The sequence below is a fragment of the Ostrea edulis genome, chromosome 3 (genome assembly GCF_947568905.1).
Source record: "Ostrea edulis chromosome 3, xbOstEdul1.1, whole genome shotgun sequence".
NCBI classification, from domain to species: Eukaryota; Metazoa; Mollusca; class Bivalvia; order Ostreida; family Ostreidae; genus Ostrea; species Ostrea edulis.
Window position 1 is genome coordinate 53,604,640 of NC_079166.1, and position 214,279 is coordinate 53,818,918.

General features: G+C 34.1%; 5 protein-coding genes and 5 long non-coding RNA genes across 15 annotated transcripts; 6 read left to right on the plus strand and 4 right to left on the minus strand.

Moving 5' to 3' along the window:
- Nucleotides 1-6,022: 6,022 nt before the first annotated feature.
- Nucleotides 6,023-6,964, minus strand: LOC130052622 (uncharacterized). Its single transcript, XR_008800981.1, has 2 exons — nt 6,747-6,964; nt 6,023-6,353 (listed from the first exon to the last, which is right to left on the minus strand). It is a non-coding gene; the product is annotated as an uncharacterized LOC130052622 (long non-coding RNA).
- Nucleotides 6,965-12,526: 5,562 nt separating this feature from the next.
- LOC125667567 (uncharacterized) lies at nt 12,527-17,013 on the plus strand. Of its 4 annotated transcripts, XM_048901121.2 has the most exons (4): nt 12,527-13,228; nt 13,578-13,635; nt 16,668-16,721; nt 16,954-17,013. In XM_048901121.2, the coding sequence occupies exons 1-3, from the start codon at nt 12,689-12,691 to the stop codon at nt 16,700-16,702; spliced, it is 633 nt and encodes a 210-aa protein (XP_048757078.2). In that variant the 5' UTR covers nt 12,527-12,688; the 3' UTR covers nt 16,703-16,721; nt 16,954-17,013. The 4 variants fall into 4 exon arrangements, with proteins under 4 accessions (XP_048757078.2, XP_048757079.2, XP_056014112.1 ...); XM_048901122.2 differs by lacking the exon at nt 13,578-13,635; XM_056158137.1 differs by lacking the exon at nt 16,668-16,721 and having other exon boundaries at nt 16,954-17,012.
- A 1-nt stretch (nt 17,014) lies between these two features.
- Nucleotides 17,015-21,374, plus strand: LOC125667565 (uncharacterized). The gene is made up of 6 exons (XM_056158135.1): nt 17,015-17,119; nt 17,309-17,607; nt 17,980-18,462; nt 18,561-18,690; nt 19,205-19,335; nt 20,054-21,374. Exons 2-6 carry the CDS (start codon nt 17,380-17,382, stop codon nt 21,221-21,223), a joined length of 2,142 nt encoding a protein of 713 aa, XP_056014110.1. The 5' UTR covers nt 17,015-17,119; nt 17,309-17,379; the 3' UTR covers nt 21,224-21,374.
- Nucleotides 21,375-21,518: 144 nt separating this feature from the next.
- Nucleotides 21,519-24,239, minus strand: LOC125646329 (ATP-dependent DNA helicase RecQ-like). The gene is made up of 3 exons (XM_048872561.2): nt 23,792-24,239; nt 23,310-23,469; nt 21,519-22,799 (listed from the first exon to the last, which is right to left on the minus strand). Exons 1-3 carry the CDS (start codon nt 24,084-24,086, stop codon nt 21,854-21,856), a joined length of 1,401 nt encoding a protein of 466 aa, XP_048728518.2. The 5' UTR covers nt 24,087-24,239; the 3' UTR covers nt 21,519-21,853.
- A 926-nt stretch (nt 24,240-25,165) lies between these two features.
- LOC125675676 (uncharacterized) lies at nt 25,166-129,882 on the plus strand. The gene is made up of 21 exons (XM_048913455.2): nt 25,166-25,272; nt 25,740-25,844; nt 37,187-37,280; nt 37,918-38,149; nt 38,411-38,515; nt 38,699-38,807; nt 39,625-39,692; nt 40,461-40,533; nt 47,323-47,360; nt 65,983-66,013; nt 66,204-66,268; nt 66,608-66,650; nt 66,808-66,863; nt 94,434-94,452; nt 95,065-96,164; nt 97,147-97,438; nt 97,679-97,956; nt 102,766-103,428; nt 126,245-126,949; nt 127,464-128,181; nt 128,324-129,882. Exons 3-21 carry the CDS (start codon nt 37,224-37,226, stop codon nt 128,328-128,330), a joined length of 4,659 nt encoding a protein of 1,552 aa, XP_048769412.2. The 5' UTR covers nt 25,166-25,272; nt 25,740-25,844; nt 37,187-37,223; the 3' UTR covers nt 128,331-129,882.
- On the plus strand, nt 48,317-50,926 carry LOC130052623 (uncharacterized). Its single transcript, XR_008800983.1, has 5 exons — nt 48,317-48,467; nt 49,098-49,172; nt 49,709-49,808; nt 50,266-50,402; nt 50,601-50,926. It is a non-coding gene; the product is annotated as an uncharacterized LOC130052623 (long non-coding RNA).
- On the minus strand, nt 53,127-59,390 carry LOC125679261 (uncharacterized). Its single transcript, XR_008800982.1, has 4 exons — nt 57,704-59,390; nt 56,318-56,466; nt 53,744-53,843; nt 53,127-53,499 (listed from the first exon to the last, which is right to left on the minus strand). It is a non-coding gene; the product is annotated as an uncharacterized LOC125679261 (long non-coding RNA).
- A 6,724-nt stretch (nt 129,883-136,606) lies between the features above and the next one.
- LOC125675677 (uncharacterized) lies at nt 136,607-154,406 on the plus strand. 2 transcript variants are annotated; one of them, XR_008800984.1, is made up of 7 exons: nt 136,627-136,724; nt 145,896-147,234; nt 147,411-147,669; nt 147,956-148,230; nt 151,271-152,077; nt 152,204-153,482; nt 153,552-154,406. XR_008800984.1 is itself a non-coding variant. In XM_048913457.2 (6 exons), the coding sequence occupies exons 2-6, from the start codon at nt 146,061-146,063 to the stop codon at nt 152,956-152,958; spliced, it is 3,270 nt and encodes a 1,089-aa protein (XP_048769414.2). In that variant the 5' UTR covers nt 136,607-136,724; nt 145,896-146,060; the 3' UTR covers nt 152,959-154,406. The 2 variants fall into 2 exon arrangements, 1 of the variants encoding a protein (XP_048769414.2); XM_048913457.2 differs by having other exon boundaries at nt 136,607-136,724; nt 152,204-154,406.
- A 29,594-nt stretch (nt 154,407-184,000) lies between these two features.
- On the minus strand, nt 184,001-190,563 carry LOC125675685 (uncharacterized). Its single transcript, XR_007370607.2, has 2 exons — nt 189,652-190,563; nt 184,001-184,439 (listed from the first exon to the last, which is right to left on the minus strand). It is a non-coding gene; the product is annotated as an uncharacterized LOC125675685 (long non-coding RNA).
- Nucleotides 190,564-196,875: 6,312 nt separating this feature from the next.
- LOC125675687 (uncharacterized) lies at nt 196,876-202,394 on the plus strand. Of its 2 annotated transcripts, XR_007370609.2 has the most exons (3): nt 196,899-196,996; nt 197,642-197,786; nt 198,052-202,394. It is a non-coding gene; the product is annotated as an uncharacterized LOC125675687 (long non-coding RNA). The 2 variants fall into 2 exon arrangements; XR_008800985.1 differs by having other exon boundaries at nt 196,876-197,786.
- The last annotated feature ends 11,885 nt before the right edge of the window (nt 202,395-214,279 follow it).

Genomic DNA, 214,279 nt, shown 5'->3' on the forward strand with positions numbered 1-214,279 from the left:
TTAGGATGTCTTGAATTCAAGACAATCTTTAAAATGTTATGATAGCTTCAAGAAACTCTTAAGACTAAAATGTGTCCTAAGAGTGGTCTGAGACATATCTTTGTCTTAAAATAGCTTCACAGAGTAAGAAGCGAGTGCACATAAACATCTGGAGTAAAATCCATAAAACCAAACGAAATTCTTTTATTCAAGAATATAAAAATGGAGGATTAAAATGTCAGACTATACAGAATTTTTCATAGCTTTAAAATTAAGTTGGATTAGAAGAATTCTTCACTCAAATTCAAAATGGGTATGTTGGCTTGAGGTAGCGTTAAGAACAAACAGTAGTAATATATGGTCAAGAGGGACTGACTACATCCTAATGATCTATAAAACAATAAATAATGATTTCTGGAAAGAAGTGTTTTCCGCTTGGATCAAATTTATAAGTACTGGAACCCCTAACAAAGGGCTAGATCTCTTTGAACATATATGGTATAACCCAAATATGAAAATAAACAATAGTTCCATCTTCTGGAAGAGTTATTTTAAAGCTGGTATGATTTATGTAATTGATCTTTTTGAGTCTGATGGCAGCTTCAGAAGCTTCAAGACACTCAGTGATTCAGGCATGGAAACAGACATTGTAGAATATGCAGGTCTGAGACAGGCAGTAATAGAAAGAACTAGACATGTAAATATGAAAGGTAAAGATAACAAACAGTGATCAATCTCATAACTCCTATAAGCAATACAAAATAGAGAGTTGGTAAACACGGACCCTGGACACAGCTGGGGTGGGAGCAGGTGCCTAGGAGGAGTAAGCAACCCCTTAGAAATTAGAAAAAAATGAAGCCGTTTATCCCTAAAACAATTTCTATATTTTTTTTCAAAAATGAAACGTGCTGCAAATATATGTACAATGTTTTAATCGATAAAAAGGGAACCAATTACTTGAGTATCAATATGGGTGAAGAATGGTGAACTGTTTAATGAGGCAGAATAAAAAAATGAGTTCCCCTTTAAAGTAACAAATGAGTCAAAGTTCCAATGGTTACAATTTCAAATGCTTCATAGAATAATTAAATTAATAGAATCCCCTATTTGTACGTTTTACAAAAGTAATATAGAATCAATTGATCACTTGTTTGTAGAATATTTTGAAGTAAAAGAGATCTGGTGTGCAATTGAAGACTGGTTTCTCAATAAATTTAAAAAAACAATTATATGTGATAGACAAGCCATACTATTTGGCAAATATAATAAAAGGAACTAATACAAATACTTGTTTAGTATTCTATGTTTGCAAGTAGGTATAAAATTGCTCCAAAACTAAATGTTTGCAATGTGGAAAAAACCATATTATTGATAGATTCTATATACCGTTTACCTGAACAGGATATAGGGCTCACGGCGGGTGTGACCGGTCGACAGGGGATGCTGACTCCTCCTAGGCACCTGATCCCACCTCTGGTGTGTCCAGGGGTCCATGTTTGCCCAACTATCTATTTTGTATTGCTTGTAGGAGTTATGGGATTGATCACTGTTCGTAATCTTAACCTTTCATATAGAAAAATGTTTGTTGCTAAAGGTTGTAAATATACTGAATATGAGAACTACTAGCGGAATATATGTGATTTGCTTTATATATGTACTGTTAACAGAAAACGAATGATTTACATGAATTATTGAGATCGATCAGTGGACCATACATAACTCTCCGCCCCTTTCCCCCCTCTTAATATCCCCTTCTCTCTCTTACCCTCTTTCAGAAATTAAAAACCTTTCACATTATATATACATATGCACTTCTATATACACAGATGTTTGTACTTGCTTGAAATATGTATATACTATATTATCATATTTTGTAAATATGCAAATGGTTATATGTTGTGAAAGCAACCAAAAATGAATTGCAAAAAAATCAAAAAAAACAAAACAAAAAAACAAACAAAAAACCCCCCAAACAAACAAAACAACAAACAAACGGAGTTTAAAATGACAACGGGGTCACGAAGGTATTCCATTAAAACAAATCTCAAGTCTTTCTAGCAAGCTCTGGTAAAGACATTGTTTTTCCGATTGCCCGAAAATCTGCGATTGTTATACAAAAAATTCCGAGAGACAAAATAGTTCAATGGTAAGTAGAATTTGTGACAAATATGCATTTTATGTGTTTTAGCGACACTTGCTACAATTTTGTTTTCAAAAAGTATGAAAATGAAAACCAAATTCATGTTTTCACAAGTTAATGAATGCATATTACGGTGCTGAATGTAATTTATTCCCATGATTTCTCAATAAAGTCCGCAACGTGGGTAAAAATTATATATTGATATACAGAGAGGTAAATGAATATATTAAACTTTTGAACATCATAGAAAATTTACAAGTAGCTTATTTTATATTTGTTCTGATTTAAAACTGAGCCAATGAATATGTACATCAACCCATTCATTAATTTTTTTGGTCGTGTCAGGTGTCCTTTTATTACCCTTGATTAATTGAAAGTACATTCAGACATTTTGTCTTTGCATTATTCGTTACCCTACATATATAGTTACCGTATACGCGAATGTATACTATCAGAAATAGCATCCTTTAATGGATTTCCTGTGCTAAATAACCGAAGATAATGATGATTTTTACTGTTTATCACCACACTCAAATTTTTTTCAGTTACATGTATATGGTAGCGCCTAGTTTTTATTGGTGGAAGAAAGAACCCAGATACAATATACCTGGGAAGAGACCACCGACCTTCCGAAAGTAAACTGGAAAACTTTCTCACTTGCCGGTGCGAGCGGGATTCAAACCGAGGAAGCGTGAATTTGATGTCAACAAACTCACGTGGAGTACAATAAAATTTGTCTCGTTGACATGCGGAAGGTAACTAGTGTTATTAATTTTTTTATTGTTACAATTTGAGGCGAACATCGCCTAAATAGTGATGTAATACATGTGGATCTACCTGATTTATTCACAGTTCGTTAGTTTGTTAATGAATTGCATTTATCTATATTCTTAGTTGTGATCCGATTTTCTAAACATGGTTGATCATTGCTATCGGGAAAGAAATTAGAAATAAAATGTGTAAAATTGTACATAGTTTCATCATATATTAAAACAGTATCAGAATACACAAACAATTATTTGGAAATTACAGTAAACAGTCTTCTAAATAATTTAAAGGATTATTCCCTTGATATCCTCCATAAGAGAAAGAGTTAGGAATATTGCAAAGAAATATCACCCATGTTTAAATATACATTGTAAAGCCGTTCTTGGCACATTGATTTTGACTGTGGATAACTCCGTTTACCTGAGCAGAATATAGGGCTCACGGCGGGTGTGACCGGTCGACAGGGGATGCTTACTCCTCCTAGGCACCTGATCCCACCTCTGGTGTGCCCAGGGTCCGTGTTTACCCAACTATCTATTTTGTATTGCTTGTAGGAGTTATGAGATTGATTTCTGTTCGTTATCTTCACCTTTCACATTTGTTACTAAATAAAATATGATTTAACACGTAAGCTTTGTAGAAGATTCTGTGAAGAGAGACAGTTGGAATTGGTGTGGTGGAGGCAATTTCTATCACTAATGCTACAAATGAAATATACCGAGATTTCAACATTTCAAAGGACATCATTTGCTCAGTAATACAGAAAATGGCCGAAATTCTCGTTTAAAGTCAGCATTTCACAAAAAATTCAACTTTACCACAAAAGAGATTACTTCAGCTTCTCTAACATCATCTTCCTTATTTATGTAGCAATATTTATTATCACCTGCATATGGTGCTTATATCTCTCAACTGATTTGATAAGCAGGATCTTGCTCTGCTATTGTCAGTTTTTAAATCGAGACATGTTATTGATAAATAAGATGATGTTACAGGGTTGTCAACAGTCTTGATTAAAGTCAACATTTCGAAAATTTTATGGTCGTTAACAAGATCTGATTTACCAATACAACATGTCATTGGGTAAAATGCTGTCTCTTTGTTTCATACCAATTAAGGTCGTTCTTTGCACGCTGATTGTAACAACGGATTACTCAATTAACCTGATCAAGATATACAATGTAAGGTTCACGACGGGTGTGGCCGATCGATAAGGGATGCTTATTCCTCCTGGCACCTGGCCCCACCTCTGGCATGCCATGGGGTTCTTGTTTACCCTATTCTTAATTTTGTTTTCTTTATAAGAGTTAATCACTGTTCGTTATCTTCACCTTTTCATTTAAGAAGTGGACCTGGAATTAGTCTATACTTTATACTCACCAATATATATGGAATCATAGATAACGATGTTTTATTAAGAGTTACTATAAATACATTAACACCGTGCTACATAATAGCCATATGCCTACATATGTCCAGTATTTCAGAAATGTACATGAATTTATTTTGTCTACAAATACATTTATTTCATTTCTTAAAATCTTCAATTCTCACACCACAAAACCAACTTGTTTAAATCGTTTTTCCTGTGTAGTAAATTTCTATATCCATACCTAAATTATATTTGTCACTCATACATCAAGCTGTAAATTATCATAGAAATAGAAATGGAAAGTGTTAAACATATCAATGTATATAATATCATACTGCTTCATTATCATCATATAATAGTATATCTATATGACATTGACCATGTATTTGTATGGAGAGGGCTCACATAAGCAACGCCTATTGTCCAATACTTTTATATATTATACATAATAACATATTGTTTGAATGAAAGGCGAAGATAAGGAAAATTGATCGATCTCATAACTCCTATAAGCAATACAAAACAGATAGTTGGGCAAACACGGACCCCTGGACACACCAGGGGTGGGATCAGGTGCCTAGGAGAAATAAGCATCCCCTGTCGACCGGTCACACCCGCCGCGAGCCCTATATCCTGATCAGGTAAACGGAGTTATCCGTAGTCAAAATCGGTGTGCCAAGAACGGCCTAACAATTGGTATGAAACACGTCAGACAGCATTTGACCCAATGATAGGTTGTATTGACGAACTAGATCTTTATGTCCAAATGCTTAAGTGTAGATATCTTGTTGAAATTTGTTTGCATGAATTGCCTTTATAATGCATTTTACATTTAATATGTAAAACTTTTATGGCTGTTATATGTTAATGTTGATTTGTCAATGAATTTTAATTTTGAAGTATTCTGCCTTGATAAGTAGATATGGTATTTGTAAATTTGTAATAAAACATTTAAACCGGATAAATCTATAAAAATGTATATTACACACCATTTTCTATCAACGTGTAGCATTGTTGTACATATGAAAATGTGAAGATAACAGTGATCAATCTCAGAACTCCTATAGGATAGGGAATACAAAGTATATAGTTAGACAAACACGGACCACTGCAGGAACTCATAACACTCTATGCTCCTTCCAGAACTCTGCGGTCTAGTGATCAGAACCTACTACAAATGCCATTTACCACCTCATCTGTGATTCAAACTCGAGCTTTTAGTGCGGCTGGCCCTAAACTGTGGAATGCTCTACCATATGATATCAGAACTGCTGCAAGTCTCTGTATCTTTAAATCTATATTAAAGACTCATCTGTTTACAATTCATTACAACTAGTCTGGACAGATGAAATCGAAGTCAATATTACTATGTTGTGCAATCATAACGGACTCCTTGTCTTCACCTACTAGTACTTTGTTCTTATACAACTTATTTTGCTTATTTTATTGTTATTTAAATAGCGTTTGAAGCAATGTGGATTTTACGTTTTACAAAATAAATTTATTATCATGATTATTATATACTACAGATGGGATCAGTTGTCTATAGGAGGCGTAAGCGTCCCCTGTCGATCGGTCACACCCGCAATGGACCCTATATCTTGGGCAGATAAACGAAGTAATCCGTAGTCAAAACCAGTGTACCAAGAACGGCCTAACAATCGGCATGAACATGCTGACTTTACTTACTTCTTCTATACATACTGTCACGAATAGCTGAGCTATTGGCGGTTTACGTGGAGACAACCAACAGAGAACAAGAATTTGTAACACTTTACATATTTAATGGAATTAATAATCAAGATATAAGTATGAAAATAAGATGTTGATTGGTATGGTTTGTCACTACTGGTTTGTCCTTCATACATCCCGTCCCTGTGACGTGTTCTACAAGAAACAGTCCCTGGTTTGTCACTACTGTTTTGTCCTTTACACACTCCGTCCCTGCTACAAGACGTGTTCTACGAAGAAACATCCCTTCAAACACACACACACGTCTTATGGGTCCACAGGTAGGACACCACACATAACCGAGTTCCTCGGGATATCAGGTTGTTGGGAAATCACAAGAAGGAATACACAGGCGGACAGGACCTATTCCAACATACACCAACAAAACACATTATACAACATGAAACAAGCATTGAGGATTTACACGTACATATGGTACTACTCATTATCACATTTTAGATAATGATACTGTCTTGGTCAGACAGACAAAATACACTAACATTTAGTTACTCATAAGACGTAATACACAAAATTCTACATAATGGCCACGTTGCGCATTACCACAAAGTACAAACATGTAAGTTTATGACCGTATATGCGTATTCAAACACGGTTCTAAACACTAAAAGTAACTTAATATATCGAAATAGACATGCTTAAACTAATGAGAAATGCTATAACTGGGTGTTTTAGGACAAATGAATGAAATTAGAGAAAATTACGAAGATGGCAGTATAAATAAGATAAAAGCCTTACCTCAGAAAATCAGGACCATATAACTAAAAATTGTCATCACAGTGCCAGCCATGTAGATAAAGAATTCAATGGTGATACAATTTAGATATAAAGAGAAGTATACTGACGTCCTTCTCCCTGGACTACCGTGTCCAATATGATTTGTAGCACGGACTGACGGTTTAAAGGTCCAGTGAACTGAGATTACAAATGGGATATTTACAGTGATAAAAACTGAACTGACAGTGAGCGTACGGGTTATATGGTACTAAGACTAAATATATTTACATAACTCATTTTAATGTGACACATACATATATCTACATGTCTTCAATATATTTACCTACTGCAATTCTCTTGCAATGCAGTTGTAAACAATGTGGTTATGAATTTTGATATAGTAAGTGTTGTAGCGGCTAGAATACGGATAGAAATGAAGGCATAATGTAAATATAAAAAATAAATTTCATTTTAAAAATACATGAGGGTATGGACTGAAATACCTTCACCTGTATACTTGTACCGTAAAAGCTAAGTTGAACGCTTCAAGAAGTACATTGTAAGCTTGCATTCATTAACACTATGCATGCATCACTACCGAAATACAAGTTACATGCTACACTAGAGTATTTGACCTCGACCTTTATACACTGTTTATATATTGATGGAGCACAAAAGGAAAAAAAAAGATTATTTGAATGACATCATACAGCTGTCCCGTCACTTCAAACGGTCAAACTAATCCTATCATTATCACTTGCAATCTTAATTGTTGAACTTCAATATTCTAAATTCCAGTGTTTTACAGAAAGAACCATAAGATACACCTACAACAGTAATGATGGATTCAAAAGCGTGTCAGAAGAAAATGGAATTCAAAATGTGCTTCTAACTGATGTTGGATAGTTTAATTCGCAAGTAAATACATGTATTACACAGAGAATGAGGCATCGAATGATTCAACACTGTGAAGCTACAGCTTTGAATATATGACATTCACAATATTTACATCCCCAAGTGTTTTTGAAATTGTCTATATGACGCTCTGAGTATACAAAGAAATACCCATGATGCAATAGAAACCTTCAACAGTTGTGACTGACTTTAGATGTTTTGAGATACACAAAACACAAAAAAGTCTTTCCCAACTATCATTTTCCAATTCACTTCAGATTGCACTCAAAATTTATCACTATGTTACTAGCAACTTCAGTCTCATATACAGTGCAAACATTTCATCTCTGTATGTTGCTAACTTTTAAAACATGCATAATGTACTGCAGACAAAATGAATATATTTTTTTCTGAATGAAGCATGGACACGATTTGAGCTAAACATTTTCAATTTTATATAAAAAAAAGTATTTCTAATGTTTTACAATTCTTACCTCAGGTATTTCTAATTTTCAATCAAAATTTTAATATCAGTTGTTGAGCTACATGTGAGATACAGCAATCAATTCTTTGGTTTGTAAACAAGGCTAGTGCCATGTTTTTGTTTATATACAGATTGCTTGATAGAAAATATCGTGTTTCAAACTAAATGAGAGGTGACAAACATTAGCAACTGTTTAATTGTGTTCAGAATTAACTTGTACATTAAGAAAACTGCTTTAAAGGAAATGTTTACTAAATGAGAGGTGACAAACATTAGCAACTGTTTAATTGTGTTCAGAATTAACTTGTACATTAAGAAAACTGCTTTAAAGGAAATGTTTACCCATGTAAACATAAAACGACATGAGTCTTGTCATATAACAAATAAGTGTAAGCTCTGTATCTCTCATGCAACTAAACAACTGACATTCAAATGGTTGCTGACCATTAGAAATACCTTAGTCAAACATTGTAAACATTGAAAATAGAAAAGAATGAGATTTGAAATTTTCAACTCAAATCGTGCACATGCCCTTTTACAATCTGAACATGAATATGTAACTTCATGTCAAAATTGAAAAAATATATATATAAAAATACTAAATGCACAGGCTTATATGACATTTTCAGAAAATCAGAGGAAAAAACCCCAAAGCCATCAATATCGATCCAGAATATTTAGGAACAGTTGGACAGAGCTATTCCAATTTAGATATCGTTTGCGGCGTGGGTATATAAAAAAACAATACATACGATTCGATGTGCATCCAGTAACAGGATCACAAGAGGCATTGCTACACAAACACTGAGACTGACATAGTCGTCCAAAGTTTGGGTACTGACAGGGAGCTCGGCAGTTCTCACCATGATAACCAACAGGACACTCTAATGAACGAAAATGATATCGTCATCACGAGATACTACCTGTATACACATCATGATTTACCCTGGGTGTATCAGGAAGTTCTAAATTTTCTCATCTTATCGGCTGATTTTAATTAAATAGAAACTTTGTGTTAATTCAATCATGAGAAAGATTGTTTTTCACTTAAAGGGAAAGGCAACCCAAACAATGTTTACATGATAAATGATCAGATTAATTATATGATAAAGATTTGTCATACTATTATGTTGATACATGATCGAGATAAGCCTCAGTACTGATTTTAAAACGTTAAAAATTGAAATCCCCGCCATCTATAGAGGCTGCCATGATGCGGAACTCTTTTGTATTCAAGACCACAAAAATCAATAATTTTGACGTCACACCGTCTATTCAGGTTTTGATGAGATTCTAAGATTATCAAAGATGTGCATATGGTAGATTTTAAGAATACATTATAAATAGGTGGATGCCTTCTTGCCAAGCAGTTAATTACACTAATGCAAAGGGAAGATGTGAAAAAAGCCCCCCCCCCCCAAAGAAAATCCTGATCCAATAAAGTTATTTGAAAAGAAAATACTATGTAAACTGTGGATCCATCATTTGCGTAATGACAAGTTGAGGTTTGAGACATGTACATGTATGAAGAAACGAGTACCATCTGCCTGGTCTGCGACTCGACTGAACGTCTTTTTCCTTAAATTCCTCTTGCGAAAGAACGGGCTTAAATCTATACGACAACAAACTTAACTGTTCGTGACTGGTGATGATTACAGTGCTGCTGATGAAATAAACCGGAACTGACGGTGTGAAGTAATAAAATTAAACTTCAATGGCCACTCTCTTAGCGGCGGGTAATTTGAAATATAAGATAGATTAATATTGATTTAATTGTTAAGTAAGGATTTTTGTTGTTAAAGACTGTCATTTACGATATCAGTAAGTAATACTTTATTCATAAAGGCAACAATGTAGTTATGGTTGCCTTTCCTTTCAAGAGTAAGATATTTTATAGATACAGTAAATGTTAAACGATCTTAAGAGATCATAAGTTTTATCTATAAGGTGTTTTCATGTAACTTACTGATACATCGCCTGGTTTCATTGCTCCAAATAAAATCTGCACAACACTTCCAATCACCATCTTGACTATGTGTGTTAAAATAGAATTAATTACTGAAGAATGCCATTATGATATGAAAGACAAGAGTAACATACATCTACAAGGTGAATGTAAAATTATGAAAATACTATAACTCGTCATTCATTTTCATACAGACAATCATGATTATAATACTTACTCAAGGCATTTGCAGTTATATGCTAAAAGCAAAGTAAAAAGAGCAAAGACAATGATTTTTGACATAACTAAGTCCATAGGGACTTTAAGATTCAGAATGTAATCTGACGTACATTTACACGATCAACATTGAAATGATATCAATTAATCAATGTTATTGTAATGATTACACGTTCCATGTATTTGATGAAATAAATTTCAAAATTTTAAAATCTAAATATAAATGATACTTGATGACCAGCTTTGGGTGAAATATGAATATATCGTTCAAATATCAGGTCGAAGATTAATGTACTTTTATACAGCTTCAAATCTCAACTTTTTTGTAAGCACTCAATTCATTTAAATTTACTTCCGAGACGAAGAGGTCCAATGTACCATAATGAAAAGTGAAGATCAATATCATGTAAAATTTATACGGTACCAATTTTGATGCACCAGATGCGCATTTCGACAAATAATGTCTCTTCAGTGATGATCAACCAAAATGTTTGAAATCCGAAATAACTATGACGTTTTAGAGCTATCATGGGGAAAAACAGTGTGCCAAAAAAGTGAAGTCAAATTCGTCTAAGGATAAGAGCTATGCGTGAGGGAGATAATCCTATATTTTGAAATGAATTTCTAAATTTTATAACAGCAATTAAATATACATCCGTATTTTCAAGCTAGTAATGAAGTACTTAGCTACTGGCCTGTAGAGACCCTCGGGGACTAACAGTCCACCAGCAGAGGCCTCGACCCAGGGGTCATAAATCCTATAAAGAATAATGTTGCAAATAGTCAAATCAATGAAAAACTGAAAATAACGAACAGTGATGAATTTCCTATATACCATAACAAATGCAAAAGTTAGAAGAAAGGTGAAGATAACGAACAGTGATCAATCTCATAACTCCTACAAACAATAAAAAATAGAGAGTTGGGCAAACACGGACCCCTGGGCACACCAGAGGTGGGATAAGGAGGAGTAAGCATCCCCTGTCGACCGGTCACACCCGTCGTGAGCCCTATATCCTAATCAGGTAAACGGAGTTATACGCAGTCAAAATCAGTGTGCCAAGAACGGCTTAACAATCGGTATGAAACACGTCAGAGAGCCTTTGACCCAATGATAGGTTGTATTGACGAACTATATCGTTATAACGGCCATAGAATTTGAGAAATGCTGACTTCAATCGGGAATGTTGAAACCCCTGTACCATCAACTTGTTTGTCAGTAGCTTACCTCGATTTAAAAACTGACTATACACAGAACAAGCTCTTGCATATCGAATCAGTTGATATATATAAACACCATATGCAGGTGATAATGGAATATTGTTACATAAATATGGAAAGTTGACGATGGAGAAGCTGAAATCATCCCGTTTGTCATATAGTTGAGTTGTCAGTTTGCCGTTAATGTCTAGGGCAAACAAGGACCCCCCGGAAACAGGAATCAGATGGCTAGGAAAAGTAAGCATTCACTGTTGATTGGTCACATCCACCGTGAACCCTCTATCTTAATCATGTAAATGGACTAATCTGTGGTAAAAATCAGTAAGTACAGACCGGAGGTGGATTTCGAAAGATACCAGCACTGCAAAATTCAATGGGATTTCAAATAATACCACTGCTCAACATAAGTTCGACATATCATCGACAATTACTGAAAGTTGAATTGTCATAATTAATTCAATGTCAGAATGTGTTTTCTATTTTCGACCAACTTAAGGCGCTTCAAACTTTCTGTTGATACAATCATGTTCCTGTTACAATCGTATACGTTCACCACTCAAAATATGAATTATCAGGAATATCACAGGTTCCTGAAAAATGTCAAGGTTTTAAAATGGATTGTAGCGGCTGCGCGAGTGACCTCTCTGGTTTTCTGTTTCTAGAACATCACACCTTATATATTTCACATTGAAATCAACAACGAAAATGTTATACTATGTTGTACTGGAAATCAACAAGTCCACGGCATTTGTTATCAACCACAAGCATTTTATGTTTGCATGTAGTAACTTAATTTAAATGTATTTCAATCAGATGTGTGTGCATTGTGGAAATATGACTATATTTTGGCATACTTAAATATATCTACAAATACGATACACATGCTAAATGTAACAGTATAGGTATTATACCATTATTATGAAAACTCTGAAGTATTGCATAGAAAACACAAAATCTATCAAAATATATTTTACGCTATCACATATGTATATATGTTAAGATATATGTGCTGCAATCTGACTAAAGTACAGACCTATATTATTATATATATAGGATCTGATAACTCCCCATAAGAGATCATGTTCTGGTGAATTTTGCATTGGCCAATGAAATCATAACTTCCTTTTGCTTGTCTGGTATTTCGGAAGTCATTCCATTTTCATACGTATGAGATGATACCCGATGAGTTCCGATAAGCAAATAACACAATTAAAAATGGCGTCGATAAGTGCCACGCCGAGGAAAACATGTCTTTTGTCGGATGCGTGTATCCTCTGTGGGTTTTGTTTTAAACAAATTGAGAAAGCAAGTGACGGTAGTGAAAAAATCCAAAAGTTTAGCGAAATTAAACTGCGTTTAAATGAAGAAAGGTGGGGGAATATCAGGAAACTGACGGGTGTGTTGACAGATTTGGATGAAAAAGGCCTTGGAGGGGTTTGCAAAAAATGTTATCGACAGGTTGAATCTGTTTTAAAAATTGAAGCCAAAAATGCAGTTGTTAAAGAACGTTTTCATGAAATGGCAGTGCGAACTTTGAAAACAAAAATGTTACAACTGCCGTCTCCCCGAAGAACATCAATAACGAAAAGAATGCTTCGGAGCCCGGATACACATGTGCCCTCTACGAAGAAGAAATCTTTCGACGTATCTGTTGTGAAGCTTGTACAACTGACGCCCTTTAAAGATCTGACGAATACAAGAACGGATTCATCGAAAGCAGGGGTAAGTTATCTAAGCATATTGGTGTAATATTAACATTTATATGTAAACATGGTAAACATTTACAAATTGAAAACAAAAATCTCTAGGCTTGGTCTTAAACACAGATACCACTTGAAAGAAGTGTTACTGTCATCACACTCTCGGGCACAATCCAAGACAATACAATTAAAATTATATCCTTAGATATGCTAATTACTATCAGGTGTATTAATTAGTGGATCAAAGGAAAATTTAGGAATTCAATACACCCCAGTCTTAGGGTGACTGTCAAATGTCTGTATGTGTCAACATACCATTAAATATATAATTAGATATTCAAAAATTATCTTAAATCATTTTTAATTGACAGCTGTCTATGCCAGTATATACTGCATGTATCCCTATTGCACCACAGGAGAAACAAGTTGGTATGTATAAAAATATGTGAATCATAATTGATAGAATGAATGATTGATTTAAATAGAGCTTTCAATAATCAAGGTGTGTCATGAAATGCAAAAAAAAAAAAAAAAACACCTTACAGTGTGTCCACCTGGCAGTCGTTCTGTTTGAAAACAATTAACTTCTGTGACATGAAAAGTTTCAAGACTGAAAGTGCATGCTTTCATTATATATACTAACTGTTGTACTTGACTTTTTTAGGGATATACCTATGGGTTTGTTTTACATTGTGTATCAATGCTTATTTATCAACATTAACTATATACGAAGCATTTTAAAGGTACTATATTAGGCCAGTAAGAAATTTAAGTAATTGCAGGAAACATATGGGACATATAGGAAATATGTGACAACATGGCAGTGTGTTACATGTGTCTTTGAAAGCTATCTGAATCTCAATGCAGTTCAACAACTCGCACATTTTTATACACAGCACCTGCGTTATCCTACAAAGCATCTTGAGAACCTCAATCAGAATGTGACCAGAAAAGGAATTACAGAGTCATAGTTTGAAATGTTGTCCTACTAAACAGCATTGTACTTGATTTTAAACACAGTTATGGAAACAAAAGGTTATGTCACAATACAGCATAATGCCATACAATGATTATTTCATTTGAAAAATATTTCTGAATCCATTTTTGGTCTAATTATTATGAAATCTAAAGCATATAATACATAACATTTAGACATAAATTCTGTTCGTGTTTTTTAAAGTTTTACCAACAATTGCAGAAATATGACAACTGAAACTTTAATATCAGCTTAGAGCACTCCATTTCCTTAAATATTATCCTTTGTCAGAATGGAATGAAATCATTGAGTGTGGTGTTCCTACAGTCATATAATGTGTTTGACTGTTCAGGAAAACAAAATCAAGACATTGAGACCAGAAACTGCAGATATTTGTATTTTTAATGGTGTAAAAATTGACCTTAGATGATTTTATGAGAAATATGTAGAAAAGTGATTGTTTTCAATGAAATATAGAACTTGACTCATTTATAGCACTATACTGTAGATGTATAATGTCAACAGTTGTATAATAAATGGACAAAAGATGATTAATTTCATGAAAATGGATTGTAAGTAGTCTATAACATTACCTGTAATAACACATTATTTTCATTGGATGATTTGAATCTAACATATATAGATTTCAATAAAACATCCTTATCAGAATGAAAAGAAAATGCAAAAATTCCTGTATACAAATACTGGATTTTATCTTTCTAGAGGGTGCATCAACAAATAAAAAAGGATCTAAGCGATCTTTAGATTTTGAGACTAATAGAGACCAAAGCGACATTCAACCCACACCTTTAGATGGGTCGATTGAGGTTAACTTGTAAATTGAAAGTGTAGCAAAAGTTTTTACTGATCAGTTCATTACTAGATGTTCATGTTATACTTAGTCACTAACATAGTATTTCATTAATCATGATTCAGTTTAGCTCACCTTAGCTGAAAGCTTAAGTGGGCTATTCTGATCACATCTGTCTGTCCAAAAACTTTTCACATGTTTGACTTCTTCTCCAGAACCATGAAGCCAATTTCATTCAAAATTGGCACAAATCAATTCTTGGGTAAAGGGGATTCAGTTTGTTCACAGGAATGTTCTCTTCAAAGGGGAGGTAATGAAGGAAATGCAAAAAAAGAAAGAAAGAATGGATTGATCTAAAAATGTTCTCAAGAACCACTGGGTGAGAAAAGTCAAATCTTACAGGAAAACTTCCTGGCATAGTGTAGATGCAAGTTTGTTAGAAGGGTTGGGCTACAAGAAGACTTTTAGGAGATCAAAGACCCATAGGCCTCTTGTAAGGGTTGCTCATTACATCAAGACTTATACTTTTATGAAACTACATCACAAGATGGTGATTTATGTTTTTTAAAAAATTATTTGTATCAATCAGTTTGTTTGTCTATCATCGTAGCTCAGTGGATAAAGTTACCGGTGAGTGACCCACAGATCACAAGTTCAAATCCACCAGTCTTCAGTTCATATTTACTGATATAAATTTTTGAAAATCATGTTTTTTTAAAATCCCAATTGCATATTTTTGGCTTTTTGACATATGTACTCATTACGTATCATCACATCTTTCATAATTAAATCAGTTTGCGCCGATTTGATAAGCTTTTTCATGTTGTAGTGAACAACCCAATCTGACTAAAGTACAGATCTATATATTTTAGGACACCTGAGTAAACTCATATTGCAATTGGTTGTTGTCCATTGTTGTTTGATAACAATTGAACATATTTAACTTCTTGATAACTACTATACTAATTCTTTTCAAATTTGGTGTGAAGCATCTTTGGAACAAAGGGGACATAAATTGTAAATTTCAGGATTCCTGCACCCCTGGGGCCTTAGGGGTGGGGCAAAAACTGCCCAAAATTGACAAATTTTCAAAACTCTTCTTTAGATCCGCAAATGTTTAAGAAAAACTAAATGCATAATTATGTAGAGCGAGAAGGCCTTTACCAAAATTGTAAATTTCATGATACCCAGGGTAGGGGTTCTGACTCCAGGGTGGGACTAAACTTTGTATATATTGTTTATGTGTAATTTTGCTGGTACTGTATAAAATCTAAATGCATACTTAGGAATAGCAGAAAAGGATGTACGGTGAATTTCACAAGCCTGGGTTTTGACTCTAGGATGGGTCCAAATCAGTCATATCTTTTAATGCTTTAATGTTAATTTAATACACCTATTATTTCATCAGTGTATGCACTTTTAAGGGCGCTTAAGTTGTAAGAACACATCTTGTTTTATACTGTTGCTGAACATTAGAATTTAGTCAAAACAGGAATTTGTTTCCTCTAGATTTCATGGCCCTTGGGAGTAGTGATACTTTTTTACTAGTACTCACATGATCGACCTATAAGGCCTGTGGGCCTCTTGTTTGTAGTTGATGTAGCTGTGAATGAATTTGAAAATAAGTTGACCTTTTGTATTTGCTAATTATGCATGTGCATGTTGTTCTTTCAGATTATGCTTCAATTCAGATTTTGGATTTTCTATAAATCTCAACTATGATAAAAGGTACACAAATTAGAAAATCATTATATTTAACAAAATTTATATCAAAATAAAGATATAGAAGTTTTTATCTCCTATCCAATGTTCTGAGATGAAAAACAAAGGTTTGATGAAAATTATATCCAACTAACAGATTCTCTGTAGTGTGTTTGCATACCTTAGTTATTATTGTCATGGTCTTAGGCTTAGAATGAAAAGGTGTTATTTAATGTACATGTACTTAAATTACTTGCAGATTAGTATTTACTATCCAAGTGGTCGCAAAAGTAGGTTCATCACCGATGAAAAGGAGAAGGTCTGCAAAATTGTTTTTAGGGGAAAAGACATAGGCAGTGGATTGAGGGACTTTTTAAAGACAAGTCATCCAGAAGAAGTAATTGAGGGTTCTGTAGCAATTTTAGGTATGGACTTGAAAGTCTAGTGATCAACTGTTTTTAAATCTTATTTAAGAAAGACATGTATGAAAAATATGGTAGCAGTCATTAGCAGATTTGTAAGCTTCTGTGTATAAATGTATGTTAATAGATTTTATTGATTAAATTTTGTATTTTTCAAATAGCATGCCTTGCAATTTTTGTCATGTTTTGCAGGTGATGAATGCAAAACCTTGTGCAAGAGAAATTCTGGAAGTGTGCTTCAAGACAAATCAATTCAAAATGTTATGGAATTCACTTGGGACAAACTGTACACAGAACTACAAATACGTGCCCCTAATATCCTGAAGATAGTATCAGCAATGGTCAATGACATTCCAATCCAAGTGAATAACAAACCATTTCAACTTGTAATGTACACTTTGTCCCAGATTCTGCATGCCAGATCTCAAGAAATGTCTTTAGTACAGTACTTGTCAGGACTAGTGTTAATGCATGGAGGATGCACCCTTAAGGTACTTTAGTCTACCATATTCAAAAGTGATAATTACAAACCATATTTAGACAGATATCCAGATAAACAAACAACTATTCATTAACACATTGCTATTGAATATCTGAGGCACAGCTTGATTTATTAAATTGCAAATATATCTGTTTAATAATTATATATTGTTTTTAAGTCTTGAGCATTGTTGAGATTGGACAAATATTCCAATATACTCTAATACAGTTGTCAAGGTTTAAAGCATATTGGATATTTTAAATTTTATATTCAGCATTCTTACATATATATACATTTGTATGATTTTTAGTATGATTGATAAATTCTATTACTTGACATGTGATATTTGCTTTAATTAAATTGATTTTACATGTTTCTTTAGGATATCGAGAGGATTGCCAAATTTGGTGCTTCAGTTCACCCAGAAACATTGCGAAGAAAGCTGAATTCATGGGACGAATACTTGGACGAAGAACTACTTAAGTACAAAACAGAATGGAGTCGAGGAGGAAGCAAGAAATATCAGCTAATTGGAGACAATTGGGATAGAAATATTATTCCATCTTATCATACCTCTCAAGACAAGACATTGTCTTTGCACCTGTTTCAGGTTATTGGAGTCGTTGATAGGGTGGATTCTCTGAATTGTGCTTTTGATCCACAGCTCCTAGATATTTTAGAATTAACTCCTGTGGATTTTATTCCCTCAGTAGCTGATCAGGACATTCTTCTGCATGAGTTGACCTTTTTAGTGGCCAATGCAGTGATTGCAAATATTGAGCAGCTGAACGGAGCATTTGGATATATATATCCAAAACACTTGAAGCACAAGTATAGTGAATTCTCAGGAATGAAAACGGAACAAGTAAGACACATGTATACTAAATTTCTAGACACTTCTAGGCATGTTTTTATCTCCAAGAAATCCAGTTCAAATACATGCATATTCATTTGTTTTTACAGTATTCTTTGGGACTTTTTGATTGTAATGAAATGGTTACCCAAGATGTGATCAGGCTACTAAAGGACCTATCAAAGAAGTATGTGCCCATTGATGATGCTGGGGAAATAGTTGAGGAAGTGTTTTTTGGAGGCAAGTAAAAATTAATAGGGGAACATTTCAAGAGGAACATCAACAGCAGGGCTCAAAATTAACATATGCTTATCACTGACTGGATAAAAGTCTGGCAGACTGATTGACATTTGTTTTAGTAAGTCCGATGGGACTGGTTAATTTTCTAAAACGTCATTTTGAAAAACTTGTTTAAACTCTGCTTTTGGCATTCCTCTATAGACATCAGACAAACCTGATTAGTGTTGCAAAATTGTCCAAGGCACAGAGTTAAATCCCATTATTTTATTTGAATAACATTAACGAAATATCTTTAATTATATCTGGAAAACCCTGGTGGACTGGTAAAATTTTCTGCAGACTTGTTTAAAATAAATCGTATCAGTCTGGCTAAACTGGTGATATGAAAAGTTAGTTTCAAGCCCTGATTGCAGTTATATAGATTTGTTAGAATTATTGTGATTTTTATTTGAAATGAAATATTGAAAAAGATAGTGAAGAGTAACTCATGTAGTGTTTTTTTTCCACTTTAAAGGAGACAGATTGACTGATGAGAGAATACAGAGTGCCCAAGAAGCTATGACCAATAATGAAAATCCATTGGATAGGTTTGAAGGATTCATTTCCAAAATTGAAGATTTTCATCGGCTCATGAACTTCCTCGAGGTAAATTAAGTCAAACAGTTTCTTATGTGCACTTAAAAATAAAAGATATAACAGATATTTATCAACTAAGATTTCCTTTTTCATAAAGTGAGGTTCACTTTTTAGCTCACTTGCTGTCCATCGTCTGTCTGTAAACTTTCACATTTGTGACTTCTCCAGAACCACTGGGCCAATTTCAACTAAAACTTGGCATAAAGCATCAAATTTATTCAACTGAATTGCAACTGAGTTGCAACATCCTTGTCCAAGGGGAGATAATAGCAAAATTACATTAACAAGTTTTAAAAATCTTCTCTAGAACCACTGAGCCAATTTCAACCAAACTTGGCACAAAACATCCTTGGGTGAAGGGGATTCAAGTTCATTCAAATGAAGGGTCATGCCCCCTTCAAAGGGGAGATAATCACAAAAATAGGGTGGGGTCATTCAAAATTCTTCACAAGAACCAATGGACCAGAAAAGTTAACATTACATGTAAGCTTCCCGACATAATGGAGATTCGAGTTTCTTAACATCATAATCCCCAGGGGTAAGATGGGACCACAATATAGATCACAATTTTACATGCGAATATGCAAGGTTACTAAAGTGAGCGATATGATCCATGGGCCTCCTTTGTTCACATGATATCAGGTGAGCGATGTGGTATGATCTTGTTAATAATGTTGAACTTGATATGAATATAGGTAAAAATAAACCAATTATTTTTTTTTTTCAGGCAATTGTGTTGCAAACATACAGCACCCAGTCAGCAAATGACAGAGGAACAGTGTATTATTATAAGAACATATTAAATGCACGCAATGTGAAGGGGAAAGTAAAGAACTCTTACAGAGGATATAAAATGCTATACCGTACTATATTTGATGCTATGTGTTGTGCATTTTTCTTGAAAGAGTTTGGACTTCTTAACTTAACAGAGAGCATACCACTGCCTGATGAATTCTCCAAATGGACAGGAGAGGAAAAAATACAGTGGATGAATAACATATGTGAACGAATTGTGAACAAGTGGTTTTTTGGAGACAGTGACTTGTTTGAAGAGTTGCGACAAGTATTGTCTGATCCAGATCATGAAGAAAATTATTGGTTCGGGAACTTTAAAGATGGTCGCTTTTCCTGCCACTACTGTGAAAAAACTTACTGTCATATCAAAAGTGCAGAATTTCATGAAAAAGAAGTCCATGGCCATTCCAAACCAGCATTACGAAAAAGTAAACAAGCAAACCTATTGCAAGATGAACTTTTTGATTATTTGATAGCCCTTTTCCGTCTGTCAGCATTACATCGAAATCTTGATACGGCAGTGGATATGGCTGATGGCTATAGATCTATTCGCTCAGCTAAGTACGAGACCCCGCTGTACAACAAGACCCACAAAACAAAATATCTTATCGGCAGCATCCATTTAACAGGCCTCGTATCAGGAACCTTGCCGCCTCCTCAAACAGAGAGACTTATTGCAAATCGCTGTATAAATTTGTCAGGTGGGAAGAACTCGAACATGGCACTAGATGAGTATGTAGAACTAGTCAACAGAGATACAAAAAACACTTGTTCTGGATTCCAAACAAAGGAGAGTATAATTGCGCACTCGAAACAATTTCCTCTTTTAATCAAAGCTGTGAAAAATTTGGACATGATTAATGATGTACATAGAAGAAAAGGATTCCACAACATACCTTCATATAAATCTGATGTTCGGAAGATTGTACAAGACCTTTTTGACATCGATGGTTTTTCCCAACATAAAGGACGCAAGCTCAAGTGCAGAGAACTAGTCCAGAAAAGCAATCCATTTGCAGACAGTTATAAACAGTTGGTGAACATGATATACAGACATAAACCTTTACTTCCATTCCGTCGATTAAGGAATAAACAACTATAATGATGTGATTGTTTATCTACCTGGTACATGAGACATAAAATCAAATTAAATATTATGGAGGATTATCGCCAAGACTTGTCCAATGTACATGCACACATATACAATGTACAGTAATTAAATTTTCAAATGGAATAAACATGGATTTAATCAATAACATCTTTGATAACTTACAATATTTGAAGATCCAACTTGGTGTTGGCCATATTTTTAAAAAAAAAATAAAAATCAAATTTTGATTACTCATTGCTGTTGGTCTTTGTTTGTCGTCGTGCGTCATCCATTAACAATTTTACATTTGTAACTACTTCTTAAAAACTACAATGCCAATTGTTACCATTTTTGCCCCAGACTTGATCAACCCAAAGAAAACGGGTCCCAGAAAAAATGTGTTGTTTACTGTTTCTTCACAAATCCCAACATTACTCTGTAATTTATATATGCTTCAATTCATTCTGGTACACATAATTATAATTAGTATCATGCAGAAGAAAACAGGACATTGTCTTTTAGAGACTGATAAAACAGTTTTGTATCTGATCATTAGATAACTGTTGCATTGTTATGAAACTGTAAACAATACAATTTTTACTTAAAAAATAAACACTAACAAGTTTTGTGTAAATTTGAACCTTAAGTTGATTTAATATCATCAAGATCCTCATCAGATTCATACTCATATGATACAGTATCACTGTCACTGCTTGAGGTTTCCATTACATGTACATCATCTAAAGACAGATTTGTCATATATTTTTCTAAAATTGTCGAAGAACATGAATTACAGGAACATCCTGTATCACAAATGTCACAACAAGTATGTATTCTGGTACCTTGTACCAGCTTTAACTCGCTCTCCGAAAGAAATGTCTTGAGCAGTTGCAATCTTCGGCAATCAGTTGAAGTGAGGAAGTCTTTGACGTCCTGGTCAACATTCCGTAGTTGTTGACCATAATACATCAAAAAGGCACATGATTGTTCCCCATCCCTTCCCACTCGCCCTGTTTCCTGGACAAAGTCTATCAAACACCTAGGAGGTCCATAAATCATAACATTGTGACATGCATAAACATTTACACCCATTCCCAGTGCACTGGTAGCAACAATAATGCGCAAAACACTGTCCTCAGTCAATTTTTCAAGGGTTTTCTTTTTTTTATCTTCTGTTGTTTCAGAATGAAACATTTCAACCATGTTTTCAATGTTAGTAACATCTGATAGTTCAGACACTATGAAGTTGTACACACGCCCAACATCTCTTATTGAGTTGCAATAAAATATTGTCCGTGGGAACTCCTTTTTTAAATCTCGAAATGAGTCCAAAATCCACAACAAAGAACTTTCAATGTTAGGGTCTACTTTCTTCACAATGTACTTGATGTTTTCTTTATTTGGGGAAACTGTAATGTTCGTGTAGTCCTTCAGTCCCAAAACTTCTATCACCCTCTTTTTAATTGTCTTTGTGCAAGTCGCGCTTAGTGCTAATAATGATGCCTCAGGAAAGTACGATCGGATCTCTCCAACACGCCGAAACCACTTTCGGAACACTTTATCCTCCTTATCTGCTTCTAGACCACCCCTAAATTTGATAATAAAAGTTATGAATAAGAATCTAAATTAAAACCATTTAAACATGTTTTAAAAATTTTAACTACCAACATTCCTTCCACTTTTTCAAAAAAATGGGTTGCAGTACACTAAGCAACAGTTTTTAATGATGTTTAAAATTATTTTTACATATTCTAAATTCAAGACATCCAAGTATGTCTATAAAAATCAAACAAAATATGAGAGTTAAGATAATTATAGTTTAGGGAATTTACAATGCTGATAGTTGGTTGGGGAATATGATTACATATTTTGCATAAAGACCTAAGACACCTTTGGAGCAAAATATTGTGTCAATGATGTGTGAGCAATTTGTTCGTCAATAAATGTAAAAAAAAAAAAAAAAAAAATAAATAAATAATATCAATATATTGATGGAAAAAATAGCACTGACAGTATACAATATCTCATTTGATTTATTAACTCAGGTTGTTTTAAAGAACTCTCATAAATGTAAAATACATGAATAGGAAGACATTACCATGTGACAACTGTGTGGAATTCATCAACTACGATGACAGTTACATTAAGTCTTTGTATTGTTGATCTCCATTGGCTGTCTCCAACTAATGACTCGGGGGATGCATAGATGATGTCTACTTTTCCTGCCTGTATCAATTCATCGGTCTCCTTGTCTGTGCCTGGAGCATTCAAGAGTGACTGTGTTTATAAATTCTTAACATTTCCAACACAATATTTAAAGAATGAAATGATAACTATAAATGAACCAGTTCAACAGTGAACTTGGAATCAAATTTGCAGTGCAACATATAGTGGATAACACATTTCACGCAAGAATTTCTTATGTATTGTTAACGGTCTACTGCTTGTCAGAAGCATATATAAGTATGATGACTATCCATTATTATTTAGATGATCCTTAGTGAACTTCGATTTAAGACCGGCCATGAGACCCAATTTCAATTAAATTATATAAATATAAACGAATAAATATATACATACCTTTAAAAGCAGCAGTTACTAATCCTATGGAAGTTAATTTTCTGACTTGGTCTTGCATAAGAGACACCAGAGGACAGCAAACAATTACTTTCCCGAAGCTATCATCACGGAGTAAAGCTCTCTTCACTGGCAAATACGCTTGAAATGGGAGCGATTTTCCAAAACCTGTTGGTAACACGGCGACACAGTCTTTTTTATCAAGCACGCAGTCCAAAATCATCCGCTGTTCATCCTTTAAACACTTAACGCCAAATTTTTTCAAAACTTCTTCCACTACTCGTTCAATATCCGCCATTTTTGTTTATACACCGCGCTTCATTTGAAACGCGTTATCTGATTGGATCAAATTATGATGCAATATGCAAATACAAAGTTCACCAGAACATGACCTCTTATGGGGAGTTATCAGATCCTATATATATAATAATATAGGTCTGTACTTTAGTCAGATTGTATGTGCTGTCACTTTGTTCATCAGTTAGCTGCCTACACATACGACTGTCCCATAACAACTCACTGCAAATATTATTTTAATGATTACATATGAAGATGATGATAACGATGATAATAAACGTTTGAATTCAGTATTTTACAATTTATCATTGGATAGAATGCTGTCTGACGTGTGTTGGACCATTCTTTACAACTGATTTTTCGTACGAATAATTCTGTTAGCTGATCAAGATATAGGGCTCACAGCGGCGAAAAGGGGGTGCTTACTCCTTCTAGGCACCTGGTCCCTCCTCTTGTATATCCAGAGGTCCGTGTTTGCCCTTCTCTTGAATATATATTCTTTATGGGATTGATGAGGTTTATTAGTGTTCGTTGTCAGTACCTGTTTATATTAGTAATAAATACTTTGAAATGATCTTAATGAAGAATTCAGGTTTATCTAAGATTTATTATTCACGTACTTTCTTCAAAGAAGTCTTAACCCACAATGAACATGGGCAGGCATGCATAGAAGTCTTCAATTATCATCTTTTAAAGGATTGAAATTGCTTGCTTTGAGTTTACGTCATTGAATATTGTGAGTTTTATTCATATTTAATGACATACACTGCATACTTACTTTTGTACATGTAGATGGGGTAAGAGTTAGTTACAAATGATGTAGTTTGCGTTATTTGAATGCATGAATGAGGCATGCTGTTCAGTATCAATGTTGATAGTTAATGCTGGAACTGACATGAGTATTTTTACCCATTATTATATCTCTATTAAAAAATGTCAACTCTGATTCTATTGGGTGTTCATAAGATACCTATAAATTACAAAGTGGTGTATGCATTTTTATCTGATGTGGAAATTGCTTTGTGTTAACAAGTTAAGATAAACGTTGTTTTTCAACAGTGGATGACATAATTGATAATTGATAATTGATAACTGACGCTGTTGGGACAAAGTACAATACTCCTTACATATGACAAACCTCCCATCGACGGTTTAATTCGATACAGGTAGAAGGCAAGAAGTAGAATGTAAGTTGCTCATTTTTATTATTGCTTCTCTTTACATACAATATACCTATCTTAAAGAGAAATACAACGCATCTATGAATATCATGGAAGCCTTCATGAAATGCATTCTTGTTACCTGGGTATATGGATCTTCTGAAAAATAAGATATATATATATATATATATATATATATATATATATATATATATATATATATAAAAGAAATAGAATAAACAGTACACAAAGTTAAAAATTTAACGCAAGCGCTTTTTAAATTTAAATTTTAAATTTTTAACTTTGTGTACTGTTTATTCTATTTCTTTTAATATTTTATACCGGACACTGTGATTTTTTTTAAAAAACACAATTTGGATATATATATATATATATATATATATATATATGAGTGAAAAAATGTGCACATAATTCTGTACTAGAATATAAAATGATCGTAGTGTCCTTGTAAATGTATGAATCTTTATGTTTAGGTTATTGCACCTAATTCAACATGGAGGAGGGAAGAATACAGCCTCATTATTCCCTTAAATGTATTGAGTGTCCAGCTAGATACATATCAACGGATGCATATAAATGTGAGATTTGCTCTTTTAGTTATAGACACTCCTGATAAAAGATGATTGGTAATTTACAATAGAATAGCAATGCCTTTAAACTTCATTATCATTTTTATTGACTTATTACGATTCTTCCTTCATCTTCTGTAAACCAATTTCTTAATTGCAAATTAACTATACACAGGCAAAATAACTATGGAAAGAAAAATCAACGATGCAATGAAATAATTTAGAGTGCAAAGAAAAATTAACTTTACAAAGAAAAACTAACCATATAACGAACAATTAACTATACGAAGAAAAATCAACTATACAAAGAGAAATCAACTAAACAAAGAGAAATAAGCTATACGAAGTAAAATTAGCTATACAAAGAAAAAATAATTATTCAAACAAAAAATTATAATACAAAGAAAAATGAACCATAAAAAGAAAAATTAACTACACATAGAAAAATTAAGTAAGCAAAGAAAAATTAACTATAAAAAGAAAAATCAATTATGTAAAGAAAAATTAACTATACAAAAAATGAATTATGTAAAGAAAAATCAACTATGCAAAAAGAAATTGCCAGATACTTTTTTTTTCTTTTCACTGATGTAAAACGAAGAATTAACAATTTTAACGAATGGGGAAAATATGGCGTTTTCAACCTTGTTTTATGCATAGGTGTGCAAAATATCTTAAATGTGCTTTTTATCACAAGTAAATAGTATTTTGATAGTATATCTGCACTGAGGACGACCGGTTTGCAAATAACTACGATACGAATTGATTTTAAAGGAGATTCACAGAAGCAAAAGCATACTTGACCGTATCAGCTTGTTTTGTTTGTATTATGTATAACATTTATCAAACGATCTATATTTACTTTACCCCTTTCGGCTTGGTTGACAAGTTACATTTTGATAAACATGAAAAATATCCTTAAAAGAAATATGATGACACAATTGATACGTCCCCTACTAAAAAGGATTGCAGAATATTATGCTTGAATGTGAATGTGATTAAAGAAATTATATATCGTTTAGATAAAGGTACATTGTATGCACACGTACACGCAGGCAGGCACGCACAGTAAAATTGAAACTACGAGTACATTAAACCGAACTCTGTAATTGATTTCCAAGTGTTGTCTAATTTTGTATATATTATATTGCTACCAGTGTAATTTATGATGACGTCACAAAGGACAATTACTTACGTCCTGATATGTTGACGTTACTTGGCAATATTATTTTATTTTATAACTGTCTGAAGTGGCATTAACGCATACTGCTATAAATGAGTAAACTTTTTTACTGCATGATTAACTAAAGACAACCACTTTTCTAAATCATGAATTATTTTCAAAAAGTTATCAAGATTCAATTTATGTTAACCTTTGTACCTTTGACAGCACATATATCTACAGTTTCTGGTCCAGTGTCATATTTTTCCTCTACATCCATACACACATTATTACACATATTATATGATTTTAAGAGCACCACACTAAAGGTTTTCATTCCACTCTTACAAAAGATTAATGTAAAAGTTTCTTTTGTCATATTTCTGTAATTGTTGGTAAAGGTTTTTAACATCATGGACAGAATTTATATCTAGATAGTTTGTAATAAACATTTTACAGTTAATAAAAATTAAAACAAAAAAGAGAGCTCAGAATGATTGTTCAGTTAAATGATATTTTTCAATGAAATAGATAGCGTAATACATGAGAGGTAAAAGTTGTTCCATTTATGGCATTATGCTGTAAATATAAAAGAGAAATACGAAGAAAAATCAACGATACAAAGAGAAATCAACTAAACAAAGAGAAATCAACTATACGAAGAAAAAATAACTATACAAAGAAAAAATAATTATTCAAACAAAAGATGAACCATAAAAAGAAAAAATAACTACTCATAGAAAAATTAACTATGCAAAGAAAAATCAACTATATAAAGAGAAATTAACTATACAAAAATTAACTATGTAAAGAAAAATTAACTATGCAAAAAGATATTGTTAGATGCTTCTTTTATTTTCACTGATGTAAAACGAAGAATTAACAATTTTAACGAATAAGGAAAATATGTTAGAGCGCTAGATTGCTCGGCCATCTAGGCAAGCTAAAACCTTGCTTTTGACTTTTGACGACTATGGAGTTCTCGCTACGCTGAAAAGTTACACGGTCATCGAGAATAGATTTAAGAGGATCAAAGTTTGATGGGGGAAAGTGATATATTTTGTATTACTGTACAAAGAACGCATTTGTTGCTCTGCACGACAGGCATCCAAAGGGAAATAAATTCTCGAAAGCATTCAGTTACTGGAACTACAAACGAATGCAGGATTTGTAAAAAGACGATTGGATATACTCTGTTAATATAAATTCATCCATACCAAAGGAGGACGGATTGTCCTGAATCCCTGCACTACTTTGCATCTGCCATGTCTTGATCCCATGAAATTTCACAGTTTCACTTATGAAACGAAATCATGCACGCAACCAACATTTGGGGGGATTATTCCCCCATTTAAGGTAACTCCATACTCGTAGTTTTATCTGATACAAGTTTTAAAAGAGTATTCATTTCCATTCATTAGAGTTAAAACTAATAAATTATCAAATAAAATAGATAGGTCATCACACTTTTTAAGACTGATTCTATGTAACTATCAAAATTCAGTGGCCACGGTATGTCACAGATTTTTATGAAACTTTGTGTGTAACAATATTATGATAGATATAAAACAAAAAGGACATGCAAAGGTTTGACTTAGCAACGGTTGCCATGGAAACCGATCCTCTAACAACAGCTGGACAAGATATGCACATGTATGTTATATTTTGAATAATCAAAAATTAAACGCTATTGTTTATAAAAACAACAATTGTAAAAATTATTTTGAGCTAGGTTCTAGCTTTTAGAATTTTTTTTGTATTTATTTAATCCTTGAAAACAATAGAAATAATTATTTTTATGATGTATAAGGGTTTGATATATGTAATTTTTAGAGAGGGATAAAATATATTTGCCCAGTCATTTGGTGTAAACTAACATGCTAGTAAAATGTATTGAATCTTACTTTAAAAAAGTACAGAAACACATTTGTGGAGAAACCAAAGGTAAACACATAAACCAGTAGTTTCCTCTGGTGCACAAACCAAAATACACCAGAAAGAGTTATTGCCCTTTGTAACACTCTCTTGTATTGGAGATATGAACAGCCTTCATTTGTTTTCAGTATGGCAGGAGGTGGAAATTGAGTTTTTATTCAATTTGTTCTTCAGAAGTTTATCAATATCAGATGCTCTTTGTTCACTTAATTCACTACCACGATCTTTATCTTCAATTGTGCTAAAGGATTCCGGTTTATTTCATGGAATACAAATCCGTTTGATCTTTGCCATAGTCACCGGACTCTAGCATCCAATCGTCTACGTATTCGTAGAAAAAGTAAATGTTGTGGAATTAAAACGTTTTATTGCATCACATCCGACTTAAAAAAAATGACCAGGGAAACAGAAGGCTGACAGACATATTCATAGAAAATATGAAAAAGCCCTACCTGTTGCCGTGTTGGAACTTGTATTGACGTAAGTATTCTATTTGATTTAGAATCCAAATTCTAAAGTAAAGGCTGAATAAAATGTATCAGAAAATTTGGCTTTTAGTAAACATATGAGAACCCCAATTTATTTTATACTGCCAGCCAGGCTAGTCAGTTATAGTGGTATACATGTAGACTGAACATTGTAAGTAGTCCTGTCATTTACTGCATGGGTGTACAATATAGAATACTAGTTAAGTATGTCCCCAACCTAACATTAACTCAGGGAGTTTCCTATCACATTTACACAGAGTTCAGGATCTGTAAAAATTGGGGAATACTTATAAAATCATGTTTCATGTGGAAATTTTCAAAAGGACTAGGCTTAATTTATGTAATACTAAGTGATGACCCCCCCCCCCTCTCTCTCTCTCTCTCTGACTGTCAAGTTTACAATAAAAACAAACATGTGAATGCCTGTGTGCATTCTAGATAAAGATTGTTAAAATCATATATATTGGTGAGCCAGGCTACTTTCAAGTTTGTTTACCTGTGGTAACCCCCACTAATATGTGATGGTTCTAATCTACAGAAGAAATCACACAAATACTATTATGATTTTAAGTTTTCTCATATCTGTAATTATGAACTTTAGGACACTTGATTTGGAAAAATTAAATCATGAAACATTGATGATTTTGAATTGGGTCCTGTAACTGGGCCCTCAAATTTTAGTACATGTAGGTCCTGTCAACTGAAGTAAATCAAAAAATATTAAATGTAAATTGTAAATATTCAAATACTTTTGAATTCTTACTTTTTCATCCAATAATCACATATTTTGGCCAAAGTACATGACCACTATTTTATGTAATTAATGTGTGCTTTTCTGTGTTTCAGCTGTATGAGCATCATACTGTGCAAATCACCTAAAGATGGAGTTGACCAAGTTGCTGACTTTGAGGAGGTAAATATTCAGCATTAATACATACACATTGAATACATAATTTGAAATTCAAATTTGAATCCCAGTATTATAAATCCTAAAACAAATTAATAGATGTGGGGAATGTGGTACATTGGGTTTAGTTTCTTGGTTATAGAGCCTGCATGGAAACTGAATTATCTAGAATAATCACAGGAGACCATCCATTTTTTATATGACATGATGACTTGAAACGTTTTCATCACAACTTCCTAAAAAAAAAAATTATTACTTCACTTAATTAGCATACTCAAAAAGACTAGTTGTTTTGTTGTCAATGACGCACATATATATGTACACATGTGTATGAGCTCAGTATCATTTGTAAAAATGATTAATTCTAATTAGGTCAATGTTGAGAATCACTCAAGTGACCTACATGTTGCTATTTGTGTGCGTCAGTCATCATAAGACGTTAATTGAACATTAATATTTTTTCTTGATAACCACCCTTCCAATTCTTTTCAAATTTCTTTTAAGCATCTTTGGGACAAGGGGAATTAACATAGATTGTAAATCTAAGGACTCTGGATTGACGGTACTTTTAAAAATGCTCTATACCAAAATTTAGAATTTTGTTTTAGAACCAGGGTTTGATTTCTTCAATTTTATGGAGAAAACTTTTTCAGATATACACTTCGTTAAATTGTAGAGTTGGGGAAGGGGAGGGAGGTTGGGTTATAAGTGTATTTGACATTTATTTGTGTCCAAATTATGCAATTAATACTGAGGATTTCAGTAGTAGTCTGTTTTTAAAACAACAGACACCTAGAATTAAGAGCACAATGAAAGCATACATATGATAAGGAGGGGGAGGGGGGTGACTTCATAATAATGCCTGAAAATTCTTAACAATTAAATTTTAACAAAAATTTTACACTAGAGATGCCAATTCAAGATAATTAACATGCTTTGTTTATTGGCATCTGGTGTACATTTAGCAACAAGTAGTGTTGTTCATTGTGAAACGATAAATTGATAATGTACATGTATGTGTTGGTTGTTTTAGGCATATCTTATTGCATGTTTTGTTGTGTTTGGTTGTTGAAAATATTGATAGAAATTAATAATGAACAATTGCTGATATACTAAGGACATCATGATTCTGATCTAAAGAAATTGAGGACTAGTTAATATTTACATACTTTGTTACATCATGACCATACATTGCTTGCAAGAAAAACACACATGGGCCTGATCAGGATATGGGGCTCACGGCGGGTGTGACCGGTCAACAGGTGATGCTTACTCCTCCTAGGCACCTGATCCCACCTCTGGTGTGTCCAGGGGTCCGTGTTTGCCCAACTATCTATTTTGTATTGCTTGTAGGAGTTATGAGATTGATCACTGTTCGTTATCTTCACCTTGCATACATGTAATCGGTAACTAAGACATTTTGTTCAGTTATACTGTTTTCAAGTCATTACACTTAATTCTTAGAAAAATTCCTTAACTGGCAATTGATTGCAATCAGAAATTGCAAATTTTTTATTTATTCCTTACTTGACACCATCGAATGACAGTAATGTGATGCGCGCTCCCTGTAATCAGGGGGAAATAACTCGTATAGCATTGTGAAAAATGTAGCTCATTGATTATATTCATATACGTTTGAAATATTTTATGGTTATACAAGATTTTTTACAATAACTATTGAAAAAGACTCGAACACATTTTATGTTCATGTTATGCATAAATCTTATTAAATCATTGACTCCGCAAAATATTATGACATCACAGGAGGGTGGAACTACCTTAAATAAAGCTGAATGCTTATGAAGGAAAAACAGAAAGGGGTACCAAAATTGCGAATTTCGAAAACACAGGGTTGTGAATGTGGGTCCAAAAGAGTCATATAGTGTATAACATGGATTTCGTAGCCCTTAGAGCTATAGTGATACTTTGAATTTTTTTTAAATTTGATTAATACTCAGGTAACCAATAAGGTTTGTGGACATCTTGTTAATTTATGAGTATTAACACTATTAATAGCTCTTCAATACAGCATAAACACATGTATACAAACTGTATCAAAACATAACATCCTTTAGGCCAATTCAACTTAATTAGTAAGACTATCATCCTGGGTCACCAAAAAGTATGGGGCAGACTGTGGGAAGATTTTATTTTTTAATTTTTATTTTCTGAGAAATATATTGATGACAAACAAGTTTTTGTCAACAGAAGTGCATAATTTAATGCCAGATATATAAATCTATGTTATTTCACAGATGATTTTTGAGGGGCGGGTGGGCGGGCATGATAATCTATCAACTAAGTAATTAATTAAGTGGTAAAATTACTATTCTAGCATCATGAATGATCTTGTACATGTAAATTAAATTTAATCAAATTGAATTAGGTGTGTACTGCATGAAAATGTGAAAAATAAGATGAACTTTTCAATATTTGTTCAACACATTTTTTAGAACTTGAAGAGCAGAAGATGCATTCCATGACTCTTATGTGATATAGAAGACAAAGAAGAGCTCTTGAGAATGGGAAAAAAAACTGCGAGTTTTACAGTCAATGAACACACCTCACGACACAAGTCCATCCTGATTCAGTAAACTGTTCTTCTAAGGAAACACCATGACTTAGTTAAGATCAAGTTTTGGTGTCAGAAGACTAATGTAACTAAAACATTGCAAAATTAACCTGCAAGTGTCTTATGTGAGCCTACTGAATAAGGATTCATTACTGAACAGTTGAAGGAAAATCACTATTATAATGATTTTTTAAAAAAGATGATTGTGTTGTTTGGATAACATTATGATCCATGTTTGTTGAATAAACAACTTTGCAAAAATGAGTTGTTCTGTGTTAATATTATAAATTTACTAATTACTGGTATGTCAACATAGATTACAGTAACACTGAACAAACTTCAATAAATTTTAAAGTTTCATGCAGTTTCTGCAGCAGAAAATGACACCTATTGATTTTCTGGTCCAAAGGTCACCAGGTGCAATACAATACTCTGTACAATTGATGTCTGACCAGTTTCTTCAGAACCCTTTGATTGATAGTGATATTTCATACAGGGGTTGGTCACTGGTAGTATATGACCCCCATTGATTTTCAGGTCAAAAGATTAAAAATGGCAGGGGCCTCCGTGGCCGAGTGGTTGGAGCATAGCGTTCAAAATGACACGGCCTCAGTCGGCGCGGGTTCGAATCCCGCTCGCGCTGGTATTAAGTGAGAAAGTTTCCCAATTTACTTTCGGAAGGTCGGTGGTCTCTTCCCAGGTACATTGTATCTGGGTTCTCACGTTCACCAATAAACACTGGGCACCATCAGAAAACTGAAAAATTGTTGAGTGTGGCGGAAAATATCAATAAATCAATCAATTAAAAATGACTAGGTGCAATGTAGCTACATGTAGTACTCTATGCAATGGTGTCCCCCCAATATCTTGGGCCTGTTGTTCAATTATGATATTTCATATGTTGGTTGGTTATGAATAGTAGATGACCCTAATGATTTCCAGGTCAAAGGTCAACAAATACAAGGCAGTACAATGAACAATTTATTGGTATCTACCCAATACCTTGAGAAGACTTTTTATAGTTATTGATAATAGTTTACATGACAATACAGTACATGTAACATAGCTCGTTTATGGAAATAATTGCAAAATCTTCTTGGTGTTTGGGGAGGGGGGGGGTGGGGTTCTACTGGATTTCAGTTTATGTTTACATGGTTTTTTTTAATCACTCTAACTAATTTTTATTAATATGTTAAACTTCTCCATGTTTATTTTTGAAATATCAATTGCTCATATTGTTCATTTTAACTGAAAATGGTGTAGGTTGTATTATTTATCATTAGTATGAATATTTGGCAAAATGCCCAAATCTACAGTTTTCGCACTACAATAGATCAATTGTACTACATTTCACCATTAATCTTTTTATATAAATTAGGAGTCTTTGATATGGACACCCTTTGATGACAGTTGATTATGCTGTATGTATTTTCCAAATTATCTAAATTCATCAACGAAATCCAACAAAAAATCCCGTTTTGGCAAAATGCCCAAATCTACAGTTTTCGCACTACAATAGATCTATTGCACTACCTTTCACCATTAATCTTTTTATATACATTAAGAGTCTTTGATATGGACATCCTTTGATGACAGTTGATTATGCTGTATGTATTTTCCAAATTATCTAAATTCATCAACGAAATCCAACAAAAAAATCCCGTTTTGGCAAAATGCCCAAATCTACAGTTTTCATGCTACAATAGATCTATTACAATACGTTTCACCATTTATCTTTTTATATACATTAAGAGTCTTTGATATGGACATCCTTTGATGACAGTTGATTATGCTGGATGTATTTTCCAAATTATCTAAATTCATCAATGAAATCCAACAAAAAATCCCGTTTTGGCAAAATGCCCAAATCTACAGTTTTCGTGCTACAATAGATCTATTGCACTACCTTTCACCATTAATCTTTTTATATATATTAAGAGTCTTTGATATGGACATCCTTTGATGACAGTTGATTATGCTGTATGTATTTTCCAAATTATCTAAATTCATCAATGAAATCCAACAAAAAATAACTTTTTGGCAAAGTGCCAAATTATAGTACATTGGTACAGCGGTCAGTAACACACTCTTTACCATAGGTGGATATAGATATCATAAATAAGGAGGGAATTTTATGGGGAATCGAGATTTATGGAGAAAATTAGTTGTCTTTTTCAATTTTTTTATATACCACAAGGACAAAACATGGGCAAAACGGGTTGAATTTTGCAGTTCAATTAGCCCTCATAGACTGCTGTCGGTTTCCATGGCAACGGATGGTAGAAATTTGGTGGTGGGGTTGAAATTATGTAAGATGGTGCAAGTAAAGTTAATACTGTGAAAATCAAAGGAATCTGTGACATTGAGTGGCCAGACCCTATCTGATTTCTTTGATTTTTACATAGAATTGATCTTAAGATGTGAGATGTACATAAACAGAATCATATATCACCGTCAGAAAATTGCAATTTTCCTTAAACAGCGTTATCAAAATTTCATACAAACTGGTTATGACGATATAATAGCATTCATAACAATTTCATGAAACTGTATCTTCACAAAAATATACCAAATGTCTGTAAAAATAAAGGAAATCTATCATATAATATACTTGATAAAGAAATCAATAAAACAGAGTTATTGCCCTTGGATTCAATATTTTGAAACGTATCATTGATTATTAATCTATAACTTAGACTTTTGAAATAGTTTATTTTTAACAAGATTATTTTACAATAAATATCGGAAAAGACTCTAACAAATATTTTTCCTATCATATATAAATCTAAATAAATAATTGATTTTGCAAAATCTGATGACATCACAGGAGGGTGAAATTACTTTAAATGCCGAGAGCGATGGAGATTTTTAAACATTTTGCATCTTTTTCATCATACATCTTGAAGATGATTGAACATCCAAATTAGACTGACTTCAAGGAGAGTTTAGTGTCATATCAAGATTCGAAGGACGTGCAATGAAACTAAAGAATAAATGCATAGGTTGTTTTCATATTAGAAGTCGATTACATTTAGGTTATTATGTGTTTCCATTGTTTTTATATTCCTCTTACAAAGACATATATCTATATCTATCTTTCACAAAAAGGAGATAATAAACGCCCTCGGGGAATATGATTTTTCTTGGGTGAACAAATCCTCATATCTCCATCACTATCATGCAATAAATTGTTTATTATACCGAAACAAAGCAAGACTACAAAAATGGAGTCCGCTCATCTATATACATTGTATATAGCTGAGATCGCCCTAACGTATTAGAAAGTACAAACAACGAAATACAGTGATATGATAACCAGTTTTTGTATTTCTATTCTCTATGAATGCTGATTTACTAGCTTGTTTTATATCAACCAAAATCAGGCGATTTTAAAACTATACAGAGACCCGCATATGTTGTGCCTTTCGAACTATGAACAGGGGCGTAAACAGGATACTTTTTATGTGGACGCCTGAGTAGGCAGGGCGTTTCGCGGGCTGCCTTAAGGCCGAAAGCTGGTAAATTTTAGACGATTTCAATGTGTATATTCGACATTTTTCGTACACTTTATAAAATTTGTTACGCAGTCATATTCGAGGTCTGTTCTGTTTTTGTACGAAATTCGTACACACACTTGTAAAATCTCAAAAATGAGAAAGGATCTGTCCAATATCGTTGTATGACGAACCCACTACAAACAATTAAACTGAATCTGTTAATAATAAATCAGGAGAGGACAAATATTATTGTCACTACCTATTGATATTTCTAATCCCCCAATCTCTCTTTCTCTCCCCCCTTTTTTTGTTAGCAAAAATGATGTGGACGTTTGTGCGTACAAACGTACGCCTGGCTACGCGCCTGAATTGAAAGGAGAATGACTCGGACTTATTGTGACGTCATAATACACTTCGTCTACTTTGACGTTAAATTATCGAAATTGCACGAGGCTGCCCAAGGGGCGAAATATGATAGGGAGATATGATGTTTGAAGGGAGATATGAAGTTTTGTCATTCCCGGCACGTGACTGTCTAAACCAATCAGATTACACGTTGCATAGAATTCTCACACTGAGGTATAATAATTATATAACTCAAGCTCCTAATAATTGTCCACACAACGCAACCGTTTTGTGATGTAAGTATTGTACTAGCAAAATATTAGTATTGATGACATTTTGGTGAATGTAAATAAAATTAGGTCATCCGAATTTTATTTATGAGATCTCATAATGGTGTATCTGAATATATCATCACATTTCTAATGAAACTTTATCTCTATTTTAGCTTACTGAGTTACATGCACTGAGAAAACCCTTCTGAAATGGATATCTCCAAGTCTTTCATGTACTTAAATATAGCTGTATGTTTGATGTGGAAGGTAAAGGTGTTATTTAATCTCGAGTTTTCTAAAAATGTATTTGGTAAAGTCTTATAAGAATTTCTTACCCAGTATCTTGCATTCTAGTGCATTGCAGGCAAAGCATCTCTTGATGATCAATTCAGTGTAAAACTATATATGTTCATCATATAATATTTACATTCACTGAATATTTTCTCTTATATATCTTTGGAACATGACATTGCTTTCATCATACATTGTATACATCTTTGTTGCAAGCTAGTTCGATCCGGTTTTATATCATCACCTGTCTGCATAATCATTACCAAACATAGAGCGTCATCAAGGTCAAAGGGTACATTGCCTTGAACAGCTTAACAAATGGGTCAACCATATGATATTCTAGAACTTAATTCTAGTTTACATTTTTGAAAAATACATACAAATATATATATAAACAATAACATGTTTTTCTTTGTTGTTTCATCGCTTTTAACTAAACGCGGGTTATGCATTTTCACTGCAATGCTCGCTACCATCATTATCCGATGAAACAACAAAGAAAGTATTTTCTTGTTCACATGAAGCTATGATAAATTATTATGTCATCTTTGAGAATGATTTTCATTTCTATAATGAAAAGATCTATGAATCGAAATTTCATGTTCTATTTTAGATGATTTTAATTGATTCTCGTTTCTGTCCTGTCTCTGTGAAATCTGCACGAGAAGTCACCTCTTGTCCAACTGAACAATCAGAAGTACTCGAGGCCTCTAGGAAGTTAGGATGCGATAAACTAGCAATGGTTCAAAACTGCTCCTCACCATCGGACTTCAAGTACCACTGTGTTATGAACGTATTTGAGAACGCAACCGTGGAAGTATGTGCTCCTACACGGTATATATCAAGTAAGTATAGATATCTGTAGCGGTGTAAAATGTTATTTCATAATTTAACATTACTATACATATTTAAACATTCTACATTGCCTTTATTTCACGATGATATATTGTACCAAATGAAAAAAACTAATATCTATCAATCTATCTATCTATCTATCTACATGTATATATAGATCAAATGAATAACATCTGCTCATAAATCTTTGTTAACCTCTAAAATTATTGTAGTTTTCTTGTAAATGTACATGTATCAATCTCTATGTTTAGGTTATTGCACCGAATTCAACATGGAGGGAGGAAGAATACAGCCTCATTATCCCCTTAAATGTGTTAAGTGTCCTGCTAGATATATATCAACGGATGCGTATAAATGTAAGATTGCATCTTTAAGCTACAGACATTCCCGATAAGAGATGAGATTTAGTATTTTACAACATAATGCTTTAGTTGTCATTTTGAATGCCTTTGAAGTATGTAAGATCGTTCATATACTGTAAAATTTGACTATACATGTAGATAGAAAAACTATAAGCTGTTTTTGTTTGCTACTTTAAGATGGATTTTGTTACGACATCGTAAGAAAAAATCAGAGAAAGGGCGAAGAAACCATGTCAATGAATACGACCACGACATCGATAGAGCAAGACACTGGTCCCGAAATTCTGTAATATGAGATTGATGTTTTTTTGTTTATAATCATATTACTTTTCGATGAGATTCATGGTATTGCTAGTTCCATAATGTTGTAGTAAAACAGTTTAATTATTGTTAGAGTAAACATTTTCATTTGATACTATGTAATACTGAGTAAAACGTTGAAAACTTTTATCTGTTTTAGTTAGCTCATTGACACTTTGATTAATTTGAGTGAGATTTTTTATGCTTAGTTATCCTAGGCACGCCAAACAAAAGAAACATATATACATTTGATTCCCTGATTCTGACAATCTATATGGCATATTCCATTATCACATGTTGTATATGGGTTATGAAGGAGACGTGAATGCGGTGAAATTATGGATTGATCGAAATGACTGTTACGCAGTCACATGATTTTACTTATATCAGTAACTTGTGCGGCATATTGCCAGATGATATGTACTAATTATCACAAAGTCCGATTCCGCTATTCAGTTATGAAAAATGTACTCAAACAGGTCTCAAGGTACATGTTCCGTTTAACACTTCATATGCACAATACATGTAAAGATTTGTGTATGATACATGTACATGTACAACGATAACCGTTAAGACCCATGAAGAGTTAGTTTTTATATTTCTTTGATAATATCTAAAAACTCTCTTTGAAAGGTTACACCTGAGAGTTAAAGTAAATCGCCAATAAGACATCTGATTGATTATCTTAATATTGTTGTTCAGTGCAATTGTTTTGAAGATGGCTTAAAACAAAGAGCGTGTTGTGTAATTAGAAAGGTTTCAAAATTGTCATGTTTTAATCTCTCTGGTTGTCTATTTTACAGGGACTGGTGGATCGGGATCGGCGTTGGTGTTTTTATCTGTTTGGTTGTGGTTTTAGCACTGATTATATGTAAGAGTACATATTCATTGCAAACTGTATCATAAAGTTATTCTTAATACCGGTCATTTTTCTTGCAATAATTAAAATGTATTCTTTGGAGTCTGTTAAACAACCACACTTTGTAATACATATAAATGCTAAATCTTATAAGTCGCCATGACAGATAGCGCAGGTTTTGCAATTGTTGTGGCTCAAAATGGCAGCAGTAGATCTTAACAAAGCTCACAGCAACATAATATATATTGTAAAACTCTGTTTTTGCAGGATGTTGCCCTTAACCCTTTAAGGATCGCAGGGATTTGATATCCCAATCCTATTCTTTTAAGTGGATTTCACAGCTTTTATTTAACTTGCGTCTGGCACTCATGAATTAAACCCTAACTGATTGAATTTGAATTGTTTTCATATTTTGAAATATTCAAATAAAATTTATTATCATATTTACACTATTAAACTATTTTAAGTGTATATTTTCAAAACATTTTCCGTATTTTTTTTCTCGGTATTTTGAAACTCAGTGACATCAGTATTTTTTGGATGCATATACATATGGCCTATAAGGTAGAGGAGAGAAAATGTATGATTATTTTATCAGACATTATTTTAGCAACGAATTATCTTTAAGAAAAATCTCATATAAAACACATGTTCAATATACTTTCTGAATATTGTTTGGGCTTCGGAATAGAAAAATCCGAAAATTAACATGAAATTCAGAATTGTTTAGCAGTTAAAGGTATTAAATATCCAAAAAAAATTTATTTTACCCATACTGAGGGATCTACAAATGGAGGAAAAGGACGAATATTAGGACAACTGAAGAAGATCAACAGAAAATGCATTTGCTAGAGTAAGTTGATATTTTACCATTGAATAAATATTTCTTTTAATTAATTCCGACAAGTTTTCATACTGTTCAACTTCTCGCGACCAAACTAGATCTATGATAAAGAATTTTAGATAATGCTTTAAAATGTAATATCTTTTCTCAGATGTAGTAAAAGTGTATTTTGACTTTACGATGCATATAGGGCTCACGGCGGGTGTTACCGATTAACAGGGAATGGTTACTCCTCCTAGGCACCTGATCCCACTTCTGGTGTGTCTAGGGGTCCATGTTTGCTACACTCCTAATTTTATAGGAGTTATGAGATTGATCACTGTTCGCTCTCTTCACTTGTTCAACCTTCTGTGATGTTTGATTACTCTCATCCTTGAATTAGGTCACCTGAATATAAGTACAATTCGTCAGCGTCCGCTGTCGTGCATCTTTAGTTAAAAATGAACATTTTCAGCTTCTTGATAACTACCATTTCAATACTTTTCAAATGTGGTATGAAGTATCTTTGGAACAAGGAAAAGTGGAGGGGCATAGATTATAAATTTAATGACTCCTGCACCCCGATGGCCTTTGGGGTGGGAAAAAACTGCCAATAATTGATAAATCCTTAAAATCTTTTTTGTCTACAAGCGTACATATGTAAAACCTAAAAACTAAATAATACATAGTGATATAGAGCTGGAAGACCTGTACCGAAATTGTAAGTTTCATGGTCTCCGGGGTAGAAGTTTTGACTCAAGGGCGGAGTAAAACTCGCTATACACTGTTTATGTGTAAAACATTTAAATGTCTGTAGTTCTATTCCATTGATCGTTATCTTCACCTCCCATTGCTGCTAAATTAAAACTAAATGAATATCTGAAATGACATGTACTCCTTTACTAAAATTGTAAATTTCATGACCTCAGGGGTAAGGGTTTTGTTGTCAGCATGGGACCAAAATGGTCAGTGATTGAATAAGTTGATTGAACAATTTGTTTAACTTCTTGATTAACACATTTTTAAAAAACATCTTTAATTCTATCAATATTGAATTGAAACTAAAGATACATTTGAAAGAGCAGATAGCCCTTTACTAAAATTGTAAATTTCATGATTCCAGGAGAAGGGGTTTTGGTATTGGGGGGGGGGTGGGGGGGGGGGGCAAAATATCATAAAAATGGAACATTTGAAACTTCCTGATATTTACCGATGCAATTATTTTTAAATTTGGTATGCAACATCTTTGCGAAAAGGGGAACATAAATTATGAATTTCAGGTATCTTGCACCCTGGGGCCTTATGGGTTGAGAAAAACTGCCAAAAATAGATAAATTTTCAAAACTCTTCTTCCCCACAACCCCATATCTTTAAGAAAAATTGAATTCATGGTGGTGCAGATCAGGAAGGCCCCTACCAGAATTGTAAATTTCATTATCCTTAGCTGGGTAAAGGTTCTGGCTCCAGGACAGTGCCAAAGTTGATATAAAATGTTCATATATAATTTTTTGTTCATTTTTCACTCGTTGATAACTACCATTCTAATTCTGAATTAATTTGGTATGAAGCATCTGTAGGACAATGGGAACATATACATTTGTATTTGAAATTTAGGAAGTTATGCACCCCAGGACCTTAGGATGGTTAAACTGCGAAAAATTGACTAATTTTGTATAATTCTCATGCATCGTTAGGAAGGCCTTGTAAATCCCATGATCCCTGTGGTAAAGGTTCAGACTCCAGGGTGGGACCAAACTAGATATGTAGTGTTTACGTGTAAAGCATTTAAGGAACATCCTCTTTAATGCTACTGAAACTAAATGAATGTTTAAAAGGAGCAGGTAGCCCTTTTTTGAATTCGTAAATTTCATTGTTCCAGGGGTGGGGGTTTTGGTACCAGGGTGATTATTATGTTTATAATTTGAAAGACTTTTACTGATACTGTGTAAAATATTAAATGCATATTGAAGAAAAGCAGAAAGGAATGTATTAAAATTATGAATTTCACAACCCCATAGTTCTGATCCTAAGAAGGGTTAAAAATAATCATATAGTGTTAATGTAACATATCATACATGGTCTTTCATCTATATGGCCACCTTTAGGTGCATTTGTGTTTAAGAATATGTTATATTTTATACTTCTGCTGAATATTAGAATTTAACGCAGAACATGGAAATCAGTATCAATTTCATAGCCCTTAGGGCTAGAGATGCTTTTAACTAATACTCAGGTGACCGATAAGGCCTGTAGGCCTCTTGCTCATCTGATAAATACTGTTGTTCATAGTTTTAAGTCTTTCCAACAGTCTTTTATATGCCCTTTCTTTAAAATGAAACCATTATAATTTGATTTCAATTGAAATGAAAAGTGAAGACAACGAACAGTGATCAATCTCATAAATCATATCAAGAAAACAAAATTGAGAATGGGACAAACACCGACCCCTTGAAACACCAGAGGTGGATTAGATGCCTAGGAGAAGTAAGCATATCCAGTTAACCAGTTTATCGGTCACGTCTAGATCAGGTAAACGGAGTAATCCGTAGTCCAAATTAGTGTTTAAAGAACGACCTAACAATTGGTATGAAACACGTCAGGTAGCATTCAACCCATTATTATAGCGACCATATACTGTCGTCGAAACCCTGTAACATCAGTAGTTTGCCTCAATTAAATTTTTTTGATCGCGTATCAAATAATTCAGAGACATATACAAAATATGCGTTTGATAATTGAATATTGCTACATAAATATTGGAAGTTGACGATGGAGATGGCGTTTCTATAAATTGAGTTGTCAGTTTGTAATAAAATACCCAAATGTGAAAGACTTTTTCGGGTCTTTTATTTTGAGTTTAGTGGGATATATCGAATCGACATATGGATGGAAATGGATATTGTTGATAAAGAAAACGTTGTTGATATATCTAAATGTAGAGTTGAAGTCCACAACAAGAGCTTTTTATTCTCATGTTGAAACTTTTGAATAAATTCTGCCTCATAAGAAGATGAAAACAGGTCATTAAATATTGGAGCACAATTTGGCCCATGGATATGCCAACAGACTGTTGAATGACAGGTCAGCTAATAAAGAAGCACAATTCGTGTCCATCGGAAGTTGACTGGTTCGTTTAATATTATCAACATTCTTTATGTCGTCGAAACTAAGTTGTTGTTAAGTCGTGCCATATGACATCCCAAAAATGACGACTGAATACAATGGTTTCCTCTGTTTTGTATTATGTTGGTATGACTACAAGTCTAATAAAATCAATATTTTCTTTAGAATGACTCTGAATTGCATAAAAGATGTTTCATTTAATTAAATTATTAGGAATGAAAGTGATGTATACTAATTTCATAAGATGCAATAAATTTACGTGTTTTTTTTCTTCTAAACTGCTTCATTAATAAACTTTCACTACTTTAAGGATTCATTTCTATTTCACAGATGTCGTCATAACTACATTTAAAAGTTTCCTTATTTTGAAATTCATGATAGGATATCTACTTAAAACTATATCAAATATGATGTATTATAAAAGTGGTATGTTGCCAATCAGGGGACATTAAACACATCTATCTTACATGTAATGTCCTAATAGGAGAGTTTCAAGATACTGCCGAAACACGGTGTTATTCTAACTTTACATACTATATTTACATGATTTCCAAGTTTTTATAGCCATCGATATTTCCGGTGCAGATGATACATGTACAAGCATTTATAGTGCAAGTTCTCAAAAGCGATGTAATGTTAAGGACTCTCACATCGATACTAGAAGTGGAGGTAAGGATGTTTGAAGAAGAGCGACAGGTTGACGGCTATCACTATGACTTTGGGGAGAAATAGAGGAAAGTGATAAAGTTATCAAAGCGAGACAAAGCAGCTACAACAGCTGGTGTCACTGAATATCCATTTTGCAATATGAAATCTGCTCTTACTCTCTAATATTACAATGCAAAAGCGGAGAAAAAGTCAAAGAAATATCTGATTAGCTCGATATTTGCATTCAAAAATGCAAAATGTGATTAGCATATAGAAGCTAAAAACGTGTTTCAATGTTTGGAGCACCATCAAAGTTTGACAGATGTCTTAAAGGAAGAAAATGGGAGCTGTTCGCGAGATGTAATGTTTGAAGAAACAAACAAAATGATATAAAAAAGAAATACTAATATACCAACCGTAATTTTAAGGATGTTACCGGAAACACAGATTGTTTTTGAGCCTAACTATAGAATGTGTCTATGTGGTTTTTGTTATTTTTCTATATTTACAAAAGAATGACATGCATATCAAAACACATCTGCTAAATTGTTTCGTTTAATACTGTGCAAATTGGTTATAAAGGACACATCAAATGTTTTCAAAGTATATAAAATTATATGTATTTTGTCTTCCTTATGCTTATAGAAATTAATTCTAATAATAAGTTCGCCAAGATATTGCGATAATTAACCACAATGCGGACTTAAATCTAAGCCCCGATATCAAAAAGCCTAGTTAATTGGCTAAGTAGTCATGTGGTACAGTGACGTCATATGCAACCTTCGTTGATCAAGTTGTTGTGAAAGTAGTGTATCCTTAAAAACTCGCGTTCTAGGGGCCTAATTTATTTACCATAGATAACATTTATTTCGATGTTGACAAATTTCCCGAGTTTTTTATGTTTTAGCCACCAGTGCATACAAATGTGGATGTAAAAACCAAAATGTAGCGAGGAAAAAGAGTATGAAACAGTGCTTACTTTTGATAGAACCATTTACTCGCAATTTATCTGCGTCTTTGTCCAAATGCTTTTTTCAAAAAAGTACAGGGACATATGCTACTGGGTTTTTTTTATAGCAAAGTTGTTGTGCCTACAATCTCTCTATTCACGTCTTTTCAATTCCCTCATCCCTTCCTTAGAAAGTTGGAAAAAAACCACAGTCTAAATCCTTTCTACTGACAGGTAGTATACTCTCAAACGGCACAAAACACCCTAATGTAAAACTTATACGGTACCAATTTTGATGCACCAGATGCGCATTTCGACAAATAATGTCTCTTCAGTGATGATCAACCGAAATGTTTGAAATCCGAAATAACTATGAAGTTTTAGAGCTAAATATAGCCATAAACAGCGTGCCAAAAAAGTGGAACCAAATTCGTCCAAGGATAAGAGTTATGCATGAGGGAGATAATCCTTAATTTTGAAATGAATTTCTAAATTTTATAACAGCAATTAAATATACATCCGTATTTTCAGGCTAGTAACGAAGTACTTAGCTACTGGGCTGTAGAGACCCTCGGGGACTAACAGTGTTATTTACAAATCGTTAATGTGATAATTGGTTTTTTGATCAATTAGATCTAATATGTTTATGAAATGTCTAACAACTGGTTGTAAACCCTCTCGCGCGAGGTCGCATATGACTTTCAGATAATGGCGCGTAAAATATCGAAAAAAGTATGCATATCGAAAGATTTGAATTTCATCGTTTTCAAACTCGAAAACTTCGCAAACTGTTTCATTTAAAACACATTTTAAGTAGTTTTAGGCATGCGATGAATTAATTCTGCTAAAAAAAGAATTTTTTTAGAAACGTGATGTGTCCTTTAATGACAAAAAGAAATGATGTCATAAAGATGCTGATGGAAATTGAAATAGGTCCGACACCTCCTCATCCAAATGATTCCTAATGTTGGATACCTTCTTATGCCTTTGGAAGGTATGATTATCTGGCAAAGAATGAAGTTTTCTCTTTCCAACAGAAAGGAAAAACTTAGCTGAATTTGCTACATCGAAGAGCTCACGATCGCACGACCAACCAAAATACTAGAGGATAAACTCCTATCGCAATTAGCAATACAATTACATAACGTCTATAGTTTCTCACGCTTTCGTTTAAAATACTCATGTTTTAATAGAGATTATAATCATATCTGAAAAGTGTAGACCAGGTGTGTTCATGAGAATTGAGTCTCTTCTCCAGCACCTTGTCAAGGGCTCGTAATGTATGTATTGTATCAAATACAGTTCCGCTGTAAGTCCATGTGATGCAACCAGCTCTACCTTTCCAACTGATATACATATGTACATGTCATATCTGGAAATATTTCTAAGCTTCAATACATTTAACAAGAAAAATTCTGCCATGTTTCTAAATTTCTTTCCCTTACAATAACTTAACGTGAAATTGAAAATCCATAGGGTTAGCCAATTATGAAGGCGTGCATAAATTCGGGTGAAATAGTGTTCCGGCAGTAACTCGAAACGTCCGTATTTGTCCTAAACACATTGTTTTTATATATGAAACTATTAAATCCCCCAAGTGGCAATTTCCAAAAATGTTTGATGCATAAATTGAAAATTGACTGATATTATACAAAATTAAATTTTCTAACTAAATGACGACTGTAATTTGATTCTCAATCCCGCCAACATGTCGAACTAATGGAATTAATAATCACAATGAGTAGTTGCTTTCCCTCACCAAGCATTAGAAGCGAACGTCACAGACGTGATGTTCAGTGTATCGCTAGGTGTTTGTACAATAAAAATAATTTACTGCTGAGGCGCGAAGCTTCATCCGTATAGGTTAAACTTGTGGCAATCACTTTATGGTGTCGATGTCTCTACATAGTGAAAAATTCTCGAATGAAACGTCAAATGATATTTGAGGGACTGGTGGTGTTATGTTTAATGTGTCAGTTCCTATAGAACTATGACTAGCAATTTTCTGATGAAAGGGATATTTATTGCATTATTGAAGCTTCTTATCGTGCCATATACCATTTGTTAGAGTGGTCTTTATAAGTTTTGGAATCTTTCAGATCTGGAGCGGCAAGTCACAAAGATACTGGAAAAACAGGTACAACTTTTTTTCCTGAAATGTGTTTGTGACAATGTCTTTACGTTATAATTGATGTGACTTCAAAACTTCCTTTTTCTGTCCATTCTTGTCAGTATGTATGTTGTGAATCCTCTTGCACAAAATAACCATCATTGTTACAACAGGTAAGAAAACCCAAGATATCTGCAAGCTTTATCGCTCACACAAGTTAAACGTATCGCTAACCCCAAGAGTTACGAAATATCATAAATGTCCTGTTCTGCATATCTAATATAAGCTAAATTCTAATATTCGGCAGCGGCATTAAACAAGATGTGTTGTTTAAAATAGACACATATCCTCCAGAAAGTGTAATATATTGTTATATTAAGACTAAATGACTATTTTGGACTTTCCTTATAGTCAAATCTTGGAGGTACGACATACAGAATTTTGGTACATCCCTTTCTATTTCTCCTATAAATGCATTTCATTTTTATATACAATCAGAAAAATTTAGAAGATTAAGAAGAAAATTTGGAAAAAGTCTTTCAAACGATAAACAATTAATCAGTATAACAATTTTTGCCTCACCCTGGTACTAAATCCGGACCTCCGGGATAATGAAATGTACAATATCGGTGAAGAATTACTTACCCCTTCCAAATATCTATTTACTTTCAATTTCGTATAATTAGCATTAAAGAAAATGCAATTTAAATGTTTTACACACAAACACTCTACACAAAAATTGACCCCGCCAAGAAGATAATACATTTTACAGTTTTGATTGAGGTCTTCCTCCTCTACATGACTATGCATTTACTTGTTTGGTCACCTGAGCCACTCACGGGACCTATTGCTATTGATATGCGTCTGTCGTCGTGCATTGTCCATAAGGTCGGAAAGTCTTGCCATGTGACTAGCGAGAAATACCGTGAAATCGTACATCCGGGCAGTTGTCATCATGACGTTATCATATAATGTACTAGACTAGGTACATTGAAAACCAAACAGAGCTTACTACAAAAAGCAAAAGAGCGGTGGATAACAACAGGGTTTAGAAAATTCGTTCTAGATAAAGAGCTCTGCGTAATTACAGCGGTTGTTCAAGCGTCAATACGAGACATTTCCAACAAAGTAAAGGTAAGTTTACATTATACAGTCATCTTCATCATATTTATCCGAACATCTATACCTCAGAGAGTAGTTCAAGATACCGAAAGTCCCCGATCAAAATCTCAGCAATATACATTTGCGTAGTTTTGATTATTGATGTGGTGGACCCCCCCCTCCCCCCCCCCCCCCATCCAACTTGTACACATCTGCATAGACTGAAAACGTAGCGCCAAGAGCACTAGAAAAGAATTAAAGTTTTTTCTGTTGTGTATAACATGGAGATATAGTCATATTTTAATTCATGTTTTTGAACATTTTACATTTTCTTTTAGAAATTTATCTGAATTTTATTTCATCAAGATATTTCTGGAAAATGAAAACAGTACTGACATTAATCATATCAGAGACATATGAAAGTCTCACGAGTTAGTTTTGTTTCCACCTTCTTGTAGCTGCAGTACTAATACTATAGTATATTCATTTGATGTGTAAACAGTATACAGGCGGTGTTTCTGGAATTCGGAGGGGGGAGGTTAAATCCGCGACTGACATATGCTATGGATTCTAAAATTTAAGATTGAAAATACTTCTTAAGAATTTTGATTTATCTGAATTTCAGCTGAATTATCACTAATCCAAAGTCAATATACATTTTAGTGTGCAATTCTATATATACTAGTATGGCAGATCCAAGAATTCAAATGGGGAGGGAAGGAGGCACAATATCATGTGGTGAGGGTCTATCCCCCCTTAATTCCACCACTGGCATATTTTATAGATTCTAGATATACTTTATCTTATGAATTTTAGTTTATCTGAGTTTCAGCTGAGTTATTGATAAAACCTATTACATATGGCACGTACGAATCACATTAATTAGATTTACCTGCTTTAACGGAGATAAACTAACTTTATCGACCGTTAATCCTAGTTTAACGGCGTTAATTCGAATTAAAGGTCGATAAAGTTAGTTTATCACTTTAACTCGAATTAACAGTACCATAGAATCTCCGTACTCCAGTTTACGCTGAATACCTCGAAGTGAAGTGTTTGTTCGCTAAAAAATGCTGTTAAAGTTAGTTTATCTCCGTTAAAGTAGGTTTATCTAATTAATGTGATTCGCGCGTGCCATAGTTACATGTCTATTATGAAATATAAATTATTACTAGTCCAAATAGTCAACTTGCATTTAAGAGTGCTAGTGTGCATTTTTATGCATCTAAATCTACACGTTTTATGTAACAATGACTATAATGCTAATCTTTTAGATATAAAAGGGCAAACAACACAGTTGGATCAATCATTGTAAGTCTGCACCTCTATAGCTATAACAATGAGAGAAATGTATCCAAAGCAATCAGAATATAGGTAACTCGACATATTGCGTTATACAGTATATGATCGTTAAACTATCAATATTAGATTGATATTATAGGATTAAACATTCTTTTTGAAGAATTTATCGATGTATAAACTCCGGACATTTTACTCACAAACTGAATAAAAGTGCGAAACACTTTTATGTTACGTTTGTGAGTAAAATGTCCGGAGTTTACACATCGATAATATTTTTTCAAAAAGAATGTTTGATTCTTATAATTCCAATTCATTCACTTTCTTAACAATTGCAAAAATTTGAATAGTTTCCTCGCTCTATGTTATTTGTTTTCAGGCGTGTATGATTACATTGCGTTTTCGGGTTTATTAATGTATAAGCTCTTGTTCAGCTTTATTTTTGTCCAATCAAAACAATTGTAATAAATAACATTGGAATTATTCATTTGAAATCAGTCTGTAATTAATACTTGTATACATGTAAATTCAGGTGATCACAGACATATAAAAGTCAACTATCAAGGAAAAAGTAATGCATCTCCAGACAATACAATAGTTTGAAAAATGTCCTTTCTCTGCGACAGCAAAGGATGACTGTGCAGAAATACATGTAATTTTTTTCCCAAGGTAAATGCAGACATCATTATAAAGTTTTTCTTACCATATTCTCTCAGGCAGAGGTATAAGTAAATACATTTTTACTATGCTATAATCAGGAATTGTTGAATGTCCAATAAGAGCCACCTTGCATTGGTATTTTAGTGAAAGATTACAGTAGATGTCAGTCTTAATGAATATATTTTTTCTTCTGAAATTGATTTTCAGAGTGAAATTCGGAAGGTACGCTGCTGCTCAAAGACTTAAGAGAGCCATGATTATAGGCATGAAGTTATCCGCCAGCATTACCTCACAGGCACCACTTGTGATTTCATAGTGTGAACAACAATTGACATGGATGTAAACCGCATCCTTCGAAATGAATTATGGGAATCACACTCGGCAAACATGATTCAGTATTTTGCCTTCTCTGCAATAACCAACTACACAAACGTGTGAAAATTCAGATGTCTTCTATCATTTTCATTTTTTTTCCAAACCATGCAATAAGTAACTGGTCAAAGATATAATAAAGTTTCCAAAGAAAATGATAATTCATATCTTTATTTTTGCTACAAATGATCAGTGTAAAGATGTGCATTAATCACCTTTGTGAACATTTCTTTCACTAGCATACTTGAGTATATGTTATATCATTTAATTGAATGCATTTTATGCAATTTGACAATGCAGAATAATGTAAGTCTGAAGTTGTAAATTTAGGGTATCTATTATGGATTTCACATCAGCGATTTCCTTCCGTCGAGGATTTGCAAATGTATAATGTCACACAGTGTTGAAAAATCTTAATGGGGAGATATACATCTCTGTATTGCGAAGGTATATGATTTTTTTTATGATTCTTTTATTTGCACACTCCACCTGAATTTGACTCCTCCTGATCTTGTAACAAAGCTGTGCTTCACCCTAATGAAATGAGGGTTTGATAAAAGGAAAGGTGGTATGTGGAGTGACTCCTGGTGAAAGGTTTTCAAATAATATATCATCTGGCTTCAATATCTCCATTAAGCCTCAGTAATCGACGATGTCGGCACCAAAAGTTGATCCAGGATTGAGTTCAGAAAAAATACCTTAAAGGCAGAGCACCATTTTGTGCTACACAACTGATAGCCTTTGCTGTGTGACACATTTTGTACTATGTAGTTTCTGTCAGATAACAACTAGTTTATCGTTTTTTTTTTTAGTAAAGTCCAGTTACCAGTGTTGTTCCTTTTATTCATTGAAATTCTTTCTGAGGAAATTTCAGCATTATCCTTTTGTCAAATCTAGATCCCTTAGATTTAGGTGCAACATAAAAGTCATGAGAAATTGATCACTGGTATTAACCCTTGTACCGCCCATCCTAGAGGTTGTGAAATGGGCCCATTCTCTTCATAACAGCCACTAGCAAATTAAATACTTCTGAAGGAAATGATGTATATAACAACATCTGTAACAAGCACATACATCAAATGAATATAATTAAAGTGTTACAAGAGTGAATTAAGAAAATTTTTGAAGGATGGTGAGGGAGTGTAATTAAGTAGCAGTCCACGTAAGAATCATGCAGAAGGTGGCATACTGATAATCTTGGATTTTCATGAAACTTTCCATAACTCTTCATAATAATGATATATGAAGACATGCAGAGTAAAAACATTGTGCATCAATGGTTGCTATGGAAATTAAAGCATTTGTGTTTCCATAGCAACCACTGTATTGGGTTTTGTAAAGTGCAGAAATACATACTTCTTAAAATTTGTATAAAAATGAAAATAATAATTTTTCAAACATAATGATAATTTATTTAGGTGAGGTAAAGGTTACTTCAATATAAAAATGCACAATACTAATGAAATACTATTATATGGTATCTGTAGAGGACTTTGGAATAGGCATTGTTTTAATATTTATCAATTTTCTGTAAATTCGACAATTTTAAGGTATTTTAAATACATATTACTTTAGTTATCCGAAAAGTGCCAAATTTTGATACATATTTTCTAAACAATCAATACTAAGTGTACTCAAAATAAAAATCAAAAGAGTCGGAAATGCACATAGTAACGGTTGCTAGGCAACTCTTTCAGGCCCATTTCCAACACAATAAAACAAGAATATCTGCAATATATGCATTAAAATTATTCTATTAACTGAAAATAAATACAAATCATATGGGTTCACTTTAGTTTATTGGCATTTCAGACCAATTGGAGAAATCAGACTTAAACCATATCACCATAGCAACTGATTTTCCTTAGCAACGCACATAAAATTTAAAGTTGTATGATTAATTTGCACTGGAATGAGAACCTAATGCAAATATACCAATATATGATTTTCTACTGATATGTTGAATCCAATGAAGACATCAGGTTTAACTATATCACCATAGCAACCAATTTTCTCTAGCAACAAGCAAACATTTCAAACTGTACAATTCCAATTGCCTTCAAATGAAAATATAATACAAATATATCAACATGTAATTATTTACTGACATGTCGGACCCATGGAAGACAATATGTTTACACATATCACCATAGCAACCACTATCCCTAGTAACACTTAAAATATTTATTTGTACAATGCCATTGCACTGAAACGAGTATATAATTGAAAAATATCACCATATGAATCATGATTCTCTACTGACATGCCATACCCATTGAAGACAATGAGTTTAATTATATCACCATACAATTCTCTCTCTCTCTCTCTCTCTCTCTCTCTCTCTCTCTCTCTCTTACATTCATGCTTGAGTGAGTCTCTCTTTATGTACAATTTTGCTGCAAGTAAATTTTCCTGGTACTCCTCGAACTATGACATCTTGTCATTATCTGATTTATAGGCTTCCATGCTTCTCAAAATTCCTATGAGGATTTCAAACCATGCAGTTCCATCTGCAGCCAGATTGTGAAGTCTTTTTAAGCTTGTGATGCAGGACAAGTAGTTAAAATCCTAAATAACATGGCCCTTGAAAGAGGATGAAATAAGTTTCTTCACAACAGGACTGGTAAATTCATATATGTACAATGGTTGAATGGCAGGCAGTCCCAATTTCTTGTCGAAAGGTTATAAGTTGTCTACTGTGAAGGTGCATTTCTTTTGTACTCAATGATGTTACCTGAAAATAATTTTGTTGGATCAGAGACATTGTTTTTTAAAAAAAATGCACAATGTCAAAAATGCCTATTCATTGAAACAGATATTTTCCATAAATGTATGTCAGTTGCTATTAAAAATTTACTTTACATTGGGTAATCATGGGATGTATTTTTTCAGAGTGCAGTGTGAGTTATTTCAATGAATGTTAATCATATCCATTGGATGAAGACATAAATTGGCATTGTTGATAATTTATTGTGTACCTGATAAAAAAGCAGGATTTAAAGAAGTCTAGTGCATGCTCCAATATTTCTTTATCCATCTTCCAACAAATATGCTTCCCCTTTTCCTGAAGTACAACACCTATTTTGAAGAAGAAGAAAATATATAACATATTTCGAAATTAATTACAACTCATCATTTGTTGTCAAACAAAGGGGTCTAAAGACATTGAACAATATTTCTAATATCATGATTGATTCGACCTTTGATTTTGTGGCCTCAAATACCATCAAGAGGCTCATGGGTTGCATTGCTCACCCAAGTCATCTTGACCCTGCTGTAGTGATTTTTAAAAGATTTGTTTCCAATCGTTATTCCCATGAACATTTTTAACCCTATATTGCAACCCAAATCTAGGCCAAAAAGTTGCCATATAGCCTACTTGAATTCACATATGGGGATGCCTCAAAACCAATATGACGAACATGATCTTGCTGTTGTTGAGAAAACATCATTTTTAAAGATCTTCTTTCAAGCATATATGTCCTATAAATGTAAATTATGATTCACTGAGTAACCATAAACCAAGGGTTCATTTTACTGAAGGGAAAAACTTCAAATGAACTTAGGAATGTTGGTATTATGATATGATTTAGTGTGGCTCTATGACACTTACACTGTCTTAAACATTTGTTTCAATCAATTTTCTGAATAGTCTAATATAAATCTCAAATTATGTTTCACCCCTATCCCTAGGGCCCAGAATTGAACATACAGAAATTTGAAAACCTGTTCATGCATGCATATTGATATGACTAGCCTAATCATGGTCATCTGTTATTGAGATGAATATTTTTAAAGATGTTCCATACATATACCCAAATAAAACTTAGATCAATTATTGTGCCATACCCTACTTTCTAGGACCACAATTTGAACAAACTTAAATTGTGCAATATCTATGGGTTTAACCCGACTACTAGTAGTACCTGTCTTTTATGAAGATTTATTAAAAAAAAAATCCCATTATACGTTGATCTCCTATGGTGATAATGATTGAATCTACACTATGTTAAGGAAGCTTACATGTAAATTTTAACTTTTCTGGCCCAGTGTTTTTGAGAAGATTTAAAAAAAAAAAAGAACCTCCCACCAGACCTGGGGTAATGGTAATGTGTAATGCATTGTCATCATTACATTTTTAAAGAAATGGGGTGTAATGTGTAATACACCCATTTTTGAATTACAAGTAATTGTAATGTAATGCATTACTTTCATAAAAATGCCAGTAATGACCATTACCTTTCAATTACATTTGAATTACATATCATTTCTTATTTCATGAAATAATCTAAGTTTTTCTTTTCAATGAAAGTGATTAATAATTTTTAAAACATGATACATTAAAAATACATTCTTTAAAATAAAGACATATTTCTTTTTTTAATGTGTTCATTCAATGGTCATTTATGAATAATTCAATTGATTTTTTAATGGAAATTTTTAATAAAAAGTTATGAAATCAATTGAAAGAATTTAGGTAAATATTTTAAATTTCATCTATGTGATATGAAATAAGATATGAGATCAGAGACATAAATAACATGTTACTTAGTCATGTAAATAAAAGTATTGCAGGCAAAGCTTTCAGACCAGAACATTGCTCTCTGAATGACAATACTTTTGAAAAAATGCAACTATAATGTGTAAAATAACAAATATACTATAATGTGTAAAATAACAAATATACTTATTCACAATCTGATGTAAAACTTAACTTCAAATAAATTGTGTTCATAAATTTTCTTTGTATTTTTTTTTTGTAATGTAATTCGTTACTTTAGAAAAGTAATTGTAATTTAATTAATTACTTATATGAATGAAAGTAATGATAATTGTAATTGTAACGGTGAAAATTCCAATGTAATTGTAATTTAATGTATTACATTTTAAAGTAATTGACCCCAGGTCTGCCTCCCACTATCTATGCCTTTTGTTGATTACTGTGGACATTAGCTTTTATGGGGATTCAATTTATACAAATTGTGGGGTACCTTTATCCCTCAACTTTCAAATCACAATGAAATACACAATTTATAAAATGATTCAATCTACAGAAACCATATTCATGATATTAGATCTCAACTAAAAATCTAGATAATCCACAAATTGGAATGATTCCATATTTCTTGATTATCCCCCCTTTGAAGGAAGCATGACCCTTCATTTAATTTGAACAAGCTTCAATCCCCTTTTCTCAAGGATGATTTTTGCTAGATTGACTGACAATGGCTTAGTGGTTGTAGAAAAGATTAAATTTTGAAAAGTCTACAAACAGATGGACAGACAGACAAAAAGCTCACTAAAATGTTCAACTCAGGTGAGGTAAATAGGATAATCTGCTCTATTGTTTATCAGTATGCCAAGTTTGTTGTCAACCAAGCAATTGGTGTGACTGACGGGTGCAAACTTAATTAATATTCCAACTCACATATACAGGACAATATAACAACCTGAACAATACATATATTACATGTAAATATATGCATGTGTATATTTACAATGACAACGGTTTTTCATTTTCATACATGCAAAGCAGATATTATGATGTATACCTTTAATGTTGTTACATGATTTTGCATGTATTCAAGTCTGACCCATTCAAGTTCTAATTCTAGGAATCATGTCCATAATCTGTTGTTTGTTGTATGGCAAGCAAGTCATGGAATCTTCTTGGAATTTCAGTGAATAGATTCCTTGTATACTGAAATTTAAGTAAATATATTTCATTCAATGAAGCTGAACTACCAACTATCAATTTGTGGTGATGGCAATGATCTCGATACCTGCTGAGGTGTCAATAATTCAATTTTCAATCAAGTTCACAAGTTACCAAATTATGTAGACAACAAGTATAACAGACATTATGATCACAGAAAAATGGTGATCAGGTAAGCTATAGACTTTTGGTTAAAAGACCCGTGCTAAATCATTACATCCGATACATTTTTGCTGATAAGAAATATTCATTTGATTAAAAATTATGTTTGAAATTGTTCATCTTATGCAAAATTAACTAAAATAGATCCTTGAGGTCTTCATATTTGATGTGATAAAAATTAGCTAATGAAGAGCACTTTTAATATGTATTTTCAAGTATGTGGGTTGTGATTGGATTTTAAAAAATGCATCTATACTGGTAATATAAGAAAATTAAAAGAATTTTGATATGGAATCAGGTGTCACAAATAGTGTTTCCTATTTTAATTATTATTCCATGGCTAAAAAAAATAAAAAAAATCATTAATTTTGAATTCCCACTGTGATGACATCATGATTAACAACTATGTGGAATCAACATTTGTACTTTTCTCAAAAATCAGATACAAAAAGGACTCATGAAAATTCATGGGACTTGTGAATTTTCATGGGATTGAAGCTGCTCATAAACCATGAGTCTGGGGTTTATCTTTAAAAAGCCCTAGTAACAACCCTGATGTGTTATGAAATTTGAACCTGCAGTACATGTGTTAGATTAGAGTTGTGAGGATCAAGATACTCCAACATATCACCATATGGCATATGTCATTGACTTGTCTAAACAATGTGTAACTGTTGACCCACCAGGTTCAGTAATCATGGGGTGGGGTTGTTGAATCATTCATTGAAATAACATGAAAAAAGAGCAATGATTCATTTAATAGTTTCATTTTAGTTGATGTGTTTTGATTTTAGCCTATGAAATAAAAAGTTACTTTCAACCACTGGTTGGTAGAGGGAAAACAGAAGTGTTTCTAAAATGGCCTACATTTTAAAGTATAATATTTTTACATATAGTTTTGAACTCCCCCCCCCCCCACCACACACACACACACTGATACTATTTATTCATTAGTCGACAGATTATTTATGGTCCAAAGCAAAAGAATGATTGAAATAAAGTATGGTGAAATTAGCTTAAGTAACCAATACACATTTATGATTTATTCATATAAACTTACCTGCACCGCCACCCATACTGGCCACAGCATTTTTCCACAAGCATGTTGCTCATCCCGAATGTTATATGTGCCCATATCCGGTTCGTATATTCAATACAACTGACCGAGTGATCTGGGAAAACACATGTAGTATTCCTCATCCACTCCAAAGAACTCTGATGATATGAAACAACCCCGAAAAATTCCAACGTGTGATTGTGAAAATAGACACAGGGGCAGGCGGGCCTTGCGTCATGGATTTCCCGCAATGTGATTTGTTTAAGGAGCATAAGTATCTAGCTACCGATTTCTTATAGTCATTCACATAAACTGTCTTTGAAACCTCTTCACATGGAGTATTTGTTCATAAAGAAATGTTACAAAACGGCATCGTCTGTCTTCAAACCGCCAACTCGTATGACATGTTGTTATGTTTCCCCAAACAATCGTATCTTTAACACTAAAGAGTTAGCAAAGGGAGATAATAAAATCGTCACTCTGCTAGATCGTACGTAGTTTTTAAAAATCTGTAACTAATTTGTAAACATGTTTCCAAATGATGTTTGTTATTTCTTTTACTGTCCATATTATTTACTTTATGTATATATTAATCTTTAATGACAGAGTGTCCGATAATTAATTTTAATGACCATTTTCATTAGTGCTCTTTATAAAGAAAACAACGGGAAAATATTTTTGAAACCGAATATCCTTTCAGCCGATTAAAAATCTTAAGAAGGATTCAAGGTGAAATTTTTTATTGGATCAAGTTCAAAACATGATTTTCTTCAAAATTAGCCATTTTTCAAGAGATTTTAAATTTATAGCTGTGCCACTTTTTTTTCATTCTGCATGATTCTTACGTGGACTGCTACTTAATACTATTCCTCTGAAGGTGTGTGTGTTTGTAAAACCATTAAAATTGCAACCTAAAACCCCATATTGCAACCAAAAATGGGACGACCCCCTTCTTGTCCCGCCACTGCTTTATCCCAGTGGATACACATCTTATATCAAAATTTTCATTTTCAAAAACCACAATCTAAATGAAATCAATTCAAGATGTAGGTATATGAGTGATCCAATTCTTCCTCTTTTTGCATCAGTAGGAAATCTATACAGACTGTAGATTTATTTAAACTCTGTCATCTGAGCCTAACCGAAGCAAAAAAAAAAGAAAAAAAAAAAAGCGGCATTTTTCGACTGCTGCCCGGAAGTAATAAATCGAAAGTGAAAGTAAACAAAACTTTCCGACCCTATTGTACGTTAACAACTGAACATTTTTAACTTCTTTATAACTACAATCCCGTTCTTTTCAAATTTGGTATGAAGCAGCAAGAGCGACATAAACTGTAAATTTCGGGATATCTGAACCCCCAGAGCCTTAGCAACGGAGCTAAAGCTTCCTAAAGTTGACAAATTTTCCAAAAGCTGTTCTACAATCGTGCATCTATAAGAAAAATTAATGTATTGGCATGTAAAGCAGAAATACATATTCTAAAGTTTTATGATAACTGTTGTAGTGATTCTGACTACAGGGTTAAACCAAATAGGGTATATAGTGTTTATGTGTGAAACATTTTCATAGCACCTTCATCTAGGCTATCAAACATTCAAACTAAATGAATATTGAGAAGAAGTAGGTAGCCTTTTAACAAAATTGTAAATAAAAGATGAAAAACACGATCAATGATCAATCTCATAACTCAAATAGGGCAAAATAAGAATTGGGCTAACATGGAATCTTGGACGTACCAGAGGTGGAAACAGGTGCTACAGGGGAGAAAACATCCCGTCGACTGTTCACACACGCCATGAGCCCTGTACTTTGATCAGGTAAACGGATTTATCCACAATCAAAGTCAGTGTGTAATGAACGGTCTAACAATTGGCATGAAACACGTCATATACTATTTTACCCAATGACAGGCTGTATTAGCAAATTAGTTGATTATAGCGTCAATAGAATTTGCGAAATGCTGACTTAAAACGAGATTGTTGAAACTCCTGTAACATCAACTTGTTTGTCAGTAGCCTGCCCCGATTAAAAAAAATGTCATACGGAGAACAAGCTCTTGTGTATCGAATCAGTCGAGAGATACATGTATAAACACCTTATGCCGGTGATAATGGAATATTGCTACATAAATATAGGAAGTTGACAATGGAGAAACTGAAGTCTTCGCATTTGTAATAAATTTGAGTTGTTAGGTTTTTTGTAAAAATGTATGTTCAATAAAATATCAATGCATGATGTAGAAGGACTCTGTGACAACTTTTATTTCGAGTTCACTGGGATATATCGAATCGACATATGAATGAAATTCGTTAGTATTTATAGTGAAAATATCGTCGATATATCTGAATATTGAGTTGAAATCCAGATTATGATAATTTGTTCTCATCTACAAGGTTTTGAATAAATTATACCTCGTAGGAATATAATAACAGGTTAGCTAATAAAGGAGCACAGTTTCCGTCCATGGGAATTCCAGCAGACTGTTGGAAGACCTGATCACCAAAGACTACGAAAATATTGTCAATTAGGAACCCCAGTATCTTTCTAAAATCAACCTCAGAGTACTTTTGCTTAGAATTAGAGTTGTGCTTAGCAACTTAATATTTTGAATGACTGATTATTAGATCACAAGTTTATTGTTATTTCGGATTTTCAATATTTCGGCTTGAGCATCAATGAAGAGACATTATTTGTCGAATTGTGCATCTGGTGCATCAAAATTGGTACCGTATAAGTTTTACATTAAAGCCCCTGGGTCAAGGCCTCTGCCGGTGGACTGTTAGTCCCCGAGGGTCTCTAAAGCCCATTAGCTAAATACTTTGTTACTAGCTTGAAAATACGGATGTATATTCAATTGCTGGGATAAAATTTAGAAATTCATTTCAAAATCAAGGATTATCTCCCTCGTGCATAGCTCTGATCCTTAGACGAATTTTAAATCCAGTCTTTGGCACTCTGTTTTTTTAGTTCTTACAAGGTTATTGTTATTTAGGATTTCCAATATTTCAGCTTGACCATCACTGAAGAAACATTATTTGTCGAAATGCGCATATGGTGCATCAAAACTGTTACCGAATAATATAAGTTATACATTAATGCCCCTGTGTCGAGGCCTCTGCTGGTGGACTGTTAGTCCCCGAGGGTCTCTACAACCCAGTAGCTAAGTCCTTCGTTATTAGCTTGAAAATACGGATGTATATTTAATTGCTGTGAAAAAAATTAGAAATTTATTTCAAAATGAAGGATTATCTCCTTCATGCATAGCTCTTGTCCTTAGACGAATTTGCCTCCAGTTTTTGGCACTCTGTTTTTCTCCTTAGTTCCTACAAGTTTATTATCATTTCGGATTTTCAATATTTCGCGTTGAGTATCACTGAAGAGACATTATTTGTCGAAATACGCATCTTGTGCATCAAAATTTATACCGTATAAGTTTTAGATGTGAATCTTTCTCTCTTCCAGTTTTGTTGGGAAAACAACTGTTTATGGTGTCAAAAAGTCCAGTCTTTCATAGTGAGGAATGGTTGTGTAAAGTGTTGGGAAGTCATACATTTTGACGTTGTTGATTTCAAATTTACTTAAACGTCTATAGAACATTTTAGAACTCATATTTGATTTACACCACTTCTGGCATGTGTTGTGGCACAATACGTTTGGAGTTTCTCCTTCACAGCAGCTAATATTTTCGTGAGAAGCAAAGATAGAGACTTGGTGGAATATTTACTGGATCCAGCAATGTATCTTTGTTACATGTAGTAAGGACTTTGTGAAGTTTAGGAATCCAGGTTAGGTACAGTGACTCATATTCAATCCTCTCAACGTCTGGGATTTTAGATTTCTTTAAAACTGAAACATAATTGTAAAGAATTTGATCTTTTGAGAGGGCAGTTGGAGTATTACCAAATGTGGAATTACTTCTAAGCTCGTTTAAGATACAGTTGTAATAATGAGTTTTATAAAGAAAATGTTGTTACAAGCTTTGTCATGATCAGCTGGAACCCAAATTATATTTCTCGTGTAACCTATCTAATCATTTTACTTCTGGTTTACTAAACACAAAATGATAGATGGTACGTACTTTTGTTTTGCTGTGTCTGATAAGTTATTTTGATATTCCTTCATACTTTTTATCCATTCTGACAGGTTATCGAGTTCTTTTTCATATTTAACCCATTGTCTTGCATAATCTTCAACAGAATTCATAATAGAGATGAAGTTCTGTCGCAAAGTGAATGACTTGGATTATTTGAATGTAGGGATTTTTGAAATAAGTTATTTCAGGTCCTCATTATACGTCCGTCGTTTGATGGGACGTATTATGCTATGGCACTGTCCTTGCGTCTGTCTGGCTGTCCGAGGTAATGTTTTTCGGACTGTTTTCCATAACGGATACATGCACGGCTTTGAAATTTAATCAGAATTTCCCCCACAAAAAGCGTAAGAGTGAGTTTGCATTGGAATCAGCTTAAAGTAGGTCAAGCATGTTTCCAGACTGTTTTGCTTATGGATACATCCATAACCTACATTAAGGTTAAAAGTAGGTTAAACATTTTCCGAACCTTTTCCCTTATGGATACATTTAATGCCCTGGAATCTAGTCACATGCTTCCTCTTGAAGGAATACAAGTTCATTTCGCATTTCAGATGGATTACCCCATCCTTGAAATACTTTCGGGCGAAAAATAAGTCAAACAGTTTGCCAGACTTTTTTTCATTACGGAAACAAATATTGCCCTGAAATTTGGTCACAAGCTTTCCCTTGGAATCGCATATTTTCGGGTCTTTCCGGCAAGCCGAGCAGTTGCGAACTAGTTTATAACATGGTCAGCATGAAATTATATAGGTGTTCAGTGTTAGTAATGCATATAATATTTTTGACAAAGCCCATATTTATCATTTTATGAAGATTATTACTTCAACGAGACCAACTAACTGACAAATTGATATTTTTTAATTACGATATTCATCTGATATTTTCGATGTTCTTAATTTTCCCCGTGATTATGGAAGTCACTGTTACGACTTTTTGTAAAAGATTTTGACAATTACTGATAGGATTCACACATTGTTTGTTTAAAATTTGGTTGTACATGTACATGTTTTGTGATGATACATATCTTGAAAGTAATAAGTTGAAAACTGTTCGATATCGATTTGGTCCGGGGTTGTTCTGGGAAGTTCACGCCTTATAACTTTAAATATAAAACTTTTTACACTACCTGACAATGTTCAAGAAATCAGGCCACTGTTTACAATTTAACAGTTTTTCTGTTTGTCATTCACATTGTGCACTATGTTTACGATTATTGCTTTTGACGAGAGGAAACGAACTGTATTCATGATGTGGCCCATAAATTTTCGCACTCTACAAATACTACCATTATAAACACATTCAGAGTGCTGAGTTTCAAATTGTGAACGACCTTTCATTTTGTTTTGGTCAACTATTTTGAATGACGATATTACAACTGCATTCATCAAATCATTATCTAATTCTCAATATGCTCGAGAGAGATCATTTATGTTACATACGGATCATTTAATTTGAGGCCCCCAGTGATTACTAATAATCAAGTTTTATTTATTGTATATGATATCAGTAAATGTAACTAATCCACATAACCATTCAAAAATTGTTTTTAAATTCATTTCAATTAAAGATATCGTTCAAAATTCAATTCATGTGCACAATAATTCAAACAGTCCTTATATTATCTTATATTATCTAATTGTAATTTCCCGCGCGTGCGCGGGGTTTCATCTAGTCTTTTTAAAAAGATATAATAATAACATCCTTTATTTATACAGGATTGCACAATTAGTTGTGTAAACTAGCTTACATTTTGATCCTGTCTATAACATATATAGATATCGAGAACGTGCCACGAAATATGAAAATATCACAGTTTATATATATACAGATAACTACATGAAAAGAGACCATAAACACATGAGCATTATTGAGGATCAAAATAATGTTTAAGATTATTTTTTGAGGTTGATTTAAAAGGAATTTGGTAATGAGTTCCATAAACTTGCTGCTAAAATGATAAAAAGATCTTCTAAAATATTCTGTTTCGGCTCTTGTAATATCAATAAAATTATTAGAGCTCTGTCTTGTATTACTTTTGTTTATCTCATTCACATATGTCATATGATGCAAAACTTTAAACACAATTTTCGATACATAGAATATTCAAACAAAGGCATCCATCTCAAATTTGATAGCATGCAAACAGTTGACACTGAATGAGGTACTTTGATGTGTAAAATGACCCTTGCTGCTCTATTGTGTAATTTAAAAAACCGATCAATATTTGTCTTATTTTTTATCCTGTCATTCTGTACAACAATAATTAAAATGTGGAAAAACAATAGTCTTGTAAATTTTGAGTAGTACCTCCTTTGACATAAGTACTCAATCTCCTTAAAACACCTGGTTTCTTACTACGTTTTTTACATACGGCATCTGTGTGATAAGACCAGGTAAGACATTCATCGGTGTAAACACCTAAAAGTTTGGAACAATTGGCACTCTCTATACAAATTTCACCAACATTGATACAAATGTTTCTATATTTCAATAATTTTGTGACGTTCCTATCAAAATACGTTGTATTTTCTATAGATTTATTCTGATGCATCCATTCCATAGAGTTTAAAAGATAATCCCTTTAACTTTCTTTCTATCACATCTAAACATTTATCAGAAACATCTTGCGTGATATCATTTGCATATATATTGACTGTAGAGTGTTTGAGACATGCTGGGTAATCATTTACAAACAGAATAAAAAACAGAGGACCCAATATAGAACCCTGAGGGAATCCGATGGTAACATCTTTTCCCTTTGAGATGGTCCCTTTCTATTTGACATATTGCAATCTTTCATATATATAAGAATTAAACCATTTAAAAGTTTTTTTTTTCACAAATTCCAAATGACAAAAGTTTGCGCATCAATACATCATGATTAACTGTGTCAAATGCTTTGCTTAAATCAGTAAAAAGTACACCTCTAACTTTCCCTTTATCAATGTTCTCAAGCCATATAATGAATTTTCATATAAAGATAGTTATTAATATAATATACATGTATTTGTGTAATATGTCTTCTCAGAATTTACATGGTTTGGAAGATATTAGCTATTTACAAATATTAACAAATAACGTTTTGAATTTTCAAAAATATATTTATATGATTTTTTTAAAAAGTCTATATGACTCTTCTTCACATGTTGCATTAGATCTTTATGCCATACATCACCTCTCAGCAAACATTATATTCCTAAACATTCTATTTGCAAACAAAACAAATTAAACCGAATTTTTAAAAATCGTACGAAATTATTGAAAACTTGGACAACTCTTTCGATTATGAAATTATAAAATGGAAATATAATCCTGTATAAATAAAGGATATTATTATCATTATTATAATTATAATCATTTTATTGATCAATCTCGCAGTTCCTATAAAGAATACAAATTAAGAGTAGGGCAAACACGGACCTCTGGATAAACTTCACATGACGTGATTTTAAGGAGCCATTAAATATAATTTTGGTGAGGTGGTTCACCTTGATTGGAAAAATATAAGATATCAGACTAGGTTCTTGATGATAAAAATATGGAATATGAAAGGTGTGCTTAACATTAGATCATATTTTAGAAGGGAGAGTGCTGTTTTGTCTTGAAATATCTAAAAGAAGATGATTACTTCTTCATTTTTTTTACCTTTTTTCTCGAGTCCCAATCATGTGTGTAAATGTTTGATGCTGAAAAAATGTTTATTTTTTAAGAGCTTTCATAATCATGATTCGTTCAGATCTTTACTTTGGGGATAAGTATAATTATCTGGAACTTTTCATGCTTTTAACGTTATCAAAATAATGATAACAATGCAAATGAAAAAAATAATTGGTCATGATGGGTGCTGGATATATTTACCTGTAAATGTCCATATGTTAACAACAATATGAATAGAGGAAACGCTTGCTTCTAACTTTCCATTCTATAAGAAAAAGAGCTGAATTTGGTCCATGACAGTTCGTTCTCTCACATAATGAGCTGTGGGCCTTTCTATGTGTTACAGTAATATTTATTTTTCAAATTACATTAATCTAGATATATGTTATAAAAATCAAAAGCATGATTGATTGGAAGTCTAGTAATTCACGAACATGTAAGTTTGATAAAGGGATTATCGTGCTTGGTTGAAGAATACTTATTTTATACATATATTGTATTTATATCAAATGCTGTCCTTTCTTTTGTTAGATAACACTGAACGAGAGAAATCGGATCAAATGTAAGTTACATGTTATGGTGTTTAATGTTCTTCTATTCTTTTTCATTCGTATTTCACAGCAACAAATAATTAATGCTCAAACTGTCTGATTAATAATTCACTTTTCATCAAATACCAGTCTTTTTGAAACTATTTAATATGTTTTCAAAATCTACATTGATATTACATATTTTGCTTTCATGATTTTTAGATTGAGAAATAGGAGGTTTTTAGACCATATCGGAAATATATTTAAGCCGCAATTTGAAAAGCTAAGTAAGCCAATTTAGTGAGAACTTGTTTTCACTATTGAATACATTCAAAAGATCTACACACTTACGAACCAATTGTTTAAAACAATAAATGAAAATGTATTGTCTAAGTTTGAAAATATCTATATTGTACTTAATCCGCATCCAAAAGCAGTACAAATGGAAAACGTAATGAATCATATAATTGAAATGAACATGCACATGTGCTTAACTATGTTAAATATTTAAAAGAATTTGTAATATCCACACGTGCATATAAGTTTAGATGTGTTGTGTATACATGTATGATATCATCTAAGTTGCATAAACAAATTAATGCAAAAGATATCTTTATACTGTTCAGAGTCCGAAATAATCAAGACTGATCGCAACAACTATCTTGTAATGTAAGTAGCTTATATATATATATATATATATATATATATATATATATATATATATATATATATACAATCAAACAACCCTGAATAGATTTGATCTCAACTTAGGTGTATTTATGTATAGTACCGAGAGGTTTTATGAAATATTATTTTTATTTTCCAGCAATCCAGAAGAAGATACTAAGGGTGTTAGTGAGGACGGTGGCTGTGAAGTAGAGGGTAAATTTGCTTTTTCATAATATTAAGCAGATCATACAATGTAATAGGAATTTTTTCTGCAGACCATCACTATACTAGTACAAAATTAAGATAAAAAACTTATCAGTTTAAATAAATGGTCAATTAATTGTTTACGTTTTGAAATTGAATTCAACAAAGTATATAAAAATATAACCCAAGTAACTCATACACAACAGAACCCCACCCCCGCATCCGTACATAGATATATGGTGACCGGCGGTTTAATGTAGCAGCCACCATACGAATGGACCTTCGCTTATGTGATGTTATAAGATATTAAAGAAAAACATCAAATCGTATCTTTTGAAGAAAGCTTAAGATAAAGTGATAAAGTAGTTTATGACTTATACCATTCTTAAAAGTTTTAGTCTTTGATATAACTATCTTATCAGTGTTCAAGGTATCATAATTATTTTATCACTTTGACGAAACATTTTTGTGTTAATCATTCGCTTTGTTTTCTTTATTACTTTGTTCTCGCATGACGATTTATCTCTCCATTATATATATATATATATATATATATATATATATATATATATATATAAATATATAAATATTTATATTTATATATATATGAAAGGTGGAGATAACGAACAGTGATCATTCTCATTACTTATTGTTGGGCAAACACGGATCCCTAGACACACCAGAGATGGGATCAGGTGTCTAGAAAGAGTAAGAATCACCGGTCGACCGGTCACACCCACCGTGAGCCCTATATCTTGATCACGTAAACGAGGTTATTCGTAGTCAAAATCAGTGTGCCAAGAATCGTCTAACAATCGGTAAGAAACAGATCAGACTGATTTGATCCAATGATAGGTTGTATTGGCAAACTAAATTGTGATAACATAGAATTTGCGAAATGATAATTTTAAACGAGACTATTGAAAAACATGCATCATCAACTTGTTTGGCAGTAGCCGGCTTTAATTTAAAAACTGATTATACGCAGAACAAGATATTGCATATCGAAATAGTTGAGAGATATAAACACCATATGCAGGTGATAATGGAATATTACTACATACATATGGGAAGATGACGATGGAGAAGCTGAAATCATCCCGTTTATCATAAAGTTGAGTTGTTAGTTTGCCGTTAATGTCTATTTTCAATAAGACATCTAAGTATGAAGCAGAAGTGCATGACTCCGTGATATCTTTTATTTCAAGTTCACACGGATATATGGATATCAACATATGAATGAAAATTAGCATTGCTAATAGATAAAACGTTGTCGATTTATCTAAATGTCGCATTGAAGGCTACAGCAAGAGATTTTTTTTCTCACGTAGAAGTGTTTGGATACATTCTGCTTCATATGAATATAATAACAGGTCAACTGACAAAGGATCACAATTCTTGCCCATGGACTCACCAAAGACTTAATTATGGAAAACTATGAAGATATTGCAACTATATTTTAGTTTGAACAGAGTACTTATGTGTGGAATCAGTGGTGTTTAACAAAGTATTGATGACTAATCACTAGATATGAATTTTTCCGTTTTCCATTTTTATTGAAGAAGCAACTGTCTCTAATGTCAACAAGTCTGAGCTTTAATTCATTGTAGGGAATGGTCGCTTAAAGTGTCGTAAAATCATACTAGTTAGTGTTGTCGATGTATTATGTAAAGAGCTTAGATTAATTGTCAGGTTATATAATGCGCTATAGAAAGGGTGTCTGATTATGATAAATAATACATGTACTTCTCTTAGGATTAAAAAAAATATATATAGTATCAAAGTATTTTCAGGAAATAAACCATTTTTTTCTGTAACTTTTATCTCTAATAAAAAGTAAAATAAAAAAAAAGATGTTAGATTTTTATGCAAGATTTTTGAAATTCTTATACAAATTTGAGAAATCCTCATAAATGGAAATTCTTATAAAGAAGAATTGAAGGTTAAACACCTATCAGCATGATATATTCCGTTTTTCAAATCTATAAATATATAATCTGTAGATATTTATGTAACTGATGGATTTTACAGTTTTTCTTGGAAATTAAGTGGGTAAATTTGTCCCAGAGCGTTTGAGGTACTAAAGGTGTTTTGGCAACTGATTTACAAATATGTAATTTTCTGTGTGATGAAGCTTTGATTCTAGTTGATAAAACTGTCAGTTTACATACAGAAAACCTTATCATATTAATTGTCCTCTTAGGCAGCAGCAAGTTCCCGTATATTAGTCCAACATGTTTGTTATGAAGGGGGAGGGGCAGTAAATTTGCTGCAGTTTGAATTTGAAAATCCATATCAATACAAATTACAAAAAAATACAATGTTGCAACCGTTGGATCGAAACATGAGATATGAATTCTGAGCGATGTCACATTTCGTTAAAACAGGGAAACGCGAGATCTAGTTTAATTTACCGCTGATCAGTAAGTAGTATGCTGATTTACATGTAGATTCATTAATGGTATATGTACAATAGTATTGCATCGGTGTTTGCGTATAATATGTATAGAATGAGTTAAGATAACGAAAAGTGATCAATCTAATATCTCCTTTAAAGAATTGAAAAAAGATTCAGCGCAGGCCAAACACGGACCACTGAACACACACCAGGGCCCGGTTCACAAAAAGATGTACGCCCAGACGTTAGCTTGGTCTGGCGTAAAACAGGACAAAATCATACAACCGGACTAAATTGCGTTTCATAAAACAAGACTACGTTTGCACCCGACTAAATTCATGACTTAATTTATGCCTGCTCATCACTAGGTATAACTCTTAGTCTGTAAACAAGTAAACGAATGATGGCGACAGTGTTGATTTGGAAGCGACGCAGACAGAGGCAGATAAAAAGAGAAAGGGTTGCCAGAGACCGGTCAAATCGTTGTAGGAATGGAAACTACAACTACAACTAAACTACAAAGCTGATAACAAACAAAACATCTACATATTAGAATTATTGCGTGTAATATGTGGCAATAGAAAAATCTGTTCCTTTCGAGCTGACGCTCGATAAATTTGATTGATTCAGGACAGATCTGAACTGACTCGTCCTACGCTGGATTAAGTCAAAAACAAAGAACGAGTTAACTAATCAATATCTTTAAGCAGTATGTTACATGTAACTTGTTCTAATGATGGCTTATAATGAGTATTTCGTACCTGGAGGTTTAAAGCTGTATAACTAGTTTCGAACAGTGGTGGAAAATAAAATATATTACGAAAATCATAAAATCGAAAACTAAGTATCTAATCTGGCAATGAAATATATCTACTTATCTGCAACAGAAAACGGTTCCTAGGGGTTTTCAACTAAATGTCACACCAAACGTTATTATTATTATTATTAGTAGTAGTAGTAGTAGTAGTATGTTTATTCAGGCAAAACATCAGATAAATTACAAATCTTAATCATATGCATTGTAAAATACATTAACAATGTCAATTAGGGATCATAAGTGCATTTTTGGCACATTGCTATCATATGTACGCAATAGCGCTCCAGATATTATCACAGCTATAGCCACCAACAACATCATTATCAAAATACATGCTTATCACAGTACCGGGTCTTATCACAGACAATATAAATTATATAATTTAAATCAATCTTTGCCTAGGATAACACATGAAAGCAATTTATAAATCTTGCTTACTTCCAATGGGTCCTAAGATGCTATAAGTTGATTATAGATTATGTATGACTAAGACAGCATAGACAGAAATAAGATTGAACATTAGATGAATTTCCTAGCCCAAATTAAGTAAAACTATGTACATTGTTTGATTATATACTAGCGGGGGAAAAAAACTGTGTATTATTTAATATATGAAAAAATAATAGAAAATCACAATGACTTTTTTATTTTTGTAATACTGTTAACAAATGTATTCGTTACAACATTTCATAATCCACTGATGTTAACGTCGAATAACGTCAATTTCAGCACAATCGAAAGACACTGGTATTCGAACTTTAATTAACAAAGTTAATAACGTGTGTGACCACTCTTTGCATTCACACATGCTTGACAACGGCGCCTCATTGATGCCACTAAAGTGTTCAGAGATGCTTTAGGAATGTTGTTCCAGATGTTGGTTAAAGCCTGGCCCAAATCAGCCAAAGTCATTGGCTGATTTTGATAAACGACGTAGACGTCGTTCCATTTCATTCCAGACGTGCTCGATCGGCGACAAATTGGGGAAAACAGCTGACCAAGGCAAGACATCGACATTCTGTTAAACAAGTTAAACAAGAAAATCTCTTACTACACGTGCAACATATGGCCTTGTGCTGTCTTGTTGCAGAGCGATGTGATTTTGCTGTCTCTGAATTAAGGGTATCACTTGGCGCTGAATTAATTTCGTCTTTATAGCGTATACCGGTAGATTTCCATTGAAAATTTGTAGAGGGGTACTTACACGTGCTGTTATTCCACCACACACCGTAAGGCTACCTCCACCGCATTGTCGACGTTGTACAATACAAGCGTCCTGGTACCGCTTCCCAACGCGACGACACACTCTACAACGGCCGTTACTTCAATCCAAATCAAATCTAGATTCATCAGTGAACAGAATATTGGCACAGTCCTGTATTCAAAATCGCAGATTTCGTCTGCACCACGTTAGTGATATTTAGCGATACGATGACGTTGAAGCAGTATTGGGCGCACCGCTGGACGTCTTGGTCTGATGTTGTGCTCGTGCAAACGATTACGCACAGTTCTTGGACTGATTGGTCGAAGTCAAGGAATGCTACGAGCAGTCAAACTTGCTATCTGGAAATGGTTTCTCAGGTGCACAAGTCTAATGTGGTTGTCCTGTCGACGCGACGTCACACGAGGACGCCCAGAACGTGGTCGATTCCGAGTGTTACCAGATTGTTGGAAACGTATCAATAATGACTAGATGGTGTTCCGATGAACTCCAAAGTGTTTTGCTGCAATATTTTGTGCCATTCCAGCTTGAAGCATCCCAACAGCACGATTACGTTGGTTTTGGCTGAGTCGTGGCATGACAGAAGGGTAAATTTTGTCAAAACTAAAAGTGCTTTCATTAACGAATAATGTCCAAACAAACCTTTTACACTTCTTACTCCAAACAGTATTGGCCAGTAAAACTCGTGCGTGCGAACACTTCAATAAACAACATGTGTTCACTAACCATGAAAAAGTCCGTGCATCTGAGTTGGGTACTATCTGATATTGTTCAAAAACATCACTTTTATCGATTGTTTAGATTTTATAGATATAGACAAAAAATATAGAAAAATTATACTAAATCCCATAATGCACAGTTTCTTTTTTTTTTTCTTTTTTTTTTTTTGCACTTAAGGACATGCGGGACGATGTGGCCAAAAATAACTCGTCAATGAATATTTTTTTTCCTTTTTTCATGAAGCCCCATCAGGATGTCCTGTACAATGTGTACAAATTTCATGGCCACTTTCTAGGTATACAAGGGAGATAATAAGCTTTGAATTACTCCCCTTTTCGAAAATTGTGAATTTTACAAGATTATTCCGATTTTCAATTAAAAAAAATAATTTGATGGAATTTTTATCTATATCTTTTACAATAATTTTTAGAATATATGTAAAATATAAAATATATAATAATAAAATGCTTAAACATAACCATATAATGAGAAACTGGGAACATTTAAGGATTTGGGGTGGAAATTGGTACTCAAAAACAGGGTAGTCCAGATACTAAATGAAGCACTGCTCAAAAACTTGTCAATGAATTTTTTTGCAAACATTTTTTAAGCTAATCTTGATTTTGAGGTAGGTGTCCTTGAAGTTATACATTGATATGTTCACTTGGAGTTAGGCTTGGCGAAATATTTGTTATTAATAACTTTCAAGCTTATATTCTTTTCATGTACAACTACTGTTAAAAGTAATGGGGGATGGTACAGTCTCAATTTATTTGCACTAGAAAATAAAAAAAGAGAAGCTCATTTGTCAAAGACGGGGGGGGGGGGGGGGGTTGCAAAGGGGGGAGGGGGCAGCCTAATTCTTCGTGCCTGTTTTGAAATACATTGTTAGAAACTATATTTGTTTTGAACCTATTGGAATATTTAGAATTTCCATAATTATGGAACAAAAATTGAGTTAATGAAAACACATTGAAATTTATTTTTTTAAATATACATGTATATATTAAACATGGCTTCGAACAAAACGTCTTGTCTAGCTCTAAACAATACGTCTTCTTTCAAACCACGGGTTAGGTCTAGTTAACGTTAATATGAGCTACTACTTCCTTTATTAGATCAACAGCATTTCCGCGGCCATGGTAGCTAGTGTCGCTTGACTCGATCGTCCCCATGCTATTTTTCAAGGTATTTATGTATCGCACATGTTGTGACTGCACCTTTTTCTTTTTCACATGTCTGCTTATCGCATAAATTCCGACGTGTGTCATATTTCTTAAATTAGTTACGATTTCTGAAGCAGTGTTTCGTAAAGTTAGTAAAAATAATTTGGAATATGAAATAGTTTCAGAGATAAAGCGTACTTATATTTACATGAAAATGCTTGCAAAAATTAAACATTCCTAGTATGGACGTTAATATTTGAACAAAAGCAACGATTGTCGTCATAAAAGGGGGAGGGGGGGTATTTTTCGCAAACAAGGATCGATTATAAAACCACCTGAATAGTTCGTACGTTTCCCAAGTAAGATTCGGAGAAATGTGTGTCCAGTTCTAGTTTCACATTACTATAGTAACTATCAACAAACGATCATCATCTTACATTATTTTTGTAAATGCCTAGAGATGCAAATTGCATGTGCATGTAGAGCGATTTCGGTGACTTGTAGGCTATATTATCAAAATTATTGTGGCGCATACTATACATATATATAATATATGCATTGTATATATATCTGAAAAGGAGACTTGTAATCACTATGAAATAAAATGAAAATTATCATTACACAAAACATTTTACAGCGGTAGCAAGTTACGACAAAATTTTCCCGCGATACAACGTCGTGACGTACTTTTTTTTATTATGACGTCGTATAGTGTGTCTGTACAGTATTGTGATTTTTCTCGGGAAGCTTAACTACGCTGCGTTCGGTTCTAAATTTATAATAAATTCGCAACCATCACGTAATCATCGTCCCGCATATCCTTTTAAAATACAATATTATTTTTAAAAAATGTATCATTATACACCATAAATAATATATATATATGTAAATGCTTTCTTCCCTCCTACGAGCTTCTTCTGCAAGATGCAACTTGACAACCGATTTAAAACTAGCTCTATTAGTTATGTATTTTACTTCCAAAGGAAGAGAATGCCAGTTTAAAATGGAATGATAATAAAAATTTGAACTATTGTAGGCCCTAACCCTAGGATTGATTGATCGATGTTTTACGCCGTTTTGGCAATATTTCAGCCATGTTACATGTACCTAGCAACATGAGTATTAAAAGTGGAGGTTCCCCTAGTAGAATTATCATTTCTGTCAAATTTCTCATGTAAATAATTTGGTACAAGACCATGGTTGATGTTAAAGACATGGTTGAGTCTTTAATTGTTTAATACGATCTGCTACACAGATTGTATGTATTGAATCTAAAATATCACAATTTATACTAGTTCTGGGGTTAAGATTTAAGATGAATCTTATTGTTTTGTTTTGAATAACTTGTAGTTTTTTTCTTCTTCAAGGATTTAGATAAGCTTTCATACCATGCAGAAGTGAAATAGTTAAAGTAGCACTGAATAAGTGCAGAAGATTATGTTAAACTTCACCTTTTATTCAATCACTTTCCATTTCCATAAAGAAACTTAAGTCTGGAGTTGACCTTGGACACAATCTCATCCACTATGAGATACCATTTAAAAAAATATTAATTGTTATTCCCATATATTTGACGAACTCACTAGATTTAATAACATTTAACCTCAAACTGACCTTCATTTTTTAGTTTGCGAGTAGGGCCAAAAAGAATAGACTCTGTTTTCCAAGATGGAGAGATAACTTGTTATCTATAGGACACTCGGAACATCTCTCTAACACTTTACCAAGCTTATCAGAGATCGCATTTGGGTCTCTGTGTGAGTACAAAATGGCACTGTCATCTGCATATAGGATAAGCTTACAGTCTGCATCTATACTGATACACATATCGTTTACGTAACAGAAAATGAAGGACCCAGTATGTTCCCTTAAATTACACCAAGAAATAACCTCTGTCTATGAAAGAACACCTCCACGTCCTACCACCTGAGACCTGCCGGTTAAATAAGATTTAAACCATTTGTTGTCTATTCCCATAATTTCTAATTTATTACTTAAAATTTCATGGTCCACCGTGTCAAAGACTTTTTATAGATATAACATAAGCATTCCTGTAAATAATCTCTTAGAGTTATTGTCCTTTATACGATCTAATAGATGGATTAAACATTTATCAGTCGGACTGAAGCTCATATAACATGTTATTATTATGTAAGAAACCCTCAACTTGACAATAAACACTCTTCTCTAATATCTTGGCACACTGATTTTCACTGTGGATAAATCCGTTTAACTGATCAAGATATAGGGCTCACGGCAGGTGTGGTCGGTCAACAGCGGATGCTAACTCCTCCTAAGCACCTCATCCCATCTCTGGCGTGTTTAGGGGTCCGTGTTTGCGCAACTATCTATTTTGTATTGCTTATAGGAGTTATGAGATTGATCACTGTTCGTTATCTTCACCTTGCATCTTTGATACCGCAATCAAGATGCTAACTGGTCTATAGTTTCCCACTTGTAATGGACTACCCTTTCTGAATAAGGGTTTGACTCTATCCTGCTTCATACTTTCCGGTACTCTTCCAGAACTAATTGATTGATTTATGATTAAAATTATAGGTGCTTTTACTACATTTGCACCTATGTTTAACAAGTGTGCTGATATTTCAAGAATCTCTTCAAAATGCAAAACTTTCAGACACTGTACCTAGAATATTGGTATTGTTATGGAAATTTCAATCTGAATAAAAACTTCTAAAAAATTGACACGACATTAAATATACCCTTTGCAGTGGACAGGGCTCCTACAGGTTTTTATGCAACTGTAGTAGAAAAAAAGTATTAAAATCATTAGCGATTTCTAAATCATCATGGCAAACATCATCCTTAATATTCAAAACAATTTTTTTTCGTCTTTGTTTTGGTTTCTATAACCTAAATCTTTCAACTGTTCCCAAAGTTTTTTAAAGGATTTTCTTCACGTTTATCAGATACATATTCTGATCTTGCTTTTTTAATCTTTCTTTGAAGTAAATTTCTAAAAATATTTTCTTATCTTCATCCTTTTTACCTTTTCTAAAAATATTTAAAAGTTTATCTCTTTCATCTATAAAGATCTAAGTTTTCATGATTTATCCATGGTTCTGTTCTCTGTTTCAACCTCACTTGGGAATCCGGGTTTGAATAGGTCCTCAACACTCCTTGGTTGTCGTAGAAGGCGACTAAATGGGGTGGTACTTCGGATGAGACCGCAAAAACCGAGGTCCCGTGTCACAAAAGGTGTGGCATGATACAGATCTCTCCCTGCTCAAAGGACATTAAATAGCGCCGAGCATAGGCCGAAATTTTGCAGCCCTTCACCGACAGTCGTGACGTCTCCATATGAGTGAAATATTCTCGAGAGGGACGTTAAACAATATTCAATCAATCAACTCACTTGTTTTACACGTGCAAATCTATTAACAATGTTTAAAATACATCCTTGAAGGTATTCCAGTTTGAATAAAGACAATCACATGATTTACAAGATGTCCAGTCAACTTTTTCTAATTCTTCAACAAATAAAGCAAAATAAAGTATCACGTTCTTTAATTTGTCCTTTAGAGATTTTTCTAGTACAAAAAAAAGAAAAAAAACAACAAAAAACCAGATCATGATCACTAATACCCATTACAATAGTTCCTGATTGAAAAAAATTCAACATTGTTAACAAAAATATGATCTATCAGTGAATAGCCATTTCTGAGATTCTAGTTGAACTTAAAATCAGTTGATCAAGACCGAACAAATCTAAAACATGCTTATATCCTTCATATAATGTATTTTTCTAACTCTGCATACAAATGTTAATATCACCAAGAATAATGTTGTCTAAATCAGATCTTGAGCACCCTAGGCACTCTTCAAAATGTCCAAGAAACCTTTGATCCTGGGGTGGTCTGTATAATGTGCCCACTATGAATGATTTTGTTTTTGGTAGGTAGATATCTGCCCAGACTGATTCTGTATCGTCTGAAATTAACTGTTGAGAGACATGCATACCCAACCACCTTTTCTATTCCTGTCTCTCTGTATTACTGAGTAGCCCTCAATATGGATTTCTGAGTCGTTAACTGAAGAGTCTAGCCATGTTTCACATAGTCCAATGATTGCTGCTGCTATGATTCGGATTCCAGACATCTTTGGAAGTAATGATCCAACATTTAACTATATGAGGTGTATACCTCTACGCTTAAAGCATTGGAGCTTTGCATCATTCATACTTGTATCTTTAAAGCCGTGTGAGTGTTCCAGTACCAATGAGAGGGTCGTTGGAGGTGTGAACATTTGGTTTCGTTTAGCACTAGGTTGCATGGAGCTGGTGCGAGATTTGCACTTATAAAATTGTTGTTTTATGGATAACTGATAGGGTGGTACTCTGTTTGACACAATTAAACACATAACACAGTTTGAGGAATTAGAATGGTCATTTATTAACTAATAAATGACAAAGTATTACACAAAAAAATCATATAAAACAGTTAAAAATGTAACAAACTAAGAACACAATACTGCAATTCATGCTAAGGAATTGTGACTAATAAAACATTACAAAAATGCCACAATCCTAAAAACTACAATATAAAAAATCATAAATACAATATTGTGACTAGAAAAAACCTCAAGTTATAAGAGCAGATACTTTGGCAAATTGTATATACAAAAAGTGTCAAAGATGGGATATCTTCCGCCACCTATCAAGGCCGTAGTTACCTTCAGCTTTGATATGCCTCATCCACCACCCTAAAAGAATATACTCCAAGTCCAAGTAACAATTGTTTGGGACATAAACAAAAACATTCGTGAATGGTGAGACGACTATGAAGTTGGCCCACCTCTATGTTTATTAAAGACGGTTAAAAAGATAATATGACTGAACCAGAAGCCCATGTCTTTATGGCTCAAGGGAACATTTGAAGAAAGAATTGGACCGGAAGCTTCTGACTACAAAATCCGATTCCCCACTGGTTCGAGTGTAATAGTCACATGATGGAACAAGAAGCCCCTGACTTCGAAATTCCTATGTTGGGATATTGAATTCCATTGTAGAACTTGAAACCTCTGACTTCAAGGTTGCTGCGCAAGAGCGAGATAGCCCTTCCACTCGTTCACAAGATTACATTTTCACAGTTGGAATTCGAATGTACTTTTTAAATGCTGATGATTTCCAGCGGCCCATATTTTGAATTTGAATGTCCGTTGACAGCTGCAGCTATAGTGGTTGCCCCAATCCGGAAGGTGTGTGACTGATACTTGTTTGTATCTAGTCCACAAAATGACAGAGACAACCTTAAGTGGTCAGTAAAAAACTGACGGGACACAGGAGTACCATCCATAAATGAAAACAAGGGTTCCACAGGTGACGTATGACCTCTCACATCCATGAAAGTTTGCAGAGCCAAGAAGGGGCATAATAAGGAGTTGGAAGTCTTTTGCTGAAGATGGAGAGTGGTAGACTGATTCGAGTGCTTAAAGTGTGGGATTGTAAGCTCTATGGAATTGCCCAGTTGGGAATCTTTTTGCAAGATAACATGTTTAGCTAACAGGAAGTGCTGTTTAGCACCTGTTGTCTTGGTGATTTCCCCAACCCTGAGGAAGGCACAAAATGTTAAAACATACATAGCATGAAGCAATGTACTGCTGAAGGCAGAATTTGCTATGGACGGTAGGGCAGAAGCAATTTTTGACAAAATGTCTGGAGTTATAGGTAGTCTATTGTCCATGACTGGCTTAACTTTGCTAAATCCCTGCAATTGTTTTCTAACCAGAAAATTTCGAGTAAGGTCCTGATAACCCCCGAGTTGAACTGTAAAGCTTAGAGAAGCAATGTGTGTGCGGGTAGTTGAAGCAGCCAAGCCTGACTGGTAGCAATGGGCAATGTAAAGCAACAAATGGGATAGTGATGGGGGTAAAGGAGTTGCATTTTTATCAACATGAGCACGAATAAAAGTTTTATAACTTGCAAATATGTTTCTATATGATGAAAGTGAATCTTCTGATAGCGAGTTCCTAATTAAGAAGTCTGCTGTTCTCGTTAGAGGTGTAGTAGTGCATGTGGAACCTTTGTTTTCTCGTTTCCATGTTGGGAAAGAATTCTTTGAATCTTTGTATCTACAGGCGAGAGAGAAGATCGGGTGCAATGTTTTGAAGGGTAGGGACATGTTCAGCATAGAAATGAATGTTGAATGTAAGAGATGCTACCATAAGGCGTCTCATTAATTTCATCAAGTTGGGGTCTTTGGATGAGGTTTTGTTGATAACATGAACCACCGCAATGTTGTCAGAGTGTATTACAACTGATGTGTTTGATAACCTTTCACCCCACATTTCCATTGCAAGAACAATGGGAAAGAATTCTCTTACAGAAATATGGTATTCTAACCACTGTCCCTGGAAGGGTCCATAGAACCATTTCCTACCAAATGTACATTCAAACCCTAAATTGCTAGCATCTGTATACAGATGTAAACATTGTCAGGTGAACGTTTTTCCAGAATGAAAAAGAGTTTTACCATTAAAATGTACTATGAAAATTGACCAAGCATGTAGATCAGCCCTAGCTTTAGCATTTAACCTATGGTGGTGATAATGTTTTAATGCCCTTAGTAAGATCAATGATTCTACGATGGAATGTTCTACCAGGTGGCACAACAGAGCAGGCAAAATTTAACAGACCGATAAGGGACTGTAACTCACGCAGGGTAGCTGTACGTTTCCTCTTAAAAACATGAATTGCTTATTGTAGGCGTAGCAATTTGTCCTCTGGAAGTCTAATCTCAAATTCGATGGAGTCTATTTCTAAGCCCATAAATGTGAGTGTTGTGCAAGGAAGTACTGTTTTTTCCAACTTAATTGGTAGGTTGATGTCATTTGCTAGAGTGTGGAATGCCCGGAGTGCATCGTGCCAGCCTGGTGAGTTTGGATATCCAATAAACAGAAAGTCATCAAGGATGTGTACACAGTGTAAAACAGAAAATTTATCATGAAGAATCCATTGCAGGGCTGAACTGAACTTTTCAAAAAGGTTACAAGAATAACTGAGGCCGAAGGGGAGGGTTTTGTCAAAATAAAATTTTCCATCAATGCTGAAACCTAATAGTTCACAGTCATCAGGGTGGACTGGTACTTGTTTGTAAGCATTTTCCAAATCAGGTTTTGCTAAAAGTGCTCCACCCCAATGTCCTTGATGGCTGAAATAGCATCATCTATAGTTTGATACTGCACAGTGCAAAATTCATGAGGAATGTGATCATTGATTAAAGACTCTTCTGGGTAAAACAAGTGGTGTATAAGTCTGAATTCCCCTGGGTTCTTTTTTGGGGACTAAACCAAGAGGTGAAACTTGAAGGTTAAGATTTGGAGGGGAAGAAAAAGGACCAGCAACCCTACCTAACTCTATTTCATTATTCATTTTTTGCCACAATACACTTTCATTTCCCTTCAAAGAAGATAAGGTTTTTGAAAGGCGAAACTGGCGATGACCTTGGTAAGGAATTCTAAACCCATGTCTAAACCCTTCAAGTAAGAAATTTAAGAGAGTGGGGTCATAACCATGAAGATATTCAGCAAATGTATCCACACTAATTGGGGTAACAACAGAGTTATCAATCTTTTTTGTGGAAGTAAATGGTTTTCTGTGCAGGTCATTATTGTAGGATTTTGTGTGTGTTGTGTTGTTTTGTCCCTGTCTATTTTTTGTGCACTGAAGTCTTGAGTGTTTGCCAGAGCAGTATTGGCATATGTGTGCATATGGACAGGAATTGCCTTTGTTGCAGGAGCCTTTGTTGTTGAAAGTGAAGCAATACTTTTGCTTCGAAGATGTAGATCGAAAGGGCTGCTTCTTTAGCTTTGTTTTCACCTCTATGCCCTGAACAATTGCATCGTGGAAAAGTTCAGAGTTTTTCCTATCCCAGGGACAGGCCCTTGGTGCAACCTGTCGCCATTGCCTAAAGTTTTCGTCATAGCATATTGCCACTTCATCTCCACATGACTTGGATATGCCCTGAATAATTTGGGCATATGTCATAAGCTGCCCAACTTCATTTGGGTATTTAGTGCAGTGTAGAGCAACGAAGACATGAAAAGCCTCCATCCATTGGGAGATGGATTTGATTTGATTAGTGTCATTAGTCTTGACGAAAACCAGTTGTCCGTCTTTTTCGACCGATTTAAATTATGGTTCCTGTTCAATGCTAGATTTGGGGAGCAATGAGGCTAGTTTGACATACTCATTTGCAAATATTTTGGCCTTGATTTTGGTGTCCACCCCAAGCCCACAGGTTTTGAAATCCTCACAGGAGAAATATTTTGTTGCACATCATGAGTTAGTGAGGTAATACCTGTGCTAGGTTCCAAGTCAATAATTGCGTTGAAAGTGGATGTATTTGGAGTGGTGTTGTTCACACTCTCTTCTGGATGTTGGACTGTTGATGTACTTGTTGAGCCTTGGTTGCTCTTCAGTTTGGTCAAGCACTCTTTTACTGTATTTTCAATGATTGGTAAGGCTGCTGTTATACATTCTGTTACCAAGTCGTTTAGCTCTGACGTTTCATTTTGTAGAGGAGTCGCTGGGCCTGTTGTTGAGGACTTAGTTTTGCGTTTCTTCGGACGTAAAGCCATAATTCTGAAAATCATGACATTGTTGAAAGCAAAATACAAATAAGGCAATAAAAATAGCTTAGCTTGCTGCCAGTGGGCGTGTATGCCTCCATTAGACACAAGCATTACAGAAATGCACCACGACCGCAGTTGTTGAAGGGCACATATTTTCTGTTATGGAATTCTAATGCTATGCATGAGCCCAATAGAAACATGCAAAATGCTTTAAGATTTCGTATCCCTATGAAAATAACTGCATTTATTTAGCCAGAGCTTATGGCAGTTAAATATAGAATGGTAAAGTGTCTACAAGTAGCCATAGGTATGGCTTGACTCAACAGAAAATAGCCATTTGCTATGTTTTGTAGCCAGAGCTACAACATAAGGGACACCCTCAAAAGTAGCCAGAGCTATATGAAAATATTGACATAGAAATATAAGTATTACTTTTGTCTCGAGGCTAGAGATAAATAACCATCATATGAAATTATTAATAGCCAGAGCTATGGTAGTAATAAACTACAGAAAGGGTGACCCAATTGCAGACTTCAGTGAACTCCAACCATAACAAGCCAGAGCTGAATAACATATATAAAATGGGGGTGCGACACACCAGAAAATGTAAATACTAGTGTACCATCCAGAGTATTATACATTCGCATGCCTGTAGAAGCAACATATGCTTCAGGATGGCTTATTGACTCTGAAAAGCAACATCGGGAGGGCCCATCCCAGGACATATCCTGTCATTCATGATAAGGGGTAAAGAAAAACATATATACCTGGATGAAGGTGGTTAATCACTGAAATGTAGTATTATTACATAAAGGCTGGGAAAATGGCTACTGAAAAAAGAAAACCACAAAAGATATTAACTAAGCAGCCAGAATATTAACACCGAATTCTTTGAGAAATGCTCTCAAGGAATCCAATAAAACATTATAAATGTAGAATATAGTATGGATCCTTATTACCTGTGCGAACTAATAGAAAATATCTATATCAACAGGAATAATAATTTACATGTAGTGAAATTAACCCAAGTACATGAAAAAGTACATAATGAGTTAAAATGTCTATTATAGTATAGCATTGCCAGAAGCACCTGTCATCATGGCTAGCAACAAGTTTAAATTAGGGACAGAAGAACTATGCGCAGTTGTCTGTAGTACTTTCTCATCCCTAAGGAATTCAGATGTACACCATCCGAAAAAGGATTGTCTTTGCTATTGGTAAAGCCTTTCATCCTCCAGTAAAAAAGCCCCACTTGTTGGCATTGATTTTTTGAGGATGGCATTAGCGCGCACCACGCGAGCGTTGTATGTCCTTGGGTCGACATGTATCGTTCTCTCTCGGGGCATGAATCTCATAACCGTTATTTTGTTGATACTATACTGTCTGCGGAGTTGTGTTAAAAACGCTACCAGTCCATAAACAACTGAATCCACTGTATCATCTCTGCAATCGAGATCGTTGCCCCCGATGTGTACGATAAGACATGTAGGACGGTAGTGTTGGACGGCTGCCAATATTGTCTCCCGATGGCGTGGATTATTCACGGCGCCCACACTATTACCGAAGAAATCTACTTGTGAAAGGTTTACAATGTTAAATAGCTCCGAAGAAGCTCTCCTGTTGCCAATAAATGCACCGAATCTCTTAACATGAGAATCACCGATGCACAAAATAGTCATTGTACTATACCACGTGACCTACACAATGTTGATAAACAACCAGGGCCTGACACTACATGTATATGTCATTTATAATGTCTTAGATTGACTTTAAGGTTAAAGTGACGCACCTCCAAATGAAGACAGATTCTCCCCTTGCTTGAAAAATGTTACGACGTGTAGCTGTATACAAGATGCCCAAATAGAGTCGTTGTAGATTTGCACGAACTGATAAACAGTCAAATTACCGCAAAGAAGAGAGTTGATTTACCTCAAATGCGTCGTAATTAATATCCAGGGATAATATAATATTGGTCGTATGGTATCAGGTATAAAGCATCCGTTAAAACATCAAAATAATACTAAGATATTCCAAACACAATTGTAAACATCGAATAAAAAATGGCGAGTGGCGCTACCAAGTTGCGCATGCACAAGTACCAAAAATAATAGGTGGTATTTATATACAGTGGCGGTAATTATGGATACAGTATCCATAAATGTTTTATGTTCATAAACATGTATTTTTGTGAGAAGTATCTAATCGTTTCTAGATGTCTGTATTTCAACATTTAATGTGTGTCTTCAGATGACAACTTACACTCTGCAGCTCTGCTGCTAGCTATAACTCCTCGAGAGCACACGGGATATGAATGGTTTGGTGTACGTGTGCATGGGCCAGGGTTTATGTGTACATCTCCATTTCTTATAAGTGTAAGGGAGGCAAAACATGTTAATGATGGTTTCAATACAATTCGGATTTTCACTGCAGAATGTTTTGTGACATGATTTTTCCCGAATTTCCCCTGATCATAATAAGGATTGTTTATCAGCGGTTTACAAAACAAAGACGATATAAGCTCAGTCTGACAATTCCGACAAATTGCATCCTCGAAGGTAATATAAATCTGGTATAACTTTTTGTAAAAGTTAAAATTTAGTAAAAGGAATGATACTGACCAAAAGTTCGTGCTGTCCTGTCATACCGATCACGATCCGATCCGTTGGGCCCGTCTCCAAATGCTTTCAGGCCCGCTTGGATTTCATTCTCCAAAGATGCTCCATGGAGTTAATATATCTCTGTCTCTCGTGGGATAACCACAAACTCGGGGAATACGAGAAAGACATAACGCTCCTGGAAGCATCTCTGTCTGAAGAGAATTCTTCAGCGTACTTTGATGAAGCCTTGAGTGTCATTGCTACTTACAATGCGGCCCTATAGAGAAATTTGCAGAAGAAACAGAAGACCAACTTTCTCCGAGACAAAATAACTCAATCCACCTCAGACAGCAGCGGATCACCCAGTAAATCAAATAACTCACGACAGATTGCTAAGAAACGCCGCTCCAGACGCTTCAAACGCAAATCTGTAGCAATGAATCCAAATCCGCAGACTACACCCAAGGTCCGTCCACTTTTAAGTGCTTCTCTCAGATAAAACCATTCAAAACAGTCCAGAAGCATACGTTACCATTCCTTGTGATATTTTGTATGGAGAATCACCTATGGTTTATATCTCCATTTACAAAATATTTCAATGAAATATCCATGTATGTTCTTTTTATACAGCGCCACCTATCCCATGCATATTGTTCTCAATCATCAAGTCAAAATACAGCTTTTCCAGCTATTTTCGATACCTGAAATATAGATAAATGAGATAGACAGTCCAATTCTGGACATACTTAAAAAAATAACTCCTCTATGCTATAAATCAAACTTAAATGAGGTGAAAATATTTTATCATAATCGAGTACCGATGCCTTTATTATGGGTACACCCAGAAAATAGCTGATTCAGTATATTCCCCTATGTTCAGAGCCACCAGTCTTCCAAGGTGGGCCAAGTTTGAGGGTTTTGTGTTCATTTAGTAAAAGCCCTGTTATATATGGCCAACAAATAAAATACTAAGCTCGGCAAATAATATTGTCCATTTCGAGAAGGGATGCGAAGAGACTACTATTATGAATCTGACAAAGTCGATAAAATCCACCACACAATGAATTTCACACACCATACCAACAATTATATCAATATCAAAGGGAATAAAATTCTAATTTTAAAATCATTTTAATAAATACTAATTTTGAAATTGCTAATTCAAAGTATCTTATACAAATAGTAATTATGCACCAAAACTGTATTAAAATGCACAATTTCAAAATAATCCACATATTTGACCACATGAATCTGATCCCCTGATCATTAAATCATGTTGTAGATAAAAGTGTATATCTAATGAAAATTATTATCCGGTTCATAATCAATGATTTTGGGGATTGACAATTGGGAAGTTAAAACTGTACATGTATATATGCATTTACTAAGGAACAATAAGTACTTATTACCACAAATGTTTGACTATAAGTCTCTAATAAGAAAAAACAATCCCTTTAACCAAGTGACCTAACATTGAATAGGGGTTATGCCATAGGATACATCAACCTTCCTTACGAAGCCTATAAAGAAAAGTGTTTTCTAATATCATGTCTGTCTATGAACCAGCTGACAGATAGATCAATATGTGCAAAGCAATACGTCCATCTTCTTTTAAGGAGAGTTAAGTTGGCTCACTACAACTTGAAAGAATTTTTCAAATCAGCACAAAAATGGGTTCGTCATGAAGGATATGATATATCATAAGTATCTAAGTCAAAAAGGCAGACAATATGCAATTTTAGATAAAAATAACATGATCTTAAAAAAGTAATTTCATTGAATATGAAAAACAGTCTTCGGCAGATTTTAACTCTGGATCAATGGTTCATCAACCCAATGCTTCATTCACTGAGCCACGATGATAGACAACCAAATCGATCAATTTCACAAAACATTCAAATTGTTAACTTGTGACATGCGCCTTAGTGTATTGAGCTACCTTAAATATCTTGTAGATGAAACAATCAACAAACGATTATTTTAAGATAATGTACATAAGATTTAAGAATCCATAACAATCAAAGCTGTCAAAATTTTTGAGGAATCTTACAGAATTACTGAAGTTGAAATAAATACAGTATAGTAATATATAAATTTGACCTCATCCCTGAACATTGACAGAATGATTATTTCATGAGATTGACTTTTGTGCAAAATTTAACATATGTAACATAATAAAAACATAATTCGCATGAAATGCATTTGACTGTAAATGCGACCTTAAACATTACTTTCATTCACTGGGCTTCTATCTATTTGTAAAAAGAAGTGACCTTGAATATGGCCTTTATTTCATTAAATTTTATTTATCTTAATTAAGTTTCAGTCCGTCACTACAAGTTTTATGTTTTGAAGGTAAAAAATAAAATTATGATGTCACAAAAGCCCAAATTTTCATCCACTAAGTTTTAATAACCTTCAACCTATTGCTATTTGTTCTATAAATGTGATATGGAGCATCTTGAGAGAAAAATGCAGTTATTTACAAAATCTTTGCATCATATGTTTAAAGGACACAACTCGTATTTTCAAAGTATACAAAATTGTATACATTTTGTCTTCTTTATAGAAATTAATTGTAATAGTTCTTTCGCTGAAGTATTGCGATAATTGGCCCAATACGGACTTAAATCTAAGCCCCGATTTCAGAAATTTAGTTAATTAGATAGGTAGTCACGTGGTACAGTGACGTCATATCCGACCTTCGTCGATCAACTTGTTGTAAAAGTAGTGTTAATTTTTGTTTTTCGAAAACCTCGGGTTTTAAGGGCCTAATTTATTTACCATGGATAACATCTATTCCCATGTTGACAACTTTCCCAATTCTTAAATCTTTTAGCCACCAGTGCATACAAACAGAGACCCAGTATGAAATCTGCATTTGCGAGTAAATAATGTTTACATGGGATCGCAGTCTAAACACTATTTGGTAATGTCATTTCTTTAAACAACTGTAATTAGCGTTGTAGCTTTTCTAAAATAAACAGTGCAATCATTACAAAATTATTTTTGGATAAGTTAGGTAGGCCTAAATTATGATACGGTTACGTATCATTGAAAACTAGGCCTACTGTGACAGTATTTTTGCATTTCGAAAAAATAAAAATGATAAAATTTATAGTGAAAATCACAATACTTTTAAATTATTTAAGCCAAGTAATTTTATTGATCATTATTTTTTAATCTAGACCTACACGTTGTTAGGAAGTGGGATCACGGCCTCCTGTTGTTGTTACGTACGCGTTCCTTTATAAAATGAAAGCATTATAATTCAGTTCAAAGTTGGGAAATATCAGATTTCATTATCTATAATTGAAAGTTCAATAATTTTTTATCTTTAAATTTCTTGTTTAAAACTACCAGTTGTTGGAAACTGCTAGCACAAGTTGTTACAAGGTGAAGGTCAGTTGGTGCGATTATGTATTGAATTTGAGAGCAGAACGGAAAGCATATGCCGTAGGCCCATATGTAACAGTGCGTAGGTTTGACAGAACCATTTTCTCGCAGTTCATCTACGTCTTTGTCCAAGTGATTGTTTAAAAAAGTACAGGGACAAAGTATAGTTTTTTTGTTTTGTTTTTTGTTTTGGCAAAGTCGTTGTGCTGACAAAAAGTATTCACGTCTTGTCCTTTATATCTTCCTTCGAAAATTGAAAAAAAAAACACAGTCCAGATCCTCTCTACTGACAGCAAGTACACCGTTAAACGGCACAAAACACCCTAATGCAGTGTTATTTACAAGACGTTAATGTGCTAATTGTTTTTTGGTTTTGTTTTCATTTTGTCAATTAAATCTAATCTGTTTATAAAATGGCTAACAACTGTTTTCAAATCTTCTCACTCGAGGTCGCATATGACGTTACAGATAATGACGCGTAAAATATCGAACAAAGTATGCATATTGCAAGATTTGAATGTCATCGCTTTCAAACTCGAAAACTAGGCAAACTGTTTCATTTAAAGCACATGTAAAGTAGTTTTAGGCAAGAAATAAATTAATTTTGCTGAAAAAATTAAAAAGTTTAGAAACATGCGATATGTCCTTTAATGACAATGGGGCCTAAAATGAAAATTGATGTGTTTCCACTAACTATTTTTAAATCATACCTCCTATGCTAGAATATTTTAAAAATATATATATATATATTGTTAAAGAGATTTTTCAATAAACATTGTGAACTTGTGTTGAAGTTCACACTTGTTCTCATTTCAAAGTAATTAATATCAAGCATATTTAAAAGTACCATTAATAGTGAAAACTGAGCCCCTCAAATCAAATATGTTAATGTACCTGTAACTTTAAAAATATAAAATGTGATTAGATTGTCTTTTTGTGTTCTTTTGAAAATAGAAGTTTGAGAAAAAATTATAATGTATATCCTACCAACTTACCCCAGTTTTGACTTGGATGTTAGCAGAAACACAAAAAATTATATTTTTGGTCTGATTCATGAATATATATATATATATATATATATATATATATATATATATATATATATATAGTACTAAATAAGTTGATCTAATAAATAAATGATATGAAAAAGCTATGAAGTAATTGACATTATATATAAACGAGATAGGAAAGCCACCAATGTCTACATGTAGGACACACCTTATTTACAATCCAACATTGCCCTCAGGTAAACAAAGTGTTGAGGGACTGTCTCCCTATACACCGGGTAGCTTTTAATTATCTTAAAAACTTTACATTAATATAATTTTCCTAAAGAGAGTTACTTGCATCTAAATAGAAATTATCCATAATTTTATTCGCTTTTCTTAGGACATTGTTTTGCATGGAAAGACAGTGTTTCAGTGTCATTTGAAGGTTTTCCTCAGATATTAACATTGTTAAATTTACATTTCATTTTGTATTTATAGATTGTGAAAGAAATAGAGGAAATCATGTTATTCAATCTAATTGTTTTATTACTTACTTCATAGTAAAATCCCAATACAATGTTTTTCCAACTTATATGAAATTTCAAAAAAGTGCTAATTTTCTCCCATGCAATTCTTGTAAGTTTACATGTGAAGAGAAAGTGTTCAGTGTCTTGTACAGTTTGACAAAATTCACATAAAGAAGAAGCATCTTTGTTCCATTTACTAACATTTTAAATTATTAAATAAAATACAGTGTAATAATTTGTAGTTGAATTCTGCAACTTTTCTTTTTTTATGTGTGTTTTATTTTGGATATATAAATATTTTTCCAAACATAGTTGTCAGCTATTCTGAAAATATGCAATGTATGTAAAATAGACAAATATAATGTAACCCAAATAGACAAATATGATGTAACCCCATCATATATTATACCATAATCTATTACAATTGTGGAATTAAGAAATATTGATGTACACAGCATTATACATGTGCATTGTTGACAAGGTCTCTTCTAATACTGAGCATTGCTATCAGATCCATCACTAGTTGTACTTCAGATAATGTTCATCTATGTGCAGATTTTCCATTGCTTCTAACGTGACACCTTGGACACTCATTCACGGTTTCTTTGTTTTGTTTGGTTCATTCTCTTTTCTCTGTTTCAGCACCAGATACAACAATATAAGTAAGAATCATGCATTGAATGAAAACTTCCTCTGAAAATATAAATTGGGGACACTGTGATATTTATATAATATATCCTGTACAAAACACTTTGTAAGACTTTCATTGTCAGAATAAGGACAAAAAGACAGTCGGACATGCTCAAAACGAAATCTTGGATAATTAGGATTCATAATTAGAATTCACACGTACTTCATTTTTTACAACACTCTGAATGTAAAAATATATTTAGATTATCAAACACAAGAAGTATTTGGAAATAGGTTCATTAATAAGCAACAGACAAAGGCAAAATAAGTTATCATTTTCAGACCATACATGGATCAGTTGGGCGTTAGATTAAAAATCAATTTTATAATGTAGAATTAGTACACTATATGCATTTAGATTTTGATCATGCTGGTAGGTACAGTGTACATTCAAACTTGCCAAAGAATTCCTCAATTTGCTTGAGCATAATGCTGCAATGCTGTATTGCTTTATACCCTGCAATAAAGTAAAAATTTCCCTTAAGAATTTTCTTACAAAAAGGGATAGAGTACTGTGATAAATGGTAGGTTGCAGTAAATTTGATATATGACCTAGCTAGATAGGTTTATGTAATTATACTTTATGCCTTTAGATTCGACTACATACACTTGAATGATTCTATACCTCAGACAGTAGTGTGCAGGAGCAGTATGAATTTGATATCAGGTGTTCAGATCAGATGATATACTGGTACTGTTCCTTGATCCTGACATATTATCAGTTAGGGAATTTACCTACTTTCCGCATCATGTTTCATGGCGGGTTAATTTTTCAAACAAAAATAGAAACAAAAGCAGTGCATTAAAAATGTTTACACTACACTTGTCTTTGAATGAATGTATTATTCAATGACCGAAAGCGAAATACTCGTATCTCCTGTTCAGGGTTTTTCTACCTTCTGTGGGAGTTGAAATTTTTTCATCTATTCTTTCTCAACCAAACCCACCCCAATCACTATTGGAATAATGGAATATGACTGGCTTTTAAAATTTGGAATAAATCACAGATTTAATCTCCTTTTCTTACTGTCTGAGTGTTAGAACAAAAACGTCCTTGGCTCTGAACATTTTATAGTACTAGAATTAAGCCTTTGGAAGGTCTCTGTAATACTATACAACACAACATGAACATTTCCTCAGTATAAACATAAATATTTTCCACCACCTAATTACTGCTACCAAACCCACATATTTCATTTTCGCATCGCACTTCATAAAAAACCCATAAAAACCAGATAATATTTTTCGGGGAGCCGAAGCCGGGAGTGGGCCACTACGAAAATTTATGTAAAGGTTCCCTACCAGCTTCAACCTGAATTATCTCCCTTGACCGATACCAAAACATAGGTGATGCACATTAATCTGCTTTCGCCTTTCTGGAAGAGGAGTGGTCTGGAACACTTCATTTGTCCGTGCCCTTTCCCAATAAATGCCATAATGGTCCCGTTGGTTTTGACGGAAGTTGTTCTAGGTAAAGAATCGTACATAGCTGAAGCCAACAGACGAACAGTTTTATAAGAAGCTGAATTCAGATCCTACAAAAGAGTTTTCAGTCCTCATAACCGAAACTTTCGATAAAATGTACAAAGAGGAAGAACTAGAAGAACTACGTGTACGAAGCACTCTGTCTGACTGACTGCAGAGCAGGGCAGTTATATCTCCTCCCAAAAATCCACAAAGAAGACATGCCTGACCGACCAATTGTAAGTGCCTTCAGACATCCCACGGAGAGCATTTCTGAATTCCTTGATTCACATTAAATCTCCGTCCCCAGGTAGAAGATTTGCCATCATATCTCAACGATACCATCCATTACACTAACAAGACTCCTTCTTCTGACCTTCCCGACAACATGTTGTTGGTGGTAATGGACGTCACATCTTTGTACACCATCATTCCACACGAGGAGGGTATTGAAGCTTGTAGGGAAGTCTGGGATATGAGGTATATTCAGACTCTACTAAATTGTTGGTCAAGCTCTTGGAACATGTTCTCAAGTTCAATAACTTTATGTTCAACGGCAAACATTACCTACAATTTAGTGGCACAGACATGGGCACCAAAATGGCTCCAAGTTATGTCTACATATCTATTGGGAGCCATGATATTCCAAGACTTAATATTCACTGGACCGATGTGGAGAGAAAAGACAAGGATAATATCTGGATGCCGAGCTCAATGGCATTAACAAACCCAATGACTTCACCAGATTGAATGTGGCCTAGTTTCCCCTAGTTATAACTCAGTGTTCTTATATTGGTTTTACACTTTCTTTTTTGCCGTCTACATGTCATTATTAAAAGTCAAAAACATTTTTCAATATATTTGTTTATTTATTCATTATCATTATTTATAATATCCTTACTTAGTCCCCCCAATTACCCACCCCCATTTTTTCTTCTATACTCCATTGCATGATTGGATATTTATTTTTCGATTTAATCTTTTCATATTACTTTATGATTTTTATAATATATTTTATTTTCCATCATACTTCAACACTAGTTATACAGCTTTACACCTCCAGGTACGAAATACTCATTATAAGTCGTCATTAGAACGAATTAACATACTGCTGAAGGATATTGATTAATTAATTCGTTCTTTGTTTTTTGATTTGATCCAGTGTAGGACGAGTCAGTTCAGATCTGTCCTGATGCTCGACGGGAACATATTTTTGTATTGCCACATATTACACTCAATAATCTTAATATGTAGACGTTTTGTTTGTTGTCAGCTTTGTAGGATAGTTGTAGTTTTAATTTCCTTTTCTATTTAGTCTTCTTTTCTATGGAAATAATCTATCGTCCTGAGGAAGGGACAGGTTGTCCTGAAAATTTGAAAATTAACTGTTGTTCACGTCGGTGGTCATTTTTAGTGCTATTTATATCTTTTTTTTATTTGACCTCGTATCTACTATTAGACCAGACACTTTGGATGTTGAGTGTTGTTGGATTATAGTGCTATATATATATATATATATATATATATATATATATATATATATAGGGTGAATGCCCCTTATATTTGAGGACAGTATTGAATGAGAAGGATGTAAGTTTGAAAGTTGTTTCGTAGGATCAAGAAATCAAAGTCTGAGGCTAAACAGTTTTAGCTGATGAAGATCTTAGATTTACTCCATCCCCCCACGATTCAGGAATTTATAGATCGAGCAAAGTATTTATGTTTTATCGCTTGTCAAGAATTTTGGTTAGATAAACTAAATTGTACCAACTTCTCCAGCTTCACATTCAAAACGATATTATGTGCCTGTAAACGAATAGGACAAACTTTTGTGAATAAATAGTACTGGTAAGATTCATGGACAAATGTAGCGCGTTCTTCAATGTTCATAAATTTTGAATCCATAAAGGACTACACATCACTATAAAATTTTCTTAGTAAGATTTAGTACTTTTCAGATTCATTAGATTTTCTTTTGGTACAAACTTTGGGGGAAAATACATGTCAATCTATTAAATGATATTACAATATGTTTTTCATAATGTTAAAGTACAATTTATGTTGTCGAATTATTTCATATTCATACGAAACAGAGTTTCTATATCAAAAGAAAAAATATCTTGCTTGCTTCAACTCGACATTTAGATATATGGACGACATTTAATATGAAAGAGCTTGTTCTGTGTATAATCAGTTTTTAATCGAGTCAGGTTACTGACAAACTGATATTATTGAAGTTTTAACAGGGTCGTTTAAAGTCAGCATTTCGCGAATTCTATGGTCGTTATAACAATCTAGTTTGCCAAAACAATCTGCCATCGGGCCAAGTATCATACCAAGTGTTAGACTGTTCTTTACACACTGGTTGTGACTAAGGATTACTCCGTTTACCTGATCAAGTTATAGGACCAACGACTGGGGGTGACCGGTCTACAGAGAATGTTTACTACTCCTAGGCACCTGATCCCACCTCTGGTATATACGGAGATTTACCCAACTCTTAATTTGTTATTATTTATTTTTCATTTTTACGCAATTACGACGCCCTGTGCTAAAGTTTGCATTACGTATAAATCTAAATATCGCTATGGAATCTTTCTAATAGGGTACAATTATTATAATGAAAATAATACGGGTGATATTTCATAATTTGATTGAACAAAGTCGTTTCTGCTTAGTGAATAGAGGTTCCTCAATGCAGATATGATTAAATATTTTTGCTGTTGGAAAGTTTTGAAAATTCTGCACCCCACAGAGAAAACATCTGCTACATTGTATATACGTGTCATTTACACGATACATTATGACAGTGTATCAACTGGTATATATAATCATATAAGAAATACATATATTTGGACCTTTTGAAATTTCTCTGTCCAGTTTTGAAAACCCATATGAATCTTTGTTCAAGAAATAATTGTCCGTAAATAGGAGGTTACGATTAAGTTCCAGCAAACTAATAAATGCAACCTCAAGTACATCTTACCATTTGTACTTGCAGAATCACCAGCTACAGTTAGGTGAGTACAATTTTGTTTTCTAGCAACTAATTTATTACACAGGCAAATGTTCCTCACGTGAATTTAACGTGAAATTCACATGAATTTCACGTGAAAATTTCTATGTGAAATTCACGTTAAAAGAGCATCAAATGTGAATTCACACGACAGATTTTAACGTGAAATTCACGGGAAGCACATTTGCCTGTATAAAACATTTTAAATGGGTAATGATTAGATTAAGGAACTTGAAACATCTGCTCGGAATGGTATCACAGTTACCTACATTGAAAATGATTTCTGTGCCCCTTGAATCAAAGATTAGAGGGGCTATTGTTTTTTCCCTGTCCATCTGTCGCAAACAAAAAAATAAAACCTTGGTCATATCTTTTACATCATACAAAGAAGAGCTTTTATATTTTGTATATGTATATTTCTTGTGGCAAGACCTTACCATTGACACTGAAATATTTGACCTGGTGAACTTAACATTGACCTTTGATCTTGTTCTACTTTATTCCAATCCGGGGCATCAGTTTTCATAAAAATATCTTGTTGATTGTTGCACTGATATCTGTGAATACGCGGTACTAGATATATTCTCTGATGTGACTTGTATCGATTAAATTGCAGGGAAGACAGAAATGAATTCAAAGGTCTTTTCATTCTTCTCGCAATCTTATATAAGGATACATGGAAGAGTGCTAAAGAAGTTTGCAGGTACATGACTTCGTTTGAAAGGAAACACAAAAATTACTTCAAGCTTTTTAGAATGAAAATGTATTCCGGGAAATCACTTTCAGCAGATTTTGACAACAGCATGCAGAAGTTGAGAAATGGTAGTGATTTCCCTACTCTGAGGGAAATTTACGCTGCCTCAGAAATGCTAAATCGGAAAATTTTGCTGGTCAAGAACATCTGTGGGGAAAATCGTGCTATTGCAATTTGCCCAGTATTATTAGGGCTTTCAAAAGAGACAGAACCAATTGAAATTGAAATGAACAATGACAATAACAAACCTACGTTTCGTTGTCTAAGTCTGGATGAAAGTGTTGCTGAAAAAAGATACGTCATCAACGAAGGTCATGAGTTTTGTCTTGATAAACGCTTCCGAAATTCATTTGAACTTCTTCGCGACGCAAACTATTTTCCGTCATACAAATACATCAAACAGGACTCATTCTTTGAAATATTTGGGACATTAATATATGGAGTCGATTCATTAGACAATTTTGATACTAGTAATGTTGATATCGTGAAAATGTGTCTATCTGAGCACGAAAACGATAAAAATATCAAGGAAATCTATTCTGATTTCGTCGATATTGACACCTACTCCAATGTTGATGAACGAAAGAAGTACGAGGAAACAAACGAAGAAAAGAAGAAGTTGCGATCTGCTATACAACAAAAAGGATTGGCTGTCCATCTAGTGCAATGGAAATCCCTAACTCAAGGAGACTTTTTTGCAATATCAAGTATATTTGGCTTTATTCTGTACCTCGAAGAAGACCAAAAATGGCATATGATACACCCACTGTGTGGTGAAATGATGCAAACCATCAAAGGATCTTTCAGTCTGAGGCGTATTTCTAAGGACTGCTTTGAAGTAGATGAGACTTTGACTGAACATAAAACAATTAAATGCCTATGCCAAGTGCAAACGCCGACAGTTTCTGGGATGTTAAACGACGCTGAATGTTTGATAAGTGATCGTATAAAAAAGGATTTCAGTAAGTTTTAAAGTTTTCACGAACAATGGGAAAATCTAGCCTTGTACAATATATTATTCCGTAAATTTATAAATTATTCACAAGTACAAGACTACACGTTATGTTAATTGCATTAGAGAATAATGTTTATTATTTCATTCACCCTTCTCTTGTAATGATGGATTGGTCAATGGTGTAATGTTCTCAACTGATGCATCAAATACAGTAATACTTATACATTAGTTATAACACAATGAAAATTTATGAATAATAATGAGATCCGCCTCGCTCATTAAATAATCTACAATGCAATGAACTCGAGAAACCTGATCATTTTCAAAATGATTTGAAATGAGGAATTACAGAATTTTTTTTATCTGTAACATGCATTGCATTTCAAACAAGGGGATTGTAGTAAGATGTTCAAGTACAAACAATGATAAATGATCTACAGAGTGGCATTTGCTATCTAAAATGTTATTTATTACTCCAATGTTTTATATAGCCTAAAATTCGGTCGACACGTATAATGAGGTTTCGTTAAATTCATTATAACAAAGAGATGGAATTGAGGGTGTGAAAGATGATAGATGTCTGAGTATTCGAAATGCCGTCGATTTTTAGGCATCTAAATCCAGACCGATTTCAAAATTCATGAGGTCAACATCACGTTTTCAGGCGCGTGTGTTTTTTATTAAAGCAGAACCATTCATGTCTACAAATTAGTGTCAGGCGGAAGCAAACATTAGCATGACTTTGCAAACGTCTTTGAAAACCTCGAGCAACACCAATTGGCAAATCAGCTGCACAATGGACAATTCGACAATGTATGCGCTACAGATGTACATGCATGTAGCATAACATTTTAACGTTTGGGGACTACACCTCATTGTGACAATATTTGCGCGATATGTAGCATAGAGGGTTCTGTGTCATCAAGTAGCTATTAATTGTAGATTTGTTTTTCAATGAAACGTTTTATGTATATATTTTTTCAATGCAGGCCCTGCCAGAGAAGTGTGCTGTAGGCCAGTAGGTCTTGGCACTATGCACTCTCATTTATATGCGATTCAAAAAGCTGATGTGAATATATTCAAACGCTTGTGTTGGGAGCCTCAAAGCAGACAAGATCCCGTAGAAGGTTATCAAAATCCTAGTCTTCAACACACACTTATTAAGAATTATCTAAAGGACATTTTCAGACAGGTGGATTTAAGTTCCAATGGATCACTAGAAAACTGTTTATGCAAAGAGATATGTGGTTTTGAGAACAACAACTACATCAAAAAGCTAAAGTGAGTGGTATCCAAATTATAGACTATGGTCATCATGTTTATAATAATATGCACTGGAATTTATATGACTAACAGATTAAACCTTTAGCTTTAAAATTCTGTCGTCATAACATGTAACTGTATTTCTAAACATTTCAAATTGCTCAACAAATTGACTCAGATCTACATGTACAATTAATTTTAAAGTGGACATGGTAATACGGAGATATTTTACATCCAACTCTAATACTCTAATCGTAGAACAAAATTGGGAACTCCGGAGAACAACATTTCTTCGAAGATACAAAAAGCAGCACATCTTGTTGGAGTTTCGGTTTACGTCTTCAGAGTGTCCACTTTTCAATGTCATTGGCTATGTTTTCAACCACAGAAAAAACGTTCATCTTTTAAATGCAATTTCTACATAACATTACTACAAACTGGCGAGGACGGAAATGAAAGATTCGACAGGATAGTTCCGAACACTGGATGTAACTGTTCGATGTATCCACCAGATACTGATTCTTCATCGGATAAAGGTTCGATTTCATTGCATTATGATTCAACGATACATGTAGAATTAATGTTCTTTATATCTAATACGGTAAAGTTCACATTTACTGCACCTAATATATAACGTTTTATCACAACACTAGCACTATTTTTTTTATATCTTAAAGCGTTGCATACAATTGGCAAAAAGTACATGTGTAGTTACGTGTTCATTATATAATTCTCAGAATTCTTCTAGGAATTGATTTGATTGCAGTAAAACATATTACATTGTATGGTAATGGAAAATAGTCTGTTATGTGCCCGCGTTTCATAATAAAGCATATATGCAGAAGCAGACTACCCAATTATGAAAAAACGTATTATACATCTCTTTTAAATTCCCGGCGTCGTAAACCTTGTGATATCATCTTTGTACACAATGATGACATGCTGTCCTAATGGATAGTTTTTCTGAATTTTGCAACCAGAAACACAAGCTTTATCTCGAAGGACAAAAATTCATTACACAAACCTTAAAAGTTACTCTCTTGTGAAATTCATGATATATGTAGCAATAATTTCCTCCTTTTGTTATATAAGTGTTAAATTATATAACTTTATAAGATACCTTGCATCCTATTTTCCATAAAAAATATGGTAGAAAATTTATGACATAATATTATTCTATACACATGTAGTAACCTGCGTCAGCCTTTACTCACCTTATATTGATCAGCACTCAATTCTGAAGGTTCTCGTGTTGATAGAAAGTGATACCTGGTTGATAAAGAATGTGATACGAAATACCACGTTATGTTATAGGTTATACGTAATGTCGTTGTGTTTTATGTTTAATCTGTCTCGTACAGTATACAAGAACTTAATTGAACTTATTTCATGAAAGAACGGTCGATTTTTAAAATCTATATATTAAATTAAAGTACTTTACTATACAAATTTAGGGTGTTTTTCAAAGCATTTTAATGGTGATAACTTTCTATCTAAACAATTCCAAATTCAACTCATTAATTCTTCGTCAGTCGAATTGGTTTTTGTTTGTTAATGTTTGTTTTACGTTCCTTCGAAATATCTCACTTATATTGAGACGTCACCAGCTGTGGGCGAGGAACCATAAGTTTAGACCTATGCTTATAGCACTCAGGGCCGTAGTAGTGAATGTTCTTTAATTAAGGAGGTATGCTACACCAGAGAAAATTGCAGTTTTAGTACAAAGCAATGTGAACAAAATTTAACCCCCGATGTACTCAAACCCGCAATCAACTGTTCAGTAGTGGACGTGCTAACCTACTGAACTACTCAGCTAGACGATGATTTTGAAATGAATAGACAAATATTGCTGATAGTTATGCCCCCTTCAAAGAAGAGGGGCATATTGGTTGGCACCTGTCGGTTGGTCGGTCGGTCGGTAGACCACGTGTTGTCCGCTCAATATCTTGAGAACCATTCACTTAATGATAATGATATTTCATATGTAAGTTGGTTATGTCTAGAAGAGGACCCCCCTTTTTAGGCCAAAAGGTCAATGGTCAAGGGTCAATCTACTCTGGACTTAAGAATATAATGTGTGCTCAATGTCTTGAGAACCCTTTGCTTGAAAGACATCAAACTTGGCACACTATTACATCCTAAGGATTAGATGACCCCTATTGATTTTGAGGTCATATGGTCAAAGGTCAAGGTCAAACTGACATAGGAATATATTGGTCATTCAATGTCTAGATAACCCTTTGTTTGACAGACATCAAACTTGGTACACCAGTACATCTTCAGAAGAAGATGACTTCTATTGATTTTGAGGTCACATGATCAAAGGCCAAGGGTCAAACTAGACATAGGAATATACTGTCCGCTCAATATCTTGAGAACCCTTTGCTTGACAGACATCAAACTTGGTACACTGGTACGTCTTCAGGAGAAAATGACCCCTATTGATTTTGAGGTCACATGTTTAAAGGTCAAGGGTCAAACCGGACATTGGAATATACTGTCCGTTCAATATCTTGATAACCCTTTGCTTGACAGACATCAAACTTGGTACACTGGTACATGTTCAGGAGAAGATGACCCCTATTAATATTGAAGTCACATGGTCAAGGGTCAAAATGGTCATAGTAATATTATGTCCGCTCAATATCTAGATAACCCTTTGCTTAACAGACATCAAACTTAGTACACTGGTACATCATCAGGAGAAGATGACTCCTACTGATTTTGAGGTCACATTGTCAAAGTTCAAGGGTCACACTGAACATAGGAATATATTGTCCCTTCAATATCTTGAGAACCCTTCGCTTGACAGACTTCAAATTTGGTACACTGGTACATCTTCAGGAGAAAGTGACCCCTATTGATTTTGAGGTCACATGTTTAAAGGTCAAGGGTCAAACTGGATATTGGAATATACTGTCTGCTCAATATCTTGAGAACCCTTTGCTTGACAGACATCAAACTTGGTACACTGATACTTATACCGCAGAAGATGACCACTATTGATTTTAAGGTCACATGGTCAAAGGCCAAGGCTCAAACTGGACACAGGAATATACTCTCCACTCAATATCTTGAGAACCCTTTGCTTGACAGACACCAAACTTAGTACACTGGTGTATATTCAGGAGAAGATGACTCCTATTGATTTTGAGGTCACATGGTCAAAGGCCAAGGGTCAAACTGGACATATAATATACTGTCCACTCAATATCTTGATAACCCTTCTGCTTGACAGACATTATACTTACCACACTGGTACATCTTCAGGAGAAGATGACCCATATTGATTTTGAGGTCAAAAGTGAATAGTTGAACTGGACATAGTAATATATTGTCTCCTATATTTTAAGAATTATTTACTTGATTGACACCAAACTTGGTACACTGGTACAGCATAAGGAGTAGATAACCCCTATTGATTTTTAGGTCACATGGTGAATTCACTCTTGACATAGGAAGATATTTGCTGCTCAATATTTTGAATTGATGATACTACTATCAATTAAATGATGTGTGTGTATAACCCTTTTCAATTTTGCACCATGGAGGGCATATGTGTTTTACGAACATCTCTTGTTATATTTTCATCCATGTCTTAAAAGACGTCAGCCATCATGACAATGTAGAGTACTTACTTAACATGACAATGCCTACCGCGACACGTGACCTCCATGTTTAATGTCCGTTTAAGGAATCTGAACAAAGATCACAAAAGAATGTTTATCAACCTGCTGTAAATAAGCTTACGTAAAAAAGCAAACTCACCGTCCAATTATAATGTAAATGTTTTAACTATTTTCTCATTTAAAACAAGGACGATCATTCATAAATAAATTATTTACGTACTAGCGATTCATAGACTGAGAATTTGCCTCAAATCCAAATCCGTTCATATTGACCATTAAAAGCTCAAAAGTGTATTCAATTATTATATTTATATGTATTTACTAAATCACTGTTTGTTTACACTGCTTCTATAAGTCATGAAATATATTGTTGCATAAAACGAACTCTTTAAGGTCAACATCTGTCACAGTCGTATTGTTACGTATATCAACACATAGACATGACGTCATACGTACCCTGCCTTTTATCAACATTGCACGTTGCACTGTACTTTGGAGCTAGGAGACAAGATTGGGATGATAATCCACGTAAGTTCACAACCTTAAACCGAGGTGTGACTTTGCAGATCTTTATAACGCATGTTGTATTTTTTTTCAAATAATTAAGCTCTCTCAGTCGCGTGCTTTCAACTAGTTCATAATACGTTCATAGTCAATATGAACGGGACCGCCGCTGTGGCTGGAAGGTTAGAGCGTTTGCCCCGTATGCGGAAGGCAATACTGTTAACCTATAGGTTCGATCCCGGTCGCAACAGACCTAAGTCGTTATTAAAACAGGTAATGACAGTTCCATCATCAAACGCTCGCCATCAGGTGTGAATGTCACGGGTTCTGGAGATGACCTTAAAAACGGATGTCCCGTGTTACAGTAGGTGTGGCACACTAGAGAACCCTCACTGCCCAATGGCCGTAAGCGCCAAGCATACATGTAGGCCTAAATTTGAAGTCCTTCACCGGACTTTGTGACCTCTCCATACGAATGAAACACCATTATAGATATAACTATATAACTATATATATATATATATATATATATATATTTATATATATATATATATATGTGTGTGTGTGTGTGTGTGTGTGTGTGTGTGTGTGTGTATGCATATATATATATATATAACGTTAAATAACTGTATCCCATTTCCATTCTCAATGACCGTGTAGCGTGTGACAGCGTGGCGAGAATTCCATCGTCATCGAAAGCAAGTTTTTTGACTTGCCTAGATGGTCGAGCGGTCTAGCGCGCTGGTTACATGCTGCTAGGATATTTGGTTCCGCAGGTCGTGAGTTCAACCCCGGGTAGGGGCGGAAGTAGGTATCCATATAAAGTGAAATTTTCTGTGCTTTATATTAATTATTTCTTCACTTAGGGCAGTTATGTTCATTTAAGAGTTCATTGCTATTTCTGTGCTTTATATATATATATATATATAGAAAGAGTTGATATCACACAGTCAAAATAATTCAATAAAAAAGCAGGAAAATATACAGTTCCAAAATATATTTTTAACATCCATCCTCAGGTGAATACAAATAATGAATACCTTTAATTCATTATTTGTATTCAACTGAGGATGGATGTTAAAATCCAGAAAGCGCTAGTGATTTAACTATATTTGAAATGTATATTTCCTGCCTTTTTATTGATATATATATATATATATATATATATATATATATATATATATATATATATATAAATGGTTACACTTTCAGATAATGCAAATAAACCCAAGACCGATATTACGCGCGAACAGAGACATAACACGCTCCTTTACCTGTTGGAGGATCCGCATGGAAAACTTCTATCGGGGCTGTTTGAGGATGAAAATAGATATTGTTCAGAGATACCAAGTGATTTTGATAAAGCAGAGGTAAATCTAATTCTTTCCAATCCATGCATGTCAAGAAGGTCCATCGACCCAACGTCATCGTCAACGTCAGGGGCCCCATCTTCACTTTTTCGTTGTATCAGCAAAGAAATATTTGGAACTGAACGGCACTTTGACATTGTGGATAAATTATACACCCGTGCGCTTAGACGTGACTCAGATTCTCTGCAGATCACCTCACCTACAGATGACTTTGATGTGGAATGTTCTCTGCAAAATATTGCGACTCTTTTCAAGTGTCCTATATACGTTATCAGCTTACGTAAAGAAAACAGTTTTCCAGTATGGAGGGACTTCAAACCGGATCAGAGAAAATTTGAGGAAAAAATCGAACCTAACGATGAATGCCGTGGTAATTTTTATATCACTTTGTATTATTCAACAAAAAAACATTTCCATCGTGTTGTAGCGACAGATTTGGTGTGTAACTGTCTGTTGGATCCTCCTAGCGGATCTGAGAAGGATATCACAACGATCAATAAAAAAGGTTAGTACACTGTTTATTACCGATTCAATATATCCCAGTGAACGTGAAGTAAAAGACATCACAGACCTAGTCTTTCATATTTGCTTCATATTTGGTATTTTATTGAACATATCCGTTAACGGCAAACTAACAACTCAACTGTATGACAAACAAGATCAGTTGACCTCCATCGTCAGGAAACATTCGTGTCATTACTCGGTAGGTGGCGCGACTATTCTAAAGGTGGTTACGTGTGCGCTTGAAACGTATACAGACGCTTGTTTCAAATGAAAATACAATGGAGGGAAATGATAGTAGTTTTACTGTCCAGCAATTAAAGAAGGAGTTGGTGACGAGAGGAGCTGCAAAAAGTGGCAGAAAGTTGGATTTAGTTGAAAGGTACCGTATATCCAATGCATGTTAATATGTAACGGTAACTAATCATGATATTTTAGTACCATTCGTGCGATACTTAACCCTTTAATATTTTAACACAGCGTGGCGTGCAGCATGAGAAACACTTCGAACGGTGAAAAACAGTCTTTCGTTATATAGGATTTCAATTTCGTATTATCATTAGAGTTCCCTGCTTGAAAAAATATAATTGTTTGATAGATAAAAACATTTGTTCAAAACCAATGACTTGAAATTCATAACTTACTGCAATCACAGGAGTCCGCAGTTATAAGAACCACTTCGCTTCGCTCGCCGACTCCAGTGCTGCATTGTGCAATCTACAGTTACATGTGCATATATGTAACCAGGTCTAGCACAATCTCTATATTCAACTATATAGCTTGATAGGGCTATTTAAAATAGTTTGATTAAGCTAGTTTAGATTTAATTATGTTGAATATTTTAAGTGCCATAGCGAAAAAGTCACATACTTTTTTGAACATGTTTACATTTTGAACTAACCACAACACTGGCAGGTCACTACCAATACTACGTTGTTTTTAGAATTTGGGTGAAATAATTTCAATCGGTGCAATTCTATTTTCTGCTGTTAGAAATTGCTTTGATAAAACAAATGAAATAGCTAAATATGATGTGCTGGGCCTGTATATATTGCATGAATACTGGAAGAAAAATTAACATGCTTGGAAAATATAAGAGATTTTACCATTTGTCAATCCATTTCGTATGAAATTACATGTATATACTTTTGTGAACTTGTGAGATTAACATGCAAAAAAGTAATATTACATGGGCAGATGAGTGTACTGTTACAGTAGCATGTACATGTAGTACTTCTACAAGTAAACATACAATCACATGACATAGCTGCATCATATGCATTTTTGCACAATAAATTTAATGAAATATATATACACAGAATCTAAGATATACTCAATGTTCAGCAAACATTTGAAGATTAAATTCAGTGCCAAATTTCTTACAGTTTGATTTTAATATGAGATTTTGAAATATTTAGATTGGAAGCTTATGACAGGAACCAGAATTTCAAATCTGACCCTGTGATATTACCTGAACCTTTAACAACAGACTGACCCACTGCAGGCTTCAAACAGCTTGTTGAAGACCACAAAAGTACCCTCCCCAAGATAACTTCAGAGCAGATTGAAGCATATTTTATTTTTAGACTTGCTGGTAAGTTATCATGAAAAGTTATGGAAAGAAGCAAATGAACACAATTTATTCATGATTTCAAAATGCAGGATTTTAGATATGATATTACGGAATTATATCAAAGTACTAAAACGTACATGTATTTTATGCATAGGTGACAGACAGTGTGTCAGTGATATCAAAACTATTGTGAAAGGCCGTGCAATGTACGAAAGTGACAGGATTATGGCATGCTCTGTGAACGATGTACATGATGTTTATTGACTGGGATGGTTGCAGCAGCAATGAAACAGAAAGTAAGACATTACTTATAACTGTTAATGTCATTTCAAAGAAGCACCTTTGTTGCTAATATAAGGGTTACCAGGGGATCCAAATTTTAAAGTCAAAACTGTAGAAGTGATAATTAGGTCACCTATTGCAATTTGTCAGCATCCATCGTCATGCATTTAACAATATTGAACATTTTTGGTTGAGTTGCACAAAGTGCATCCGGCTTATATATTGTGCATGTGTAAATCATTAAAAATATCTTTAATGCTATTGAAACTAAATAGATAGTAAAAGCAGAAAATGATATACCAAAATTTTGAATTTTGTAACCTTCTGTTTTTAAATGTAGGATGGGTCCAAATTAGTCATATCTTGATGATATTACAGCTCTTATATCATTATTATATATCATGTAAAGTCTTTCATCAGTATGGGCACTTTCAGAGGCATTAAGAACACTTGTTTTATAGAGTTGCTTAATATTATAAGAATTTAGCATTAAGATTAGCAGAACAGGAAATCTTTTTTACAATTCATAGACCTTTGGGCTAGTGATACTCTTACCTAAATATCAGGTGACCAATAATGCCTGTGTGCCTCTTGTGTATGTTAGTTTATATATATACACAGTATACTTATTCTTAGAAAAGACATTTTGGTCTATTTAACACATAGATGTATCAGTTTAATTTTAATTTACAGGTTACATATAGTTATAAAATAAGGATTGATAAGAACACTGGTGATCCCCTCAACTCGCATTGTGAATGCCCAGCTGGAATAGGCTCCCATGGCACCTGTAAACATATAGCAGCCGTTTGTTTAATGATGGAGGATTTCACACATAATGGGAAGATCAGAGTTGCGAAGTCAGCCACAGAGAATCTGATGTCCTCCAATAAGCCAAAGTCATCACATCGAGGTAAGTATTCATGTGACCATATCATTTAAGTATTGGTACCGATGTACATCCAGACAAGAGTAGTGTTTTTGCAATAAAATGTACTTAATGTCCTATTAACAGTTTTTATAAACACAAAACTAGGTTCACCTGTTAAGGCCGAGAAACTGCCATCCAAAAAGAAATATGCAAGTGATTTTTTTTATGATCCACGACCACAGAAGTACAGATATTATGGTTCCTTTAATGACAGAGTGAGAAATATTGTAACCAATTACTGCAGCAAAACATCAAAAGACCTTTCCATACGATATCTGTATTCAAGGGCAGATATTCAGGTAAAATATTGTCATAGAAAGTTTTGTAACAATACATGATATAAGTTTTATCAGGTTTAGCAAAGTTCTTGAAATATATTTCTGTTGTGTCACACATTTCAAGATTCTATCGGTCAGAATAATGAAATGTACTTTGAACTTTTACCGGTCCAAGAAAGTTTTAGCCAATCAAATCCTTCAGACAGGTTAATTTCAGGAACACCTGTTTATCATTTATCCAGTGGATATCACCCATTATATAAATTTTAGTTAATCATTACACTATGTGTAAATATTGCTGTTTGTGATGTCACAAGCAAACATCAATATTACGTATTTTTATTTATTTTTACAAAATTACAGGAAGCAAAATTCCAACAAAACAGTAACATCAATGAATTACTTGGGGTGGAGGTGTTAACGTGATAAAAAGAATATCCCATGGTTTGTGGTTTGACATGATTTACATTTGTATATTCAACTCGTGTGTTTTTACATCCCCTCACAACTCATTGCATATTAATCATATCAAACCACGAAAGATGACAATAAAATTCTAGTTGTATACACAATTCCTATGTTTTTATTTTAAATTCATTTGAATTTATGATTCCAGACAGCTTCAAGGGGTCACCTTCACTGCAGACTTCCACTCACAGAGAACATGGTTGACAGTAATGGTAATGATACAAATCCAACACATAAACATTATGAAATTTTTAAAAGTAATAACTGTTAACAAACATATCATATTAATATGCAAACATTATCATTGTTGTGTATCATTTTCATGCCCCCCCCCCCTCAGTAAAGGGGGACATATTGATTTGCAACTATCAGTCATTTTATAGATATTCCATGAAGTATTATTTCATTCAGTATCTTGAGAATCCTTTGCTGAACAAACTTGTATTTCTATACCAATTTTTCACCATCATTAGACATAAGAGTTGGCTCTTTTTACCATAAATGGGAGGATATTTTTCTAAATCTTATAGAAACTAATAGAACACCCCCACCCCTTCTTTGTGAAAACATTTTTGATTTGAGTATGTTATTCTGATAAAACTTGATGGCAATTATCGTTTTAGGTTGATGAAAATCAAGTAAAGTCTATCAAGATTGCAACGAGGGGACAAGACAAGAACCCTAGATGATTTCAAGAGAGAATGTGGAGATTGACAGAATCAAGATTGGTGAAATTTGTAAATCTACTTGTCGACGGAATACAAGAAAACTATGCAACTCTTTACTGAACTCAAATTTGCAATCACAGACAATTCTTCATGGAAAGAAATATGAAAAGAAAGCATTAAGGCAGTTTGAAACAGGGTACAATGTTGTTACAAGTGAATGTGGCCTATTTGTTTCAATGGAACACCCATTTTGAGGAGCATCTCCAGATGCCATAGTTGATAAAGATGTTGTTGTAGAAATAAAGTGTCCATTTACTGGCAGGAATGAAAATGTAAAGCCTGGTTCTAATTTTAGGTATCTTATGCATGATGGGAATGGAAACATTGTTTTGAAGCCATCGAGTAATTATTATGATCAAGTACAGGGTCAGTTGTACATTGCTAATCGTAGTTTTTGTTTCTTAGTTGTATACACATTTTGTGATTTGTTTGTACAACAAGTTTACCTTGACAGAAATTATGTAGAGAATATTTTGTTACCAAAACTGAAGACTTTCTTTGAAAAATATTTCAGACCATACATTGCTTACAGGATTTAAAACAATGCAATGTAAGCAACTGTGTGTTAACTTTGACTTAATTTGAGTTTCTTATCTCAACTATGTTGAATACTCAATGCTATGACTTGTATAGTTAAATGAAGGAATGTTGTGAAATTTTTATTGTGTGTAATGTGTATTGAATGATTCATGTCAAGTTATGCAATCAGAACTACTTTTTAGCTCACCTGAGCCAAACATTTTACATTTTCGACTTCTTCTTAAGAACCGCTGGGCTAATTTCAACCAAACTTGCCACAAAGCATCCTTAGGTAAAGGGCTTTCAAGTTTGTTCAAATGAAGGGTCATGTCCCTTTAAAAGGGGAGATAATGACAAAAATAGGGTGGGGTAATTAAAAAATCTTCTCATGAACCACTGGGCCAGAAAAGCTGAAATTTACATGAAAGCTTCCTGACATAGTGCAGATTTAAGTTTGTTCAAATCGTCCCCCCTTGGGGTTAGATGGGGCCACAATAGGGGATCAAAGTTTTAAATACAAATATATAGGAAAAATCTTTAAACATGAGTGAAGGTGACTCAGGTGAGCTATGTGGCCCTTGGGCCTCTTGTTCAAGAGAAGCATGTTTAGGGACTATCAATACTGGCCCCCATTACAATGTTAGCACTAGTCATTGAATTTTCAAATACACAGATTTTACCAAACTTAATTTGTAAAAAAAAAAATTCAATAGCACATTTGTGCCATTGTTTCTCTTCAATTTTGAAAAATAATATACACCCCACTAGGATTTTGATGCTGCCTTTTTGAGAATATAATTTAAGTTATCACATCTATCATTATTATGTGTTTATCTCAACAGACAATCTGGCATGGTGTTTTGATAAATAGAATAATTACAGCCATGACAGTTATTGTGTATTTATGCAGTTTTATTAACAATACATTTCCTGAAATTGGATAAGACGAAGCAGATAAATACAATTCTGAAACCAAGAGGAATTTTAGTACGTGGAATTCCATGTTTCAATATCTTGACACTTTTACTTAATCCAATTACCCTCCAACATGGATTCGTTTTGATGACATACGCCTGTCATTGACAACCTCCTGGGGTTCTAATTGTGATTTACCTTTAAAAAATGTAGGGATATTCACCATAACATCTTGACATGCAAATAAATCTTGCACCATTAGGGACTATATATTCTGTCATAGTCTGAATATAGTCTGCCATAATGCTATCACCTTTATCAAACATCACAAGATTTTTCAATGATTTGTCCATCACTAGCTGAACCACCAAAAGAATCCGATACAAAAGTGACTGCCCCCCCCCCCCCTAGGACTGCACCCAATCATTGTTTTAAGAGTATTTTTATGCTTGTAATTAAACCAAGTTATACTCTGACATTGGACATGGACAGGTTTTTATATAGGAACCTCTGTAGCATCTAAAATGACCCTTGTGTTAGGAATTTTTCTTTTGAAATCATCTGGCATGGTTTCATTGACTGTTTGTTTAGATGGCCAGATGTCAAGTTCTTTTAACTGAAAATATAAAAAAAAAATATCCGAGTAACAATTACCCTTGAAACAGGTGACTGACATCTTGAATAACATGGCAAGTTCAATATCATCCTTTGCTTGCCTTAATTTCATTAATATCATGAAAAGTTGATCTTTTGGGTGCAAAAGTGAACAGGTATAATTCAGCTCATAAGCTGCCTGTCCAAGACAATGGAAAAACATCATGAAATGGTCATAATAATCAAACCCTGTATAGTAATTAACAATTTTGTTATCAGATCGAAAATTCTCAATATAAAATTTTTGAAAATCAAGCATAAGAATTTCACACTGAATTTCTTGATGGCAGACATTCTGTGACATGTTCTTCTCCACATCACATTCTTTTTCATAGGAATTGCTTGACACAACTTCAGTTTGACACTGAATATAAAATTCATCAAGCTGTAAATTTTTAAGGTCATTTGCAAGTAATGATGCTCGGTGTTTGTATCTCTTGCCCCTTGGTGACTTCTCTATATCCAACACATTTGATGTTTTCTTGTGACATGGAAATACTGAGGGCACTGCATTTTCTTTGAGGCATGACCTGGCCCCTACAAAGTATTTGGAGTCTTAGAAGTTGAGACAAATATTTGTGAAATTAGTATTTGCTACCCCCCCCCCTTTTTTTTAAATTGGATATTTAATTAACCTTCTATCAAATCTATCTCCACTACAAATTCACATTTTTTAAACACTACAAACAACAAATATTTTATGTCGAGAATGAACTGAAAATAACTGCAACTGTATTACTCTAGTGTTGTGGTAAACACCATTGGTACAATGCATTTATATTGATGATGGAGACCTGCTCCTTCGTGTGGGGCGACTGAACCATGATAGAAGACCAGCTTCTAAGTCGGTGCACTAGGATAACAAGTCTGCCTCTTGTCTTGTGGAATGAACCAGCCATCAAAATGAAATGTATAATCTGAAATGGTAGAATAAGAACCACAAAGCAACACGAACTCTTGACACAAATGTTAAAAACAAAACAAAACCAAAATGCTTGAATATTAAAAGTATGCAATATAAAACAAAAGTGAAAGGTGATAATAACGTAATAAACCAGCTGGTCTCTATAGTCACTCGAGCGGAAATGGCCATGGCACACACCATCGTATTTTCCTGGCTTCCACAGACGCTTAGTTCTCTCATATATTCTCCGAACTGCCACTATACATTTTAAACGCAATTCGGAATCCGATGGAAAATGGTGTCCTCCAGAGTTGGTGTATCCTGGTAAGTAGCAATATTGTGGCATTTTAATCGCTTGAATCGAAAATGCGAGCAAGTCACTAGTAACGTCTTTTGTAAACAATAGAAATTCAAGCATCGCAGCGATATCAAGCGCACGCGTAACCATCTTTAGAACAGTGGCGACATCTATTAGGGTGAAATCGGCGAATGTTCCCTATTCCCATATTTAAGTAACAATATTCCAGTATCACCTGCAAATGAAGTTTGTCTCTCAACTGATTCGATGTGTGAGAGCATGTTCTGCGTATGGTCATTTTTCATTTTTCTAAAAAAAAAAAAAAAAAAGCAGACACTGACATATAAGTTTTTTGTTTTTGTTTTTTTTTTTTGTTTTTTTTTGGCTTATGACATTTTTTATTTCCCAGACCTATCACTATAACATATAACAAATAGACTAAATGATAGAAGAAAAAATGTGTGGAAAGCTCCCAGGGATGGGGCCCTGACTAAGCTCCACCTAAATAACAATATATAATCCCTATGACATCTCACAGGATGTAGAAGAAGAAGGGAAAAAAAAAACTAAGAGAAATACAAGATTATATAATCCTATGAGAACAAAGTTATACAAATATAAATACATGTACATCATTTCTAGAGGATATTAAAGTATTTCGTGACAACTACCCAAAGGGCCCTTCTCACACTCCAAAAAGTCTATTTTGACCCTGGGTTGTCATGTAAAAGGGAAGGTATATCATTTCCCTTTACTCTATTTGTACATGATATGAATAGCATGCAACACAATTTGTAATATAAATATATAAGACTATAATTGTTTTTACAATACTATCAAGAATATGCGAAAAAGATACCTTGTTTAATTTTTTGTATACAGATACATTGAATTCAAGGATTCCCTTTACATGATTTCGAATGTCATAAGATTGCTCTTTTTTGTTTAATATTCTACAATACATTTTATACTTGTAAATTTTACATGCAATTAGTGATAAAAGATTATTTAAAAAGTTCTCATTGATCCCCCCCCCCCAAAAAAACAACAACCAAGAACAATGTTTTTCCTTGAAACTTGAAAATTCAATGTTTTCTCAACAATTTTCCAAATTTCACAAACATTTTTACATTTCAGTACCAGATGCTCATTATCCTCTTTTTCCTTACATAGTGAACATAAATCCGTATCAGTAACTCCATTTCTTTAACATAACTCGGTTGCTGGTTAGATTGTTCAACAACCTGTAATTGAAATCAGCAATGTGGGTATCAAAAATATTACATATTTTTTTTTATATATTGCACTCTAAGACTGTTTTGAAACATTGAAGCTTTTAGAATAAAAATTTTGGTGTAGAGGAGGTACAAATTTCTTATCCCGATAAATATCATAGAACAGTTTACTTGAAAAATCTTTCACGCGTACAAGTCCATGATTTAGCAGTATAAAGTATGAATTATCTTTTATACGTATATTTTCATATATTATATTTTGAACATCGAAAGGTTGTAGTAATTTTCCTATGGCATTTTTTACAATATTATATTCACAAATCCAGTTTTTCTTGCAAATCAATTTATCTGTAAACCATTCCATCGGCTTAATACCATTCTCATCCACCACGTCAATCAACCACGTCAATCACGTATTTCAGACCACTCTTTAGCCATGATTTTAGAAATATAGGTTTATTTTTAAATACCACAATATTATTACTCCATAATGGTTCCCTCAGTATATTGTTCAAACAATCTAGCCTGTTTCTACCCTTGCATTCATTAAAATATGCGAACATTTCCTTGTAAAACAAAGGAAATCTATCCATTATCTCATACTGTTTGATATCAGTAATATTAGTTTTACTTAAATAGTCAATATCATAATTGTTTTCCAAACATATGCTATTCACAAAATGGTATAATGGATTTATTTTATCTAATATTGTCTTAATCCATGATATTCTTAAAGATTTAATTTTTGATAAGATATATACAAATCCAATGCCTCCACTAATGATAGTTCCGATTAATGTATTTCTTTTATTTCTATCTCTCTTATTCCAAATGAAATTGTAAATAAGTCTTTGGATTTCTTTGATAATGTTTGAATCTGGTAGGTTTAATATCGAAGCTATATATATAATTTTAGATATTGCGAGACTATTAATTATGCAAACCATCCCAAAAATGGTCAAGTTTCTTGTTTTCCAAGATTCAAAAAGCTTATCTACGTCGCTGGTAATTTTTGTCCAATTATTTCTCAGGCACATTTCTTTATCATGGCCAATATATACACCTAATGCTTTTACACATGAAACATTTACATAAACATTATGAATTTTCTTAAATCTGTTTTTAAAGGTCCAGTTAATATGCATTCTGTTTTTGACATATTTAACCTCATACCCGAAACATTACTAAAATTACTCATCACCTCGAGGGCCTTCTTTAAAGACTTTTCATTTTCCATTGGAAGGGTAGAATCATCGGCATGCTGTATTATCGTAATGTCTTTTTCCATTCCTTCTTTTTGAAACCCATGTATGCTGGGATTATTCCTAACTGAAATTCCTAATATTTCAGCCACAAAGAGAAACAAGATTACTGATACCGGACATCCCTACCTTATGCGCCTATGCATCATACAAGTTTTAGATATCCATCCATTATTTTTTATTCTGAAGATTGGATTTGCATATAAGATGTGAATCCATTTAATAAAATTTTCACCAAAGTTAAATCTTTTCAGTACTTCAAACATAAAATTCCACTCAATTGAATCGAAGGCTTTCTGAAAGTCTAAAAATAAAAGTATAAGCTCTTGATTATTTTCTTCACAATAATCAAACATGTCCAAAATTAATCTTGCATTTAGTGCGATATTTCTTCCTTTTATATAAGCTGTTTGATTTATTGATATCAAATCATCTACCAGTTTTTGTAAACGCCTGGCAAATACAAAAGCTATTATTTTATAATCTGTGTTGGTAAGGCTAATGGGTCTATAATTTCCTAGGTTTTGTTCGTCTCCTTTCTTATAAATCAATGTAATCAATGATAATCTCTGCGTAAAAGACATTGTATTTAAATCAAAAATACTTTGTAAAACACAATAGAAATATTGTTTTATTTCTTCCCAGAATGTTTGATAAAATTCACATGGTATTCCATCAAGACCAGGAGATTTATTGCTTTTCATATTTAAGAGTGCATCTGAGCATTCCTGAAGTGAGGGAAATATTTCTAATTCATTTTTCTCCTTATCTTTGAATGTAAATTCTAAGTCTATAGTATTTAAATATTCATTGACATCCGTGGTTTGTATATTATTTGTTTTATATAAATTTTCATAAAAATTGCACATATTGTTTAGTATGTCATCATCATCGAGTATGATATCACCAGTTTTTTCTCTTAAAGCTTTAACTACATTATTTATTTGTCTTCTCTTTTCTAAATTCAAGAAGTACGAGGTATTCTTTTCTCCTTGTTCGATCAAATTGGCCCAAGACCTAACCTGTGCACCTTTTGCTTTTTTATCTACAAGCTTTGATAATTCATTTTCTAAATTTCGTTTTTGATTCATGTCAATATTATCCGCAGGTAATTCCTCAATTTTTTTGATTTTCGATTGTAAATAGGCTAACTTACTTTTATATGATTTATTTATTTTCTTTGAAAAGTCTATACAGAATATTTTTACATGTATGTTTCTTTTTAGAGTTTCCCATGATTCATGCGGTTCTACTTCATTGAAAGTGTGATTTGATATATATATTTTCATTTCTTCGACGAAGTCCTGGTTTGTTTTTTTTATCAGCGAGACATTAAATTTCCAATAGCCCGGTCCTCTTAACTTTTCATTTATAATCAGACAGAACTGTAGAATTAAATGATCTGACAATCTAACACCATTTGAAAGAGATCCTGGGATTTTTTTGTAAGCAAAAAGATTTACATTGATAACAAAAAGTTAAAAATGTAATCGATTCTACTCGTAGCTATATTTTCACCATTGCACCAGCTATATCCTTTATTATTTGGTTTAATATTTTCCACAGGTCTTTGAGCTCCAACTTATTTAGGATACTATTTAAAATATTCACACTTTTGTCTTGTTTATTTTCATCTAAAGAACAATTGAAATCACCCGCTATGAGCATGTTCTCTTGACACTCCGCATGTTTTTTTTTTATCCAAATATGCAGACGTTTAAAAAAGCCACACTTTGCATTTATATCACTAGGTGCATATATGTTTATTATTGTTATAATCTTGTCGTCAAATTTAATATTCAGTAGTAACTTTCTTCCATCGTTAGATTTTTGGATATTCTATGGTGTCCGGATAGGGCCATTTGCAAAAGCGTGACTGCGCGTTAGTCACAACACGCCGTCACGCCAACAAGCAACGCGCCTTCGCGCTCTCACGACAACAAGCAACGCGCCTTCGCGCAGACAAGCAACACGCCTTCGCGCAGACAAGCAACACGCCTTCGCGCTCTCACGACAACAATCAACGCGCCTTCGCGCTCTCACGCCAACAAGCATTACGCCTTCGCGCAGCGTTGCTTGTCTGCGCGAAGGCGCGTTGCTTGTTGTCGTGAGAGTGCGAAGGCGCGTTGCTTGTCTGCGCGAAGGCGCGTTGCTTGTTGTCGTGAGAGCGCGAAGGCGCGTTGCTTGTTGGCGTGACGGCGTGTTGTGACTAACGCGCAGTCACGCTTTCGCAAATGGCCCTATCCGGACACCATAATATTCAATATTTCATACACCAAATTCTTTCGAAAAAGAACGGAGACCCCTCTACTGTAGGGAGAGTCTGAATACAATGTATTGATTTTCCAAACCATCTAGCATTATAAGCAATAGTCTTTTTTTTTCAATATAATGCGTTTCCTGTAAAAGAATAATGTCAAAATGACTATCTGAAATCCATGTGTTTAATTTAGTACGCTTTTCAGTGGTATTTAGCCCTTTACAATTAACAGAAATAAATCTCAATCTATTCATTTATTGACTGTTTACTTTCCTGACGTACACTTGTTGCTGGTTCGGGTTCCACTCCGTTGCTTCGAATTTGATCTGTTTACCTGCATCTGTCTCGCCAGATTGTCTAGCATGCGTCCGAGCTTGTTTTGACCGGGCCATCGCTGCATAACAGTATGCATGATTCCTACATTGTTTAACCCCGTTCCCCAGTATGTGTCCCACGTTGCCTCGGCCAAGATGTTGGTTTTCTTGATTTTACCAAGCGCCTCGCGGAATTCTTCACACTGCTTGATTTTGGACCTCATAACTTCATCCCGAGAATCCAACCATGCATCGGAGACAGGGATTTGATTTCCAATCCGTTTTGCGTCGAGAGCAGTCTCTGCATTACTTATGGATTCCGCTTTGTCACGTGACGAGCAAGAGAAGAACGGCTGTGTTCCTTTTGCTCCGTCGTTTTTGACAGTTTTCGTATAATTCTATGGGATTTGCAAAACAAAATCTGTGCCATTTGTGTGCAACGTATATACTCTACCCCAGGATAGTCTTTTTGGAGTGTTTTTCTGAATTGTTGTTTGTTGTATACTGTGTTTACTTTGTGAATACTGAGTATCTACTTACGATCAGCTCACGCTCTTAATCGAAGTGTGTTCAACCAGACGTGTACAACTCAAAGAATGACAATGGAATGTACACAAAAACCAGTGTACTTAAGAAACAGGGATATTCAGACTGAAAAGAACAAATATATATCGGACTATGATATTGCAGTAGCAGCAAGTGCTAAAGTGAACAATGTTTACTGTGTGCACTGACATATAAGTTGATGTTCCTAGGGTTTCAACAATCTCCTTTGATATCAACATTTCACAAATTGTACTTTTTGATGATCTGATTTGCAAATACCTCTCATTGGTTCCAATGTTGTCTGTCTGACGTGTGTCATATCAATTGTTAGGCCGTTCATTACATACTGATTTTGACTTCGTATTAATCCGTTTTCCTAATCAAGATATGGGGTTCACGGTGAGTGTGACCGGCCAACTCCTTTTATGTACTTCATACTACTTCTGCGGTTCCCAGGGTCCGACGTCTCCATATGAGTGAAAAATTATAGAGTGACGTTAAAAAATAAACATATTAACAATCAATCGATCCAGGGGTCCATGATTATCTTGTTTTCAATTCGGCATATTTTATTACACAGCATGTAATGTGTATACTTTGTACAGAAATACTCCCATCTACTAACTTGCACAAATGGCTCACACATACATAGATTCAGAATTTTTTTTTTTTATTAAATTTGCACGGTTTAGAAAAGAAAAAACCCCATAAATATACAGGGCTTTATCTCATTTTTGTCTGTACATATAGACAATGTCAATGTATTTCCAGCATGTTTTCCACTGTTACTAGAGAGACTCAAATTTATCAACAGTTAAAATTATAATGGATATGTATATTTCAACGTTATGTTCAATTTTCTAATAGTTTATCAATTCAATATTCGATATTTTTTCGCATTACAAACAGTGAAAAATATATTGTTTAGTATACAGTATTAATCATAAAAGATACCTCTCCAAAATATTTCAACATCAAAACCTGCACATATGTATAATTAGCTGCAATAATATAGACCTCTCCGATTTTTTCGTGAGAGAGAAGGGGGGGGGGGGGGGGCTACAACCCTTAGGTTTCATAGACTTACAACCTGTAACTCGCGAGTTGTGAGACACTATTCTACCGTTTTAAAGATTTTTGAAATGATATATCTGAATTTGTCGATTTATATTGATGTAGACATCTCATATGTATAAGTACCCATATAAGGTAGTGTTTATATCAATGAACGAAGTATGGAAGGAGAAAGCACTGTCGTAGGTATTGAAGAGGTTTAAGGAAGTATGCTACACCAGAGAAATATATGGATGAAAAGTGGAGGACATGTACAATATTTTGAAATTGAAAACTTTCAAATTTACTTTATGTAGTCAAAAAATACAGTTTTAGTAGAAAGCAAACCGAGAGAAAAAAAACCCAGCTGGACTCGAACGCGCGATCGACAGTTCAGCAGTCGACGTGCTAACCTATTGAGCTACTCAGCTAGACGATGGTTTTTTAAATGAATAAACAAATACTGCTGTCCAGTGGTTCTAGAGAAGAAGATTTTTAAATTATCCAAAACTACGTTTGAATTTGTGTAAGTAACTCCCCTTCAAAGGAGGCATGCCACTTCATTTAAACAAACTTGAATCTCCTTCACTCATGAATGATTCATACCAAATCTGACTGAAATTGGCGCAGTGGCTTTTAAGAAGATTTTTCATACATTTTCTCAAGTAAAACTTTGATCCCCTTTGTGGACCCATCCTATCCCCGGAGACGATGATTTGAACAAATTTGAATTTGCAATAAGGAAGCTGTCATGTAATTTTCAACTTTTCTGTCCCAGTGGTTCTTGAGAAGATCTTTAAATGACCCCAAACTAGTTTTGTGATTATCTCCCCTTTGAATGAAGTATGACCCTCAATGTTAGCACACTTGAATTCCCTTTACCCAAGGATGCTTTGTACCAAGTTTGATTGAAATTGACTTACTGCTTCTGGAGAAGATTTGAAAACTTTTCAGAGTATTTTTGCGATTTCATTATTATCTCCCCTTGGAAAAATACCTTGCCCTTCCTTTGAAAAAAAAACTAATCCCCTTGCCCCAAGAATACTTTCTGCCAAGTTTGGTTGAAATTGGCTTTGTGGTTCTGTAAAAGAAATCGAAAATGTGAAAGTTTACAGACAGACGAACGGACAACGGGTGATCAGAAAAGCTCAGGTGAGCTAAAAAAGCAACATAAAATGCAGTCCTGACTTTGGACATATAAACTATATTACATACATGTACATACAATACCATCACACTTCCAGCATAGTTTTCCACTGTTCCCAGGGATAATCAAATGAGAATCAAATGTATCAGAGCTAAATGTTCAACAAAAATATATTTTTCAACGTCATAATTGATTTTTAAAAACTTTAACAACCCAAGTAAATTTGGCTTTTTTTCACATTTCAAACAGCTAGAAATTTTACAGATTGTGTATCATGTTCAATGAAATACACCTTTATTAGCCAAAACCAAGCGCAAAGTCAGTTTCGATTTAGTGTAAACGACATTAGAGACAATTACATGGAGTTTATTATAGGTTAACAGGAGTGCTTTTTCTATTTCAACTTCACTGGGATATATCGAATCAACAAACAAATGAAAATAAGAATTGTTAATGGATAAAATGTCATCGACATATATGTATCTGAATGTTAAGATGAAGGTCACACCAAGATGTGTTTACTTCACCTGTACACGTTTTTTGATATATAACAATAGTATTGTTTCGCCGCCTACCTTCGGTCAACTTTTAAAAGTTATCATTTTTAAATGATTTGTTTATGTCAATGTATGTATTGATTTTCGTGAAAATGGACTTAATTCACAAAACAACGAGAGGTAACTCTAAACGTTGGGTTAAACTTGCATATTTCACTGTAGAAAGTAATCGGAAACGGAAAATATATAAAACATCTTTCCCCCAGTGAAACACTTTTAACAGGTATCATATACCAAATGTTTTGAAGTTTCGGGGAGGGAGGTCATATGTTTACAATTTTCACTCTTTGATCAACTGCAAATGAAGATTAACTATTTTACGCAATAAAATAAAGTAATTTGACACATTTTAAAAATGATTTTCTATTTATTTTAATAAGCATTTTAAAATAGATGACGTTTTAAAGTCTGGTTTTAAGTAACATATTTTCTACCCCTAATTAAAAGGTGTTGTAATTCAGAGCAATTAATCAATTAACACTGGTATTAAAGTTAATTATCAATTACTAATGAAAAAATATCATTAACAAAATTGCAAAACTTTTTGAAATATACGAGTTGAAAACTGTAGAGTTAAAGTGCGTATTTCTTTTGCCACACAAGAATACAAAACAGGTCAGCTAATAAAGGGGCACACTTTGTATCTATGGGATTTCCAATATACTATTGGAAGATCTGAAAGAAGACTATTAGAGTATCTTTCTAATAACAATACCATAGCATTTGTGTGTAGAATTCGAGTAGTGTTTAACTAAGTCATTTTAGATGAATGTCCGTAAACTTCATAATTTCATCTTCTCCGAAACCACTGGGTGAATTTTAATCAACTTGGATGAAGGGTATTCAAATTTATTCCTGATATAGAGTAATGTCTAGTTTCTTTAAATCATGGTCCCCCGGGGTCGGGTGGGACCACAATGGGGGATCAAATTTTAGATTCTGATATATCGGAAAAATATTTAGACCACTGGGCCAGCAAAGTTGAAATATACACAAATGCTTTCTGATATGGAATAGATTCCAGTTTGCTCAAATCATGGTCCCTTGGGATAGATTGGAACCACAATAGGGGATCAAAGTATTAAATGCTGATATATAGGGTAGATCTTTTAAAATCGTCTTCTAAAGAATCCCAGGGCCAGAAAAGACATTTACATGAAATATTACCAGCATAGAGCAGTTTCAATTTTGTTCAAATCATGGCCCCGGGGGTAGGGTGGGGTCACAACAGGGGATCAAGTTTTATATGCTAATGTATAGGAAATCTTTTTTTTTAAATATCTTTTGAACTATTTAAGCTAGGGCTTTGATATTTTAGATACACATTTTTTTTACGGCAAGACCTTTTATGGGATGCAATGGTGTATTATCTAATGACCTTGACCTGGAAATTTCATCGACTTTAATAAAATTCTGACCTAACATATATGACCCTGAACTGTTTAGGAATATATATAGGAACCCCGTGTAGGGGCGGAAGTGGGTATCCAAATAAAGTGAAATTTTCTGTGGTTTATATTAAATATTTCTTCACCTAGGGCAGTTATGTTCATTTAAGAGTTCATTGCTATTTCTATGCTTTATATATATATATATATATATATATATATATATATATATATATATATATATATATATAATGTAAAATTTGTACGATGCCAATGTTGATGCACCAGATGCGCATTTCGACAAATAATGTCTCTTTAATGATGCTCAACCGAAATTTTTGAAATCCGAAAATAACAATAAACTTGCAAGCGCTTTTTTAAGGGAAAAACAAAGTGTCATAAAGGCGAAGTCAAATTCATCTAAGGATAAGAGCTATGTATGAGGGGGATAATTCTTAATTTTGAAATTAATTTCTAAATTCTGTCACAGCAATTAAATATACATTCGTATTTTTAAGCTAGTAACAAAGTACTTGACTATTGTGCTTTAAAGTCCCTCGGAGACTAACTGTCCACCAGCAGAGGCTTCGACCCAGAGGTCATAATGAAAATATTATATGGTACCAATTTTGATGCACCAGATGCGTATTTCGACAAATAATATAATGCTCAAGCCGAAATATTGGAAATCCGAAATAACATTAAACTTGTAAGAACTAAAGACACAATCAGAGTGCCAAAGCGTGGAGTCAAATTCGTCGAAAGATCAGAGCTGTGCATGAGGGAGATAAACCTTTATTTTGAAATTATCCAACGAGTAGTGAGTTTTCTATTCCCGAGGATTGGCTCTACCTTAACTATTTAATGTAGAACTTTCATATTCAATATATAAATTCTTTATTGTATGACCCTGTTATACTTTGGTGTTTGACCTATTTTTAGCTCACCTGAGCTGAAAGCTCAAGTGAGCTTTTCTGATCACCCGTACTCCGGCGTCCGTCCGTCCGTCCGTCTGTCCGTCCGTCTGTCCGTCTGTAAACTTTTCACATTTTCAACTTCTTCTCAACAACCACTGGGCCAATTTCAACCAAAGTTGGTACAAAACATCCTTAGGTAAAGGGAATTCTAAATTGTTAAAATAAAGGGCCAGGCCACCTTCCAAGGGGAGATAATCAAGAAAAGGTAAAAATAGGGTAGGTTCATTAAAAAATCTTCTTCTCAAGAACCACTGGGCCAGAAAAGATGAAATTTATAGATAAGCTTTATTAGGTAGTGCAGATTCTATATTGTTAAAATCATGGCCCCCGGCGGTCGGATGGGGCCACAATAGGGGGTCAAAGTTTTACATACAAATATATAGGGAAAATTTTAAAAATCTTCTTCTCAAGAACCACTGAGCCAGAAAAGCTGAGATTTATATGAAAGCTTCCTTATATAATGCAAATTCTAAATTGTTAAAATCATGACCCCCGGGGGTCGGATGGGCCCACAATAGGGGGTCAAAGTTTTACATACAAATATATATGGAAAATCTTTAAAAATCTTCTTCTCAAGAATCACTGAGCCAGAAAAGCTGAGATTTATATGAAAGCTTCCTTATATAATGCAAATTCTAAATTATTAAAATCATGGCCCCCGGGGGTCGGATGGGGCCACAATAGGGGGTCAAAGTTTTACATACAAATATATATGGAAAATCTTTAAAAATCTTCTTCTCAAGAACCACTGAGCCAGAAAAGCTGAGATTTATATGAAAGCTTCCTAATATAATGCAAATTCTAAATTATTAAAATCATGGCCCCCGGGGGTCGGATGGGGCCACAATAGGGGGTCAAAGTTTTACATACAAATATATATGGAAAATCTTTAAAAATCTTCTTCTCAAGAACCACTGAGCCAGAAAAGCTGAGATTTATATGAAAGCTTCCTTATATAATGCAAATTCTAAATTGTAAAAATCATGGCCCCCGGGGGTCGGATAGGGCCACAATAGGGGATCAAATTTTACATACAAATATATATGGAAAATCTTTAAAAATCTTCTTCTCAAGAACCACTGAGCCAGAAAAGCTGAGATTTATATGAAAGCTTCCTTATATAATGCAAATTCTAAATTATTAAAATCATGGCCCCCGGGGGTCGGATGGGGCCACAATAGGGGGTCAAAGTTTTACATACAAATATATATGGAAAATCTTTAAAAATCTTCTTCTCAAGAACCACTGAGCCAGAAAAGCTGAGATTTATATGAAAGCTTCCTTATATAATGCAAATTCTAAATTGTAAAAATCATGGCCCCCGGGGGTCGGATAGGGCCACAATAGGGGATCAAATTTTACATACAAATATATATGGAAAATCTTTAAAAATCTTCTTCTCAAGAACCACTGAGCCAGAAAAGCTGAGATTTATATGAAAGCTTCCTTATATAATGCAAATTCTAAATTATTAAAATCATGGCCCCCGGGGGTCGGATGGGCCCACAATAGGGGGTCAAAGTTTTACATACAAATATATATGGAAAATCTTTAAAAATCTTCTTCTCAAGAACCACTGAGCCAGAAAAGCTGAGATTTATATAAAAGCTTTCTTATATAATGCAAATTCTAAATTGTAAAAATCATGGCCCCCGGGGGTCGGATAGGGCCACAATAGGGGATCAAATTTTACATACAAATATATATGGAAAATCTTTAAAAATCTTCTTCTCAAGAACCACTGAGCCAGAAAAGCTGAGATTTATATGAAAGCTTCCTTATATAATGCAGATTCTAAATTGTTAAAATCATGGCCCCCAGGGGTCGGATGGGGCCACAATAGGGGGTCAAAGTTGTTTTTGTTTTTTTTCTTTCTTTTTTTTCGTTTTTTTTTTTATATAGTGCAGATTCAAGTTCGTTAAAATCATGGACCCCGGGGATTGAATGGGGCCTCAAGGGGGGCATCAAAGTTTTACATACAAATTTATAGGAATAATCTTTTAAAATCTTCTTCTCAAGAACCACTGAGCCAGAAAAGCTGAGATTTATATGAAAGCTTCCTGATATAGTGCAGATTATAAATTGCTAAGATCATGGCCCCCGGGGGTCGGATGGGGCCACAATAGGGGGTCAAAGTTTTACATACAAATATATAGAAAGAATCTTTAAAAATCTTCTTCCCAGAACCACTAAGCCAGAAAAGCTGAGATTTATATGAAAGCTTTCTGATATATAGTACAGATTCTAAATTGTTAAAATCCTGGCCCCTGGGGGTCAGATGGGGCCACAATAGGGGATCAAAGTTTTACATACAAATATATATGAAAAATCTTTAAAGATCTTCTTCTCAAGAACCACTAAGCCAGAAAAGCTAATATTTACATGAAAGCTTTCTGACAGTGCAGATTCAAGTTTGTTCAAATCATGGCCCCTGGGGTAGGATGGGGCTACAAGGGGGGATCAAAGTTTTTCATACAAATATATAGGGACATTCTTTTAGAATCTTCTTCTCAAGAACCACTGAGTCTGAAAAGCTGATATTCACATGAACAGCTTCCTAACATAGAGCAGAGCTAAGTTTGTTCAAATCATGGCCCCCTGTTGTAGGATGGGGCCACAATAGGGGATCAAAGTTTTACATACAAATATATAGGAATTTTTTTTTTAAAAATCTTCTTCTCAAGAACCACTGAGCCAGAAAAGCTGATATTTACATGAAAGCTTTCTGATATAGTGCAGATTCAAGTTTGTTCAAATCATGGCCCCTGGGGGTAGGATGGGGCCACAAGGGGGGATCAAAGTTTTACATACAAATATATAGGAAAAATCTTCAAATATCTTCTTCTCGTGAACCATTGGGCCAAAGAAGTTCACATTTACAAGAAAAATTTCTGACATAGTGTAGATTCAAGTTTGCGAAAACTATGGCCTCCAGGGGTAGATTGGGGCCATGATAAGGACTACGGTTTTACATGCAAATATATATAGAAAGTCTTCTGATATGGACCAAGGTGACTCAGGTGAGCGATGTGGCCCATGGGCCTCTTGTTAATAAAGATCTGACCTATTCAATATCTCCTGAACTATTTGTATATACATGTATATTTCTTATGGTAAGGTTATATTAATGATCTTGAACGATTGCTTATAGCATAAGAAATTTATGAAATGGGTTACCGAATTTAATATTTCCGGAGCCTTGACGAGGGAAATATTCAAATCCAGTTACGAATTTCATGTCATAAGCTCGAGTATAAAATTGTATTTATCACAGAACTATCATTAAACGCACATATTTTATCAATTTACTGTTTATTTTACAACCTCAAAGTCACAGAATTTTTTTTAAATTTTTTTTTGCATTCAATTCGATTGTGACGTCGTCGCCACGTAACGGTTTGAAGAAACTGGAAACTAATTTCACTTCATAAAAGACACAAAACACTCTTGGAACAACCTTTGTGACAAAACAAAGTCTTTTACCGTCAATGTTAACAATATCAAAGGATGATATGTTGTTTTGTTTATGTGGCGCACGAATGATTGACCTACCAAAATTGCATAGTTATAAACCTGTGCTACGAGTTCGTATCGTTGTTTTCGAACCTGTGTTATGAACCTAGGGAAGGTGCTGTTGTGTGATAAATCATATCATGATATATGACCTTGTGGCCTTAGTCTTATCCAGTAAAGCAGATTGGGTTGAGGCATGGTTGTGTTATCTAAATTAATTTTCTGTTGTATTGTGATCCTTTAGGTCTAGGTTAGGTTATTCAACATTTTTTGATAGAAATAAAGATTTTAAAAAATCTTTTAAAAATAAATACCTGAATAACACTAGGACCAGATTAACTCAGGTGAGTGTTGTGGCCCAGAGGCCTTTTGTTGAAGAAGTAACTGTTTATGATGTCAAATAGTCTAATAATCTTTAAAGGGACTGGTTCACGATAAAAATATTTTTCATTTTTGATGTTAAACATTGAAAATATAACTCATTTAATATTGACAGCCAACATTCTGAATGCAAGAATGGTAGCAATATTTTAGCCTTAAATCTGTGTTATGTAAACAAAGACTCGAGTCATTTTATGTATACAAACAAACAAGTGAAATATTGATTTTGTGATATAAAGCATCTTAATTTTACATAGTCACAAATTTTTACTTTTAGATAACATGTTTCACCCCAAAAATGCTTGAAATGTGAAAGATATAATAAATTTAGATCGAAATCCATTTTGTTTTTAAATTTCGTAAACAATAACATACCACAATCTTTGCTTACAAAACAAACTATAAACTCTCTAAACTTTTCTCTTTTGTGATAATGTATAACCTTAATTTTTATGTGAAATCTTTTAAACACATTAGACAGTAGATTTTGATCATTAAAAATGAAAAAGAAAATTTTGAGGAAAATCGTGAATCAGTCCCTTTAATTTGTAATGAGGAAAGTTCGTGTAAAGTGTGGAAAAGTCCTTTTAATGCTGTTGATTTGAAATAATTATGATTTTACTAACTATAATTTCAGAAAATCCTCACGAGAAAAGGTTCAAAAAGGGAAAGCGACATTCTTTTAAGATATCTATCCCACTTGAAAATTATACAACAGCTGACTTTCGTCGGATTCCAGTGTTTTCAACCGCATCAGAGAGCATTATTTCGACAAGTGATAATATGAGTGAAAGAATGATAGATATAATGTCGGATTCTTCCTTTTCATTATGTCGATGCTTCAGCAAGGAAGTGTTTGGCACAGAAGAACACCATGAATTAATTAGGAATTTGCTAGTCCAAGACATAAAATGCAATGCCGGTATCTATATGGACCTTATGCAAAATAAACTGAAGGCCTTAAAACAAAAGGAAGCACTGAAAGATACTAAAACTGTCATCTTATCGTGCGTTAACTTGATTACAGATGGAATAGAAATGCCTTTGCTTCAACTTCAAGCTGCAGCAAACATTTTTCAGTGTTCCATTTTTGTCATAAAGATTATTGAGGATGACGAAAAACTATTTTCTGTTTGGGAGGAATTCGAAACAAACGACCGCAAAGATTATGCCATTCAAAACCAGGCGAAAAATGTGTGCAAAAGAGGAAAACACTACATTACACTATATAAAACTTTCACAGGGCCATTCTACAGAGTTGTTCCCAAGTGGGAAATTTGCAACTGCTGTCTTCGAATTCCAGACGTTTCAAAAAGAGAGTTGGTCGTTTCAAATATATCAGGTAAGATGCATGTGCACTGTAGCTATTGGTAATGATATTAATGTCCGGATAGCCAAGTTTGGTACTTAAGGGAATGCATAATATATTATGCAATCTGAATTGGGGTTTGGATTTTTCTTTACTAGAGGACTTCTTTCAAATTCCAACTGCTTCGTGATATCTTCATCCAGGTCTAGATATATATTTGTATTTCTGATTTAGGTGTAATCATAACAGTTAATGCCAATTCAGTATCAATTGAATCTTGTCCAAATTTGAAATAGTTTCATGTCATCGAATTTGCACCGTATAGCAGATAGATACAATTATTCTCTTTTAAATCTAGCATTCTTGATTGTCAATATAACCTGTTATTGGGTCGAATATTGTCCAGGGGTTTGTATTATCGATAGGATTTATAAGATCGACCTTCACCTGTTTTAACCAAGTAATGTAGTTACAAAACAATCACCAATGAAATGTTCAGAACTATTGTAATAAATAATAATTATAAATGAATTGCATTTACTTACAGATACAAATATGAAAGCTAACCAGCAACTTTTATTGACAAAAGCCGCATTTAATGAATGGTTGAGATGGGTCAATGCCTTTGAATTGGTCTTGATATCAATCATCGAAGAAATAGAGGAAAGGCGGAAGGGTGTTAATATTGCTACAATCACTGGTTCATCCATCGGCATGATTGGAGCTGTCTTAACAGCGATTGGTATACTCGGAGCTCCAGTGACAGCAGGTATGGCACTTTCCTTAGCCATAGCTGGCGGTGTTATTGCAGGTGCAGGAACCGTCACGTCAGTTGGAGCCAAGTTTACTGAGATGGTGTTGAGTAGGAACAGGAAAGAGACACTTAAGCGTTGCGAAATAAAAATGGATATACTTTCAAACCTCCTAAAACATAATTTAGAAAAACTGAAGCAAAAGCTGGATGTATCCCAAACAGGAGAAGAGTCTTTCCACAGAGTAATACCATTCCTTCGCGGTTTATGGGGAGTAGGATCTGTACCACTTATCGTCCTCAGAGTTTTGTCCAGAGCAGTCGTTGAAGCAGAATCTGTCTTTTTTCCCGTGGCTGCTGTTTTGGATGTTGTACAGGCTGCTTTAGCAGCCAAGAGTCTGTATTATGGATCAGTTACACCTGAATCGCTACATTTACGCAATCGCAGAAATCGTTTACGACTTGTACGGCAGCAAATGATTGCATGCATGTTTGGAAACAGTGAGGAATTAAGGTAAAGTATAGTGTTGCAGTATCATATGATCATATAGAAGTTACATATTTTATTTATTATGGAGCTGATTACTTTCATTTTATTGTTATCAACTCTGCTAGACTAAAATTTAAGAAACATTTTTGTTTTATCTTTTACGAAGGAAATAGATGCCGAAATCCAAAGTACAGTTGACAGCAGTGGAGTTCTTTGAACATCCTAGTACTTTGATTATGCAACTACCAGACTTTAGTTACAGACAATATAGAGATATTGTTTTAATGGATTTAAAAGACCCTTTGAAGAAACAAGAATGCTTATTTTTGTTGTATATTTCATGCTTGATTTTCCCCGATAATTTAATTTTTTCTTTACGCTAATCTAATTGATTTTATTAAGTGGGGGAAGTATGTGGACAAAACAAATTCCTACGGTGCCGTTTCTGAAAGAATTAATGATAATATTTATCTTTTTGATAGAACTTAAAAGACCAATACGAAATTTAAATATGTTTTCTTTGTTCAAGTAAATTGAGTAGAAATTAGTTTATGTAAAAATATAATATATCAATCACAAATTTGTTTTTGAATCAATTGAAAAACATTTATTATCAAGTAACACATGGACTGGTTGGGGTTAAGTATCCGCTGATAGCCAAATGTAATTCTCACCGAGGGTACCACCCCCACCCCCTGAATTGGAGACATTTATAGTACAGTAATTATAAAATCATATAAATGTACTGATTATCAATACAGTAAATAATGTTGTATAGTACATGTATAATTAGCAATAGACAAAAGTATTGGCGTGATATTATCAAATTTAGAATTTGTATGAAGCAAAAAGCTACGCTACTAGAGGCAAAACTACCCCAAGTAGTGGGTTTCTAGGTCATATAAAGATGAAATTATTATTGTTACATAATACTATATAACATATTTGAATACTCAAAATGTAAAGTGCATGCGAAAACCCTCTCTTAATCCTCACCTAGGGTAGCATGAGTCCATGAATTGGATACATTTATATTACACGTACAGTGAATATAAAATCATGTATTTCATATATAATCGTTATTACAGTGAAGGTCTAGACCTAGTTAAGAAATTGTTTGAGAAAAGGAAATATATTTTGACATATTTTAAGAAATTTAATTCTTGTAGATTAAAAGTAAAAGCAATTTTAAAAGCTCAATATAATTTACTTAGAAATGTAAGTGAGATTAATCCGATTTGACATGAGATTATACACTTACATTTGATTGAGATGATGAGACACACACGTATTTCTGAGATTTCATCAGACGAATGAGAATGCATTTGAAATCATTTGAGAACATTGAATTTCATGAGATCAGAAATGAAGTATATATGCTAGAATTCATCAGATGATTTAGCATTTTTATCGAATTAAAATATTGAGATTGTCGAGAAATACACTTAGATTTGATTGAGATATGATGAGGTATTTTATCACATGATGGAGAATTCTTTTGGAATTATTTGAGAACATTTGTGAGATTATTGACATATACATTTAGAATTATGCTTTTCAACTTTGTGCTTTTGGCTGTTACTATTATTTCACTTATGAGTGTTAGATGTTCCTTTAAACATATAATTTCTCTGCATGGTATTTTGAGACAACATTAAGGAAAGACTAAGCATTATTCCTCTTAAATGTTGTTTAATAAAAGGAGATGCTTTTCATATATCAAAACGAGTTTGTAATTCATTCCAACACAATGTTGTAAGCAATGTTGTTAAACACCACTTTGATTCCACGCACAAGTACTCTGAAGTTGAAATAAAACATATGCTAGAGTTCCTCATTGACAATATCTTCGTGGTCTTTGGTGATCAGGTCTTCCAACAGTTTGTTAGAATTCCCATGGGCACGAATTGTGCTCCTTTGTTAGCTGACCTGTTTTTATATTCATATGAAGCAGAATTTATTCAAAAAATTCTACGTGAGAAGAAAAAATCTCTCACTGTGACCTTCAATTCGACTTTTAGATATATCGATGACGTTTTGTCTATTAACAATGATAGCTTTCATTCATATGTCGATTTGATATATCCCTGTGAGCTCGAAATAAAGAACACCACAGAGTCGTCCACTTCTGCTTCATACTTAGATATTTTATTGAAAGTAGACATTAACGGCAAACTGACAACTCAACTGTATGACAAACGGGATGATTTCAGCTTCTCCATCGTCAACTTCCCACATTTATGTAGCAATATTCCATTATCACCTGCATATGGTGTTTGTGTATCTCAACTGATTCGATATGCAAGAGCTTGTTCTGGGTATAGTCGGTTTTTAAATCGAGGTAAGCTACTGACAAACAAGTTGATGGTACAGGGATTTCAACAGTCTCGATTGAAGTCAGCATTTCGCAAATTCTATGCTCGTTATAACGATCTAGTTCGTCAATACAACCTCGCATTGGGTCAAATGCTGTCTGACGTGTTTCATACCGATTGTTAAGCCGTTCTTGGCACACTGATTTGACTGCGGATAACTCCGTTTACCTGATCAAGATATGGGGCTCACGGCGGGTGTGACCGGTCAACAGGGGATGCTTACTCCTCCTAGGCACCTGATCCCACCTCTGGTGTGTCCAAGGGTCCGTGTTTGCCCAACTATCTATTTTGTATTGCTTGTAGGAGTTATGAGATTGATCACTGTTCGTTATCTTCAACTTGCATGTATGTTACTGCAAAACGCGGTCATTTCATTTATTTAACTTAACAGTCCCATAATAAGCCATTCTTACAAGAAAGGATCAAATCAAATCCAACAACGACGTGAATTGTTCATTTACAAGATATAAAATTGTTTCATTCTTCCAATTTCATAAAACAAAATCTTCTTATAAAGAAATACCCATCTAAAATATTCAAAATAAAACAAGATGCGTTCTTTTTTAAAGAACACAATGGACTCGAAATTGCCCATGTTGATGAAAGACCGCATATGTTTATATGTTATCTAACACTATATAATTATTTTGGACCCGTCTGAACTCTAGGGTTGAAAAATTCCACAGTACATCCCTATCTGCTTTTCCCAAATATGCATTCAGTTTTTATATCTAGTAATATCAGCAAACGTTCAAAAGATAAAGACACTTATTTACTATGATTATTTTGACCCAACTCTGGTACCAAAACCCTACCCCCGAGACCATGAAAGCTGCACGTTTGGTAAAAGGCTACTTGCGACTTCTAAATATCCATCCAGTTTCAATTAAATGTTTTACACACCAACACCATATACCAAGTTTTGGCACCGCCCTGGAGTTAGAACCTCTACTCCAGAGATCGTAAAATTTACAATTTCCTGCCGAGAGACGTTAATACGGAGGCCGATAGGTGCCAGGGTATAGAAATAGTATTCATTTTAACTGGCGGCCGCCACTTGATTTATATCCAACTCCCCCTCCTCTCTCGCTCTTTCTCTCGCTCTCTCTCTCTCTCTCTCTCTCTCTCTCTCTCTCTCTCTCTCTCTCTCAATCAATCAAACACGTTAATCTCCCTCTCCAATACTTAGTAATATGTATTTAATATACAATTAAGAGCATTATTTTTTTCGATTGGGCTGTTAATATATATATTAAACGTCTACAGATTCGCGCACGAGCAAATCTTCATTTGTACATTCCTGTAAACCGTATAGTGAACTTAATATACCAACGCATAAGGCACGTACATGTAGAACCAGGGTCCCGACCCTTCACTTTTTAAACAACGTTCTTTTTTCTTTCTTTTTTCCTATGCCAACTAAGTTATTTTCACATGTGAAATAAGATTAATTGGCTGACTAGGCCCCGTCCTATTCTTTTGGTGGTAGTAATGAATGATAAAAATGTAATAATGAATGAACTGATGAATTTAAGGATGGACGGATCCCCCTCCCTCCAATTTAGGAGTATGAAGTTTGGGAAAGAGAAATTTTTAGGATCCTTTTCTGCTTGTCAACAATTGTAGAAGGCAATGTCTCCTCCTGGTTCCACTTTGAAAAACGGTCCTACGTGTTTGTACTCTTCTAACTCTTTCCAAAATAATCAATCAGCAATATGAGTTAAATTGTTTTTTGAAATTGGCAGCCGCCATGTATAAATTAAGTGACGACCGCCATGTATGAATTCAGTGGCGGATTTAAGGGGGGGGTGGTAAATCGTGGTATCTTGTTTCGAAAAATGTACTAAACGATTAAAGAAGCAATACTTTCTTCCACTCCCGGAGAAATAAATGACAAAATCTTTTGATTTCTTGAATTACTTTATTGGGATAACTTAATTTTTTCGAAAAACCCTTAAAATTTGCGTCATTTCATTAACTTCACCTTATAAAAAATGATAGAAAATAGTACAAAGGACTGAATAGGAGACGTACTTCAAGCCCTATAAAATCCAGGAGCTTCCGGGGACTTCGACCCCTAGGCCCCCACCAGGGCTTCGTACTGGACCCACTGGAGGCCTCTAACAGGTGTTGTAGAGTGAGCCGTCCCCCATAATGAGACTTCCCCCCGGAAGTCTGGCTCTAGGGTGAGCCTTCCCCCGGAAGCCTGGCTCTAGAGTGAGCCTTCCCCCTGGGGGAAGGCTCACTCTAGAGCAGGAGAGCCCCCGGGGACCCTGTGGGAAGACCTACTCTATCACTAGTTGTAGAGTCAGACTTCCCCCCATGGCAGGACTTCCCCCTCCATTTATTCCTGGTAAACTACTATCGTTTTATAGAGATTGTTTAGATACCAAGACCTTTTTCAGCAGGGCATTAAATGATTTTGCTTAAGACGTTCATCAAACTCAAGAGAAGAAAACGGTGAATAAAACACATTGGAATTGATAAGCCATTTTGTTTGACCCATAGACCTTGAACTTTGACCCACACAATACCTATGCCGTGGTTAGTTTTAGAAGTTTGAAAAATGAAATGAGGAAATTTCGAATTTATGTTTTTCCGCATCTGCGTACAAATATCGGTTGTGCTTTTAAACGTGTACAACTTCAGGAAGAGAGGTAGTTAGTTGGTAGGTAGAGTACTTTTGAAATAAGACAATAATAGCTCAAAAAGTTATTTGTACCAACCACATCTTTTACATCAGTAAAGTATTTGAATGTTTCATTCTGCAAAACTACGTCATTCAAGGTCATAATGCCTCTGTCAACCCAATTTGTATTAAAATTCCATTATTTAACATCAACAAAGTTTCTTATATCTAAATTCAAATAATCTGTAACGCAAAGAGAGCTTTCTTTAACTCTTGATAGAGCTTTAAACACATCTTTCCAAAACACATTGTCAATATGATTTACAAATTCATGAAGTTTTTCTTTGGATAGGTGAGAAATGAAATCCACATTTCTAAGATTTAAAATGCTATGCAACATATGTTGCCTTATACCCTCATTATCAGCAAGGTACCTTTTGACCCATTTCAGCTTAATATAAGATATATAAGATGCCAAATGTACCACATTTAGCCCCCTTCATCATAATTACCCACAATTGTATTTCTTTTCAACTTTTCTACCTTGTATCCCCAAATAAATTTTAAAAATATTTTATTCAACTCTTCCAGTACTTGTTTAGGTGGGTCAGGCAATGCTGAAAATAAGTGTATGAGCTTTGGGAGTGCTAAAGTTTTGATAATTGTGATTTTACCTATTGGAGTTAAATCCCGTTTAGTCCACAAACCTAGCAATTTTTAATGGCATTGATTTTAGATTGATAATTACCTAAAGTCATGTCTTCCAGATGTTTTGTAAATACTATTTCGAGGAGCTTAAAATTGCTATTTCCCCATTTTATTTTCAGATCATTACACAAAGTTTCCGCCGAACCTGATTTGCTCCCCAACCAAATTGCTTGTGATTTTGAAATATTTAAACGTAGTCCAGAAATCATTCTAAACATATCAATAACTCTCATAGATTCTCTAAGTGATTTTTCACTGCCATCTAACGTTCAAAAAGAGTCGTCCGCATACTGCATGGCCTAATTTATTTTATTTTCCAGCCACAGTTACACCCTTAATATTTCGATTTTCTTTAAGCGCTTTTGCCAACAATTCTACTGTAATAATAAAGATATATGGTACCAATAGATCTCCTTGTCTACGGTTTCGTTCAAGACTGAAGAATTTATATAAGTTTCCATTGTTAATTATACAACTGGTACTAGAGGTGTATAGAGTAAGAAACCATTTTACAATAGATTCCCCAAAATTGAAGGACCTGAGTGCCTTTACAATAAAATCCCATTCCAATGAATTAAACGCTTTTTCAAAATCTAATAATCATAACAATCCTGGCTGATTTTCCTTTTTTAGATAGTCAATCAAATCATACAAAAAACGAGTGTTTTCACCAATAAACCGTCCCTTTATAAAACCCTTCTGAGAGTCACCTATGATACTTGTTAGTACTTTCTTTAAACGATTTGCTATGGCACTAAAACCAATTTTGTAATCAACATTAATAATGATATTAGTCGCCAATATTTTATATAGCGTCTATCTTTTTCTTCTTTGGGAATGCAAGTTATTACACCTTGGGATTGAAATTAAAAGACAAATTGCTGATTTTAATAACAATGCAAAGTACATCATGAATTGTTGAGTCCAAATCAGTGTATTGTACAGAAAATGAACTCTAGTTCTTATGTTAAATTTTTATATCAAGTTTTGAAGGAAAGGGAGTTCATAGTCCCACAACTCAAAAGAGAGAAGTGGGAAGCTTATCTCAGTGAAACTATTTCAGAAAAATATTGGGAATTTCATTATATGAATGCATCTTTATACACACAAAAAAAATAATTTGTTTTCAATACCGTATTCTTATGTGTTATATACATGTAGCTACAAACTCTTTCCTTCGCAAACTTAAACTTGTAGATAATGACTTATGTTCATTTTGCAAAAGTGAAAGTCACTCATATTTTTTATGACTGGATGTATGTATCTGCCTTCTGGAGAGATTTTGTGAAATGGTACAATGCATTTGTCAAAGGTTATAAAATCACAAAAAGAAGTGTGTTACTAGGCAATGTTGATGAAAGTTGTTTGGAAAATTTTCTTCTTTTGTTAGCAAAAAAGCACATTTATTACTCCATATCACGGGACTCAAAACCCAAATTGTCAGATGCAATTAATTTGTTTAAATACTATACAAATTTAGAAAAATATTGTAAAAATGTATTTCATAGCAAATCCAAAATGTTTGGTAAATGGGCATTGTATGATAATATAATGGACAAGTAGTTTGTTGAAAATCAAAATACATTTATATGAAAAATAAAATAATTACATTTATCTTTGAATGTGTATACATGTATATGTATGTTTATGTGTGTATATATATTTATGTGTGTGTATGTATATATTATACTGTTATTGTTGATACAGAAGGTACACAGAGTAATTGCAAGTGTGAATGAGCGAGTGTAGATTACAGTTTGCATGTTTGTATGTATATATGTGTTGAAAATACAAAATTAAACTTTTTTTTAAAAAAGTAAGTAAGTAGGTAGGTAGGTAGGTAGGTAGGTAGATAGGTATAGGTAAGTAGGTAGAGAGGTAAGTAATTCCTGCCCGATCAACTAAAATTTATTTCATAGTTTGCATAGGAGGGGATGAAAGCGGGGGTGTCCCTCTAGAGCGAGACTTCAAGAGAGTGTTATGGCTCTAGAGTGAGTCTTCCCCCTGGGGGTAGGGTTTATTCTATAGTACGTCTGCTGGGGGAAGCTCACTCTAGAGCGAGACTACCGGGGGAAGGCTCACTCTAGAGCCAGACTTCCGTGGGGAAGGCTCACTCTAGAGTCGGACTTCTGCAGGGGGGAAGGCTCACTCTAGAGCCAGACTTCCGCGGGGGGAAGGCTCACTCTAGTGCCAGACTTCCGGGGGGAAGTCTCACTATGGGGGGGGGGGGGGGGGAGTCTGGCTCTATAACACCGGCCCCTTGCCTCAAAAAGTGGCGCCCCCTTAACCGCGATTCCTGGATCCGCCCCTGGAATTAAGTGGCGGCCGCCAGATAAAATAAGTGGCGACCGCCAGTTAATTTATATGGCGGCCGCCAGTTAAATTCTAAAAGTGGCGACCGTCACATAAATTGAGTGGCCGCCGCCAGTTAAATGAATATTAATTCTATACCCTGGCACCTATTGGCTTCCGTACGTTAAAACCTGAATTATTAAAAAATAAAAAACCCAGCTAACCAGATCATACACTCGGCAATGCAGAGGTCTCCACGAATGATGAATGTTGTATAATTCAATATGTTAGATAAAATTGTGAAAGGTTCTACACGTATTGTGTTTTTGCGAACAAAAAGGTCCATCAAAATGTTTTGATAATTCAAAAGGACAGAAGATTTAAAAATAATTTACCCAATCCAAATACAACTCTGTCTTGTCATGACTTGTAGTAATAAAACAATGTGCAGTCGTCGATTACCTAACAAGGTCGCGGATCGTAGTAAATGGGTCTTTATTAAAGCAACAACAATATGCATAAAAACTACACTGGAAACAGTTCTACGTGGATAACAGTCTAAGGTATGTTCAAAGTTTCTTTCTTCCTTTTCGCTGTCTTCTGATTTTGTTCATTGTGACTTTAATAGAAGTATTGATGTCGTGGAAGTCTAGTAATTAGGACGCTCGTTTCGCAACGGAGAGACTCAGACTGAATTTGCATTTTTAAATGGGAAGTTGAATCTTTGACGTTTGACATAGGTATTGTCTCTTCAACAAGCGCCTGAAATTACAGGTGAAAATCATGATTTTTTTTTGATTTTTTTTTTTAGATATTCCTTAAAAACGACAGTCCCATGTTAAGATAGGCGTTACCCTCGCGGCTATAACTGTCAGTACATGTATAGGTAAAACATGTGGGGTACTTCTAAGGTTGGTGACGTCTCACAACGTAAGGGAAAATTTTCGAATGGGATTTCTACGGAAGGAAGCATATAAGGGTCGCAGCATTATTTTTTGGGGAGTTGATTTTATCAACTCCTCTATGCAGTCACTCGGCTGATTTTATCAACTCCTCAATGCAGTCACTCGGCTGAAGGTGGTGGGGACCTTAGCACTTCTTTACAAACAGATGTAATGTTCAGGTCGTCAAACGTGTGTACGTATTACACGTTTAAATTTTAAATGCATAATTTCTGTAAAACTGACTTTTCTACCGTCGGTCAATTGAATATGTAAATTGAAAAACAGCCAAAATATTATTAGAAACACAATCTAATGTCAACAGTGATATTTCACACACACGCAGACGGAATATCATCGATCATAATACAGTACAGGTGAAAAACCTGCCCCCCCCCTCCCCCCCCCCCCCCCCCCCCCATCGGACTGAAAGTTCTCGCTTTAGCGTGGGTCTAGAAAGGTTGGTGTCTTTGAAGTTGCGGTTTCTGTTTATTCTATAGCAATTGCGTAAACCTTTCAAATTCAAGGAAACATATACATGTACACACGTGATCACAGTCGGGAAATCGATCGATCGATAGCCTACGTCAACTGACTTGTGTTAAAATACAAATTAAAGCGAACCGAAAATATCATGCATCGCCACATTCAATGTTAGAGTGGAGGTATTTATTGTCCATCTTATCTATAAACTAAAAAATGTGTTTATAAGCTCGACAGTAAATTCATTTTGATTATTTTAGGGTGCAAACAACCAGTCATGCGGTTTAAACTTTCAGTTGTAAATCAAATCAAACATTGATATAAAAAAAAAACACATTTTGTTTTGTGTTTTCAAGACAATTTGTTATAAAAAGTTTGAAAATCAAAGTATACGCTATAGAATTTCAGGTTTATCTTTAAATACACATTTCCCCGTGGTCGGCAAATAAAGCACTTCAAGATGATATTGCACACTTTAAAATTCCCTGCACTAATTTAGAATATTTCACAAAACTATAAGTAAATTCTCTATGGCAAATCTACTCAGATTCAGGTGACGCAAGTAAACTTTATTATATTCATTACAAAGTAAACAAACCGTGTACCATCGTAATGAAACTCCAGGACAAAGTGATTATTTCCAGAATACGCACCGGACATTCAAAATTGACCCAATCTCACCTACTAAACAGCGAACTTCAGCCTGAATGTATATCTTGTGACTGTCCATTAACTATACATCACACACTTTTAGAATGCAATGATTTTATGCCTGTAAGGGGCATACTTTTTAATTTGGTAATGTGTAATCAATGCAAAAACGTTTTACAAATATTGACAATCATTACATTATAGAACGTTTACAAAAATGGGATTTTTACAGAAAAATTTGAATACTTTCTGTATTTTTACCTTTGTATGTATTTTTAACTTTTATATCTCCTTAGGATGGGACGTTAAAGGGTGTCCCTTATGAAGGATCAGAACCTCCTTGACACGCAAATGATCGTTTCCCTGATTTTTTTTTAACGAGTAGGCTCACTGGGGTCGTCAGGGAAACTCAAACACTCTCAACTATTCAACCGCTATAAAATGGCTGCAATATTGCCAAAACGGCGTAAAACCGCAATCAATCAAATACCATATTAGTTTTAGTTAGACGAAATGATTTCATTGCCTTTTAGATTCATAACGGTGAAATAACTTTCCATTATACCCGATTAATTGATATTAAATTAGACTTTTACAGCGTAGCGTAGAATTAACCACACTCACATTCTATATGCACTTCTCTGTTGATTCTCGCAATCTTCATTATTTATACACAAAGTTGAACCCATTCAGTTTTAGTCAAAATTGCTCATTTTGAAAGAGAGAATAAAAAAAGAACAAGGTATCTCTAGATATTCTGTTTATCATATTGAATGATAAGAAGAACACGGTATCTCTAGATATTCTGTTTATCATATTGAATGATAAGAAGAACACGGTATCTCTAGATATTCTGTTTATCATATTGAATGATAAGAAGAACAAGGTATCTCTAGATATTCTGTTTATCATATTGAATGATAAGATGATAAAGCCTTATAGCTGCACATGCATCACATACTTAAAGTTTAGTTTTACTATGAAGTTGTATCTTACAAATTGAATTCTTTCTACGAATTAGATAGGTGCAAATATATTGTCGCAGTAAACTATGTAACCCGAGATGAGGTATTCCAGTTGCAAATACCATCAACAAATAGCTACACGAAAAAGGTAAGAGAATACCTCGCCTCTGGTTTTTTCGTTCTAAAATATCTCAGCGTCTCAACTTTCGTTCCCTATAGGTGGTGGTGATGTTAACAGGATGAAATTGAACGGCGTGGAGAAATTATTGCGCACCAAATAGCGATGCATTTAATCCAAGAATCATCAGTAAATTTAGAATGACCGTTCTTTTCAGTTGCTAGGTGCATTATTGTTGCTCTTTCAATAGGATTTTTCATTGAAGTGCAATTTCTTTTCAAAATGTCGCCGGCTGTATTGCCCACCCTGTTCATTGACAATAATTGGTGATATGGCATTTTAAGAAAAAAGGTTTCTATGCGAGATTTGTGTATTCCATTTCAATGCAAACATTCTAAAGTGTAATGTTTTATCAGAAGTACACCCGAAATACCATTAAAAATACAAGGGGGAGGGGGACCTGGAGTCCTATACACACGTACCTGTACGTTTACTTGATTAAAATATAAGGCTCACGGCGGGTGTAGCCGGTCGACAGGGGATGCTTAATCCTCCTATGGATCTGATTCAACCTCTGATATGTTCAGGGCTCCGTGTTTGCCCAGCTCTTAATTTTGTATTCATTATAGGAGGTATGAGATTGATCACTGTTCGTTATCTTCGCCTTTTCACATATGCAAAATTAAGACGGCATGACTAAATTTTATAGATTGAATAAATTGTATATATTTTAATGTCAATTGTTGATGCTTACGAAGTTACGTTCTTGGGGATTTTTCTAGATGATTTGATTAGAGCTCTAGGAAATAAATTTCAAATTAAGTAAGATCATAGACAATTTTAAAGATTGGTTGAATATTGTTTAACATCCCTCTCGAGAATATTTCAGTCATATGGAAACGTCACCATTGCCGATGAAGGGCTGCAAAATTTAGGCGTATGCTCGGCGCTTAATCGCTGCAATAATGTAGCCCTATCCGATTTTTTTTTTATTCTGACGTTTTCGAGATAGGGCTACAATTCCATAGGATCTTCGTAATGGTGCAAAATAATTTTATGAATAACCGATAATAAGCTCCATGTTTTAGTCCCAAATATTGTTTACACCAAAACGAGTACCAACTTTGTGCTAAGACATTTCTAAGAAAGGTGTTTTCATTAAATATCATGTACAGCATGCAACATTTTTCGTCTGCTCCGCCATGCTTGTTATCGCGAGATCTTGTAGGTGGATCTACTGAAAAAACCAATATTTACAACCAGTGCGAAAATCTAATTACTCGAGCCATTTCGACATAGAAAGGAAAACCATATGGTTGCAGCAAGAATTTACACTCTGTTCGTTTTTTAACTTGATATTAAATTCAAACCTTTTCCATACCTACGAAATAGCTTTCTCCTCCGTAATCGTCCATTAATGTAAATACTACCTTATAGGGCATATGCAAATAACCTGACACAAGTTGAAACTTCAGTACATCAAACATGGCGCACACATATGAATCGGGAAATTGGAATTTATCGAAATTGTTGAAAACGGTAAAATAGGGCCTCACAAATCGTAAGTTGCAGGTTGTAAATTTATATATTGACTAAGAAACATAGAATATCATTTTATTTACGTGAAGAAAGTCAGCAAATGTTTAGACTGATCGAAAATGTTGATGGAGTGAATCACTCCCGCATTTGTACCATTACGGAGATCCTAAGGAGTTGTAGCCCTCTCCAACAAAAAAAAAAAATCGGAGAGTGCTACATTATTACAGTTAGGCGCGTACGGCCTTTGAGCAGGGATGAATCGTTATCGTGCCACACCTACTGCGACACGAGGCCTCGGTTTTGCGGTCTCATCCGAAGGACCACCCCATTTAGTTGCCTTTAACGACAAGCAAGGGGTATTGAGGACCTATTCTAAACCGGCTCCCCACGAGATCAATTTTAAAGATAAAAAATAAGTAAATATCTGAGTACAGGTCCTTGTACTTTAAGGAATGAAGAATTGTTTAGTTATTTAAGTCATCACTCGTGTCAATACTTCCCCCCTTGAGACGAGTTGTAGAAAAAAACTAAAAAATTAGCATAAATCTAAGAATTATTAAATTATATTTGTGGAGTTTTCCAAAAATTGTTTTTTTGTGTTAGAATATTAATTTAATGACATATTTTGACAAAATGAGCAATTCGAAGAGTAAATGTATATGATTTGTTGGAATAGTAAAATACCATCCTGACAAGGTGTTAACTTCTTAATGTCTTTTTGTACATGTATGTAGACATGGATAATTACGCTTTGATTTTTATAGAGACATAACATACATCTATACATAAATTTATAACTTTTGAAAATACCTTTCAATTTAAAAAAAAAATCCTTTTTTAAAAATAATTCTTAATCCCAGAAACATCTGGTACAAACCTACATAATATGAACTCCGATACATGTAAGTACTTTCAGTACTTTGATTTTAATTTGTTGCAACAAATTAAACAGATTATCAACATCAATAGACAATCGTGAATTTTCTCTCAATCCACATACCAAATACCAAAGGCCTATGTCAAAAGACAAAAAATTATGGCCCGGACAAACTTTGTATGAGAAGCGGAAGAAGATGAAGAGAAATTCACACTAAAAACAAATGGTCCCCTTTCTGGAATGGGGAGATATGATTATTCATAAATAATTTTTAAAGAAAAAATATGTGAAATACCATTAGTACAAAATCTTTCAATCAAGAACATAAATGCATTTTCAAATGGGTTTCAAATAAATAATAAGTTATGTGCATAATTTCGCATCTAGCATCGTGTATTACATGTAGAAGGCTTTATAAGTTACATTAATTCATAGTAGTAACTAAAGTGGTAATTAAAAAAAAAACCAAGAGGTTCATGGGTCTTAACGATCACCTAGGTCTGGGTTAATCTGTAAAAGCTAAGTATAATATCATTAGAATTGAGCTTAGATATGCAACCAGGAAAATTAGTATCGGTTCCATAGCCTTTTGGGGTAGTGATATTTTTAACTAATGCTAAGGTTACAGATAAGGCCTGTCGGCCTCTTGTTAAATTAATGATTTTAAATAGCAAATTAGCAATTTGAAATAAATTATCAATCTGCTATAACAAATTGATAATCTGTTATAACAAACAACAAGAGGCACATGGGCCTAGAATCGTTCTTCTAATAAATTGTAGAACAGGCAAAAATTCTCACTAACCAAGATTTATCAATTAACAAGGTTTTAAAGACCTATCACATGATAGTGTATGAAGGGGATATAATACAGTATTAGATTAGGCAATCAAAATAATTACAAAATGAAGTTACTTAACCTACGTGTCTATCTGGGTAGTACATATTTCTCTTCTACAGGAATTTTTTCAAGGGCTATAGAGACGGTTGGGGTGCTAAATACCGAATTTACTATGCATACAATTAGAACAAGGGGATCACATTGTATTTTGTCCGATTTTTAATGCAATTACATTTCATGCCATTGTTGGAGAATGGTTCTTAAACCAATATCAACAAAATTGCTATTTAACTTTTTCAGCTCTGTTGAAATAAAAAACAAAGAGTGAGTTAAGTGAAGGTTTGATGATCCTTGGGTTTTTAGTTTGAAAGATGTATAGATTTGCAAACAAAAAAAGCAAAAGTAGGTCAAATTGACCTACCTTTTATCTGACACACTCTGAGAAGCCAAGATGCATCAACTTAATAAGTTTGATGGATCTAAGTCACTTAGTATCTGAAATATCTAAATATAGCCATGAAATTCAAAAAGTATATCACAGTGACCTACTTCTTAACTGACACACTCCGAATACTCAAGATACACCACCTGAAACAGGTTCATGATTCTAGGCCTCTTAGCATTTGATTTAGATATAGCTTTGAAGTTTAAAAAGTAGATCAAGGTGACCTAATTTATAGCCTGCACACTTTGAGGACTCAAGATGCTCAACTGACAAAGTTTGATGATGTTAAGTCAAATAGTACCTGAAAATTTAAATGTAACTGTCCAAAAGTAGGTCACGGTGACCTACTTTTGGTCGACACACTCAAGACTCAAGATGCATCAACTGACAAGTCAAAAAGTATTCAAATATAGCCGTCAAATTCCAAAAAGAAGGCCACAGTGACCTACTTTTTGGTCGACACACTCCAAAGACTCAAGATGCATCAACTAACAAAGTTTGATAATTGAAGTCAAATAGTATCTGAAATATTCAGATATAAACGTCAAATTCCAAAAGTAGGTCACAGTGAAATACTTTTTGGTCGACACACTCTGAAGACTCAAGACCCATCAACTGACAAAGTTTGATGATTGTCAGTCAAATATTATCTGAAATATTCAAATATAGCCGTCAAAATCCAAAAATAGGTCACGGTGATGTACTTTTTGGTCAAAAAAATATGAAGACTCAAGATGTATCTACTGACAAAGTTTGGTGATCCTAGCTTTTATAGTGTCCAAAATATGCATCTAAAATTGAAAATGTGAAATTTGAATGTCTGCAAAATTCAAAAAGTAGGTCACTGTGACCTACTTTTTTATGAATATGTTTTGAGGCCTCTAGACGCATCAAATTACAAGGTTTGATGATTCTAAACCTCTCGGTATCTGAAATAACAACCTAAAATGTATTCATCAATGATTAGCCATAAAATTCAGAAAGTAGGTCATTGTGACAAACTTTTTACTTGATGCACTTTAAGGTCCCACGATCCATCAACTGACAACTTTTAATGATCATAGGCTTAAAAGTGTTTAAGATATGCATCAAAATCCATTTAATAATAATTACCTGCAAAATTCAAAAAGTAGGTCATCATGACCTACTTTTGAGACAACATGATATTAGGTCCTATGATGCATCAACTGACAAAATTTGATGATCCTAGTCCTTATACTAAGCAAAATATCAAAGTTTTAACAAATCAAAATTTAAGGTCAACTTTGAAGTGACCTTGAGACCACACCCTTTGCCCCAGGATGATGCCTTGAACAATTTTTATCTACATCCTATCCTCATCCTAATGCATAAGTTTGGTGATAATTTGCCCAGCGGTTCTTGAGAAGATTTTTTAGCAACCACTATTTTTGTTTGCATTTTGCTAATTATCTCCCCTTGTTAAAGGGTCACAACCCTAGTTTTATTTCAAATGAAAGCCCTTGGGCCAAGGATACCCTGTGACAAATTTGACAAAAATTGGCCAAGGGGTTCTTGAGATATAGCCCTTTTCCCAAAAAAGTTGATGCACGCCAAACATATGGCTCAGAAGAGATAAAAATAAGATACTGCTGCGGCCCTAATATGTTTCCGTAGATTTCCAACAAGATACTGATCATATTACATTTACTTATTTTCACAACTGATACAACGTTATTAGATTTTGTATATCTATTTATCACATTTTCGATAAATTTCCTACGGATTCTATAGATAGTTTACGGGCTTTTATTGACCTATAAGAGCTCGCATAGTAAATACTCGTGGACTACTTTATCTGAATTGCGATGTCATCTAACTTAATGATTATGACATCACATGTGTTTATAATAATTGCAGTAAAAGCTTCACCTACTACTGAAAATGTTGACAAATGTGCGCTTATAGAATTAAAAGTGCGTATGATTTGAAAGTATGTAATAAAAAAGTTACTAATTGAACTCGGGATATATTTCCGCTCTCAATCGCTGTGCAGAAGTGGATCTAGCAAGCTCATCGACTCTGCATGTGCATTTTTCCCGATATTCAATCAATAACCTATGAATAAAAATGTATGCAACAGCATTGATTTTGTAAATATTTCTAAAACACAATATAGCTGGATAGATAATCCCTTTTATAAACCTTCCTTTTTGCAGCGCAGCTGTGCACGCTGCAGGTCTTATATCATTATCAAGAGTAGTGGAGAAAGAATCAAGTGTAACACATTACCGATTAATTAAGTATAGCCTACTATAATGTCTATCCATAATTGATTCTCCTCAAACAGGTGTAACAAAGCATAATTAATCAGTGTTCGATTTGATACATTAAACACGTATTTCCATCATTTTGTATATACAGACAACAAGTCAGGTTGCACATCCCCAGGTGACTATCACAGGTAGACGTTAACTCATCATGGATGATTTCTTTAATACCGAGTCTATTGAAATTCAGAGACCGATCTTGCTTTTTCAAAGGTTTTATCTTAAATTAGCCACATGGTTACTGATGGAAATAGCATGGTTCTAAAATTAGCAGATTTTTTAAAAAATCCTATTTGATTGGTCTTTAGGTTTACATCTACTGCGCATGTCAATGAAATAAAATGATAGGACTGATCAAGAGGTACGAAGAAAAAATAAACATAGATCGAAAATCTGGTATGTGAAAATGTAGACATATATCCTTAATATACATGTATACTCAGGTTGAACGGCAGAGACGGGCGGCAGGCATCGGGTGAAGTAGAGTTGTACTTTAATCCATTCAGTCAGGTTGTGATCACAGTGTTACATACGTCGTGCGCGTCACAGATCAATGAAATATATACATGTATTTTTTGTTCCCCAGCTGTCATTACCGAACGTTGGACTTCAAAATACTCTTCATCTCAAGACAGAAAGGAGATTATGATGTAAGTGAATACATGTGACCCAATAGGAAAATAAACCGTCCCACACAGTGCTGGTAGTACACTACGTCCCACACAGTGCTGGTAGTACACTTTCATTGAACATGGATGAAAACAAACTGATAAAAAATCTTCAGCAACATTTTTGTGTATCGGACAATATCCACGATAACAACGAACTATATTCAATGATTGGACAGTTACTCCCGCATAAGTGTAAACATGGAGATGTTCGTAAAGATTTATCCAAATTCCAAACAAGACTGGAGTTTTACTTTTCGCTATTCAAGTCTCATAAATACAGACCAGATATTACTACGCGTGAGGCGTTTAGAAAGGACATGACAGTCTTAGAGAAAAAGCACTTCCCACCTACTTTGCGTGAACTATATGCAATCAGTGAGTTTATGGAGCAGAAACTAATTCTCCTTAGAGTTACAGATGATGCTGGAACACTCAGTGGGTTTCATATTAGGCCAATTGTTAGAGAAATGTCTCCAAAGGCCGCGATCATAATCCTGGTCACCTTTGTGAATGGGGAGCCGTACTTTAGACTTCTTCAGGGGGAAGAACGTAATCTGGGGAAATGCTCTGTCAACTTCATCAATGCCAACCACGAATCATGCCTTGATAAAAGATTCCGAAATTCATTTCACGAATTGGATACGTCATTTGTATTGAAGAAAATTGATGGATTTAGTGTTTTTTCATCCGAGGCATTAGATTTTACTACAATATCATCAGAAACAGAAGCAACAAACATTTTTATTGTATTTAGCCAGCTTTTATATGGAACAGAGTGCATGGAGGATTTTGTCAAGGACTGCGTCACGTCTCATATGAAATCTCCAGAATTCTATGAAATGTATCAAAACCTTGCATGCTTAGATGAGTTTGAAAAGGAGAAAAAATGGATTGACAAGTTACCAGAAGGAAAAGAAAAGGAATTACAACTTTCAAAACTAAGAAATAAAGCTCTAGATATTCATCTTCAGCAATGGGATTCCTTTAGCGTCGGAGATTTCTTTGCTATTTCAAGTGTCTTCAATGTTGAAATTTATGTCGAGAGAGGACAAGAACATAGCTTGTTTCTTCCCATCTGTAGTAGCTACTTTGAAATATTCACTTCACCAATATATGTGAAACAAGTGTCTAATGACACACTGTCCCTGCTATTTAGTGACAAACAATGCTCATGTGTCCGTCAAAAGCCGGTCATCCCAGGACACTTCCCAATTTACCAGGACACAATGGAAGACTACGTCATGAAGCGAATTGGTATATACTGTCAATTTAATTCATATTTCTTTCTTTAAAAATTCTGTAAATGTTGTCGTATGGTCTATGAAGATGATGTGATTTCGTCATTTAAAAACGTTTTCCAATGGTCAAGCTTTCTTTGTGATCCACAACAACATTTTGAAATTTCTTATTGAAAATGGTTCAATTTTCAGGATTGGAGCCGTGTTGTCCTGGAAAGACGCATAGACCTCACGAGCATTTTTCATTGATATCGGATTCCCACATCCCTTCACATGATCAAGTTTCACATTATCAACGGCCTCTAGATGATCACATAGAAAAGGTTGTTGAGGTGATGGCTTCTCAGAACAGAATACTTGATCAAATAAATGGCGGCAAAGGTTCCTTGGAGCAATGTCTTTGCAAGGAAATATTTGGGGATGAGAATAAGATATCGTTATTTAAAGCGAGGTATATAATTCAGTCTCTCTCTCTCTCTCTCTCTCTCTCTCTCTCTCTCTCTCTCTCTCTCTGTGTGTGTGTGTGTGTGTGTGTGTGTGTGTGTGTGTGCGCATTACGCTGAAGTGGCATCTTACAGAAACGTACGGAAATCAGCTCAATATAACAAATATGGGGATCGAGAAATATAAACATAGTGATTTCTGAACGCATTTGTTGAAATTCCAAATTGTAGGACCATGAAATTGTAGAAATACAAAATGAAAAATCGTCGTTTGATGAAGTAATTGCTTTTCAGATTTTGTTGTGATGAAACCATGAATCCAGAGGAAGCTTTACAGCTCATCGCAAATTCCACAGAGAAGCCAGTGTATGTGTTTAAATACTATCCTGAAAAATTTTCTTGGACTTTTTTCGAGCCGCACTCAACAATGCAAAAACAAGAGTCTGTTTGTCGCTACTACACAACGATTTTATTCAATGGAAAGACTGGCTATTTCGATAGAATAGTAGCAAAAAAGGGATGCAACTGCAAAATACCTTCTCCACATGTCGATGTCAAACTAAAAGAAGGTAATTATTTCTTACTTCGATTATATCACTCCGTGGGGATCCGGGTTAGAGTAGGTCCTCAGCACCCTTTGTTTGTAAGTAAGAGGCGACTAAATCGGGCGTTTTGTTTTGTTTTTGCATGAGACCGTAAAACCCAAGGCCCCGTGTCACAGCAGGTGTGGCACGATAAAGATCCCTCCCTGTTCAATGGCCGTAAACGCCGAGCATAGGCCTAAATTTTGCAGCCCTTCGCCGGCAATGGTGACGTCTCTATATGAGTGAAATATTCTCGTGAAGGGAGGGGGTGTTAAACAATATACAATCAATCAATCGCCTATATCACTTATACCACAACTCAAAGTCGACCTAGAGTAGAAATTAAAGCAGATTCAGAAAATAAGCCCATCATGCATCTCTTTCTCCATATACAATACTTTGCCCAAGAGGCGAAGATCAATATATTCACTGCTATTTTAATTAATCATCACAGTGTGTGATTCTCATTTGACAACGTATGTATAAGTGTCAGGCGAAGAAACGACGCAGAGAAAATTAAAGTATCATTATTTACAAGGGGTTTGAGTTTATCATTTAATGAATATATTGTCCTACAGTATAGTGTTTCGATTTAAAATGTGTAGTAGTCCCGTGGTGATCCGGGTTAGAATAGGTCCTCAGTACCCATTGCGTGTCATAAGAGGGAAGTAAATGGAGCGGTCCTTCGGATGAGACCGCAAAAACTGAAGCCCCGTGTCACAGCGGGTGTGGCATGATAAAGATCCCTCCCTGCTCAAAGGCTGAAAGCGCCGGTATAGGCCTAAATTTTGTAGCCCTTCACCGGCAATGGTGACGTCTCCGTCGTGACTACTCGGATATTTTCGTAACCACAAATGAACCTCGTATGCAGATCGACGCTATCAAAGTCAGTTGTTATGTGTACACAAATGTAACTAGCTTTCAAATGCTTCTAAGATATACATATCTAAGGTATTCTACCACTACGAATTTCCACTTATATGTTTATGTGTTATAATGAATAAGACGTGATTGATATCAAAGCTGAATTTGTGGTGAAAATCTAAATAATACATTATACAGGGATTCGGTTCTGATCTTTTAACCTCATCCACAGGCGCGCATCCGGCGCCGAAATGCATTGATTTCATGGAATTCTTGCGTCGATTCACGTCTTCTTACCGGTTATGGAAAAAGACGAGCGCCTGGTCTAATTGGTCTCCACACGAGTGAAAAATACTCGTTAACCAATATACAGTGTACAATCAATTGATCATTTAACGCCGATTTGGCGATATATCATCCATACGTGTATTTCGGCGACAAACCGATAAAGCTGTAAGGGTTGCTAATTTTGAAATTTTGAGGCCCTGTGACGGCCCGTAGTGAGCCTACTCGTTTTCAAACACCACATATTACGTGCAAAGGGATTCTAATTCTGGCGTGAGAACTGGGGCATTTAACGTCCCCATCCGACGTACTACGAATTCAAAATCACAGCATCAGCAACGGTTGTGTTTATGAACGTATTATAGGCATAACAAATCTACTGTAAATTTTTAAACATATACTATGTACATATAGTTATGAAAATCCACTTCATGTAAAAAAAAAATTAAATCCTGTGCACGTATACCTTTTCAAAAAGGTCCTTCATTGAAATAGCGTTGAAAAATGTATTTCTTATAAGCAAAACGTCACTATTATCCAACATAATATATGGTATCGTTAGATAAATGTCTCAAAACTATGGATGAGTTATTTTAATCACCAATTCGGATATGGTGTTTCATGCTACAAAAACTTTTAATTCAATTTCCTATTGCTATGCGTCCAAATAGCTCTAAATAAACTTAATAGAAATCAATCACAAAGATAGTCAAAGATTATAACAATTTATTTGGAACTAAAAAACAAATATATATCAGTATAAAAAATTACCAACTTACAATGGTATACAAAATAAGTGCCCGATGCAGGCAAAGTAAAATGCCACAAATTGGCTGTTGAATCCAAAATCCTCTTGATTTTAATACTTTCAAGTGTTTGTAGAATGCTTTTAGAGTGCAAACAAATGTTTTAATGCCCCAAAATTTACAATGTATTCATGCTAGACAAATTCCAGAGCTTTCGTCTCTAGAATGTACATTGTTAGGCAAAACAAACTTTGTTATGTAATCTTCATAATCGGTCTAAAATTATATCGTATCTGATCTTGTTTAGGTCTCAATCTAGCACATGTGTATTACACAACACTATCCTCTCTCTCTCTCTATCTCTATCTCTCTCTCTCTCTCTGTACGTGTGTGTAACAATCATTCCATACCTCAAACATATCCAGTATGTAAACTATTTTACCTCGATCACCATGTTCATATATTCAGGTAGAAAGCGAAGACGTTCTTATGACTTCAAGAAATCATAAGTGGGTATTTTAGACGAATTTTTGTCAATCCACAAAGTCTAATCGCCAGAAAATTATAATGTTAACTACATTATCAGTTGTCGAATTAATCTTTGTATTTATATGTCCTTCATCAATCACCAGGACTATTTATGAAATGGCATTGTGTTTAGAGGACTCTGTCATTGAAATCCTGAAGGAGTCACATATTATTAGTTCCTAGAAGCGAATCCAACAATCCCGACGGATGCCGTGACTTTAGCTTTACATTGTGCAAGTATACTCAAGATATGCTGAAGTTTTGTCATCAAACGCAGAATCATCACATACATGTATACGATACAAACGTCAGGGTCACTTTAATGCTGTAATGGGTCTCACTGGTGTAGAATCGATGTATTTTATTATTTCTCTTTCATTATTTCTTATCAGATGTTGGAATCCTACCACTAGTATTCAACATATCATAGTGTGTGGTGTTTAATATTGATAATATGTCTGGTACAATAATACTGATGCATATGCGATTACAAGAGAACATACACTTTTTATCTGCTAAGACAAGTTCACTGTCTTTGTACCGAGTCTGTTTCTAATGGTCTTTGTTATGCAAAATGCAATAAACTTTTCATAACATTTCAGATTTAAAACTAGATCCTGCAATTCAAATTGCAGACAGCAGAAGACACAGACCATTGTTAACCTTCCTTGCAACTGACACAAGTCCGGACTTTTTTGAGGACGAATTAAGAAATGTGCCAACTGTTTTTTCAAGGCACTCAGAAATCTACATTCCAATAAGCAGAAGAGATATGCGGGAGAAGGAAATGGATTTTATGTCGGATTACAGCTTTTCCTTATGTCGCTGTGTAAGCAAGGAAATTTTTGGGACTGAACACCAATTTGAAACGGTTATGAGAAAAGTCATTGAAGAAATTGTGAATAACTATAAACTTTATGGTAAATTTATGAGATGGGAAACTGACGATATTGAAAACAACGCATTCTTAGCGAATTTCACCTCAAGAAAGAAAGAAAAGTGGAATATTCTAAAACCAAACTCGAGCATTGAAAAAGAGCAATCCACGTTTTTTGCCAATCGGATAGAGGATGGGATGGAAATAGAAGATTTAGAACTGTATGCTCTCTCTACATGCTTTCAGGTTCCAATATTTGTCCTGTGTATGGAAGAAAATAAAGGAAAACTGACAACATTCTGGAAAGAATTTACACCATTAGAAAGAAAACGGAAACCAAAAAATTTCAAAGAAAGTTCACGCAAACCCTCTTGCCTAAAAGACAGCGATGGACATAGCAAATATTTCATCATGGTTTACAGAACATGCACTGGTCAATTTCACCGAATAGTTCCAAAGCGCAATGTGTGCAACTGTCTGACAGAAGTACCGTTTTTACCAGGAGCCGAAAACTATGAAGTCGATAGAGCTGGTGCGTTTATATTTGATACACCTTTATGTAAATATTGCATGATTTTATATTTCAAAATGTGTTTATGTCTACATTTACTTGTACTATCAAAGTACATTCCAAACTTCTTTTTGTTTTTTCTTTCAGATGAAAATATCTTGATAAAAATGAGGAGCATAGAAAACAAAATCAATATCTCGAAATTAGCTCTTGACAACTGGTTGCGATGCAATATGGCCTATGAACTTCTTTGTAAAGAAATTATAGATGAATTAGAGAACAGAAGAAAGAATGTAAATATTGCATCAATCGTCGGGTCCTCGGTGGGTCTTGCAGGTACAGCCCTTGCTGTTGGTGGACTTGTTGCGGCACCATTTACAGCAGGTGTTTCATTAGGACTAACAATAGCTGGTGGCGTCGTTGGAACCGCTGGGGGCGCAACTTCGATAGGATCAAAGATTTCAGAGCTCGTTTTGAACAAATCGGCTGTCATTCAAATGGAAAGATACCAGATGAATTTACTAGAGCGTTCCCGGTGCCTTGAAAAGTCTGTTCAGGCTCTGCAAAACGAACTACATTTTCTGTTATCTGATGAAAACATCCATGTATTTGAAAATAGCGCCTTAGCAACATCAGCTCTTAGAGCATTCACTACAATACCCGTGATAGTCCTGCGTGTTATAGCTAGGGTTGTTTCTATTGCTGACATGCTCCTTGTTCCACTATCTGCGGTCCTTGATGCTGGTATTCTGGCATATTCCATTTATAATCTTGCTAAAGGATCGAGAACAAATGAAACAGAACGATTAAGATCTATCCGAACAATTTTGAAAGTCACGAGAATCCAGATGCAAATTTGGGGATATGGAAACCAACATAAATGGGAAAAGAAAATTGAGTAATACTACTAATCAGGATAACAATTACATCTTATCAGTATTGAAAGCTTTCTTCCAGTTTTTAGTTTAGCTTTTTTAAGATAGCCTAGAGAATCTTGATGAATATGTAAGTATGTATGTTTGTAATATAAACTTAGCAATACTAGAATTTGATTCTGTTGATTAGCTGTACCCCTGATCACATCATAGACAATTTCATTTTACACGGGATAATGTAATGATGTATGCTCTGAAAGATTGAGTTCTACCTTCCATGTAGTTTGATATACATTGATACAGAAAAGTAAATTTTCTTACAAAAATTGTAGTGTACGTTTGACATATAACAAAAAACAGTACAAACAAAAACACAGACGAGTTGATTTGGCTAATGAGGCTGTGATACAGTCAATTCCATTTTTGATATACACTGTACATTGTCATTAAAAAAGTGAAGACAAGGAAAAGTTTACTAATCAATCTCATAAGTAGCACAAAGACTACGGAATTAAAAGTAAGGCAAACACGAGCCCCTAGAAATACCAGAGGTGGGATCAGGTGTTTAGGAGAAACAATGTGTAAAGAGAATATACATGTAGGGTAGATAAATACCAGAGGTGGGATCAGATGTCTAGAAGAAACAATGTGTAAAGAGAATATAGGGTACATATTCTTACGCATATGTGTTAAATGGAGAACATCGACTACACCTCACTGATGCCACATGTATATTTATTAATCTGTTAAATGTGTTGAGTGTTTCATGTAGCCTTCTCTTAACATCAATACATCTTTGATATTATAAGTTTCAATTCAACTGGATTGGTTTTAAATTGAAGTCTTGTATACTAATCAGATTAACAATATCTTCATTGCTGGTAAAATATAATAATCTCGATTTTTTTCAAAATACCAATCCTTTAGCTAGTTTGAGCTAAGTGTTCAAAGAAAACTTAACTGTGGAAAAAGTATTCTATTCTGGTGAATATCACAGGTATCAAAAAAAAGAAAGAAAAAAGACTCTTTTTCATTGAATATACACTGTATAGATAATGAAACATGGTCCATTCTGTTGGTAAAGATACACGAAGAGTTATATTAGGTTAATACAGTGTTTGTCTGATGAGCATGTGGGCATGTCGCTTGGTTTTTCTAATTTGATTTATTAGTATCTTTATTAAAATTAAACAAAATGACTTTATATTTCTTCGAGTGAAGCTTCGATTATAGCCTGTAAATAAGATGGTTGCTACTGCTGAAAATATAAACGTAGAGCAATGTAAGATTAATGAAACGGTGTGTGAGAAACATGAGATTTAATATTACTTCACCCTCCCTCTACATAAGGAATCGTTTGATATTACATTATCCTCCCTCTACATAAGAATTGATTTAGGTGGAGTGTGATAACTAATGCAATCTGTATTCTATTGATGTCAGAATCTTAGTTAACAGTAAAACATTTAGATGACTAGATACTTTTGTTGTTTTTATTTGTGTAACTATAGTAGCAGATATTGATAGCGATTTGTCCTAACTACTGCTGTATACGTCAATCGTATCTGTAATACTTTACCTCATGTTACTTATTAATATTAATGGTTGAAAGTAGAAAAATTGTATTAATTTCCACTCAATATACATGTAGTTAAGAATTTAATCAATAACCAAAAAAATGTGTATGTTACCACCTTTTTAAGATGACAGACATACAAAAAAACAGAAGTATATGTTAACATTAGAAAATCACACATTTTCGTCATACAGGATAATACAAATAGATAAATACTGGTTGAAATAACAAATTAAAAATATCAACAGTTTTAAAAAAAAAATGCTAATTCATAAAAATGTATATATCAATTATTTATATTAAGGAAATTATTGTATAATAGACATACAGCAGACGAAATACCAGCAAAGGAGTTATTGCCCTTGACAACATTTTTAAAATTGTAAATAATTGATTATCTATGGAAAATATCACCTTTTTCAATATCAATAGTGTACCAAATGTTTTATTCTATGCAGTGAATACAATTCCTCTGAAAGATATATTTCTATCATGCACAGAGTTTAATCTAATAAAGATTTTTGCAAAAACCTATGACATCACACGAGGATCGATCACACGAGGATCGATCTACCTTAACATTTCATAGTGATGATCATGAGATCTAATAACGTTAAAGGTATTCTACCCTGATCAGTCCCATAAATGTTTTCTTAACAAAGAATAAAATGAAGCAATATTTGCAACTTTTCTACTAAGATTCGGAAAAGTGGGGTTAACCGAGAGACATCTAAAACAAAAATTATTTCGCAATGGAAAAATATCGTTTATCAATTTTCTGGGAGCTTCCCATAGAGAGATCCACAAAAATATTAATAGTAAATTGGCTCACTAAGAAGCATGATATTTGGATAATCAAATATAGTTTATATTATTTAAAACTATATAATGATATAGATATAAACAATAAAATTTCGTTCTTTGTTGTTTTATCGGGTGATTAAGGTAGCTAGCACCTGAACAATGCAGAAAGAATCCATAACCCTCTTACGCGAAAACATTTTATTGTTTGATTAAATAGATATAAATTGAAAACAAATATTTTCATTATATGTTGCATGATGAAGACTGCAAACCGTTTTACTATCATGCCTGAACAATAACAACAACAATTTGTCGTGCGCTTTTCCTTTCATGATAGCAACACGTTCATATCTGATATACCATTAAGTGTAATACAGAAAGAAAATATTGATGAAAGTAAAGACGAAATAACATGCTAGTAAATCTCATCCAAATACATATCGACACATACTAGCACAATACATTAAATTCTACATCTATCGAAATACATGGTCACCCGTTTCATTTACTAGATTAATATCTTGATTTTTACGATACTCATTAACATAATGCTCCATTTCAACATGTTATGAACATAGCGATAATATTGCAATTAAATATTCGATTCAATTTATTCGCTCAAACCATGTTAAACGGTACACGAGGTACAAGAAATAGGATGCATGCAAGAACAATCGTCAGAGGTTCATATACATGTTTGGAACCATACAATTTTCTTAGATACCAGAGGGGAACATAATATACACTGTATGTATAAATAAACATAATAGTAATACGTTTAAGAGGTAGCAGAAGAACAATTACGAAGAACTACAGACAATCTCAAAAATATGAGAAATAAAAACACAGAGATTTCTTAATATGTTCATATCTTGAGTTGACAATAGATTAGTCATCAAACAAAATATACTGTATTAGTGTGACACTCTGTCGTAATGAGCGCTTCTCACATTTTGCCCAGTCCACGTGCTACCCGTAGATATATCTTGATGACGTGATCTCTAAGTATAGAACGTCCCGCTATGTGAAGCCAAATCACAAACAAACAAAACAAAGAACAACGATTGTTTCTGTTTTTATGCCAAAAAAGAAACAATTTCTCTGAATAATGATAAGTTATGCAGTCTATAAACATCATGAATTTGGATCTGTAATAAAATGTTTATATTCATTTCAATCATACAGATTCACAAGCGTGTTTTCGTAGCAAGTAAGAAATCAATGCACCTTTGTTGTTTAGAGAAAAACAGAATGGCCACTGGTTAAAGGATTAGAGTATCCTCCGGCTATTTAAATAAATTAAAATAAAGAAAATACACCGCTATGTGAAGGTTACAGTATGGATATTCTTGATTTTCTTGCCCTCTAATCATGGGAATTTGGTGGGGCTAATCACTACAAACAGTTCTGAAGTCAAATAAAGCTAAGAATTACATAAAAGTAATAAGACCTTATTAAACAGTGCGACATTTAACTCTGGACACGACAAAAGTCCGGAGTTTCGCCAACCCTTTTATTAAGGATACAAATAAACCCTTTACAAAAAAAGATGGGATTTTATGTCCACAAGACATGCACCAACATTTACACTTGTAACTATTGTAGTTTTTAAGATATTTCACCTGAAATCAAAAAATCCCATGGGATTTTGGAGGGATTTTTAATCCCACTTGGGGGATTTTCACTCCTACCAAAAATCCCATGGGAGAAAAAATTTAATTTCTCCCATAGGATTTTAACTCCCATATTTAAATTCAAAATGGGATACAATGTCCCATAGGAGGAAATGTCCCATAATGAACATGAAATGGCAGTGAATATCCTATTTGAGCATGAATGGGAATAAATATCCCAAATAAAACACAGGATGGGGACTTTTATCCCATGAATATAGTAATAAAGCAGAAAATTGTATCTTAAAGAGTGTTGTTTGTCATGATTCTTAAGAATGTACTTGCAAGCTAAGGAATGACATTAACTTTATATCTAGTAATTACATTCCTAAATTATGTAGACCTATACATGTGTTAATGGATAAATGTCTAAACAACATGAGAAATTAAATTTTATTAGAGCTCTGCATTACTAAACTCTTTCCCATGCAATTTCAATTGTATACATATAACCCTATCACAAAAATATTAGAATAAAATTGAACGGTATTAAATTATGCAGTTAGAACACTAACTTATTTACATGCAGCTGTTCACATTCTCTATTTACAACCCTTTACAGGTCGTCAGGTGTGAATATTCACAGGAACCGGTATTTTTGTCTGTAATAATAATAGTAGGCCCTATGGTACCATCCCCAATGAAAAAAATAACCCAAAAGGAATGGCACCATTTCTTACTCAAAACTTCGCTTCAAAATGATTCGAAAATTCTGCTTTTATCGTCCCCACCCCAATTGTCATTCTGATTCAGTAATCCCAGTGCTTTTATTAGGGGTGTGTGGTATATACCCCTACTCTTATCATTATGTACAGGCTAAATTACCGGTTCCTCTGATATGTTGTGGAATTTTGGAATAGCCTAGCTTACAGTTACAATTTGTTTACAATATATTAAAATTAGTGTTAATTAAGTGCTTACGGTGAAATCTGCTACTGCTAGATGATGCTAAGTTGTTTCGTGAACCGAATCAGACATCTCCAACAAGATTCTCGAAGATTTAACAACACAAGAATCATTTTACAAAATGCATGCTTCGGTCCATCATTCTCCCTCTGACAATCACATTCATTCTGAAGTCAAAGTACTTTCTCCTATACCTGAAGCGTCAAAAAGACTTTGACAGGTAAATACGAATAAACGGTTAACAGACATCTCGACCCTAAGAAAGTTCAGTCCTGGATGTTCTAGTCCAAAAAGAAGTATGATCCAATCTTATGCATTCATTTATTACATTTCCGGTTGAGCAACACCCAAATCCTCTAGAGACATTGTTTACAGTTATATGACATTACCTAAATGTGTGACACAATATTAATCCACCCCTGCTCAAAGGGGCATAAGCACCGAGCATAGACCTAAATGTTTCAGCCCTTCACTGGCAATGGTGACGTCTCCATACAAGTGAAAAATTCTCAAACAGGACGTTTACGTTTTTTTTGCTTGTTTTTTTTTAATTTTGTTTTCATTTTTTTAAATGTTAAACATGAAAAGTATAACTGAATCTGTGTTCACAGCCAAAATTTTAACCTTCTGGATGCAGGAATAAAAGCAATATTTTAGCCTTCATTCTGTGTTATGTAAACAAAGACTGGAGTCTTTTTATGTTTACATTTAAGGTGGCTCACTACACCGGGAAATAGTTTCTCAAATCAGTACAAATAGATTTAATATTTTAAAAAAGATCTGATGATATACAATAAGTGTGTATGCCAAAAACAGCAAAAAATGCAAATTTGGATAAAAACATGATTTTCAAAAATATTATTTCAACACATGAACAAAAGACTGGTGGATTTGAGCTCAAGATCTGTAGTTCACCAGCCCAATGCTCTCTCTCTCTCTCTCTCTCTCTCTCTCTCTCTCTCTCTCTCTCTCTCTCTCTCTCTCTCTCTCTTGCCCAATGCTTTATTAATTAACCACTTAGCTATGGTGTTATAGACGAATAAATCGATCAATACAAATACTTTCCCAAAACATTTAAATCACCGTCTTGTAACATAGTGTCATAAAGCTTTAGTGTAGTGAGTACCTTAACAAACCAGTGAAATGTTTAATTTTGTAATTGAATTTTCAAAGCATCTTTACTTTTGCACATGCAATTTTACAAAGATTATTCAATAAAGGGTAAAAAAAACAACACTTAAAATACTTGTTTTTGATCCACTGTAGATTTTAGGAAAATATTAGATTCCTGGGTCAGAGAAATCTAGACATCATTAAATGATAATGAAGTATTGTATAAAAAAAAATAAAAAAAAATTCAAGACTCTGCAATATGTTTGCAACTAGGAGAAATGGTCACAAGCTATTTTACACCCGCATCCCTCTTGGATCGAACCACTATAACTTTTAGGATAACAATAAATCCTCTCCCAACAATGTGCACATCTGCAAATGGCAATGAAGCATTGTACAAAGTTTCAAGTTTATCAGATAATCCATACAGGAGGAGAAGCATTTTAATGCACAATTTAAGACTTTGTGACAGACAGACTTACAGATATGGACAGAAAATACAAAAACCATATAATTATATGAAATGATTTTGCATGTAAAAAGTACATGAAGTGCACAATTATGATTTAAATGTAATTATCATTTTTATTAGGAATTTAGATGTCTCCTCTTTTTGCAAACAATTACACATCTATATATGAAGATGACATATATAGTGAGCATATAAAACACTCCTACCAAAAATGTAAACAAATATGTGCAATGCAAGTTTGAAAAATATGTATGTCTTAAAAAGTGATTGACTAGATATCAGGAAGCAAGCAAGCTCACTCCATGTTACTGTGCTACAACTAACTGAAATTCACTACATTATCCAAAATCCACCCAAAAAGAACCAAAACCTACCAACACTAAATACCAATATATATCCATGTGAGGTCAAGGTTTCAGGAGTGAAACAATGTGTTTTTTAAACTTTAAAATCATTATGTTTTACTTTTGTAGGATATTCATAATGTTGAAATTGATTTAAAGCAATCAATTTTCAATTGGAGATACAAGGTACATGTATGCACATAAATGTACCACCCTGAATCTCATATCATACCTTATTATAGCTGGCAAAATTATGAAATGAAATTTAATGTCACCACAGAATTTATAATTTCCGTTTCTTTCTCTCAATTCACATGGAGACCTCCTTTTTTAGAGTCTTATTTTCTTTTACTTGAATGTTCTAAATTGAAATCTAAGGAATAATAATCTTGGAAGAAAAATCTACATGAAAATATTTTCTACTTTGAGAAACAAAATGACAAACATAACTGTTTTAAATGTAAGTAAGAAATAGAAAAATAATTCAATTTAATGCACTTACATATGTAATTGAAAGAAAATTCCTTTGAGTACATGATTTTAGAATGAAAATAAGATTGATTAATATTCAATAAAGTATTTCAATTTCTTCAAAACTTCGATCTTCAGATGATTTTCCATCCATTGACACCCCAAATGTATGATCACACACATTTAGCGGGAACATATGTTCCTCAAATCTCCTTCACATAACACTTGACTACTTTTGAAATGCAATTTAAGTCTTTTTAGAAATTAACAAAGATGAGTGTACAGATTCATACCCTAGCTGTTGATGATTGCTAAAACTGATCACTACTCAAAACTCTGAAACAAATCTTTATGGATTTTTTTGTATTTCACACACACACGCACACATACACGTACATGCATACACACATCAAAAATATCAACAAGACACTGACCTTAACTAAATACCTGAGTTATTTAGTTAAAAGTATTACTAACCTCAACATGAATGAAATCTATATAATACAGTAACTTTTCTTGCTCTAGGCATGCATTTATATGCTAAATTCTAATATTCAGTAGAAGTATAATACATGTATAAGGTGTAATTCATTCCCCCAAAAGCGTCTATACTGATGAAACATTTTACAATTATAAACTTGATATACACTTTTAACACTATTTGGATCTGACCTTGAATCAGAACCCTGGAGTTGCAAGTGTCACAATTTTTGTACATCTTTCTGTTTTTCTTGACAATGCATCCATCATTTATAATATTCTAGTGTCAACAAAATTAAAGAAGGATTCTTTTAAATCATAAAGACATGTAATTACTATGACCATTTTTGGTTCCATCTATTTTAAAGCTAGTATCTAAACCTTTAGATTCTAACATGTATATATAAACTGTGTTTTTAATTATCAAATACCAAAAAAAAACCCACCCAAAAAACCAACCAACTTTTAGCCATTAGTGTTTTATTTTGATAATTTAATTTACAGATACATGTATAAGTTGTCATAATGTCATTTAATTCTATTTTATTGATGCATTCCTCTTCTTGCCCTTGTAAAGCACAATCTCATTAAAATAAGATCTTTGATCCGCTCCGTTATTGTTATAAATAAGATCTTTGATCCTCTCCATAACAATAACGGAGCGGATCAAAGATCTTATTGAAACGACATAACAATAACGGAGCGGATCAAAGATCTTATTTTAATCAGATTGTGTAAAGCACCTTAGAGTAATAAACAGTTTTATATAAGGCTGCATGTATATAAATTTTATTATTATTATCACTGATAGAGGTCATGAAATTTACAATTACCTGTTCCTTCTTTACCTAAAAGTATCAATAGCATTAAGGAAGATGTTATCTAAATTTAAATGTTTTACACATAAACACTATATATCAAGTTTGGTTCCTCCTGGAGTCAGAATTTCTACCCTAGGAATCATGATATTTTCAAGCTTGATGTTTTGTTTACTGTCACAACAGAAGCTGACCACTAGCAATAGGTCACATGAGAGAATCAATTGACCTAAAAATCTATTAATTAACTTGATTGAAATGTTTTAATCTTTATATCCATGATAAGATATTCTTTATATATTTTATATTGAATTCAATTGGTACTTTGACCTCTTTATTTTCAAAATAATTGGAATTATGTCTATATACACACATGTGAGAGTTGGCCTCCATGTGTCCAATGAAGAAATTATGAATAATGGAATGACAAATTAATGATTGTCTAATGCTTACAGGGATGGATCCAGGAATTTTTGAGAGAGGGGAATTTTACCATTAATTTTGGTTATCAAGGGAGGGGGGTCCACCCTCAAAATGTGTTATTTTTACTTTATTTTAGCAAAATTTCCTGAACCAGCACCCCCTCTGGATCCACCACTAGGTTATCATTTACTCCTTCATTCTTGATTACAAACCTAAGGACAATAAATTGTAATTTCACATTTTTTTTTAATTTGACAATATTTCATTATCACACAACAGCAAAATTATGAAAGCATATACATGTACGTACAATAATAGCAAATTGATTGTTCTGACATATCATTTGATATACATATATATTCATAAGAAAATTTGAACTATCATGCATATTATAGATTATCAGTCATCAAGTTTTTTGTTGTGTTTTTTTTTTTTGTTCAAAGTAATTTCACATTTTGAATCTTGCTTATTAATTGATATGTTGATATGGAATCAAATGACATGCATGCACGCAGAAGCTATGTGAAAAATGTCAGATCTTGTGTAGCAATTTGTAAACCCAATGATTACAAAGCCTATTAGTATTCTATATCAGTAAAAGAAAATCCTATTTTAATTCATATTTTGCAATAGATATGATAAAAGGAATAAGCATTTAATAATAATTATCAAAATCTATAGTATAAAATTGAAAAACAATCTCATATAAATATAACATATATTTTACACATGCATTTTTGTAAACTTTACAAAAGGAGCAGATTTCCCCCCTGAATTTATATAAAAATCAGTATTATGTCCTGTGACATTTTGTTATTATGCTTTAATAAACTTCTAATATTGACTTTGTCCTTGCATGGTCATTTTGTCCATTTTTTTTATATCTGTACCCAGGTTTTGTCTGGTGAATTTTACCCCAACTAATCCCTTTGTGTATAATACACATGGGATGTTCTTTACAGCTCAGCAAGCCCCTGACTTTGTTTCTCATTGTTCCTTATCTACAATTACTGGGTGAATGACTTTGTGAGGTTGTAATTTGCCATCTAATACTTTTATAAGCATTTCATATCATGATCAACATATCATGCTATTTCAGTCAATATTATAAATAATTCATTTGATACATAATATGTAATATTGTAGGCTTATATGGTGATATTTGGAAAATAATGGCAAAGCAATTCTCAGCATGAACATTGAAAATTACGTTGCAATATACATCACCCAATACAAAGACAAAGGATACATTTTAATTTTTACGTTTAAATTCATATGAAATATTGTGAAATTCATAATCATGTGAATGCAATAGCTGCAGAACTGTAGCTCTCTGAGAAAATATTAATTGGTACAGATCTGTCCCAATATTTTCTCAGAGAGCTACAATTTTGCAGTTAGTGAATGTGGTTAACTTATACTACCATTAAGATATGTAATCTCTTTCTAATATTTGTTTAATTTGTACCTTTTTCATATTGTACAACAAAGTATAATTTAATGCACATTAATCCTCGGATTATAATAATTTTTTTAAATTATTTTTTTTAGGCTTAATTTTTTTTTAATTTATTTGTACAAATAGAACTTAAGTGCATCATAATATATACTTTTAAAGGTAAGATGTACAATTGATATATAATCACTCATACCAACCATTCATACTCCACTCAAACATTTCAAAACTATGGATTATAAATTTTGATTAGTGCAAAATTTGTTAATTTCTATAAGGTCATCTCAAATCTTTTAAAATCATTTTAGTGACTTTTTGGGGGAAAACACCTGAAACACTTTTAAAGCCAATTTAAATGGTCCAGGTCAAGCATATTTTGCTTTTAGGCCAAATCTTTGTAAGATCATTTGTGCACTTTGACAATTATTTCTAAATATTCGGGCTAGTATAATGAAGAAGTATGGATGTTTCAATTTTCATTAACATTTAATACCAAAACCATATCTCCTTTGCTTGACCAAAAAAGCCCCCCCCCCCTCCACACACACACAGTGAGGTCTAGATCCGCCACTGTTTAATCTGTGATTTTGGGGCGAAGTTGGATCAATTTCATTTTATAAACAAGTCCAGTGGTACGATGGATTTTTCATTTTCAAGACAAATTAATAGAAATTAAAATTGTTAGCCAGTAAAAAGAAGTAATGATTTAAATCAGATACTTGGAACAGTGTTGATGTTAACAGGGACCTATATACTAGTTAGTATATAGGTCCCTGATGTTAACTTATGACATTCTTATATTGTATACAAGATATTATCCAACTAACAGATAGACTTTTGCAATTATATCTTATGCATTATGAACTGTAGCTAAACAATATCACTATTAAAATCTTATGTCCATTTCCATGTAGTTGGGAATCAATTAAGCTTTCCTGGTTCCGATTTTGATTTAATTTTTATTTTGTGAATATAAATCAATATTTGTCTAATCACAGGAACCGGTAATTTTGTTTGTAATGATAATAATGAGAGTCTATACGATACCACCCCCCCACCCCCGTGTTTTTATTAGGAGGTGGTATTGAATACACCCGTAAATACAGGGCCGTAAATTACATGGAGGCGGAGGAGGCAGCTGCCTCCTCCAACTTTTGAGCCAAAAAAAATTAAAATTTAAAGTTCATTAGAATTTATGTTGTTTCCAATAACTAAGAACATGATACCTCCCTTAAAAAGCATTCCAAATCTTTCTTTTAGAATGAGTTAGTCAAGTAACATCTTAGAAGGCCCTAGAATCAAGGATTTTGCACGAAACGTGTTCAGTGTGCACAAAATGTGCTCAGCGTCTGGGGGCCTCGGCGGCCCCCAGACCCCCGCCTAATTTCCTGCCTCCTCCAAATTGAAGGTTAATTTACGGCCCTGAAATATCATTACAGACAAAATGGTAATATATTTACAAGTGCACTTTACGTATTGTTCTGCACGGGCAAGGGCACAGGCACCGGAAGTATGGATACATGTATTTAGAGATTGGCCTTCTACTGGTATATAATAAAATGAATTTTATTATACCGGTAGAAGGACAATCTCTAAAGCTTACAAAAAAAAAAACGTGAAACGATTACATGAATCGAAGAGGGATGAAATAGACTACGAATTCATACACTTCAGAGAAATTATTCCCATGAAAAAAGATATGAAAAAAAGTTGAGGGGGGGGTAGTAATATCCATATTTAAGGTGCCTGTGGGCAAGGGCGCATCCAGGAATTGTTTAAAGGATGAGCGGATTGCGACCCAAGTTTGTGCCTATTCCGCCCCGGCCCCAAAGAGGAGTGAATATCGCAAACTGGTAAAATGACCAGTTTTGTTTAAAACTATGGAAGTAAAGTGGAGTGACTACAACCCTCTCGATCCGCCACTGATGAACAAGAACTACATTACGGGGATTAGGAAGCACAGGGTTCATTTAGAATAATTGTAATCTTTAAGGAAATCTTCGTGGAGCACATTATCGCAAATAGTTGCTGAAATTGAACCTTACCATAATTCCGCCGGCGCGGCGAGGATTGCAGCTATTTTCACTTTCACATCGCAGGAGGTGCGTTTGATGAGCTATCAACTTATAAAGACAGTATCTCCTCATATCTACATGTACAGGGGCGGATCCAGGAATTGTGGTTACGGGGCGCCACTTTATGAGGCAGTGGGTCCATGGCGAAGCCCTGGTTGGGGCCCAGGGGGCGAAGCCCCCGGAAACTCCTGGGTTTTACAAATTTTATGGGGCTTGAAATATTTCTCCTATTTAGTCATTTGTACTACATGTATTTTCTATCAATTTAATAAGGTGAAATTAATAAAATGACCCAAATTTTAAGGTTTTTTGGGGGGAAAATATTAAGTTCTCCCAATAAAGTAATTTTAAAAAATTAAAAGATTTTGTCATTTATTTCTCCGCCTACGCCCCCTCTAAATCCGCCACTGATGTATATTGCAATAATCTACCAGAATATACTGACACCTTATAGGTGATACTTCATTAGTACAAATGGACACCACCACCACCACCATCCCTCCAAAGGGAGGGGGTGAGACTAACAACGAAAGGGGAAAAACACATTCCGCAAATTATAATATACATGTAACAGGCTGTCTTTGCATTTAGTCCGAGTGTTTTCAGTTATCTTTTTAAAAATTCTATATATTGATTGCAACACAAACATCCTATTATAATTACATGGCGATGATAAAGTCTCAGTAAGTTTCCACAAAGCTGAAAATTGGTATACACCATATTGTACAAACTGATACAGAACTAAAATATTGCGGAAACTTATCAAAACTTTGCGGTAGACTATCAGTATAGCAATGTGCATACTAAAACAGAACAGTTTCTGCAAACCGAAATTTGCGCAAACTTGATCAGCTTTCAGCAAATTGTCGTTGCGGAAACTACTTGAAAACAACGTAGATATATCAAGTTTCAGCAGAACACACCAAGTTTTTGCAGGGAGAAAGCTATCAAGATGAAAAATGAGTGCGGAAACTTGACGAAAACCACTTGTTCACCTAAGTCTATGTAGTGAAATTTGTATTTTTCATCCATTTGTAAATTGCATGTTTTTAATGAAAAGAACTTATAATAATTGACATTAGTAAATACTATGTAATATTGCAGGTAAATTTTTTAGGGTATATAAGCGAGTGGGGGGGGGGGGGGGATTCAGACCAGCTTTTAGTGTTAGGAATTGCATGCTTTAGTCCCAGTTTGTGTTACTCTGAAGTGAAGTCCCAATTGGTTATTAAAATGCACGTACATAGATCTATACATTTCCATACACCTATATTCAGTGCAACCCCCCCCCCCTAAAATTTTCAAATTTAAGGTAAATCGCGGTATCTTGTTTAGAAAAATGTACTAAACGATAAAAGAAGCAATAATTTCTTCCACTCCCGGAGAAATAAATGACAAAATCTTTTGATTTCTTGCATTACTTTATTGGGAGAACTTAATTTTGTTCTAAAACCCATAAAATTTGAGTCATTTTATTAATTTCACAAATGACTAAATAGAAGACATATTTCAAGCCCTGTAAAATCCCGGAGCTTCCAGGGGCTTCGCCCCCCTGAACTCCACCAGCGCTTTGCTCTGGATCCACTGTGGGCCTCAAGGCGGCCCCCAGACCCCCTGCCTCATAAAGTGGCGCCCCCTCCCTGTAACCGCATTTCCTGGACCCACCCCTAATATTACGAAGTTCATACAGCCAGAATCATCGAAGCTTAGACTGGGTATTTTGAATTGAAGATTTCCAAAACGCAGTTTGACAAATAAAAACGGGTGTGTAATGCTCTAGTATGAAATTATATTGGAAAAGAAGAATCTACACGCGTGCACATGCGCATGCCTTTCTGCTGTCTGACTGGCTCTATCCTTCAGACTCTCGCGTTATAATCTAGGGGATAATTGAATTATCTCTCAAGATCCATGCAAATGGCCACATTCAAGTAATAGACAATTGTGTAGTATTACATGAATTTACATTTGTTGATTTTAAAGCAAGATAACCATGAATTATGTATTGTATTCAGAGGCGGGTGCAATATTTCAGTTTGGGGCCCGGAGAAATTGCTGGGTGGGTGGGTCTAAAGACCGCCTTTAGACCTCAGTAAGTCCAGGACAAAGTCCTGGGTGGTTCCAGGGGACAATGCCTATGAAAGCTCCCGCTTTTTTCTCTCTTCTTTTTATTGCAAAAACTAGCACCAGTACTCTCTAAAGTATTTTGATTGCATATCTTTATTCTTAAAAGCTGTATATTTGGCATGCGCATATTTAATATACATTAATGAAAAAAAAAGTATAAAACTATATCGCATTAAAAGTGTACAAATTAAGTTTACTTAGTTCATTCCCAACATTGGGTGCATGATCTTTAGTTCCTTAGAATGTATTAAGTACTAGAGACACACGTTACATGGATATGAAAACAGACTCAGATTTGATTGATAGGATATTGTTTAAGTTTCCTCTCGAGAATTTTTCACTCATATGAAGACGTCACCATTACCGGTGAAGGGCTGAAAACATAGGCCTATGCTCGGTGCTTACGGCCTTTGAGCATGGAGGGAATTTATCGTGCCACAGAAGTTGAGACAGTGGGCCTCGGTTTTTGCGTTCTCATCCGAAGGACTGTCCCATTGGGTCGTCTCTTACGACAGGCAAGGAGTACTGAGGACCTATTCTACCCGGTGTTGTAAAGCATAAGATTCTCCCCCGCATAGACTTTCCCTCCGGAAAAACGGGCCCGGGATAGACATTCCCCCCGGAAAGATGGGCCTGGAATAGAATTTCCCCTTACGAAGAATTAACCCGGGTCCAACCCAACCCCCCTTGGAAAAACCGTCCCAATATAGAAATTCCCCCTAAATGACAGTACACCCCCATTCTTACATTTTAGCTATGTATCTGTTTCCATTTCTATTACTAGAATTATCTTGCTTATTTAGACCCAGTAATTCTTCTGATTATTTTTGTGTGTGTGTATCGTGAACAATCATCATCTTATGATTTTTTATAAAATGGAAACTGCTCAAATCGTGTAATGGTATATCAAAATTCATTCAGACATCTTAAAAGTCTTTATCGTTATTTACTAGTATCTAACATTTGAATTAGTAAAGTTGGGAAGAACTTAAATGATTTTTTAAATTTAAATAAACGAGAAAATTTAATAACTTTTATTTATACAGTTCATCTATTTTACTTTTCAAATATTTTAATTATACATCTTACAGTCGATTTTTTACGAAAAATCCTACTTATATTGACCATCGTTAAAGTCTTTTGGTAAGCATATTGTATTTATAATATGCATTTCAAAGTTTTCAGCGTGTAAATCCAACTTCATCATGTCAACAACAAAAAATATTCGTTTGTTTTATGAATATCGTAATATTAATGAGCGCATATCTATTTCCTTAAACTATTATAACAAATGAAATCCGGAAACAGGGGGGGGGGGGGGTTCTATATATACCAGGGTGATTTTTCCGCCAAAGGGGAGACTCTTTACTGACTTTGTACATAGGGGGAAATTATATGCTGGGGCGCAATTACGGGCCCGTTTTTCCGGGGGGGGGGGTCTATGATACAACACCGGATCCCCACGGGATAAAACATATCTGATATACATATTACATGTAAAAGCCCTACATTAACTGGATACTGGATATTGGACTACAAGGGCTTTGCAATTGAGGACTAACCAAATCACGGTTAGGGTGGTTCGGGAGGGGTTGTCCCCCTCCTTTACGGGAGAAAATATTGAAGCAGAGCAATTTCAAGCACATTAAATTCTTATCTTTGAAATGATGGGGGGGGGGGGGGGGGTGCGATCTCCACACCCCTTAATTCCGCAAGTGAAACTGTTAGTTAACTCTATGGTAAAATTTAGAAGATATAAAACAGAAAGAATTTTGATACAAGTAAAAAGTTTCATATATTTTTGGAAAATTATCTAGATATGCAATATTTAGGATTAAGCTCAATAAAAATCCGAAGTATGTAACATTTGATAAGGGTAATTTTCGCATGGGGCGCCTCTATGCCGGCTTGATTAGATCGCGTCGTATACGTACATTTAATGACAGAGTGAAATTTCAGTGTTTTTATTGAAGAAAATATGTGGTTGTCATAGACAAAAAACTCCGCACTTTTATCGTGTCCAGAGTTAAATGTCGCACTTTTAAAGGTATTTTGTTGATTAGGAATATGCATTGATTGATCACTATTTTACGATCAAGTGTTGCATCTATATATTTTGGAAAATGAACTATACGTGATGGCTGGTCGAGGGGTTGGGGAAAGGGTGGGTGCTTTGATCAGTCCGCTACTAAAGTTTTCCTAGTAATGAAGACAGTATTAGTTCTTCATTGTAAAATCTATTTCCAATATCAACCGTAACTATTTCAACTCCAGTAAAGCTTCCACCAAAAATTACAACAAACAACAAATCATCAATACATAAATGTTCGAGATTATGTCTCTAGGTAGTGTCAAAAATAACAACGAAATCTTTCTTTGGAAGCGGAAGACCATAATGATAACAGAGATAACAATGAGGTCTTCAGTTGGAAGCGGAGGACCTGAATTACAGTAATCAAAAAACCCATATATACTAGACTAGATAGGTTAGGGTCAATGACTTATGATCTCGTATCTGACGAAGCGTAACGTGTAGAATTTAATAGGGTAGTTTGTTAATTGGGAATACAAAATGACTGACTAGTGGGACCACTATTTTTTTTAAATTTTATTATTATTATTTAAGTAGTGTCAAGAACAACGGAATCTTCCGTTGGAAACGGAAGACCTTAATGATATCTTATTCAGGTTTCCATTTGGGAGCAGAAGACCTTAATTACAAGACTTGTTCGGTTAGGGTCAATCTGTTATGTTGTCGTGTCTGACGAAGCGTAACGACTAGGATTTAAAAGGATAGTTTGTTAATTGAGAATACACAATGACTGACCAGTTGGGCCACTATATTTTTTTTTTATCCGTGTGATTATTTCCTGTACATATAGTATTGAAATTGTACATTGTATAGAATATCAGGGACTAAGTAGAGTGATTGATCAGTATTTTCCGTTCAAGTGCCATTTCTATCTGGTCAAAACGAGCCTTTTGTCAATTTTGGACAATAAATCCTGCAGGAGGAGGGGTGGCTTCTGCTCCTCCGCCGCTAAAGTTTTTTTTTTTAAATTTCAAAATATTCAAAAATAAACACGATTATCTATTCTAAATATTTAAATTATTCAAAATGTTAACGTTGTCTATTTCAACTTCCAATATAGTTAGGAAGCTAAGTGAATAACGCTGAATATTACCGCAGATATCCATTGACTTCATTTACCTAATTATTATAGATCAACACAATTATATTTATACATTTACTTAAAAAAGTGGCGGATCCAGGGGGTTAAATTGCAATATGAATACTTTACTTTTGAAGAAGAAGAAAATAGAAAACCCAAACAAATAGAAACTCCAAATAAACAATGAAACATACTAGTAAAGATCACAGGAATTTATCACGTACAAAATCAGTATCTAGGTAGTATTAGTGGGTTAGTGTCTGACGAAGCGTAACGGTCAGGACTCAATGGTGAAGTTCGTTAATTGGAATTACACAATGACTGACCAGTGCTTTACGTTTCAAGGATAAAAATGGGCCACTTGTCAATTCTAGAAATTGAATTGTGCGAGGGAGAGGGGGATGTTCGCTCTCAGTCATCCACCACTAAAGTTAATAAACATCATATGATGAATTCCTTAACATGTATATATGTAAAGTATTCAAAATGTTAACATTATATCTACTTGTATTTTAACTTCCAATAATGTTACAATGATAGATGAGTACCGCTGTTATAGGCATCACCAAAATTATCTAGCTAGTGGCGGATCCAGAGGGGTAAGAAGTAGGCATAAAATCGTGATAACAGTACTTTGCTTTTGGAATAATGATAAATAAACCCTGACAAGACAACCCTGATATATATATAAATGTCCGTGATCATAGAAATGTATCACATAAAAAATCGATGACTAAGTGGAATAACAATTAATTGTCAATGATAACAGGTTTTCATTGCGAAGCAGACCTTAATTACAATAAACAAGTACATCCATACATACAAGACTAGTTCGGATATGTTGTCATGTCTGACGAACCGTAACGAGTAGGATTTAAAAGGGTAGTTTGTTAATTGGGAATACACAATGACTGACCAGTGTCCCCACTACATTTTTTTTTATTTCCGAACTAAACATCGTGTGACTGTTTATACCATACAGATATGAAATATTCAAATTGTACATTGTAGAATACCAGGGACTAAGTAGAGTTACAATGGGAGTAGTTTTTTTAATTGGAAGTACACAATGACTGACCAATATTTTCCGTTTGAAAGTGCCATTTCTATCTGGTCAAAACGAGCCTTTTGTCAATTTTGGACCATAAATCCTGCAGGAAGAGGGATGGCTTCCGCTCCTCCGCCTCTAAAGTTGTTTTTCTAATTTCAAAATATTAAAAAATAATCCTCGTATGATTATGTATCCTAGATATTTAAAGTATTCGAAATGTTAACGTTGTTTATTTCAACTTTCAATATAGTTAGGAAGCTAATATTAAGTGAATAACGCTAAATATTACCGCAGATATCCATTGACTTCATTTACCTAATTAGTAGATCAACACAATACGTCTACCTAATAACTGGCGGTTCCAGGGGGTTAAACTGCAATATCAATACTTTGCTCTTGAAGAAGAAGAAGAAGGGGGAAAAACCAAACAAATAAAAACTCCAAATAAGCAATGAAACATACTAGTAAAGATCACAGGAATTTATCACGTACAAAATCAGTATCTAGGTAGTATTAGTGGGTTAGTGTCTGACGAAGCGTAACGGTCAGGACTCAATGGTGAAGTTCGTTAATTGGAATTACACAATGACTGACCAGTGCTTTACGTTCAAGGGTAAAAATGGGCCACTTGTCAATTCTAGAAATTGAATTGTGCGAGGGAGAGGGGGATGTTCGCTCTCAGTCATCCACCACTAAAGTTAATAAACATCATATGATGAATTCCTTAACATGTATATATGTAAAGTATTCAAAATGTTAACATTATATCTACTTGTATTTTAACTTCCAATAATGTTACAATGATAGATGAGTACCGCTGTTATAGGCATCACCAAAATTATCTAGCTAGTGGCGGATCCAGAGGGGTAAGAAGTAGGCATAAAATCGTGATAACAGTACTTTGCTTTTGGAATAATGATAAATAAACCCTGACAAGACAACCCTGATATATATATAAATGTCCGTGATCATAGAAATGTATCACATAAAAAATCGATGACTAAGTGGAATAACAATTAATTGTCAATGATAACAGGTTTTCATTGCGAAGCAGACCTTAATTACAATAAACAAGTACATCCATACATACAAGACTAGTTCGGATATGTTGTCATGTCTGACGAACCGTAACGAGTAGGATTTAAAAGGGTAGTTTGTTAATTGGGAATACACAATGACTGACCAGTGTCCCCACTACATTTTTTTTTATTTCCGAACTAAACATCGTGTGACTGTTTATACCATACAGATATGAAATATTCAAATTGTACATTGTAGAATACCAGGGACTAAGTAGAGTTACAATGGGAGTAGTTTTTTTAATTAAAAAATAATCCTCGTATGATTATGTATCCTAGATATTTAAAGTATTCGAAATGTTAACGTTGTTTATTTCAACTTTCAATATAGTTAGGAAGCTAATATTAAGTGAATAACGCTAAATATTACCGCAGATATCCATTGACTTCATTTACCTAATTAGTAGATCAACACAATACGTCTACCTAATAACTGGCGGTTCCAGGGGGTTAAACTGCAATATCAATACTTTGCTCTTGAAGAAGAAGAAGAAGGGGGAAAAACCAAACAAATAAAAACTCCAAATAAGCAATGAAACATACGAGTAAAGATCATACGAATTTATCACGTACAAAATCAACTCACGACTAAGTAGTGTCAGTGGCAACATAACGGTCTGTATTCAATGATGAAGTTTGTTTATTAGAAATACACAATGACTGACCAGTGTTTTACGTTCAAGGGTAATGTCTATCTGGTCAAAATGGGCCGCTTGTCAATATTAGAAATTGAATTGTACGAAGTAGGGGTGGGGTGTCGTTCTCGGTTTTCCACCACTAAAGTTAATAAACATCATAACATCATATGATGAAGGCATGCCTTCATCATATGATATATATATATATATAGTATTCAAAATGTTTACATTATATCTACATTTATTTTAACTTTCAATAAGTTAGAATGATAGGTGACTACATGTACGTACCGCTGTTATAGGCATCACCAGAATTAATTAAGCTAGTGGCGGATCCAGGGGGGGTATTATAAGAAGTAGGTATAAAATCGTTGTAACGGTACATGTACTTTGCTTTTTGAACACTGATAAATAAATCAGATAATCCTGATATATAAATGTCCGAAATCATAGAAATGTATCACAATACAAAATCGTTGACTAAGTAGTGTCAATGGATTGATTTAAGGTTTCATGTCCAACGAAGCGTAACGATTATGATTTACGAGGGTAGATTGTTAATTAATTGGGAGTACACAATGACTGAAAAGTGCTTTACATTCAATAGTCGTGTATATCTGGTCATTAAGTGGCTGGGGAAATAATTAGTATTATGCGTGAGGGATGGGAATGGGACGGGGGATCCGCCCATTCGCCACTGAAGTTATAATTTGAAAATAAACATCGTATAGTTAAATTCTTTTGCGTATACAAGGTATTCAAAATATTAACGTCATCTATTTTATCATCCAATGAAATTAAAATGATAAGTGAAGACTGTTGTAACCACACAACTTGTGTAACTAATTAGTGGCGGATCTCGGGGTTAATACATTTGTAAGTAGACCTAAAAATTTGCGATAACATTGCTTTGCTTTATAAGTAAAAAAGTCTACAATATTCATAAAACATTGATACACAAATGTCGAAAATCATAGAAGTTTATCACTATAAAATCGCTCGAGATGTTTAGAACACTTAGAGCCGAACTTCCCTAGAGTCGAGACGTCTGTTAACCGTTTATTCTGACACGCCTGTCAAAGTCTTTTCGACGCTTAAGGTAATGGTAGCGATCGGAGAAAGTACTTTGACTTGAGAATGAATACGATTGTAGAAGGGAGGGAAAGATGGACCGAAGCATGCATTTTGTAAAACGATTCTTGTGTTGTTAAATAATCGAGAATCTTATTTGAGATGTCTGATTCGGTTCACTAAACAACTTAGCATCACCTAGCAGAGTTCATCTTTCACCGTAAGCACTTAACACTAATTTTAGAATATGTAAACAAGTTGTAAGTTAGGCCAATTCCGTAATTCAACAACATATCACAGGAACTGGTAATTTAATATGTAGTAATAATACTGCTACCCTTTATAAAACCACAAGGATGGTGGGTGACGATAATTTTAAGAACTATTTTGAAACGAAGTTTTGAGTGAAGTATCAGCCCTTGTAGCCCCCCCCCCCCCCCCCCCCCCCCCCCAATAGCAGCTGATTAGGGGATGGTACGGTATATGGTATACCCACACTATTATTAATACACTGACAAATTACCGGTTCCTGTGAACATATTTTAACACCTGACGACATATGAAGGGTTGTGAATAGTGAATGTGAGCAACTGCATGTGAATGCACGGGCAATGGAAGTTGATGTAAATAGATACATGTAGTATGTGCATGTATATATATTTATACATGCACATACTATATATTTACATTAACTTACAGTGCCCATGTGTGAATGAGTATTTCATAGTGTTCTTGTCTGCTTGTTGCAATAATATAGTCCCGTCCAATTTTATATGGAGATTTTTGTGCAAGGTTATATGTATACAATTAAAATTGCATGGGGAAAAGTTTAGTAATGCAGAGCTCTAATATCGTTTATTATCTCTCATGTTTTTTAGACATTTATTCACAAACACATAGGCCGACACATAAGAGTTTATAATTACTATATATATTTAAAAATTAATGTCATGCCTTGGCTTTTAAGTATATTTTAAGAATCATGACAAACAACACTTTTTAAGATACAATTTTCTGTTTTATTGTTATATTCATGGAATAAAAATCCCATCCTGTGCTTTATTTGGGATATCTATTCCCATTCATGCTCAAATAGGATATTTACTGCCATTTCATGTTCATTATGGGACATTTCCTCCTATGGGACATTGTATCCCATAATAAGTTTAAATATGGGAGTTAAAATCCTATGGGAGAAATTATATTTTTTCTCCCACAGGATTTTTGGTGGGAGTGAAAATCCCCCAAGTGGGATTAAAAATCCCTCCAAAATCCCATGGGATTTTTTGATTTCAGGTGAAATATCTTAAAAACTACAATAGTTACAAGTGTAAATGTTGGTGCATGTCTTGTGAACATAAAATCCCATCTTTTTTTGTAAAGGGTTTATTTGTATCCTTAATAAAAGGGTTGGCGAAACTCCGGACTTTTGTCGTGTCCAGAGTTAAATGTCGCACTGTTCTAATGAATTTCACTAGTTTTCCAACAGCAAACAAGGTATAGTCCGTCCACCTGTTCCTATAATTTAGGTAAACAAATTTAGATTATGTATTCTTAAGGACTTCAAGATTTTTATGTACAATTGCAGTGCTATAAATTTTGTTTGTATATCAGTGACATTTGAAAATTCCGCTGATGTTTAGAAGGAATAAGACAGTAACATTATATTACACATTATATTGCTTTTAATCACGCTTACTGTTAATTTAAACTATTTTTGTCAGGTTAACTAAATCTTTTGCAGTTTGTTCTGCACTTCAGTGGTAAAATCATTCTATTCTTTTAGGACAAATTTTCATTTCCTTACAATCGCTCATATATTAGTAAAAAGGTGAAGATAACGAACAGTGATCAATCTTATAACTCCTATAAGCAATGCAAAATAGATAGTTGGACAAACACGCACCCCTGGAGACTCCAGAGGTGGGATCAGGTGCCTTGGAGGAGTAATCATCCCCTGTCGACCGGTCACACACCCCGTGAACCCTAAATCTTGATCAGGTAAACTGAGTTATCCGTAGTCAAAATCAGTGTGCCACGAACGGTCTAACAATAGGTATGAAACACGTCAGACAGCATTTGATCCAATGATAGGTTGTATTGGCAAACACGATCGTTATAACGACCATATATTTTGCGAAATGTTGACTTTAAGGGTGTACTCTCATGGTAATTTTACCGCGAGTGAGTCTCCATACTTTTTAAAGTCATAACTATGGGGATGCGTGTGGTTTATTTCGTATGCACAAAGAAGAACATTAATATCTCTTTTTATTTGTAAGTAATGTTAATAAACTAACAAAAATTAATTAAAACATGACAATTTTTTTTACTTATTTTCTCATTTTACGACATTCATGATGACGTTACGATTGTAAACAAACTCGAGCTCGAAGACGCACACTGTAGGCCTACGATGTCGCATTTAGTCTATTCTAAAGCAGTCCAGAAACATACATGGGCGATTCGTTGGAAGTAAAACGCAGTTATAGATCAGTCTGCATCCGATATTCTCACAAGTGAGTGGCAGACAAAGAAAATTACAGACAAGCAGGCACAACCACGCACATGGTGACACACTACAGCACTGTACATAGTGTCAGACAAGAGGGCGGAATGAAGGATGTTAGCGATGTAGTACCCGAATCAGAGGCTGCTGATATAGTATTGAATGAATTTGTAGGTTTTTCAATATGCAAGAATTTTTTTATGAAAATAAAATCTACAAGCTCTGTAGCTAGATCTGTACCTAAATTGATCTGCGATCTTCCCGATCCCGCCAAGTCGGTTATGAGCGAATCTCGCTCCTAACGTTCAATGTATCATTATTGAAGCATCATTTTGATTAAAAAGTGTAATCTATATCATTGTTTTAAAAAATCGCCAAAGTATACAGCGAATCTAATTCATTAAAAAGAGTTCAAAGGGAAAAGGGGGGTTTCTCCCATTTAGACAATTATGGCGCGCCATTCGTGTACAAATTAGTTAAAACAAAAGATAATTTTGTTGACTATACATACATGTATAAATATGTTTTTTGGGGGGCTACTATATCGATAATTTGTTTCTACTCAGTTCTGGAAAATTAAAATTAAATTATTTTATCAAACTTTTATTTTAATTATTCCTTCAAAGTGTAATTGTCAAAAAGTTTTAATAATGTTAAAATTTGTTTATAGGGTGTTGAAATTGCACATTTAAAAAAAATCCTGATTAGAATTTTAGCATATATTTCATAAACAGTCATTTATGCACGAACAAATTCATATATAACATTTTGCTTAAGAAATTCTTTTAGAGCAACAATTTGTTGGGCAAGGCATTAAAACATAATCCCTGGCTAGACAAAAATTGGAGTTAGTTGAAATTGGTTATTAGCAGTCTGGTGGTAAACCTAATAGTATATTCTGTTCTATTGTTAAGAATTTACAGTATTGATAGAAATTGAGTTCCAATGTTTGCATTTTAGCTACATCCATTTGGTAACCACAGTGAGAGGGATGAGTTGTGCTATCATCATATGAAGAATCATACCAGAAAGTGCAGATTTCTTCCTCAAGGCCACATGGAAGTTGACTGTTAAAAGTAGTTTCTGGATAATAACTCAAATACTTTGCATTCTATTCAAACCAAATTGGACATATGGATACATACAAAGACGGGAAGATGCCTATCAATTTTGGGCTCAGAAGGTCAAAGATCAAGGTCACAGTGCATGGAAATTAGAAAATGCTAATGCAGGGGCATATGTTTTTACACAATCTGTAGTTATAAATGAATTAGTATTGTATATATGCATATATTATTTATGTTTTCTGATTATTTATCATATTACGAAATAAATATATAGAATTTGTAAATATGAATTGAAAAATACACATTTTATAACAAATCGTATATTGTTATTGTTTAGAATGTATGTCAGTGTAAGAAAGGGGTGGGGACACAAAATGGTTCAAATCTTTGTTCCAATGCACACTACCCCACACATTTTTTTTCATTTAAATTAAGCAAAAATATGATTCAAATCTACATTAGTAATTTCAGAAAAAGTTTGATACAGATATTCTCCCTAGGATGAATTTTTTGATGAAATAGGTCTTCAAATTTGTGTGATATTTTATACAATTATGTTAATTAATACTTGATTTTTTGTAGAATTGGTGATATATTTTATATAAAAGTTATTGAAATAATCAATTTTGCTTAATTTTCATAAAATAAAAGAAAGCCAAGATTATTCTGTCCTTAATATTTGTTTTATAGTGTGTTTCTTGTGAAAATTTGTAATTTTCATGAAAAATTAAGTTTCAGCAAAGGGGCAATTTTGAGGGGCTGTAATTTTTTAAAGTCCACACTAACATGCTCTTTTTTATGTTTTAAATGTCTTTCGGATAAAGATGTATCAGTTAAAATGGTTTATCAAAAAAGTCTGATACTTCTAAAAAAATTCAAACCAGGAGAGAACATCCTTAAACGAGACTGTTGAAACCCCTGCACCATCAACTTGTTTGTCATTAGCTTGCCTCGATTTAAAAACTTGCCATACACAGAACAAGCTCTTGCGTATCGAATCAGTTGAGAGACATAAACACCAGATGCAGGTGATAATGAAATATTGCTACATAAATATGGGAAGTTGACGACGGAGAAGCTGAAATCATCTCATCTGTCAAAGTTGAGTTGCACATCATGTCGTTGAGTTACAAGTATTTCAGAATGTTGACAAAAAATGCAAGAAACTCAAGGATTTGTAAGTAATGGAAAATGATGCAGTAAATCTAAAAGGTACTATATGTATAACTAACAAAGTCTTGAGGAAAATAACAGACACTTTAATACCGCTTCAGAAAGCAGTGAAAGCAATTAAGGATAGACAGAGTCAGATTTTGCCATCAAACAACAGTTCTAAGCAAAGGGGATAGTTTCAAAGCAAACGACTTAAATGTTATTTTTGTGGAAAGGTGCGTCATTAACATAAGTGCAGACGATATATAGTAACCGAGGATAATTCAAAAGAGTCACAGTTTGGGGGAAATCTGTAACAAAATATGACAGGGGATGCTTACTCCTTCAAGGCACCTGATCCCATCTCTGGTGTGCCCAGGGGTCCGTGTTTGCCCAACTATCTATTTTGTATTGCTTATAGGAGTTATGAGATTGATCACTGTTCGCTATCTTTACCTTTCATGACAACATATCTAAGAACTCGAGGGATGGTAATGTTGGACATTCTGAACGTCTGAAATTCTCCACAAGACAGGCGAGTCAGGAATGTTCGTCGAAATAAAAATCGGAGGCAAGGTATTAGAATTTTTGGTAGATATTGGAGTAACGTTTACCCTAGTGTCAAATTCTGCAATTGACAAAATAAGGCTCGAGAAGCCATTGGAGCAGTTAACGTTAGAAATTTTGATTGCAAATGGTACATCATTGAAGATATATGGGATATAACTTTTGGAAATGGGAATTTTCTCTACAAGGGATACGATTTACACAGAAAGTTGTTATTCCTGACCTAAGTGTTGATGGAATTCTTAAATTTGATTTTCTGATCTGAGGACGAACGTTTGTAGCCTGGACTTGTCAAAGGGCATTTTGACAATGGTAAAGGTGGAAAAACCTATCACCTGCAAGTACAAGGGGAAAATAGAATGCTTCAGAATCCTTCTCTGCGAGAAAGTATCAATGTAAGAGGCATAAACAATGAAGGCAATGTATATATTCCCAACGCTGGTATAGTAGAGTCATGTTAGCAGTTTCAGGCCTCTGACGGGCACTAGTTGGACGTACTCTTGTTGCCAAAAACCCGGAAAACAAAGTCCCGATACGAATGATGAACTTACACAACAAGTTTGGGTAAAGGCACGTATATTCCCGAGATAAGCCCCATAGATGCATCAACTTAAACAACGTAGATAAAAAACGTAATCGGAACCAGAGAGTTAGCATTGCAAAATTACCAGACCGTTTGCAAGATTTGTTTGAGAGATGCACTGCACATACTCTCCCTGAACAAAAGGAGTTTGTTGGGAAGTTTTTTGCGTTATCATGCACCCTTTTCAAAATTGACACGGGAAACAGTAGACCAATAAAGCAGGCACCCAGACGCGATCTTCCGCACATGCAGAGAGAAATTGACTCGCTTCAGCGAAATGTCATAGAACCTTCATGTAGCCCATGGGCATCAAGTATTACCTTGGTTCAACCAGATTTTGTATAGATTATCGAAAACTGAACAAAATTACTCTTAATGATGCCTATCCTCTACTGAGAATCGATGATTCCCTAGATTAGTTAAGAGGTGCCAAATGGTTTTCGACATTGGACTTGTGTTCTGGGTATTGACAAGTAGCCGTCAATCCAAATGACAGACAGAAAACAGCTTTTACGACGAGGCGTGGACTATACGAAGTCTATTAAAACACTTTTGAGGAAATAGTTGCAAATCTTTCCAAAGTTTTTGATCGTTTGAGACATCAAACGATCATTGTGAATCATCTATTCTCGGCAGAGGATACGCACCAAGGTATATAAATCGGGAATCTGAAAAATAGGGACCATTCCACTACTGAAGCTCAGAGTGTCAACAGGTAATCAGAGGCAGTAAATGGATAATAAAGGAAGTAATAAGATAGGTGAATTAGTGGCCCGAATGAAGTCGATGCTATTTCACTTAACCAAAGACAACAGAACTGACATTGTCAGGGAACATAGATGGTGCTGGGGATAGTGGCCCGAATAGAACCAACCTGTCCCTAATACTGTTTATTTATTAGGGATGCTCTTAATATTTATATTGTCCATTGTCCTTCATTTTTTTAATTTCACCCAAGGTAGGACTAACAATGATAATATAAATCTAATCAGTGATTAAGGAAAATTACTACTAAACAAAGAATAAGCGTTGAACTCGAAACACGATTCAATATCTACTGCATAACTGAAATGAAAATATAAATATATCAGGAACTTTCAACATATCGCTCTGCATTATATACAATATTTTTAAAAAGCGATACCCCCTCCCCTGCTTGAGTTTGTTGGGTTGTTTCGATTTTTGTTTGTGTATTCTTTCAAATTAAAACAAATCAATGTGTATTACCTCGGAAATGTCCAAGTATTTTCCCGTGCATGAATCCGAGATATATCTGATAATTAGGGCCTAATTAGTCTTACTCTATAGTACCGGGTATTTTGTATTGGCTTTTTATATTTAATCATTTAGCCTAACAAATCAATAAACACGACAAAGATGAATACATAAATCACAATAAATTGGTAAACATGTTCATGCATGTTGAAGTACTTATATAATAGTGACCTTAATTGTAGTTCCTAAACGCATATGAATTGTGAAACATTAAAACATTTGGTCTGTGATGAAATTTTTGCGCTAAATACGTTTTCATATTTTTATTAAATTCACGTGACAAAATAGAATGAAATCTGTCTCCTGTTTATAAATCCAAACATAACATTACCGAAAAGGCACAATTCAATCCAACTAAAGTTAAAGAGAAGAAATGTAAATACTTTGTTTTCCATTAGAAAAATACGTACTACTGTTTTATTAGGTGGCTCATTACACTAACTGTAATAATTTTTTGATGGCTCGTTAAAACATCTACAACCTATCAATTATTTCATATGAGTTTTAGGTGATTTTTCAGAATGATAAAACAGGTGAATTTTTCTATTTGTAGATAAGAGATTTTAAATCCAAACTTTGCTTTGATGTGATATATGATATAAATATCTAATAAAACCTGCGAAGAAGATGTATGTATATGTTCTATTTTACAGAATATAAATATATCTAAGAAAATATATCAAATCACAGCAAAATTTGGACTTTAGAATCTCTGATTGCAAAGAAAACATCGTTTTTATCATTCCGGAAAAAAAACATACCAAAAATGTATGAAATGTTTAAGAGCTTGAATTGCACTTTTGATGAGGGTGTAGTGATTGGGGCGGGGGCGGATTTTAGGATTTCCGGTCGGGTTCGGAGTCCTCTGAGATTGCACGTGTTATTCTCACATTGTTACCCTCGTTTGTTGGTGTTTCAGAGGTCATGGTTCGGAATAACTTTGTCCAGACTTGTGTGGAGGCCACTGTGCCTAGTCCGGAGCTAGGTGTATTTGTTAAGTCAAGATGTGTTTCAGTTGGTTCATCTCCAGGGAACGGAACTTTGTATACCGTAGGTCGGGGCAAGTGCTCCGTAAACCCTTTGGTCGTTCCGGTGCAACAGACTGGGTCATCATTTAGCAGTGTGTGTCGTGAGTTCGAAATGCCAGTGAAGCAGATCTAGAGTAGTGTTTCAGGGGTTGGCAGGGGTGGTTGATAGTAGTAGATATATATTCAGAAGATCCGGAAAGCTTTAAGGGTCAAGGAGACGGGGTGCTACCAGGCACCAGTGAGAAGTTGTGTGGTTGGCGAGAGGGCACTGAGGCGCCAGGATGGTTGGTTGGAGGATACCAGGTATAGTATCGGTTACCATAGTAATACAACTTTTCAGGGTAACTGGACATTCGCCTGGTTTTGCTGTTGAAATTTCGGGGCCAGGGCTCCGTTAACCCTTAGGAAGCTCCGATGTGAATGGTTGGACCAGTAGTGCGAAACAGCGGGGTATGGAGGTTGCATGGGCTTTGGTCTAGCATCCAATGGATAAACAGTTCTCGGATGCAGAAGGTAAGTCTTGATGCGAGGGTGCACCAGGCGGAAATCGATGCATGTACTTTGTGGTAAGGTTTGTGTGGGTATTCCATGCGAGAGTGGAATTATGCAGGCTACCATCTCTTAGATAAATATAATTGGCTAATGTTCTTATGTGTTTATATTTTACATTCATGTTAGTCTTTTTATGAATTTCTCGTGAAAGTTTTTTCACATGAAATTGTTGTGAATCTCTTCACATGAATCACTTTGTGTGAAAGCACACATTTTAATAGGATGAAATTGACGTGAACCAGGAACAAGTACAAAAGTCACTGAGTAAATGAGATTTTATAAAAAAAAAACACGGATACTCATGTCACAGTAAGTCTTTAGACAACTTTCGAACATTATTGCGACATAGAACGCCATGGAAATATGGTTATTTCCCTACAGCTGGTGTCATCTCGCTAAAAGATTATCCAGTCGACAACAAAACAAACAAACAAAACTATGCATGTATGTAAAAATTTTCACACACGCAAACGGACCTTACTTTTTTCTAGGTCCGAATTGCATTTCCTCATGAAATTTACTGAGGTTTTTTATCATTATTAATTTTTTAACGTCTTCTAGTATATTTATTAACCACCAAACAATCTTTTTCAGTTCATTATTTATTTTGGGCTATCTGGACATTTTGTATAGTCCGTGTTTGCTGGGAGATCATTCGACATAACAACATTTTCAGAATCTTCAACGAATGTAGGATGGTTGATTCGATCTTCAATTGATTCTATTTGCATTTCAGGATCAAAATCTCTCTCAACGATATCTCTGTCTTGTGTTTCCTCACGGTTTCGTCTTTTCCTGAGATACAAATCGATCCCTACGTTGATGAGTACGAATACTGTGAGGACTCCAACCACACAGTAGAGAGCAATGCTGACAGGAGAATAGATAATGGATTCTTTACTAACAGTGGCAGGGCTTGAAGAGCAAGAATGCCTGTCCATGTGACTATAGGTATCCCTCCTCTCTCTTGATTCCAATGTATAATTTAGATGATCTGGAACACCCGTTGACGGGAATGTTTTTTTCTGTAAACATGAAAGAAGTAAATATATCCATATATTCTCTGAGATCATGAAAAATTAAGTCACCCTTAATTACCTTGAGTGGTAATGGTATTTTTTTCTTCCAAAAATTATATTGATAAATTTTCTTTTACATATTGTTTTCTATAATAATAAACCTTTAATGTATCAATTAAACTTGGCATTAAAACATTTCTAAAATCTATCTGGGCTGAAAATCTCGGAGCAGTCTTTTATAATTCATGTCTGTAAATCTACATTTAGCTTCGGTTGGTTCTAGCAATTAATGTGCACCTAGCTGACTGCTGCTCGCTTCAAATAAGATATTTGAATATTGGACAAGCTCTGTACCACTATTAATGCTGTATTACTTACCGTCTAGGTATATAATTCCATAATAAAAATTACCACTAAATTTTCCGTTTAAATGATGACTTCCATGGTGCAATATTTTATCTCCCGAAATTGAAGAGTTCCTATTTATTTTTTAATTAGCGATATACAAGTAGGTATGTGGATATACTACATTGTATATATCAGTAAGTTAATGAAAAATACTTTAATTTTCAATTTAAGGAGCAAATCATCATTTGAAGGGAAAATTGTCAAAATGTTAGATCTCAGTTTTAGTTTAATTTGCAGTGTGTTGTTGACATCACAATTCCACCCTAAACAATAATGTTGACATCCCAATGTCAATTTGACCCATCACCGTGGTACGTTCTAGCCATTGCATGCCTGTTGTATCTTGTTGTATATCAAGCACGGGAAGTTCTGGGGAATGGGATATTACAATACAATTAGAATACAAAATATTTAGTTAGGCAACACGGACCTCTGGACACACCAGAAGTGGGATCGGGTGCCTAGGAGCAGTAAGCATCCACTGTTGACCGGTCACATCCGCCGTGAGCCCTATATCCTGATCAGGTAAACGGAGTTATCCACAGTCAAAATCAGTGTGCCAAGAACGGCTTAACAAGCGGTATGAAACACGTCAGACAGCATTTGACCCAATGTGAGGTTGTATTGACGAACTATATCGTTATAACGACCATATAATTTGCGAAATGCTGACTTCAATCGAGACTGTTGAAACCCCTGTACCATCAACTTGTTTGTCAGTAGCTTACCTCGATTTAAATATGGCGAGAAAATCGTGTATGAAATCGACAATATTGCGAGTAAATAATGTTTATATGGGTCGCTGTCTACAAACTGTTTGATAATGTTATATTCCTTTATACACCTGTAATTGGCGCTAAAATAAACAGTGCAATTATTATTTATTTTTGGATTAGACAAATTATAATATGTTACATTGTTGACAACTACTAGTAGTTGAATCACGTCCTAGGCCAAGCTACTATCACGGCCGAGTGCATTTCGGAAAGAGGGGAAAAGAAATAACACACACAAATCAGTAAAAATAATCAAATTTAAAGTGGAAATTATATTATTTTATTTTAATAAAGCAATCTCATTATTATTGTTGAATACGCCGGTTTCGAGATACGTCCGAGTTATTTCCCTTTGGAGAACTCTCGTACATAGTAAGGCGCGAAATAATTTGTTTACACGCGGGGGTGGGACAGATATTCATCACAGCGTAAGTGAATGTACTCAGTAAGTTTCTCATATGCTGTTTGATAACCCGAATTCGATTGATACGCAAACAAAGTAAGTGATAAGTATTTAGGGAGTAATTAAATACATAAAATTCTTATCCTATCACGTTATTTCGTTATTCATAAGTACCATATCCAAGATATTTCTTGCAAATATGACATTGTTTGTATGTTTCCACTTCGGTAAAACATTTCTTTCGATAGTATTTAGTATTTCCCACATTTACATATTTAAAGAGAAGACACTTTTAATACATTTCATCGTCTTCCTCGTTGACTGTATATCCACTTTGTCCCACTTAGGCATTCAAAGTTCCACTAAATGCACCTCCTATACAGAAGAGTTCGTATCTCGAAACTGGCGTATTGTGATCTGCACGTCGTTAGGAAGTGGGAACACGGCGTTATACCGACGCACTCTTGAAAGATGTTACGAGTTCATTGAGGAAATAATGTTATAATTCAATTTAAAGTTAGGAAATACAATATTCTATTACTTGTATAAGTAAAAGTTCAATTATTTTGTATCTTTAAAATGTTTCTAAATCTACCATTTGGTAGAAACTGGAAGCACGTTATACCGGGTATGTTGTTACTGACAAGGTGAAGGGCAGTTGATCCGAGTGTGTATTAAATTTGAAGACCAGAACAGAATTATGTAGTGCTTATAAGCTTCGATATAGCCATTTTATCGCAGTTTATCAGGGTCTCTGTCCAAGCGGTTTTTGAAAAGGTGACTGAGTGTGTTTTTAAAGGTACAATTCTTGCTCCAACAAAAAATTATCCACATCTTTTTTCTCGTACCTTCCTTCGAAAATTGAAAAATACTCAGTCTAAATCTTTCTACCGACAACTAGTACACACAAGCACGGCACAAAACATCTTAGTGCAATATTATTTACAAGCCGTCAGTGTGATAATTGGTTTTTTGTCGATTAAATTTCAAACTGGAAAAGTACGCAAAATATTTCATTTAAAACACATTTAAAGTAGTTTTAGACATGAGAAGAATTAATTTTGCTGAAAAAATGAAAAAGTTTAGAGACATGCGTTATGTCCTTTAAGAGATTGCTCACTGTTCGTTAGCTTCACCTTTCATTGATTACATGTAAGATGTTTTAGCATTTATTGTTGTGATGTACATAACATACAGTTCTTATCTGTTCTACATGTATCGATATAGAAATGAACATTTAATCATTAATTACAAGGCTGAAATATGTAACCATATGTAACGTTGAAATGCCAGAAATATAAGTATGGTAAAGTACCGTAATAAGGTAATTATCTGATAGATTGTGCAGGTATTCACGATACTGGCTTTTAATATTTCTTACATTTGACAATTCATTTGAAACTGTGAGTTTTCGGGTCGCATGAGACTTTGATGAACGTTTAAAGGTATGTTAGGACACAGGTATATATAGTTGGAATATATGTTAGGCAAGAAAACAACGATGAGAGGCCTCAAATAGAAGGATTTTATAAGGGGTTGATCTGTACCTCTCTGGTCTGCCCCAATACCCCCCCCCCCTTCCCCGAGAGCTAGAATTATACAGCTACATGTGCTGTACCTCATGTCCTAGCAAGCGTGATCTTTTTTCGAAAAGTCATTTTTGAAAATACATGAGGGTATGAACTGCGATATTTCACGTCTGGATACGTCATAATGCACATTAGCACTTCGTGAAAATGGTGAAGATTCATACATGTAAGGTGAAGATAACGATACATGCATTGTTCACAACTGCAGCGCATGAGAAAATGGCTATCATTACAAAAATGTGCGATTTGTAGAGTTTGTTTGCATTACGTCCCGTTGAGAACTTTACACTCATATAGTGTATTAAGGCGTCACCAACTGTAGGTGAAGAATCATCACTAGCCAAACGTTTTGGTTAACCCCGCTCCCCATAAGTGGACTTTAAAGATTTGGCTAGTCTAGGTGAAGTATCATTGCCGAAGCAAGGAGGCTTCTATAACGAGACAACGCCTGCCGCGACATTGAACCTCCGTTTTTAAAGTCGACCCGGGAGTCTCAACAGCCCAGTAATTAAGGTATTCCATGTATAATGAAAGGATAATGAACAATTTTGAAGGATTTAGATCAACATAAATGTTTATTGTTAAATAATGATGAAAGTGAAGCAGATGAAATTCACATGACTGGTAAATGATTAGAAGCTGACCTTTTTGCACTTAAAACTTTTTTGGAAGAGTTATCTGTCCTTTGTAAAAATTAGAAAAATCTAATTTTCTAAAAATGTGTGTGGTCAATGATTAATTTTATTTCATATTTTCATTAAGAGAAAGTGTTTGTAACTTTCTACCAAGAGATTTGTATGAAAATATAATTTCTTTTTAAAATATTGTAATAAAACATGTTTTTCCCATATACTTCAATGTTAAATTCTAGGTGAAATAAATCAAGCAGTAAACAAAATTTTTCAAATTCCTATGGTGGATTATTTTTATTTGATGAACCCTTCAAAATGATACCATTATTAAAAAAATTCCACCATCCATTTATTAGATATGAAATATGGTCATTATACATTGAATATTTTAAGTACTTCGTTACTAGCTTGAAAATACGGATGTATATTTAATTGCTGTTATAAAATTTAGAAATTTATTTCAAAATTAAGGAATATCTCCCTCACGCATAGCTCTTATCCTTAGACGAATTTTACGAACTTTTGTGACACACTGTTTTCCCCTAAAATAGCTCTAAAACTTCATTGTTATTTCGTATTTCAAACATTACGGTTGAGCATCACTGAAGAGACATTGTTTGTTGAAATGCGCATCTGGTGCATCAAAATTGGTACCGTACAAGTTTTACACACACACACACACACACACACACACACACACACACATATATATATATATATATATATATATATATATAAAAAAATTTGACTTTATTCTACCCCGATACCAAGAAAAAAGAATTTATTGAATATATATATATATATATATATATATATATATATATATATATATATATACAAAGCACTAAATTGACCAACGACACGAACAACCAGATTGTTGTTGACAATCTGGATGTTCCTGTCGTTTGCTTTGTATAATTTTTTGTATTTGACCTTGTAACCATGTTGTGGATCCGACACTCTGAGGTATCGGATGTTGTTGGAACTTTAGTGCTTATATATATATATATATATATATATATATATATATATATATATTTATATATTTATTTATTTATATATATATATATATACCTATCGCTTGGGGAAGGAGAATTTGTTATCTATGTTTACGTCTTAAGTTTGACACAGCCATGGCACGAGCGGAGCTCGAACGCATGACCTCCAGGTTACGAAGCGAATGTTCTACTACTGAACGACCATGACCATTGAAATTGTACCAATATCAAAGGCAAAAACATTGAAAATGTACATATTAGTGTATACATTTGAAACGGATATCACGTTTTCCGGAATACCTTGCCGGTTTCATAAACATTATATATTTCATAAAACAAAACAAATCCGCCTTATTAGGTAATTGATGTTATCTACACTGTAATATCATTTTAATAAATAACTTCTACTTACTTAGGGTCAATGTCTGTTTCTGCGTTTTTCACATCAAATTTTTCCGAAATGTATTTTCAAATTCACTAAATGATGTAGATCTTTAGACTTTGTGGGGTTACTTCCCCCTTCCTGGTGATTTAGAATTCTGAATGACCTAATCATGAGAATTTCCGCATTTTCATAGTCTGTATTTGTTGTAAATACAGTTACCATAGCAAAAGTATGAGTACATCTCCGGATGGACGATTAATATTTTGCATTTGAAGATCAGAATTTCCTTGTGTTTCATCACAGTTTCGTCTTTTCCTACGCCGATGAGTATGAAGACTATGAAGAGCAATAGGGTCTGTAGGTCTTGTCATGTGACAGGGGCGATTTCGTGAGAAAGTTAACTTTCGGGTACATTGCAACCATACCATTACCTATTTTATACTGGGCAAAATACGCAGAGGGGCACTCGAAGTTAATTGATAAGGAAAAGTGAGGCGGCGGTAGAGAGCGGAAGAGTTAATCGGTTTGTTGTAGACGATATGCGAGTTGTAATGGAGTATGTTCAGACCTCTATGAGGAATACGTCTTATAAAGGACAGGTGCGTAAGCATTGCGTTTACCTGATAGACTCTCCGAACGGGGAATGGATAATGGGTTCTTCAATAACAGAGGCAGGGCTTGAATAACAAGAATGTCTGTCCATGTGATTATAATTATTCTCATCCTCTCTCTTGATTTCGATGAACGATTCAAAAGAAATGTTTCCTTGAACATAAAAGAGATTATACTTCTGCTCTCGTAATTTCACATGGATTGAGTCTCCTTGAAATAGAAATGTATCATTTTGTTTTCGCGAAGGTAATACATGATCTGCATGCCATGCATTGTAGTAAAAAGGTTAGTTTTCACGTAGATTTAGCATATAATAAAAGAAATGATTTGGAACCCATGGTTTAATGGAAATCGTTATATTTTTATCTTCTACTTCAACAACGTCTATGGATAGCGAAAGAAAATGTATAAAATGCTAATCTGTAAACATTCACTTCGCAAACAAATAAGTTATCTAACTGACACATGTAACTTACATAATGTACCAGTTCTAACGTCTCACACACTAGTCTTATTTCAGAATTCCGTCGTAAGATTCGATGATGACATCAACTAAATGCAAAAACAAAAGACTTTACATTACATTTTTCACATCAGTTACTTATTGTTTAACATTGGTATTTTTAGCTCACCTGAACCGAAGGTTCAAGTGAGCTATTCTGATCACATTTTGTCCGGCGTCTGTCTGTCTGTCTGTCCGTCTGTCTGTCTGTCCGTCTGTCCGTCTGTCTGTATGTCCGTCTGTCCGTCTGTCTGTAAACTTTTCACATTTTCGACTTCTTCTCCAGAACCACTGGGCCAATTTCAACCTAACTTGGCCAAAAACATCCTTGGGTGAAGGGCTTTCAAGTTTGTTCAAATGAAGGGCCATATTCCTTTCAAAGGGGAGATAATCACAAAAATGCAAAAATAGGGTGGGGTCATTTAAAAATCTTCTTCTCAAGAACCACTGGGCCAGAAGAGCTGAGATTTACATGAAAGCTTCCTGACATATTGCAGATTCAAGTTTGTTCAAATCATGGCCCCCGGTGGTAGGATGGGGCCACAAGGGGGGATCAAAGTTTTACATACAAATATATAGGGAAAAACTTTAAAAATCTTCTTCTCAAGAACCACTAAGCCAGAAAAGCTGAGATTTACATGAAAGCTTCCTGACATAATGCAGATTCAAGGTTGTTCAAAGCATGGGCCCCGGGGGTTGGATGGGGCCACAATAGGGGATCAAAGTTTTACATACAAATATATAGGAAAAATCTTTAAAAATCTTCTTCTCAAGAACCACTGAGTCAGAAAAGCTGATTTTTACATGAAAACTTCCTGACATAGTGCAGATTCAAGTTTGTTCAAATCATGGCCCCCGGGGATAGGATGGGGCCCCAAGGGGGGATCAAAGTTTTGCACACAAATATATAGGGAAAAACTTTAAAAATCTTCTTCTCAAGAACCACTAAGCCAGAAAAGCTGAGATTTACATGAAAGCTTCCTGACATAATGCAGATTCAAGTTTCTTCAAATCATGGGCCCCGGGGGTTGGATGGGGCCACAATAGGGGATCAAAGTTTTACATACAAATATATAGGGAAAAACTTTAAAAATCTTCTTCTCAAGAACCACTAAGCCAGAAAAGCTGAGATTTACATGAAAGCTTCCTGACATAATGCAGATTCAAGTTTCTTCAAATCATGGGCCCCGGGGGTTGGATGGGGCCACAATAGGGGATCAAAGTTTTACATACAAATATATAGGACAAATCTTTAAAAATCTTCTTCTCAAGAACCACTAAGCCAGAAAAGTTGATTTTTACATGAAAACTTTCTGACATAGTGCAGATTCAAGTTTGTTCAAATCATGGCCCCCGGGGATAAGATGGGGCCCCAAGGGGGGATCAAAGTTTTACATACAAATATATAGGGAAAAACTTTAAAAATCTTCTTCTCAAGAACCACTAAGCCAGAAAAGCTGAGATTTACATGAAAACTTTCTGACATAGTGCAGATTCAAGTTTGTTCAAATCATGGCCCCCGGGGATAAGATGGGGCCCCAAGGGGGGATCAAAGTTTTACACACAAATATATAGGGAAAAACTTTAAAAATCTTCTTCTCAAGAACCACTAAACCAGAAAAGCTGAGATTTACATGAAAGCTTCCTGACATAATGCAGATTCAAGTTTCTTCAAATCATGGGCTCCGGGGGTTGGATGGGGCCACAATAGGGGATCAAAGTTTTACATACAAATATATAGGAAACATCTTCTTCTCAAGAACCACTAAGCCAGAAAAGCTGATTTTTACATGAAAACTTTCTGACATAGTGCAGATTCAAGTTTCTTCAAATCATGGGCTCCGGGGGTAGGATGGGACCACAAGGGGGATCAAAGTTTTACATACAAATATATAGTTAAAATCTTTTTCTCAATAACCACTGAGTCAGAAAAGGTGATATTTACAAGAAAACTTTCTGACATAGTGCAGATTCAAGTTTGTTCAAATCATGGTCCCCGGGGGGTAGGATGGGGCCACAAGTGGGGGGGGGGTCAAAGTTTTACATACAAATATAGAAAAAAGCTTTAAAAGAACCATTGGGCCAAAGAAGTTGACATTTACATGAAAGCTTTCTGACATAGTGTAGATTCAAGTTTGCAAAGGGTAGTTTGGGCCATAATAGGGACCAAGGTTTTACATGCAAATATATATGGAAAGTCTTCAGATATGGGCCAAGGTGACTCAGGTGAGCGATGTGGCCCATGGGCCTCTTGTTTACATTCTGTTGATTTTTTGTTCAAGAATGTTGTGTCGTATGTCTGCATTATTCACCTATGCAATGGAATTGATGATAGCAAATTTTGAGAAAAATGAAAGCAGGAGTATTGGTACCAGCAGAATTACCCTTAGAATGCAGAATTTATTAACAAAGGCAATTACATGTAACCAATAAATGGGATTTATTTACAATCTTTTTTATCATAAAAAATTCAATGTATTGATAATAAGAATGCATTTTCCAGTACAATCTTAAAAGACAATGATGCAACCATTACATCTTTCTACTAAAAAAGTAAACATCGAGCTCTAGAACAATCTATGTCACAGATGTCAATTGAGTGCAAGTAGTACACAACAAGAAGTAAACATCGAGCTCTAGAACAATCTAGATCACAGGTGTCAATTGAGTGCAAGTAGTACACAACAGTATATAGAAAACCCCGGCTATTGCTCTTTTCTGCGAAACCATGAATTGACGTTTAACAACTGATGAAAGGCTTTACATAATATAAGATATATTGACACTATATGGCTATTTTCGATCCATGTCAAAGTCAGAACCCTGAGATTGAGAAGTTCCCAATTTTGGTACACCCTTTTTTGCTTTTCATATACATTTTGTATATGCATTTAATTATGATATAGTATCAGCAAAAAGTAATGAAGTCTTTCAAATGGTAAAGACATTTAATTACTATGAAAATTTTGTCTTCAACCTGGTACCAAAACCCTACCACTAGGATAAAATTTATAATTTTGGTAAACGGCTACCTGCTCTTTCTAAAATATATTTAGTTTCAATTCAGCATCAATAGCATAAAAGATTTTATTGAAATGTTTTACACATATACACTTAATGCGAAGTCTGTTCCCGCCCTGGAGTCAGACCTTCTACTACAGAAAACATCAAATCCACCATTGCTTCTCTACATGACTAGGCATTTAGTTTTTCTTACACTTGAACGATGGTAAAGACGATTTTTCACATTGATAAATCTATGGCAATTCTTGCCCTTCCGATAGGGTCCCGGCCGTGCAGAAATCCTAAAATTACACTTTATATCCCCTTGTCCCAAATACACCAAACAGAAAAGAATGGAAGGCTTCAGACAGTGGAATGCTTGCCAAACAGCTCTCACAAAATTACAGGTGAATGGTTAGATGGAATTAACTTATTATAATTAACATTACATGGCTTTGTGACAGACGTCGGTGTGTCAAACAAAGAATGATCGCATCAGCCAGTCACAGCGGAAGTCTGTCAATACTCTGCTGTTATCTTATGGAATGGTTTATCTGGTCGTATAATAATGTTACCATCACACAATACTTTGAAGCAGTAAGTTATGTAAACCAATGTCGAAATAATGTTTCATTGTATACAGGTGTTTATTTATAGTTTGCATATGTTTAATGGCAGAATGCCCTGGTGAAGAATAGTGCTTGCACTACCTGAGTTGTCGCCTTTAAATGAATTATCATCATTATTATTGTTGTTATAATGACGCCCCATGAAATCGGAAAATCCACACCTCCACTGGCGTAGCCATGTTAGGTAGCCATTCAAACTGAACTTAATTCATTCCCACTCTCACACTCTTTAAAGCAATACCTCTGCGAATTTATATTCTCACAATTATTTGTACTGAAATGTTTTGGATGAAATCACCCCAGTTCGGTTAGAAAATGATTGTTTGAATTGGTTTGAGTTTTCAAGTAAATTCACTGCTTTCATCTTATTTTTTACATGTTGCTATTGAAAACGGAGTAGGCTAGGTTATCATAGCATACCAGAATTACTTTTCAAAACTCAAGAGCTTATTTTACGCCTAGAGGAATAATACATTTTTACTTTTTGATTTAATTATTCGTGTCTGTGACAAATAAAGATCGAATAGACACCTCGTATTGGATATTATGAATGCCATAAACTAATGGGATACGATTCAGTTGGCTACATGTACCTAGTATGGTTACGACAACAAACAAAATCATTCAAAGCTAAAAGTTTTGGCTTCGCATGGGGAATTAATGAATGTTTTAATACATGTTTGAACTCAAGTATATCGAGGAAAGGTGTTAAGATTTTTTTATTATTATTATTATGAAAACAATTGAGACGATGATGAGACAATACTATAGAATCAAACATTCTTTTTGAAGATTCATCGATGTGTAAACTCTGGACATTTTACTCACAAACTGAATAAAAGTGCGACACACTTTTATGTCAAGTTTGTGAGTAAAATGTCCAGAGTTTACACATCGATAAATTCTTCCAAAAGAATGTTTGATTCTTATAATTCTAATTCGTTCCCTGTATTATCAATTTCAATAATTTGAATAGTTTCCCCGCACTAAGTTATTTGTTTTCAGGCGCGTATGTATACATTGCGTTTTTGGATTTATTGATGTATAAATTTTCATGTAAATTGGTTTTTGTTCAATCAAAACAAATGTAATAAATAACATTGGAATTATAGCGATATAAGTTCTCAACCGCGCACAGATTTTTCTGCGACCTAAATCGAAGTTTTTATGAATAAGGAGTGGGAACCTAGCTCTCTGATCTGTGACAACTCGAATTTTCCAGGGAGCTACATTTTTGTAGCCAGACATATCCTAGTGTACTGAAAATAAAAAAAGATCGCAGAGTCATCCATTTTTGCTTCCTATTTGGATGTTTTACATGATATAGGCGTTAACGGCAAACTAACAACTCAACTTTATGATAATCTGGATGAATTCAGCTTCTCCATCGTCAACTAGCCATATTTATGTAGGAACACTCCATCATCACCTGCATGTGGGTTTAAATATATCAAATGTTTTAAATGCGATATCATGTTCTGCGTAAAAATTTTAAACCGAGGCAGGCTACTTCCTTCTTACATCATATACTGGGTATGAATTCCTTCATTTCTTAATGTCAAAATGGTGTATTCTAAATATGAACATCTTGACAAACAAATTATCAATATGTTGATTGATTTAACATTGGCATAAGTTTCGTAATTGTCTCTCCAAAATAAAATCAATCTCCTTATCGTATATGTATTTGTTCAACATTGAAAATTTTTCTTTGGATGCAATTTTAAATTAGCATTTGATCACTGTTCAAGTCTACATTGTTAGCGACATATTTTCAAACATTCGATAGATTAGATTATTTTCTAATCAAGCTATTAAAATAAAATATATACGATAATAGAAAAGGACATTCCATGGTAACCCCGGTCCTCATTAATATTTGTTGATGTAGTGTTTTTCTATCGTCACAACATCGTTGATATTGACTTCCTTCCTGGTAATTCAGTTTCAAATCAAAGGATTTTTATGACATGAGCATAATTTATCCACCTCAGTGGAATTGCATATGTTACATGTACTTCATTTCGGTTATGTGTGATATCGATATACTTGAATTTTCATTCCAGTGAATATATAAGGGCTTAAGAGGAGAAGGAAGCCGGGGCAAGTGTCAATCCCACTTTTAAAAGGGATCACAACCGTCCCCCCCCCCACCACCACCACACACACACACACATTTCGAATAATATCAGTTATTCAATTATCATTCAAATTGAACTAAACTGAAGTAAGGTCCGTTTTCTCATCATTATAGTTGATTTTCTTGAAGCTTTTTCCCTCCATCTTATCTCTTATTTCGCAATTACGAATACGATTTTGTTTTGAACTGACCTTTCTATTTATCCAGAATTTCACTAACATACAATAGAGTGCGAGAATGAAATTTATTTTCTGTCTCTGTTTTATGACATTGATTTTCTGTCTCTGTTTTGTCAATTCACGGAATACATTTGGTCATGTAATGTAAGTATAATACCAAATAAGTACTAGGTTACAGGTCTGTCATTGAATCGCCATTCTTACTGTGGCTATGTCTGCAACTTTGAAGTTGAGAAAAAGTGCCACAACATCTTCTCAAAGACAAAAACGGAGATTTCCAACCACAGACGTATAATTACTGGTACAGGTGAGTTGATGATGAAATTGTAAATTATGGTGAATACAAGTTTTATGACCAATAGATAGGTGCATAGGCCTACATATACTGACGAGTACGCGAGTGTTAGGAGAACTTGTGTATCACATTAAATATACACGTATACTTATGCATCCCATTAACACAGTGAGATTAAAATGCGTATTTCATCCAGGCAAATCTTTCATTTCATTTTCATTGCAAGGAATTATACCGATAAAAAGATAATGTGGGGTATTTACCTTTGTTCGTTTTGGCCACTCATTTCGCTCACAAGTCGTTTCGGCCCCTAGTTGTTTCGACCCTTTTATCTTTTAAATTGTCTTAATCATTTAAGGAACTTGAGAATCATAACAGCATTCCTTATGACATTGTTATTCAACAATTATACATGATTTCAGAAATTAAAGTAACATTTCATGTGATAAAAAAGACCCCCTCCCCCAATTAAATATTTGATATGTCATATGCTTTTAAATTCATGTTATTTAAAACACGTACATTTCTTTTATAATTCTATACAGTGCATTGCAGTAATATTATATTTTAACACTTTATAAATCCTGTAGGATAAAAAGAAATCCACACAGTATGTAGCAATTCAATACATTTTTACAGAAGACATTTTTTTTGCAGGTGGTGGTCCTTCTCCGAAGTCATTGAGTGCTGTAGCGGAAGCTGTTACTAGTGTAATTGGGGCAAATAACACTTGCCTGATGGGTATAGAGGGAGGCATTGATACGTCCCTGCTAAACCTAGATATACTTGGTGATGAATCTGTGTAAGTAACTTAATGAGTAACATCATTTACTAGTTAAAATTGTATCATAATAGGTGTCAAATTCTTTGATTGATTGGAATCTACCATGACAGAATTAACGTTTGTAATTTGATTTGTGTAAATAAATTAATGATATATCATATAAACATCAAAATAGAAAAAGAACAACAATTATTAAACTAATCATCCAAGTCATCATTTAATCATTCTCAAATGGATTAATACAAGATTCATAAAGAATAATGTATTCCTCTTCCCATCATAGGGGAATCCATGTAATTGAAGGACCTCCAGATACAGATCCCCACATTCTTGGATCAACTCCCCTAGAAGTAACATCTGTCCTGGAGTCTTCATTGCCATTGGTAACCTCAGGCAATAGCAGCAGGGACATTAACCTGAAAAGAAAAATGGAAGAACTAACTTGCAGGAAGCTGGAACTAGAAGTCCAGTATTTGGAAATGAAAATAAGAAAGCTTAAAAAAAGAGGAATGAACCATCCTTAGATTAAGAGACTGATCAATATTTTTGCTGTTGTTTGTCAGCATCTTCAGGTAGTTCAGATTCAAGTATTCAAATTCATGGCCACTGTGGTTAGGGTGAGACCAGAGTAGGGGAAACATTTTATATGTGACTATCAGAATATGATATATTTTAAAAACTATTTTCTCAATAGAATCAAAGTTGCAAGCATTGTCGAATGTTCATATTAGTTCATTTTGTGAACCCTGAGTGTAGGATAGGGCCACAATAAGGGATCAGAGTTGTACATGGGATTATATATTTAAGTTTAATTTTAAGTCTTTAAAAATCTTCTTATCATGCACTGCTAGCTATGATTATAGTCATGATGATAAGCAAGCATCCTCTGCTATTGTATATTCAGTTTATTCAAATCATGGCTCTAGAGGGTACAGTGGGGCCACAACAATGGATCAGATTTTTACATGTCAATATATTGGAAACATTTTTTTAGAAATCTTTTAAGGAACTGCAGGGCCATGGTTATCATATCAATGTAGTATAGGAAGAGGAGAACAATTATAAGAACAACTTAACAAATAACAACCCAAAAACAAACTGTAACTTTTTTCTTACTGTGTGTTACGAATTTTCAATAAATGTAAATCTTATATGACTTTTTAAGGAAATTTTGCATATTCATATAAACTGTTAATTTTTTCAGTTTCCATAAACCTTGATAGTTTGTGACATTGTTTATCAAAGAATTATTTCATTCTCATTACTATATATAAGTCAGATTGAATCCCTAAAATTGATTGTTTTTCATTGCAATGAGTTGTCATTACGTGAATGACTATATATATGTGACTTAATTGTCCAAAATTTATTGTTTTACATTAATTATGAGTATCATATTACAGATATAACTATATCGACAAATTTCTGTTACAACATATTTTTAAAATAATTTACAAGACATGCAATTAGTACTTGTATATGGTAACTGTCAAAACTCTGCTCGCTCTTATGAAATTTGTAAATGTGAAGTGTGTGTATGTGTGATACCAGAATTTTTGCTTTCTGAAGAAAACATGAATGAAAAGTATTTTCTTTTAAAATTTAGTTGCACACTGTATACCAGTAAAATATATGAAATATAATATCTGCCTTTGACTGTTATTCATGAAAATTATTTATCAATTTATTTGACTCAACTTGTATAATTCTTAAACTAAATAAATTGATGATCATGATAAAACACATGTCTGTAGTAGTTTTGTTTTCATTCTGGCCAAAATTGAAATATGTTTGTTTGCCCATTTCTGATTGGAGGATTATAGACAATAGTTAAGAGGGTAGGAAATGTTTTACATGTACTTTTTTCTTTCTTTTTTACAATTTTGATACAATAATCAATTGGTATTAGTATAAAGTAATGTTGAATGTCTGATTTAAAGAAAAAGAAATTTAATGTATACTAAAATGATTTAAAAGGAAAACAGGGGTTGAAAATTATCATCAGTAGGTCAGATATAAGGGCAAACAAACAATTTTTGAATTAAAACCACATTTAATAATGCATGAATTCAGTTTTTAAAATATGTGAAATATAATTTTTAATCTCTATCTTAAATGTCCCAGCCTCCATAATGCTTACTAATCAAAAGTGATTTTCTGCAAATAGTTGTCTGTACCTTAGTCCTTCTGTTTGACCATTCTGATGATTACCAGTAGCATGCCCATCATCTTGTTGGTTGTTAACATTTTCATCATCATTCCCACTATCATCAGCTGGGCAAGGTATCTGTCTAGATTTGCATATGTTGTGCAAAACGCAGCAAGCAATGATGACTTGGCACACCTTTTCTGGAGAAAGGCGGATTTCTCCATGCAGAACATGGAATCTTCTCTTAAGTTGGCCTATCCCTCTCTCTACAACACTTCTTGTTTTCTTGTGAGCCCTATGATTGAATCAAATCTATATAATATATTAGGAAAACTATAATAATAACAACAACAAAAAAATAATAATAATAATGGTATGTAAAATTTATGAAAATCTGAAAATTTGAAAATCTGAAGAAAAACCATTGTCAGGGTGTCAAGCCACTTTTGGTTTAAATAATATAGGATTATAGGATTTTTTTTTGCAGTTTATTGGGAAAATATTGGGATTTTACTGCAGATTTAACCACAAGTTTGTTATATTGAGCTGACAGAAGGACTGACATTGATCAGCATATAGACAGTTTCAAAATGTTAGAAGTGGATAAATTGAACATTTAAAATAAAATAGAAAGGTTTGAAATTGCTTATTTGAAACTAATATAATGAAATGGAGAAAATATGATCTAGATGACATGGTATAATTTAGTTCATATTTGCCCAGTCCATTGATTTTAATAGCAAGCCATGCTTATAGTGACAATCTTCAAATGGATTGCTGATTCAGTAAATGTTAAAATAATAAGAATATGCTAAAATGTAAATTAAAGAAGTTTCGAGAGAAGTATTTCAGTTTCTTAAAAAGCCATTCTCTTAAATTAGTGTTGTTTTGTCAAAAATACATGTAACAAAAATACATATCTGAATGTATCACAGGTATGATTGTATCAATAAGCATATGGCTTAAATTTTGCTGCCAATTGGCTACACCTACATAGGGCTTTATAGGGGGACTTAGAGGGAAAATATAGGAACCTTCAAGTTTATAGGGAAATATAGGAATAAATAGGGACTTTGTACTGTGCTGGGAATGACAAAAAATTTAATAAAAGCATTATGTTTCATTTGAATTATTGTAGTAAAAAAAAATTCCCACCCACCCCAATAATCAATGCTCATCTATTTTCTTTAAAAAAAATCCCCACATTTCTTTACACTAAATGTTTTTATTGAAATAATTTTTAAGTTTGAATTTTTTGATTTAAAAAAATAATGGACATAAATATCTATTCTGGTAAATATTACCCGAGTTTGCGACACAGGTGCAGGTGACATGGCTATATAAATGTACCACTCTTTTATTTACAAAATAATATTAGTAATGTACCCTTTACATGTCAGTTAAATATAACAATCAAAGTAGATTTACATTGTAAAAAAAATCCTGTAAACATAATGTTATTTAATGATTGCTGATAGATAAGAATACAATTTTAAATGTCAGTTTGGATCCGCCACTATACTGAGTGTAGAGGGCGCTTTTGAGCAAAGAGAAAGTAGGACTTTCAGTACAGCCATGAACGCGGATCGAAAAACAATGATTCTCACCTGTTATAATTTGTCTGACAACCTTGATTGGGATGCAAAAATGGAGTCAAGAGCCATCTCTTCGAAGGATACCCACTATCTCCTAGCAAGTGTGTATGGACAAGTAACCTTCCTTGGTCAAACAGTACTTTGAGACCGCTTTCGTTCAGAATCCTAGCGTCATGCGTGGAACCCGGCCATTTTGCTAGGACATCAAGGATTTTGTAGAATGGATCAAAGACCACCTGTGTGTTGATGCTATGGTAATGGTGTCTATTTACATACTCATTTTCATATTCACTCGGGGCAATTATTTGAATGTGAGTGCCGCCAATGGTCCCAACAACTCCCGGAAACCCAGCGATAGAGGAAAATTCCTCTTGGTTTTTATGAATGTCAGGAGTATTCTGTGGGAATTTAATGAATTGTGAAACAATTCTTTGGGAGGACAGACTTTGGAGGGTTGCAGTTATAGCCCTAGACACGGTGGACTGGGAAACACCCATGTCGTCTCCGTTACACAGCTGCATCTTTCCAGTGGCAAGAAATCGTAGAGTCAGCAAGATTTTCTGAACTGGCGATACTGCACGATTTCTCTGTGAACTACTGATAATTTCATGTGCAATCAAACTTTCAATGAAATAAATACCGACTGAATCCAGTCTGAACCTTTCCACAAGTTGTGCATCACTGTACTGAGCTAAATAGTCCTTTCTTTCTCGAAAACATCGCCTGTGTGCTCTATTGGCGGCCATTATGATTCTTGACTTAAGTTTTTCTTAACAATTTAAGACTGCTAAAGACTACACTTAAAGTTAAGAACTGTTTAAGAATTTTCTTACACTTAAGTTGTTTTATGAATAAAACTAAGTAGAAAAACTCAAAATCTTAGAATTACTTAAGTTTTTTATTGGTTTAAGAATTTTCTTATACTTAAGTACATTCTAAGACTGTTTATGAATCCCGGCCCAGAATTTATTTTATATCATGACCTTTGACCTTGTGACTATATCAAACATATGATCTTGACTTTCTTAGTGCATTGCTTACAGTGCTATTTAAACATGTTCATAATTTTATTTCCATTAATTTACACAACTGTTGTTATTTAGATCTCAGTTGAGTCCAAGATAGGAAGAGGCTTTGGAGAGAACACAGAATTACTACAGACAAAAGACTTGAGAAGTTATAAGGGGAATTGCAGAACTCATAGCTCCACTTCAATCTAGATATGTTGACAGTTATTTCACAGAAACACTTTGCAGCTGACAAAGATAATCAAATGTTGACCACTACTTTAACTCTATGGTTGCAGCATATTTCAATTTTTTGAAGTGACAAATTTTATTCCTGTTTGTGAACCTATATTCAAAAGAAACACTGCTATGGCATTAGACATAAATTAAAAGAGAGTGGTGGGGTGGCAAAATAAGATTCCATACTGTGAAATGTATCAATTGTTAATATATATGTATCAATATAAATTCAGTGCCAATTTTCATAATTTCTAGGGAAAAGTTTGTTTGTAACAAATGTCAGAAATATGCACTAACTCTTTCTTTGCAAACCATGCTACTAAGTACCAGGCATTATCGCAATTCACCTTTGAATTAGAACGCTTTACCCGATATAGTATTGCGTTGTGTGACGACACAATTGAATGAGACGATTGAACAATTTGAATGACATGTTTGATGTAATACAACGAGTTTTCATTGGCCGATTACAGCCCGCCCACTTTCTCGAGCGGATTCAGTGTAGCTGGAGAACTGTACATAGCTCTCTGAAAAGATCCACCTCATATAAAAACCTTCGATTTACGGGTCATTAAAAGCTGCGGACGGTTGAGGCCTGAAATCGGTGTATTCTTGTGTTACTGTCTCATAAACTCAATATAAAAAAAATCTTAACATATTTTCCTACTATATACTTGCGTCCAAACATACCTTCAAATATTCATTAAAGCCACACACCACCCGAAAACTCGCAGCTTCAAATGATTTCGTTTGTTGACGTAGCCATGTTAGGTAGCTGGTCAATTCGAACTCTTGTATCTATTCATAAAATCGGTTGTAAGTTATGTATTCGCTCTTCATTTATTATCAACACGAATAATTAATAGAAATTAAAACATTTTTGTACCAGTTTTTGTAAAGGTAAAATAAGCTCTTGATGAACGAAAATGCTACATTAGCCCATTAGATGGAGATCGGCCGGCGCGGCCGCTCATGACTAATGAAAGCCGCACTGCCGTGAGTTTAGCTATTTGAATAATTATCATTTAATAGGACTGGGGTGGTATATTATTTAAACAATTTAGCTAAAATATTTGTGGGGTATTAGTACACATCTAGACGCTATTGTGTCAATATGGAAATGAACTGGGATTCGAATTGACTGGCTACCTAACATGGCTACGTCTACGAATGAAATCATCAAAAGCTGTGATCGAGTTTTTGGGTCGTATGGGCCTTTAATAAATATATGAAGGTATGTTTGGACACAAGTATAGTAGGAAAATATGTTAGGAATTTTTTTATATTAAATTTATGAGACGACAACACACGAATACAACTTTTTCTCATTCTTCCTTTGAAGTTTTTTTTTCCATCTAGCATCTGGCCGTCATGTTTTCAAATGCTGACTACTCCCGTATAAGGGAATTTGGGCGGACTTATACATATGGACCAATGAGTGTTTCTGTTGCATTTCGCAATTGTATTACAAACAGATTCAATTGTGTCGTCACACAACGCAATACTATATCGGCCAAAGCGTTCTAATTCAAAGGTGAATTGCGATAAGACATGATTTGTTTATTGTCATTTGTTAAACAGAGACAGATCCAGTGATTTGAAAGAGGGGGGGGGGGGTAGTTACATGTAACCTTTTATGCATCAGTTGAAGATACTTTATGAACATTTTCCATCACTGGGTAAAATTCAACAAACATTTTGTGTATCTGGAAGTGGTCAATATATATTTCAACATCAGAGTAAACATGCATTAAAGCAAGTCTGCCAATCTGATGTAGGCAGAAAATGGAATCTGGCATGTTATTTCATGAATGCAAAAGGAAATGCTTTACAAGAGAGTAAAAAAAATTCTGGTTAATGCTAAATAACTATCTAGATGTCCCAGAGAAAGGGAGAGGGTGTGTTCTACCCCCCCCCCCCCAACCGCCTCGGGATCTACCAATGTCAATTTTGTAATGTGAGTGAATGAATTAAGATTCTTCATGATAGGCAATTGATTAAAATTTGATTTACTGATAATTTTAACTTCATATATGTGTGTTAATTAATTGACTATTATCTCAAATCCTGTGTCAGAAATGACCTCTAAAAATCAACATTGTAAAATTTTATATAATGATTTACATAGGCATTTTTTTGCCTTTATTATATAGAATGTATACAAAGACATGAAATTTATTTCTGAATGTTCATAGGTTCTAGTAATTTTTCATGAATTTCAATCATTTAATCATTGATTGGTTATATGTACTTCATATTTATTTCTATTTATGTAGTTCAACAATCTTCATTTAAGTAGTTGACCTTTTCGCACTTATGAAAATTTAGAGATTTCGGTTCAACTTTTCACCATCAAACCTTGCTTTTCCCACTGAATTTATTTTTGTAACTTGAAATACACCTCTTCAAGTTTCTGGTTATACATAATTTATTTCTTTTGAGACATTGTATTGGGTTTTATGAGATCTTAAATTTTGATCATTATTTTGTAAAATATATTGGTGTGAAATATGTGCAATTTTAACAATTAATAAATTCATTCATTGGATGAATATACACACAAAACCCCTCTTAGTTATTGCATATAGTGTATATCTAACATATAAAATATTGCTTTCCTCTATTTCTTAGTTATATGACATTTTAGAGCTGTTCAAACATAGCACTTTTTCCCAATATTTCGTGACCTTTTTGGACCGAAAATTATCTCAAAGTTGTTTTTCCATGTCGAACCCAAACTAAACATGATAGAAACTTTTTATTTGGCAAATTTCATATTGGGGTCAGTAGGAACCTGTGCACAAAGTTTCATGAAAATCTGAGAGATAGCATGTGCCGACCTCTGTCTAATATCATAATGGACACCCTCTTAATACTACCTAATAAAGGAGCATACATGTACCCGCGCCAGCTAGATTAGTCCTAGTTTCAATTTGATGTTATGGGTCAGAACAATCCCTTAATATAGCGCAGCAGAATTTACTAACAAAAGACAATTAAACAATTGATAATATCTATTTACAATTAATAATTGATAGAAAATTGTAACAATAGAAAAAATGCTAACTTACGGCAGTTGAACAATAAATCCGAACAGAATCAACATACAGAAAAACCGTAATTCCAAAATCTTAGTTCCCATTATAAATTTTAAAAATCCTAATGCATAGAAAGTATCTAACCAGAGCTTTTTTTATCATCAGAAATCCAGTGTATTTATAACATTCTAGTATGATTTTGAAAGATAATGATGCAACCATTACTCCATCTTTCTTCTAAAACTAACTCGAGGTCTCACCAAGTAAACATAACTCTCTACAAAAATCTAAGTAAATTTAGTGCAAATTGATTAAACTACCCCCCCCTCTTCCCTCTACTTCCTCCCCAGGAAAAAAGAAATTTGCAAATTGTTTCCTCTTTCACATGTATTTTCATATAGTCAAAATAGTGAAATAATAAATGATATAATGGTTGTTTATAGAACACCTGCTACTAGTATTGATGTTGCCTGTAAAAGCATTACAATCAAAATAGCACATGAGCCTGATTACGTTGTTTATCAACGGTCTGATCATGATAATCAGACTTTCACATGCATCACAATTAATAATGTACATGTACACAAAACTTGTGCAGACGCTTAATCATGATGTGGTAGAAGACCCCGAGGTTACTGAACAATTTTTGTCTTAATATTAAACATTGTTACCCCCCTCCTCTGTAGCAAGGCCGTTATAATGATCTTATTTGATTACTTCGTTTACCTGATCAAGATACAGGGCTCACGGCGTGTGTGACCGATTATCAGAAGGTGTTTACTCCTCCTAGGTACTTGATCTCACATCTGGTTTTTCCAAGGGCCCAGGTTTACCATTTTCTGGATTCTTTATAGGATCTATGAGAGTGATCACTGTCTGTTATCTTCAATTTTATTCATATTCAAACACACCCTTTCCAACACGGCATCTTCAGATCAACTTTGGCTTATATGTTTTTAAATTCTAACAAGTTTTTATTTCTGTGAAACTTATTTTCCATTAGATCTACAAATCATTTCGACAAAATCAGAATACCTTTGGAAAGACATAAATTTGATTTTCTGCTATCAATACTAAACACAAACTGCTATGCAGAAACTATTTAGCGTCATGAAAGGTTAATATAACGGACAGTAATCAATCTCATTACTCCTATAACCAATACAAAATAGAGAGTTGGGCAAACATGAACCCCTAGTCACACCAGACGTGGGATCAGGTGCTTAGGAGGAGTAAGCATCCCCTGTCGACCGGCCACACCCGCCGTAAACTCTCTATCTTGATCAGAAACGGAGTTATCCATAGTCAAAATTGATGTGCAAGGAACGGTTTCATGATCGGTATAAACTAGATCGTTACAACTACCATAGAACTCGCGAAATGCTGACTTTAAACGAGACTGTTGAAACCCCCTGCACCATCAACTTGCCTACCAGCAGCCTGCCCAGATTTCAAAACTGAGTTCTTTGGAATGTTTTAGAATCCACATTTGATTTACACCACATCTGGCATATGTAGTCGCACAGTACGTTTGGAATTTCTCCTTCACATCTGTTAATATTTTCGGGAGGAGCAGAGATAGAAGCTTGGTAGAACACCCACTGGATCCAGCAATGTATCTTTGTAGGGGTTTTTATGAAGTTTAGGAATCCAGTATATGTATGGTAGGTGCGGTAACTCATATTCATCCGACCCACCGACTGGGACACCAAATGTGTCTAAAACTGAAGCACGGCTTCAAAGAATTTCATCTCCCGAAAGGGCAGCTAGAGTATAGGCAAAATCACCAAAAATGGAACCAAGCCCGCTTAAAACACAGCTGCAATAATGAGCCCACAAACAAAGACCACACTGTCACAAGCTTTGCCAGCTGGAACCCAAACATACCCCTCATGTAACCTATCTATTTTTCTTCTTCACTTCTGGTTTACTAAACACAGAAGGATAGATGTTACGTACTTTTGTTTTAATATGTCTAATACGGAATTCCTCTTACACTTTTAATCCATTCTGACAATGTATCAAGTTATTTTTCATATTTAGCCTATCGTTTAGTATAATCTTCGACAGAATTCATAATTTAATAGAGACGAAGTTCTGTCACCAATTGAAAGACCGGGGTTCTCTGTATTTAGGACCTTTTGGAATAAGTGATTGGAGGTCCTTATTTTCAACTATATTAACATCACCAGTAATACATGTTCAGATGGTCTATAGTTGAAAGAAGACGAAAAAGAAGAACACGTAGGTCACAGTTTTTAGTTTTATTAATGATCCGATAACACAACTCTATGAAATAGGCCATGAATTCAATATTTTCTTTATTAAAGTTATTTTTAATAAAAATAGGTTTTTGATACTAACCCATATTCAGCAGGAACGGAAAATCCGAATGAGAAAGTGATAAGAGTGCTTATCAAAGGCCTACCAATATCTGTCGATGACAATTGTGTATCAAAAATATTAGAAAAACATGGTGCAAAGCTCACAAGTGACATCAAGCTAGAGAAGATCAGACACCCCATTTCACACAGGATGACTGATTTCCATAATGGTAACAGGTTCGTCTACATGTCGCCCATGGACGGGAAATTTCTACCAAGAACTACTACCTGTGCGGGCCTAAGATGTACCATCGTTCATAAGGGTCAACCCAGCAGGGAGACAAAAAAGCAGTGTACTAACTGCTGGGCGGACGATCACTACAAAAACAATTGTGAGTATGAGGCATGTTGTAGGATCTGCAAGGAGCCAGGACATTCACCGGGATCCAAGCAATGCAAACTATATGTGACAGAGCAGGAGGACGTGGTGGCTTTTGCGGGACAGGATAACCCGTTATCCAACTTTTTCCCCACGGAGCTGAAAATTTTTGGGGCAACATACTCCTCTGCCGAACAAGCTTTTCAACACGTGAAAGCAATGCGTTCTGGCGATCTCAACAAAGCGGAATCCATAAGTAATGCAGAGACTGCTCTCGACGCAAAACGGATTGGAAATCAAATCCTTGTCTCCGATGCATGGTTGGATTCTCGGGATGAAGTTATGAGGGAGATTTTGGAGTCCAAAATCAAGCAGTGTGAAGAATTCCGCGAGGCGCTTGGTAAAATCAAGAAAACCAACATCTTGGCCGAGGCAACGTGGGACACATACTGGGGAACGGGGCTAAACAATGTAGGAACCATTCATACTGTTATGCAGCGATGGCCCGGCCAAAACAAGCTCGGACGCATGCTAGACAATCTGGCGAGACAGATGCAGGTAAACAGATCAAATTCGAAGCAACGGAGCGGAACCCGAGCCAGCAACAAGTCTACGTCAGGAAAGTAAACAGCCAATAAATGAATAGATTGAGATTTATTTCTGTTAATTGTAGAGGGCTAAATACCACTGAAAAGCGTACTAAATTAAACACATGGATTTCAGATAGTCATTTTGACATTATTCTTTTACAGGAAACGCATTATATTGAAAAAAATACTATTGCTTATAATGCTAGATGGTTTGGAAAAGCAATACATTGTTATTCAGACTCGCCCTACAGTAGAGGGGTCTCCATTCTTTTTCGAAAGAATTTGGCGTATGAAATATTGAATATCCATAAATCTAACGATGGAAGAAAGTTACTACTAAATATTAAATTTGACGACAAGATTATAACAATAATAAACATATATGCACCAAATGATATAAATGCAAAGTATGGCTTTTTTAAACGTATGAATATTTGGATAAAAAAACATGCGGAGTGTCAAGAGAACATGCTCATAGGGGGTGATTTCAATTGTTCTTTAGATGAAAATAAACAAGACAAAAGTGTGAATATTTTAAATAGTATCCTAAATAAGTTGGAGCTCATAGACCTGTGGAAAAAAGTTAAACCAAATAATAAAGGATATACCTGGTGCAATGGTGAAAATATAGCTACGAGTAGAATCGATTACATTTTTATCTCAAAGTCTTTTTGTTATCAATGTGAATCTTTTTGTCTACAAAAAATCCCAGGGTCTCATTCAAATGGTGTTAGATTGTCAGATCATTTAAGTCTACAGTTCTGTCTGATTATAAATGAAAAATTAAGAGGACCGGGCTATTGGAAATTTAATGTCTCGCTGATAAAAAACCAGGACTTCGTCGAAGAAATGAAAAAATATCTATCAAATTACACTTTCAATGAAGTAGAACCGCATGAATCATGGGAAACTCTAAAAAGAAACATAAAAATATTCTGTATAGACTTTTCAAAGAAAATAAATAAATCATATAAAAGTAAGTTAGCCTATTTACAATCGGAAATCAAAAAAATTGAGGAATTACCTGCGGATAATATTGACATGAATCAAAAACGAAATTTAGAAAATGAATTATCAAAGCTTGTAGATAAAAAAGCAAAAGGTGCACAGGTTAGGTCTAGGGCCAATTGGATAGAACAAGGAGAAAAGAATACCTCGTACTTCTTAAATTTAGAAAAGAGAAGACAAATAAATAATGTAGTTAAAGCTTTAAGAGAAGAAACTGGTGATATCATACTCGATGATGATGACATACTAAACAATATGTGCAATTTTTATGAAAATTTATATAGAACAAATAATATACAAACCACGGATATCAACGAATATATAAATGCTATAGACTTAGAATTTACATTGAAAGATAAGGAGAAAAATGAATTAGAAATATTTCCCTCACTTCAGGAATGCTCAGAGGCACTCTTAAATATGAAAAGCAATAAATCTCCTGGTCTGGATGGAATACCATGTGAATTTTATCAAACATTTTGGGAAGAAATAAAACAATATTTCTATTGTGTTTTACAAAGTATTTTTGATTTAAATACAATGTCTTTTACGCAGAGATTATCATTGATTACTTTGATTTATAAGAAAGGAGACGAACAAAACCTAGGAAATTATAGACCAATTAGCCTTACCAACACAGACTATAAAATAATAGCTTTTGTATTCGCCAGGCGTTTACAAAAACTGCTAGATGATTTGATATCAATAAATCAAACAGCTTATATAAAAGGAAGAAATATCGCACTAAATGCAAGATTAATTTTGGACATTTTTGATTATTGTGAAGAAAATAATCAAGAACTTATACTTTTATTTTTAGACTTTCAGAAAGCCTTTGATTCAATTGAGTGGAATTTTATGTTTGAAGTACTGAAAAGATTTAACTTTGGTGAAAATTTTATTAAATGGGTTCACATCTTATATGCAAATCCAATCTTCAGAATAAAAAATAATGGATGGATATCTAAAACTTGCATGATGCATAGGGGAATAAGGCAGGGATGTCCGGTATCAGCAGTCTTGTTTCTCTTTGTGGCTGAAATATTAGGAATTTCAATAAGAAACAATCCCAGCATACATGGGTTTCAAAAAGAAGGAATGGAAAAAGACATTAAGATAATACAGCATGCCGATGATTCTACCCTTCCAATGGAAAATGAAAAGTCTTTAAAGAAGGCCCTCGAGGCGATAAGTAATTTTAGTAATGTTTCGGGTATGAGATTAAATATGTCAAAAACAGAATGCATATTAACTGGACCTTTAAAAAACAGATTTAAGAAAATTCATAATGTTTATGTAAATGTTTCATGTGTAAAAGCATTAGGTGTATATATTGGCCATGATAAAGAAATGTGCCTGAGAAATAATTGGACAAAAATCACCAGCGATGTAGAGAAACTTTTTGAATCTTGGAAAACAAGAAACTTAACCATTTTTGGCAAAGTTTGCATAATTAAAAGTCTTGCAATATCTAAAATTATATATATAGCTTCGATATTAAACCTACCAGATTCAAACATTATCAAAGAAATTCAAAGACTTATTTACAATTTCATTTGGAATAAGAGAGATAGAATAAAAAGAAATACATTAATCGGAAATATCATTAGTGGAGGCATTGGAGTTGTAGATATCTTATCAAAAATTAAATCTTTAAGAATATCATGGATTAAGAAAATATTAGATAAAAGAAATCCATTATACCATTTTGTGAATAGCATATGTTTGGAAAACAATTATGATCTTGACTATTTAAGTAAAACAAATATCACTAATATCAAACAGTATAAGATAATGGAGGGATTTCCTATGTTTTACAAGGAAATGTTCGCATCTTTTAATGAATGCAAGGGTAGAAACAGGCTAGATTGTTTGAACAATATACTGAGGGAGCCATTATGGAGTAATAATATTGTGGTATTTAAAAATAAACCTATATTTCTAAAATCATGGCTAAAGAGTGGTCTGAAATACGTGATTGACGTGGTGGATGAGAATGGTATTAAGCCGATGGAATGGTTTATAGATAAATTGATTTGCAAGAAAAACTGGATTTGTGAATATAATATTGTAAAAAATGCCATAGGAAAATTACTACAACCTTTCGATGTTCAAAATATAATATATGAAAATGTACATATAAAAGATAATTCATACTTTCTACTGCTAAATCAGGGAATTGTACATGTGAAAGATTTCTCAAGTAAAATGTTCTATGATATTTATCGGGATAAGAAATTTGTACCTCCTCTACACCAAAATTTTTATTCTAAAAGCTTCAATGTTTCAAAACAGTCTTGGAGTGCAATATATAAACAAAAAATATGTAATATCTTTGATACCCACATTGCTGATTTCAATTACAAGTTGTTGAACAATCTAACCAGCAACCGAGTTATGTTAAAGAAATGGAAAGTTACTGATACGGATTTATGTTCACTATGTAAGGAAAAAGAAGATAATGAGCATCTGGTACTGAAATGTAAAAATGTTTGTGAAATTTGGAAAATCGTTGAGAAAACATTGAATTTTCAAGTTTCATGGAAAAACATTGTTCTTGGTTTTTTTTGGGAAATCAATGAGAAAACAGTATTTTTAAATAATCTTTTATCACTAATTGCATGTAAAATTTACAAATATAAAATGTATTGTAGAATATTAAAAAAAAGAGAGCAATCTTATGACATTCGAAAGAATGTAAAGGGAATCCTTGAATTCAATGTATCTGTATACAAAAAATTAAACAAGGTATCTTTTTCGCATATTCTTGATAGTATTGTAAAAAAATTATAGTCTTATATATTTATATTACAAATTGTGTTGCATGCTATTCATATCATGTACAAATAAAGTAAAGGGAAATGATCTGCCTTCCCTTTTACATGACTACCCAGGGTCAAAATAGACTTTTTGGAGTGCGAGAAGGGCCCTTTGGGTAGTTGTCACGAAATACTTTAATATCCTCTAGAAATGATGTACATGTATTTATATTTGTATAACTTTGTTCTCATATGATTATATAATCTTGTATTTCTCTCAGGTTTTTTTTCCTTCTTCTACATCCTGCGAGATGTAATAGGGAATATATATTGTTATTTAGGTGGAGCTTAGTTAGGGCCCCATCCCTGGCAGCTTTCCACACTTTTTTTTCTTCTATCGTTTAGTCTATTTGTTATATGTTATAGTGATAGGTCTGGGAAATAAAAATGTCATAAGCCAAAAAAAAAAAAAAAAAAAAAAAAAAAAGTTATTTTTAATACAAAAATATAAAGAAACTATAGCGCTCTATTGGCTTTAGATACAAAACATGATATTGATATAACAGGAATTGGTTTATGTTATGTAAAGGGTACATAAAGCATAGGTATATCACAATCATAATCAAATAGTATGCTGCTTTTAAAAATGTATACTTTTGTAAATAATGTCATGCGTATATCAGATTCGCCTAATTAATAATTCTACGTATCTTCAAACTTGACCTGACCGGGAGAAACCATTTAAACCGAGTTACTGATTGCCAATTATACATGTATGAATAAGGTTATTGCTGATATATCCATGAACAATTGTATACATTTATCTTTACTTAAACAAACAGATAAAACAAACAAAACAACACTGATAAAACAAACAAAACACAGATAAAACAAACAAAACAACACAGATAAAACAAACAAAAGCAACACAAATATAACAAACAGAAACAAAAACAGATATAACAAACAACCGAATAAAAATATGTAACAATCAAAAGAACATAAAAAATGTTCCAAATAAGGCTAAAACTAGATATAATATACAAAACAAAAATTCATATCGCTGTGTGAAGAACAGCCTGACATAAAGTATGGCATGGACAAAGTTTTCCGTCAAACAATTCGCTATCCCCGCGATAAATCAAAGCAAATAACCCAAATTAGAGTCGGACATGATATATAACAATACAACATAAGCTATAAAGAGCTATTTAGCTACCAGTGTTCATTATGTAAATGTATGTTTATTGTCAGAACAGCACAGCACAATAGACCAAAGAAGCACAAGAAATCAATAGGCACAACATCCATAAATGGCACACATGCAATATTGAAGTATCTAATTGATTTCTCTACTACGATTCAAAGTGTGGTGAAGCAAAAAGTGCTTTAATCTTAATCAAGTTAACAACTTATAACTTA

Coding starts and splice junctions, on each gene's coding strand:
- LOC125675676 (XM_048913455.2), top strand. CDS start 37,224: ATGGATATCTCCAAGTCTTTCATGTACTTAAATATAGCTGTATGTTTG. Junction 38,808..39,624: donor GACACTGGTCCCGAAATTCT/GTAATATGAGAT, acceptor TCTATTTTACAG/GGACTGGTGGATCGGGATCG. Junction 97,439..97,678: donor AACTACATCAAAAAGCTAAA/GTGAGTGGTATC, acceptor CTCTAATCGTAG/AACAAAATTGGGAACTCCGG.
- LOC125675677 (XM_048913457.2), top strand. CDS start 146,061: ATGGATGAAAACAAACTGATAAAAAATCTTCAGCAACATTTTTGTGTA. Junction 147,670..147,955: donor ATATCGTTATTTAAAGCGAG/GTATATAATTCA, acceptor ATTGCTTTTCAG/ATTTTGTTGTGATGAAACCA. Junction 148,231..151,270: donor CGATGTCAAACTAAAAGAAG/GTAATTATTTCT, acceptor ATAACATTTCAG/ATTTAAAACTAGATCCTGCA.
- LOC125667567 (XM_048901121.2), top strand. CDS start 12,689: ATGAGTTCCGATAAGCAAATAACACAATTAAAAATGGCGTCGATAAGT. Junction 13,229..13,577: donor CGGATTCATCGAAAGCAGGG/GTAAGTTATCTA, acceptor TTTAATTGACAG/CTGTCTATGCCAGTATATAC. Junction 13,636..16,667: donor ACCACAGGAGAAACAAGTTG/GTATGTATAAAA, acceptor TTGTTCTTTCAG/ATTATGCTTCAATTCAGATT.
- LOC125667565 (XM_056158135.1), top strand. CDS start 17,380: ATGGAATTCACTTGGGACAAACTGTACACAGAACTACAAATACGTGCC. Junction 18,463..18,560: donor CAGGAATGAAAACGGAACAA/GTAAGACACATG, acceptor TTGTTTTTACAG/TATTCTTTGGGACTTTTTGA. Junction 19,336..20,053: donor GGCTCATGAACTTCCTCGAG/GTAAATTAAGTC, acceptor TTTTTTTTTCAG/GCAATTGTGTTGCAAACATA.
- LOC125646329 (XM_048872561.2), bottom strand. CDS start 24,086: ATGGCGGATATTGAACGAGTAGTGGAAGAAGTTTTGAAAAAATTTGGC. Junction 23,470..23,791: donor AGTAACTGCTGCTTTTAAAG/GTATGTATATAT, acceptor TGAATGCTCCAG/GCACAGACAAGGAGACCGAT. Junction 22,800..23,309: donor TTCCACACAGTTGTCACATG/GTAATGTCTTCC, acceptor TATCAAATTTAG/GGGTGGTCTAGAAGCAGATA.